Source organism: Malania oleifera, chromosome 6 (assembly GCF_029873635.1).
Source record: "Malania oleifera isolate guangnan ecotype guangnan chromosome 6, ASM2987363v1, whole genome shotgun sequence".
NCBI lineage: Eukaryota > Viridiplantae > Streptophyta > Magnoliopsida > Santalales > Ximeniaceae > Malania > Malania oleifera.
Window position 1 is genome coordinate 94,028 of NC_080422.1, and position 231,876 is coordinate 325,903.

General features: G+C 36.8%; 2 protein-coding genes and 2 non-coding genes across 16 annotated transcripts; 1 reads left to right on the forward strand and 3 right to left on the reverse strand.

Annotated features, from left to right (window-relative positions):
• Nucleotides 1-4,334: 4,334 nt before the first annotated feature.
• On the reverse strand, nt 4,335-150,904 carry LOC131158794 (uncharacterized). 5 transcript variants are annotated; one of them, XM_058113660.1, is made up of 27 exons: nt 150,639-150,904; nt 150,302-150,391; nt 149,996-150,171; nt 149,257-149,518; nt 149,060-149,127; nt 148,869-148,938; nt 148,317-148,682; nt 141,607-141,686; nt 141,426-141,477; nt 141,129-141,282; nt 140,915-141,002; nt 109,633-109,735; nt 109,470-109,560; nt 87,213-87,310; nt 54,807-54,989; nt 48,792-49,043; nt 42,022-42,117; nt 41,823-41,917; nt 41,668-41,731; nt 41,502-41,577; nt 41,306-41,373; nt 32,044-32,310; nt 31,863-31,936; nt 14,606-14,712; nt 6,389-6,507; nt 5,205-5,282; nt 4,335-4,872 (listed from the first exon to the last, which is right to left on the reverse strand). In XM_058113660.1, the coding sequence occupies exons 1-27, from the start codon at nt 150,807-150,809 to the stop codon at nt 4,681-4,683; spliced, it is 3,540 nt and encodes a 1,179-aa protein (XP_057969643.1). In that variant the 5' UTR covers nt 150,810-150,904; the 3' UTR covers nt 4,335-4,680. The 5 variants fall into 5 exon arrangements, 4 of the variants coding, with proteins under 4 accessions (XP_057969643.1, XP_057969644.1, XP_057969645.1 ...); XM_058113661.1 differs by lacking the exon at nt 42,022-42,117 and having other exon boundaries at nt 150,639-150,878; XR_009137509.1 differs by lacking the exons at nt 4,335-4,872; nt 5,205-5,282 and adding an exon at nt 10,051-10,130 and having other exon boundaries at nt 6,385-6,507; nt 150,639-150,878.
• On the reverse strand, nt 58,812-58,884 carry TRNAE-CUC (transfer RNA glutamic acid (anticodon CUC)). The gene has a single exon. It is a non-coding gene; the product is annotated as a tRNA-Glu (tRNA).
• A 29,200-nt stretch (nt 150,905-180,104) lies between the features above and the next one.
• Nucleotides 180,105-180,211, forward strand: LOC131159047 (small nucleolar RNA R71). Its single transcript, XR_009137662.1, has one exon. It is a non-coding gene; the product is annotated as a small nucleolar RNA R71 (small nucleolar RNA).
• Nucleotides 180,212-200,113: 19,902 nt separating this feature from the next.
• LOC131158795 (uncharacterized) lies at nt 200,114-222,899 on the reverse strand. Of its 9 annotated transcripts, none has more exons than XR_009137510.1 (4): nt 221,823-222,899; nt 221,177-221,728; nt 220,747-221,065; nt 200,114-200,659 (listed from the first exon to the last, which is right to left on the reverse strand). XR_009137510.1 is itself a non-coding variant. In XM_058113665.1 (3 exons), the coding sequence occupies exons 1-3, from the start codon at nt 222,783-222,785 to the stop codon at nt 220,955-220,957; spliced, it is 1,626 nt and encodes a 541-aa protein (XP_057969648.1). In that variant the 5' UTR covers nt 222,786-222,899; the 3' UTR covers nt 220,638-220,954. The 9 variants fall into 9 exon arrangements, 2 of the variants coding, with proteins under 2 accessions (XP_057969648.1, XP_057969649.1); XR_009137511.1 differs by having other exon boundaries at nt 200,114-200,669; XR_009137512.1 differs by having other exon boundaries at nt 200,114-200,677.
• Nucleotides 222,900-231,876: the final 8,977 nt, after the last annotated feature.

A 231,876-nucleotide genomic window follows, 5' to 3' on the forward strand; every position in this document is an offset into this window, starting at 1 on the left:
GAATATTATTAAGATGATGCTTATTGAAAGAAGGAATCTTTTAAGACTCACTCCAATTTTTTGCTTCTTATTTGTCATCATCGAAAAGTGAGAGATTGTTGGCCTTACAAGACCTAACATCTTGTTTTGATCCTAACAAACAAGTAGATCTTAACATGCTTTGTTTAGTGATGTATTTTCAGGACTCAATGATGAATGCAAGGTCAAAGAATTCATGAAAGTTTATACTTCAAATAAGGATGATTATATCAAGCTTAAGGCGTGGATTAGAACTTGAAGATCATGAGAGCATTGATATTAAACAAAAAGCTTCAAGAATAAAAGTTCAAGTGATCAACATGGAAAGCTCAAAGATCAAAGAAGCTCAAAGTCTGAATTAGTGATGAAAGATCAAGAGAGATAAAGAATTGAAAGCTCACATCAAATTCAGGATCATTGAAAATCAGCAATAAAGTGAACTCAATGCAAAGAGGAGTCACCTCAGCTCTTAGGACAAATCATTGTAAGTACTTCAAGTTGATTCAAGTATGAATTTTCATTTTGAAGCTCATTAGGCAAAGAGACTTAGAGACCTTAATCTATGTCTTGGAACATACTTTTTCAAAGTTAAACAAGTTAATATTCCAAGATAAATTAAACAATGAAGAAAGAAATTAAAAATGTCTTAAAATGAGAAATGACTGATTAACAGACCACTGTCTATCAATGGACAGTCATCTGGCATATTATAGGACTTTAACTAAGTAGAAAGAAGCAGGACAAACGACTGTCAAGTACTTGACAGACGACTGCTAGTGACAACTAAGATGACTGAGTGTGTTTTGTCAGATGACTACACCCCTTATGGTTATTTTTAAAAAACTTGGTTGTTTAGTGACAGACAACTGTCATCCAAATAACAGGCGACTGCCACCTTACTGTTTGTGAAATATATACTTGAAATGCATGGACAGACGACTGTTAGAGACCACACAGTCGTCTGACTCGCGGCAGATTTTAAAATACTCAACGGATATATTTTTGAAATTTCAAATATTTGAGGCTCAAATTAATATAAAACTTGGACCCTACTCCGAGTAAACTTGGGGAACAAGCTAGATACCTTCCTACATCTATAAATAACCTCAAGTTACATTGGTTTGTACATCAAGAAATCAATTCAGCAACCAAACTCTCTCTCAAGCATTCTGAAATTGTAAAAGCTCTCTATTGCCCACATCTTGCACAAAATATACTAAAGTCTTACTGATTTTCTCACTGATATTGTACTTCAACTTTAAATTCTTTCATCCATAGAAAGAATCATACGGTGAAAAATTTCTAGAGTTTCAATCTAAATTTCGTATTGTGAATTTTATTGAAGTATATAGTTTTTGAACTGTACTAATCAACTCTTTGAGAAGCAAATTTTTTGTACATCTACTTGACTTGTATTTTGTAGATTAACGATTCCAATGATTGTTTGGATCGTTGACTAAGTAAGGAAATATTGCTTAGAGAGGCGGGTTCTAGCCTAATTGAAAGGGTGACCGAACGAGGAAACATCGTTTGAAAAGGCAAGTTCTAGCTTATTGAAAGAGTGTAAAGGTTTGTTCCGCCTGATAAAGGAACAGGTTTAGTGAATCCTTTGATAGTTTGTCAAAGCCGAGGACATAGGCTGAGTATAAGCCAAACCTCGTAAAAATCCCAGTCTCACTATCTCTTCCCTACTCTTTATTTTCAGCAAAGTTTATAAATTGTGTGGATGCTTTATAAAACTTTGAATTCTAAGTGTTTGGTTGTCAAATAGATCAAAAGATAATTTGTTTTGGTTTGATCAACGTTGATTAGGGAAACCAAAAGGAACTACATTGGTTGATCATCCTTAACTTATTAGACTGACAGTTTATTTAAAAGCTCAACATTGGGAAGAAGGTTGTTTGTGGAATTTAACAACAGAGCGTATACATATTCAGCAAGTTTTACATATTGATACAGGAATATTGTTACAAGAATGAAGTAATTGGTTATTTAGTTTTGGTTGTGGTTGATTAGTTTGGCTGATTGATTACTTGGATGATTAAATGATTGTGTGGTTGCAAATTGAATTAAGAAATAAGCTTTTGCTGAAAGTTTGAAGAATCAAAAACAAGTTAAGAATCCCTAAAAAGATTATTTTTAAACCCAATTCACCCCCCTCTTAGGACTACACCTTACTTTTCACATTCTTTTGTAAAAGACAATAAAATTGTTACTTTTGTACCGTTGGCTCCACGATAAGTGTATGAAGATCAAATGAAATTGAAAAGAGAGAATGAATTTAAAAAATATTGTGAGACTGAGAGCTCTAAAAAAGATTATGTAATAAAAATCACGAAAATGTGAGGTTTTGTTTCTTCTTTTCGGTGTTTCAGAGAACTTGTGAAGTTATCAAGGATTCTTCCTTGTGACGTTCAAATATTATACCTTCGGTTCGTAATTTAATTATAATCATTGGGTCAAAATTTGTTACTTTATACCTTCGATTGGTGAATTAATTATAATCACTAGGTCAATGTTTTTTACTTTATACATTCGGTTCGCATTTCATTTATAAACGTTGTGTCAGGATTTTCTATCCAAAAATCTGAATTTTAGCTTTATTGGGCAAATATTCAAATATTGATTGTTGGGTTTTAACGTGTATCGATTGAGGTTCGTATCATTTGGTGAAACCCAACAATCAATATTGGAATGTTCGCCCAAGAAAGCTAAAATTCATATTTTTGGATAGAAAACATCGACCCAACATTTATAAATGAAACACGAACCGAAGGTATAAAATAACAAACATCGACCCAATGTTTATAATTAAATCACGAAACGAAGGTATAAAATAATAAACTTTGACCCAATGATTATAATTAAATTACAAACCAAAAGTATAAAATTTGAACGCCTTAAGGAAGAATCCTTGATAAGTTCACAAGTTCTCTGAAAACCAACAAAATTTCACATTTTCTTGATTTCTACAATTTTACAAAATAAAATTAATAATCTCAATAAAATAGACTTTATAGACCTACCAAATAAATAAATAAATAAATTTATTGAAGGCTCTAATAAAGGCTTTGGATCATTAGAACTTAAATGAGCTAATTTGGAGATTAAAACAAGTTCCAAAATTATACAATGGTGGAAAAAAGAAATTTGGATAAAACCTTAGCCATAAACTATAAGAAAAACGAGACTACCAAGACTTTTGGAGGAATAGGCATGAAGATCATACTCATAAAAGAGATGAGCATCAAAATATGTTGCAAACCCTATCAAGAAAATATTTTTTTTAACAATAAAATTAAGCCCTAAGCATAAACACTATTTGCACAAGAAACATGATGATGTCTTAAAATAAGAGAAAAAAAATAATCAAAATTTTTAAACTTGAACATAAGAATTATTAAAATATTCGAAGAAAAAAAAAAAGACAAATTTTAGAAAAGGCTAAAATACATAATCCCCAATACTAAAGGCAACTACCAAATAACCACCTTCATGTATTCAGGGGTGTTACACCGTTAATAGTAGTCACAAAAAGACTATTATAATACCTAAAGTAAAACTAATCAAAATAACAATAATTAAATGAATTTTAAAAAATATTTTGCAAATTGCATTAAAACCCTAGTTGCTACTAGAAAAAAACAAGGTCAGGCTGATGAGAATATGAACCAAACTTGAACGGCGCAGAGACTCCTCCACAGGATTAAAGTATGTGATATCATCTCTCTGGAGTGATTCCCCTATTAGTAATGGTTGAATTATATAGTCCCACCATTTCGATATCCTGTTACCATGTGAAATACTGTCCCTGAAGGGTCATAATATCATGGGCATACGAAAAAATTCATTGAATACTGCTAACACAAATAGTTATTCTCGTACAGGACATACATTGAATCTCATTCAAATATTTTGAAGAATACACTAATTTTGATTTTGATTTTTGCACATTTTAATATTTTAGATTTAACGAACCTCAACATAAAAGGCCCATCATCCTCTTCTACTTACCATATGTTCTCCCCCTTCACCTGTCTATAACATATGGTACAGATTTATGTGAATCTCAGCCTACTCATTGAACCAAACCACTCTGCTGAGTGTTGGTGATATAGTTGTAGTGTGGTCATTGACTAATCCACCCTGTGGAATGCTGGTGGTATAGTTGTAGTGTGGTACTTGAGACTCTGCCCCTATCTCTGCTGAAGGAAGGTATTCGTGCCCCTCTGATATAAAATCCACCAATTTCTAATGATTTCCATGGACAAGCTGTAAAATGTACAAAGAAGAGAATACAACAACAAAACCAAGCCTTACTCTCACTAAGTGGGATCGATTATATGAATCCTTTTCTGCCAATTTATGCGATCATGGACCATAGATTCAAGGATATTAAATCCTTACTCACTATCTCCTCTCATGTTATTTTAGGTCTACCCCTACCCCTTCTACTGTCCCTCACAGTAATTAAGTCACTCTTCCTTACAGGTGCACTATTTGGCTTACGTTGTAAGTGTTCATACCATCTGAGTCGTCCCTCCCTTATCTTATCTTCTATAGGAGCTACACCTAACTTATCACGAATATGTTCATTCCTTAATTTACAAGAAGAGAATACAGAAGAACAAATACATCAAGTATGAAGTATGACCAAGTGATTTATTGCATGCTGTTGACCAGGCTCTTAAATCTCTCTGCATTTGCTTTATTATTTCTTCCTTCATATACTTCAATTAGTGATTGTATTGCCCGGGTTATCATTTCTTTCTTCTGATTCTCAAGGTCAGCCTCGGACACAGTACCCAATGATGAGCACAGGACTTTAAACCACTCCTCGAAGAATGAAGCTTTCTGCATTAAAAAAAAAAAAAATGCAATCATACAGAATAAGAAAAGCCATGAAACTTGAGAGGAACTCTGTTAATCCACAAAAAGATGCCGAACATACATCAACAACCATAAAATAGCATGTGAAAGAGGCATATCCTTCCAAATGCCCACATAAATATGGCAAGATGTACAACAAAACTGAACCACAGCACTGGATAGTTAAATTTAACAGAGGAAACATGTTTTCTAGGTCAGAAAATGCAACCATTAATCATGAATACATAATATACTAAGATTATTATAACTGAAATTTAGGGCAGTTATAGTCGTATGAGCAATTATGAAGATCTTACTTTCACAAGAAAATCTTTTGGAGGTTCATGCTCAGTGCCTGAAGCAAGGCTAAGCACATGCAACATCGTTGATGTCAGCTGTAGAAAGAAAATCAAACAAATAATAGAGTGAACAAAAAAATAAGTAAATAACACAAGAAATTTTTTGAAAAAGATAAATACAAAAAAGTAACAGTTCCCCATAATACGAGCTTTGATTATGCATTCTTTCTTTAGGAAGTCGACATTTTTCACTCATTAGGGAATTAAACAAACTCACTTGGCCATCTGTTTTTTATTTATTTTTTATTTTGTTGCTTTTGTCCTCTTTGGTTATTATATGAATCATTAAGGTAATGAAAACCAACAAACCGATATAATGCTACAAGTGGTTCATTTCTAGCTACGTACAACAATTAATTTATTACAGTGACTCTTCGCCGGCTGAATTTGAAGTTTTGTTCTGGCAAAAAAAGAAGCTTTTGATCATCATGCCATTTGAGTCCACAAAAATGGAATTTGAATTCTTGGCAGCAAAATAATATAAGGGACTAATTATAAGTAACTACATCAGAATAAAAATTTAATAGAACAAGGTTTAGCTTGCTACAGTTAGATATTTGGCTGCTGCTGAAAAAAGTACATGGGTGAACAAGTCATTCCATTGAATTAGGAGTAGGATTGCTCTCACTAAAAATGGTTCTATTTTTCTCTTTGTTATTGTTAATTTCTCATTTATAGAAATAAATTTATATATTTTCATTCAGAAAGCATATACAAAAGAGATCAACATAAATTATGTGTGAAGATACTAATATTTAAATAAATGAACAGTAAATTAAGGCATGATATTGCTATGACAAATAAAAAATGCAAACTTTAAAATTTTTTTTTATGAGCATAACCACAGATAATCCTTTTGGGATTCTGCACTTGGCAGAACAAGCAATTGGCCTTTAAAAACAATGAGCGCTTCCATTTACAGTTTGAACCTTGCAATAGATGCACTTAATTCAAATTAACAAAGCCTCTATCAGAGCTAAACTACACCAATTGTTTCACACCTGACAGCTCCACTCTATGACATTGGATGCCACTGTATTTATTTTATTATTTGATTTACATGGGACGATTATGACTGAAGCAAACACAGTAGGTGGTTCACCCATGACACCACTCAATGCAAATGATTTGAGGGCATTAACCTGCTTTTTTAGCATAACCATATACTTGAAACTTGATGGGGTTGGAATTTGGTCTGAATCCATATTCTCAAGTATACGCTGCAGACCTTGGACAATATCTGAATATGATCTCCCATACTCTGCATGAATTGAAGAAGAATAAGAGAGAGCAACTCTAGAATCATATTCTACATTAAACGAAATCAAGTGAAACCTCCTTTTTATCACTAGGTGTATAGAACATCTACAAATGAAAAAAAGAAAAAACAAAAAACAAAAAAGAGAGAGAGAGAGAGAGAGAGAGAGAGAAGAAAAGAAAAGAAGGCAATCACTAATGCACTGGACTGAATAGTGATATATGGCAGTTTCCACTTTACACCTAACATAGGCTTATTCTCGTGCACAATAACATTGCTCAACATAATTCGGAACAACAAACAAAATAGACTTTGGTAAAACATAGAGCATATGATCATTCTATGCTAACTTGATATGAAATAAAGGAAAAGAGACATTTAAACTTGCTAGAACTTGAGAAAGAAAGTGTAGACTTAGTTGATATAAAAATGTTTTAGTTCAAAAAGGATATAAAAGAAAGACATTGAACTTATTTTAATAAGCTATTTAATGAAAAACAAGTAGAGAACTTAAATTCAGGATTGACAAGCGAGCATAAGGCAAAAAAAAAATTGAGATTTATACTAGAGCCATTGAAGTAAAGTTTGCATTAAAGAAGATGAAAAATGGAAACATTATAGCACCGGATATAGCATTCAATTGAAGTTTGGAAAAGCTGAAAATAGAATTGTGGCTAACTAATTTATTTAACACAATCATAAGAACTAAGAAGATACCATATGAATGGAGGAAAGCACACATTACTGGTTGAGCATTTAGTGTTACTTATGTGTTACTATGGAGTGTCAGTAAGTGTAAGGGTATAATGGTCACTGTAATGTTCATGATACAGATCATAAATAGGTAGGACCTAAAAGTTTGAAAAAGGTTTCCAATTTATCATTCTCAACATGTTATCAGAGCTTGATCTTGAGACCTAAATCCTAAGTGTTGCAGCTGCCACCAATGCAAGCCCTAAATGACATAACCCTATGCTTGTCTGCCACTGTAGGAGGATTGTCCACATCACTATAGCCGAAAGCAACTCAAGAGTTTCTGAAAAACAAAAGCATTGCCGAAGAGAAGTATCATGTGCCAGCCGAAGGTTGACAACTCTTATTTCACACACCAGTGTGTGATGCTTTGTTAAGCCTTGTTTTTTATTCAATTTGATTCCACACGTCTTGAATCCTTTTATAAGCTACAATATCAAGTTGTAAGTCATGTGTTTTGTTCAAATATTGAACATTTTTTCTCTGCTGATCACTCGTGACTCTTCGTTGACGAGATTGTTACAATGAGAGTCTATATAAGACAGGTAGCTGAGCTCCTTGAGGCCGTGGCAGTGTTATGTTCAATTGTTTGTCACTTTTTCTCGTTGTTCATCTTGTTCTTGATTGTTCCAGTTGTTTACCATATTCGTTGTTGGTCTGGTTTTAGGCGTTTGGATGGGTTCCAAAACCTCAAAAGTATGTTTCCCTCCTTAAATCATTTGTTCAACCATTGGTGAACATAGTACTATATTTGTCCTAGAGGAGCATTCAAGGTTCTTGCAGTATTCGGCATCCTAGCAAGCATCTCTTCACATTGCATCTCTTGCTCAAAATGGTAATCCTACAGTCTGAATGTTATCTAGTATCTCTATCACTAGTCCATGGATCAATGATTCTGCAACCTTTCACCATATTACATGTATAACAAACCTTTTTTCTGCCCTTTAGAATTTTGAAAAGCAACATCAAGTTATCTTTGCTCATGGGCAATTAATCCTACTTTCTTAATCTCTCTTTCTCCTGTTCTGTATAGTCCCAAATTCCCCTTTACTCGTGTCCCTTAATAAGATTACGAAGTCACTGGACTGGTATCCTTTCTTTTCAAATTCAGTTGTTATTTGAGATTTTAAAATGAGGAAGACAATTGGCATTAGGACATGAGGCTGGCGGACTTTACTACTTTGAGTTGCTTCCTCTTTTGTTGCTTTCACTCCCTCCTTCTGTTGCTTGCACTACTGCTGCCACACCACTTCATATCCACTGTCGTCGTCGTCATCCTTTGTCAGACAAGTTAAAACATCTATGATTTGTTTGGCACGTAAGAATTGAATGAAAATGAATGAAATTGATCTTTCTAATTTTACATATTTGAAATATAAATTTTCATTCTATTCTACTATCAATAATCCATCTAGCTGACCAAACATCAGGCTAGTTCCTACTGTGAGTTCAGTGTCTAATCTTGAGTGCGATTCTTTTTGAAAAGCACCATCATCTTCTGTTTGCTTATTGAGTCAATAAACGGAGGGTCAACCCTTTCATCTTAGTTCATTCCAATATTTGGGGTCCTAGTTGTGCCACGTCAAATCAGGGGTTCAGATATTTTGTTACCTTTTATTTCATAAAAGATCAAGTAGTTTAAGACGTTTTGTGCTTTTCATTTTGAAATAAAGACTCAGTTTGATGTACTAGTCAATATAGTTCCTAGTGATGATGTTAAGGAATACTTCAGTAACCAATTCGCTACCAATATGACTAATTATGATACGATTAAGGAATACTTTAGTAACCAATTCGCTACCTATATGACTAACTATGATATTATTCATGAGTCATTGTGCACACATTCCCACAACAAATGGAGTTGCAAAAAGGAAAAACAAACAAATCCTTGAAGTTACTCGTACCCTATAGGTACGGGTTTCTCGAAGTGTCTGTACCTCGGGACAGGTATGGGTTTCCCTCTTCAAGTTATGGTAACTCTGTTTCAGCACTTACTGTTGCATTGTCCAATTTAGACATTTCCACTTCCTACTCACACTGCCAAACATGATTGTTGGCTACAAGCTATGCAGGAAGAAATTGCCACTCTAGAGACCAATCACACCTGAGACATTAAGCCTTGTCCTCCCACCATTATTCCTCTGGGTTGTAAATGGGTTTACTTAGTCAAGGTCCGATCTGATGGAAATCTGGATCGTTACAAAGCTCACCTTATTGCACTTGGGAATAATCAGGAATATGGTGTCAATTATGAAGAGACCTTTGCTCCTGTGGCTAAGATGACTACTGTTCATACGATTCTGGCTATTGCTGCTTCCAGTGAGTGGCCGCTACATTAGATGGTTGTCAAGTATGCTTTTCTTCACGGGGATCTTAAAGAGTATTTATATGAAGCCACCCCTGGGCTTGTTTCCCTCTTCAACTTCACATGTGCGTAAGCTTCATCGTTCTCTTTATGGTCTAAAACAAGCTTCGAGGGTCAGGTTTGATAAATTCCGCACCACTTTATTACAATTTTCATTCAAACAGAGCAAGTATGACACTACATTGTTTCTTTAGAAATCATGTGACGCCCCGAACAAGCCAAGTGGGGCTCGGATGCCACGTGTTCCAATTACCAATATCTGATACCATAATTAACATGCACGTAGCGGAATATAAATAAATAACCTCAAATAAATACTAGATTTCTATATAACAACCCAAAAACGAACACTACAATATCCAGATATCCGTATCCACAACCAACATTTAAAACATAACCTTGTACAAATATATTTGTATATATACCAGTATCTCACAATACCCCAAAAAGAAACCACCAAAAAACAATCCCAGCCTCGGTCTTCAAACCCAATCTCCAAAAAAACCTGAAAAGTTGTTGATCCACTAGGGTGAGACACTTCTCAGTATGGGTGGAATAAATTATAATAGTGTGTGACATATGAGTTTTAATATTTATATATCAAAATAAACTACTTCTCTTATAATATCAATAACAACTGAGAAAATGTATCATTAATAACATCACTGACATCTGATATCATACACACATCCAATATACACAAGTACATAATTTTTATGTAGGCGAAAGTCCCCGAGGATAGGGAAGATTACCCACACATACAAGTAGCTTCCCTCTGCTCTGGTACTAAAAACTACTTACCAGAGCACTCGCCTTATTCAGTAAGCCCTCAGGTGAAAAATTACTTCGCCGCCAGTGTACACATCTTTATTATTTTAAAGGCAAAGGTTTCTGGGAATCGGGATGTCTACTCGCCAATACAAGTAGCATCACTTTGCACTGATATCAAGAAACTACCTAGCAGAGCACTCGCCTTTCTCAGCAAGCCCCCAGCGGTATGTTTACCTCGCCGCATGCACACACATGCATTCACAATATGATATACCATTATTATTATGTTTTAATTAAATTTACATGCACAACACATCTACGTAGGAATCATGCAACTTATACTTCATCTTCTAATGTCCTCAGTATGTGGCCCACACAGAACAACTGCATACATATCAGTACATGGCCCAAACAGGTAGCTACGCACTTCTTATCTACACATGGCCCACACAGACAGTACTACCCACACAGGGTACATAACATGGCCCATACAGGCGCCACCATCCACACATGATACATAACATGGCCCACACAGACGTCATTATCCACACAGGATATAACGTGGCCTACACAGGCACCACTCCAGCTTCCGCGACACGTGGCCCACACAGGTACCACTATTCACCAGTATCCAATCCCCATGACCTACTCGTAGTACATCAGTAGAACAAACTCCTCGACCTGACAATGTCCTATCCCATATAAATGATAATATGACGAGCTCATCGACCTACCAACGTCATATCATGATTTATATCTAAGCAATATAACAACCTCTTCATGTCAACATTATATTAAGATGCATACGAATAACCACATCAGTTAGTTCACACAGACGCATCAATGCATTACCACATAGGTATCCAATAGATCAATACATTCTCACACAGTAATCCAACAGATCAATACATTTCCACACATGAGTCAAACATAACAATTCATTCATCATCCCATAATCATTCCAAACATCCCCACATGCAAACCCAAATACTACAGTAATTCATATTCAATTTATTAGGAAAAATTATTCCCATGTCACATGACTTTAATATCATATGCAATTATCTCAAATATAAACCTTAAATAAAATCATCATTTTCTAGTACTCAAGTTGCTCTAAAAAAAATCATATAGATAAATAATAAATTCCATATGCTTGTAAATAACCAATTCACCTTAATAAAATACTGATATAATTTTATTCCTTCTAATCTGATTTCCTGAACCACGCCTGCAGGGTTCCCAAAATTATACCCGCGGCGCTCACTCGAACCCTGATTCAATCAAATCAACCCCAATAAAATATTATTTTAACCTTTCATAATTTACAATAATTAACTAACAATTAATTTCTAAATAACCCATTTATCTTAGTTTTGGGATTATGCCTACAACGATCCCACGAGAAATCCGCTCTACTAGACTTGTAGAGAATCATCCCTAGATTCTCGTGGTGGTGTCCGATCGCCAATTTGGCTTAAAATTTAAGAAAAATTGAGGAAAGAATGAGAATTTGCCTTATCCTAGAAGATATGTCTACGTTGCTCCTACGACAAATCCACTTCGGTAGAAATGTCGGTAGCGGAGAATAGAGTCCAGTAGTATTTTCGGATTTTCAATTGGACGAGAATCTGTCGCGAAACCGCAGAGAGAGGAGTGGAAAGCGTGAGTCTCAGAGAGTTTTTTTTTTTCCCTTCTTCTTTCTTTCTATTCTGTTGCGTGAGAAATTTTGTTCTTTTCCTCTCTCTGTTTGCGCCAGGAAGCTTAGACACTAAGTTTTCTTTTTTTCTTTTTTTTTTCTTTCCTTTACTTTATACTTTATTATATACTTATATATATATATAATTTATCCTTATATGTATTTAAGCATATATGTACGCATAACCATCAGATTTCTTAGTTTAATTAATTTCCTTAATAATGTTTAATTAATTAATTAATAATTAATATTTATTTATTTATTTTATTATTATTTTTCCTGGATTACTACAAATCAGGCATGGGTATTGTTGTTCTTTTGGTTTATGTTGATGATATTGTGATTACTGGTTCTGATTCTGCTTTACTTGCTGAGCTCAAGACTCATCTCTCAGTCTTTTCATATGAAAGATCATGGGTCTCTCACATATTTTCTTGGTCTTGAGGTGAATCGCAGTCCCTCAGGTATTTCACTCGATGAACATAAGTATGCTAGTTACTGGGTGGCCACAAGGGTACTTCTGTTGATACTCCCATGGAATTAAATGTCAAGCTTCGCAAAGAGGAGGGTGACTTTCTTGCTGATCCCTGTTTATATCGGAGGTTGGTTGGTAGTCTTGTCTATCTCACCATTACTACATCAGACATTTCTTTTGTTGTACAGCAAGTTAGCTAGTTTCTTGAAACTTCTCGTCATCTTCAATTGGCTATTGTCCGTAGGATCATACGCTATGTTCAGGGCACTTCTGCCCGTGGTTTATTATTCCCTACAGGTAATTCTACTCGCCTTGCTGCTTATAGCGATGCTGATTGGGGTGGTTGTGAGGATACACTTTGCTCCATCACTGGTTGGTGTGTGTTCTTAGGTTATACATTGATCTCTTGGAAGAGTAAGAAGCAAGACAGAGTTTCTAAGTCATCGACGGAACCTGAATACCGGGCAATGTCTTGTGCTTGCTTTGAAATTATTTGGCTTCGAGGCTTGCTTGCTGAGCTAGATTTTTATGAGACCAATCCTACACCTCTACATGCCGATAATACAAGTGCTATCTAGATCATGGCCAATCCTATCTATCATGAACGCACGGAGCATATTGAAGTCGATTGTCACTCTATATGTGAAGCATTTGAAGCTCGTGTTATCACTCTTCCACACATTTCCACTAAATTACAAATGGCGGATATCTTCACCAAGGCTCTCACTCATCATTGACGTCGCTTCCTAAGTAGCAAATTGATGCTTGTTGATCAACCTTGCATCAATTTGAGGGGGGCTGTCAACAGAACAGCAAAGCAAAAGATTTCTTTCCTTACTTCAGCCCACATATATTTCCTTATATTTCAATTCATTATTTTGTACAGTTAGCATATATTTAGTTTACATATATAGGGCTTGACAGATTATAGTTTACTTGTATAGGGCTAGAATTATGCTAGACCTTATTTACTTTCCATGTATAGCATTCTTGCAAAATCTATATATAATATATAGAACTCAAGGCCAATTGATTCGGCCATTCACAAAATATTTGACACCATAGACTTTCAAAAGAACATATTGAACCCAAATTAGTATCCCACCAATTCTCATAAAGTCCAAACTTACAAAACTTGTTCTACCTTACTTGCATGTAAATATGTAACTTTAAGCAGTCACTGTTTTTCTATTCAGATGGAGACTCTTGCAGTGAGGGAAACAAAGAAAATACAAAGAAAGCAATCATGGTTTTAAATAACGGTCGTGACTGTTATGTAACCCCATTACGTAACGGTTTTTTGGGTTCCCGATAATCACGGTCGTAGGGCCCATTATAGACCGTGACCGTTACGTAACTGCTATAGGACTGTTATGCAAAAAATATATATATATATATATATATATATTTTCTTTTTTACTTTTTCTTTTCATGTTTGTTTTCATAAATTATTCTCAATATACTATGTGGCGAGAGAGGGAAGATTATAATGAGGATGTTAATGATACAAAATTTACTATTTTTATTAACAATTTGAAAATATTAAGTTGTTAGGAAAATATTTTATTTTGATAAAATTAGCATTTTGATTTTTACGTTCTTTATTTTTCAACTTCAACCTTCTTTTCTTTTCTAGTCATTGTCTATTTGTATTATTCGTATAATTGTATGTCTTATGTATCTAGTAGATTAATGGAGTGTATAATGTATTTCATTTATCATGCATTAGAATAATGATAAAGTATAAAACATACACACGTAATTTTTCAAAATACACTAAAAGTCTTTATATGAAGGGTTAAAAGCTTAAAACATGCAAATACACTAATATGCACAAGGTTGTGCTTGCTTGAAAAAAATTCACAACTGTTACACCCACTTCCCGCTATGTAACACCCGCTTACTGTTACGCCTGTTACCATTAGATTACGCTATCCGTTACCTCGATTTAAAACCATGAGAGCAATAGAAACCATAATCATACTTTTAACCTTTTAACCATAATAGTAGTGACAAGTAGAAATCAACAACTCACCATGTACTGAAAATGGCACAGCCAACGCAACAGCAGCTTGTATCCTGATCTTAAAATTAGAAGAGTCACGAAGCAGCAGTAGCAGAATATTAAATACAGATGGAGCCCTGAAAAAAAATGAGAATAAACATTTATTTACACAATAAGAAAGTGCGTATTGATTTGGGAAAGCATCAGATATGCGCCATGCATAGTTTATCTGCTGCACAAGAGAAAGTAATTGCATAACCATAGAGAACAATTAAATGCGAGAGAATAAATATACAACTTTATGGAGCACCTAGAAACAAATTGCTACAGGATGCCAGAAAGAAGAGAAGGGAGGTGGAGTGGGGGCAATAGAACCCAATTCAACTGTGACAGCTTTATAGAGGCTCAAAAGAGAAGAAAAGAAAAACGAGAAATGAAACATGAACCAGGAAATCACATTATATAGGAAGAAGCAGCAGGAGAGGGGTAATTAAGATAACTTCTCATGTCATAAATAACATCACATAGATCTAGATAAAGAGGGAACAAGAGTTTGATAGCCCATTTGTTACGGTTGAGAAAATTCAAAAAAATTTACCAGACTTGTAAACTATGCAAATATTTGTGACATGAAAATCATGACAAGCATCCTCCCTCACCACAATGAAACATCTTTAACATTTTGTAATAAACAAGGAATTTAATAAGTGGCTCTTCATAAGATTTAATTTCCTTTTGCCCCTTAATAATTGGTTTCTTAATATTGAACCAATCCAATCAGCCAGAGATGCTCTCTTGCCCCTCTTAATATTCTTAATGCCTATAAATTGTAAGACATTAGTCATCACTTATGCTAATTATTCAGAACCCAGTTCAAAAATTCAAAACTTGATTAGATAGGTTACACGTGGTTTGCAGAATGGATTTTTTTTTTTTTTTTTTGGTGGAGAGGGGAAGGGGTTATTGCTGTGTTATTGCTTTGTTAGTATTTTTTAGTAAGTTAGTATAGGTAGAAAGTCATTGTAGTGTACAAGGGATACATTATAAATAGAGGGGGAGACCTATTCGCTGTTTTAGGTTTTCCCATTTACTAAGCATTCTCAGCAGGTTATCGAAGCAAGTTCTTGAGACCTAAACCGTCAAATCCTATGTATGTCTGAAACTAGAAGGGTCGTTTACACCACTGGAGGTCTGAAAGACTGAAACAGCTCCAGCAGTCGCTCGAAAAAGCAATAGCTGCCAATAATTTTCTGGACATTGCCAGTTTTAGAAACATAATAATTGAGTTTTGAAAAATCAGCATTATAGTTGCCTAAAAAAAAAATGCCAATCTGTAGCCTCCTGAAATCCCATCGCTGGAAGGCCAGCCAAGTGCCCTTATGAGCCCACTGAAGGATAACAGCCCGATTGTCCAGGCCAGCCTGTGAGGCTTTGTTAAGCCTTATTTTTTATCCAATTTATTTCCCCATGTCTTGAATCCTCTGTAAACCATGATATCAAGTCATGGGTCATGGATTTTGCCCCAAAGATCCAAACCTTTCAATTCCTCACTTGCAGCACTTCATTAATGCCATTAGAGGCTTAGAGGCTGGTAATTGGGCTGTGGCAGTGCCGTATCTATGCATTTGTGATGTGTTTGGGGCTGTATCAGTGGTGTACCACAGCTGTATCAGTGTGTTTGTGATTGTTCATTGTTTGTGGGTATTGGGATGGAGTCCATGAACCTTAGAAACATGTTTCCCTCATTAGCCATTGGCAAACAACATAGTACATCTGTCTCAGAGGACTATTTGAGGATCCTGCACTATCGGGAATCCCAACCAAGGTCTTAAATTTCTGCAAAATTATCAAAATTTCCGCAAAATTTTCAAAATTTCCATTGAAATTTCTGGTTTCTGTCACCCTCGAAATCGAAATGACAGTTGATTTCCATCTTGCATATTTTCCATCGAAATCTCAACGAATCATCCGAAATTTATCGAAATCTCAAAATTTTAAAGAAACTTTTCGAAATTTTAACTACACAATGAAATTTCCTTGGAATCCAAATGAGAGAGATTTAGGAGTGAAGCGAAATTTATCTCTTAATTTATTTTATTTATTTTATTTGGAAACAAAAGATTATTACAAGTACTTTTGAAATTGTATGAAAAAATAACTTAAATCAACATTTTATTTAACCATTCATGTCTAAATTATCATTCTTTGTATAATAAATAATATTTAAATAATTTATAAATTTCATTTGTATTAACTAAATATGTTTAATGCATATTATCTTACAAATACGTTTGAGACACATACTACATTACAACTTTTCCACCTCATACAAACATAGATGTATTTAAACTTACATTATTATGTTTGTTAACCATTTCTAAGGTTTCACTAAGAATTCCATTCTTTACTACTGATTTCCATTATTTTTTTAAAATCAAAATCGGTATTGACATCGAAATCGAAATTTCCATACTTTTGGAGCTTCGAAATTTGAATTGAAATCAAAATTTAAGGCCTTCATCCCAACAAGAATCTCTTCATAGGGCATCTCTTGTTCAGAAAGGGAGTCCTACATCTTGTCTGTCATTGAGCAGCACTATCTCTCCCACTAGCACATGGGTCATAGATTCTGCTGCCACTGACTATTTGACATGTATAATCAACCATTTTTCTACCTCAAGTATTCTAAGCAAACTACCTTGAATTACTCTCATGGATTTATTACTACAGATAAGGGAATAAATGATTAGAAGAAAACTTAGTCTAATCTGCCTAAAAGAAACTAAGTGAGTGTGAGAGAAAGCTAGAGAAATTGAAAAATCAGGATTCAAACTTTGGTACACTTGAAAAGAAAAACATGAGAATGGGGTAGGAATTATAGTAGACAAAAATTTACAAGATAGCATTGTAGATGTCAAAAAAGTAGGGGATACAATTATAAAAATCAAGATGGTCTTAGACCAAGAGATAATAAATGTCATACGTGCTTATGCTCCTCAAGTAGGCTTAGTAGAAAACCTAAAGAGATAGTTTGGGAAGATATTGATAGAATTATAAAAAGAATATTAGGAACTAAGAAGATATTCATAAAAGCATATTTGAATGGAAACGTCGGAAGGGATAATAAAGGTTAGGACAGGATACATGGAAGATATGCATATGATGACAAAAAGGAGTTTGGGGAGACAATCTTAGGCTTTGCCATGTCATATGATTTTACTACAATGAACATTTGCTTCAAGAAGAGAGAACACTTAACAACCTTCAAGAGCGGACAAAATAAAAGTCAAATAGATTTTTTCTTAACTAGGAGGGTAGATCGTTTATTGTGTAATTATTGTAAAATTATCCTACGTGAAAGCTTAACCACACAATATAGAGGTTCAGTGTTACATATATGTATTAAAAAATGGAAGAGAAAGGATAAAAGAAATCAGTGCAAGAGAAATAGTTTGGTGGAACCTAAAGGGAGAAAATATAATAAAATTTAAAGATAAAATGATCAAAGATGATGATTGGACTGTAGAGAATGATTTACACACAAACACTTTTTGGAGAAGGATAACTAGATTTATTAAAAAAATAGCAAAAGAGATTTTAAGTGAATCAAGAGGAAGATTCTCGTATAGCAAAGAAAGTCTATGGTGGGATCAAGATGTCCAAAAAGTTGCAAAGACAAGGAATTTGGTATAAAACATGGGAAAAATGTAAACACATAGAAAACTTTGAAAAGTATAAAGAGGTGAGAAAAGATGCAAATAAGGCCATTAGTGAAGCTAAACACAGATCATTTAATAATTTGTATGCTAGATTAGATACAAAAAAAAAGAGAAAGAGACATTTACACTTGCTAGAGTTAGAGAAAGAAAGAGTTAAGGGCTTAGGTAATGAAAAATGTATAAAAAGTGCGGATGATATTGCCTTGGTCAAGGAAGAAGACACAAAAGAAAGATGGTGAACTGACTTTAGTAAGAAATTTAAAGAAAACCAAGAAAAAGGCTTAAGCTTAGAATTGATAAATGAAAAAAAAAAAAAAAGGTTAAAAATACGAGATTTATTGCCAAAATTTGAGTTAACGAAGTTAAGTTTCCACTTAAAAAGATGAAAAATGAAAAAACTATAGGATCGGATAACATCTCAATTGATGTTTGGAAACATCTAGGTGATAACGGAATTATATGGTTAACTAATTTCATTAACACAATTATAAAAATTAAGAAAATAACTTATGAATAGAGGAAAAACACTTTAATAACTATATACAAAATAAAGGAGATATTCAAAATTGTAATAATTATCGTGGAATTAAACTTAGGAGCCATACAATGAAATTGTGGGAAAGGGTAGCTGAACAAAGATTAAGGATAGAAACAAAGGTTTCAAAATTCAATTTGATATTATGCCTAGGAGGTCTACTATAGAAGCTATTTATCTTTAAAGAAAATTAATGGAAAAGTTTAGGGAAAAGAAGAGGGACTTGCATATGGTATTCATTGACTTAGAGAAAGCGTATGATAGAGTACCTAAAAAAGTTTTATGATGGGTTCTAGAAAAAAAAAAAGGGAGCATGTAGTAGGCATTCTAATGTCATTAAAGATATGTACGATGGAGTGATGACTAGTGTTAGGACTATAGGTGGAGAGATTAAGAATTTTCAATCACAATAAGTGTACATCAAAGATTTTATTTGAGCCCTCATTTTTTGCTTTAGTGAAAGATGAAATGACTAGGAGTATCCAAAATGAGGTTCCATGGTACATGTTGTTTGCACATAATATCGTCTTGATTGATGAAAGTACGTGTGTAGTAGAATCTAAGTGATAATAATGGAGAGAAGCTTTAAAATTTAAAGGCTTTAGGATAAGTAGAAATAAGATATAGTATATGAAATGTAATTTTAGTCATAGTCGGAGGAATATTGGAGACAAAGTTAAACTTGATAATAAAGAAACCAATAGCAGTAGTAGATTTCGATACCTTGGATCTATTCTGCAAGCTAAAGGAGAAATTGAAGAGGATGTAATGCATAGAGTTAAAGCAGATTGAGTAAAATGGAAAAGTACTTCAAGTGTGCTTTGTGATTGTAGAATCCCCTTAAAATTAAAAAGGAAATTTTATAGAATGGTTGTAAGACCAGCTATGCTACATGGATCAAAATGTTGGGCGACTAAATAACAACATAACCAAAAAGTAAAAGTTGTCGAGATGTGAATGCTTAGATGGGTGAGGGGTATAACGTTGAAAGAAAAATTAAGAAATGAACATATTTGCAATAAGTTAGGCACAACTCTTGTGGAAGATAAGGGAGGGGCAACTCAAATGTTTTGAGCACTTACAACGTAGGCCACATAGTGTGCTCATGAGGAAAAATGAGTTAGTTACTGTGAGGGTAGAAGAAGAGATAGGGGTAGACCTAAAATAAAACTTGGAATGAGAAAATAAGGATTTAATGGTCCTAAATTTGTCAAAAAAAATTGTCCATGATCACAATTGGCAGAAAAGGATTTATGAAGTCAACCCCACTTAGTGGGACTTAAGGCTTTGTTTGTTGTTGTTGGTATATGTTGTGCTCATAAACTACTCTCTCATCAATAAAATGTCATCCTCTATCCTTGGTAGTAAAATCCCAGATTTAGTTATCATCCCTAAGGCTCCTTTGTTCTCCCTTCCTCCTCATATATTCAGTTGTGTGTCCTTTGTCCATGAGTAACTTCAGAAAAGGATAACTTGGATCCTCGTGCTATCAAATGTAATTTTTTTGGGCTATTCCTATACTCAAAAAGGAATATTGATTTTATAGCCCTATTTCACATTGATTATTTGTCTTTACTAATGTCACCATTTTAAGTCTACACTATAGTACTTCGATTCATTGAATTTTGTTGACCTTGATGAGTCCCTTCCTCTACCTTTAGATCTCGATCTTTTATCTATGCCCACACCTCCCACATCTTCATCTAGTTTGAGTCCTTCTAGTCATTTGAATCATTCCAATTTGTAAGTATACATGCGGTGACTCATAGGAGGACAGCCTCCTCCCACTTCTACTACTGCGTCTCTGGTTCCCCCATTAGATGATCTTATTTCCCATGATGTTGATCCTCCTATAATTGTTCGGAAAGGTAAACGCACTTGTACCCAACATTCAATATCTAATTTTGTATGCTATGTTTCTTGTCACTATAACTGCTTCGTTAGTACTTTTGTCTTCTGTTGCTCTTCCAAAATCTATTTCTAATGCAATATCCTATTCCAAGTGGAGGAACGCAATGGTTGAAGAGTTGCATGCGTTAGATGATAATGTTACTTAAAATTTTGTACTTCTTCCTCCTGATGAGTCCATGATTAATTGTCGGTGGGTGTACAATGTGAAATTCAATCTTGATGGTTATGTGGCTCATTTGAAGGACCACCTTGTTGCTAAGCATATACTTAGTGTTGGAGATGTTTCAAATTCCAGCACTTTTTGGTTTTTTATTTTGTGGATTAATGGCAGCATTTTGTTTCTTGGTGTTAATTTTCAGCTATTTTTTTTGTCTAATGTCTTCCAATAGCTAGATATTAATGGTGGTATTTGAATGGTAAAATACCATTAATCTGCTGCAATGACCGGCTGGATGCTACTCCTCTATGCAGCCTATAAAAAGGGTATCTCCAGCCCTTTCCAAAACACAACCAAAGAATAGTATCTCTTTCCTTTCTTACATATTTTTTCTCTCCATCATCCAGTAGTAGTACCTAGTAAATATCTTGTTATTATTTTCTTTTCTATCATCTTATTGTTGTTTCTTTTCCATCCTCTACATTGGGTAACCGTATACTATAGCTCCTAAAGCTCTGGAGTTTATGAGTGCACACAAGCCCCAGCCTACCACACCTCAGTTTCTCTTTTTGTAATTGTCTCACTAATTTAATTAAGTTATTATTTTTATTTCATTTTAATTCTTACAATCTTAAAACTGAAATGCCCGCCTTTAATCCTACACTGAGAAACTACTAGCTGACCTCACCCTTGTGGAATCTTTTGATAGGACCAAATACAAGCGTTGGAAAGCAAAAATTTATTTTGCCCTGAAAACACTGTTAGGGGTCTATGTTCTAGAAATTCCCCGACCTTAGCCAGAAGGAAATAATAATCACATCAAATTAAAGTGGGAGGAAGATAACGAGAGGTGCAAGAACTAAATTCTCGATACTTTGGAAAACAAGTTTTATGATGTTTACTATAAGTATGACACTGCCAAGGAAATATGGGAAATCTTCAACAAGAATTACATCACAGAAGATGCTGGAACCAAGAAATTTGCTTGCAGCAAATTCCTACGCTACGAGATGACAGATAAAAAAAATAGTAGATCTCCAAATTCGAGAATTTTAAAAATTGTCGCATGTTATGTTGGCTGAGGGAGTAGAAGTAAATGATGTATTTCAGACAGCTTCTCTAATTGATAAGTTGCCACCATCTTGAAATGAGACTAAGGGAACTTTGATGCACAAGAAGAAGGATATGAACTTAGAACAACTTATCGTCTACCTGAGGATAGAAGAAGCTAATAGAAAAATGGCAGTTTATAATAATGAATTAATGGGAAAGGCAAACTTGGTGGAAGATGGTCAGGTGAGATCTAGGGGGAACTTCAGAACTGGGAAACAAGGTAGGGGGAACTACAACAATAGAAGGTTTAGCGCCAGAGAAAACAACAAAACCAACAATTGATTGCACAAACGAATCAACAACCGAGGAGATCGAAATGGCAAACATTTTGACAATTGATTTAGATACAACTCCTCCAACATAAAGAAGACACGAGGTAACTTTTATGTTTGCGGTAAACCTATACATCATGCACCTTAGTGTAGGTTTTTCCAAAGGGATGGTAATAATAGTAGTAGTAGTAATAATAATATTCATAATAATAATAAGCCCCAAGACAATATAGTAGAAGATGAGGTGATTGCTGCAGTGGTATCCAAGGTGACTTTAGTGGAAAATACAAAACCCACATGACTGGGTAGTAGATACCGATGCCACTAAACATATATGCAGTGATCGTAATCTTTTCAATAAATATGAAAAAGTTGATGGGGAATTAGTATTTATGGATAATGCCTAATCCTCACCTGTACCAGATACAAGGAGAAACTTGATTTCTGGATCCATCCTCAATAACCTTGGTACCAAACTGGTTTTTTCACTCACAAAAATTGATCTTGACTCATAATGATGTCTTCCTAGGTAAGGGTTATTGTAATAATGAACTGTTTGTGTTGACTGTTATTAATAGTATGAATTAAAATGTTTGTTTTTCTACTTATTTAGTAGATTTTTTAGATCTTTGGCATGATATATTAGGACATATAAACTTTGCTTCTGTTAAAAGAATGAGGAATCTAGGTCTAGTAGAAAGCTTAGCTAACTCTTAACAAAGAAAAATGTGGAATTGTGTAGAAGCAAAATTTACTAGAAACCTTTTAATCCATAGTGATTTAGGAGATTTTAAAAATCAGATGAGTAGAGGTGGTAAAAAATATTACATAACCTTTGTTGATGACTTCTCAAGATATACAATAGTTTATTTATTAAAATTAAAAGATGAAGCTAAAGATGCTCTTTTTAAAAAAAAAAAATTAAAACAGAAGTGGAAAATTAAAAAGATAGGAAAATTAAAAGATTAAGAACTGATTAAGGAGGAGAATACCAATGAAGATTTTTAACTGAATTTTTTGAACAAAATGGAATATTACATGAAGTAACAACTCCGTATACACCTGAACAGAATGGTATAGCTGAAAGGAAAAATAGAACATTGAAAGATATGACGAATGTAATGTTATTAAGTTCAGGTTTGCCTTCTAATATGTGGGGAGAAGATATTCTATCTGCTAATCATATACTCAATAGAATACGACCTAACAAAAGTTATAAAACACCTTATGAATTATGGAATGACTATAAGCCCAATCTAAAATATTGAAAGTGTGAGTGTTTAGCTTAAGTAGCAAGTAAAAAAAAGGAAAATTAATCCTAAAACTAGTAATAGTGTATTTGTAGGATATGCTCAAAATAGTGTTGCATATAGATTCTTAATTATTATATCTAATAATAATGTGTTACAACCAAATACAATAATAGAAGCACAAGATTCAAAATTTTTTGAAAACGTTTTTCCTTTAAAACATAAAGAAGAAATAATAGATAAAACATCTCGTGGAAAAGAAATTGTTGACGACAGTGTAAAAGATTTTGAACCTAGGAAAAGTAAAAGATCTAGAAAGGAAACAACTTTTGAATCAAACTTGGTAACAAATTTTCTAGTTGAAGAGGATCCACTTACATATCTACAAGCTTTAACTTCACTAGATGCTGTGTTTTGGAAAGAAGCAATTGAAGATGAATTAGAATCTTTAAAAATTTATAACACATGGGATTTTATAGATTTACCACCTGGACATAAAACAATAGGGTGTAAATGGGTATTTAAAAAGAAGTAAAGCTCAGGTGATAGTATTGATAAGTTTAAAGTTAGATTAGTAGCCGAAGTGTATAACCAAAAAGGAGATGTTTTTGATACTTATTCACTAGTTACAAAGGTCACAACCATTAGAGTTTTAATAGCCTTAGCTTCTATATAACCTATACATATACCAGATGGATGTAAAAACTGCATTCTTGAATGGTGATCTAGAAGAAGGGATTTATATGGAACAACCTAAAGGTTATAAAGTAGATAGTGCCAAGCATAAAGTTTATAAATTAAATTAGATCTTTGTATGGACTTAAACAAGCACCTTTACAATGACATGAAAAGTTCGATAACATTCTCATTAGCGATGGATATAAAATTAATGAATTAGATAAATGTTTGTACAGAAAATTTGATGGTAAAAGTGGTGTAATAATATATTTATATGTTGATGATATGTTAATATTTGTCACTAGTATAGAAATCGTCAACTCAACCAAATTGTTTTTTGCTTCAAAATTTGAAATGAAAGACTTGGGACAAGTAGACATAATTCTAGGTATAAGAGTTATACTTGAGCACAATGGTATTTGTTTATTCCAGTCACATTATGCGGAAAAAATTTTGAAAAAATTTGATCATATTGATTGCACACTTGTTAAAACTCCTTATGATGCTAGTTTCCAAGTAAAGAAAATAAAGGCAATCCTATTGCTATGCTCGAATAGTGGGTTCTTTAATGCATTTAATGAATTATACACGCTCAGATATTGCATTTGCAGTATGTAGACTTAGTAGATACAATCATAATGCTGAGCATGACCACTAGATAGCACTAAAAAGGGTGTTGAAACATCTTAAGGTTACTATAAATTATGGACTATTTTATTATGGATTTCCTATAGTTGTAGAAGCATTTTCTGATGCTAATTGGATATCGAACACAATTGATATCAAGTCTACGAGTGGCCATGTTTTTACTTTATCCAGTGTTGCTATTACTTGGAAATCCCAAAAACAAACATGCATAGGTAAGTCCATTATGGAGACAATGTTTGTAGCTCTAGAGAAAACAACTAATGAGGCTGATTGGTTAAGGAATATGTTGGCAAATATTCCTTTGTTGGTTAAACTAATACAACCATTGTCCATACGTTGTGATTCCCTAGTAGCAATAGCTTGAGCAAATAATAAGACCTATAATGGCACGAGTAGGCATATACGCCTAAGATATAAGATAGTAAGAGAATTAATCTCACTTAGAGTGATCACTTTGAGTTATGTAAGATCAAAGAAAAATTTAGCAGATCTTTTGACAAGGGACTAGCTATAAAGCTAATGGAAGAAACATTGAGGGGATGCGTCTTAAGCCCTTAAAATAAACTACTAATGACGGCAACCCAACCTATGTGATTGGAGATTTCATGAATTATGTTCAATGGGTAATAACACGTCATTGAGTAGTTTGCTGAGCACTATTTTTTTTTTTTTTTGTTTTGCTCATCCCTATGGTGTTGGAATAGTACAAGCATGGTTTTAAATAAAGGCCGCGACCGTTACGTAACGCCGTTACGTAACTGTTTTTTGGGTTACCGATACCGTTACACACCGTGAAATCGGTGGGAAAAAAAATCACAGTCGTAGCGGCCGTTACGGACCACGACCGTTATGTAAAGGCTGCTACGGCCATTACGTAACCGCTACAGGACACTTACACCAAAAAATTATTTCCTTTTTTACTTTTACTTCTCACTTTTTCCCTCTCTTTCATATATCATTCTCAATATACCAAGTGGCAAAAGGGGGAAAAGATTATAAAGAGGATGACAATGATACAAAATTTACTATTTCTTTAAATACTCACAATAGATGCATTAATTAACAATTTGAAAATACTAACTTGTTAGGAAAAATTTTATTTTGATAATATTAGTAATGTGATATTTACGTTTTATATTTTTCAACTTCAACCTTCTTTCTTTTCTAACTATTTTATATTTGTATTATTTGTATGTCTTATGTGTCTAATAGATTAATGGAGTGTATAATGTATTTTGTTATTTAATCAATTTAGCACTTATAAGAATTTATCACAAACAAGAATAATGAGAGTATAAATACGCGCACACAGGTAATTTTTCTATCAATGGTAGTTTAAACCAAATATAAACTTATTGCCCTTACTAAATAACTTAGTTGCTCGAACTAAACAATCCAAAATACACTAAAACTCTTTCTAAGAAGGGCTAAAAGCTTAAAACATGCAAGTACGCCAATATGCACAAGCTTGTGCATGCTTCAAAACAATTCACAACCGTTACACCCGCTTCCCGTTATGTAACATCCGCTACTCCCGCTTCCTGTTACACCCGTTACCATTACGTTATGCTATCCGCTACCGCGATTTAAAACCATGAGTACAAGTACAACGTTTGTGAGGATGAGTTTATAATGAATCCATAGCCTTTGTTTGGTGGTGTGTTTAGTTGTAGTTACACACTTGGTAGATTCACCTATATGAGTGTGGAAGTGGGGCCGGTCCCTATGAAAATTTAGCGGGCTAAAACTTTCTAGAGCATCCATGAAAATCCAGTTATAGTGCATAGCCTACTTATACCAACCCGCAAGAGCCTTGTATTTAGAAATGTCATGAGTTGTGTGTTTATAGAGTTGCACTAAAAGAGATTGGTTCAAGATTATAAAATTCACCAAGTTCTTGTAGCTCATAGCATACATTCTCTAATTGCAATTCAAACCGTAAGGTATTGCCACCCTTTGCATGACTTTTCATGGTTCCCAACCTTTGTTTTATTTTTGTTTTGTTTCATAATTTAAACATGTGGAGGATTGTTGGAGATGTTTTAAATTCTAGCAATTTTTGGTTCTTTATTTTTTAGATTAATGGCAGCAGTTTTATTTCTTGTGTTAATTTTCAGCTGCTTTTTTTTTTTTTTTCTAATGTCTTCCAATAGTTAGACAGGTATTCGTTCATCTCTTTAGCCACTACTTGTCATCGGCCTTTACATCAGTTAGATGTGAAGAATGCGTTCCTACATGATAATCTTTATAAGGAGGTCTATATGGAGCAACCACATGGGTTTGTTGCTCAGGGGAGTCAGGCTCAACGTGTTGGCTTAAGAAATGGTGTAGTACTTGAGTTTGGCCTCCAATGGTGTGCAATAGATCACTCTGTATTTTACCGTCATACTCCATCCGATAGGATTTTGCTTATGATGTATGTGGATGATACTGTCATCACTCGTGACAATGATGGAAGCATCTAGGACCAAAAGCTTCTCCAGTAGAGTAAGTTTTAAACCAAGGATTTGGGACCACTAAAGTATTTCTTGGTTATAAAAGTATTGAGATCTTGTACAAAAATAGTTTTGTCATAGAGGAAGTATGTTCTTGATCTTCAAGATGAGACTGGGTTGTGGGAATCCAAACCCATTGATAAACCCATGGATCCTAAAAGTAAGTTAGTGCCAAATATGGGTAATTTGTTGCCTAACCCAGGACGGTACCGGAGACTTGTTGGAAAGTTGAATTATCTTAGAGTACTCGACCAGATATTTCCTTCGTAACAAGTGTTATGAGTCAATTTCTCGACTCCCCGAGAACAAGTCGTTAGGATGCAGTAATTCGCCTCTTGAGATTTCTCAAAGGTGCTCCAAAGAAATATCTCTTATATCATAATCAGGATCACTCATTTTTAGGATATACAAATACAAATTGGGCTAGGTTGCCTTCAGACAGAAGATCCAAAACTGGGTACTGTATACATGGTGGTAATTTGGTGTCTTGAAAAAGTAAGAAACAATTTGTGGTGGCTAGGTCAAGTGCTAAGTCAAAGCATAGGACTATGGCGCACATTACATGTAAACTTTATTTGGTTGAAGAACATGCTCAAAGAACTAGGTTTTCCACAATTTCTCATCCAATGGAGTTGATGTGTGATAATTGAGTTGCTATTCATATTGCCTACAAGGTCTTAACTTTCAATTTTGACTCAAATTTTGAAGCTACAAAAATACGGAAATTTTGACAAAAAATTCGATTTCGATGTCTATTTGAAAAAATAACGTAAATCAATAGTAAAGCAAGGAACTCTTTTATGAAACCTTAGAAATGGTTAAAAGACATCAATGTAAGTTTTAGGACTAATATATTACAAATACATCTATTTTTGTATGAGGTGGAAAAGTTGTAATATAATATGTATATCAAACATATTTGTATGATAATGTGCATTGAACATATTCAATTAATACAAATGAAATTCATAAATCATTTAAATATTATTTGTTATGCAAATAATGATAATTTAGACATGAATGGTTAAATAAAATGTGGTTATAACTTGTAAGTGTATTTGGTCATATAATTTCAAAATCCCTTGTAATAATCTTTTGTTTAGATAAAAAAATAGAATAAATTAAGATAGAAATTTCACTTCACTCCTAAATCTCTCATTTGAATTTCAAGGACATTTCATTCTATGGTAAAAATTTTGATAAGTTTCGCTAAAATTTTGAGATTTCGATAAATTTCAGATGATTCATTGAGATTTCAATGAAATCATGTCAAACGGAAATCAATTGCCATTTCGATTTTTAAGGTGGTAGATATCAAAAATTTCAATAGAAATTTTGACAATTTCGTGGAAATTTATGACCATAATTGCCGTCAACCTGGTCTTCCATGAGTAGAAAATACATATTCAAGTTGATTGCCACCTTATTTGGAGACTTGTGCAGAAGCTCATTACAATCACTCATGTGAAGTTTTGAGTTTCATTTTGCTAATTTGTTCACTAAATCCTTGGGAGGTGCTTATGTGAAATTCATTTGTAACAAGCTAGACACATGTGATATATATGCTCCAACTTAGGGGGGAGTGTTAATGATTACTTAGTCATTTAGAGGGAGAAACCTATCATTAAAGTTAGGTCCTCCATTTTACCCAATTATTCAACAATTGGAAACTTATTGTTGTCCCAAGCTGGTTCAACGAACTTGGAGACAAATCTTGTCCTCCTTTTCATGTGTGCTCTGTTGAAAAAGAAACCTCTTAACCTGCCCATTTTCATGCTTCATCATATGTTGGCTTCCAAGGAAAGAAGCCTTGCTTCTCTAGACCATGAAAATCTTTGCCCTATGGCCATTACCTTTACAAAATATTTGACACTTTTTGTGTACCCTTTGGATATGTGCTTCCTGACAAGATCCAAACCAAACCCTTACAATGAACACACCCTCACTTCCATGAAAATTCAGCGGACTGAACAAGGCTGGTCTCATACTCCCATGCCTTCTAAATGCAGCTCTCACACCTTACCTTCCACCTCTGCCCCTATACCTGAAGACAACACATTGAAAACACTCTTTGATTGTGTGCAGTACCTAGAAGAGCTTGTTGTGAGTCTTGTGACCAATACTCGCATGACAACAAGCTGATTTAACAAAATGAATAGTTGTGAACTTAGTGCAACCTCACTCCTCTCGCCACTCTGAGATTTGGTCTTTCTTTGGCGTTTGCTTGGTCTATGATGATACATTATTTTAATATTGTTTCCTTTTTTTGAAACTTGCTTGCAGCCATTTCTTAACATCTGCAACCCCATTCCAGTGACTACTAGTGATGATGATATCATCAACATAAACTACTGAAGTACCACTCCTTTAGGTGGACAAAAACCAAATGAATAAAGTTGCACTGGATTAAGCCAATTCCAGAGACTACAACATTAAATTTGTCAAACAAGGCTCAAGGAGGCAGATTAAGACTGTAAATGGCCTTGTGAAAAATACATACTCTACCATCCTTTCCTTGAGTCAAGAGGTTGACCCATTAACACCTCTTTCTGCAAATCTTCGTACAATAAGGCATTCCTTACATCCAACTGGTATGAGGGCCAATCAATATTAACTGCCAATGAGATCAATACATGAACAGAATTTAGCCAAGCAACGAGAGAGAAGGTCTCCAAATAATTGGCACCATATGTTTGGGTGCACCCCTTGGCAACAAACCAAGCCTTATGCCATTCAATGGAGTGATTATGAAGGTATTTCATGGTGTAGACCCAACAACACAAGACAAACTACTCACTAGAAGAAAGATCCACCTAACCCCATGTCCCTCGAGTGGTCAAGGCATCCATTTTTACATCTATTGCATGCTTCCGCCCAGAGTTAGCAAGTGCTTCAACATGTGAGAAAGGGATAGAAATCGAGGAAATAAACAAGGAAAAATAATGCATAGGAGTAGGAGGGTGAAGAACCAAAACATAATAAGAAACAGAATAATCATCTAAGGACTATTGAGCACGTGTTCAAGTACTTTTTCTGTGAGGTATGGGAAAATCCAAGTCACATTGGAATGAATCTATAGAACTAGAATTTGAAACAATGATAGACAAAGGAGGTGCCTAGATGGTGATAGTGATATTTGTGCTTGCATCCTATTGCTCATAAACCCTCATGCTTCTCTAGATCAGTAATGGATGGTTTTGGAAGAAAAGCAGAATATTTCTCAAAAGGGATAAGGATTGGAATAGGAGGATCAACACAAGAGTGGGGAGTAGACTTGGCTAAACTGATCGGGTTGGATAATTTGTCGTGGATTACTAGATAAGGAAATTGCAATCCATATCCGACTCAATTAAATGGCAAATTTATGGCAGTTTTGATTGGATCATCCATGGGGGACGATGGCTAATCAGTAAATCCCATCCCAAGTATAATATTTTTACCACCTGTTGAACAATTTCTTTCGTAACATAATAACTGAAGTTATTTTTTAAATTATAATTTTGTAAATTGCTAAACATTTAATAACCAATCATAAAAATATGATATATATATATATATATATATATATATATATATATATATATATATATATATCTTTTAAGATCATAAATTTAAGGATTTTGTTTTGATCATGAGAATTGGGTATTTAGGCTTGAGTTTAACTGGGGATGTAGGACAGACCCAGAGGCACATGCAGTAGTGCTAGCACGAAGTTGGGTGTGTGGGGTTGGATCTTGACCAATTGGACTTATATAGACTAGGTTGGTGTCTAATAAGCATGGACATATGAAATTATTTATTGATTTAGGCATTAGTTATTAACAGATTGGTGGATATGTATCGGATAAAACTTGAAATCCGTCAACCAAATCATTTAACAGCGGGTAAGAAATTTAAAAACCATATTTGACTCATTTAATGTGCGTATTGGTTATGAGCTGGTTTAAGTAGGTTGGATTTGGTTTAGATGGATTTTTATCCGTTTTGCCCGATCTAGCAAGCACCACGGGGGGGGGGGGGGGAGAATAACATTAATGGGATCAAAATAGATTCATCCAAAGAGAACTTGGCACAAAAAAGAATAAGGTGTATCCCCAAAAATGGTGAAATCAACACTAACATATTTCCAAGAAGTGTGAGCAATCGAGGATCATACCATCTATATGCTTTATGAGTTTCGAGCACCCAATGAAGAAACAATTAACAGTATGAGGAGAGAACTTATCATAACTAGTATGTGGAACAAGAACAAAAAATGAGTGTCGACATGAGGGATAACGGCGAACATGGATGTTTATGGGTACAGGATGGAGAAGGGAATTTGTCCCCACAAAAAACAATTTTAAGATTAAGATAAAAATTTTCAAGAGCAGTCCAAATTTTGAAAACATTCCTCTTTCACCATCATGCCAAACCTCACAAATGTGAAACCATAAATGTACAAATGGAGCTAATGTCATTGTTTCAATAATGCAAGCATATGAAATTTGGTATTTTGTTATACTTTACCATTCCAAATCCTGCAGTCTTAACTTCTTATTCAAAAATAAGTTGCTCAATGCATGACAAACATTCCATTGGACCTGTTAAAAAAAATCTCAAAGTCAAGAGAGTGTATCATGGGATGAAAAATGAATCAAGAAAGAGAAATCATATCGAGTCTGATTAAAAGGAGTTATTGTAGGAATACCTTCACATTTCCAGTTGTAACACAAGAAAGAAATGCCTGCACCATTCTATCCAGCAAATCCGAATCTCCTCCACAAGCAGGATGGTGTGAACTTGATAAGAAATTATGAGTTACTTTCAGTTCACTGCTCAGTGGCAACATCTCAGAGCCATTGGGTTTTAGAGCCAAACTCATGCAGTTGTTTGGCCTCTCATAAGCACCTGATATACCCTGATATTGGACAAATCTAGAAAGATTGCCAAGAGCTCTCACGGCATTTGACTTGATCTAATTATAACAGCAAAAAAGAGATTCAAAAAAAAAAAAAAAGTCCTTGATAAGCTAAATATAAACAATGGCAAATACAACTATTAAATCACTTACGAGCTCCAAATGTTTGGAATTGTTATTAGCTTGAAGTTGTACTAACCAAAAGATTATTATGCTCAGAAGGCAGAGAATTGGAAAGAAAATAAAAGCAAAAAAACATAGTGCAGCATACAAGAGCAAGCTGCAAATCATAAAAGAGAGACAGAGAATCAAAAAATATTGAAGTCAGACAATTCAAGCTACCATTCAGACATATCATAGAACTTGCACAATAGAATGAAGGCACTATCAACAAACATTATTCTTGGGATGCCAAAACATTGCTGTTGGACAACCTAAACAAAAGATACATGAGAAAGGGAAAAGAACCATTAGTATTATGTTGTTACAGAAAATTGGGCATCAGCATTTGTAGATAGGGCTGCAAACGAGCTGAGCCGAGCTTTAACATGCTTAGGCTCGGCTTGATCTTGGCTCGATTTAATTTGAGCTCATCAAATTCTGCTCAAGCTTGGCTTGAATTGCAAGTTAACGGCTCGGGCTCGGCTCGAGCTCAGTTCTATTTGATGTTTAAAATTTTAACCTATTCCAAACCCATTCTATGGGCTTAAAAGAAAAGCCCACAAAACACTCTAAAAAGAGGCATAAAGTAGCAGGCACATAGAAGCAGGCACACAACCTGTGAGAATGAAGAAAATGTTGGGCTGGGCAAGGGTTTTATAAGCAGGCAAGGAGGGAATTTTTTGTTCTCTTTCCGATGTGGGACTGCTTCCCTTCCTCTCTCCCCTACTTCAACTCCTCTCTCCCCTGCCCCACTAAAGAACTAACTCCCAATTCCCTTTCTCTCTCCCCCACTTCCAATTCCTATTTCTAATCTATCCCACATCGGAAGATGAATCTTCCTAGTAGTCTCCCCTCTTCTATATAAGTCCCTTTCCCATACATTTTATTTATGTAATAGTAATGCTAATTATTTAGTTAATAGTTTAGCTGATTTGTGTGTGAAAAAATAGTTAATTTAACCAAAAAATAAATAGATAAAATATTTAAATACTAAATTTAAATAGAGCTCATTACCAAGCCCAATAGAGCTGCTCACAAGCTGAAACGAACCGAGCCCATTTGTGTTCGGGCTCGGCTTGCTTACTATACGAGCTAAGAAATTGGGCTTGGGAATCACTCATTTGAATAATAAACGAGCCTAAAAGAGCTCTTACCAAGCCAAGCTCCCAAACCGCTCATGAGTGGCTTGGTTTGTTTGCAACCCTATTTGTAGACATGAGTTTGCATGCAAGCTAACAATATGCTTCTAAGACATTCAATTCAAGCTCAATATTGTTTAAAACCAAAGCTAATTTTAAGTTCAAAGTACGAAAACACGATTAAATTGGAAAGCCAGTAGGGATATGCAAAATAAAAACAATAAGAATCTTCTAATAAATCCCTATCAAACATACCAAATAACCATGCCTATAGCTTAAAAAAAACCCACTTTCTTATGACTGAGGTTCATTCAAATATAAAATTTGTTACTAGTTAAAAGAATCATTGTTGTAAGTTGGTGAGTGTGAGTTCATAAGGGTACTGTTATTGGCCATTGGTTATTGAGTATTACTACCTACGTTGGTAACTAAGAGTTGAGTGAGGGTATCATGGTCATTGTGATGTCTTTCGCACATATTAAAATAGAGGGGGTGCCTGTGGCTGCAATTAGGTCTTCCAATTTACACAATACTGTTAACATGGTATCAGAGCATGATCGAGAGACCTAAAGCATAAAAACCCACAGCCAAAACAAGCCCTAAATCACTGATGCACCATCCATGGAGGAACAATACTGCTTTTAGATTAGAAGTCTAACACCTTAGGACCAGTTGAAGCAATACTTATAGCAAATAGAGATCCTCTCGAGTGGAAACACAGTAGTGGAGGCTATGGAAGGTGCCACTGGATGAATCCTCAAACCACACTTCCAGATCTCAGGAAATTCAGAATGGATCAGAATAGATAAGCAAATGGAAGGAAAAACTCTGTACAGTTTCTTCATTATCTGGATTAATATAAATATATGTACATGACAGCCTTGCACGATAAATCTGCATATAAAAATGACTATTGCTGCCTCGACTTCTCTAGGCTCAAAGACCTCATAAATAACTTTGGAAGTAGAGTCATAATGTGTCAACGGAACAGTTATTTCCTTATATTTCAATTCATTATTTTGTACAGTTAGCATATATTTACTTTACATGTATAGGGCATGACAGATTATAGTTTACTTGTATAGGGCTAGAATCATGCTAGACCTTATTTACTTTCCATGTATAGCATTCTTGTAAAGTCTATCTATAACATGCAGAACTCAAGGTCAATTCATTTGGCCATTCACAAAATATTTGACATGAAAACAGAACCAGCCGACTGCCAGGTTTTTTTTTCCCTTCGATTTTTTTGTCTTCTCGGTTTCATGGCTGTTGTGGCTTTTGTTTTCTCTTCTGGAATTTTTCTCTGTTCTTTCAGTAGTTCTGTGGCTGCGTGGCTGTCGGCACAGCAGGTTTCTGGGCTGCCATTTATTCCTCCAGTTTATGTCCTTGTGATTCTTGGCAAGCAGGCAACAGTTTTCTGTTGCTGTTTGTGACTTTCGGCAAGCAGGCAGAGCAGGTTTCTGGTTTGCCACTTATTTCTCCAGTTTCTGTTGCGGTTTGTGACTCTCGGCAAGCAGGCTTGTGACTTTTGGCAAGCAGGCACATCAGGTTTCTGGTTTGCCACTTATTTCTCCAGTTTCTGTTGCTGTTTGTGACTCTCGGCAAGCAGGCAACAGCTTTCTGTTGCTGTTTCTGGCACTTATCTTCTCATCACAGCAGGTTTTTGGTTCAAGATTTAATTTTTTAGTGCAGGGAGATTGTTAGTTTTTATTTGTATTTGGGTTGTTTATTTTGGGCTTCTAGATTTTCTGGTGGTCTGTTTCTTTCGGCAGAGTCAGTTTTTTTTTTTAGCTTCTCGATTTTCTCCATTATTTAGCATGGACCCCGCACCTGTGTGCGCCAAGTTTCAGGCAACAATTATTCTATGTGGGCTTTTCAGTTTGAACTTTTCCTGAAGGGAAAAGATCTTTGGGGTCATATTGATGGCATGGATTGTGCACCCAATCCTAATAAATCCAAAGAGTCCGCAGCTTGTCCTTCATGGGCTGTGCTTGATTCTCGGAGTATGTCTTGGCTTCTTGGCTTCGTTGAGCCACATATTGTCCCAAACTTGCGGCCATATTGAATCGCTCAATTCAGGTGGACTTATTTTAAAATAGTATATCATCAAGATAACGGTGCCCATAGGTTTCAGTTAGAGCATGTGATTGCCATGTTCCAACATGACAATCGTTCCATCCAAGACTATTATTCGGGGTTTCTGAGCCTTTGGAATGAATATTCTGATCTGGTTACTGCAGATGTTCCTATGGCTTCTCTTCCCATTTTTCAACGTCTTCACAAGATCAGTCTTCGTGATCAGTTTCTTATGAAACTCTGCCCCGAGTATGAATTTGTTCGCTTGTCTCTACTAAATTGCTCTCCTATTCCTTCTCTGGATGTTTGTTTTGGTGAGTTACTTCGTGAAAAACAACGACTTAGCACTCAAGTTACTCTGGCACAATCTCATGGTAGTTCCAGGTCTGTCCATGTGGCTTATGCTGCTCAATGACAAGGGCCGCATGCGCATTCTAGCACTTTGCAATGTTTTTTATGCAAAGAATTTGGCCACATCGCTGCTAATTGTTCCAATAAATTATGCTCATATTGCAAGAAGAAGTGTCACATTATCAAAGAATGTTGTATCCACCCACAGAATCGTCAGACATAGGCATTCCAAACTTTTGTTAGTGTACCCCCCCCCCCCCCACAGTGACTTTTGAGTCCCCTGGATCTTCTTCAGGTGACTTCTCTGTTCTTGCACCTCCTCCAGCAAATTACTGCAAACCAAAAATGGTGCAATAGACGCTAATTTTGGCATTATCAGCAATGGGGCTCCAAGGTAACAATTCTACTAATATCTGGTATGTGGACTCGGGTGCCTCTAATCACATGACGAATAATCTCACTACCTTGTGTCATGTTCAGCCCTACACTTGGCCAATCTGCTATTCAGACTGCCAATGGAAGTTCTTTGCCAAAAGCTGCTGTCGAAGATGCCTCTTCTAAGTTCACTAATGTGTTTCTTGCTCCTCAGCTTTCCACGAATCTTATTTTTGTTTGTCAATTAGTCGATAACAATTGTGCTGTTAATTTTTTCTGGTAATGGTTGTGTGGTGCAGGACCAGGTAACAGGGGAGCCGATTGCGAAGGGACCTAAAGTGGGGCGCTTGTTGTTACTACTTTTGCCTGTTCCAGCACGTTCTCCAATTTCTTCTATTAAGTCTTTTGCTTGTAATAATGTTTCAGATCTTAGTATGGTGTAGCATCGTCGTTTAGGCCATCCCAATACTTAGATCTTATCTCATGCATTGAACTCTGGTTTACTTGGTAATAAAGAATGTTCTTCTTTATCTCTTAAGTGTGCCTCTTGCAAACTTGGTAAAAGCAAAACTCTTCCCTTCCCTTTGCATGCTAGTAGAGCTTCTCAGTGTTTTGAGCTTATCCATAGTGATGTTTGGGGACCTTCCCCAGTTAGTTCACATGAAAATTTTAAATACTATGTGAAATTCATTAATGATCAAAGCTGATTTACTTGGTCTACTTTCTTCGCTCTAAATCTGAGATTTTTCGCACTTTCACTGGGTTTTTAGCGTACATTGACAATCAAATTTATGCTTCTATTAAGACATTACGCACAGATTTTGGTAGTGAATATGTGTCTACTGAGTTTTAGGCATTTTCGGCTTCTAAAGGCATTATCATCAACGTTCATGTCCTGCTACTCCCTAACAAAATGAAGTAGACGAACGGAAAAATCGCCATCTCCTAGATGTGGTCTGTACTCTCTTTTTGGAATCCTCCATTCCATCCTTGTTCTACATTGAGGCTTTGGAAATTTTTACCTACTTGATTAATCATTTACCTTCTCAAGTCCTACTCATGGAGTCTCCCTATTTCCGTTTATTTGCTAAGCAACCTAGTTACGATAACCTCCATACCTTTGGTTGTGTATGTTTTTTGTTCATTTACCTCCTCATGAGCGACATAAATTATCTGCTTAATCTGTTCGATGTGCATTCTTGGGATACAATGTGTGTCAAAAGGGATTTGTTTGCTATGATCCTACATTAGATCGTACACACATTTCTAGGAATGTTATTTTCTTTGAAAATCAACATTTCTTTCGTGTGTCCTCTATACCCTCCTCTCCTACTGTGATTCTCCCCTCCTTTGAGGAGCAGTTCTCGGATCCTGATCTAGATGGATCTCGTTTTAAACCAGGTATTTTGTAAATGCGGCGCCCCCGCCCACAATCTCTTCTGGTAGCTCATCCGATATCTGATCCTACCACGCTCCAAATTCGGTCAGTTGCAACACCTCTAGAGCTTTTGGTATGTCGCTCTTCTCGAGTGTCTACTCCTGGACAGGTATGGGTTTTCCTCTTCAAGTTTTGGTAACTCTATTTCACCTCTTATTGTTGCATTGTCCAATTTAGATATTCCCACTTCCTACTCGCAAACTGCCAAACATGATTGTTGGCAACAAGCTATGCAGGAAGAAATTGCCACTATCAAGACCAATCACACCTGGGACATTGAGCCTTGTCTTCCCACCATTGTTCCTCTGGGTAGTAAATGGGTTTACTCAATCAAGGTCCGATCTGATGGAAGTCTGGACCGTTACAAAGCTCGCCTTGTTGCACTTAGGAATAATCAGGAATATAGTGTCAATTATAGAGAGACCTTTGCCCCTGTGGCTAAGACGACTATTGTTCGTACGATTCTAGCTATTGCTGCTTCCAATGAATGGGCATTACATAAGATGGTTGTCAAGTATGCTTTTCTTCATAGGGATCTTAAAGAGTGTATTTATATGAACCCACCCCTGGGCTTGTTTCCCTCTTCGACTTCACATGTGTGTAAGCTTCATCGTTCTCTTTATGGTCTAAAACAAGGTTCGAGGGTCTGGTTTGATAAATTCCACACCACTTTATTACAATTTTCATTCAAACAGATCAAGTATGACACTTCATTGTTTCTTCAGAAATCAAGCATGGGTATTGTTGTTCTTTTGGTTTATGTTGATGATATTGTGATTATTGGTTCCGATTTAGCTTTACTTGCTCAGCTCAAGACTCATCTCTCAGAGTCTTTTCATATGAAAGATCTTGGGTCTCTCGCATATTTTCTTGGTCTTGAGGCGAATAGTAGTCCCTCAGGTACTTCACTCAATGAACATAAGTATGCTAGTGACTTGGTGACCATATCAGGCCTTCAGAAGGGTATTCTGTTGGTACTTCAGTGGAATTAAATGTCAAGCTTCGCAAAAAGGAGGGTGACTTACTTGCTAATCACTGTTTATACCGAAAGTTGGTGGGTAGTCTTGTCTATCTCACCATTACTAGACCAAACATTTCTTTTGTTGTATAGCAAGTCAACCAGTTTCTTCAAACTCCTCGTCTTCTTCATTTGGCTACTGTCCGTAGGATCATACGCTATGTTCAGGGCACTTCTGCCCTTGGTTTATTCTTCCCTGCAGGCAATTCTACTCGCCTTCTGCTCATAGCAATGCTAATTGGGCTGGTTTTGCGGATACACGTCGCTCCATCACTAGTTGGTGTGTGTTCTTAGGTGATGCATTGATCTCTTGGAAGAGTAAGAAGCAAGACAGAGTTTCTAAGTCATCAACAGCATCTAAATACCGAGCAATGTCTCTTGCTTGCTCTGAAATTATTTGGCTTCAAGGCTTGCTTGCTGAGCTAGATTTTTCTGAGATCGATCCTACACCTCTACATGCCGATAATATGAGTGCTATCCAAATCACGGCCAATCCTCTCTAGCGCACGAAGCATATGGAAGTTGATTGTCACTCTAACCATGAAGCATTTGAAGCTCGTGTTATCACTCTTGCACACATTTCCACTGAATTACAAATTGCGAATATCTTCACCACGGCTCTCACTCGTCATCGACATTGCTTCCTAAGTAGCAAATTGATGCTTGTTCGCAAACTGCATCAATTTGAGGCGGGCTGTCAACAGAACAGTTATTTCCTTATATTTCAATTCCTTATTTTGTTGTTAGCATATATTTAGTTTACATGTATAGGGCTTGAAAGATTATAATTTACTTGTATAGGGCTAGAATCATGACCCTATTTACTTTCCATGTATAGCATTCTTGTGAAGTCTATATATAATATACAGAACTCAAGGCCAATTCATACGGCCATTCACAAAATATTTGACATAATGAACTTTGTAATAATAAGCTTCGATTTAGGAAAGGACACACTTAATTACACCATAATAATGACACCTAGTAATCAGTAACTAATAAATGTTATACCAACTAACAAATTAACCCCCAAGTTAGAAGCAACTCACCAACGTGCAAGCTGCCATCTTTAATGGTTCACACATCTGGGCACCACTTCTTATAAGCTCCTGTTTACCTATTCAAGAGTTCAAACGGCTGTGCTTTCCTTTCCAAATTACTTGAAATATGAAGTGGCTATCCCTTTCTCCTTTAATTTCCTGCACCTTGATTGCCCCTTCCACCACATCTTCTTCTTTGTAGGTAATCATTTGCAAAATTTTCCTTATTCAGGATTCATCTTTATGACTGCAATTCATAGCCCAATTTTTCACCTGATACTCTTCAAAAGTTCCAATGGTGATCAGCAGATTCTCTTTGGCTCACATTTGCAGATTTCCCTTGAGCTCATTGAACATCCTATATAGCTCTAGCACTCTTGGCCTCCAAATTTTGGTTTTGTTGCTGTCTTGCTCTTGATTCAGCTTTGGTAACAGCAATTACTTCATTAGATTTCTTGTACCATATGCTGATTGTCAATAGCATCATACTTTAAGTTAGGTTTCTTCCATTTAATTCACCGACAAGCCATAGCAATCTCTAGAATGGTAGGAAAAAGTTAATTACATATTATTGCCTACATTTTTTTCAGAACATTTTTGTAAGTTTAGTCCTTGTTTAGACTGACATCTTGCCCTCCTCGTTCATTCACTTAATAGAATTGATGATGTAAAAAGAAAAAGATCTAAATTCACTCTGTACCACACGCCCAGACAGATTTAAACTCAAAACCGTAGAAAGCATACAACTGCAATAGCATAAGCTCAAAACCTCACTTCAACTAATGCAAACATTCATAAAAGACTGAAAAATGGCAATAGATGCATCATGCATGAGAAACAGAGAAAGAGATCAAAGCCTAACTCACTCAAAATAATGACATGCCAACCATGCATAAAAATTAACACGTAAGTACGAGGAGAATACATCAACTAGGTGTCAATCCCAACTATTTGGGTTTCCTTTTTCTCCATTCATTAGATTTAATACCATCCTTTTTGTTAAATAAAATTCTTCTCTTTAACTGCCACAGTTCATGTTCTTTTTTATTTCCTCAAGTCTAACAACACACCCTACCTTAATGAAATCACGATTTCTTATTGTTGCATTTCATTGTTGTTACTGCACATGCCCAAACCATCTCAAATGATTTGCTCCCATCTTAGCTTCACTTGTTGCTTTGCATTCTTCTCATTTCAATTCTGCTTTTTCTTCGAACATGCTTTTTTGTTATTTTCATTGCATTCTAACCCATATATGATATAGCATGGCGGGTCTCACTTCCATTCATAAAATTTTCCTCCAACTGAGCAGATATTCTTCAATCACATAATACTTTATTTTAGCCATCTGGCCCCCCAATCTATGTGCAACATCCTCATCAATTACCGTAAATGCAAAAAGACAAGGACGAAGCAAGAGGAAAATATAATTAGACAAGTATAGCGTTACCTTATCACCATCTTTAGTTAGACGCAAAGCGCACTCTGTCAATTGTACCACTAATTGAGAGCTTGAACCTGAGCATGCATACATAGATTGTCTTTTCTTGTTGTCTTTTTTTTTTGAAGGATGATGAATAAAAGCAAAAGCAATATAACTGGAAGTAAACAAATTCAATCAATCATTCTACAATCCTTATCCATACCTTCTAAATGTTCATCATTAATACGACTGAGAGAATCACATATATTTGCCAAAGCCCAAGAGGCTGCTGTTCGCACCTGAAATATTTACAAAAAAGGAAATAATTACATGCCTAATAATCAACTATGATATGTAAATATGAAAATAAATTACAAAACAAAGAATACCGAGACTAAAGGATCATGCGTGTTAAGTTCAGCAGCATGGCTAAATTTATGAAGGATCTCTGCACTATACGATTTGAAGTTCTTAGTAATATGTCAAAGCAACAATCTGAAAGTGACCATAAATTTATATCATTTCAACAAGGTGTAAGAATCACCTTTGAGAAATTTGCGGGAAGCATACAATGACACCAATGGCTCGACATGCAGCCGATCTTACCAAAGGAACTTCATCACTTACACCAGCATCAATCTGCATGATTTCAGCACATCTTGGGCATAAACCAATGACAAAAGATTATGTTCTATATAACATAACAAAGCAATTGCAGGCTGAAGCGTTACATAAAGACTTACCAATGAAGAAATAATGAAACCCTGTTTCTGCTTTGAGAGAGAGAAGAAAACACAGGAAGTCATACCCGCAAAACAAGTGACTGAAGCAGCTCTCACCTGTCTCATTTTTTAGGGGGTGGGTTGAGAGTGTTGGTGGGAAGCAATAAGTGCCACATGTAGGTAAGCAAAATAAGAAGAGAAAAAAAATCTTTTACATCTCCTAATATTGTTGTTTCATTGCCCAAAAACCAGTGATGAAAATGTTTTAGAGAGAATCTACACACATTAATTGTTGAAAAATTGCTGAATAATAGTTGAAGCTAATTTCATTGAGCATTTAGATGGTTAAAACAGCAGCATAAGTGATTGCATAATGAGCTTTGAGTGCTGAAGAAGGGAAGGGTTTAAGGAAGGATTTCCTTGACTGGTGTTTGTTACTTCTTTGTTTTGTTTCTATTTTCTGTTTGTTTTTCTCACTTTTTTTTTTTTTTTTTTTGCTACAAGTACCCCCTCTTCTCTTCCAGGTTTTCTATTTATTCTCTTTCTTAATACATATATATATTTTATTGATAAAAAAATAAAATTATTAGAAGAGAAGAATGTACAGGGAAAAAAAAGAGAGAGATAGAAGAACAGGAAAAGGAAAAATTAGGAAGAATAAAAAATCCTCCCTTTACATCAAAAGAAACTAGCAACAAAAGCTCAGAGTCTAAACCCAAAAACAAAACTCAATATAGTAGAGTCAACCAATCCTGCAGCAGGTATTCCAAAGAAGCATAACAAAAAAATCCATTTGTCAACAACGATGCAAGATAAACCATTCTACTCCAAAGCAAATTGTTAGCAAAAGTCACACCTTTGAATATCTAGCATTCCTCTCCAACCAACTCATCAAATAATAGCCATAACCATGCATCGCCATAAAACTTTCCTATCATTTCCTTTTACCAAAACCCCTAAACATGATGGTACAAAATGCCTTCAATTAGGAGGGACTAACCCAATTTTTACCAAATATGCCAAATAACCTATTCCAAGTAATCGACGTGAAAGGAAAATGAAGAAATAAATGTTCGCAAGTCTCTCCACTCTACAAGCAAAGGATACAAACGTCAGGTGATAGGGATTTATTAGGTCTTCCCTTCTAAAGCAAATCATTGGGGTTGATTGTTTCAAGTATCACAGTGCAAATAAAAGCTTTTATTTTTAAGGGAGCTTTAGTTTTACAAATCAATGGATACAAAGCAAACGTATTTGCAATTGAGTTACTAGTCAAGTAAGAGAAAAAAGATTCACAAGAGATTCTCCAAAAGGATCTAAGCTGCAAACCCTCTTATCACTCCCTCAATGAACATGAAAAGAATCAAGCAACCTAGTCAACAGAGACAACTCAATCTCTCTCTCATTAAGATTTCTCCCAAAATCGAATTTATAAGTATGTGTTTCCTGCAAAACGAGAAAAGCAAAAATAGCGGTATGATGAAGATTAGATAACCGAAAAAACTACGGAATGTAACAGACAAAGTCATCTCCCCATTCAATGGTCTTCCCAAAGACAAATTCGCTCCACATTATCCATTAAATACTGAACTTTAGAAATGAAATACCTATAAATCTTAGATACAGACTTCCAAGGACTCAAATAAGTAATGTTGAACTTTAGCATCCATCTGTTTTCTAGTATTCCAAATCTACTATGAATTACTTATGCCAAAGAGAATTAGGCTCTAAAGGAAAGCACCACAACTATGGTCTTTAATTACCATGAAATTGTCGAAATTTCCATCGTAATATTTGCTTTCATCCTAAAAACCAAGCCTAAAGTACCACTAGATCGGGTCGGCTACATGAATCATTTTCCGCCAATTTATGCAATCATGGACCATTTTTTTTACAAATTCAGGGCTATTAAATCTTGACTCACTATCTCATTCCAAGTAATTTTAGGCCTACCCCTACCCCTTCTACTGCCCCCACAGTAACTAGCTCGCTCTTCCTCATTGGTGCACTATGTGACCTATGGTGCAAATGCCCAAATCATTTGAGTTGTCCCACCCTTATCTTCTATAGGAGCTACACCTAACTTACTGCGAATATGTTTATTCCTTAATTTATCTTTCAATGTTATAACACTGATCCATCTAAGCATTCTCATCTCGACAACTATTACTTTTTGGATATTCTGTTTCTTTTTCGCCTAACATTCTGATCCATATAGCATAGCTGATCTTATAGTCGTCCTATAAAACTTCCTTTTTAATTTTAAGGGTATTCTATGATCACAAAGCACACTTGAAGCACTTCTCCATTTTACCCAACCTGCTTTAACTCTATGCATTACATCATCTTCAATTTCTCCCTCAGCTTGCATAACAGGTACAAGGTATTGAAATCTACAAATGCTATTTATTTCTTCATCAAGTTTAATTTTGTCTCCAATATTCCTCCTAGCATTACTGAAATTACATTTCATATATTCTATCATATTTCTACTTATACTTAAGCCTCTAGATTCCAAAGCTTATCTCCATAATTATAGCTTAGCCCCTACTTTGCCCCTAGTTTCATCAATCAATACAATATCATCTGCAAACAACATACACCATGAAACCTGAATTAAATAATATTCTGCTAATTTATGAATTTCATTTAATTTAATTGAATATGTTTCATATGATTAATGTATTAAATTTATTGAACCTTATACACCACATATATGTCATCAATGTATTTTATTTATTGTTCCTCTTGCGCAAAATGGTTTTCACTCTCTCTCACACTCTCTTTTGTATCTCCCTATGGCTTCGAGTGTAGCAGGTGATGTCAAAGTTCATGATTCAAATCAAAGGGAAGACCTTCAATTTGAGTTTTGAAAAGGGAAGAGATTCAATTTCTGTTCGTGCTCAAGAAAAATACCATTTGGAATAGATGAATGGTTTGCTAATGGTCTTCTATATTTTGTTCAATTGGTTAGGGATTCTTGAAAGGTTCAAATGGGGAATATGTTATTTTGGATGTCGATTAAGTGGACTAGGGTGGGGAAGTTTTTGGAGTAATGGGTCAGGTTGGAATGGAATGATAAGATGTTCTCCGTGTTAATCCTTGGTGGAGAAAAGGGGGTTGGTAAATACGACTTCACAAGCAAGTTTTCGAGCTAAAGAGTTTGAGTTTCAATTGTTAGGCGCAGGTGTGAATAGGCCTTCAGAACCCAGATTGTGGAGTCGAGCAGTGATGAAAGGGGAGGCAGGTGAAGGAGAAGGGTGTGAAAGCAAGTTTCAACAAGGAAAGCAGGGTGCTCTAATAGGATAGATGATATGTGAATTCAATGGGGGCTGAGCTCAAGTTGAAGATTGCACGAGAGCCAACGCTAGAATAAATCTGGCTAAAGGCGCATACTCATATTACTCAAGCAGTCGGACATGCTGATACTGCAATGGCAGCTACGGTTTTAATGATGGTGCAGTTCCAGTTGAGGCGGCTAGGGTTACAATAGGGGAAGAGGAAGATAAAAAATCTGCACTTAGCCGATTGGTTATTGTATTGGACCTGGGCAAGTTAATTGAAAAAGAAGGGGCCTAATTTCTATATAAAATGGGCTTATTAATTGAACAGGCCCACAATTTGCAAGGCCCTAGTTCGGATGGCCAGTCTACAGGAAAGGACAATTGGGCCATTGAAAAGGGCAGGCTCAAGATTTTCACAGCCCTACTTTGGATAGCCAGCCTAAGGGAAAGGAGTATTGGGTGAATAATAATGGGCAGGCCCAAGATGCCCAATTTTCAAGCCCCAATACGCAACTGGAGAATATAGGGAACAAGGATTGTCATCCACATCTAAACTAAGGCCAAAATATCTGTCCAGTTCCCAAAAATTCAAATGGAAAGACCATATCATTGAGAAATTATAGGAAACCGGCAGCTCGATTTTGGAAAACTTTAATGGCGACAATAACGAAATAACTGAAAGTGTCAAAGTGGTTGTAGATTCTGGTTTTGCAGAGGGGCAAGAGGATGCTGCAGCAAAGGTTTATAAGGTGATGGTGTCTTGGGTAGGTTATTTGATGCCTCAGAAAATAAGGCAAAGGGATCTAAGGATCTCAAGGATTATACTCATTAGAAGTTTGCGCAGATGGGTGCAGGAATGAAAATTTTGTCCAAAGATAGAGAAATCTCTCTGCTGAGGTTGTGCCAAAGATTTTAAAGAGGAGTTTAGAAGGATAGTTTGGTACCGTGGAAGACATAAATGCTAAAGAAAAGACAGAATTCTTGTGACGGGGTTAGCAAAGGAAAGAATATAATGATATGGGGGATTTATCAGATAATAAAAACGATGCTTTAAGTGATTTGATTGTGGCAGAGGTTTATTATTGGATGAAATTAGGGAACAATGTGGATTCATTTCTGATTCCAATGATGCTTTAGGGGATTTATCATATGTACATCCATCCCGTTTAGAAGGATTGGAAAGGGTCTCTATATTTGAAAATGATGATTTGGTCAATGACATGCAGCACAAGGGTGGTATTTTACCAACACCAGTGGAGGATATTTCAAGGAAGATTTAGAAGTTTACGATCTCATGGAAAAATAGAATTTAAATTTTTGTGATTCTGGAAAAAATGAAGTGTGTTTTGACAAGGGTAAAAATAGAGCTAAAAAGAGTCAAAGGGGGTTAGGTAACTTGAAATGTTCAGTGAATTATAAAGGAAAATGATTGAATAGGGGGTTCGTTGTTAATTATTATTTTTTATAGTTAATATTCTCTTCATTTCATTTTATTTTATTTTATTTTTATGGGCTGGACTTCTTGTCCTCTTTCGTTGTAATTACTCTTTATCTAATATACCTTCATTTATCATTAAAATATATATATATACATATAATATTTTATTTCTAAATCTTGCATTAATATGTTTGTTGATAATTTCAAAAGTTTCATAAAAGAATTTCATGCTTTACTAGTAATTCCCACCATTTTTTTAAAGTCAAAATTGAAATCTCCATAAAAAATTCCATGTCTTAGTAGCCTTGAAATTTTAGTGGAAAACAAAATTTAAGACCTTGCGAAGACCCATGCTTCCCTTCCTTTTAGGCCTATGCATAACCTCGGAACCTACAAGATGATTTATATTACCTTCTCCCCTACTCAACCATAAGGAATCCCTCATTAACTTCTCAACCCTAGGTGCCAATTTCACTTAATAGAAACGGATGGAAATAAAAAAGCACAGATAAGAGAAATACAACCCCCTAGAGTGAAAACCGCTCCTTTCCACCGTTCATTCTCCTAGCCACTCTAGAAAGAGTCAGCATTGAGATTACCACCTACGGAGATGACTAAGTAGTACTAGGCCAAGTCAAAATGGTACAACCAGCTAGCTGCTAGCCTAACAAATACTAAGACCCACCATTCCACTCTTAGAGAAATTAATTTTTAGCCTAGACATTTTCTTAAATACCTTTAAGATAGCAATAAATTAAGGCAGCAGCCCATGTTAAAGAAAGAAAATAATACCATCTGCCAACTGAAGATGCAAAATGATACAATCCTCATAATCTACCTCAGTTCCTTCCACTAACCCTCAATCTACACCCCTCTCAATGATCCTACTCAAAACAACAACCACAATAGTAAAAAGAAAAAGAGAAAGGGGATCTCCCCGTCTTAAAATCGACCCATGAAACCAAGACTTAGCCTCGCCATTTGCTAAGATCGAAAAAAAAAACAAAAAAACAAAAAGGCATCCTTTAATCCATTTCTCGACCATAAGACAAAGCCTTTTCTAGCCACAACATTATCCAAGAAACTCCAGCTCACACTATCATAAGCTTTCTCTTTCTTAAAATATTTCTTTAACATTAAAAAAAAAATTTATCAATTTAATGTAGAAAAAAGGAAAACAGAAGGAGAGAGATATGTTGAGAGACTCAAGGGAGGGATTATGGGGTTGGAGAAATTTTAATTTTAAAATAATAACAATAATAATAATAATAATGATAACCAGTGTACTCTTCCTCTATGTATGTTTGTGTGTGTGTATCAAAGAAGGCCCTATCATTGGAAATATCTATCCTTTGTTATAGAGCGGGACAGGTGTTTACATGTGCGCTTACATTGTTCTATTGCATGGATAATTTGGATAACTTGTTATGATTTCTTGATGAGAATTGGGTTAGTCCTTCATCCGTGGATGCCTTCCGCACTGCACATTTTAACAGTTTCGGGATCAGGGAAGACGGAAAAGCTTCATGGAAAAAATGCATGGTTTTTGCTACCATTTGGTGTATTTGGTTAGAAAGGGAAAGTAAAATATTAAGTAGCTACCTCTCATAACTTGGTCTGGAGCAAACTGCTTTTTCTTATGCCGCTACGGTGCTCTGCAAATTCGACTTGCAGCATAATTTGGATTGCCTTGCTTCATCAGAAATGCATTTTAGATATTTTTTCTTTCATCTCATTTGTTGCTTTCATTGTCTGGTTGGAGAATGCCCCACTCTCCATGCTCTATTTTTATTTTTATTTTTTCGTTTTCCTTTTATTGTGCTCCTTTCATTATCTCTTTCTATTAAAGTCCTTTGTTTATCTATACACAAACACACACACATGCATATAAACAATGAAATTTACAAATAGAATATTAGGGAGAAGAATGAAGAGTATAAGACATCATTCTAGCTAAAATGAACGAAAGAAACAAAAGAACAAAAAAACAAACAGCAAAATGACTCTGCAAAATCAAAATATTCTTCAAAAGAGCAAATAAATAATGGAAGATAAGTAAGATAACAGACCATAGCAGAATTATGTTGTAAAATCAAAGGGATATGCCTATCCATTGCTTCATGCCACTGTTCAATTCCTGGACAACACCCATTTGGTTTGTGTTCAGCATCTTTCACACACTCTACTCCATAAGATGGAGCAGATGAAATTTTCCTTGTCCTAATGCAATCAGAAGTAAATGGAGTCTCCAGCAATCTATCATCTGAAATATCCTCAGTTCCTTTAAACCCGGATATTGCCCGAAGACATTCATCCAAAACCTGAACAATAATTTGAGAAAAATAAGGAAAGCAATTATAAAAACCATATAAGAACTTCCCTAGGTACCCTATCATATGCTTTCTCTAGGTCAATAAAAAACATATGCAAGTCCCTCTTCTTTTTCCTAAACTTTTCCACTAAATTTCTTAAAAGATAAATAGCTTCTATTGTTGATTTTCCAAACATAAAACAAAATTGCTTTTCTAAAATCCTCGTTTCTAGTCTTATTTTATGTTCAATAACCCTTTCCCATAATTTCATCATATAACTCATAATCTTAATTCCACAACAGTTATTACAGTTCTGAATATCGCCTTTGTTTTTGTACAATGGTACTAACATACTTTTCCTTCATTCTTCTGGCATTTTCTTGGTTTTTATAATAGTGTTGAATAGATTAGTTAACCAAATACTTCCTTTATCCCCTAAACATTTCCAAACATCAATAGATATTTTATTTGGTCCTATAAATTTCCCACTTTTCATTTTTTTAATGCCATCTTAACTTTATGGATTCTAATTTTGCGAATAAATCTCCTATTTTTAGTCTTCTCCTCGTTTGTCACCTCCAAGTACAATATTTCATTTTGGTTTTCATTAAACAGCTTACCAAAATATCTTCCCACCTCTCTTTTATGTTTTCTTCTCTAATTAAGACATTATCATTCTTGCCCTTTACGCATTTTACATCACCTAAATCTTTGCATTTTCTTTCTCTAGCTTTAATAAGTTTATAAATGTCTTTTTTCTCCTTCTTTTGTATCTAGTCTAGTATAAGAAGTATCATAAGCTCTACGTTTAGTTACACTAATAGTCTTTTTTAACATTTTTTTCTCGCCTCTTAATATTTTTCAAGAATTTTTTATATTTCTACAATTTTCCCACATTTTATACCAGTTTGTTTTTGTCCTAACAGCTTTTTGGACTTCTTAATCCCACCACCAACTTTCTTTACAACCCATGTATCTTCTTTTGGACTCACCTAAAAGGCTAAAACCTCTTTTGCTATCCTTACGAGTTACAATAGAATTAGTCATTTTATTCCAAACAATATTTGCATCCACCTCACCCCCTACTATTCAATCACACTCTTTGGTAATTTTACATTTAAATTTTACTATATTATCTCCCTTCAAACTGCACCATCTAGTTCTCTTGTGTTGATTTATGCTATTCTTTCTCTTCTAATTTTTAATATGTATATCTAATACTAGGACTCTATATTGTGTAGCCAAACTTTTACCTGAGACAACCTTACAATCATTACAAGCAAGGTCTTAAATTTCGATTTCAACGCAAATTTCGAAGCTCCAAATGTGCGGAAATTTCGATTTCGATTTCGATTTCGATTAGAAAAAATAACGGAAACTAGTAGTAAAGCATGGAATTCTTTGTGAAACTTTAGAAATGGTTAACAAACATAAAAATATAAGTTTTAAGACTAATATATTACAAATTAAATACATCTATGTTTTGTATGAGGTGAAAAAGTTGTAAAATAATATGTTTATCAAACATGTTTGTAAGATAATGTACATTAAACATATTCAGTTAATGCAAATGAAATTCATAAATCATTTAAATATTATTTATTATACAAATATTGATAATTTAGACATGAATGGTTAAATAAAATATTACTATAAGTTTATTTTTTCATATAATTTCAAAAGCACTTGTGATAACCTTATGTTTCAATAAAATAAATTAAAAGAGAAATTTCACTTCACTCTCAAGGTTTCGATAAATTTCGACAAATTTCGCTAAAATTTCAAGGTTTCGATAAATTTTGGATGATTCGTTAAGATTTTGACGGAAATTATGCAAGACGGAAATCAACTGCCATTTTGATTTCAAAGGTGACGGAAATCGGAAATTTCGACAGTTTCGTGGAAATTTAAGACCATGCTTACAAGTAAACAATCCTCTTTCTTAGTTAAGAAGAAATCTATTTGCCTTTTATTATATCCACTCTTGAAAGTTATTAAGTATTCTTCTCTTTTTATAAAGCAAGTATTCAATATAACCAAATCGAAGGAAATGGCAAAATCTAAGATTGTATTACCGGCATCATTTTTATCTCCATATCCATGGCCTCCATGTATCTTTAGAGAGCCTATTTTATCCATTCTAATGTATCCATTCAAATCAACTCCTATGAATGTCAGACGCGGGAATCCCTAGTAAAATACTATCAATATCTTCCCAAAAATGGTCTTTTAATAATTTTTGCTTAGCCTATTTAGGGAGCATATACACTAATGGCGTTCACTATTTCCAACCCTAAAGCTATCCTAATTTTAATGATCTTATCCCCTATTCTTTTAACATCTACTAAATTATCTTTTAGGTTTTTGTCTATAATAATTCTCACACCGTTTTTATGTTTCTCTTTACTAGTGCACCAAAGTTTAAATCCTGATTTTTCAATTTTTCTACCTTTCTCTCCTACTCATATCGTCTCTTGAAGGCAGATTAAGTTAATTTTCCTTCTAAACATTATCTCCACTATTTCCATACTTTTTTCTTGTAAGAGTCCTTATATTCCTAATTGCTAATCTAATCTTAGCATCTTATGCTAACTTATTAGCCCTCTACCTTCTATACTGACTCAGTCTATTATGTTGACCTAGGTGAATTTGGCAAGAATTCATGATAATAAGATTTGACAATTTTTTATGCTCGCTATAGTTAACATAATCCTGCTCCTTTATCCGGGCTTGGGGCCAACACTGTGCACAAAGATAATTTGTGTTACACAGGTGAAGTACATGTTTGAGCTTTTTTTTTTTTCACAAACTTGTTTCACATAGACAATTTTCTAACTCACACCCTGCAACTGAGAGAAACCACACAAACAATAATGCATTTAAAAAATATAAAACATACAATTTTGGGTGTGAATCCAAGCTAAACTAAAAAAAAACATGCATTAGTACCTTTTGAAAATTTTTGTATAGTCCAAGATTTGCAGATGGAAAACATAAAAACACAAAAAAGCACATATTAAGCTTACCAATCATAAACACAAAACCTCCATTACTAACGACCTATTGGAAAAATCATGATAATCGTAATAAGAAAAGAAATAACAGAAGAGGAGAAAATCTCACCAGTGGTTGAAATTAAAAGGTAATGACAACCAACTGAAAATACTATAGTAAGTACCCTTCGGTGCCGGAAATTAGATGTTGCTAGTGAAAATCAATCAAAAAACATTGAAACAACAAGGGATTGCAAAAAATCTTCAATCGAAATTCAAGATACAAATTCAAAACTAGCAATGGAGTTGAGTACATGCCCCTCCCACATAACCTTGATCAAAGTTGGATATTCTTTTTTGACACAATCTTGAGCTAAAATGTGCAAACTTGCATATTTAAGTTGAAATTCCATTGACTTAATCCTTTGGGAAAACTCTAAATTCGGTGTTTCTATTGAAGCAAAAATACATAAGTGCAAAAAAAAAAAAATTTGAATATTTGATTTCTTCACTTCCCAAGAAAATAAAATTCAAGAAGTGGGAGCGTGTATATAACTCAAGATTTCATATTAGACAAGTCGGATGACAAAAAAAGAAGAAAAGAGAGATGCTCCGCAAGACGGCAAAAAAAGTTGTAAAAGAAACCACCTTGAGGAATACTAGAATGATAAAGAGAGAGGGAGAACGGAGGGTGGCGGGTGGGGTCCAAGATGTCAAATTTATTTGCTACTATGGCGAGCGACGACCGAACGCAAACAAAAACGCACACAAGAACGTTGATGAAACATCAAAGGAAATCAAGAAACTGGAAATGCTTCTTAAAATTTTGCATTGGCAGAAGCTGCAACACTTGAGGATGCATTCTTTGAAAAAAAGTCACATTCCCTTCAAGAAATTTAAAATTTCCCTTTTTGAAAATCTTCTATGATCCAATGTAGGATAGCGACAAATATAAACAGATAATGAATTGAGGGAGAGACAAGGAGAAAAGAAGAGAAGAAGGAAGAAGGAACAAGAAGAGGATGAAGAGGCAAGAAGACCAATTGTGCCCAAATGGTCCACAATAGCACTAGATGCAAAAGGCTGAGTTTGGAGTCGTTGAACCATGCAAAAAAGACTAAAAATCCTCTTGGGAAACAATGGATGATGTACTCATTTCCCCAATAGTCTAGCTAGGTGTATTTGAAGCGTCCGTACTATAGTTGCATTTCACAAGAGACTAATTGGCCCAAGATGGTGTCCCCTAGGAGATCCCAACAGCAATAAATGGCATGATTTTCCCTACCACAATGTGTTGAAATGCAAGAATTGCCACTTCAAACTCGTTGTCGCCTAACACAACCACAGCAACAACCACAATCTAAACCTCGTCCTCATCCTCCATAATTTTCCCTACTACAGTTAAGAGGTACTATCCATGGCACACTTCTGGTGGGAAGGAGCTTGAGTAATCAGGCAGCACACACTAACATGAACAGAACTTTCAAGACTTCATAATAATAATAATAATAATAATAATAATGATATATAACACTTCAGACTCCAAAATCAGAAAATCCAGAACTTCAATAGGCAGCTATGACTACAGAACTGAGCTTACAATATCCTACGAGCAATTACTTAACCACCAAGAACAGGGCAGGCCACAGCAAAGTACTGCGGGCATTTAATAAACAATCTGGCAGCAGCTCCAGGCATAACGGCTGGCAGCAATTGCAAATATATGCAGAGAAGAACAGGAAATAAATATTTGAACACCAATTGAAACCAACCAACAATTGCGACAAGACTGTAAGCAATGAATCACGAATACACATCGTCAAAACAGCATCATCAGCAACCACAAACAGAGTGAAAAGGAACAGCAGCAGCATACAAGAAACAGAGTATAACTGAGTTCACATCATCAAATCACCATGAAAACACACAGCTTCCTGCCAAGGATGCTGCACAACCTAACCTTTAGGAGGGTGCCCTTAAATGACACTCAAACCAACCAGAAAATCAGATTTGAGGACTGACTATGGGAGGATAAGGAAAAAAAAATGAAAATCAGAGTATCAAAACCAATTCAGATATATCCGAATATACCAAAAAGTTTGTTCCAAATCCTCAAGCGAAGTCCCAATGCAAAAGATGGAATGCTGTATCCGAATTCCTATAACAGAGAACGCAAACATCAAGAGAGAGAACCTTCACAGGTCTCCTAATCTGTAGCAAGTTATAGGTATTAATTTTGTTAAGCATAACCAACCAAGTAAAAGTGTTGATTTTTGGGGGGAACTTTAACCTTCCAAATACTAGGATAGAGAGGAAAAGAAGAGTTGCAGTAAGCCATGAATTCCAAGGATGCAAGTAAACACCCCCAACTGATCCAAAGGTGAAGAACGAACAGCCCTACCCAAAGATCGGTTGCAGTTATTCAATAAGGACAATAAATAGTAATAGTTAGTATTAACAAAAAGCGACCATCTATCCCAACCAGTCCACAATGTCTTCCACATACATGTGGGGTCATATAATTAAGAAACCTGAAATGGCATTCATTTCACAAAAATTATGCAATTTTTCTTAAACTGTGATTGATGATCAACATGTAGTCAAAATACTGACACAAAAAAAAAAAAAAAAAAAGATTTCGTAATTATTCCCATAGACCACGACATCTCAATTCTCAGTCACAGTTGCACCATCTATGAAGATAAAGAGACTATGCTTTAAATCAAGGAAAACAAAAAACAGAAGTTAAGAAAGAAGGAAATAGCAGAAATAGTTTTACCTTAATAGCAGCTGTAATAACTTTTTCACCAATTGACCCAGTAGGATTTCCATCATGGCCCTTCCATGATCTTGTAGAAACTTCAAGGCTACCTAGCCTAAAAAAACCATAAACAACAGCAGAAACCTGTTCCCAGCAAGCAACCATTATGGACGGGTAACTGTGTGACACAACTCTAAGGGCCTGCGAACAGCATCAAAAAACTAGTGTCATTCTTGATAGACAGTATTAAATTATTAAAAAGCAGCACTGAAGTTATGAAATCTTCTTCAGATTTTTCTCTTAATTCTCACTATTAAGACGATAGTAATGAATTATTAAATTAGAATGTTGTCCATAAATTTTAATTGATGGGCTATGACAATGGTCTTAATTTTCCAAGAAGTTGTCAAAAGCTCCAAAAACGTTTCATTTCCCACCACCATCAAAATCAAAATGGTGTCAATTTCTGTCAAAATTTCCACAAATTACAAGAAATCTACAGAAAATATCAAAATTTCATCAAAATTTGTAGAAATTTTGTAACTGTGGAATACAATTTTCTTTTAAATTCAAATTAAAATTTCTCTCCTAATTTACCTTCAATTTTTACTAAAACAAAATATTACCATAAGAAGCAATAGCATGTAGACTTTTGAATTACATGAAAAATTAAACATAGATGTTAGTTACAACATTTTATAGACCGTTTACATCTAAATTTTCTGTAATGGTATAATAAACAATATATGCCTGATTTATGAATTCCATTTATACAACAACACAACAACAAAACCAAGCATTAGTCCCACTAAGTGGGGTCGGTTATATGAATCCTTTTCCGCCAATTTATGCGATCATGGACCATTTCTTTTGATAGATTCAAAGACATTAAATCCTTACTCACTATCTCCTCCCAAGTTATTTTAGGTCTACCCCTACCCCTTCTACTGCCCCCCACAGTAACTAAGTCACTCTTCCTCACAGGTGCACTATAAGGCCTACGTTACAAGTGTCCATACCATCTGAGTCGTCCTTCCCTTATCTTATCTTCTATAGGAGCTACACCAAACTTACCACGAATATGTTCATTCCTTAATTTATCTTTTAATGTTATACCACTCATCCATCTAAGCATCCTCATCTCGGCAACTTTTACTTTTTGGATATTATGTTTCTTCGTCGCCCAACATTCTGATCATATAGCATAGCTGGTCTTATAGCTGTCCTATAAAACTTCCCTTTCAATTTTAAGGGTATTCTACGATCACATAGAACACTTGAAGAACTTCCCCATTTTACCCAACCTGCTTTAACTCTATGCATTACATCATCTTCAATTTCTCCTTCAGCTTGCATAATAGATCCAAGGTATCGAAATCTACAAGTATTATTTATTTCTTCATCATCAAGTTTAACTTTGTCTCCAATATTCCTCCTATCATTACTAAATTACATTTCATATATTCTGTTTTATTTCTACTTATCTTAAAGCCTCTAGATTCCAAAGCTTCTCTCCATAATTCTAACTCAGCCTCTACTCCATCCCTAGTTTCGTCAATTAATACAATATCATCTGCAAACAACATACACCATGGAACCTCCTTTTGAATACTCTTAGTCAATTGGTCCATCACTAAAGCAAAAAGATAAGGACTCAAAGCAGATCCTTGATGTACACCTATGGTAATTGGAAATTCTCTAGTTTCTCCATCTATAGTCTTTACACTAGTCATTACTCCATCGTACATATCCTTAATGACATCGGTATACCTACAACATACACCCTTTTTTTCTAAAACCCACCATAAAACTTCCCTAGGTATCCTATCATATGCTTTCCCAAGGTCAATAAATATCATATGCAAGTCCCTCTTCTTTTCCCTAAACTTTTCCATTAATCTTCTTAAAAGATAAATAGCTTCTGTGGTAGATCTCCCAGGCATAAAACCAAATTGATTTTCTGAGATCTTCGTTTCTAACCTTAATCTTTGTTCAACTACTCTTTCCCATAGTTTCATCGTATGACTCATAAGTTTAATTCCACGATAGTTATTACAATTTTGAATATCTCCTTTATTTTTGTATATAGGTATTAAAGTGCTTTTCCTCCATTCATCTGGCATTTTCCTAGTTTTTACAAATGTATTAAATAAATTAGTTAACCATTAAATTCCGTTATCACCCAAGCATTTCCAAACTTCAATTGGGATGTTATCTGGTCCCATAGCTTTCCCATTTTTCATCTTTTTTAGTGCAAACTTAACTTCGTTAACTCTAATTTTTCGAATAAATCTTATATTTTTAGTCTTTTCCTCATTTGACAATTCTAAATTTAAGCCTTCTATTTGGTTTTCATTAAACAACTTACTAAAGTAACTTCGCCATCTTTCTTTAATATCTTCGTCCTTAACCAAGACAATATCATCCTCACTTTTTATACATTTTACATTTCCTAAGTTCTTGTTCTTCCTTTCTCTAACTTTAGCAAGTTTAAATATATCTCTTTCCCCTTCTTTTGTACCTAATCTATCATACAAACTATTAAATGATCTATATTTACCTTCACTAACGGCCCTTTTTGCATCTTTTCTTGCCTCCTTATATTTTTCAAAGTTATCGTTGTTTCTACATTTTTGCCACGTTTTATACCAAATTCTTTTTGTCTTTATGATTTTTTGTACATCATTATCCCACCACCAACTTTCTTTGCTATTTGAGAATCTTCCCCTTGATTCGCCTAAAATCTCTTTTGCTATCTTTTTAATAGAGTTAGCTAATCTATTCCAAAGAGTATTTGAATCTATCCCATCCTCTAAGGTCCAATCTCCATCTTTGATCATTTTATCCTTAAATTTTATTATATTTTCTCCTTTTAGGTTCCACCATCTAGTTCTCCTACACTGGTTTATTTTATCCTTTTTCTTCCATTTTTTAATGCATATATCTAACACTAAGACTCTATGTTGTGTGGTTGGACTTTCACCTGGAATAACTTTACAATCCTTGCATGATACACGATCTACCCTCCTAGTTAAAAAAAAAATCTATTTGACTTCTATTTTGTCCACTTTTAAAGGTTATTAAGTGTTCTTCTCTCTTCTTAAAGCAAGTATTTATTATACTAAAATCATAAGACATAGCAAAGTCTAAGATCATCTCCCCAGACTCATTTTTGTCTCCATATCCATATCCTCTATGTGTCCTTTCATAATTTTTATTATCTCTTTCAACGTGTCCATTCAGATCTCCTCCTATAAATATTTTCTCAGTCCCTGGTATGCCTTGTATAATACTATCCATATCTTCCCAAAATTGTCTCTTAAGATTTTCTGCTAAGCCAACTTGAGGAGCATAAGCACTAATGATATTTATTATCTCTTGTCCTAATATCATTTTTGATTTTTATAATTCTATCCCTTACTCTAATTACATCCACAACGCTATCTTTTAAGTTTTTGTCTATAATAATGCCTACTCCATTCTTATGTTTTTCTTTTCCAGTGTACCAAAGTTTAAAACCTGATTTGTTGATTTCTCTAGCTTTTTCCCCCACCCACTTAGTTTCTTGAAGGCAAATTATATTAATTCTTCTTCTAATCATTGTATCCACAATTTCCATGCTTTTACCCGTAAGTGTCCCTATATTCCAAGTTGCTAATCTAATCCTAATTTCCTGAACTAACGTCTTTACCTGCCCACGTCCAGAATGATGCAGGAACCCTCGCATATTTGACACCGTACCCGGGCGCCGACACGGCGCGTCGCTTCGGGGCGACGACCTAGCCCACCCTCGCCCACTTTTTGCTACACCCGGGTGGTTCAAGTGCAACGCGTCGCTCCTAGGGGACGCCCCAGCAAATATTCGGTAAGGATTCATATCATAGTGATCTGACAAATTTTACGCTGGCTATCAGCTACCTAACACAACCCTCCTCCTTAACCCGGGCTTGGGACCGGCTGTGGGTGAAAAAATTAGGACATTTAAGTGCATCACAGGCGGAGTTAAAAATATGGGTAAAATACTTCCGTTGCCGGGACTTGAACCCGGGTCTCTCGGGTGAGAGCCGAGTATCCTAACCACCTAGACTACAACGGATGTTATGAATTCCATTTATACGGACGGAATATGTTTAAGATGATTTTTATAGTACAATTATTGCACCTTGTAGAATTATTAAGCAAAATGGATGACCTAATCACAATGATATGTATCTTTCTCTATTTACAATATAGCAAAGTACATACCACCGACCAAAATACCCTTACTAACTCACACTTACTAATATAACACTAACAAATACAAAAATCTAATTCTCTCCTCTTGGCCCTCCTATCTCTGGCCCAAGTCCTCAAGAACGGCATCTCCTACCTCAAATCATCTCCTAGGCCTACTTCACATAGTAAAGCCGACTCAAACTCCATCGCAGTTGCACCTCCATCCTCATTCTTACTCTCACCTCAAGCCCTAGCCTCACCTAGCACCCAACCCTCTACAATTGTCATCCTCTATCGATAATAGATCTTTCTATTCTATACTCTATCCGAGAGTTATCAGTATTCATGAAATTTGTTCCTATCTAACGGAATGATATTGGATCAAATGACAAAGATATTGTTGAGAAAAAGATGGCTTTTCCCAGATGAAATGAAAATTGGATTAACGTAACAAAAAAAGATTTCCCATTCCTTAGCCGAAAAAGATGTGGCCATGAAAGGGGGATTAAGTGGAACAGAAAAAGCATATACATAAAAAATCATAATCAAAAGATAAGTATATAGAGCCAATTGCTAGGATTATTAACTAACACGTAATGAGTAAGTATTAAGAGAAGGTTTTGCCAAAAATGTGAGAAAACATCGGGAAAGTCACAAATAATTTTTTGGTTTCAACCTTGCGACATCGAAGGAATAGGAAAGAACCATATAGATCACTAGATTAGGAGGTTCATTAGTTCAACAACTAGTCCCCATGCTTTTTGAATGGATCTCTTAGTTGTTGAGAGGGTTGCCCAAAAGTGGTATATAAGGCCTACCAAGAAAAACTTACAAGTAAACCAGATATAGAGATGGCAACTAGGGTTGCTACTTCCATTATTATAAAAATTTAAGACAAAAAACCAAAAATCAATCGCAAAGGACATCACGGTAGTCGCAACTCCATCCCTAACCTACAATAAGGTTATGAAACTCATGAAACTTCTTTTCATGTAAGCCAGCGACTTTATGCTTCATATTCGCCAACCAAATGGGTCCTTCTGTTGGGGATGTGGCTCATATTCAGAACGAATCACATGTATCGGAGAAAGTTATGTGAAGCGAGGTACAATTGCATGAGAAGAGGTTCAGGTAGTACGCAAGAGGAGCTTTGCTCAGCACAAAACCATTGATGGTTTCCGTCAGCGCAGATTACAAAATTTGAACTCAGGGGCTTGTAGATTGAGCTTATTTGGAGGATTTTCCTCCGGGAGATAATTATAGATGTAGTTTAGGTTTACTAGAACTCTTTTATAGGCATTAGGTGGTTATATAAACATCATTATGTAACCTAGAATAGATTAAGTTTCAAGTAAGCTTCAAATATTGTAGCTTTGACACTAATCATAGTGAAACTGAGGTTGCTGCTCGCATGGACGTAGGCTATTGCCGAACCACGTAAATCTTGTACGTTCTAGTCGTGTTTTTGATTTTTCTTATTATTGTTTGATTGCTGCTTCTTGAGTATAGTTCATCATTGAGCGATTGCATTAGTGGTTGTTGATTGTTTCGTGTTTTATTGTGTTCTTCTGCTACGCGTGCTCAAGTAGAACGAACGTCAACAAGTGGTATCAGAGCTATTGTACCTACAATGGCTAGGGCCTCTTCGATTAAGTTTGATGTGAACAAGTTCGATGGAACTGGTAATTTCGGGCTTTGGCAACAAAGGGTGAAGGACTTGCTAGTGCAGCAAGGGATGGTGAAGGCGTTATACAGAAACAAGCCGGATGACATAAACGACGCAAGTTGGAAGGAGCTTGAAGCAAAGGCGCTTTCCATGATCAGGTTATGTCTAGCCGATGACGTGCTGTGTCACGTCATGGATGAGGACTCGCCGGCAGCGGTTTGGTTGAAACTAGAGCGCCAATACATGTCCAAGTCGATTTCAAACAAGTTGTATCTTAAGCAAAAGCTTTATTGGCTTATGATGGCGGAGGGTTCGGACTTCACTCAGCACATCAACACATTTAATCAAATTATTAGTAATCTGAGGCGAGTTGATGTGAAGTTCGAGGAGGACAAAGCTTTGTTTCTGCTGAATTCCCTACCTACGTTGCCTACATACGAGAATCTGGTTACGACGCTGACTTGAGGGAAAGAAACCTTGGAGTTGGAGGACATCACGAGTGCATTGTTGGGGTTCCATCAAAGGAAGAAGGCCAGCAATGAGGGTTCACATGGTGAAGGGCTCGTGGCGAAGGGTAATTAGGATCGTGGGAGAGACAAGTCCTAGAGTGAATCGAGTGGTAATAAAACTCAGTCCAGGAGGACAAAGGATGCTCGTTGTTTTAAGTGCAGAAAACTAGGGCACATAAAACCGGAATGTTCGGAGTGGGAGAAGGGAATGGCAAAAGCTCAAGGGGGTTCGTCAAAATTTATGAATGTAGTTGAAGATGGGGACTCAGGGAGCAGTAATTGTGAGATGTTTACTGTTTCATCAGGTTCAGAATGCCTCACAGATTCTTCAATCCTAGACTCGGGATGTTCTTTTCACATAACGTCCAACAAAGCCTGGTTCACCACTTACAGATTCGGGAGTCCTAGTTCCGTTTTGATGAGAAACGGTGCGGTTTGCAAAGTTGTCACAATGAGGGATATTGGGATCAAGATGTACGATGGTGCGGTAAGGACATTGTGTGGGGTAAGGCATCTACCCAATTTACGGAAGAACATGATATCATTAGGTGCCTTAGATTGTGACAGGTATAGTTACAAGTCCAAAGGCAGGACGATGATGGTGTGTGATGGCGTATTGGTGGTGTTGAAGGGACAGAGGATAGCAGAGAATCTCTATGCCCTGTAGGGTAACACAGTAGTAGGTGGAGCTACAACTGAGAGTTCTAAGTCAGGAAATACTATTTTGTGTAATGTAACCACATATAAAATGATGGGTATTCTTAACTACATTGGTGTTGATGTTTGCAGACCGGTGAGGGCAGCATCATGGATTGGACATGAGTATTTTGTGAGGTTATCACGAAAGGTGTGGGGGTATCTCATGCAGCACAAGTTGGAGTTGTTTGTCAGGTGTAACTTGTGGCTAAGGCGGAGTACCAGACCGGGAGAGAGTTCCTCAAGTTAGCTATTGTTGCTAAGTACGTTGGCATTCTTGGTTGCAAAGGACTTCTTGGTAAAGTCAACGAGTATGGCGTGTTTCTCGGTTAATCGATCGTCAAAGGTATCAGTAGATGGGAGAGTTGTAGGAGAGGCTGGGACTGGTTAGGCGGTAGACTTTGGAGGTCCAGCTATGCACGTTTCTAGTGAGGTGGGATCTAGGCTTAGTGTTATGTCCGGACAATGCACCTTTCTGGTATATGAGAAAGATAGGTTTAAGTTGGGTGATCTAATGGCAAACAGGGTGGCGATTGGTGGAGACATGGTTTTAGGTGTTAAAATCATGAGACAGCCTACTCAGGTAGATGAAGAGAAACGGATATCGGAAAGTTGTAGTAGCAGCAATAAGCATGTCATGCAAGTGGAGTTGGAGACTCAGTGCAGAAGTGCAGGGAGTTCTAACTCAGGAGACTTGCGGTATCACAGGATAAATTGGAGCAAAAAGGAGAATATGATGCTAGTGGAGTTTCAGACTCAAGGCAGAGATGACGTTAGTCATGATGCAGCGAGTTCAAGCTGGGGAGACCAGCAGGATCACAATGGGCTCAGAGGCACTATGAGGCCACCGCCCAGGTGTGATCTGATATCTTATGCAAATTATTACTACCAGGAAGGATCTTACTACCTTTTAGAAGACAATGCATGGCAAGGAGAAGGGTAGGTGGACAGGTGCCATGTTAGAGGAGATGGAGGCATTGTGTAAGAATCAAACGTGGGGGTTGGTGGTGCTCCCAAAGGTGGAGAGGGAGATAGGATGCAAGTGGGCAATAATTCTATTGTATTTTGTGAGTGACATGCCGATTGCTGAAAAAGGTTTTGATTGAGGTAAATCAGTCGAGGCCCCTGTTGAGAAAGAAAGTTGACATGAAGGTGTTGAGTGCTACCAAGAGTGTTCTTGGATTGGAGATTACCAAGGTCAAAGTTAAAGGGAGATTGGGATTATCTCAGGGTGATTTTGTAGCTGTGGGGAGATTGGTTTTATCTCAAGGCAGCTGTATGGACAAAACTATATGTAGATAGTGGTTATCTCAAGGTGGTTTTGGGGATCAGGTGTTGGAGAGGTTTAGCATGGTTAGTGTTAAACTTGTCACCGGTACACTGTTGGCGAATCTAAGCAAATAGTCTACTGCTCAGTAGTCGAAGACAAACGGTGATGTTCGAGTCATGTCAAAGGTTTCCTACGCTAGCATAGTTGGGTATATCGACGGGCAACAGAGGGTTCCATCTGTTGTGAGGTTCCCAAGTGGGGACTTCACAGGCGGCTTGGAAGATAGGAGGCTTGCAACAGGGTGCGTTGTGGGAAGGACTAATTGTTGGAAGTCCAGGGTACAATCTCAGGGTGCGTTGGTTACAACTGGATCGGAGTTCTTGGCAGAAGCTGAGGCTGCCAAGGTAACATTGTGGTTCAAAGAATCGTTCAAGGAGCTGGGTGTTCAGCTAGGTGAAGTTCCTGTTACCACGGTCATGTTCAAGCGTGACTTGGAATTGGTTTACGTCTCTAGGTGTTAGAGGAGAGGCGGGTCCCAATCTACAAGCCCGGGTGGAGCAACAGTTATGCTTTCATATTTCCAAGGTGGTGAATATTCGCCAAGGTGGAGATTGTTGGGGATGTGACTCAAATTCACAGCGAATCACATTTACCGGAGAATGCTCAGGAAGCAAGGGACAATTGCATGAGAAGATGTTTCAGGCAGTACGCAGGAGGACCTATGCTCAGCACAAAACCGTTGACGATTTTCGTCGACGCAGATTACGTCATTTGAATTCGGGGGTTTGTAGATTGGGCTTATCTGGGGGATTTTCCTCCAACGGATAACTATAGATGTAGTTTAGGTTTACGAAAATCCTTCTATAGGCATTAGATGGTTGTATAAACATCATTATGTAACCTAGAATAGATTAAGCTTCAAGTAAGCTTCAAAGATTAAAGCTTTGACATTGATTATAATGAAACCAAGGTTGGTGCTCTGTGGACCTAGGCTATTGCCGAACCACGTAAATCTTGTGCGTTCTAGTTTAGTTTTTATTCTTCTTATTATTGTTTGATTGCTTCTTGAGTATAGTTCATCATTGAGCGATAGCATTAGTAATTGTTGATTGTTTTTTGTTTGATTGTGTGCTTCCGTTGCGCGTGTTCAAGTTGAACAAACGTCAACACCTTCCCTACAATCCTGCATCGCCTTCTCATCCTAAATCATTTCCCCCTCCAGAGAAACCCTACTACTGAATCCAGGTTTCAACAAGCAAATAATCCATCCCTGTTGCCAATTGTGTACCTTTGCGACAAGCCGTCCTTGGCTTTTAGAATCACACACGAGTTGTACCCTATGTTTCTTGCAACTTCAATGTTTCTCATCTCAACAACTCTCACTTGAATGAGACTAATTCAAAATAGAGTTGACTGTTTCAACTCTCTTTTGTTTGTTTGGAATCACTTCTTTAGCATCAGAGATGATCCTATGACCCCACTACAGTTGTCTTTCATGCTAATCATCAGCAAGGCGTTGCAAGCCTCCTACTATATGGATCACTTTGGGAGGTCTCTCATACATCCTAGCTAGTGTTGGTTGGTTGTTATTATTTACTTATTTGTGTTGCTTTGGTTACTTGCTATTTGTTCGTGCTCTCTCACCTATTGGTACACATTATTCTGTTTGTTTAATCACACATGGGTATGGGAGGAGGGAAGGAGATAATTGAACATACTACTAGGAAGATTGAGAGAAAATTTTCAATGCTAACTACTTGGACAATTAAGCTTTCAGGTTGTCTAAATTTGCAAGGAGATTCTTCTCGTATATCTCACTGAAAAAGGAGTTCTTATGGATCTTGAGATCCGTGGGGGTGATTTGTTGGGGTCTATTAGGGGCATCAAATGGGCACGCGGGGATGCTTTTTTCTATAAAGAGAGAGGTAGGAATTGTATAGAACTAAGGGGTAATGAATGGGGTAGGTTTATCTGTAATCAGAAGGGGTCTTCTAGAGGTCAAAGGCAGCACTACGTCCCAAATGGGAATCAGAGTGAGTAAAAGACGGCACAAGTTTTAGAAGCCATGATGTCGTTGTCTATTGACTTTGAAGGATACTGCATTATGAGATGTGCAAATTGTGGCTCCACAAACATAGTTCAGTGGGAGCAGACCTTTCAAAGGCTCTTGGATAATTGATCATTTTCCGAAGTTGTCAAAGAGCACCCAATAAAGAGAAGGAGAATTAATAGGCAATTCGAGAGTAACTCCTTCCCTAACGATGGTAGTGGGGACAACAAACATGGGCATCTAAATAATGGACTGAGAAGGGATGTTAGCACATGGGTTAAAAGGGTAACCTGATGCACAAAGCTCCCGTGAATGCGGCATCCAGGGAAGGGGCGGACAACAATGGGTCTATAGTACGTAGTCTTACCTTGCATTTTTGCAAGAGGCTCTTTCTGAGACCATCCGGCTCTAGGAAAATGAGATTTAATGATGCGGGATCCTTTCTAGCAGTCAGATGAGTAAGCTTGGTGAATTGGAGTCGGGGGGGAAAGTCATAAGGGGAGGGCAGGCAAGGCTCTCAAGGAAATTGAACGGGGAGGTCTTAAAGAACACACTAGGAAGATTTGAAGCTAATGGAGGAGACTCAGAGGAATACACCACTCAATATTGATCCACAACTATCTTTCGATTTAGTAGGAGGGAAATCAAAAGGGGATTTGAATACTCTTGAGAGTAGGGGGGAAGAGAACATATCAAATATGGAAGATTATTTTAGTAGCTTTTGTGAATTTGAGAAGGAATTGTTCGCAGCTCAATTGAGAGTAGATTTAGCCATGTATTCAGAGGAAGGCTTGTCTCAACTTATAGAGGAAAGCTTCAAAGGAGAGGGGGTGGAAGCCTTAGGGCAGACGGACAAGCTTAGACAAATCACAGAGCTATGCTGGGAAAAGTGTATTCAATTGTTATCTGAAACTCCACAAGGGAGTACTAATGATATTAAGCACAATTTAAACAAAATGAAAGAATTGATAGATAAAGGGTCTTTGTCCCCTGTCCCAGAGCCAAACTCTAACATGGTGAACTTTGTCAACATTCCTTCCGCAAAAGAGGAGTAATTGATGAAGAGGCAGCTTTTTCCAAAAAACTTAATCAAGCAAGCACTAAGTTGCTTCTAGACAGCAACTATTAGGTTGCCAGGACAAATGCCAAAGGACTACATGAGAATACGGTTGTAAAAGAAAAACAATTCCATTTGTGGTTGTAAAATAAGTCTCGCAATTATGAAACTTGAATGGAAAAAAGAGAAAAGTGATAGTTTAGAAAAAGGTTTTCATTTTTTATTTTAGCTTTCCAACAAACTACAAAAAAATTAGCTAATTTTTCATTTTTTCAACATTTATATGAAATAAATGAACAACAAATAAAGAGTTCTAGAATTGCTTTCGAAAATAGTTTTATTTTTCATTTTTAATTTTTCAAAAAATTAGAAAATTTGTAAAACATTTTTTCATTATATTCTAGATTTCCAACTCTTACTTTGCGTATGGGAGCATGGATTTAGATCTTAGACTTTAATTTGTGTGGATGTATAGAATTTCTTCTAAATTTTGAGAAATCCAAATTCAAACCCCAAAATCCATGATTCCAAATATTACCTTACATAAAAATTTAGAAAATTGGAAACAAGTTGTCTTTTTTGTGATTATTTTAAAAACTAAAAATATGAAATAAAAAATTATTTTGCAAATCTAAACAAACTCTTTATTTTCTACGTTTTTAATAAGAATATTTAAAAATATTGAAAAATACCCTAAATATTTTATAATTCTTTGGAAAACAACTAATTGGAAAATGGAATTTGTTTTCCACAGCGAAACAGGACCTTAAGCTTCCTCAACCATCATTCCCAGATTTAAGGTTGCATTAAAATCTTTAATCCTCAATATCTATATCACTGGATTTCTACTTCTGACAAGAATGGGCCCCCAAAATAAAAGGCAAGATACTACGAAAGGTCAAGCAGAAAAATTCATAAGCTAAACCCAGCTCAAATTGTAGGAAAAAGTGGACCTGCAAAAACTACAGCACATGTCCAACAAATGAAACATTTCCGAAATATCTAAAAAAAATTAAACCAAAATAAAACATAATAAGTAACTTACATAATAAACTCAACTTAAACTAGCACTCAAGAATAATGTGACATGACTATAAGAGTTTGTGCCAATGCCCCGCTTCACATCTTAACCATGTATCAAAAACACTTTGGTAATTGAACCTTACTTTTCATCAGCCTTTAAAGAACAGATATCATCCCACACATTGAATGCATAATAAATCACCAAATTTCAATATTCAAATGCGCCTTTAAGCAATTCAAAAATCAAGTAGATGATACCAATAAACATATCAGATCATATCATTTTGCAAACAAAATTACATTCAGGGCAAAAGACACTCACCTCCCCTAAGATTTCAAAAATCCCAAGGACCTCCCCTGCGATTTGTCAAAACTGAACCTCCCTTGAGGTTTCAAAAATGTCATAGACCTCCCTTGAGGTTTGCCAAAAAAAACACAGACCTCCCCTGTAGAAACCCGAACCCGGAAAAATAAAAGAAATAAATAAGAAAAGAAGTAAGGAAATTTTTAAAAGGGCAAACAGCAGGATTTGTCGACGAACTCCCTATTTTCGTCGACGAAGTCCCTTCTGCAATTTGTCGACGAAGTTCAGGCATCGTAGACGAGGAAATGCCGAGAGAAATTTCAGGCTTCGCGTTCGTCGACAAACCCATTCTTTCGTCGACGAAAATCCTTCTGCAATTTGGCGACGAAGGCACCATTTCGTTAACAAAATTGGCCAAGTCAACAGCCTATAAATAGATATTTTAGTTGTTTAACGATTAAGAAACTTAATTTCTCTCTCTCTCTCTCTCTAAACCGGAGCCCCTCACTCTCTCTCTACGATTCTTCGTCATTCGTCGCTAGATTCAACGATCGGAAGTTACCACGAGGATCTAGGGGAAGTTCTCTACAAGTCTAGCGGATTAGATTTTTGAATGGGGTCTTTTCAAGCACCACTCCAAAACCAGGGTAAGTAGGTATTTTGGAATTTTATTGTTGATTTGGAGTATAGGGGGCCTAGGGAATGTTTAATAAAACTTATTATATGGGTTGGGATGATTAATTTAGGGAAAATGCATTTCAGGGTTTTGAGCTTTGAACATCGTAGGGCGTGGATTTGGGGTTCCAGAAGCCTTTCTAGTAAGCCAGGTATGGGGATTAAGTTAAGTCAGGAGTTTTATTAAAGTTGAAATAATTAAAATGCTATATATGTATATTTATGTTTTCAGTTGTTATTTCAAAAACTAACCGTTCAAAATGGATTTTTCAAACCTAGGATATATGATATGGTATTTTGAGTAAAAATGAACGGTGAAAAGTTTGATTTGACATTATAAATGGGATATACTGTATACTCGAATCGTGTGGCAGATGGACAATATTTCAGGGTTATTGTATAACCGAGTTTATAAAACTGTTTGTGAAATACTTGAAATGTTTGTGAAATACTGGAACTGTTTGTGAAAACACAAGGAATTTTACAAGACGTCCGCGAAGGCCGGGATTTGATATAGCGGCTATGGGCCGAGTTTTATATGATGGCCGCGAGGGCCGAGATGATGTTTAGCAGCTGTGAGCCGAGATGTATATGATGGCCGGGGGCCGCGTTTTATAATATGACAAAATTTTATACAGAATTAGATTGAAATACTATTTTATTACTTAAATTGTGTGATATGCTTTAGGAACCCTGAGGACCAGTTATCTTATGAGCACGGTACCGTTGCTAGAGATTCAGTATTTGGCCATGTGCGCCCACACTGTTCTAGATAAAAGAGTAAGGTAGTCTCAGCCGATTAGCCTCAGTAGAGGGGGTACCTTCCCTGGAAGCCCGGACTTTCAGGATGAAGTAGGGCAATCGAAATCCCGCAAGAAAGTTGCGGATGCCTGCGTAGTCAGAGTTAGATACAAACGTATGTTTTGACTTTGTCTGGGTTGATCACCCCAGGCTTAATCCAGCCTTCGGGCCACACAGCCCGTGTCATGGGAGAAGTAAATGGCGTTAGTCATAGGGAATGTCTTTTATGCATATCTGTAAATTTATGTAAATGATACCATTTATTTACTGAATTGTTTATATGGAAATGAGATGTATATTTTCAACTGTGGAAAGTGAGTAGAAAGTATAAATGTAATTTTCAGTTAAATGAAGAATGGATGTTTTTTGTAAACACCTAATGCATGCTGACCACACACTGATGTTAACTTAATCTGCCTTATTGAGAAGTATCTCACCCCAATATACAAATTATCTTTTCAAGACCATTTCGAGGTAGAGGTTAGCGAACTCCGGGGCGAATTGATAGTCAGTTAGATTTTTGTGAGTATCAGTAAGAACTCTACTATATTTAATTTCGGTTTGAAGCCCCTGAGTATGCAATATGGGTGTATGGACTGAATTAGTTTTAGTATTGTCCTATGGTTTGTATTATGAGCATTGGGAGACTCTGATGCATGTTAGTATCATAAAACTATGGTAATGGATTATGGAGATTATTTTATTTATTTTCACTGCAATGTTATAATGATTATGGTATCAGGTACACAGACGTCACTAAAGTAGCACCCCGAGCCCACGTGGCGGGCTAGGGTGTTATAGGTGGTATCAGAGCCTAGGTTTGCTAGGTTCTACAAACTTTGATAGTGAACGATTACCAGAGCATAGGTTGAGATAAATTAAGGATGGGAAGGGGTAAGTTTGGTTGGGTTTTAGTCTGAAAGCTTAAAGGCGGAGATTCGTTGACGATCTTCTGTGTCTTTCCTCGAATGACGATTTCAAGAAAACCATGGTAAATCCATCAATGGTTTCGTTTCTGGGTTGAGAGACTGGAGCTCGGAAATTTAGGTTGGGACGTTAGGGCGGTTGAGTACGTGCGAAGTGTCAGCATTATGATTAGGGACCGGGCCAGTACCTTGGCAGTTTTGTAGCAGAGTGTACAAATGATTCCTTTCCTTGCAAACTCATATGTTTTAATTATTAGTCATTCCATACGTGCATCAACCATGATAAATGTGGAATTTCTAAGTCGGTTTCTATACTATCTTCAGGATGGATCCCAGGGAAAAGGACATCATGGCTGGAGGGGATAATCATGTGGTTACCTCCAGTGAAGATGACATTGAGGCCTCGGCAGTGCTGTGCAGTATAGCACGGCAGGCTAGGAAGGAAACCCGGAGGGATTCCTGAGAGCAAAGTCAGCTAGCGGCTGATAAGGGCTACACATTCCAGCAGTTTACCCAAGCGAATCCGCCGGCGTTTTCAATAGGACCGAACTTGCTTGCAACTGAAGATTGGGTTCAGTATATAGAGGAGCTGTTAGGCGTGCTAAAGTGCACAGAGGAACAGAAGGTGAGGTTTGCCACCTTTAATTTAGGGGGGGAAGCAAAGAGATGGTGGAGGACAACCAAGCTAGTGGAGGAACACTGTCCAGGGTATACCTCTATTACTTGAAGCTGCTTCAGAGAGGTTTTCTTCAGAAGATACTTCCCTGTTGCCACCCGAGAGGCGAAGACAAAGGAGTTTCTGCATCTGACCTAGGGGCCCATGACTGTGAAGCATTATGCGGCCAGGTTTGTGGAGCTATCCCGTTTCGCTCCGCACATGGTCCCAAATGAGCCGAAGAAGGGTCGAATGTTTGGGAGAGATCGGAGGCAAGGAATACGCTCACAGGTAGTGGCGTTATTGATGCAGAATTTTACTGAACTGGTGGACAGGGTCATGGTAGTCGAAACCAGTATTCAGGAGGGGGAGAGAGCAGCAAACCAGCATAAGAGTCCCTTGCCCCAGGGTTTTGAGTCTAACACCAGCCAGAGTTCATGGAAGCGGCTTGGTAATTTTACAGGCCAGCGGCAAAAGATGGGATCTCGACCCCCTCAGGGGAATTCTCAGCAGTCTATCTGTCCTAGGTGTCATAAGAAGCATTGGCGCGAGTGTGGGGCTAGGTCGGCTGACTGTTACAGGTGTGGTGGGGCAGGACATCGGGACCATGCGATAATGAATTACGCACCCCCGCAGCATTAGTATGGAAGAGGTAACAAGGCACCCCAAGGTGGTCATCAAAGGGGCATCGCTCAAGCGCGGGTGTATTCTATGACTTTGGGTGACGCTGAGCACACAGAAGATGTAGTTATAGGCAAGGACTTAAATTTCGGTCGAAATGTCAAAATTTTGACCGAAATTTCGAATTTCGAGGGGTCCCGAAAGGAAATTGAGAGACATTCGATTTTGAAAAAATTCGATCTAAATTTCGAGCTTTCGAAAAATTTCAGCTGTTCTTCCGAAATATCATGGAAATCATGTGGAAAAAAAAAAAAAATTGGAGGGAGGAATTTCAGCACTATTCTGAGTATTCTTAGATTTTTTTTTGCCTTTTCCCACGTGATTGTGCACGTTGTGAAACCCGTGAGCTTATACAGTGAAAAAAAAAAATCTCGCAGAGATACTCTGCACTCTGTAGATCCATTATTCAACCAAATAATTCCACCGACCACTACACAAATTATTTGTATAAATTAACATGCATTCGGATACATACCTCAAGCTCAAACTCTCAAAGCCTTCTTCTTCTTCTTCCATCTTCAAACTTCAAAAAAAAAAACCCCAGATTCCAAATTTCTGCTGCCTCCTGCCTCCACCTTTGAAGTTCGAACTCTGAAAAGCCCTAGCCTTCGAATCCCCTCCTGCCAGCCCTTCGAGCCTCTGCCTCTAGCCTTCAGCTTCACCCTCCACCTCCATCGTTGTCGGCGTCACACACAGTCGCAACCAGCCGCAAGAACTCCAGCCTGCAATCCTCCTTTTTTCCGAGGCTCTCGCAGAGTTGCGAGCAAGAAACCGAGAGAAGAGAGACGAGAAATGAGGGACGAGAGTCTGGAGCCTCTGTCGCCCCTCCCTCGACAAGCAGCAGCAGCTCCACAAAATAAAAGGGCTGCCTAAAGGCTGGTTTATATTTTAAATAAGATGTCTTAACTCTTAAGTTTTTACATTTACTCAAAATCCCCCTTGCCCCCAATATATTTACAGCAATGCCCTCCTCTCCCATTTACTATTTACCCCTTAGTTAATGTTACTAACTTACTAGTTACTACTTACTACTTTACTAGTATGCTAAATAATAAGTTAGTATAAATGTATAATAAATAATTAGTTAATAACTAGTAAATTTAATAACTAAATAATATTAGAATAATTTACTATCAGCATGGGAACATGGATACCCGATGCCCAATGTCAAGAATGGATTTATTTGCAAATACTGCGGAATACAAATGAAAAGTGGTGGTGCAACAAGATTAAAAATGCACCTAGCAAATTACGACCCGCAGCATAATATAAAATTCTGCGACAAAGTACCTCGAGAAGTTAAGCAGGAAGTGAGAATTGTTTTAGAAAGAAAAACAACAGCTAAGGCCAAAAAAATAGAAAGAATGGATGAAATAGAAAATGAATTGCGTGGGAAGTTGATGCAATCTCAACAAATTGATGGAGTTGATGATGTTGACGATATTGCATACCCGCCTGACATTTCTTCCTATGAAAGGTCTGCATATCGTCAAGCATTATAAGCTTCAAAACAGACGGAATGGGAAAGAGACCAATCTTGTAGGTTTGCAGGTAGGCAACAAGGAGGCAGTTCAGGAGCTGGTAGTAGTGCAGGGCAACCTCAGATGAGGCGATCTCAAAGTGTGAAAGAGCCAGAAATAGAGCCATATATTTCAAAGCCTTCTCAACATTACAAGTCAGATGCAGCAAAACAAAGAAACTTGAAAAATTTATTCAAAGGAGGTAAAATAAAAGAAGAAATGAATAGGTTGATTTCGAAGTTTTTTATATATGATAATGTTCCACCTGAGAAGGCAAAATCACCTCATTTTAAAAACATGGTATGGGGTTGCCAATCAGCTGGAACGGGAGTCGATCCACCGACACCCTATGAAATCAGAACAAAATACCTTGATTTAGAGGTAAAAGAAATGGAAGACACCGTACAAGAAGTGAAGAAAAAGTGGGCCACGTATAGCTGCACTGTAATGTGTGATGGATGGACAGGCCCTACAAAATTATCCATCATAAATTTCATGGTTTACTCGAAAGGAAGCACAATTTTTCTAAAGTCGGTAGATGCTTCTAACAAAATAAAAGACCATGAATACACATATTCCTTATTAAAACATGTTGTGCAAGAGGTAGGAAAGCAACATGTTGTCCAAGTGATGACCAATAATGGTAGTGCCTACAAGAAAGCGGGTCTAAAATTAATGAAAAAATTCAACTTGTATTGAACTCCTTGCGCCGCTCATTGTATTGATCTCATTTTTGAAGAGATCGGAAAAAGAGAGGCAATAAGCATAGTGATCTTGCAGGGGAGACAGATCACTAATTTTATACATAATCATGGATGGTTGCTTGCTAAAATAAGGGAGCACTGTCAAGGGGATATTGTGCGTCTAGGGGCCACACGATTTGCTACAAACTACATTGCACTTGATAGCCTACAAAAAAAAAAAGAGTAGGTTTAAAATCTCTATTCACATCTGATGAATGGGCTGAGCATGCTCTAAGTCGAACAAAAATGGGTAAAGAAATTGAAAGTACAGTTCTTAACCATCAATTTTGGGATAGAGTGGCAAAAGTTTGTAACATTTATGAACCTATATATCGAGTATTGCGTATAGTTGACAGTGAAGTGTGGCCAACATTAGGAGTTGTGTTTGAAGCAATAAGGGTGATGAAAGAGGCCATTGAAATAGGTGCAAGAAGTGCAAGATGGGTTCTCAAAGTCATCAATGACCGGTGGGAAAGAACCCTTGAACATCCTCTTCATGCAGTAGGTATAAAATATTTATAAATTTCAAGAAATTCATATATCAAAATACTTATTACATTTTTATATTTTACTTTATTTGATTGGCAGCTTGTTTCTTAAATCCAAAATGTCAATACAAAGAAGGTGTTGGGGAAGATCCTTATTTTCTTGATGCAGTTCACAAAGTTTTTAACACCCTTGAGCCACATTCCTTGGGCCTGGATCAAATTGGAAATGAGGTATATTTTTAAAATAAAATTTAAATAAAATAAGTCTTAATCCATGTTTAATTATTCAATAACAATATTTTTTTTTAGATTATTATATTTAGAGATGCTAAAAGAAGCTTTGGAGAAGCAGCTGCTAAAGCAGCTAGAGCAACCATGGCACCTGGTAAGTATTTTTATATAAATGTACAATACAAAGTTACAAACTTCAAGTACAATCTACTAAGTAGTAAATACTAACTTGTGTTCTTAAAACATCTTGCACAGCTGATTGGTGGATGATGTATGGATCAAGTGCTCCAATCCTAAGAAAGCTAGCATTGCGCATTTTGTCACAAACCGCATCTTCATCAGCTTGTGAACGAAATTGGAGCACATTTGCAGTCATTCACACAAAGCAAAGAAATAGACTAGCCTACAGTAGACTTCAATAGCTTGTTTTTTGTTATTACAACATGAAACTTCGAATAAGAGATATGAAGGCCGAAATGGACAAAGTGGCTGAACAAGATCCCCTGGACCTTCTTGACATATCAGTTGAATTGGGTGATGAGGATGAGTATCCACTTTTTCAATGGATTAGGCCATCCCATCTTGATGAACGAGACGGAAGTCCCCATCCACAAATGGCCAAGCATGCACAAGATGACTTTGGCATCGATGTTAATCAGGTAATGGTTGAAGAAGTAATATCTAGTAGTGATGATTCTCAAATGAATCTTGGATCTAGATATGGAACTTCATCCACTATGTCCTCTGGTGGTGATGATGATGATGACGACAATGATGCTGGTGGTGACGGATCTAACCCTGGTGGTAGCAGTGGGCAAGGTGGTGATGGTGGGGACTATGGAGGAAATGAAGGATGGCAAAATTATAGACCAAAAGTGGAATATACACGTCCTTCCCAACAAGAAGATGAGGGTCCACAAAGAGAAACACGTCCAGTTGATAGGCAGTACAGTCGTAGAAAAGGAAAAGGGAAGATGCATCAAATAGAAGAGGATACCTTTTCCCTTAGTATGGAATCTATGAGTATAGGAACAGAGCACGACTCTAATAGTTATGGTGGTTATGAATCTACACAGAACAGCTCCTCACAATCTACATATGGCCAACCGTTTTCACATGCAAATGAGCAGGCACAACAATGTGGAAATTGGCAACCACATGTCTATGGGTATCGACAAACAGGTCAAGAATATGGGTATGAGTATGACCAGTATGCAAATGCAAAACAATCCTATGGACATACACAACAAGTAGAACCTGCAAGAAGAAATCCTAGCACACGAAGATCTTCTGGCCGAGTAGAAACTGCCATGAACCAGATGACTACGGAGGAGTATGAACAACACATTTACACCTATACTCAATATTTTGGAAATTATATGACATGGAGTGATTATTGCAAACAATATATGATATCTTGAAATCCTAATGATAGGGATAGGAGAGATGACTTTGAGCCACCAAGAAAGTCCATGTGGTATTAGATCATTAAATGTATAATTTTTATTGAAAATGTAGTTGTTTAAATGATAATTTGTTGCCTTAAATCTTAAAGGAATAGCTTCAAAACTTTATAATCATTTGAATGTTCTTCAGTTCATAGTTTGTTTCACGATGTGCAGTTTAATATCCTACACACTAGAAACTTGTCATATATGCATTTTTTTAATGTATTTTGATACCATATTAAGCATAATCATCTATTCTAATATTTCCTAAAGTTTTATTGTAAATTTCCATCATTTACTATAAATTTCCGTAATTTCTTTAAATCGAAATCGAAATCGAAATTTCCGTAAATTGAGACCATCGAAATCGAAATTTAAGTCCTTGGTTACAGGTAACATTTATGTGCTTTCAAATAAAGTTGTTGTGCTTTTTGATTCAAGTGCGACCCACTCGTTTGTATCCCGAGGGTTTATTAAAGTGTGCGGAATAGAGACTCAGTCATTAAAGGTCGAGCTAGGTGTGGTCACGCCGACAGGGTCAATGTTTGTATGCAATAAGGTGATTAGAAACTATCCAGTGGAGAATCAGGGGAGGAGGCTGCCTGCTAGTCTAATCGTCTTTGATATGCATGGATTCGACATTATTTTGAGGATGGATTAGCTAGCATCCAGTTAGGCGAGTATAGACTATCATAGAAAGGAAGTAGTGTTTAGACCTTTAGGGGAGCAGGAATCTAATTTCGTCGGATTGTGTGTGCGCTCTGCACCACAGATTCTTTTAGCGATTCAGGCGAAGAAGTTGCTTTGAGATGGCTGCCAGGGGTATTTTGTATTTGTGAAAGAAGCACTGAAGGAGGAACTGAAGCTGGAGGATATCCCGGTGATAAGGGATTTCTCATATGTGTTTCCTGAGGACTTACTAGGATTGCTTTCGGATCGTGAAGTGGATTTCGCCATTGAGTTAACTCCAGGGACGGCGCCAATTTCCAACGCTCCATACTGAATGACTCCAGCTGAATTAAAGGAACTGAAGGAGTTGCTACAGGAACTTCTTGACAAGGGGTGCATCAGACCGAGCGTGTCACCCTGGGGAGTGCCGGTATTGTTCGTAAAGAAGAAGGATGGGTCAATAAGGATGTGCATCGACTACAGGGAGATTAATAAGGTGACAATGAAAAATAAGTATTTGATACCTCGTATTAACAACCTGTTTGACCAATTGAAGGGCACTCAGGTTTTCTCTAATATCGATCTGCGATCCGGGTATCATCAGTTGAAGGTGAAATCAGAGGACGTATTGAAGACAGCTTTCCGAACCCCGTATGGCCATTACAAATTTTGGGTTATGCCGTTCGGTTTGACGAATGCGCCTGCGGCATTCATGGATCTTATGAACAAGGTGTTCCACGAGCACTTAGATCAGTTCGTGGTAGTGTTCATTGATGACATTCTGGTTTATTCGAGGAGTCCAGCAGAGCATGAAACTCATTTGAGGTTGGTACTTCAGGTACTCAGAGAAAAGAGGTTATTTTCTAAATTTAAGAAATGCGAGTTTTGGCTGGAACAGGTTGCATTTCTAAGACATGTAGTGTCAACGGAAGAAATTTCAGTGGACCCGAGCAAAGTAAAGGCGGTAGTTGATTGGGCGAGACCAAAGAAAATGCATGAGATGAGAAGTTGCTTGGGTCTGGCAGGGTACTATCACCGGTTCGTCGAGGGTTTGCCCAGGTTGTCAAGTCCTTTGACACAGCTTACAAGAAAGAACAGTAGGTTCGACTAGACTAGTGAGTGCGAGCAGAGCTTCCAGGAATTGAAGCAGCAACTAGTCACAGCCCAGTATTGACCATTCTATCAGGGGATGGTGATTTTGTAATTTATAGTGACGCATCTCTAAAAGGATTTGGGTGTGTCTTGATGCAGTAGGGAAAGGTTATTGTGTATCCTTCTCGCCAACTCAAGGAGTACGAGAAAAACTACCCTACGCACAACTTGGAACAAGCAACAGTGGTGTTTGCACTAAAGATCTGGCGACACTACCTATACAATGAAAAGTGCGAGATCTTTACTAATCATAAGAGTCTCAAATACTTCTTCACCCCGTAGGAGTTGAATATGAGGCAACGCAGATGGCTTGAACTGATTAAGGACTACGACTATACCAATAGTTACAACCTAAGAAAAGCTAACGTGGTAGTCAATGCTTTGATCCGGAAGTCAGTAAGTGCATCAGTTTCAGTAGTTGGAGTTCAGCAAGAGATTGGGATGGACCTGGAAAGGTTGGGTGTGGAGTTAGTGGACGAAAATCACCAGGCATTCATTGCTAGCCTGGTGGTGCAACCGACTTTACAGGAAAGGATCAGAACAGCTCAGATGAAAGAGGCAAAGCTAGCAGAGATTGTGAATGGAATACATGATGGGTTGAATGCAGATTTCAATATCTCAGATGACGGGGTGTTGAGATTTCACACCAGGATATGCGTACCAAATGATGTTGACATTAAATGAACCATCCTGGAAAAGGCACGTGGTTCTCTATATACAATGCATCCAGGGAGTACAAAGATGTACAGGGATCTACGGGAATCTTTCTAGTGGTCTAATATGAAAAGAGAGATCGCCTTTTTTGTTACGCAGTGTCTAACGTGTCAACAGGTGAAGGCCGAATACCAGAGGCCAGCGGGACCGTTGCAACCACTTAATATTCCTAAGTGTAAGTGAGAGCATATCTCAATAGACTCTGTATGTGGGTTGCCTTCAGCTTTGCATGGGCAGAATGCTATCTGGGTTATTGTGGATCGGCTGACAAGAGTGCACATTTCGTCCCAATCAGAGTCAGTTACTCTATGGATAGGCTAGCAAAGCTTTATGTGTAGGAAATTGTACGACTTCATGGCGTCCCGATTTCCATTGTTTCAGATCGAGATCCACGTTCACTTCTCGGTTCTGGAAGAGTTTGCAAGATGCCTTGGGATCTCAACTCACCTTCGGTATCGCGTTTCACCCGCAGAAAGATGGGCAATCCGAGAGGACCATATAGATTCTGGAGGATATGTTGCGGACGTGCGTACTAGCTTTCGGTGGTGGTTGGATTAGATATCTGCCGTTAGTTGAGTTCGCATATAATAATAATTATCATACCAGTATCGAGATGGCACCATATGAGGCTTTGTATGGTCGCCGATGCTGATCTCCGTTGTATTGAGATGAGGAAGGTGAGCGGCAGATTTGGGGGCCATAATTAGTTTAGCAGACCTCTGCAAAGGTCGAGCTTATCAGGGACAAGATTAAAGCAGCACAGAGTCGACAGAAGAGTTATGCAGATACTTGCCGACAGGAGCTATAATTCGAGATCGGTGATATGCTATTCTTGAGAATTATTCGAATGAAAGGGGTGATGAGATTCGGGAAGAAAAGCAAGTTGAGCCCTCGGTACATTGGGCCATTTGAGATCCTAGAAAGGATTGGTCCAGTTGCCTATCGAGTAGCGTTACCCCCAACGTTATCTAGGGTTCATAATGTTCTCCATGTATCAGTGCTGAGGAAATACATATCAAATCCTTCGCATGCGATAAGTTATGAGTTTTTGGAGATCAGGGATGCTTTGGCATACAAGGAGGTACCAGTTCATATTTTGGATCAGAAAATACAGGAACTGCGTACCAAGGATATGCCGTTAGTGAAGGTGCTATGGCGTAATCATGCAGTTGAGGAGGCTTCTTAGGAGTTAGAGACAGAAATATGCTAGAAATACCCACAGCTTTTCAAAGAAGATCAGTGTTAGACAGACCAGTACGGTAGCACAGATAAGTGTTAGTTTTATTTGTAGGTCAGGTAAGGTAGGTGTGTTTAGTTTGTTAGTTGTTATGATTTCGTATTTGAATGGTCTCTGGGAGAGTTTTGTATAGTATTGTAATCTTCCGAGACATTACGTGTAACCACGGTATTCCTCCATCATAAGTGAGGGTATCTAATAAACTTGAGACGAGGCCGCTATATGGGTGGCTACCGACTCTTCGGTAGAGATGAATTGTGAGTTCAGGAGGTGAAACAGTAACAGTTAGCAAATTTCGAAGACGAAATTCTTATAACGGGGCGAGATTGTAGAAACCCGAACTCGAAAAAATAAAGGAAATAAATAAGTAAGGAAATTTTTAAAATGGCATCAGCAAGATTCATTGACGAACTCCCTGTTTTCGTTGGCGAAGTCCCTTCTGCAATTCGTAGACGAAGTTCGGGCATCGTCGACGAGGAAAATGCCGAGAGAAATTCAGGCTTCACGTTCGTCAACGAACCCATTCTTTCGTCGACGAACATCCTTCTGCAGTTCATCGACGAAGTTGGCTGAGTCAATGGCCTATAAATAGATATTTTAGTTGCTTAATGGTCAAGAAACCTAATTTCTCTCTCTCTCTCTCTCTCTCTCTCTCTCTAAACCGGCGCCCCCCACTCTCTCTCTACGATTCTTCGCCGTTTGTCACCAGATTCGACGATCGGAAGTTACCACAAGGATCTAGGGAAGATCTCTACAAGTCTAACGGATTAGATTTTTGAACAGGGTCTTTCCAGGCACCACTCCAAAACCAGGGTAAGTAGGTTTGGAATTTTATTGTTGATTTGGAGTATAAGGGGGCCTAGGGAATGTTTAATGATAAGTATCATGTGGGTTGGGATGATTAATTTAGGGAAAATGCATTTCAGGGTTTTGAGCTTTGAACGCCATAGGGCATGGATTTGGGTTTCCAGAAGGCTTTCCAGTAAGCCAGGTAAGGGGATTAAGTTAAGTCAAGAATTTTATTAAAGTTGAAATAATTGAAATGCTATATATGTATATTTATCTTTTCAGTTGTTATTTCAAAAACCAACCATTCAAAATGGATTTTTCAAACCTAAGATATATGATATGGTATTTTGAGTAAAAATGAATGGTGGAAAGTTTGGTTTGATGTTATAAATGGGATATATTGTATACTGGAATCGTGTGGCAGATGGATAATATTTTAGGGTTATTGTATAACCGAGTTTATGGAACTATTTGTGAAATACTGGAAATTTTGTAAAATACAAGAACTATTCGTGAAAACACAGGGAATTTTACATGACGGCCGCAAGAGCCGGGATTTGATATAGCGGCTATGAGTTGAGTTTTATATGACAGCCGCGAGGGCCGGGATTTGATATAGTGGCTGTGAATTGAGTTTTATATAACGGCCGCGAGGGCCGAGATTATGTTTTGTAGCTGTGAGCCGAGTGGTATATGATGGTCAGGGGCCGCGTTTTATAATATGACCGATTTTTATATGGAATGAGTTTGAAATACTATTTTATTACTTAAATTGCGTGATATGCTTTAGGAACCCTGAGGACCAGTTATGCTATGAGCACGGTACCATTGCTAGAGAATCAGTATTTGCCCATGTGCACCCACACTGTTCTAGATGAAAGTGTAGGGTGGTCTCAACCGATTAACCTCAGTAAAGGGCGTACCTTCCCTGGAAGCCCGGACTTTCAGGATGTGGTAGGGCAATCGGAATCCCACAAGCAAATTACGAATGCCTACGTAGTCGAAGTTAGATGCAGACGTATGTTTTGACTTTGTCTGAGTTGATCACCCCAGGCTTAGTCCAGCCTTCGGGCCGCACAACCCATGTCATGGGGGAAGTAAATGGCGTTAGTCATAGGGAATGTCTTTTATGCATATCTATAAATTTATGTAAATGATACCATTTATTTACTGAATTGTTTATACCATGGAAATGAGATGTATATTTTCAACTGTGGAAAGTGAGTACAAAGTATAAATGTTATTTTCAGTTAAATGAAGGATGGATGTTTTTTGTAAACACCTAATGCATGTTGACCACACACTGATGTTAACTTAATCTGCCTTATTGAGAAGTGTCTTATCCCAATATACAAATGATCTATTCAAGACCATTTCGAGGTCGAGGTTAGCGAACTCCAGGGTGAGTTGATAGCCAATTAGATTTTTGTGAGTGTCAGTAAGAACTCTACTATATTTAGGTTGGGTTTAAAGCCGCTGAGTATGTAATATGGGTGTATGGATTGAGTTAGTTTTAGTATTGCCCTATGGTTTGTATTATGAGCATTGGGAGACTCTGATGTATGTTAGTATCATAAAACTCTGGTAATGGATTATGGAGATTATTTTATTTATTTCCGCTGCAATGTAATAATGATTATGGTATCAGGTACACAAACGTCACTAAAGTAGCACCCCAGGCCCACATGGCGGGTCGGGGAGTTACATCCCCTCAAAAAATTTGTCTGTCTGCAAAATATAGGGGGAAGTTTGTGTCTTTTTGACAAACCTCAGGGGAGGTCCCTGGAATTTTTGAAACTTCAAAGAAGGTTATGGTCTTTTTGCTAAACCTCAAGGAAGGTTAGTGTCTTTTCCCCTTACATTTACTAGGTGAATAAGTTAATATAGGAGGGTGACAGCAAGGTCTTAAACTTTGATTTCAATTAAAATTTCAAGTCTATAAAACTATGGAAATTCGATGTCAATATCAAATTCAATTTTGATTTTTTAGAAAAAAATGATGAATATTAGTAGTAAAGCATGGAATTATTTTATAAAATTTTATAAATTGTTAATAAACATAATAATGCTTCAATGATATGCACACAGTGTATAAGGTGCAATAACATTATAAAACTTATACAGCTAATATAAATTGTTAAAGCTTGATATACATTGTTCATCCACCACCTAACTTCTTAGGCCTTTAGGTAAATTGGTTGCCTAACATAAATGAAATTCATAAATTAGTTAAATATTACGTAATGTACAAGATAATTTCGACATAAATCTTTAGTGATGAATTACTGTGGTGTTTTCTAGCAACAAAGAGCATTCAGCATGCTATAAATCCGTAGTCTGGTGCAGCCATACCAAAAATCTGCTTGCCAATGCCGCAATCACATAGACCTAAAATGGAGAAACTGGTACAGCATTTGCTGAATAGAGGGTTAGGGCACTAAAGTAAGAGTCCTTGTTCTGTTCTTGCCTTGCTCACGCCTAAGTGGATGAGCATGGAGCATGTGTATGGAAAAAAAAAATTACAGTAAATAATGCTTCCCAATTCCTTGTTTGCATGACATGCTCCATATTCTGGTGGTTTCCAAAGTATTCTCCAAGATGGACTCGAGAAGCAACTACAATCAACTTAGGCAGTCATGGTGACCAGAACATGGCATTCAAGAGACCAGATGGACACTGAGTGATTGGTGATGCCATTCGAATGCACCAAACACATTCATGAGGGTAATGACCAAGGTACTAAAACCTTTCTAGGGAACATTTCTTGTGGTTTATTTTGATGATATTTTTTTTAGTCAGACAAAAGAAGAGCATTTAGCTTATTTCTGTCAAGTCGTGGATGTTCTTCATTAAGAGGAACTCTTATGTGAATATGAATAAGTGCTCATTCTTGTGCAATGAGGTTATGTTCCTTGAATATAAATTTATTTTTTAGCAGATATATTAAAAGTAGACATTGAAAAAGTTTGAGCAATCAAAGGCTTGCCAGTACCAGTCCACTGGGGATGTCACAGTTTTCATGGATTGGCCACTTTTTATAAAAGGTTCATACAGAATTTTAGCTCCCTATTTCCACTCGCAGATTACCTGAATAAAAAATTTAAAAAATAATATTTTAAAAAAAAAAAAAAACTTGTGAATGTTCGAACTAGGGCACAAGGCCTTTGAGAAGATCAAACAATTGATGACGGGTATGTGTCATACACTTACAAGATTTTGAGAAGTTCTTCACCTCAATTCCTTCACCACAGTGTGGTGCATTGCTTTGGGAATTGGAGCTGTTCTGCCCAAGAGCGAATCCCATGGTAATACAGGAAGTTCGCAGTATAGTTAGATCACCAAGCATTGTGGTACTTGAAATCTTAGAAGAAATTCACTGCATATCATGCTAATTGGAGTGCCTATCTTGGTGTTTGTTTTCTCAATTAAATATAAGACGTGGTAGCAGATACGAAAGCATAAGCAGGAGATCCTTGCTATTGGTTGCGATAGAGGTACAGGAACTAGGTTCTGCAGAATTAAAAATCAGTAGGAAAATTAACCTATTTTTTAGCGGTATTACAGCTTAACTGCACGTATTAACAAGGCAAACAATGCTACCATACAAGCTGTGAGAACCATGTTTCTGCAACTGAAGAAAGTTGTACCCACTGATCGTGTAGCCGATTCTTCTCAAGAACCAATGGAGCTCCAAACTTCCTTACTTTATCCAATCTCAGATCAAAGGATTTCCCTTCAATCTAGACTGAACAAACCCCCAGCAGCAATAACTAACAGCACCATGATAACGAGAAAAAGCGAGATGAGAGAAGAAGAGATCTTCACCCTCACTTTTTCACCTCACTCTTACCCCCATCCAATCATACTTCTTGTCCTTGAAGATTAGATAACCACAAGCCCATCTTGTCCGTAACAAGTTGAGCATGAAGATCCTTCTCATTTATCTGCACCAAAGGAGAGACATGGGTGGGTAAAATACCATCCCTACTTTGATCATTCACTTGCAACCATCATCCTCAAAAATAAGACACCCTCTAGACCTTGAAGCAGAGCTGTCGGCACATGAGAAATATCACAAATTAAATTTTAACATTAATGCTAAAACTAACAGTAATATTTCCTTCTAAAATTTTATTGACCCACACATCAGACTTAATTCATGTATCATCAAGATAATTCCTCATTTCAAGACCTACCTGCAATGAGCCACCCAACAAGTATAAACTTTATAAGACTCTTCTTTCTAGCATCCAAAGACTTATCACCACCATTACTTCTAGGGGTGAGCAAAATTCGGTGAAAACCGAATTACCCAAATTAACCGATTCAATTCAGTTGGTTCAGTTCGGTTTTTATTTTAGGGAAAATTCAGTTTTCGGTTTTCGGTTCGGTTTGGGGTAATTTTAATTTCAGTTAACTGAATTAAACGAATTAAATAATAATTAATATATACAACTCTAACAAGGAGGGGATTTCATTAAGGTTCCTTCCGGGTTCCGTCTTCCAAGTTCCAACTCCACTCCAGTTTCCAACCTCCTTGAGCACCGCTGGACCTGGATCTGCCGATCTGGACCAGTCGCAGCTCACATGCAGCTCACCTTGCCGTGGCATCACCGTCCCCGTCACCTCCACTCTCCAACCTCCTCGAGCACTGCTGGACCTGGATCTGCCAATCCGGACCAGTCACAGCTCACACGCAGCTCACCTCATTGTTGCCTCGCCTAGCCCTCCTCATTGCCTCCACTCTCCAGCATCCTTGAGCGCCGCTGGACTTTGATCTGCTGATCTGGACCAGTCAAACCTCGCCCACGCTGCATCGCCTCACCCTCTCCGTGGCCTCGTCCTCCCCATCGAACCATTCCAATCTGATTCAGTTAAATTTGGTTAACAGAATTAACCAAAACTTCGGTTCAGTCAGGTAATGGTTGATTAGTAAGATTAATTCGGTCGGTACGGTTATTGAAAATTGTTAACCAAAAATATTTGGTTAATACGGTTAATTGACTGAATTGCCCAAACCGGCCGAATGCTCACCCCTAATTACTTTTCACAATATAACTCCCTGTTCTCTGCTCCGCATCATGCAGCTTCACTTAACAAACAAGACCAGTAGACAGTCATTGATCTTGTCAATCCACCTGCATTAGTGGCTTTGTTCCTTAAACATCACGCATGCACAACTCATCATTAAGATTCTGACCTTGTACTCGCTTGAATGTCCCACATCCACACACCACCACGAGATGATTTTTGTGCCCCTCCAAAGCATGATCGCTCCCTGTTCGAACTGTTGCTCAGAATTGTTAGCCCCAGCAGAAAATTAACTGTAACTGGAAGTTTTGGAAGGTGCTGACCCCCAAAAATTGCAGGGCTCTGACTCCACTTGAACCCCCAAATCATTTCGTAGAATTTGTTTTGGAAGAGAGCTGCCTGAAAATGTTCTGCTCATCCAAAGTTATGAAAAATGAGTATTTTTGTGATTATTGCGCTAATATCCTGCTGGCACAGAGAAAGAATCAGATGGTTGGAGTTGTTGAGGGGTGGCTAGGGTTTACAGGAAAAGTATCAGAGGGAGAAGATGGCTTTGCTGGTCTTCAGCTTGAAGCTGAGGTATTTTGGAGTGGACCAGGTAATTTTTTTCTTTTATATTCAATTTGGGCCAACAACATTTTGCAGTCTTTTTAATGTCCAGCACACAATGTTCACTCTCTGGTACAAGCAGTGGGCGTAACGCGGAACTATTTAAAGAAGGGGCAGTCATTAATGAGCATGCTCAAAAATTAGATATGGGAGAAGAGGGTAATCATGTTTTGTGCAGCAAACCTATTGGAAAGACATGATTATCCCTCTGCTCCCAGACCTAATTTTTGGGCATGCTCATTAATGACTCCCCCTTTAAATGGTTCAGCCCACCATATAACTGAGTGTAAACATTGTGTGCTGGACCTTAAAAAGACTGCCAAGTACCAGAATGTGAACATTGTGTCTGGACCTTAAAAAGACTGCCAAGAGGTTCTAATAGTTGGCCCAAATTGAAGATAAAAGGAAAAATACCTGGTCCATTCCATAATAGCTCAGCTTCAAGCTGAGGACCAGCCAAGCCATCCTCCCCCAATTATACGGCTCTTGAAACCTAGCCACCCCTCAACAACTCCAACCACCTGATTCTTTCCCTGTGCCAACAGCATATTATAAGCACAATAAACACAAAAATCCTCATTTTTCATAACTGTGGCTGAGCAGAACCTTTTACTACCTCATTCCAGCAAGATCTCTTCTTCTCATCTGAACAAACACCAAACGTCTGTGCCTGAAACCCCACCTTTCGTTGATTTCAATACCATCACAAAATCTCCATAGCAAACCATCCAACCCCCAGGTGCGAAGATGGAATGATCCTTTCCCCCCAAAACTCCAGAGTGTCCAAGAACTTACCGCTTGTAGTAGATGGAAGCACCACCCAAAACCAGAAATTTCCAAATCAATTGGGAAGAGGATTTTACTCCAACAAGAAAATAAAAGTTTCCACAACCAACCTTTTTTACTCTCAAATACAGGACTTGCCTCTGGTCTCGACTGTTTTGCAACGCATGTCCTCTGTCGCTATGTTCCGAAAACAATTTGTTAAGCAATTACTGAAAGATTTGAGAAAGAAATACACAAGATTGATATCCATAAGAGACAGAGAGATAAGACAGACAGACAGAGAGATTTCATTAGGGTCTGTGCTTTCAATAATGGATTGGAACTCAAAACAAACTCAGTTACATTAATCAGACAGAATTCATTTATAATGCATACGTTGCTTACACATGCATCAGTAACCAAACTGTCAACCATGATTACTAAAAATGAAACCCTTGTGCATCAAATATTTCTACTTTCTAGCATGAAGAAAACATTACCTGGAGAGCCTCAAAGCTTACTGTCAGGTTTGCAACACGTCCAGAATATTGGAATAATGTCAAAAGAACACCTGGCTTCCCTTGAGCCTCACCATGACCTGGACAAATGCATCAAATAAACTTGAATGACGTATTAAACTAAGCAAAGTTAAAAAACTGCAATTCATAAATAATTTCTATAAAATATTCTGAAACACACAATGTAATATCCAGCAAAGCACCAAGTCTCACTAACAAACAATAATATACACCATATATAAAAGTGCAATATGTTAAAGAGAATAAAATATTATGCTCTGCATAAATATTATTGACTTCTTCAAAATATCCATAATTACACATCCCTAACAAATAAGACTCATGAAAATCTATGCGTATGTTAGAGTTTGATATACATTGTTGGCCAACAACCTAATAGTTAAAGCTTTTGGGTCAAGTGATCTAACATTGTATCAGAGCTGGTTAGGAGATCCTAGGATCTAGTCCTGCTACTCACGTTTATTGTTGGTGTTTAAGTTACTTTATTCCCTGTAATGAGTGTTATTTCATGTTCATTTATCTCTCCACATGCTGCCAGCCTGCACGTGCAGAGTGTTAAAGCTCGATATACATTGTTGACCCACAACGTAAGAGCTTAAGCTTTTACGTAAAGTGGTATTCTAACATGGTATCAAAGCTGGTTACAAGGAAGTCCTGGGTTCTACTCTCATTGCCTGCGTTTATTGTGCAGTGTTTAAAAATTATTGTATCATTCCCTGTAATGGGTGTCATTTTATCACCTGTTACAGGAAGTCTATATAAAAAAGATACTCTTTTGATAAGAAAAAGGAGGTATATTGACAACAAACCCAGAAAGTACAATAAGGAGAGAAAAAGATGTCCTCCCAACAAGAAAGTGAAATACAGCCAAAAATAATTACATAAGCACCACCTCCCAATTCCTAAAAAGATCGGATAGAAGCAAAAATGTTAAGAACCCAAAAGAATGGAACCAAAGAGAGGCAAACCCATAACAAACCCGAGGAGGTGTTGCAATCATTGAAGGTTATCGCATTCTTTCGACACAAAATAATCAAAAAATACCAAAAGCCTACACTATGCCATGCCACTTGTCATAAGATTCAAAAAATAGCAAAGGCCTACACTATGCCATGGCACTTCTCCCTTCCTACTCTTTCTAAACCCCCATATCTCACAAGCAAAAAGTAATCCACAGTCCAAGGTCGCATCCACGCTTCATGAGAACTCTCCTGAGGTGGTCAGCAACACTGCAATTTAGGAAGAGGCGGTCACTTAGTTGGACTCTCAGCGCATCACACACATGTCAAGCTTGAGAATCATGAACGGCCTTCTGGTTTGCAGTAAATCATGTGCATTAATCCTGTTCAGAGTCACAGTCCAGAAAAAGACCTGAATCTTCAATGGAACTCTAGCCTTCCAAGTGATGTGGCTCCAACGAAAAAGGTGGGAGATTTGAGAATAGCAAAAAAAGATTTGATGGGAAAAAAGACATAGCAAATCGCCCAACCACTCTCTCTCATGTGCCCCCAAACAGAACAAAATGACGCAAGGCACTAAAAAGAGTGGTCAACTCAACAACCTTTCTTTGTTGAGATTCCTAAAAAAGTGGAAATCCCAAGGAAAGCCTCCATCAGAAGGGGAAAAAAGAAAGGTGTTAATGAGTGCATTATGTAGGGAAGAGAGTTTAAACCAGATTCCAACAATACCTCTCCCACCCAAGGATCCACCCAAAACCAAACCTTGTTGCCATTGCCCAAACTTAAACAGGTGAGCGGAAAGAAAACACCAGCAACGTGAGACACAAATTTCAAGGGCATGCAATACAAGGCCAATGCCGATAGAGCCCCTCTAACTAAAAAAGATATTTGTTGCTTATGGTGTGGCTCTTATACTTCGGGGGTTTATAAACAAAGGGAGAAAAACATATGAATGTGTTCTTGGTGCAGGGCAGCAGCAAAGACTTGTCGACAAGAACTTTGTACTCTTCGACGAAGAGATACCGAGAGCCAGAAAATCTCAGAGTTTAAAGACTCATCGACGAGTGGATAGACTAATCGACGAGTGGTCTTCTCTGTCTCGTCAATGAGTGCCCAGTTCTTGTTGACGAGTGCTTCTGGGTTGCGAAAATATTTGAATTTTGAATGTAAATGCTGTGACGGTTGGGGATTCAGAGGGAAACCTCCAAGGGCTTATAATATATGTTCTTCTGGGCATATTTTGACATGTAAAAGGGTAAGAGAAGAATAAGAGAAGGAGAGAAGATCATTGAGTGTGTATCTTTGATTTTCATATTGAAATCTCTTGGCGATCGATCCCGTGGATGTAAGCTTTGCCGAACCACGTAATCTCTGGTGCCGTTTCTCTTATCTTTACTTTCTTGATACTATTGTGGTTGTGGATATATTATGTTTATCACCATTTCAATTGTTGCAAGTGTTTGTTTGATTCTTTACAACACTATTGTTATTCCACTACGCATTGTTGGAAGAGGCCTTATTTTGACAACAATTGGTATCAGAGCGTGTTGTATGGCCTTTGCATTGAAGGATCTTCTGGTATAACAAGGTATGGTGAAAGGTTTATACAAAATTCAACCAGATAGCATGGATGTAGTGACTTGGAATGAACTGGGAGCAATCATTCTATTTTGTTTGGCTTGTGGCGTGTTGTATCATGTCATGGATGAGAATACTCTGGCATTAGTTTAACGAAAACGGGAATGCTGATATATGTCTAAGGGTTCGTCAAAATTTGCAAGTGTAGTGGAGGAAGATTCAGAATGTAGTGATAAAGATATGCTATGTGTTTCATCGGGTTCAAAGTGCCTCATGGGTGATTCTTGGATCTTAGATACCGGATACTTTTATCCTAGAAAATGGTTTCACGTTTACAGGTCAGTTTATACTGGTTGAATTTTGATGAAAAATGATATTTCATGCAAAATGTTTGTTATTAGAAATGTCAAAATCAAAATGTATAATGGTATTGTAAAAGCTATATGTGATGTAAAGCATGAATCGGGTCTAAGGAAGAATGTTATTTCATTGGGTATTTTAGACTATAATGGATATTGTTACAATTATGAAAGTGGAGAAATGAAAGTGTGTGAAAATGACTCGATAGTGATGAAATGAGGTAAAGTAGCGGGAAATATCTATGCAGTACAGGATGTTAAGGTTGTAGGTGCAGTTGTAGCCGTTGAATCTGAATCGTATATCTTGTGGCATATGCGGTTAAAGCATATGGATGACTACATGTTTTCAAATGTTTAGGAACCGATGATGATAGCATCAAGGGATAGACATATGTATTTCGTGAGTTTATCATGAAGGGTCTTGATGTACTTCATGCAATGGCTAAGGTGGAGAACCAGCTAGGGAGAGAGGTTCTCAAGTCAAACATTGGGGCTGAGTATGTTGGTTTTGTTCAAGAAGTTTTGTGAGCTGGGAAGTTTATATGCAGGGCTTGCAGGGTACTTCTTCGTGAAGTCAGTGAGTATGGCGCGTTTCTCATGTGATCAATCATCAAAGGTATCGCTGGATGGGAAAGTTGCAGGTGAATTGTGGGCAGGATTTGTGGTAGACTACTCGGTTGTGAGTGGATGTCCACTGGTGCACTATTCTAGTGATGGAGGATCCATCCTTGGTGTGATGTTCGCACAATACACTTTTCTGGGGTATAAGAAAGATGGGTGCAAGCTGGGTGATCCTATGGCCAACAAAGGGGTGATCGAGGACATGACTTTTGTTGATAAAGTCATGGGGGAGCGTACTCATGTGAAGGAAGAGAAACAAATGCCAGAAAACTGCGGCAACAGCAATTATGTTATTCAGGTGGAGTTAGGGACTCAAGGCAGAAATGCAGGGAGTTCTATCTCTGGTCAACAGTATCACGGTATGAAAAGGCATGTGATGCAGGTGGAGCAACAGACTCAGGGTAGAGAAGACATAGTTCATATTGTAGGGAGTTTTCAACTCGGGAGACCAGCAGGATCACGATGGGCTCATGTGTAATATCAAACCACTACTCAAGTGTGTCAGTTGGTGAGGCTTCCAATTTGGAAGAGGGTGATAGGATGCCATGGAGTAATGTATCTGTTGTGTGTGAATAACATATTATTGGTTGGAAAGGCTTTGACTGAGGCTAATCAGTTGAAAACTCTGTTGAAAGGTTTTGACATGAATGTGTTGGGCACGCCCAAGGTGAGTCTTGGTTTGCTGATTTGCATGGACAAAACTGCAGGGAGATTAGTGTTATCTCAGGATGGTTTTGTGGGCAAGGCTACGAGATTGGTGTTATCTCACGGTGGCTTTATGGATCGAACCGCAGGGAGACTTTGTTTGAAGTCTCAGAGGGGGTTCTGTGGAGAATCAATATGCAACGTCTACCACTCGGTACCCAAGGATGGGTTGTGATTTTTGGGATATGTCAAAGGTCACTCATGATTGTGCAATAGGGTGTTTCAGCAAGCAACAAAGTGAACTGTTAGTTGTTAGTTTCGTTGAAGACTATAGAGGGGGCATTTGTGATACAAGGCTTGCAGTAGTTTTTGTGTTTTCTGTTGTGGAAAGGTCTTGTTGGAAGCCTAGGATGATGTCTTCGGGTATTGAATCTACAACTGTATCGGGGTTGATGGTAAAACCTGAAACTGCCATCAGCAAGTTCAAACGGCGTTGCTCGGACTTGGTGTATGTCTCCACGTGCTAGAAGGGAGACGATCCCAACCGAGCGTTTCGAGTTCAAGGTGGAGCAGTCAGATATGTTTTTCGAGTTCTCCTAAGGGGCGTATAATCGCCAAGGTGGAGATTGTTGTTTATGATGTGGCTCTTATACTTCAAGGGTTTATAAACAAAGGGAGAAAAACATATGGATGTGTTCTCGATGCAGGGTAGCAGCAAAGACTTGTCGACGAGAACTTTGTACTCATTGACGAGGAGATACCGAGAGCCAAAAAATCTGAGAGTTTAAAGACTCATCGACGAGTGGTCTTCTCTGTCTCATCGACGAGTGCCCAGTTCTCGTCGACGAGTGATTCTAGGTTGCGAGAAAATATTTGAATTTTGAATGTAAACGTTGTGACGGTTGGGGATTCGGAGGGAAACCTCCAAGGGCTTGTTTTATATGTTCTTTTGACCATATTTTGACATGTATGAGAGTAAGAGAAGGGTGAGAGAAGGAGAGAAGATCATTGAGTGTGTATCTTTGATTTTCATAAGGAAATTTCTTGCTAATTGCTCCCATGGATGTAGGCTTTGCCAAACCACGTAATCCCTGGTGTCGTTGCTTTTATCTTTACTTTCTTTATACTGTTGTGGTTGTAGATATATTCTGTTTATCACCATTAAGATTGTTGCAAGTGCTTGTTTGATTCTTTACAACAATTTTTTTATTCCGTTGTGCATTGTTGGAAGAGGCCTTATTTTGACAACAATATTCAATTTAGAAAAAATATAATAAATTGAAAAAACAATTTCTATACATAGACACATGGCAAAAAAATTTATTTTGTGCATACATAGACATTAGAAAGATACATAAAGCATATTACACACACACTTAATCTGTTTTTTGTTTGTATTGATTTTGCTCATTACAATACTCACATAAAAAAAATTCATTTCTTTTTTTGTTTTGTCAAAATACAGGAGCAAACAGAACTGAACTATTGCCTTAACCAAATAAAAATTTCAGTATCATTCATAGATTAGGCACAACATTGCACACCCATACACCTTGGTCATGCAAAAATTATATGCAAAGGTATGTCAACAGTCAATTTTTTAAAATATTTATATTTATATTAAGATGAATTTGTTGGAGCTCGATTTACATTGTTGGCCAACAACTTAACAGCTTAAACTTTCAGGTAAAGTGATTGTCTAACATGATATCAAAGCTGGCTATCAGGAGATGCTGGGTTTTAGTCTTGTTGTCCACGTTTATTTTGTGGTGTTTAAAAAAATTTGGTATTCCCCATAATGGGTGTTATTCATTGGTCGTTTCTATCTCCACATGCTGTCAGGCTGAACATGTGGGAGAGTGTTGAAGCTTGATTTACATTATTGGTCCACAACCTAACAACTTAAACTTTTAGGTAAAGTGCTTGTCTAACAAAATTATTTTTTAGTAGTGTTTTTTCAAAGAAAATGAAACTTTATTAGAACAGCAAGATGGGAAATTGCAGAGAGGACTAGACAGAAAGAAGAAAATAATTGAAAGAAAAAAAAAACAATCAGCTCAATAATGCCACAGAATCACAATAAGAAACAGTTGTTAAAAAACCTTGCACCAAAACCCCAAAGGGAAGCCATACACCCAGCCTCTCCCAGAGTAAATCTAGATATGATCGCTCACAAGAAAAGATTTCAGCAATATGTTCCAATTGAAGTCTCCATAAAACAACAAAAAGAACACACCTCCACAACCTTGCAACATCCTTACCCTTCCCAAAACCAACAAAAGAATAACTAAAAGCTCCTTTACCAACCTCAAACACACTCAAAACTTCACCAAGAACTCAAAATAATCTTCTCCACAGAACACAAGAAAATGAGCAGTGCAGAAAAAAATGAAAAATGTTCTCCAAACAACTCCCACAAAAAAAAGCACACATCTGGACAAAAAGGCCTTAGAACACCTCCTACTCAGCAAAATTGTTGGTGATAACTATATTTAGGGCCACTAGCAAACAAATGTCTTGATCTTAAAGGGGCACAGATATCTCTCTCACCATGGTAACCTTTTCTTCATTGACCATGAAATTGTTCAACAGCCATGATGCAGACGAATCTCCAGGGATTAGTACAAATTGAAGTCGAGGGTAGGAGATTTTGTGGTTATGAATTTTGATTGAGAGGAACAAGAAAAGAAACCGATGGGTGAGGGCTACTAAGTCAGCAATACAATGGATTCTGCAGCGACTTTGGTTTGGTCTCAGTTCAGCATATTTGTCGAAAGAAAGAGATTTCGACAATTCAATCGTGTGGGGGCAATTAGGCTGACCTAGCTTGACAGATTTCTCGAGTTAGGAGTACAGTTATGTTCGATTTTTGCTCCCAAAGGGTGAAAGGAGGTAACTGGAGAAGCGTTGTGGAAAGTCTACAGGATTTGGTAGCAAGAATTGTGTTGATTGGTTCTAAACATGAGAGAGTTAATATAGAAGATGCAAAAAGGAAAAAGATTTTGTGGAGCGAGATCGTTAAGGGAAAATCTCCTTTGGAGTTGTCAACGCATGGATGGAGGTGCGCTAATTGCGGGAACAAAGAAGGCACCCATCCTGAAGGTAGCCCAACAGTGGCAGAATATGATCGACAACAAAAGATGATGACAGTGGTTTGGAGATATAAAGAACAAGGGTTTCCCACAAGCATGATAAACCAAGGAGGTGAAAATTTCGCCAAAGAGGTGGGCCTTCTAATCCTTGTACTGCAGATTTATTAGGTAAAGGATCTCATTAAGTTATTGGGCCCAAGAATGATGGCCTTCAGAGTAGTGGCTTTTTCAGTATAGGTAATGCTTCGTAGGCCTACTAGGAGAAGGCAGGACATGTTTTAAAGATCTGAATAGACTTGGCCCATCTAGTGAGTTATTGTGGCCTCTTTGTACAAAAGGGGCCCAAATAAATCAGACTGTGGGGATTAAAGAGGTAGTGTTCTCTTTTAACAAAACAAGCAGAGAGTCCCAGATACAACTTGTAGGAGACTGTCGTATAAATAAAGGGGTTTTCCCCTATGATAATATGCATGCTATGCAAGTGGACAAGCAAAGAAATTATGAATTTGCCACATCTTATTCAATTGTAGCTAGCCTTTTTCCAGAAATTTCTTGGCAAAATCAGAACGCTCAATTGTCAGGAGCAAGGGATAAACAAATTGTCAATAATTCTCATGAGCGCCGGAGATGCAATCGGATGGATGACAGAATGAGGAAAGCTTGAGCAATGGGTCGTGCCCAGAGGTGGAGGTATTTCGTGGGATAGAAAGGATGAAAAATAATGTACAAAGACAGTGGAAAAAGGTGTGTAAGTGCCAGATCAGCGTGAAAGGAATGGAAAGGTATGAAAAATTCCATAATAGTTGTAAGAAATCATGTTCGCAGGAAGGGAAACTAAAAATTGATGATGCTAAAAAGTTTTATGTTCAATAATCTCGGAATTTTTATGAGTCTGGCTTAGACAAAGGAGGTAATATTCTCAAAAGGGGAAAAAAAATTTGCGGGGTATATCTCGAAGGAAGATTGTGACTATGACAATGACTTTGCTTGTCATAGTCGTCTTTTGTTGGATTAGATTCTTGAAAATATGGATTATATTTCCAATTCTTCTGATGCCCTAGGGAATATTTCTTACATACCCCCTTCTCCGCTCGAAGATTTAGAGGTTGTTTCTATTTTTGGGGAGGGGGAGTTGGGTGTGGACTTGGCTGTGACTAATCATTGTTGGGATGGTTTATTACCTACTGAAGTGAAGCAAATTAGAATGGATGTTGGTGCTTAAAAAACTCTACATGATGTAGGATTGTAGCTGGCTGACCCAGGGGAAAAGAAGTTCAATTGGATGGTTCTAATAGAAAAATGTTTAGAAGGCAGCGAGAACTAACAAGATTAAAGAGTTCCATCAATTATGAAGGAAAGGGCTAAAAGAGGGATGTTTCAAATTAAGGTGTGGCAGTTATTTAATTTATTCATTTTTTCATTTCTTTTTAAATTTTTTTATTTTCTTAGTTTTAGTCTTTTGCTTCTTCCCACTTTAAGGATCTCGTCCTCTTCTAGGTTGTAATTCTCTCCTCTCTTCAATAAATTTCATTTTCTAAAAAAAAAAATCTTAAAGGGATAGTAGCCACCCATATGCACTGATGAAGAGGAGAAGACACATCAAACTTAACAAGGGGAGCAAAGAAAGATTTACAAGGCGAATCCCCCTAAGAAATCAAAACCCACTTCCTACCATCACTCCTACTAAAGATATGACAACACTACACAACAAACAAATAAGAAAGCTCCTCCAAATCCTTATCATCCAAATCCCATCTAAAATGAAAATCCCAAGAAAGAAAGTCGCCATTTGGAATTAGAGGAGGAAATCATATCATCATTAAAAGAAGAAAGACAAAGAGCAAAGGAACGAGAGAATGCAAAATCCCTCACCCCCAAAAACATCTTCCAAGAGAAAATATGATTACCTCTTCCTAGTTGGAAACTTTGAGAAAGTAATAACAAAAAGACAAACTTGTGAATTAGACCTTCTTGAAGAATGGCACTGTCATTATTATGGTTAACTCGAGTCCTTTCGCTAGCTTTGCTACTTGTGGTGTTATGAGTTAGTTCCATCACTTATTTAGTCATTCCTTTAGATGGACACCCTTGTGCTAATTCTTTTAGAAACATGGTCTTTTAAAGAGTGGTTAGGAGGTTGGATGAATGGAAAGGAGCTTATTTCGCTCTTGGGGACGACATTACTCTTATTCATGCTTGCAAGTCTTCTATCCCCACACACTAACTCACCCTTTTCTAAATTCTAATGATAATGGCTCGATGATTAGAGAAATTGATTAGCAATTTCTTGTGGTCAGCAGGAGGTGAGCGGGATAGAGATCATCCTGCATGTTGAGCAACTATAAATATGTCCAAAACTGTAGGAGGTTTTGTTTTAGTAATTTTGTGTCCAAAAATACTTCCTCAATTGGAAAGTAGAGCTTCCCCTTGGAACCTAGCTCTCTATGGCACAAGATAATCCACTAAATTTGGGCTCAATATTACCCACTCAATTCCTTGGAAATTTGTATAAGATTTACCACTCCTTTTATGCCTGGCGTCCAATATAGTGTTGGTAATGAGAAGAGAATTTGGGAGGCTCCTTTAGCCATCATTTATCCTCATCTCTTTCACACATCTTGTCTTTATAATACCATTATTTATGCGTTCTTCCTCTCACAAGAGATTGGATATTCTCGGAATTTTCATGTTTTGAGGAAACTTAATAAGAGAGAGACCAAAAGCATGCTCCTTTGATTAATGTGCTTTATTCCTTTTGGTTCAAGTTGGTGAGTTGCAAAAGAGTTTGGGATTTAGACTATTTGCAGAATTTTCTTGTAATTTTTTTCTTTTTCTCATTTGATTTACACTCCTAATGCCACACCTTTTGCTACTTTCTCAAATTTCGAAATCTATAGCTCCTAAATCTTCCTTATAAGATTCAATCATTTACGTGGACAGCAACTGGAAAAAGTTAATGCAAATAATTTGCATAAAAAATGAGACCTAACAATTATCTATTATTGCACGATATCTGTGTCCTTTGTTTGAATAATGGAGAGACTTCTTCGTGTGGAAAACAGTTACCAAGAACCTCATCTCTGCCACAAATGTAGACATAATATCTATGATCTAAATATTTTATGATTATGTGTTGGTTTGTGTGGACGACGCACATAGACATAATATAGGCTCTTTCTTAATATCTAGAATTTTTATGATTACCTGTTGTTTATGGTTCAAATATTCGACAATTATGAGTCAGTTCAAGTACAACATAGGAGTAGATATACAATAGGTTCTTTTTGATTATCTAGAGCATTATGATTAAAATATTTGACAACCGAGCGTTGGTCTAATTTCTCGGGATTAGATATTATGATTTATGTATACAAATCTAAATCAGCTCATGGGTCGTGTTTTGAGAGATCTCCCCCCTAATAATGCTAGCTTTACGTGGTAAATTGAAGGTGCTAAAGCGGTGGCAAGTAGGCTCTACAGATTCCTATTTTGCACGGAGTGGGAGGATGAGTTCCTTAATCTCTATCAATCTATTTTACCTAGGCCCACTTCAAACTACTTCCCAATCATGTTGGAATCGAGGAAGGCTTCTTGGGGTCATACTCCTTTCAAGTTTGAAAATGTGGTTGGATCATGATTCCTTCCAGCCCCTAATGAGGAATTCCTTGAACGAAAATGTGGAGACGGGTTGGAAAGGTTTAAGATTCATGAATAAAGAATCGAATAGAGAGATGTTCAGAGATTTAAGGTTTAGAAAGCCTAGCATTTTTGGTGAGTTGCCAGAGGTAGATGCCAAGGAAGAAGATAGTATTCTATCAAGGGGGAAAAGGGATGAAAGGAGTATCTTTGAAGAATGAATAGGAGGTGATTCTCAAAGAAATGAGAAGTTGGAGGCAAAAGATAAAGTTTAAATGGATCAAAATGGTGATTGTAATACTAGATTATTTTTATAGGAGAGATTATGAGAATTGAGGAAAATTTTGATTCGGGAGTTGGAAGAGGATAGAAGGTAAATTATCTCCAATTAGAATCAAATTGCTCCTAAAATCATTGGGTTTTATTCTAATTTGTATACTGAGGAGGATGACAAAATAGCAATGGTTGAAGCTTTAGATTGGGACCCTTTTTCTGGTGATATGAGGTAGCTTGGTAGGAAAGACCTTTTGAGGATGAGGAAGTGAGGATCACAGTTTTTGGGATGGAGAGGGATAAATCTTAGAAGCCTGATGAATTTAGTGTGGCTTTCTTCCAAAATTATTGGTAGTTGGTTAAGGCCAACCTGCTTAAGGTTAATGAATTTTATTGGAATTTTAAGCAAGAGTATCTATTCCCCTTTCATTATAGTAGTGCCAAAGAAGAATAAATCCATCAAGATGTCAGTCTCTAGACCTATTACCTTAGCATCTAGAGTTCATGAAATCATCACTAAAGTTTTAGCTAATAGGTTAAGTGAGGTGCTTGATAAGAGGGTTTGGTAAGAGATGGCAACATTGGATTAGAGGTTGTTTGCATAATATGAGCTACTTAACTTTAGTGAATGGTCTAAGGCTACAAGAGGGATAAGGGATGGTGACCCTCTTTCCCCACTTTTGGTGTTTTAGTGGCTGATATTTTGAGTAGGATGGTGGATATTGTTCTGGATAGAGTTTTCGCTAAAGGTTCAGAGATGGGGAGAGGGGCACAAGGTCTCACACTTTAGTTTGCTAATGATACTATCTTCACTTTAAAGGATCATAGACCCTCCTTTTTCAATAATTTGGGTCTCCTTCATGTTTTCAAGAAGGTTCATCAGCTTAAGTCTTAAGATTAATACGAGGAAGAGTAGTATTGCAGCTATCAATAGTTTGTCGAGAGTGTTAGGGAATTGTCTGCGGATGTGGGTTGTGGAGTTTTGAATTCGCTACTATCCTATCTAGGGGTTCCTTTAAGGAAGTAACCCTAGATCTATCAGCTTTCAAGATGTTGTGTGAAGAGGGTTTCTAAGAGACTGGATGGGTGGAAATGTACTCTTTTTTTTCAGAAGTAGAATTACGCTCATCCAAGCTCGTCTTTCTGTATCCCTCCATAATTTATCTCAATTTTTAAGACTCCGACAGGTTGCTAGTAAGGTAGAGAAGATAATAAGGGACTTCTAGTGGTTAGGATAGGGGTCATAGGGATCACTTGGTAAGTTGGGAAGTGGTGGTAGGTATAAACAAGAGGGTTGGTTGGGTATTGGAACTTGGTGCCTGAAAACACAGCTCTTCTGACTAAATGGCATTGCCAATTTCCACTAGAGATTTCTTCCATGTGGCATTTAGTTGTTAAATGTAAGTATGGATTAGACAAGAATGGGTGGGATACTAATTTAAAATTTAGATGTTCTTCAAAAAGCCCGTGGAAAGTTATCTCTCAGAGTTATCACCCCTTTATTCCATATATCAAACTCCTAGTGGGAAGAGGTAGTAATATCCGTTTTTGGAAAGATCCTTGGTTAGGGAATGTAGATTTATCCACCTCATTTCCACGCCTCTTTCGCTAGAAATGAGGGCAAGATGGTTCAATTTCTTCTTTTCTTGTTGGTCCAAGTGGTCCTTCGCCTTCTTGGGATTTCCAATTTCGTAGGTTGTTCGACGATAGGGAGAGGGTAGAGCTACTTTAGTTGCTAGTCCTGTTGAATAACTGTGATTTTTCTTTAGAGGAGGATAGTCGGTCTTGGTCTTCAAGTCTTTTGGGGGTTTATTCTTGCAAATCTTTTTGTCATTTTCTGACTAGGTCAAATTCATCTTTTTCTCTTTGAACATCCATTTGTAGGGCCAAAGTCCCAATTAAAATTAAGGTTTTTATCTGGTTGGCTGCACTTGATAGAATTAATACCAATAATCTGCTGCGAGTCAAGAGAACTTTGAAGGCTCTACCTCTAGATGTCTGTGTTCTTTGTTTTAACTGTTCAGAACCTGCATGCATTTGTTTATACATTATGATTATCATTGGAGCGTGTTGAATAAGCAATTTGGTATTTTAGGAGAATGTTGGGCGAGTTCAGAGGCAGTGGAGGACTTTTTGAAAGTTTCTTTTGTTGTCTTTGGCAGGAAAAAGGAAGAGGCGGTGCTCTGGAAATGTGCTTTCTTGGTATTTTTTTGGTGGTCGTCGAAGGAGTGTGGAAGAAGACACATTATTTGGCTTCTCTTTGGTATCTAGGGTAGGGGAATTTCAAGGCAATGAGCTTTTCTAATATCCAGCACCATTGGCGTTATATGTTGGATTGTTAGTTCATGTAAGTCTAAACAGGAAGATGGTTCGGGTATCTTCGAAATTTGGTGTCTAAACACACGGCTCTCTTGACCAAATGGCTTTGGCGGTTCCCTCAGGAGGATTCTTCTTCATAGCATAAAGTTACTAAAAGCAAGTTTGGACTTGACAGGAGTAGATAGGATACCAATTTGGGTTCTAGATGTTCTTTGGGAAGTCCATGGAAAACTATTTCTAAGATTTACATTGGGTAAGGGCATGGTTATTAAAATCACGAAACATATTGTAGAATCACATCATACGATTCTACGACCCAGATTCACCAAAATAATCCAAATCGCTACAAAAATCAGAATCAAGTAGAATTGTGATAGAATCATAAGAGAATCAGTAGAATCGTAGAATTGTACAGGCCCTACTTTGTTACCTGGACTGGGATTTTTTCTTCTTTTTTTTTTGGGCTTCAATAATATGGCTCAATACATGTTATAATTGGCCCAAGGGCCCCAAAAGGTTTATGTTTGGTCTAAAGTCTTCAAAAACTGGAGCAAAATAGCTACCAGCCTCCCATCGATGAACAGATTCAGCAGAATCTGCAACTGACTTCCCTGCAGTTCAACACCTCAGTCCTCTACTCCTCATTGAAGTTCAGCAACCCAGCACCAAAATTTGTCTCCAGTTCGACAGCTAGAGAGCCCTCAATCTGGTGACTGGTGATCGATCAGCAGCAGCCAGTTGTCTAGCTGTTTGATCAGCAGCTCTTTGGTGTTCAACAACCAGAGTTCTTGGGGTTCGACAAGAACACAGTCCTCAGTCCCCTTCCTTCTTCAGTGTTTAATAGGAACACCTTCATCCTCTTCAACGCAGTTCTTGTTTGACCAGCAGCAGCCATGAGAAGATCCAAACCAACAGGCCCAGCAGAGCTGCAGAAATATGCTTCAAAACATATCAGCTTCTTGAAAATACTCAACAGTAAACATTGTTCTTCTCCTTCTTCTCCTTTTTTTCTTGCTCTTCTTCTTTTTCTTCTTTTATAGTTTGAACTTTCTATTTTATTTTTAACTTCTTATACTTACTGAGCTACCAACCAAGTTTTTAGTCTAAATACTTGTCATAAAGTTCCACATATATAATTTTTTAATATTTATTTAACATTGAAACTACAATTTTACTATTCTCGATCCGATTCTGCGATTCTATCCTGCAGATCCCTCCAACTATCCCACTTAAAATACCTGGGTATGGGGTCTAATATTTGTTTTTGGAAAGACTTTTGGTTGGGTAATATTGTCTTGTCCACCTCTTTGCCTCTTTCCTTATTGATCTGGATGATTTCTTACCTTCTTGGAATTTTCATTTTAGGAGATCCTTGAATGATGGGGAAACAAACAAGTTATCTTTATTGTTGAGTATCCACGGAGTCTAATAGTCAATCTTGGTTGTTGGATCCCTAGGGGGTCTATTCTTGCAATTTTTTTGTGAATTCTTGGTTAGCACCGACTTTTTCTCTCCACTCCACAGAACTATTTGGAAGGCCAAAGACTGCCCTAAAATCAAAGCTTCTATTTGGTTGATGTGCTTAATAGAACAAATACTAATAACTTGCTGCAAAATAGGAGGCCTTTCAAGGCTCTCTCTCAAGATATATGCGTGCTTTATTTTCAACTGCTCAGAATCTGCTCCACATCTTTTCTTGCATTGTAATTTTGCATGGAAGGTTTTGGACAAGTTATTCAATTATTTTGGAGAAAGTTGGGTTTGTCCAAGGACAATGGAGGAGTTTTTGGCAATATCTTTTGTTCGGTTTGGTAGGAAGAAGGAAAAGCATTATAGATTAGTGCTTCATTTGCAGTATTTTGGGGTTCGTGGAAGGAACGGAACTCGCGTATATTTTTTGGAAAGAAATTAGCATTTTTGTAGGTGTGGGAGAAGAATCATTTTTTGGCTTCTCTTTGATGTGTGGGTAATGGTAATTTCAAGGGAATATGCTTTTTAGATATTCAGCGGGATTAGCATTCTCTATTGACTTCTTAGGCTGTGTTGATTTCCTTGAGTTGTTATTTACACCTTTGGGTTTTCTTGTTTTGTTTTATGTAAGGTTTCCCAAACTATGTTAAGGAGAAGTCTCTTCTCCTCATTGTACATTCTTACTTTATCTAATGCATTTATTTTGCTAATTTAAAATAAAATGAAATAAAGAGGACATTAAATAACCTGAGAATTTTCTGGGCAAGTGTCAAGCTGGTTTCTTAACACAAAAGGCACTTTCAAAGGAGGAAGGGATTTTTGTCAGGTTGTCTTCTTCTGATAAATATGGTAAAGTTTCTTTCACGTTTTTTTATAGGTTCAAAATACCTTCTTGATGAGCAAGCTTTGGTTATTGATGACCTCTTTGGGAACCCTTCATGTTGACTTTCTTCTTTTAACCCTTTTAATCTTCTTAACTCAGCGTCTGTTAATTTTTATGTTCATAGTGAGTTAACTGATTCTGGCAAAGGTATCCCACCAACACCAATGACTGATCTGATTAAAACAAATTACCTTTCTTGCCATAAAGATCTAGACTTTGTAAAGGGACTTTAACCCTAGACTTATTGGAAAGTGAGAGGGATAGTTGGGACCCACAAGACCATTTGGATAACTAGGGTGCTTCATAGTTGAACGTTTAGGCCAAGCTGTCAAGGTGGTTGCTTCCGTAGAACCTATGAAAAAGGATGGAGGAGAAAGAGTGGAAAAATAGTTGCAAAAATTGGCCTCTAATGTAAACTATAGAAGGGGGAAGGGTAGGAAGATTAGGACAATAAGGTGGTAGAATAAGGATTTTGAGCTGGAACGTTAGGTGTTCAACAAAACATTGGTAAGCATTGTTAGATTAAGGATATTATAGTGAAGCTTGTCCCAGACATTGTTATGATCCAAGAATAGAAATTGCAGATGGTGGATGGTTTTCTTTATAAGAGCATCTAGAATCTTAAATTCAGAGATTGTGTGTGGTTAGCTTCTACTAGTTCCTCTATGGTATTGTGAGTGTTTGGGAGGCCATAATTTCTAGTAAATTGGATGTTCTTGTTAAAGCTTGATATACATTGTTGGCCCACAACCTAACAACTCAAGGTTTTAGGTAAAGCGATTGTCTAACATGGTATCAGAGTTGGTTACCAAAAGGTCCTAGGTTCTAGTCTTGTTGCCCACGTTTATGTGTCGTGTTTAAAAAATTATTGTATTCCCTGTAATGAGGGTTATTTATTGTACTTAAATCTCTCTACGCGCTATCGGGCTGCATATGCGGGGAAGTGCTAAAACTTCATATACATTGTTAGCCCAAACCTAACAGCTTAAGCTTTAAGGTAAGGTGGTTGTCTAATAGTTCTCATTGGCATTTTTTTTTGCTTCCATTCACTAAGATGTCTTATGTAAGAGCCAATGGTGGTTTACCTCAATTTATGGTCCTAATGATTCTCAATTACTTTGGGCGATCAACAAGCTGCGGTTCATGGTTTATGTTCACCTCGTTGGTGTTTGGGGAGCGATTTAATGTGAGTAGTTAAAATTGGGAGGTCCCAAAACTACCACAAGAATGAGGAGCTTTGGTTTGTTTATTAGGGATTGTGATTTGAGGAGTATTTCTCTTGTGAATGCTCATTTTACTTGGTTCACTGATGGCATTAGATCTGCAGCTACTAGGATTGATAAGTTCATGTTTACACTGAATGGGAAGATGCTTTCCTACCCTTATACAAAAAGAACTTCCTAGAGTTGCTTCTGACCACTGTCCTTGATTTTGAGCCTAATCCTATTTAATGGGGCCCTACTCCGTTTAGATTTGAAAAATGTGGCTTTCTCATCTGGATTTTCAGAGTTTGATTAGGAGTTGGTGGGGGAGGGGGACTACACTGCTGATGGGTGGGTAGGTTTATGCTTTATGAGAAAAAAATTGAAAACATAGAATAGGAGACTTTCGGTGAAGTAAAATCAGAAGAAAAAAAAATGTTATTCTTGAGGAATTGGGGGGCGATTGATATACTAACTGAGGAGGGACCATTTTTGAGAATATTTCTAGAAGACATATCCAGTTTTCAAATGAATTTGAGCAAGGGAAGAGATGCGTTGGAGGCAGAAATCAAGGATGAATTGGGTCAAGAGCGAGGATTTTAATTCTACTCTCTCCCATAAGATGGCAAATGGTAAGAGAAAAAAGAATTTTATTAAAGAGCTTGGGGGCAATAGTGAAGTGGTTATTAGAGATCTAGACCATATAGTGGGTTTGATTACTGATTTTTATAGGAATCTTTTTTCAAAGGAGGATAAGGGGCGAGTTTTGGTAGAGGGACTAGATTGGTATCCTATATCAGCTGATAAAGCAACATGGCTAAAGAGACCCTTTGAGGAAGAGGAGATAAAGTGCTCGATTTTTGAGATGGATAAAGAAAAGGCCCGTGGACTGAATAGCATTACTATGGCTTTCTTTCAGGATGGTTGGGATATTTTGAAGGGAGACTTTCTCAAACTGTTTCTTGAATTCGTTAATAATGGAGAGGTAGGAAGGAGTATGAATTCTACTTTTTGGTGCCCAAAAAAGATTGTGCAGTTAAAGTCAAGGATTTTAGACCAATTAGCTTAGTCACAAGTATTTACAAGATTTTAACTAAGGTGTTCTCTAAAAGATTGGCTACAAGTCTAGAGGATATTGTATCTTTTAGCCAAAGTTATCATATGAGTGATAGACAAATCCTAGATGCTTCCTAGATAGCAAATGTGGTGGAAGAAGATGATGTTCGAAGGAATAGGAGAGTTATAGTGTTGAAATTAGATTTTGAGAAAGATTATGATAGGGTGAACAAGAGTTCCTTGGATAAGGTTATAGCCAGAAAAGGTTTCAGTCAAAGGCAGAGGAAATGGATAACGGGTGTTTATCTTCAATGTCTTCTCTATCATAGTAAATGGCAAGGTTAGGTCTTGGTTTCATGCATCCGAGAGTCTAAGACAAGGGGATCCTTTCTCACCTTTTCTCTTTACAATTGTGGTTGATGCATTAAATAGGATGACTGGGAGAGGAATTGATAGAGGGTTAGTGGCGGAGATCAGATCGGGGTATGAGGATTGTACATCTCCAGTTCACAAATGATAATATTCTCTTTCTCACACATCAAATGGATTGTCTTACAGGTGATTGAGAAAGCTTATGGGTTGAAGATTAACTAGTGGGTCCTGGCATGGATGTGGACCCTTTTGTTAGGCTTGCGAGTTGTGCTGTTTTGACTTGGTCGATTACTTATTTAGACGTTCCTTTAGGAGGCAACCCTAATGCTGACTCTTTTCTAGATCCTATTTTTGAGAGAGTGGCTAAGAGACTAGATGGGTGGAAAGGATCTTTCTTCACCTTAGGGGATCATATTACTCTTGTCCATGCATGTCTATCCTCCATTCCTTTGTATTATCTTTCCCCTTTTAGAATTCCTATGAGAGTGGAGCAGAGGCTTGAAAAATTAATGAGGAACTTCTTGTGGTCGAGTGAGGGAGAGAATAATAGAGATCACCTTGTAGATTGGGAGATCGTGTGCAGGTCTAACACGGAGGGAGGTTTGGGTCTGGGTAATATGGTGTCCACGAACATTTATTTGGCAGGCATGGGACTTTCCTTTAGAGACTAATTCTCTTTTAAATATTACTCATGTGAGTCCTTGGAAGTTCATGTCTTAGAGTTAAGATTATTTCATTCCAAAAGTCCAGCATATGGAGGGTAATAGGGAGCAAATTTGTTTTTCAATAGATCTTTGGGTTGCAGAGATGCCTTTGGCTATTGCTTTCCCTTATCTTTATCGAATCTCTATTCTTCATGATGCCCCTATTTCTGATTTTTTTTATTTTAAAAGCAGATATTCTCTCTTGGAATTTCCATTTTAGAAGAAATCTAAATGACAGAGAGATCAATGAGTTGGCTCTTTTAACCAATTTTCTTGATTCTTTTCATGCTTATTTGGGAAGTGATAAACAGGATTGGAGTTTAGATCCTTCTAGGAAATTCTCTAGTAAATCTTTTTTCTCTTACTTGACAAGTGACCCTAATGTGGATCCTTTTGGTTTTTTATTCTTTGATCTTGAGCTAAAGGTTCCTCAAAATAAAATCTTTTATTTGAAACTGTGGTTCTCGAAAGAATTAATACCAATGATTTGCTTCAGGAGAGAAGGCCTAATAAATCCCTGTCTTCTAATATTTTTGTCCTTTGTTTGAGGAGTGATGAGACTTGTTCATATCTGTTTCTTCATTGCCTTTTTTCTTGGGCTGCCTAGAAAAAACTTTTTGGTATTTTTGGTGAAGATTGGGTTTGTCCCTCCACCTTGAAGGCTTTTTACAATCACATTTTGGGGTTTTTGTAAAGGGAATGATAGGACAGCCGTGTCACGATGAACTATTATGGCTATTATTTTGGTGTATCTGATTGGAGAGGAACGCTAGATTTTTCAAAGGGGTAGCTAGCGGCTACTGCAAATAATTTGCTTTGGAGTAGAGTGGCATATCATGCATTGCTGTGGGTGTCGGCTAACAGATTTTTTCATCATGTTTCTTTGGAAGACCTGCAGCCAGACTGGTTGGCTCTGCTTCATTAATGGGTTTTCAATTTATGATGATTTTTTGTTGTAATTTACTGCCATTGATGCAAAGGGATGATTTTTGTTCTCCCTAATCTAATTTTAATTTTTTTTCCTTCTCTCTTTCCTTTTTCTGATGTACATTCTTCTCTCTTCTAATAAATTCTTTGTTTCTCAAAAAAAAAATAAAACAAACAAACAAACAAAACATTTGCCTCTTCAAAATCCACTAAAAAACAATCCCCTTCACTTCCCTCTGACAATCACCCTCCACCACCTAATTAGTTACTAAAATAGCATCCAAAATTGGTCTACCTCAGATCCTACACAAAAGCACCCTGAGTCTAACAGACACTGTCAAACTAACTCCAGCTCTAGCATTTAACCAATTCAGATGAAACCTTGCAACACAAAACTTAAGGAGAGTGGTAGCCATTAGGAAGTGGTTGGTTACAATTGCCTTCATTTGAGTTTGGAATTTGAACTTCATTAAATGAGAATTAAAGGGATATTAAACGAGGGTTAAAAAGGGATGGGCATCCTCTTAAAAGTAAAATAGAAGAAGAATCAGCTCTTGCAATTAAAGAAACCTGCTCAAGTCAAAACAGAAGAATTGAACCACAAGAACAAACTTAAACCACAACCAAAAACTGGAGTATAATTAAATCTCTCAAATATTTTAAAGGATGTTGCACAAGATCATCCAAAACTGCAAGAAAAAAAAAATGCGTACAGCCAAAAAAAACCAACTGGGACTTCAGGCTTTTCTGTCTTCGATAAGAATGAGAAGCAAATAGAGTAAACCAGAAAGCATACTGCTGAGACGTGAGGCAGGTGGAAGGCAAAGAAGAATACTCATTTTTTCAATTAGCAATGGTGGCAATGAACACTATACATTTTATATGGCGACAAGGAAAGCCTATCCTAATAAGAGGGGAGGGAAAAATACATTTCTTAAGAGGAGGCAAGGGAGCAACCCAGTGTACAAAGCTCCTGTGTATGCAGGGTCCGGGAAACATTTCTTTTGAGGGATTACTAAAAATTGAACACTAAGCAGGAAATCATGTCTATGGTTGGCAAGCTAGTCTGCAGTGGTATTCCCTTATATCTGGGCATGTTGGCTTTGGCACTCCCATTTCTGTTGGATGAGGCTTCTGCATTCCTCCCCAAGTTCACTGCTCTTATTGATTAAGAATTTTTTTTTAATTACATCAACAGCAGCCTGCAAGTCAAATTTTATACTTACCAAAAATGCCTCTAAGTTCAGGAATTATCACTGATCCCATTTGTATGAAGTCAATAAACAATTCATAGGATGGGGGAAAAGGCTCAATTGAATCACATAGTAAGATGGAAGTCTCAAAGAGCTCCATTACACAGTCACCATTAACTGACATAAAACCAAGATAAATAATTTCATCATCTAACAACTCCAATTTTATAAGTAAAGACTGTACTTTCAAGTAAAGGATACCAAGGGGGTGCCAACTGCCAACCCAAATATAAGAAAATGCAGATGGGTGATGTATGTCACATAACTCCCACTCTCCTAGATTACTAGTTGGGACTCCTAATCCTCTACAAGAGTGGAAAGGAGGAAATGCTTTTGGGTCACCCAAGCAACCTTGAACAACTACCAAAGTGATGTCCAAATATCCTAACCTCTACAGCAATGTAGCAGCAGGTGGTTAGTACTCTCCCCTGCCTCCTTGCACAGATAACGGCTATCATCCCAATCCATCCCTCATCATCCCCATTGCAGATGGCCTCTCTAGCTTCGTAAGGAAAAATGTGCAACATTTTAGTGGCTTTAGAGTTTAAACCTCCACACAGCCTTTCTGGGGGAGACACTGCCAGTCCTCCGAAGAACTTCAAGCTTATTAGCCTTGCTTTTAATATAACATATAGAGACCAAAAAAAAATATCCATATACTATTACACTAATCTCGCATATGCAAAAAGAACACTAACAACCATACTGACACATGATTCAAACAAAAACTCTCCACTCCCTTCACCATTCACCCTCACTAGAATAAACAAATATAAATAAAGAATGTAAGAAAATAAAAGTAAATCTAAAGCTCCACTAACTAAACAAATCAAAAGCTATGATTAGTCATATAATAAAATACAGCTAACCTGTTGATATTTCTTTTAAAAGCATTGCTTTAACATGCAATGAAGAAGGTGATGTAGAAAAAGCTGCTGCCAAGCAACTAATAGCAAGAACCTGTCAAAAGACAAAATATTATGACACAAACATCATAAATATCTCCAAATATCATATTCAAACAAAACTAACCATCAGACCATTCTGATCACTTTTAAATGTGAACCCTTCTTCAATCCTCCCACAGAGAAATGTAATAACAGTTGGCAACAGCTCAACAGGCATTCTTGAATACCTGTACAATGATAATATTTTTTCTAAACTCACTCAAACCACAGAGACATATACATGCACGGAAAAAAAAAAAAAAAAGTACAAATGAAATGCATATATCATGAATAGATACAGATTGCCTAGTGAAAAAAATGTATAGCCACATATCCGTGATTTGGGGATTCTCGTACCCTAAGTAACAGCTAAGGGCTTGCCTTGTGTCAATGTCATTTCCTGTTTTATCTTCATATTCAAAATTTTGAAATTGTGACAGAAAACATGTTGGCCACACATTTCGATTTCAAAAAAAAAAGAAAAAGACAATTCTCCTTGTTCTAAAAACAAAATGACAGTGTGGAAGCGGTGTCTGCCATCAAGTCTTTTCTGTCTACAGTTGAGTCTCATAGTAAATCATCGCTCTCTCTTATTACTTCAAATATTAAAGGTGCAAGTACAGTCAAGAATTTCACTGGTCATCAATTTTCTCTTGAGAGAAAATTCATGCATTAAGCTCCAATCATAAACACCACAACACTGCAAAAATACCACATTTCCAATCTGCAATCCTCACCTTCCTTCGGCCAAACCCCTCAAAATAAATAGATAACAATTACTCCACCAGTGCCAAACATACCCAAGATTCTACCATAACACCAAATAAATTATTCCATATTCTCCAACCATAGTCACAGTCAAGGTCTTAAATTTCGATTTCGACTCAAATTTCGAAGCTCCAAAAGTACGGAAATTTCGACGGAAATTTCGATTTTGATGTCAATTTCGATTTCGATTTGAAAAAATAACGGAAACTAGTAGTAAAACATGGAATTCTTTGTGAAACTTTAGAAATGGGTAACAAATATAATAATATAAGTTTTAAAACTAATATATTACAAATTAAATACATCTATATTTTGTATAGGGTGGAAAAGTTTTAAAATAGTATTTGTATCAAACATGTTTGTAAGATAATGTACATTAAACAGATTCGGTTAATGCAAATGAAATTCATAATTCATTTAAATATTATTTATTATACAAATATTGATAATTTAGACATGAATGGTTAAATAAAAGATTACTATAAGTTTATTTTTTCATATAATTTCAAAAGCACTTGTGGTAACCTTTTGTTTCAATAAAATAAATTAAAAGAGAAATCTCACTTCACTCCTAAATCTCTCGTTTGAATTTCGACGAAATTTCATTGTGTAGTTAAAATTTCCAAAAATTTCGCTATAATTTCCAGGTTTCAATAAATTTCGGATGATTCGTTGGGATTTCGACAGAAATTATGTAAGACGGAAATCGACTGCCATTTTGATTTCGAGGGGGACGGAAATCGGAAATTTCGATGGAAATTTCGACAATTTTGTGGAAATATAAGACCATGGTCACAGTGTAAATATAGATGAGGTGCCGTTTAAGAATTCAAACAGCATGTAATGCAAACATCTGGAGAAAAAGGCCTAAAAAGGTCTCCTAATGTGCAACAAGTTATTAGTATTGATTTTATTAAACACAATCAGCCATATGAAAGCCAAAATTTTAGAGGGAGTTTTCCTTCCAAATAAATGAATATAGGGGCAAAAAAAAAGAATAGGAACAAGTCAAAAACTCAATAAAACGTTTACAAGAATACACCCTTGAATTATCCAAAACCCAAGACCATGTATCCCTAGCTGAAGAAAGGTGAAAGTTGTTTGATAACGACAAGAAGGGTGAAAGTTCCAACAATTCTCTATCATTAAAAGATCTTCTGAAATGAAAGTTCCAGGAAACCAGAGGGCTACCCAAGTCAACCACAAAGGAAAAAATCATACTATCTTGCCTTGAGCTCAAAAGAAAGAGATGGGGAAAAGATGTGGCTAAAACATGATTCCCTAACCACGGGTCTTTCCAAAATCAAATTCAAGAACCCAACCCCATCACAAATTTAATGTGAGGAGAAAATAAGGGATAAATTTGAGAAATAGAACTTCATCAGCTCTCTGATGAACATCGCAAACAAACATTAGCACCCCACCCATTCTCACCCACACCCGACCTGCCTCAAATCACATTATTCGAAAGAGCATGATCTTCTAGGTGAATTTACCAAAATCACTTAGCTAAAAGGGCAATGTTTTTAGACACCAAATTTCCAAGACCCAACCCTCCCTCCAATTTAGCCCTACAAACCTAATCCCACCTTACTAAATGATCTCTAAAAGCCCCATGTCTAAACCATACACCAAAGACTAGACTATATGTTTGAAGTCTCTACCTTAATGGACCTAGATTTTTTAGGCACAAGGATAATAAAAGTGGAATTAATGCTCTTGCTCAGCCTCCCGTCCCCACAACAATATGCAAAAATGTTAAGCAAGTCATCTTCAATAATATCCCAACAATCTTGAGAGAAAGCCAAATTAAACCACCCGGGCCCAAAACCTTATCCCTGTCAATCCCGAAAACTAAGCCCCACCCCAATAGGAATTATTCAAAAAGTCTATATAAATAAAGCATTAAATCTCTAGAAATAGGATTCCACTATAAGCCTGCAACCATCATTCTCCAAGTCACTTCTTCAAAATAGAGATTTTCAAAGAAATTAGAGATCTCGAAAACAATGCTATCGGGATATTTAATTATTGTCCTTCTCCCAACTTCTCCTAATCAAATTATCTCATTTTTCCTCCAGCGAGCCTATGCACAAAACCATTATTACAATCCCTTCTCTAACCCATTCGAATTTAGTTTTTTTGCCTCTTAACACATTCTTTAGAGATATCCTTCTAGCCTCCACACTCTCAAAGAGATTTCTCTCCTCTTTCTTTTTATCCAAAATATTCGAACTCACCTAGCATTCTAGATTTTCTAATTCTAACATCGCCAAACACCTCCTCATTCCAAGATTTCAGCTTCTCCTTAAGATGTTTCAAATTCCTCATAAAACTAAAATTATCCCATCCCCTCCCTACTTCCTCTCCACAAGAGCTTCTCACTAATGGCTTAAAAGAAGTATGAACCAACCACACATTCTCAAACCATAAAGGAGTGGGACTCAAAGATACTATTTGATTCTATCAGAATGGGAAAATGATTAGAAGTAGGTCTCAAAACAATGGTTTCAGATATATTAGAGAATCTGTCCTCCCAATCACTACAAAAGAAGAACCGACCCAATCTACTAGCTACTGCCCCAGCCCCCCACCCACCCAAAATTTAAAAAAAAAAAACACAAAAATTAGACCAAGTGTAGGTAGCATTGCTCGAAGGAAAATTTCTAAGGCCACACTCCTTAATCAATAAGTCAAAATGCGGCAAACTAGTAGTAACTCCTCCCCCCCCCCCCCCTCTTTTTTCTTCCTTCTCCTCCAAGGAACCTCCCTTTGGCTTGAAGTACTAGAAACATAAACAACTGAGTGGGAAGGGAGAGACTACAATTACTCGTTTTAAAGGAACAAAGATCCCCAAATAAGCATCTATCTTTTCAATCCCACCCAAGCCCAAAGAAAGAGCATTCAAATTATCAACAAGAGGAAATCAAGCTCAGGGTTGGATGAAAAAGAACCCCTTTCATTCAATGCAATCAAATGGTCTGAAAAGTGATTAACAAAATCTTTACCGTATGTGTACACTCAGGATCCTGATGTTGACATTTTAGCTCCATTTGATGTGAGGCATTACCTCTAAGTTCATTTTGTCCCAATCCATTCAAGTAGCTCTACAAGATTGAACTCATCTCCTAGCTAATCAACTAAATGTCGCTCTAATCAAATTTTGTTTCCTCGTCAAAATTAGTCTTCTTATTCTCCTTTGAAACTAATTTTCTAGGAGAAATTTGAAAGTTCAAATTATGATTGGGTTCCTGCAATTCAATTTGAGAGTTCCTAAAAGAGTGTGGGTCTTCCTCCCTACAATGAGAGCTACCAATAGTCTCTAAACAATTACCATTTAACCCGTCTTCCTTTTTGTTTGCTACATCCTTTTGCTTAGCATACCATCGAGACTGTGATTGCCTTTCTCTCCATCCTTAGGTCCGATAAACTTCATGTCATTAATTGAATCACACCTGCCAACAGCATTATGGGGAGAGGCCTTCATGTTCTTGACCCACTTTAATTTTGACTTATTAGGTCCATCTGATTTAGGCCTCTGAACATTAGGCCCACTCATTTCCATCCTTTTAAACATATTTTGATTTATAGATTTTGAAAAATAACTCATAACTATAATGCTCTTAATTAAAGGGACTAAAGTATGAATCCCTGTTGTTCCGGCCTTCAGCATTCCTTTCCTTGGTCTCCTTCTCTGAAGCAACCCTGACTATGTTGAAGAAAGAGGGAATTGTAAAAGGTCCACCTAGCTTTTTGTCTATGTCCCCTTCCATTCGCATGTTCCGCAACCAACAATCTAGACATCTTAGTCTTCTATGATTTAATTGTTGAAGAGGAGCAAGGCCGAAGCAAATAGCTTCTAGGGGAGACTGAGATGTCTAGATTGTTGGTCGCAGAACATGCGAATGGAAGGGGAAATGGACAAAAAGCTAGGTGGACCTTCGACAATTCCCTCTTTATTCAACATAGTCAGGGCTTTTGATTTAATTGTTGAAGAAAGAGGGAATTGTCAAAGGTCTACCTAGCTTTTTGTCTATGTCCCCTTCCATTCGCATGTTCCGCAACCAACAATCTAGACATCTTAGTCTCCCCGAGAAGCTATTTGCTTCAGCCTTGCTCCTCTTCAACATTTAAATCAAAGGTGCAAAACGGGATTTCCCACCCATACTCTTTTCCCTTTGTGGAGTTTTGACGTCCAACCCCCTACCTCCACTAATATCCTTCTTTAACAGGATAAAATTACCCCTCTTATTTGAAATAGGCCTAAAGTCGATTTCCCTTCCTTTCTCTAAGATGGAGTGAACTCCTCTACCCACCTCTACTCCTCCCAACCCTTTGCATAGCATCCCCAACTTTGTCACCCATATAAAGCCTTCTTTCTTCATAACAATAAAGAAAGTATGCCACCCAACATATACAACAATACGAAATGTCGAAGAGTTTATCTCAATCATGTTGAAAATCTTCTTTCAATTTTTACAAAGGAAAACTCTACCATCTCTAAACCACAATCCTTGAGCTTGAATGAAAAATACGAAAGAAAGAAGAAAAAGGGTTATAAAGTGAGGCAAGAAGGATACGAAAATTGCCAAAAGCAAGGCCTACGAGTTATTGCTCCTGTGCGATTTTGATAGCTAAGGAGAACTTTCCAAATGAAGATGTGAGTGTATACCGACATCACCCTACTGCGGTAAATTTCAAAAAAAAAAAGATATAAAACATCAACGCCACATGTCGCCACTGTTGGCTAACATGCGGCAGGTCTTTCCCCAACAAGGTCAACCTGAGTTGACCCTTTCATCGGGTTCAAACCGATTGAATTGGTCTGACCCATCCCAAACCGCCCAGTTCATTTCTTTAATTTTAAATTTAATTTTAAATTGATTTTAAAATTTTAAAAATTGGGGGAAATGGTTTTAAAAAATCAAAAAAAATAAAAAAAAATATTGAAAATAAATAAAAAATCAATAAAAAATATGAGTCATTTGACTCGGATAACAAAAAAAAAGGAAAATTAAATATACCAAAAATAAATAAAATAGAGAAAAAGTCATTAAAAATCCAAAGAATTACAGAAAAATGTTGAAAAATTTTGAAAAACCTGGAATGTTTTAAAACTCTTTTTGCTCAAATTTGAAGAATTTGTTTGATTATTATTTGTATATATCAATGTTTTAAAATGCATTCTTAAGGCGCGGCTTTTGGGCTAAAAACACCCTAAGGTGCAAGTGGAATGGCGAAAAGCCTGAAAGGCGTACGCCACAAAGGGGAACACTCGCCTTTTACGCCTGAAATTAGAAGGCGTAAGCATTTCGGGCTGCCTAATTTAAAACATACATAAAAAAAAAAGTACCCAAAACTCTAAATCTGAAGCCTAAAACCTCTTTCCTCCCTCTCTCAACAAAGATTCTTCTCTCTCGACAATTCCTCCAGTGACAATTCCTCTCTCGACGAAGCTTCTTCTCCTCTCACGACGATTCCTCCAGAGACAATTCCTCTCCCGACAAAGCTACTTCTCCCTCTCCAACAACTCGACGACTGCCTCCAACGATTCGTCCAAGCTTCTCGTCCATCTTCGACGACTCCACAATTGCTTCTGACGATTCCTCCAAGCTTCTCATCTGTGTCTAACGAGTTGAGGGTCCCTTCCAAGCTTTGATCTGCCTCCAACGACTCCTTCGAGCCTCTCCAAGCTTCTCGTCTCTGTTTGACAAGTCAAGGGTCCCTTCCAAGCTTTGATCTGCCTCCAACGACTCCTTCGAGCCTCTAGTCACTCTACAACAACCCCTACAACCTCTCTGCTTCAAGATTTCATCTTAATATGAGGTATTTCTTTCAGATTTCAATTTTCAGTTTTAAGTTCTTGCTGCAGCTGCTGATTGTTCCTGTTCAATAAAGATAACAAGTCTAAAGGTGATTCAAAGAGGCAAAAAAAGATTTTGTTTGGAAATACATAAAAGAAGTTGATGGAGATAAATATTTTAGATGCAAATTTTGTGATCAAACTTACAGCGGGACTGTTACAAGATTTAAACATCATTTAGTAGGTACAAGGAAGGGAATGAAATCTTGCCCAAAAGCTCCTCAAAACGTGAGAGATGAGTGCCATATTGCTCTTGAAAATTTCCAACAAGAGAAGGGTGAAAGAAATGAACGTCTTGAAGAGATTGGGATGGGTCCAGGAGGAGGCACTCCGAGTGCTATGTCTCCATTAGTTCGAGATATTAAGTAACAGAATAGTGGGACTAGCCTTAATCCTAGGGCTAGACGTCCAATGGATAAGTTTTCATTCTCACAAACCACACAATCCACTCTAAACTCAAAATGGAAGAAGGAAGAAAGAAACAAAGTGTGTAGAAAAGTTGGCCGTTGTGTGTTCATAAATGCTCTACCATTTAATTTGATGGATGGCGTATATTGGCGTGTTATGGTGGAAGTTATTGCAAATTATGGGCTAGGTTTCAAGCCTCCATCTATGCAAGAGATGAGGACATGGATCCTTAAAGATGAAGTGAAAGACATCAATGGCATGTTGAAAGACCACAAAAAAGCTTGTAAGGAATATGGATGTTCTATCATGGTTGATGGATGGATTGATGGTGTTCAAGGGTCTTGATTAATTTCCTTCTGAATAGTCATGCTAGTGCATGGTTTTTAAAATCCATTGATGCTTCTAATTCTATTAAAAATGGTGATTTGATATTTAAGTATATGGATGAGGTGGTTGAGGAAGTTGGTGAGGAGAATGTTGTGCAGGTGATAACTGATAATGCGAAGAACATGATAAATGGTGGAAAAAAGCTTATGGAAAAGAGGGAGAAGCTCTATTGGACTCCATGTGCTGCACATTGTTTGGATCTCATGTTGAAAGATATTGCCAAATTGAAGATCCATGCAAGCACAATCCTAACGGCTAAGCAAGTTGTGAAATTTATTTATAATCATTCCTACGTACTTGCAATGATGAGGAAGCATTTCACCAACAACAAAGAACTCATCCGCCTTGCAGTGACGCGCTTTGCTACTGCATTTTTGACACTTCAGAACATTTACAAACAAAAGCAAGGCCTTCAATCTATGTTCTCTTCGGAGATGTTCACTTCTACATATGCAAAAATGCATGAAGGTATAAGGACTCGCTCAATAGTTTTATTTGACCAACATTTTGGGCCTCACATGGCTTATGTTATCAAGAGTGTTGTACCTCTTGTGTGTGTTCTAACAGAAATTGATTCTAAGGAAAGACCAGGCATGGGGTTTCCCTATGGGATGATGGATTCAGCGAAGGAAAAAAATGCTGCAATTTGTTCTAGAAATGCCAAGAAGTATGTACCCATTTGGAGAAAAAAATAGATGATAGATGGACTCCACAACTTCATCACTCTTTACATGCTGCAGGATATTATTTAAATCCCCAATTGCATTGTAAGGAGAACTTCTCTGATTATGAGGAAGTGAAGAAAGGACTATTTGAATACATGGATAGAATGTTGAGATATAAGGAGAGGCTAGCTGTAGACATCCAATTGGATTTGTTTGAAAATACACGAGGGGACTTTGGGACTCGAGTGGCTATTAATTCCAGAATGTTGAGAAGCCCAGGCAAAAATAATATTTCAGTAAAAATTAGTTAATTAGTAGCACTCTATCTTTGCTTTTCTTACAACCTGGAACTTAAACATGTTGTTTTCTTTTGTAGCTGATTGGTGGAAGCGTTTTGGGACAAAACCCCTAGAATTGACGAAGTTTGCTATTCGTGCTCTTATCCTGACATGTAGTGCAAGTGGATGTGTGAGGAATTGGAGCACATTGAGCAGGTTCTTAGTTCTTACAAATACCATGTTATTATCGTTTCACTCAAATATGAAAATATCTTCTAATATCTAAAAAGTTTCATGGCTTAAACTCAATTGTAGATTCATATGAAAAAGAGGAATAGATTAGAGCACAAGAGATTGAATGCTCTAGTTGACGTGAAGTACGACACCAAACTGAGGGAGAGAGCTCTAAAAAGAAGACAAAACTATTATCCAATTTGGTGTCGGAAGTAGCTTCAAATGATGAATGGATCACAGAGAAGGAAGAACCCATCCTCCCAAAAGATACTTCTTGGTTTGATGATGAAAATTTCCTAGATGTTAATGCTATTAGAGCTTGGCCCGTGGTAGCTTTTGAAGGAGATGATGTTCAAGCAACACAAGCTTCTGGTAGCTCGAATTCTAATCTTCCTAGCAAAGGAAGATTAGTGATTATCGTGAGAACTTGAGTACATACATATCAAAATTCATTTTTGAATCTACTAATTTATAATTCTCCCTTTCTCCTAACTCCTAACCTATAGCTTTATTGAATATCTAGGCACTCAAGACAAAGCCAAGAGGCCAACATTGGTCACAATTGAGGAAGACAATGATATTGAAGTGGTAGATGAGGAATTTATAAGCGGAAGAACTCCTACTATAGATGATTTTGATGAAGATGACGACTTTGATGAAGATCTTGATAGTTCCCTCTGAACTTTGTTGATTTAGATTTAGATTCTCAAAAATTAGAATCTTGGATGATGAGACATTGTGATGCCTTAATTTGGTTTTTTCTCTTCTTTTTGTAAAGTTATGGCTTATTTTTAACATTCATTGTTTGAGTTTGTTAGCTAAAATTCGCCTATATGATACTGAAGAATTGTGTTTTTATTTTTTTCTCCATTATTCTAATTTTTTCCTCATTTTCATAATATATATAAATTTTTTTATTTATTAATTATTTTAAAAAATACAGTCCCAAAATGCTTACGCCTCACTTTATATTAGTTTGGAAGGGAGTCTATCTAATAAGATCTTCACCTTTGCAAGTTTTATTAGACATTCCTAAATCGTACCTTATTTCACATTTTCTTTTGAAGTTGTAATATTTATTTGTTCTCTAAGGAGTTAATTCAAGACCACTAAATTCAGTTTAGGGATAATTCATGGTTAATTAGGTACCATTTGTAGAATAGGTGTGTAAAGGGTGCCAATACCTTGCCCTTGCATAACTAATCCCCCGTTCCCAATTCTGGTAAATGCAGACCGAGACCACTGGTTCCTTGGCCTAAGATTAGTCTAGAAACCAATCAACAAGTAGTAATAAGGTGAAGTAACCGCACCTAGGAAAATAACAAGTTAGTGACGACTCCATCGAACCTTTATTACTATTACCCCTTGCCATTCCGGACATTTCTCCGCGGCATTGCAATAGCTTGACAACTCCGCTGAGGACTTAGAGAGCTGAGACATTAATTAATTATGAATAATCCCAAATATGAATTTAATGGTCCTTTTGATTGCTCCATGATATTTTACCTGTAAATATGAATAATTTTTCTATACTTGAGAATATTTTACCTGTGTATATAGCTCTTATATATATTTTGTGGATGAATGGATAAGTATGTACAGGGTGTGATGATGTGCTGGAATGAAGGGATATGCTTTTAAATTTATGTGAGCACACATACTTTAACGAGCCTTATACCCAAACTTTACCCTTTTTAGGAATAGATAGGGGTGTAGTACCGTTAGCTTCTATGAGACAAGGTCTTCGAGTCTTCGGGGGTGCACGAATCACTCCGCTCAGTTTGTATTTTGTCCAAGCCCACTGGGTAGGGGTGGGGGGCATTCTGAGAGCCTAATGTTGATAGGGAATAGAGTTTAAACCACATATATCTGAATCTAGTTTCCACCCTTAGGATGGAGCCTCAGACAAAACCTATAAGCAATAAATCCACCTGGGGTTAGGACAGGAGTTTCATCGTTCTTCACATGACTTAATCCATTCTTTTGTTGTATTTGTTTGAGCTCTTTTGTGTTGTTTCCCACATTCTGCATCATTTTAGGCATGCGCACTAGCCAAAATTTCAAATTAGCCCCAAATCACTTCAAGGACAGCTCAGTAGTGGTGTACAAGGAGCAAGAAACAAAAGTACAGTTGTATTTAGAAGACGATATCACGGTGATAGCTTGATCGAAGGAACTAATGTGATGCAGCCAGCTCGGGTCAGGGTTGACACTTGTTCAAACTATCTAAATTAGTTAAAGACAATCTAGGCAGGCTGGACAGCTGAAAGACAATTGAAATTCTCTTAGTTCTATGGCCACATTGTTATTGCATATAACAGTTAACCAAGAAGTGATGAGTGTTCTAATGAATTTTTGGAATCTTTCTTATAGTTGCTTCACTTTTTAGAGGATAGATATAGCTCCAACTGTTGAAGAATACACGCTGCATTTGATGAAGCTTCATACACCTTATAGGATGTACAAGCACAATCCTAAAGTATCATTTAGAAAAGAGATATGTAAGGTGGTAGGGATTAAAACTCAAAAAGTGGATTGGAATATTAAAAAATGTGACAAAAGGATCAGTTGGGAATGTCTGAAGACCCTAATAGAAGGAGAGGATAAAGAAGAAGTCCACATGGGTATTATGGCACTTGCTATCTATAGACTGGTTGTTTTTCCTAAGGAATTGAGGTATATTGACCCGAAAGTGATTTCTTTTGTGACCCAAGCTCAGGATGGGACTAACCCAATACCGGGTATTCTACCAGAAGCATTCCGATCTCTTAATTATTGTAGAATAAAATGGAAAGGTAGATTGAGATGTTGTGTTCCGCTGCTATATGTCTGGTTCCACTTATCGTGCAGAGAAGGTTACTTCTATCCCATGTTCTCTGGGCTCCGAATTCCTTTAACTGATTTTGAGGGGGCTAAATGGTAGGAGCAACCAAACAAGTTTGAAAGGATGAGGAACCGGATAACGAAGGGATTCATGTGGTAAACACCATGGATGGGATACGCTAATATGCTATACAGGTGTGGAGAATTTCCATGGGTCCCATTACTAGGTTCATGGGGAGGAATAGCCTATGCTCCCCATATGTTCAGAAGACAAGTAGGGTCCATTCAGTTCATACCAATGGTGCATGGTTTAGCAGATTCAAAATTTGCTTATGATCAGGAAGGGGCTCAGAAGCATATTCGGAAATTTGTGGCAGCCTAAAGAGTCATTTATTTGATAGATTTAGGCAGTTATATCACCAAGGTCTAGGGAAATTATAATAGTTGGTGTACTAACCGGGTTAATCCTCAGGTAGTAAGTTTCCAAATACCATGGACTCAGGTGATCCCTACTTTCATATAGGATCTTTAATTGTTGCTCAATCCCGAATGAAAGGAGAAGCTCAAGAAACAAATTTGTTATAGGAAAAGACAGTACTCCAGGAGAAACTTCATTTAGTCAAGGAAAGAACTATGGGAGTTGAACTAAATGCTCGGAAGATGAAGCAAAAGGAACATGGGATAATTCTTAGGTGCTAGCGGGACGTTAAACAAAAAAAGGACGTGCCTAAAAGTCGAAGAGTAAATGATGGTCTTAAGAAAAAAGGGAAAAGGCCTCCAAGCAAAAGCTGAGTTGAACAAAGAATTATTAAAAACCGCTAAATCCGTGAGCAAAGGAAAGCCCTAGATAATGCAAGAAATTGAAGTCTAGTTGCAAAGATGGGACAGTGAATATAAACAGTTAAAGGCCAAATATCAGGAGGTCGTGCCTTATGTACATAAGGCACGATATCGAGAGGCTGAATTTCGATCACTGGATCATCCGGAATTTGAGATGACTCATCTAGTACAGGGAGCAGCAAATAGGGCACAAGTTATGCCCGAAAAAATGAAGCAAGTTGAGCATGGGGTGCATCCTAAATAGTTCGATTCTAATACATAATGCACATCAAGAGCTACGTTGGTTTGGACATTTTCATTAGGGATATGTGTTCGTTGTAAAATTGGTTGAAAAAAAATTTTTTTTTTTTAAATGAAAAACAAAAAGGAAAAAAAAAAAGGAATAAATAGAAAGAATAAACTTTCTTTTTGAAATTGTCTTTGTATAATCTTTAGACCTGATTTTAAAAACTGGAGTGCTAGGGGCATTTTCTAAAAATTTTGGCAAAGTGGTTATATAGGTTGCATTGCATAAGCATTCATGCATAAGTACTGTCAGTAGGAGTTTGCTCACAATATACAATTGCTTGCAAAGAGTGAAAGTCACAATGACAGGAAAATCATTGAGGTAGCTTGGATGTTTTGGGATTCAACATTGAGTAAAACAGGTCAATATCCATACATCCTTATAACACCAAACGAAAGGTCAAAATCATGGGAGAGCATTTGGAAAACTGCATGTTAGGACTTAAGCAAAGCCATAAGGAGGTCAATCAGGATGTTCATGAGATTAAGGATCAAATGAATAAGTTGATGGAGATGCTTACAACCATGGTATTAAATAACGGCCGTTACGTAACGGAAAAACAGGTCTCCGATACCGTTTCAGGCCGTATTAGCGGCGAGCAAAAAATTCACATGGGTAACGGCCGTTACGGAAACATAACGTCCGTTACGCAGCTTCGAGCCTTCGAACCCTTACATCTGTCGTCCGCAAGCTGAGTTCAGTTCCCTTTTCACCTGAATCACTTTCGATTCTTAGTCTCCTTCATACGTACAGCTTCGATCTACTGATCTGAAGCTTCGAAATCCCTAAAACCCCCAAAATCTGCTTCGCATAGCTTCGTCTCCCTCAGTCCGTCATTCGTCTCCATCCTCCAAGAACCCAAAAATCAGCAAGCCTTCGATTCCTCCATTCGAAGCCTTCGATTCCTCCAAAATTTGGAGGCTTGCAGGTTGCAGCTGCAGCAGGCCAGCAGCTCTCTCGCAAACGCAGGCTCGCAGCTTCCGTGGGAGTGGGAGTCGGGAGTGCGTATTGGGTAAGTGGTAACTAGGTAGTGGGTGGTGACCAGTGGGTATGTAATATGTATGTTGTTTTATTATTTCAATTTATGCTTTATTGCTTAATAATTTATTCTATTTTATTATTTCAATTTATGCTTTATTACTTTATATAAATTGTAAATTTCAGTTTGTTTTAAATTTCAGTTTATATAATTAGTATATAAATTGTAAATTTCAGTTCATTTAATTAGTATATAAATTGTAAATTTCAATTTTAAATTTAGTTTGTTTTATAGTTTATATTAATTCATTGCCTTCCATAAATTGGAATGGTTTGTATTCTACTTAGGGTATAGGGGCATTAGTTCCCAAATCTAAGTAGTTCCTTCCAAGTTATTTTGTCTACTTCGGATGCTTGGGACAGTAGTTCCCAAATTTGAGTAATCACTTCCACGTTGTGTTGTCCACTTCGGAAGCACATGGCTTAGTTTCCAAATCCAAGTAGTAAATTTCAAATTTGAGATATTTTGGCTATCTTGGAGGCATGTGGCATTAATTCCCAAATCCGAATAGTCACTTCCAAGTTGTTTTGTCTATCTTGAGGGCATGTGGCATTAATTCCCAAATCTGAGTAGTCACTTCCAAGTTATTTTGACTATCTCAAAGGCATGCGGCATTAGTTCCCAAATATGAGTTGTCACTTCCCAGTTGTTTTTGCTATCTCGGAAGCTTGTAGCATTAGTTTCCAAATCCGAGTAGTCACGTCCAAATTGTTTTGGCTATCTCAAAGGCATGTGGCATTAGTTCCCAAATCTGAGTAGTCGCTTACAAGTTGTTTTGGCTATCTCGGAGGCACGTGGCACTAGTTCCCGAATCCGAGTAATCACTTCCAAGTTATTTTGGCTATCTCAGAGGCATGTGGCATCAGTTCCCAAATCTAAGCAATCATTTTCAAATTGTGATGCTTTATCTACCTTATTGGGGTATGTGGCATAGTTCCTAAACCCAGGGTAGTGATCACGTCATAAACTATGACATTTTACACCTTACTCTGTGAGCTTGTTGAATTTACCTAGATTCCATGCACCTTTGTAAATCCACATATTATCTTTTGTCAAGATTTCGCTATAAAACGTCCAGTCCAAAAAAACTTTATAGATTTGTTACTATAGGAGGCCAAAAGACAGGTCTTCTTGTCAAGTAGCAAATCTATAAAGAGGGGCAGTTCTAGACACCCCGTTTTGCCTAGGACTTATATAATATAATTGTGTAAATATCCATTAATACAATAAAATGAAAAAATATAGGGAAAAAAAAAAGGAAAATTTTGAATATATTAAAAATAAAAAATAAAAAAAATAGAAAAAAAATTGAATGAAGCAAAATTCGGTGGGCCAGCATCTTCATTTTTAAACCTACAAGCACAAAAGGAAGAAAGGTAATTAGACTTGTGGGAACTTGCAATTAGCATGCGAGTGAAATCAAGGTTTAATGTGAGTAAACTAAGCAATTCAACTAAAATTTGATCATTCAATTAAATTTTGATTAATCAAATCAAAATCGATTGAATTGATCCCCCAAGCCTATAAATAGTGAGCTTCAAAAGGGTAAGGGACAGACAGAGACAGAAGAGAGGTATCCCTCACTGAAAACTTTTGAGAGAGAATCTTAAGGAGTGACAGAAATTGATGAAGTGAAGAATAGGAGAAGAACAAAAGGTTTGAGTTGCAAAAGCCATAGAAGATTACCATAAAGGAATTCAAGAGGCTCGGGCAAAAGAAAGAGGAAATTGCGAATTGGAGATTTCATAAACAAACGTAGGTACTCGTTAATTTTGTGTTTAATTTTATTTCATTTTTTGGCGACGCTGAATTTTGATTTTATAATTAGAGTTTAAATTCAAACAGAACAAAAATCAATAATTTTCCCGGAATATATCAAACAAGATTTGGGTATTTGACCCGAATTTGGAATACCTAGACCCAAACACCCATATCCAATTACCCCAGATCCAAATACCCATATCTGATTACCCCAGATCCGACTCGGGGACCCAGGTCAAAGACAATGACCCAAATTCCTAGGTTGGATCCAAATTGAAGCCATGACCTAGGTCAACTTTGACCTGGGTCGATTGACCACCAAACTCTATTAGATTCTAAACCTTAACCCAAGTTCATCTGAACCTAAGACCCAAGGCCCCAAATCAGCAAAGCCCAAAGTCTCAGTTTGATCAAACCCGAAGCCCATAGCTCAAATGGGCCTCGCATAGCCTAACCAAACCAACACAGTTTTGAACCTAAACCCAACTAGCTTAAGCCCATGCAAACCCCAAGTCCATAGCCCAATTAAACATCCCAAAGCCCAATTGGGCCTAATCCAGTTAAACCCCAAAAACCAGATTGAGCCCAACACCCTAAGACCCAATTGGGCCTAACCCAATTGAACCCTTTCGGCTTATTGAGTTTGATACCCTAACTTAAACAAGAGCCTAACCAAACCCAACTTTGGTTAACTTGACCCTAGTTTAGACTAACTTTGGTTTCCCCTTGTTTGTTTCCCTAGAAAATGGAAGAAAATTAAAATAAAACGTGAAAGGAAAAGAGAAACTAAAAAAATAGAGTTCGGTTGCTACCTCTTGACGATCTGAATTCGTATCTACAACTCCTTTGCCTTCTTATGATCAAAGACCAGCAAGGAGGGAAAAAGTGAGAATGAGAAAAAGAGAAAAAGAAAACAAAAAAGAAAGAAGAAAGAGAGAGCGAGAGAGAGAGAGAGAGAGAGAGAGAGCAGCAGCAGCAGCAGAGAGAGGAGAGAGAGAGAGAGAGGGTGAGTAGCAGAGAACAAACTAAAAGAAAGAGAGAGGTCTATTTTAGAGAAAGAAAGAGAGCCGGCTCTAAGAGAGAGAGAGCAGTGGAGAGAGAAGAGAAAAATAGAGAGATGGATGTGCGAAAGAAAGAAAGAGAGAATGAACAGTGGAGAGAGAGGAGAGAAAGGGTTGTGCGATAAAAAGAAAGAGAAAGAGAACGTAAAGGAAGAGAGAAGAGGACAGAGGAGAGAGAGAGAGTTGGCATTGGAAAGAGAGAGAGAACTGTTCGGAAGAAAGAGAGAGAACACACACACACAGAGACAGAGAGAGAGAGAGTGAATGGACAAAGGAGAGAGGAGAGATTCAAGAATTTTTTATAATAAAAATATAAAAAAAAAAAAAAACGAGGAAATAATTAGTGGGACACGTTTCACCATACAGATGGTGACACATGGCATAACCATGATAACGAGTTTGGAGAGCAATCTGACGCAAACCTAGCCGTCCAATGTATGTTTTCTCTGGATGGTCAGATCGCTATCACGTCAACGATTCGTATCAAATGCCCGACGCTCATCATAGCTTGCCAAGTGGCAAGTGACATCAGCATGACATCACCCTAATGAAGCAAATTCAAATATATATATATATATATATATATATATAATTGCCACATGTCACCACCGTTGGCTAACATGCGACAGCTCTTTCCCCAACTAAGTCAATCCGGTTTGACCCAGGTCAACCTGAGTTGACCCATTGAACCAGTTAGATAACAAAAAAAAAATGGAAAATTAAAAATACCAAAAAAAATAAAATGGAGAAAAAGTCTTTAAAAAATCCCAGACAATTCTAGAAAAATGTTAGAAAATTTTTTAAAAATTTTTGAAAAACCTAGGAAAGTTTTAAAGACTTTTTTTGCTCAAATTTGACAAATTTGTTTGATTATTATCTGTATATATTCTTCTTCTTTTTTGTGCATCCCAATGATTAAATAAAGGGTAAAGATGTGTTTCAGACCTCACCTATATTAGTTTTGAAGGGAGTTTATCTAATAAGATCTCCTCCTTAGGTCTTATTGGACATTTCTAAATCACACCTTATTTCACATTTTCTTTTAAAGTTGTAATATTTATTTGCTTTTTAAGCAGTTAATCAAAGACCAATAAATTCAGTTTAGAGATAATTCATGGTTAATTAGGTATCATTTGTAGAACAAGTGTATAGGGGGTGCTAGTACTTTCCCCTCGTATAACTTAAATCCTGATCCCAACTCTAGTAAATGCAGACCGAGACTACTGGTTCCTTGGGTTAGGATTAGTCTAGAGACCAATCAACAAGTAATAATTAGGTGAACTAACCACACCTAACAAAACAATAAGTTAGTGACGACTCCATCGAACATTTATTATTGTTGCCCCTCGCCATTCTAGACTTTTCTCCGGGACGTTGCGACACTGATATTCAACTCGATTTGCGTTATGTGTTGGAGTTTTAGTTCGTGTTGGTTTTTCTCTCTCTTGTTTCTTCTTGTTTTTTAGTTTTTAGGTTGTTTCTTCATCTTTTGAATCTAGACAAACCACGTTAAGGAGATGTCTTATTCTCCTAGCTGTATATTCTTATTCTACAAATGGAATTCTTCTTTTACTATCAAGGGAAAAAAAAGTCCAGCTGTTATTCCATTTCATTATGATCACCTCAAGAATTTATTTTAACCGCCGCCTTTAGAAGGCTTGGATGGAATTAATATATTTGAAGATGATGTTCATAAAGAAGAACATAAGGTAAAGGATGGAATTCTGCCTTATCCCGTTCAAGAAATTTATGGGAAGGGCATTGAAACTCAAAGCTTGTTGGATGACATGGTTCTTATGTTGTCTAATCAAGTAGAAAATGTTAGGCTTGACACTGGCAAATCTAAGGTGTCAGATAGAATTAGCTAATTTGAAATGTTTGGTGAACTACGATGGGAAAGGATTCAAGAAGTGTTTCCTTGGCTGATTGTAGCAATTTCTATTTTTGTTTTGTTTTTTATTTTTATTTTATTTTATTTTATTCTACACTCTTTTTATTTTTTATTTTTTTTCTTTGGTTTTTTCCTTTCCTTTTTTAGGATTTAGCATCCTCACTATGATTGTACATTCTCTTTCCAAATATATATTCTTTCATTATCAAAAAAATATTGGAGTAAAAATTTAAATTGATGGTCAAGAAATTAATAGCACTGGTAGATTTCAATACCTTAATCAATTATCCAAGCTCAAGGAGAAACCGAAGATGTACTACATAGAGTTAAAGCCGGGAAAAATGGAAAAGTGCTTCAGGGGTGTTCTGTGGTCCTAGAATACCTTTAAAGTCAAAAACTAAATAAAATAAATAAATAATCTTTATTTAATGGCTATAAGATCAGCTATGCTATATGCTTCAAAATGTTACGCAACTGAGAAACAACTTATCCAAAAACAAAAAGTTTCCGAAATGAGAATGCAAAGGTGGATGAATTGTATATCATTAAAAGATAAATCAAGGAATGAAAATATTTGCAGTAAGTTAGGCATAGTATAATGGTCTTGGACTCACTCCAGTGAGGTATTATCTGCTTTGACCCACTGGCTTCACAAATTTGTCCAATAAAAGGCACCTCACATGGTGCCCAAACCATGCTTATAGCCCAAGATCTCCCTAATACACATCAAATGTGAAACTATGACGTGCACTCTCATTCGATCTCTAACACCCTTGTTAGAGTGGTTTACATCTCTATGTAGGATCCATTCACGTGGTAGCACCCTCAAGGTGGTTCTGAAACCAAATGTAATGGTCTTAGGCCCAACTCCAATGAGATATTGTCCCACTTTAGCCCACTGACCTCACAGATTTGTCATATAAAAGGCACCTCACATAGTTAGAGCCTAAACCATCCTCATAAGCCCAAGATATCCCTAGTACGCATCTAAGGTGGGGTCGTAACACATAGCATGCATTGAAGATAAGGAAAGGGCAGCTCAAATGGTTTGGGCACCAGCAACGTTGGCCATGTTGTGCACAACGAGGAGTGAGCTAGTTACAGTTAGTGACATTACAAGGGGTAGGGGTAGGCTCAAAATAACTTTGAATGAGATAATAAGGATCTAACAACCTTAAAATTGCCAATTTGGCCAACATTGTGTAAATTGGCAGAAAAGGAATCATGTAGCTAACCACACCTCGTCGGATTTAAGACTTGGTTTGTTGTTGTTGTTGCTGCTGTTGTTTAACTTTTTGACAATGAAAAATATTTTTGGTGAAAAGAAAAGGAAATTATAAATAATGGGAGGATAAGATGCCATTAAAAGAGAAAACCAACAAAAGACAAACAAAAAAGAAAAACTAACAAAATGCCAAAAAAGAAACATTTCCATAAAATCAATTAAACACTGCAAATTTGCTACTCAAACTGGCCTTTTTTCATCTCACTCTTACCATCATCTAATCGAACTTCTCATCCTCCAGGATCAAATAGCCACAAGCCCTTCTTGTCCACAGTTATTGAGCTTCTAAAAATCCTTCCCATTAATCTCCACAATAGGAGAGCCAGAGGCAGGCAAAAATATCATCCCTAATCTGATCACTCAGCTGCTGCTCTTTACCCATTCCATCATCCTCATAAGCATGAACACCCTCTAAACCCTAGCAAGAGTTGCCGGCACATTGGCAGCGTCACCCACTAAATCATAGGAGTGAAAAAATATAACCATATTTTTGACAAACATGATCCAATAGTAAACTGTCACCACAAGAAAATTATCAAATTCACTCCTATTATCAGACACATCACCCCATTCTTTTTTCCCCTTAAACTCCCTCACTGTCTGTCTTACCCAAGCTTACCTTCAGATCATTTGAAGTTCTCTAACACAAAAACTGCCAGCCTTTAAAAGAATAGCTCACCTGCACAATAGAGCTATTTCAATTGCCAACAAGAGAGTTCCTGATGTAGAACAGAAACAATAAAAGAATTTAGGGAGGGAAACAGAGAGTATAAGGGAAGAAGAAAAATGGGAGAAACCAATGTAAGACAGAACAGAAAATCAGAAACAGAACAGACAGACAAACAGAGGGGGCCAAGAAGAAGACGAAGAAAGGAGGAGGAGGAAGAAGAAGACGGAGAGGGCTGCACAGGAGAGAGAGAGAGAGATGGAAACAGCAAATCAGTTCTGAATTCAAATATGATGACTGCCCAATACAATACACAACGACAGTACGTATATACCACATTACAACCATGGTCTTAAATTTCCACAAAATTGTCAAAATTTCCATCGAAATTTCCGATTTCCGTCCCCCTCGAAATCAAAATGGCAGTCGATTTCCGTCTTACATAATTTCCGTCGAAATCTCAACAAATCATCCGAAATTTATCGAAACCTCGAAATTATAGCGAAATTTTTCGAAATTTTAACTACACAATGAAATTTCGTCGAAATTCAAACGAGAGATTTAAGAGTGAAGTGAAATTTCTCTTTTAATTTATTTTATTGAAACAAAAGGTTACCACAAGTGCTTTTGAAATTATATGAAAAAATAAACTTATAGTAATCTTTTATTTAACCATTCATGTCTAAATTATCAATATTTGTATAATAAATAATATTTAAATGAATTATGAATTTCATTTGCATTAACTGAATCTGTTTAATGTACATTATCTTACAAACATGTTTGATACAAATACTATTTTAAAACTTTTCCACCCTATACAAAATATAGATGTATTTAATTTGTAATATATTAGTCTTAAAACTTATATTATTATATTTGTTAACCATTTCTAAAGTTTCACAAAGAATTCCATGTTTTACTACTAGTTTCCGTTATTTTTTCAAATCGAAATCGAAATTGACATCAAAATCGAAATTTCCGTCGAAATTTCCGTACATTTGGAACTTCGAAATTTGAGTCGAAATCGAAATTTAAGACCTTGATTACATCTAAAAAAATCACTTGAAATAACCCCGAAGTACTTAAAATACTCAAAATAATCTTAAATTACTCCTAAAATAACCAGATTTTTTTTTCTAAACTAAAATAAAAATCATATTTCCAAAAACTACAGCAACAATATAAGCATCTAAGTTCTGCATTGGTGGTACTCCATCTGCTCCTCGTTTCAAACCCTGCAAGCATCGCATCCTTATGAGTATAAAGAGTAAACCAAGGTAGGCATCAACCTTATCACATTCCTTCCCACCAACCAGAGACTTACCTCCACCATTATTTCCCACATCAGCAATCTCTGTCCTCTGCTCCATATCCAGATTTGATAGCTTAAAATCTCCCACACACAACTGTTCGCCAAGATTCTGACTTTCCTCATCCTTGCATATATTCACACGGACACAAGCCAGCAAAGAATGACTTCTGGACACCTCAGCACGAACACTTCTCTTTCCCAACCCACTTCAACTGCCTGAAGTAGCAAATATAATTAAACAATTACCTGTCGCAGAAAAAACAATCAAAACTCATCCTCCACCTGCACAGCATCCCTATTGGCAAAACATGAAGCTCCCACCCACTTCAACTGCCTGAAGTAGCAAATAAAATTAAAAAATAACCCGTTGCAGATAAAACAATCAAAACTCAATCTCTCCACCTGCACAGCATCCCTATTGGCAAAACATGAAGCTCCCTCTGCTTCCAGTCCTCAAGCACTTGTGCACTAAAACTTCCCCTCAGTTTGGTCAAATGGGCCACCCCACAACTCGTGCCCAAATATGAAGTGTGTCAGGCCTCAGAAAAGATATATTAAGCATTTCCCCATTAAAATTTGGGCCTCCATTATTTACATTGATCACAGTCCTGTTCTTTGAAAATTGATGTTGGGCCATACTAGCACCAAAAAAACTTTTGCTTTGAGCCTGTTCATTTAAAAAGTTGTGTTGTCCTATCTAGGAAATTAAGCCCACATTCCCCTCAGTACCCAAGAACAGCCCCATCATCAATTAAAACCCTAGCCACCTCCAGAACAGGTACTGTCACAGCCTTACTCCATGAACAAGCTTTTCACTGTGTAACCCTAAACCATCAACTCCATTACCAAGGGAAATCGCCACAACAACCGATTGAAACCTTACACAAAACCTGTCTAGCAAATTCTTTTGAGCCCACCTGGTAGAAACACAAAAAAGAAACCGCTTCCAATTCCAGCCCAATCCTAATTCCAAAAACATCCCCCATTTTGTAGATATAATTGTCATCAAGTAGATCACCAGCTTCCAAAAACCAATGAAAATCCATCAGAGAATCACTTCACTGCTACAGAAGAAATCCTTGCCCAATGATTACAAACTGGATTGTGCTCAAGGAAGAAAATAAAATCCACTTCCATCACTTTCTCCAGTCCCAGATTGAAGGATTTTCTTTCGATCTGAACTCATCTTCCAAGATCTCCTCCTGTTATGGCACTCAACAGCCATGGGAGTGATATTTATTGACAAAGTTAGCTAGGAGAGTGGACAGGAGAGGAAGAGAAGTTTCACGAGCCATAATTAGCTTCCTAAAGCATTATATATCATTTATATAAGTTCACATGCCTAAAATGTCGAGATTAATTTTTCCAACCTTGAGGTCAGAAGACTTTGTTATCAGAGATCAAAAGACTCCGTCGCATTTGATTTGGGAGAAAGCTTCATTTTTGGCTGCATTTTGGGCTCATTCTTTTGGGGTTTTTAAGGGTATTTCGCTGTCCAATATCCAGAGGGATTGGAAGGCAGCATTGATGTAAATACATTGTTTCTTTTCCCCTTTTGCTATTGCTGTGAAGGAGAATAGCTTGTCCTGTTTCTCCTGTAATTTTTTTCTTATTCGGCATTAACGAAGTGTTTTTTATCTATAAATATTTTATATATATATATATATATATATATATTCCAAACTTGAATTTAACTCTTAAAAAGCAGCAAACCAAGTAAATTTGCATAGTTACAAACACAAACCCTTTTGCCATTAAAAAAAAACAAAAAGAAAAAAAACATATCTATAATACCGATAAAAAAAGACAATCACAAAACGCATGTTTTCAAATTCAGGGGTCTTACTCTTCCACAAGCACCAAATGTTGCATCCCAAATTCTCAAAAACCTCAAATGATGCATACCAGAGATCAAGTTTATATATACCAGCTGTGAACAATGTTCCCACTGTATCCAACTCTCCTGAATGACCATTTGCTCTGTCACGGATTCCTTTTGAATTCTCCTCCACCCAGAGATCTGCAAACCAATAATCCAACAAAACCAAAAGCCCATCAAAACCTTAAGCCTGCTGCATGGACTTACCATGTGACAGACAGCCAACAGCAATACTGAAGGTCAGAACAACCACCATTGATGGCTTCTGCAACAACCAAGACCCAACTTCTCCTCCCATCCCACTTCTTCCCTGCCTCAATCTCAATTTCACCCAAAAAAATCCAAATCCCATCCTTTGATTCCTCTGCTCTCCAAAAGCCACCCCATTTCAGTCCTCAAAAAATCAAAAACCCAATAATTTGCTTCCAAGTTCATTGATGCCTCCAAAGAAGACAAACCCATTTTAGGAAACTGAATTCCGAAAATCATACTGCCTCCAATCCCGAAAGGGCCTGAAATTTTCTATAAACACTGCTCAGAGGAGACGAACTAACACTGAGATTTATGAGTGCTGGTGCTGGACTTGCAGGCGCGTTTGGGATTGGAAGAGCCCTCTTATCTGAACCCACTGGGGAGATTGGCAGCGTTTCGCACTTATTTGAAAGCCTGTGGACATTGTTGCATTTGCAGTGGCTTTGACACCATCAGTTAATATAAAGTATGGCCTATTCATAGTAAATATATAAAATATATATGGTAAATATATGAATTCAAATCAAAGCTTTAAGAATTAGAGCATTTTCCTATAAAAAAAAAATAGAGAAGTTGGGCATTTTCTTCATCCCAGATCTTTTTTTCTTTTTCTGATGTGATTTCAGTTTTAAAACCAAAAAGGGAGGAAAGTAAAAACAAAAAAGCAATCTACAATCCTTATGGCAATGTGCATTTGACTTGCCTATAGCTGCAGCATATCTACCATCAGATTCTCATGGGAGTTTAAAATTTAAATTTTAAATTTAAATTTGTGTGAAATTAGATAAGATGCAATATAAAATCCACGCTCTCAAACACAATCTTACATGTTGCCTACTTTCAGGGTAAAGGTCTCACTTTTCAATACGAAAAAATAAAATCTTTACTTGGTACATAATAAATAGGACTCTTTAATTTTTAAAAATAATATTTTTATTAAAAGTCCGTCAAAGCACATTGTTTAAAAATATTATTTTTTCATAAAAATTTTATCAGTAAAATAATTTGTTTATGTAGATGATAAAACAAAAACTTTACTTGGTATAAAGGACTCAATTTTTTTAAAATAGTATTCTATTAAAATAAACTATTAAAAAGCATTGCTTGAAAATATTATTTCTAATAAAAATTTTATCATTAAAATGATTCATTTATGTCAATTACAAAATTTAACAAGTTATCTAGCAATGAGAAATTTTGCCATAGAATAATTTTGTAAGAACATTAATAACAATAATAGTAATAATAATAGCAACAACGATTAATCATATTATTATTATTACAATTTATAATTTATATTATGAGAAATGCACTCAAGAAAAAAAATACCCTTCTTACTGTACATACTCAATTTTTATGAAAGATATACATACCCTTTTTCATTAAAGCCTATACCAATGTTATGTATAGAAGTACGAATAATATAAATTATTTTATGAACAAAAATAATCTTTACTTTTAAAACTAAGACAAAACATTCTTTAAAACAATTAAAATTTTATTTTGTAAACATTTATTTTAAATAAATTAAGTTTGAATCTTAAAAAGAAATAGAAAATTATATTTAAAACAAAAGTAATATCTGTAAAAGTATAAATGTGTAAATCATTTTATGGAAAAAAATATCTTCATCTTTTAAAAGTAAGATTAAGTATTCTCTAAAGAAATTAAAATTATATTTTGTAAAAAAGCTTTTTAAACAAGTAAAGGTTTGAATCTTAGAAAAAATAAAAATAAAAATAAAAAAGAAATTTTGTTCTATTAAAAAACAACAATCTATATGTACATATGTACTATATCTATAGATGTATGAATAGGGTAAACCATTTTGTGATAAAATTTTCCTTATCTTTTGAACATAAGACCAATTATTCTTTTAAAAAAATAAATTTCTATAAAAGACCAAAACATTATAAAAGAAGTAAATTTGTATACATATACAGATGTACGAATAAGGTGTATCATTTGTTGACGAAAAAATATCACTTTTTTTTAATATAAGACTAAATATTTATAAAAGAAGTAAATTTCTATACTACATATACAGGTATAATTAGCATAAATCTTACTGTGGACAAAATATATATATATATATATATATATATATTTTAAACGTAACAGGAAACATAGCTAAAACAAGTAAATTCCTGTACTATACATAGATATATAATTAGTACAAATTATTTTTTGGATAGGAATAACCTTTTCTCTTAAAATTAGGATTAAACATTCGTAAAAGAAAATAAACTCAACCAATAATAGATAAAATTACATTTACAATGTCTAGGAGTTGATATTAAAGCCTGAAAGAAAAAGCTGCAATTTAGTTTTTAAAAAAAATAAAACTATAATAGATTAAATCATTTTGTGGCAAAAAATATAATTACATATTTAGAAGTAAGACAAAACATTCCTTCAAAAAAATAAATTCACCAAAAAGTAGGTAAAACTACATATCATTAAAAAAAAATACTATGTTTGTTGAAAGAGAGAAATTAGTATATATCATATATAAAAGTACAAATCCTGGAAATCATTGTATAGATAAAAATATTATTCTTTTAAAAGTCATAAAAATCATTTCTTTAAAAAAAAACATTGTAATATTACATTTAGAAATTTTATTTTGAGTATGATAAGAGTTCAGCCTAAGAAAATTCATTTGATTAAAATTTTACATTAAGAAACATAATTATATTATAAATGAGTAATAAAATCTAGATCCCAAAATGAAACAGATAAATTCCTTACATATCTTCTAAAATTATTTGAAGTATCTAAAATTCTATAACTTATGAAAGTTAAATTTTAGAAATAAAATTATTGACATAAAATGAAAAAGAAAGAAAAAATTTAATGTATTTATTAAATATTTTATCTATAATGTCATACTAATATTAAATTTTAATATTTCACTATATTTTAATTAGGGCATTCATGCCATATTAATCCTATAGTTTCAAGATTTTTTGTATATAACTACATGGTGTCAATAATAGTATCTCATGAATATGTTTGCATTCTATAGTTTACACAAAATATTATTTTCTTTATAAATAACTTAGTATATTCATATTTTAATGTCTGTAAACTGAATTATGATAATATTTTTATTAATTCGTTTTTAAAATAATTATAAACTATATTAAAAATTATAAATATATTTTACACCATATTATTCATGTGCAATCATGTGCAAATTCTAAATAATGTATAATTAGCATAAACCTTATTGTGGACAAAATATCCTTATCTTTTAAAGGTAACACAAAACATACCTAAAACAAGTAAATTTCTATACTATATATAGAAGTATGATTAGTATAATTTATTCTTTGGACAAGAATAACCTTTTCTTTTAAAATTAAGATTAAGCATTCGTAAAAGAAAATAAACTCAACCAATAATAGATAAAATTACAGTTAAAATGTCCACGAGTTAATGTTTGGGCCTAAAAGAAAAAATTGCACTTTAGTTTTAAAAAAATAAAACTATAATAGAGTATATCATTTTGTAGCAAAAATATCATTCTATATTTCAGATGTAAGACAAAACATTCTTCAAAGAAATTAAAATCATCAAAATTAGGTAAAACTAAATGTACAACAACAACAGCAACAACAAGAAGCCTTAATTCCTACTAGGTGGGGTCGGCTACATAAATCCTTTTCCGCCAATTCACCCGATCAAGAGCATTTTCCTCTATTAGATTAAGGGTTGTTAAATCTTTCCTCACTACCTCATTCCAAGTTCTTTTAGCCCTATCCCTACCCCTTTTCATGCCAGAAATAATAACTAACTCACTCCTCCTCACACGTGCTCTACTAGGCCTACGTTTCAAATGCACAAACCATCTAAGTCGCCCCTCCCTTATCTTGTTTTGAACCGGTGTTATGCCTGAATCGTTACGTATATGCTCATTTCTTACTTTATCTTTTAATGTTAAACCACTCACCCACCTTGATATTTGCATCTCAGCAACTTTTATTTTTTGTACATGCTTCTTAATTGCCCAACATTCTGAACTATAAAGCATAGTTGGCTTTATAATCGTCTTATAAAACTTTACTTTTAATTTTAAGGATATTCTACGATCACACAACACACCTGACGCACTCCTCCATTTTACCCATGCACTCATCCATTTTACCCAATCTATTTTAATTTTATGTAGTACATCTTCTTCGATTCCCCCTTCAACCTGCATAATAGATCTAAGATATCTATATCTATCAGTGCTATTAATCTCTTGATTATCAAGTTTAATCTTCTCTTTATGCGACTCCTTACATTACTGAAATTACACTTACATATATTTTGTCTTATTCCTACTTATCCTAAACCCTTTAGACTCTAATGTGGCTCTCCAAAGTTTCAACTCAGATTCCACTCTGCTCCTACTATCATCAACTAACACAATATCATCTGCAAACAACATACACCAAGGGATCTCATTTCGGATATTCCTAGTTAGTTTATCAATTACTAAAGTAAAAAGATAAGGACTCAAAGTAGAGCCTTGATGTACACGTATTGTGATTGGAAAGTCTCTATATTCTCCTCCTACAGCCCTAATGCTAGTCACTACTCTATCATACATATTCTCAATAACCTTTGTATATTTACTGCAAACTCCCTTTTTTTCTAAGACCCACCAAAGAACTTCCCAAAGTACTCTATCATAAGCTTTCTCTTGGTCAATAAAAACCACATGCAAGTCCTTCTTCTTTTTCCTAAATTTTTCCATTGAACTTCTTAAAAGATAAATAGCTTATGTTGTTGATCTCCCAATCCCAGGCATAAAACCAAACTGATTTTCTAAAATCTTTGTTTCTAAACTTATTCTATGTTCAATTACCCTTTCTCATAATTTCATCGTATGACTCATAATCTTAATTCCATGATAGTTGTTACAATTTTGAACATCACCTTTGTTTTTTTACAAAGGTACTAACATACTTTTCCTCCATTCTTCTAGCATTTCCTTGAATTTTATAATAGTGTTTAGTTAACCAAATAATTCCTTTATCCCCTAAACATTTCCAAACTTCAATTGGTATTTTATTCAGTCTCATAAATTTCTCACTTTTCATTTTTTTTAATCATAGGTAAAATCATATGATTAAGAAAAATGCTATGTTTGTTAAAAGAGAGAAATAAGTATGTATCATATATAAAGGTACGAATGGTTAAAATCATTGTGTACATAGAAATATTATTATCTTTTAAAATTCACACAATTTATTTCTTTAAAAAAAAAAATAGTAAACTCACTAAAAACACATTTACAAATTTTATTTCAAATATGATAAGATGTTCTCCATGTTTATTCCTGGTGGAGCAAAAGGGATTGGTTGGTGCAACTTCGCGAAAAAGTTCCGCAAACTAGCGAAAGAGTTTGGGTTTCAATTGCGAGGCGCAGGTGTGGATAGCCCTTCAGTGCCTAGATCATGGAGTCAAGTGGTGTTGAAAGGGAAGGCTGGTGAAAGAGAAGGCTGTGAAAGCAAGTTCTGATAAGGAAAGCAGGGTGCTGCGAATGGGATAGATGTGCATTTGATGTGGGGCTAAGTCAGATCAAAGATTGCATGGGAGCTGATGCTAGAAGAGTTTCAGTCAAAGACGCATGTTCGTATTGCTTGGGCAGTGGGAGTGCTGATACTGCAATGGAGGCTAGGGTTATGGATGAAGGTGCAGCTCCAGTTAAGGTGGCTAGGGTTACGGTAGGGGAGGAGGATAAAAAATCTCGCGCTGGGCTAATTGGTTATTGTAGTGGACCTGGGCAAGTTAATGGAAAAAGGAGGAGCCTCATTTTTATATAAAATGGGATTATTTATCAATCAGGCCCATAGTTTTCTGCTCCCTATTTCAGATGGCCAGTCTAAGGGAAAGGATGATTGGGCCAATCATAATGGGCAGGCCCAAGATGCCCAATACTCAAGCCCCAATATATAGGTGGAGAATATAGGGAAGACAGATTGTCACCCATCATCTGTAAACAAAGGCCAAAATCTCTCTTCAGTTCCCCAAAATTCATGTGGAACAGATCATATCGTGGAGCAATTATAGGAAACCGGCAGCTTGATTTTAGAAATTTCTTCAGGACAAAAAGAAAACAAAAAAGAGTGATAAAATAGTTGAAGATTCTGGTTTTGCTGAGGGACAAGAGGATGCAGCAGCAAAGGTTTACAAATGCAATGGTGTTTTCGGTAGGATATCTGATGCCTCAGGCCTTAAGGCAAATGAATTTAAGAGTCCCAAGGTTTATAATTGTTGGAAGAAAAAATTGTCCAAAGAAAAGAAAAAGAACTCTGGTGAGGTTGTGAGAAAGATTTTAAAGAGGAATTTAGAATGATAGCTAGTTATTGTGGAATACATAAATGCCAAGAAAAAGACAGGCAATTCTTGTAATGGAGTAGGCAAAGGAAAGGAGGTAATGAAATGGGGGGACTTATCAGATAATGATTGTGCTGGGGTTTACTGTTGGATGAAATTAGGGAACAATATAAATATGCTTCTAATTTCAGTGATGTTTTAGGGGACTTTTCATATGTACTTCCAGCCCCTTTGGAAGAATTGGGATCTCTATATTTGAAAATGACTATTAAATTAATGCGCTGCAGCACAAGGATGGTATTTTACCAACACAACTAAAGGTGATTTCAAGGAAGGATTTAGAAGTTTAAGGTCTCATCAATAAACTGGATTAAAAGTTTTGCGATCCTAGGGGAAATGAAGTGTGTTTTGATGGGTGTAAAAACAGAGCTAAAAAAGCTCAAAGAGAGTTTGCTAACTTGGAAGTGTTCGGTGAATTATGAAGGAAAAGGATTGAACAGGGGGTCTCTTGTTTAATTGTCAATTTTTTTATTTTTTATTTTTTATTTTTCATTTTATTTCATTTTATTTTATCTCTATGGGGCGGACTTCTTGTTCTCTTCCATTGCAACTTCTCTTTCTCTATCTAATATTCTCTATCTAATATACCTTCTTTTATTATCAATATATATATATATATATATATCCCAAAATGAAACAGATAAATTCCTTGATGGCTTCTAAAATCATTTTGAAGTATCTAAAATAGTATAACTTCTAAAAGCTAAATTTTAGAAATAAAATTATACATTTAGAGGTGAAAAAGAATGAAAAAATTTTATGTATTTGTTAAATATTATGTCTATAATGTCATATTAATATTAAATTTTAATATTTCACCTAATTTTAATTAGGGCATCCTTGCCATATCATACCCTCTATTTTCAAGATTTTTTGTATATATCTACATTGTGTCAATAATAGTATCTTGTGTATATGCTTGCATTCTATAATTTAGACAAAATATGATTTTTCATAAATAACTTTGAATATTCATAATTTAATATTTGTGAACTGAATTATGATAATATTTTTATTAATTGTTTTTAAAATATATACAAACTTTATTAAAAATTATAAAAATATTTACACCGCATAACTCATATGCAATCATGTGCATCGCAAGTGACATATTTACTAGTGACCATAAATGTAGATTGGAATCAAAATGATTAAAAATTGACAAGGATAACATGTATATGATAGGAATCACTAGAAAACAGTCTGTATATACACTTTATGAGGAGTATAAAATATAATAATAAGAACTACAGAGAGGAGAAAATTTCGTACGGTGTGGATTTTATGAGAAGTGTGAGAATTTTGAACAAGGATGCAAGCAATCCACAATGTGTTTCACACTTGATTAAGTACAGAACACCTATACCACAAAAAACCAAAAGATCAATTATCCTCAATCTTAACAATAAAAAGTAAATGGGAAACAACTAAAACCAGAACAGTGTGCGCCAAATTATGTGCACTACATGCAGTGCCTTTCAAGAACCTGTATGAAGTTGCATCAGTATCTGACCAAGGGCATTAGAAAGTGCTGTAAAAGCTCCACATTTTGTGGACTCTTTATACTCCGCTACACACAGAAAAACAGATGAAGGCCCATCCAACATGGAAACAAGAGTTGATGCTGACGCAGTGCGTGCCTAGGAACCACAAGTATCTGTAAGTTCAGAATAATACTTGAATGCAATCATAGTAAAGTCACAAGGAGCCTTGTAACAGCTCCATCAAAAGAGCAAAATGAATTGAATTATTATTTGTCAACTACAATTAGCAGAGCAAATACCTTTAAAAATGGATCAAACAGTAAGCATGTCATTAGAGTGGCTTCATACTTCCTGTAAAGAATCAAGTAACATTGAAAATGCATAGAAGAATGAGCAAAAAAATGGAAATAAAAGAAGGAAAAGCAGGAGTATCAATTCAAAATTAACTCGGTAAAAAAAGAGGGAACCAGAATGTTTCACCTTGGCTGTAATACATCACTGGTAGGCAAAAGCATAGTCCATTGAGCAGAAAATGACTTGGGATCAGCTTGACAAAGATCCTTCCCATCAAATCCAACACACAAATTGTGGCAACATTAAATTTTTCTCATTAATAACCCTCAAAATTAGTTTTCTCCATAAATCATGAAAAAAATCTATAAAAAAATTTTTAGGATCTATCGGAATTTAGTTAGATGTTCCACACACAACTGAAAGAACCAAAAGAAACCAACACATACAAATTCCTGCATGGATTAAATCATGCGATACATGCAACTCAAGATTTCAAATGGTCAATATTATATTAAGATAGAAAATAGGCTAGAACACAGCTAACCATGCGATGTAATTTTTATAATTAAAAATTTTAGAAGATCTTTTGTTTGTATTAAAAAAATAAAAGAAATATAATAAGATAGAAGAAAAAGAAATTTGATCGTTTAACATATTGTAATATTTTGTTGCGGAAAGAACTTGATACTCTCTTCTTGGCGCTCCTATCCCTGGCCCTCGAGTCCACACGTATGGCGTCTCCTTCCTCGATTCATCTCCTAGCCCCCTTTTCCACAATAAAGTCTACTCTTCTCCATCGTAGTCGTACCCCCATTCTCACCGTTACCCTTGCCTTGAGTTCAACCCTCACGCAACACCCATACGGCTTTCCTCCTCTTTCCCTAAGAGAAGCTCAAAATCTAAAATCAATGCAGAGGATATCGCAGTGGTCGTAACTCCATCCCCGACTCTTAGAAAGGTCATGAAACTCCTTAAACCTATATTCACATGTCAGTCACTGACTCAAAACTTTATCTTCGCTAACCAAAGTGGTCGTCCTCTATTCACTTGCATCACCCTCTTTTCCTGATTCCATTCCCCTTCTATTGATACCCAAATACAAATTCGAACCACAGTATCAACAAGCAACCGAATCTTTTTTTCATCTCTTCAATGACTCGCATCTCATTCCAGCAAGTCCTCCTTGGTTACTAGAATCGCACAAGAGCAATACCATAGCTTCTGTCCATTTGCGTATCCTTCTCATCTCACACCAAAGATTCCTTAGCTTCTTCCTTTTGCAGTCTTCAGTCAAACTCAAGGCTTGGGGATCAGAGATGGTTGATTTTTACTCTGTTAAAATTGATAGGAAGTGGTTCAGCTGATTCAGATACTCTTCGACATTTCAAATCACGGAATATGCTGGGTGGCATGCTTCTTATGTCATGTTGAAGAAAGAAGACTCTATTTGAGTGTCGAAGGTGATAGGAGTTCTCTGCAAAGGAATGGGAGGAGTAGAAGTGCGTATAGGAGTTCAATCCTTCTCAGAGAAAGGAAGGGCAATTAGTTTTTTAGGCCTCTTGCAAATGAGAGGGGTAACTCTATCCTGCTAAAGAAGGAGATTAGTGGAGGGAGGTGGTTGGATGTTAGAATTCCAGATGGGGAAAAGCATATGAGTTGTTTCTTGTAGCCTTGCTGGATTTGTCAAAGGTGAACAAGGCTGAAGCAGAAAGTTTCCAGAAGGGATTAAGATGTCTAGAGTGCGGGTCCTGGAACATACGAAGGAAAGGGATAATAGGAAGTTGGATGAACCCCCAGCAAGCCCCTCTTTCACAAACATTGTTAGGGCTGCTCCAGCAAAGAAGGAGACCAAGGAAGTAAATGCTTAAGTCTGGGACCACAGGATTTCAGCGGTGGTATCTCCTAATGCAGTCCCTTAAATTAAGAGCATCGCAGCTGTGGGGGATTATTCACAATCTATGAAACAGAATGGGATTAGAGGGCTGGTTATGAGTGGGCCTAATATTCAGAGGACCAAGTTAGATGGGCCTGATAAGTCAAAATTAATGATGGTAGAGAAAAATGAGGGCCTCTCCCATTAATGAGGTCAGCAGGTGTTCAACTGTCAACATGAAGCATATCAGACCTGCAGATTGAGAGAAATGCAAGCAAGGTCTCAAGAGGCTGGTTTGTAATGCCAGGCAGAAGTATGCAGCAAATAATAAGGAAGTGAGGTTAAATGGGACTTGCTCAGAGATTGTTGATACCCTCCATTATAGGGAGGAAAACCCACACTCTATTAGATACACTCTTACAGTATTGCAAGAACCAAATCATAATTTGAATCTTCAATCTTCTCAGGGAAAATCAGTTTCAAAGGAAAATCGGAAAACTAATTTTCTAGAGGAAACGGAATTTGACTCTACATTTGATGAGGACAATGATTTGAGCAGCATTTGCGAATCTGAGATGGAACTTTTAGTTGACCAGCTAAAAGCTGAGTTCGATCTTGCAGAGGAGAGCAATTTATTTCAACTATTTGAAGGAGAGTTTGGAAATGCTGAATTAAATGGATCAGGACAGAGATTAATGCAAGGATTTTTATTTGAACACATAAATATTTGTCTCACTCTGGAAGGCTGCATTTGATAAAGTCTATTTTTCTTAGCATTCAAGCCTATTGATGCTCTTCTCTTTTTCTTCCAAAGTTTATAATTTCTGAAATTGAGAGAAGACTTAAATCTTTATGTAAAGTAGTTTGGAGCAAGGTTTGTAAAACGGTAAGTGAGGGAAGTTTGGGCATCAAGCTCATTTCAGATTGGAATAAGATCACTGCAGTTAGACTAATCTGGAATATATGCTCTTTGAGGTGGTTTAATATTCATGAGTTTAAAGATAGAAGCTTACGAGCAATAAAACCTCCACCAAATTGGAGGAAGTTTTAGAGGCAAGAGAGGATGTTTATAAATGCATCAAGCACAGAATTGGGAATGGGAGAAGGTCCTATTTCATTTATGATAACCAGTATCCCCTCAGTCCATTTCTTAACAGATTTGGTACAGGTATATGTGCTGATTTTGGTCTTCATTTGAAAGCTAAGGTTTCAGAAGTTATTAAAGATCAAAACTGGAATTGACCAACGAGAAGGAATCCCAGAGTAGCTGGAATTATTGAGCAGACTTAAGGACTTCCTGACATTAATGTTGAAGATAGTGCTCAACAGACAGCAGCTTCCTTGGGGGTTTATTCTTTCTCCTCAGCTTGGAATCAAATCAGGGGTATCCTATCCTGAGGTTCCCTGGTGGTCTGCAGTTTAGTTTAAATCAAAAATTCAAAAGCATGGGTTCATTTGTTGATTAGCCATAAATATAAGACTTGCTACTTTGGATAGAGTTTTCTGGCATGGAAAAGCTACAAGAATTTCCCACTCTGCAATCATGGAGGTGGGTGTAAAGACCATCTATTTTTGAACGTTCGTTTTCAAGAGCAGTATATTCTGAGAGTTACTTTTATTTCTTTTTTGCTTCATTAAAATCTTCTCCAGCTATGAAGGGGAGTTGTAGTGGCTTACCAACTTGGGGAAAAGAAGGAATGCTGACAAAGCAAAACTAATTTAGGCTGCATTTGTTTATCATAAATGGAAAGCCAGAAAAAAATGCTTATTCAAGAATCAAATGGTTACGACAAAGGCTATTATTCGGAAATTGTGTTTTGAAGTTCAGGGAAGATGCTATGCAACTAGTATTGGTAATTAGTACAAGTTGTACTAGTTGTTAAGTTTGTTCCTGTGTTTTGCCATTTTGCTTTTCGGCTTGGCCCTTTGAACTTTTTGAATCCTCCTTCTAAGCTAATATATTATTATTGCATTCTTCCGGGAAAAAAAAAAAAACCTGTTGTTTTGCCTTCTTGCTCCTCTCTTTAATAAATTTCTTCTTTTATTAAAAAATAGTATAAAAATAAACCAATTAATGGAGAAATCCATTATAAGCTAGGAAGAAACACTTGTAGAAAATACTGCCCCAATGAGGAACAGTGATTAGGCATTAAGGTGAGGGGTAGACCTAGAATAAGTTGAACTGATGAGCAAGAAAGCATTTGACATTAGTCCACCTTTTAAAGGACATAGTTCTAAATCAAAAACTTTATATAGCCTACCACTAGTGGGACTTTAAGGCCTGGTTGCTGTAGTTTGTGGGGTGTGGTGGTTATTGTTGTATAACATTCTCCTAACCTTGATGAAATTTGAGTTTTGAATTGTCGGGCTATGGGAGAGTTTGTCAGATGGCTAATCAATAAAAAATTCTAGAAGAACTACAAGAAAACTTAGTGGAAACATCAAAGGAAATCTAGAATATCAAGAAAACGCCATTCATGACACACGTGTGTGTGTGTGTGTGTGTGTCTATACAGAGCATGGTTGTTAAAATCGCTATCCAAATTGTAGGATCGTAAGATCCTAAGATCATACATTATCAAAACAATCCTGATCCCACCTAGAACCGCAAATTGGAAGGACCGTAGTAGGATCAGGATCATGGTAGGATCGTAACATCCTGCATTCTTTCATATTTTCAAAACTTTGACTAAAATATTTATTATATAATATGGGCTCCTCTCCAGTATAACTTAACCATAAAATGGTCAACTTAGGAAGTGATTTGGTTTATTTTATATTGGTGAAAAAAACATTTATAACAAAAGAAGAAATTTTTTTCCATTGCTAAGAGGAAAATTTACAAAAAGGAGGCTTCTCCCATCAAAATTGTAGAATAATCCAGAAAAAATAAACTAATAAAACAAAAAACCGGAGAAAATAATATTCGGAGCCAAAGATTCCTCCATTCTCATTGAACCACCAAAAAACTAACTCCCTTAAAGCAACCGAACCCAACACACTACAAAGAGGCCAGGTAATGAACCTTCTCCCAGACCAGCTGCCAATTCAATTTTCTCCATGAAAAAATCCATGCATTGTGCTCCAACAAAAATCCCCACAACACTGTAAAAATACCACATTTCCATAGTGCAACCCTTTCCTTCCTTATACCAAAACCCTCAAAAGATATAGACAACAATTCTTCCATCAACGCTGGAAAGACCCAAGATTCTCCCATTAAGCCAAATAATTATTCCATATTCTCCAAGCATAGTCACAATGTAAAAATAGATGAGGTGCGGCTTCAAAATTCAAATAGCATTGCATGCAAACATCTGGAAATCAGGCCTTCAAAGATCTCTTGATCCACAACAAGTTATTAGTATTGATTTTATTAAGCACAATCAGCCTGAGCCATATGAAAGCCTAAATTTTTGGGGGAGCTTTTGCCTTCCAAATAAACAAATAAAGGGGAAAAAATAGAATAGTCAAAAACTCAAAAAAATATAATATATTTACAAGAATACACCCTCAAATGATCCAAAACCCAAGACCAAGTATCCCTAGTGGAAAAAATGTGGCAGTTGTTCAATAACGACAACAAGGATGAAAGTTTCAACACTTCTCTACAAGAGATCTTGTTAAATGAAAGTTCCACAAAACCAAAGGGCTACCTAAATCAACCACAAAGAAAGAAATCATAACAACTTGCCCTAAGCTAAAATGAAGATACGAGGAAAAGACATGGCTAGAATATCATTCCTCAACCACGGATCTTTCCAAAATCGAATTTGAGAACCCATCCCCACCATAAATCTAGTGTGTGGCGTAAACAACGGATAAATTTGAGAATATATCTCCATGGACTCTCCAATGAACATCTTTCAAACTAACATTGGTAACCCACCAATTCTCACCTAAACCCTACTTACTTCTAATCACACTATGCCAAAGGAAGTGATCTTCTAAGTACAAATGCCATAACCACTTAGCTAAAAGGGTGATGTTTTTAGACAACAAATTTCCAAGACGCAATCCTCCCTCCGATTTAAACCTACAAACCTCATCCCACCTTACTTAATGATCCCTAAAACCCCCGCGACTCCAAACCACGAGAAAACCCTCATGATTTTCTCAACCTTATTAGGAATTTCCACTAGAATCCTAAAATCAAACAAATAATATACCAAGATACTAGATAAGCAGACCTGGATAAGGGTGATTCTACGCTCTAAGGAAAAAAGAGCCCCCTTCCAGCCGTCAAGCCTCTTAGCCACTCTCTCCACTACCAAATTCCAAAATTCTGCACATCAAAGATTGCACCCCCCAAGGGAACCCTAAATAAGTCAGAGGCCACTCCAATCTACCACACCCTACAACAGAAGACCGTTCCCTAACTCAATCAATAGGCACATTAATTTTTGGTTCAAAATTTTACTTTTTAGTTCATTCGTGATTATTAAGTGGTGCAAACCTTAACAATAGTAATGATAATGATGGTGATGGTTTTAATGATGGCCTTGATTAAGTCATTGATTATAGTCTTAATGATACCAATGAGATAAATGGTGGCTTGGATGCTAACATTTAAGGTAGAAGCCAGTTTGTTAAGAATTTTTTTTAAAAATAAAAATGAATATTCAAGTTGTATGGCTTTTTGTTGACTAATTTCTATTAAAAATCAAGTTCTTACTGGTTGATTAAGTTGGGAATGCAACAATTTGAACAATTCTTCATTTCTTCTTTTTTGTTATCTAAGGGACCTACCATAGATACTTGTAATTTTGAGTTAGCCAATTTTGTAGGTTTATATAGAATTTTATGATTGAAAAAAAAAAACAAAAATGATACAAATGCATTTTTTATATTTATTTATGTGTTTTGTAGAATCTTAAGATCCTAGGTCCGATTCTAGGATCAAATCCTGCAAACCATCCTAACAATCCTACATAAGATCCCAATTTTAATAACCTTGACAAAGAGACAGCACAATGATGTGATCGCGTCACAATTTAACAAAACAATGACATTATGAACTTACCTGGATGCAATTAATGGCAGCTACTCTAGCCTTAGAGCTTTGAACACAATCAGTATCTTTTGCTGATGTATCACTGTCACTGTAATCCGAATCAGATGATGTAAAATCAACCAATGAAGATTCATGATCTGAAAACCCCTGAGATTGCCAAGCTTTCTGCCGATGTGAATTTGCACTATCCTTCTTACGTAAATGTGGAGGCCTATATGGACCACAATCAGTCATTCTTGATTCTTCCAAATTTAACTCAAGGGTCCTAGAACTAAGTTTCTTCTCATTATAACCAGCAAGTGGCCTGACAGGTTGGGGTCTATCTGGAAGACCATAAATTAAGAACATCCGCAATGCTGCTACAAAACCAGCCACCTACAAAAAAAATTATGAACCAGATCATAGAAGTGTAAGGTACAGCTCTATTAGCAATTGAAAGTGCTTTTTGTACTAGCAAAATACTTCAAACATCCAGATCAAAAGATGATCAACAACAACAAAAAGAAGAAATACACATCCGTGACTCAATCTTATGTCTCAAATGAGGATGGATTAACTTACATGGTCTGAAAGGGAATCCTTAGGATCTGCAAGGACCAAATGCAGACAATGCAGAAGAGATGCATAAAACCTGCAGAGGAAAAGTGCCTCAAATTTTTAAAGTGAGAAATTTTCATGGTTATGTCAAAATAAGGAATCAAAAGAGAAATAAAAATAAAAACACGGGGAAAAAGGATACTAATAGATGTTACCTGGACATTATGCTGTCTTCCACAAGCAGGCTTCTAGATGCCAATACATCCATGACTTTCCTAAGAACCTAAGTAATATCATGCAAGCCAAAATCATGTGTTTCAGGAGACATCATAAAACTAGAAAACAAGTACAACTTTCTGAAGAACTTAACACATGCCATGCAAAGCTAATTTCGTGAAACAACTACTTCTACCTCAACTGTTGATTGCCAAATCTTGAACGGTAAAGATGGCCCAACTCTTGATAATACTTCACCAATCATGGTAAAGGCAGTAGTTTGAATATCCCATAAACCACAGTATTGGGGTAAACCTTTCCCAGTTGTGGCAATACCACTTGAACAACATGAGAAAGACAATTCTGCATGAGATAATGCAACAATGCGGAGGAGAAATTTCATTAACAGTACGTGTTCGTGCAGCGAACACTTCTTGTGATATGCTCTCATAAGATATCTGGATTTTTAAAAATAAAAAATAAAAAGTCAGTTTCAGAATAGGATGAAATATTTACCGTGTTTGGCTGGGTATACGCACAAGTGTGCACATATGTATGTGCGTACACAAAAAATGAACATATGAGTTAGTATGCAGTAAATTAATAAGCAAGCAATCAAAAGTTAGTAAACAAAAAATACAAGCCTCAAGCCCGACTAAGTGGTGTCCACTGCATGAGCCCCCTTCTGCCATTTTACACTGTGTGAGCGTGATCTTTAGTAATTATTAAATTGAAAAAATATGTGTTCAACTTGTAACAGAAACAATCTGGGTATGGGACTATCAATAATGGTAATAATATACTCACTGCAAACCTCTATCATTATAACTAAGGTATGGTTCCAATGTTCCATCGGGCGCAACAAAGAAAGACACGATCATCACTGCATGTAAAAGCCAGCACAAATTTCACAAAAGCATGTTAAATGAACTAACCTTATAGTATCTAAACACTGCGTCAGAACTCCAATTCCAGCGGTATTCACTGGGGAAACTCTTTTTGTACCAGCTTCGTAGAGAAGAAAATCAACCATCTTTCCAAGAGAGTCGAGCATGAGATCCCAATAAGACGAATTAATTTCCAGGGAAACTCGTCGAGAAACTTCATGGATCTGCAAGAAATAAGAACATAATCAGATACAAGAACTTGAGCTTGCGCCTTCGAGAGATGCGCAGCTATAAACTCCTGAGAGCAAAAGCTTGCATTTCTTTTCTTTTTTTTCAGTAGAATGAGATGAGTACCAAGTAGCATGTGTTTATAATGGCATTGATCGAATCTTCGAATTCAGAAGTAGCAGCCAATTCCACCAGGAACATCACATCGGATGTGACCTGGAGCGACGATGTGAAATTGAGAACCACAGACAGAAAAATGCAGAACTGGAGTTGCAAGGAACGTAGGCATAAATTGTTTTAATGAAGAAAAATTGGAAGAAATTGAGAACCTAAGTTATGTGTGTGATATCTGAAATCGACTTCCCACTAGTTTTTGCATCCTCGTTTCAGCCCATTTTCAGGTTCAAACCAAATATTGCCCATATTGTCCAACTATTAGAAGTAGATAGCAGAGCTTACTGACCTCGTGGGGTGGGAGGTTGGGGGCAGCCGCTACCAAAGAGTGGGATTGGGTGAAGATGAGATGTTGAAGTAGCTTAGGGATGGAGACGCGAGGAGATGTTAGAGTTTCGTCTCTCAGGGTCAAAAAGGCCGTCCTCCATGCCTTCGCCGACGACGACGCTGCTTCCTCCATGCCGGCATGCGCAAATCAAAAGCCAAATGACTTGGGCTGAGCGCAAGCGTGTGAAAATGAAACAGAAACCCCGCCCTTTGCCTGAAAAGAAACACAGTTTTTTTCCTATTTTAATACTTTTTTAACATAAATTATTTAAAAATTGTACCAACTGAATTTTTTCCCCATATTATTCCGTCTCGCTGTGTATTCAACAAAAAACCCTACGATGATCCTGATATCAATATGTTTGATAAAAAAATAGGAATCTTTCTTAAGATTTTAAAACTCTAATTAACTTCCTTGAGGTTTAAAAAATGTGCTAAATATCCATGAGATTTATCAAAAATATACAATTTTTTCCTCAAAAGACTTATATTTTTATAAAATATAAAAAAAAAATTGTATCTTTTTTACAAACCTTAGAGTAGCTCATTGGAATTCTTGAAATCATGATCACTCTTAAGCAACTATATTATTATTATTATTATTATTATTATTATTATATGGATGCATTTAAGACCTTTTTGGGCATTTTGACTAACTAATTAATTTATCTAGATAATTGGTTTATCAATCTATTTATTTGTACTTAAATATCAAAGTATAATTTTAATTGGAAAAACAGTAACTAGTACTTTCAAGGAACAACTAAACAAGACTCATTTATTTTATTAACTAGCAATGTATGAAATTTTGTAGAAAATTGTTTTGTTTGTTGTCTCTCCCAATGGTCTTAAAATGTTTGAACCACCTCTTCATCATGGGGGTGTTTTAACTATTATAATTATTGATACAATATGACACTCTCATCATAATAATACATAATTATTAATTTATTTTATGATGCAATAATTTATCGAGTTTCGTGCAAGTTGATCACTCGCAATTAAGAGAAAAAAATTTTTGATAGGCTAATATGATATGTTTAGAGCACGAATTTTGGACCTTAGATTTGAATTTTGGTAACTTTGGACAATTTTTAATATAATTTTTTTACTACATGTTTTCTAAATCTAAAACAAATCTAAAACTATTGTCTCTCCAAACATGATGATAATAGTTCTTAGGAGGATCTAATTTTTCTCTTTTTGGGAGACATCTTATTGACCTTATAGGTTATTCCCGCTTTTGATAATGACAAATAATTTTTGTATTTTAAAGCTTTCAAGTTTGTGTGCAGGATCATACTAACTGGATCATATTGATGGCATGTGACGTCTTGAAGAGAAACGAAGACCCGGCATATTTATTCATTGTAATTTCTATTTGAGTCTGTAATTTTAATTAAGAAAATGTATGTAATAATCATTGCATATCATGCATATAGGATCTATAAGCTCAAAAATGACATTGACGGACCATAGGTTAATCAAATGACTTTAGGGTTGACTTCGGTCGATCGATGTAAGGTTTTTAAGCATATTTAAAAAGGCCTTAGAAAGACCCTAGGTCCCAGCACTTACACTTAAAAATGTCCTCATTATCACATATATTATCTGGGGAATCATATGCTTTGAAAATGAACTTAAATATGCAAAATCATATGACTTCGGACAACCGAACTCGAGTGTTCAAAACACCTTGGTCGACTGAACTATTGGAAAGTCAAAGGGTTGACTTGGTTTTGGGGGACCAAACAAAAAATGACCGCATCGTCTATGGACGACCGAACCTTGACTTTCACTTTTCCCACCAACTCGGGCGCCCGAACTCTTACGTTTCAAAAATACCCTCAGGAGACCGAATTGACAAGTTCGGGCTACCGAACTTAGGGACAAACGAGTGAATCACGGACCTTTTGGAAATGGCCTCAATTCAACAAACCAAATATACACTCAGGCACCCGAACTTCAAATTCGCCTTTTTCTTTTGTGTCTATTTGGGCACCCGAATCTTGTATCGGGCACCCGAAACTCTCAGGTTTAAATAATTTTAACTACGGTAATTTAGAGTTAAATGGGGTTAATTTTCTTAAACATAATTAAAACAAATTTAACAATACCCATTGAGTCCCCAACGGTCATAATTTTGCCTATGCCTATATACACAAGCTCATTTGCAAAATTAAGATATGATTAGTACCTAGTTTATCTTAAAAATCCTTTGAAATTTGAGTGCTCATATTTCATATACCAAGCCAATACACTCTTTCTTTGTGATTCCCTTGACAAACCTTGTTCCCAAAGAGTGTTAGGGTGTGATCTTGATTAGCTACTCTTACTCAAAACTCTCATTGAATATAGATTGATTGTTGATTTTATTGGAGAGTTTTAGTTAAGGTTTTTCCCCCGGTTTAACTAATATTTCTTTGTGTGGGAAAACCTTATAGCTAGTGGGTCTTTGCATCACCATTGCAAGACTCACTTGGCTTGTGTTTTTTATCGTGCAAATATATTTTTCACAAGCAAACTTTTCAAATATCTATTGAGCTATATTTTTTAGAAAATCATTTGTGAGATATTTTGAACGCTCTTGTTGCAAATCTTTGAAACTCTTGCTATAATTGATCAATATTGACACTTGGTTTTAAAGATAGATTAATTGCACACTCTTTGTGGTAATTGCATATTGACATGTGTTAGAGTGTAGTTGAACACATTGCACCGAGCTTAGAGTTCCTATCTTATTGATGTGCATTGATTATACTATGCATAGTGGTACATATCTGCTTGTGTAAAAAGCGTTTATTTGTACGAAAACTTTTATATTCGTTGTATTCTAGGCGTAGGCCTAAAGAGGGAGATTAGCCCTGTTGAATAGTCCCGGATTGCCTTAAACTTGGTTAGGAAAGTTAAGTGCACCATCCAAGTAAGGTATAGGTTGAGGTTAGCCCCACTAATTGACCTAGTTGTAAACGTGCCACTCCACCCGTGAAGTGAGCCATAGTGAAATCCTTATACTGGTGAGCCAAGGCGGGGACGTAGGCATAATTGGCTGAACCCCGATAACATATCGTGTGTCTATTTATATTTCCGCAATTTATATTTCCGCACGTGTATGTTATATTGTGAATGTTGCGCATGATTTAATTTTCGCACACTATATTTATCTACGCATATTAGAACTGCATAGATAGGCCCTAGGTTTGTGTAATACTGGTTGTTGGATTAGTTGAACCTAGGAGGAAATTTTTAAAATTCCAATTCACCCCCTCTTGGGAATACACCAAAACTAACAATTAGTATCAGAGCCTCATTGCACTAAGCTTAACAGCTTTTGTAAAAGATCGCAATGGCTGACATTGGTGTATCCCCATTCGGAGAGGGATAATCACTTTCTAGCCCTCCTTTGTTTTGTGTTGTTAATTACACCCATTGGAAAATAAGAATGAGCGTATTTATAAAATCTTTGGACTGGAGGGGGCTTGGCAGGTGATTGATAAAGGAATTTGCATGTTTGTAGTTAAAAATGATAATAATGTACTGCAGGCAAATTCATATGCCATGGAGGTTTTATATTGTGCTTTAGAATCTAACATTTTTCATGAGATTATAGCTTGCACGAGTGCAAAGGAAATCTGGGATGAACTCGAAAGAAAATATGAAAAATCTCGGGAGAATAAGACCACCACTCAGGAAGTGGTAATTGACACGGTAGTTGCACTAACAAGACAAGAGGTATATGATCCTATCTCAGCCTCTATAGATGATTCATTTGTTGAATTCTGTGATACATTTTATGTTGAATCATCTATTGAAAATAATGATAGTTCTGTTGTTAATGCATGTAATGATTCTTGTGAAGAATTTTGTGATATAACTTGTGATGAATCATCTGCTAAATCTTGAGATATACTGGCTGATTATAATGCATGCACTGATTCAGGTAACAATTCTTGTATTAAATTTTGTGATGATTTTTGTGCTGAATTGATTGATGAAAGCATGCCCCATATATAGAAAACTAGAAAAGGCTTTAGATAAACTATATAAGCTTCTAGGTAGGATATCTAAACATAAAATCTTACTAAGAAATGAAAATAAAAAGGTGGTAAAACAATTAAAAGAATTGAAAGTTTTTCATACCATCTTAGAGAAGAAAATCATGAAGAAAATATTGAAAATAATATGTCAGGAGGAAGAAATGGGAGATGATAAACCCTCGAGTCTTAAAAAGAAAAATCATTTGAAAAAGAGTTCAAAATCACTTAATATATCCCATACAAACTTTTATGCCTCATCGAGCAAACATAAGATTAGTAAGCATAGCCTTTCTCGAATATTCAAAACTTGCTTACAACATAAAAGAAAAGGGCGCAGCGAGTTTAATTGTTTAGCTGGAGGTGTTGGTGGCTTAGACAAATAAATGAAATTAATAATCAGAAAATCGAACTCCATAGGATCTAAGGAAGATCATATTCCAATAGAAATTATATAAATATTTTTATCTTCCCTTAGTTCCTAGGTTTAAGGGTAGTGATGACCAAAAGGCTAGGAAGTGGTCTTTGCTTAATATGTCAAATCTTGGTACATGCATTCACTATATAATATTGTTTTACTAAGAACCTTTAGAGAATCACGTCTATGTGGAAATACATGTAATATATCCAATCTAAACTTAATGCATATATATCATAATGATCGGTGAAAATGTGAAAACATTGGCAGTTTGTTAAAATGAAATCCACTTCCCAATGGACAAGGCAATTAGGCCTAGTATATAATTTTGATTGCTTAACTCACACGCAAATATGAAAATTTTTAGTTAAGCACACATCGTCCATTGCACAAGTTTGTGGTTTAGGGAATCCATCTCACACTATACATCACCTAAACCCATCCTTGAAGTCTTTAGCCTTGAACAAGTAGCAGTCATCACTCTAAGTGTAAGCACTAATTATTATAAATTCCTAATCTGGTAAGTGCTTATTAAAAGTCATCCTCCTTATAATCAAAATTAAAATCATCTACTAAGGAATTGCTTCCTTTGAGTTCAAAATAAAAATCCTTTATTTTTGGTTCACCATCTCCTCCATAGGAAATCTTTACCAACCACGACCACATTCGGTAAAGTTTTTATCCTATTCCATGGTTCGTATCCTTACTCAAAATAGTGATCATACTTAAAAATACTTTCCAATCACCAAAGAGTTACAGTCAAAATTCATATACTCCTTAGTACTCTTTGCCAAAATAGTTAGGACAATGTCTTTAGACTTCTTATCCTGGAAAATGTCCTGCCTATCCTAAATACTCTTCTATACCCATTATTGATTTAATTTTCAAAAAGTATTTACTCAAACTCCTTTCACAAGCTCTCAAAATTTAAGTCAAAACCTTTAGAGCTTCATCTTCATGAATTAAGTTAAATGGCTAACATGATTGGTTTAGGTTTCAACATATATGAAAATGCAAGTTTCAAGTAACCTATGCACAATTCTTAAAGTTTAATGTCATTTGAACTTGTGCCTCTCACATTTTGAAGATCATAAGAAAAGAGGCAGTTATAGGCTTTATTCATTGAAGGAATATTGATAGTGACTTTCTGGTCCTTTAAAGCCTATGTATCTAAAACCAAGTTTTAATCATTAAGAATCTTAAATCACTTGGCTGAAGATTTTGAAAAATAAGAAAAGGCATCAAATGAGTCGAGTGCATAATTGAGGGGGAGCATTTATCTCTCATATCTATACATATTAAAATGCTCTCATATTCTTATATCATTTATGTCTTTATGCCTTAATGAATAGCCGCACTGTACTGAACTCAAATCTATCCTCTACTCTCTACTATTTACATTCTTTAATGGATAGATTATATTTTATGAATTGTTGATGACTATTGGATTGCATGCTTGTATTGAAAGCCTCCTACATGGTGGATGCAGTGATGTGTATTGCATGCTGGTAGTGGATATAGGTTATCGTGTGCTTTGAACTAAACTATAAATTGCTTATTTAAACCTATTAGGTACAAGTTTTATGGGAAAATGTCCGATTTACAGACTACATGCTGCCGAAATTTCGACAGAATTTTTCCCAAAGTAAAACCTTGTACAAAGATGATTGTGATAAAATAAACGTTAAAATCTTTTTGAAAGAATGAGTGAAAACTTGATGAAAATTGAATTTCATCCTCACATAATCATCAGGTATTTAAGGAGCGTGGCTCCATCCCTAGAGAAAGAGTATAAAGAACTCATATGCATCATGCTTTGATTTTTGAATATTAAGGCTCTTCTAAGAACCCTGAACATCATATCCCGGTTTTAAAGTTCTATGTTTTGATATGGATTGTTCTCGGTTACGTGCTTTATTTCATGCCTTAATGAATATTTTCGGATGCATATGTAATCTATAGGGACGTTTATACTCGTCGAATGGTAAAATGAATAAATCTTAATCCAATATATTCGTTTTAAAAGACTTTAAAAAAAATGATTGCTTATACTTATTGGCACCCTTAGTGAAATTAATCTTTATTAAGTCTAAGGAGTTTATTGCATATAAGTTATAACTCAAATTGATAGGGGGAGCATCTTAAATTAAAATACTCATCTTATTATGCTCTCAAATACTTTTAGCTTAGATTTGCTATTGAATCAAGTGTGGCATGTGTTTGAATGAAATGCTTTATTGAAAATTTTAAGCTGAAATATGTTAATTTGCCACAGTAATTTATATTTGCCATATGAACATGCATGTGAGCGTTAAATTTTTTTTGAATCATTATGGTTGTGGTTTTCTGGTTATATTTTGGTATGTGCTTCATTGACAAACCAGAAAATTTGTGCTTGCTTGTTTTAAATTAAAATTTCTTTTTCAACAAGCACCCCCAATACCATTTTGCAAATGTTATAAGGGGGATATATATTACTATTGTATACATATATATCTTTATGTTGTATAACTAGCTCAGCAACTTCACATAAAAATGCATGCAAACTAGTTAGGTTGTGTTTGTGCTCAAAACAACTATTTGCTATCATATGTCATGTGTTTTAAACTCAAATCTTTCACGAATCTTATGATATGTTTCAATTGCCATGATTTGTGCATATTTATGGTTTAATTTAGTTTTCATGTCATTTAAATCTTTAAATGACCAGTTATATAGTTTGTGTGCTTAATTGCTAAACCTATTAATGCTTTATACTTTATGAATTTGTCTGTGTTATGAAATGCATAACTATCATATCTCTTGCATGATTGATAGTTATATTTATGTTTTGAGAATACTGAACTGTTTGAGTAAGTAGTTGTAGACAACTTGGAAAATATATTACTCAATTAGGTCACCTATATGCAAAGATTTTTGGGAAAACGCTCTATTTTCAAATGGCCTGCTTCCGAATTTTCTTAAAATTTTCCCAAACCATATCTTGTATATGAATGATAATTACCTTTTATTTGCCTATATACTTAAATGTCTTATCTAGGCCTTTTTTGTTGTTACCAAAAGGGGGAGAAGTAGGCAGGTATTTGTAATCATAAAAAAGGGATAGGTTATTGACCTTATAGGTATTCCCGATTTTGATAATGACAAATACTCATTGTATTTGATGGCTTTCAGGTTTGTGTACAGGATCATACTAACTAGATCATATTGATGGCATACGGCGTCTTGAAGAGAAACGAAGACCCAGCATATTTATTCATTGTATTTTCTATTTGGGTTTGTAATTTTAATTAAGAAAATGTCTTTAATAATCACTGCATATCATGCATGTAGGATCTATAAGCTCAAAAACGGCGTTGACGGACCATAGGTTAATCAAATGACTTTAGGGTTGACTTCGGTCGACCGACGTAAGGTTTTTAGGCGTACTTAAAAAGGCCTTAGAAAGACCCTAGGTCCCAACACTTGCACTTAGGAATGTCCCCATTATCACATATATTATCCGGGGAATCTTATGTTTTGAAAATGAACTTAAATATGCAAAATCATATGACTTCGGGCGACCGAACTACCGAACTATTAGAAAGTCAAAGGGTTGACCTAGTTTCGGGCGACCAAACAAAAAATGACCGCATCGTCTAGGGGCGACCGAACCCTGACTTTCGCTTTTCCCACCAACTCAGGCGCCCGAACTCTTACATTTCAAAAATACCCTCAGGAGATCGAATTGACAAGTTTGGGCTACCGAACTTAGGGACAAGCGAGTGAATCACAGACCTTTTAGAAATGGCCTCAATTCAACAGACCGAACATACACTCGGGCACCCGAACTTCAAATTTGCCTTTTTCTATTGTGTCTATTCGGACGCCTGAATCTCGGATCGGGCACCCGAAACTCTCGGGTTTAAAAAATTTTAACTGCGGTAATTTGGAGTTAAATGGGGTTAATTTTCTTAAACATAATTAAAAAAAATTTAATAATACCCATTGAGTCCCCAACGGTCATAATTTTGCCTATGCCTATATATACAAGCTCATTTGCAAAATTAAGATATGATTAGCACCTAAATTATCTTAAAAATCCTCTAAAAATTTGAGTGCTCATATTTCATATACCAAACCAAATACACTATTTCTTTGTGATTCCCTTGACAAACCTTGTTTCCAAAGAGTGTTGGGGTGTGATCTTGATTAGCTACTCTTGTTCAAAACTCTCATTGAATATAGATTGATTGTTGATTTTATTGGAGAGTTTTAGCTAAGGTTTTTCCCCCCGGTTTAACTAATAATCTTTGTGTGGGAAAACCTTGTAGCTAGTGGGTCTTTGCATCACCATTGCAAGACTCACTTGGCTTATGTTTTGATTGTGCAAATATATTTTTCACAAGCAAACTTTTCAAATGTCTATTAAGCTATATTTTTAAGAAAATCATTTGTGAGATATTTTGAACACTCTTGTCGTAAATCTTTGAAACTCTTGCTATGATTGATCAATATTGACACTTGGTTTTAAAGATAGATTAATCATACACTCTTTGTGGTAATTGCATATTGACATGTGTTAGAGTGTAGTTGAACACATTGCACCGAACTTATAGTTCCTATCTTGTTGATGTGCATTGATTATACTATGCATAGTGGTACATATCTCCTTGTGTAAGAAGCATTTATTAGTACGAAAATTTTTATATTCGTTGTATTCCAGGTGTGCGCCTAAAAAGGGAGACTAACCCTGTTGATTAGTCCAAAATTGGCGTAGACCCGGTTAGGAAAGTTAGGTGTACGATCCTGGTAAGGTATAGGTTGAGGTCAGCCTCGCTAATTGACCTGGTTGTAAATGGTGCCGCTTCACCCATTAAGTGTGTCATAGTGGAATCCTTGTGCTAGTGAGCCAAGGCAGGGACGTAGAGACAGTTGGCCGAACTTCGATAACATATCATGTGTCTGTTTATATTTATACAATTTATATTTCCACACGTGTATGTTATATTGTGAATGTTGCGCATGATTTAATTTTCGGACGCTATATTTATCTGCGCATATTGGAACTGCATAGACAGACTCTAGGTTTGTGTAATATTAGTATTTTGATTAGTTGAACCTAGGAGGAAATTTTTAAAATTCCAATTCACCCCCCTCTTGGGAATACACCGAAGCTAACACATTTTGATGTTGAAATCGAATCATTGTATTTAATTGTTGCTGTATACGCTAATTAATTGAGAGTTTAAAAACAATGTAAGTTATTCCCAATTTAGATGTAAGTATTTATAAGGGTGTGAGAAATAACCTTGGTTAGAGTTTTTAATTTGGAGAGCAAACAAATTATCTAATTTGGTGGTCTTAATATAATTGAAGGACTATTCTACCTTGAATAGATACCATATACTCAAAAGGCAAGTAAACATTTTTTGATTAGACAAATAAAATACTCTTTCTTTCATGTCATATTTTTTTTTAAATGATAAAAAAATTGTATCAAACTTATTGGCTTAAGCTCATTATAATTTTATGGAACTGATGTGCTACTTTTAGTGTCAGACTCTAATATTTTAGTCATAGTTATTTTTGTCACTACTATTTAACTATTAATGACAATTTTTTGGAAATATCACTAATAGTCAGTCGAGATGATTTTTAATTTATAGTGTTATTTTTTTCTCGATCTAAAAATTGTTTCTACTAAGAATTAGTGACGATTGGTGAATATTAGTGATGATGTTGGTTAGCCATTAATAGTCAAGTTTTTTTTAACATCTTAAGTGTCAAGCGAGATTTGTCATTGATATAAGTTATTTTCGACTATAATTTTCAAATTGAACATGGAAATGAGCCTCCTAGGCTTCTTTGACCTCTTTAGCTTTTCTTCTTTATTCCTCTAAAATGTGAGTAAGTCAACATGCATGCCTTAACTTCAATGATCTCATTTCATTTTCCCTTTGGGTTATGAGGAGAGGGTTAGTTTTATTGTACCTCTTTTGGCCATCTTTATTAAGCTTTTGATCTTAGTTGGCCCTTTAGATTATAACTTTGTTACCTAAAGTTTTATATGATGAGCTATAGTGGAGACGGTGCCAGCATTGATGAGCTGTAGAGACGGTCCCAGTACTATTGAGTTGTAGAGTGCCAGCATTGTTGAGTTGTAGTGTCGGTATTAGCCATTTCCACCAACCCTAGCTCACCTTCATTGAATCTCATTACCACCTACCATTTCTATCCATTCCATTCATGGCTATAAATGGATATGTGTGTGCGTGTGAAAAGTGAGTGTAACTTAGTCGACGAAGGTGAGAGAGTGAGAGGTGCAAGAGAGAGAAATAAAGTTGAGTAGAGTGGAGTGCACTTGTCTCTTCCCCCTCCTTATATTTTCTCTCAATTTTTAGTAAAGATTGGTGTGCTCTATGGACGTAGGTCAGTTTAGACCGAACCACGTTAAATCTTGGTGTTCGTTTTTTGCTTGTTTATTTTATTTATGGTGTGATTGTTGCTCCTCGATCCCCAACAATTGGTATCAGAGCCAGAACATAGCAAAATCACCATCACCCATAAATTCAAGTAGCTCAAAACTTGATTTTGAGCATACCAGGGTGTTCCTCACGATGAGATGAAGCCAATGGTGCAAACTGGAGCTCGAATGGAGGCTCTATGTGTCCACACATGCCCACACGCACTTCCAACAGTTCGTTTTCATCACCACGCATCCTCACGTGCCTCCCAGTCGCCAGCACGTGACCTCATGTGCTCAACAGTCCATGACGCATGTACCACACGCATCCGCGTCAGGTTGAAAACGAGTTGACATCAGCGTTAAGCCTCTTATGCGTCAACGCTAGTCCACGTCACTCGCCACGATAGTCATCCCAGCCAGCTGCCACGCCAGCTACTACATCATCAATTGGGACCCACTCTAGCATGTCGGCAACCACGTTAGCAAATGGCATTAGAAACGGTAACGACATATTTTTTAAAAAGGGGATATTCCCTTAACTTTAACGAGGGGTTCACCTTTTGACCAAAAATTTTGACCAGGTTTTATGGAGCCATTTTAGGTCCCTTTTTTGAACGAGTCAAACCATCGCCAAAGTTTTCAACCATTTTAGATCCAACCGTGCTATCCATTTGAGCTGATTCCATCTCTAGATAAGAGAATCCGAATGTCAAACTAAAAGATCTCAAAGATTAAGATGTTTGACGACACCAATTTTAGTTTCTGTAAGATGCAAATTGAGGATTACTTGTTTGGTAAGGAGTTGCACTTACGACTAAAGGGAAATCTAGAATTCATGAATGAGGACGAGTGGGAGTTGCTTGACCGGAAGGCTCTCGGAGCTGTCAGAATGACGCTGGCAAAGTCTGTTACCTTCAATATCAAACACATGACAACCACCAAATCACTTATGGATGTGCTTTCCAACGTATACGAGTAGCCATTAGTCGCCAATAAGGTACACTTAATGAAAAAGTTCTTCACCGTGCATATTGCCTGCTAGTAAAAGTTTTAGTAAACATTTGAATAATTTCAACAAGCTTTCAAATCAAGTCGCCTTAGTTGAAATCACGTTTGAAAGTGAAATTCATGTCTTTCTGATTCTTAGATAGTTGCCTAAGAGTTGGAAAGGTATCATTATTGTGATCAGTAGCTCTGTAGGAAAATCAAAGCAAATGTCACTTCAGAAAAAGGTGATATGTTGATATACTCTTTGGAGAGCAAGAAGGAGTCTTAGGCCTTAGACTCTACAGCCTCATTTCACGTCACTTGCAGTTGAGATTGTTCAAAGGAGTATACACTAGGTGACTATGGTAAGGTATACCTTAGCAATGATCAACCTTACGACATAGTCGGAGAAGGAATTGTAAAGATCAAGATGTACAGGTCTATATGGAAGCTGAAGGATGTCAAATATATTCTAGATCTGAAAAAGAATTTGATTTCAATTAGACAACTGGCAGATGAGGAATACACCACAACATTCATTATCGATGAATGGATGATATCAAAGGGTGCACTGATGATTGCACAGGGTAAGAAAAGTGGAACACTTTATGTGACCTCTAATGTCTGCATGTCAATTTCGGTAGCTACAAAAAATGACGATAGCAACATTTGGCACCAATGACCCGGTCACAAGAGAAAAAAGGGACTTAGGATGATGCACTCAAAGGGAAAATTGAGTGATCTATGGTCAGTAGAGATTGACATGTGCTAGGATTGCATACTCGAAAAAAGAAAGAGTGTTAGTTTCCAAACATACACCCATACCTTGAGAGACTTGAACTAGTCCATTCAGACGTATGGGGACCGATGACCGTCTCATCCACAGGTGGAAGGAATTACTTCGTGACATTTATCGATGATCATTCTCGAAAGTTATGAGTTTACTTTCTAAAATATAAATTAGATGTTTTTTATGCTTTAAAGATATGGAAAGCCATGGTTAAAAATGAAACTAGTTTAAAAATCAAGAAGCTGAAAATCGACAACGGTGATGAGTATAAAGACACCAGATTCAAGAAATTCTACTATGAGCATGGTATCAAGATGAAAGAACTGTGCTAGGTACGCCCCGGCATGACGGCGTAGCCAAGCTGATGAACCGATCATTGACCAAAAGAGACAGAAACATGTGTATGCAGTTGGGCCTACCAAAGAAGTTATGGGAAGAGGCAGTCAACATAGCAACATACTTGATCAATAGGAGTCCGTCAGTACCATTGGACCACAGATTGTCAGAAGAAGTATGGAGCGGAAAAGATGTGAGACTTTCACATTTGAAAGTTTTTTGTTGTGTTGCATATGTGCATATTAGTGATCATGTTAGAAACAACCTTGATCCAAAGTCCTGAAACCCTAGTAGAGAGAGCAAAGGAGAAGGGAATTTTCTAAAAAAAATGAACTAGGATCTATTTATAGGTATCCTGTACCCGCAGAAAATTGTCAACGGTTTTCCTGCATTTGACAAAATCGTCAACGGTTTGGTTCTTAAAATGTCCGCTGAAGAGAAAACAGTTGACGATTTTTCTGAGAGATCCTCAAACCGTCGACACTTTGGTGCTGAACCAAACCGTTTTTTTTCCTTTCTTTTATTTATTTCCCCTTTATTTTATCCATTTTTATTTTATTTTTTGGGTTTGAATTATTACATTCTTCCCCCCTTACAAAATTTCGTCCTTGAAATTCTTTAATCCATCATTTTTCAAAACTTAAAAGCTAACCGACCACATTAATACAATTCAATTTTTCTAACATATGAACCATCTACTCACTTAAAATCAAACAAGACTATCACTAATGCAAACGTAAACATATTACATGCACCTCTAGCATTGTCCCCCTCTGTCGGGGTAAGCATATAGACACACGCCAGGCCACGGCCGCCTCCGCTAGATACCAGGTTGTTCCTCTTATTCTGATTAGGAGCGGGTTGTTCCTCTTATTCTGGTCATATCTGCCACACCTATAGCACATGGTATTCCCACCTTGGCATTCCCCCCAATGCCTCCAATTACATCCTGCGCAAAGGGGGCGGGATGAATTCTCGCAGTAGTCTCGATCAACCCTATTTGACCTCTGACCCCCAGTATCTCGATCTCCCTTCCATGAATCCTATTGGACATCAGTATGTGAGCTAGAAGGTATAGATCTCTTCTTCTGATTCGCTTCTGCCTCACTCTCCTGTATGCTAGCCACAACTGCCACGACCCTGTCCACCAGCTCAGAAAAACTCTGAGTCAATGGTAGGCTCGCCAAGGCTTGGGTCCTTAATTACCAATAGTAATATTTATAAACCTAACTATCCTAAGTTTAGTAGAAAGTGGGTAAGTCGGGTATCGATCCACAGGGACTTGAAGCGTAGCTAGTAAACCACTTCCAAGTTAGTTTATTATAACCTTGTTATGAAAAAGAAGTAAAAGGTGATATTTTGCAAGGGTGGTTGTTTTTAACTACTAAAAGCGATTAAATAAAAGCGAGTAAATCTATACTACTCGAAAGCAGGTAAATTTATGAATTCCCTACTCCTACAAAGCAATACCATGATCCAAATTAGATGCTGGACGCCATGCCTCTATCTACATTTATCTAGACTTCCATTGAAGTAGTAACCCGAGCGGGCCAAAGCGGGAGAGGGGCAATCGAGGGTACAAGGTAGTAAGGGTGCACAAACCGACCGGAGCACAGTCGGGAACCAAAGTATACCCTGTCTCAACAATGAACGAACACCTCCGTGGTTTCATAGCCAACTATTTCCCTCTGAATGATACGCAAAAGTGCTTATCCTTATCTGCAATCCTTCATCAAACACACAACGAGTAAATGGAAAGCAGTAAACGAAAGCATGTAAATCAAAGCGAGAGTAAAAAGATCATCCTTTTATTATTTAGAACATCTATCACTAACGTCGGGAATTACAAACGGAGTGATCATGTAATACACACGGATAGCACATGAATGCTGCCGGTTGTCATAGGCCGATGAACACTTCACCAAAATAGAAATTGAAAACTATGCTACTCCTAATCTATCTTGGCTCTCAATGACATCTTAAGTTTGTCACTAACCTAAGAGACGCCAAAGAGGAACCAAGAACTCGTGTTCATAGCAATTATTTATAGGCTCTAGGGTTTACAAAGTTTGTTTTGCAATTTAGGAAGGTTTGCAGAAGATCTCGTGCGGCAGATCATCGTTGCCGACCAAGTCACTCCTTCTTCATTCTTGTGCGCGCCCTGGTCGAGACTCGCGGGATGTCAGGGATTCAAATCTCCAATGCCTTTGACTTCGTCGCCCCTCTGGGTTTTGATGATTGAGTCAATGGTCGAGACTTGAAGTATCTTGGTCTTTAGGAAATCTCAATATCTCAACATAGTCACCGCTAAAAGTCTCTAGGTTGAACACTTCTTCGAGACTCTCGTTACTTCTGAATTTCAGTTCTTGTCTTAGCATCACAACGTGGTCGCCCTAGTGGGTCACTTGGTCGAACCTTGCAGAAATTCGATCTCAGTCTGAACCTTGGAGTTGTTAGTGGAAGACTAAATCACCTTTGTGGTTTGTTGGTCGTGCCACATGGTCGAGCATCATATTCTTGTCCGTTTAGGCTTTGAAGCTTCTGGAGCTTGGCTAACCGTCTAAATTCGATCTTTGAGTCCTCCAAATTCTCCTTAACTTCTTATAATGCTTACATCCATGGTTTTAACCTGTTTTTCCTAGAAAGACAAACAAACTTGCATAGCTCTGAACAATGATAACTCTTGGTCAATATATAATAATGTTGACTTTTTGGTCCGATCCCTGTTTTGATTATGACAAACAACAGCATCTCACTTGTGTACTTAGTGAATATACATGTTTATAATTTTGGAAGCACAAGTGAAGGATGTAAAATAGAAGCCATAAATGCACTTCAAGCTTGCACCAATTGGCGTATTTTATGGGAATAGGGAGAGCAAGCTTGAAGACTTTATTTATTTTTAGTTTGTAATAATTAATTAGGTTTAATTGTACATGCATCTTATGATTTAATTTGAAGCTCATACTTAACCTTAGACTAGCCTTAGGCATTCTATATTTCATGAAAAATCAATTTACAAACGTGCAAAAAATATTTCAAGTGCAAAAAAAATTTTTGAAATGAAAAACTCCAAAGCAAGCTTTTCAAAGACCCCTTCATGTTTCTTCCGGCTCATTGATGAGCAATTTTATCAATCAATATATTATCATCTTAAAATATGTTCAAAATCAAAATTCTGGGATTTTCATTTAGATTTCTGTTGCCACCAAGAACATTCAATTTGAAGTTGTATAGAAAATGTTATGGTCAAAATACTGAAAGGTGTCCGTAGTAGAAAAATTTCATTCATGTTTCTTCCGTCTCATTGATGGGCATTTTTCTCAGTCTAAAACTTCTTATCCTAAAAAGATTTCAACATAAAAGTTGCGATATTTTCTCTTAGATTTCTTTTAATACCAAAAACGTTCAATTTGGAGTTGTATAGAAAAAGTTATAGGCAAAATACAGAAAGGTGTCTGTGCAGAAAGCTCCCCAACGACCGAAAAATGGCTAGTTTTCAAATTAAATCATATTTTAATACCTCGACGGCCATAAAACGGCTAGTTTTGGTTTTTGCCTATAAATACAAGCTAAAGACACTAGAAAAATTGAGGAGAAACATCTTGAGAGCATATCTTTCACTTTGAAAATTCTTCTTAGGAGAAAATTTTGTGGGTTATTGAAGGAAGCTTGGAGCATATATCCACTCATATATTTTTGCTTTAAAAGCTCCTTTTTTTAAGGTAATTTTATTTTAAAATGCTTGAGCATACATTATCTTTCATATATATATTGTGCTTCATAACCTTTTATTATTGTGTTTTTCAAAGATTAATTTCTCCTACACTCACTTCTTGAAAGTCTTTTTAAAGAGAAATGTTTTAGGGTTTTGTTTTAAAAGGCTTGAACATATATATTCAAATATATATATTGCTTAATAGCCTTTGTATGGTTTTCAAAGATAATATTTCTCCCATTTTCTTCTTTGTAAAAATTATTTTTGGGGAAATATTTTGTTTATCCAAGTAAGACTTGAGCATATATTTAAATCTCATATATATATATTTTGCTCTTAAGTCTTCTTACTTTTTAAGGTCAATCATTTATAAAGAAAACCCAAGTTCTCTTATTTTTATTTGAAAATATTTTCGGAGAAGAACTTCTTGGGTTATTCAAGAACTTTGAGCATATATTTAATTAATATATATTGGCTTGAAAAGGTTCTTGTGAAAAGTCTTGAGCATGTTTTTAATCATATACATATTTTCTCAGAAGACTTGTTGATTGTGTTTTTAAGGTCATTTTAAAAGAGAAAATCATTTTCCATACTCTCACGTTTTTATTTGAAAAATATTTTTGAAAGGAAAAACCATACTCTATTGAGTTTCATGTTTAAATTATATCAGAGTGCGTATAGTATTTCAATTTGTACACATCTGCTTTTTGAGAAGCATTTAGTTGTACGTAAATTTTATTATCTGTTGTATTCCAAATGTAGCCTGAAGAGGGAGACTCGCCCTATCAAGAGTCCCGGATAGACTTAGATCAAGTTAAGAAAGTCCCGGATTCGTTCAGACCTGGTTAGGAGAACTAAAAGCACCGTCTTGTAAGGTGTATTGGTTATGGCTCAACCCTGTAATTTGAGCTGGGGAGTGTCTGCCTCATAAGGACAGTGTAAGTGGCATCGCTCTGCCCGATTAAAGTAAGCACTTAGTAAATCCTTGGGTTGCTGGCTTAAGGCGGGGATGTAGGCTGGTTTGGCTGAACCTCGATAACAAATTTGATGTTTTTTCTCTTCCCTATACTCTTTACATTCCAGCACGGGCATGTTTATGTTTAAATTTATTGTGCATGGTTTAAATATTCGCATATTCTTAATACTAGTGAAATTGGTGAATGCTTAGAAAGACCCTAAGTTGTGTTATATTGATTATGTTTCGAAATCAGCCTAGGAAGAAATTTTTAAATACCCAATTCAGCCCCCCTTTTGGGGATACACCATTCCTATCAAATAAAATGAGGATAAGCATAGGTAAATGAGTGTAAGAACCCGAACCGTGGGATGTGGAATCGTATTGTAAAAGAGGGGTAAAATGGAAATTCTGCAGGCTTCGTCAACGAAGCCAGAGTTCGTCGACGAAGGTAGTAGGATTTTCGTTGACAAAATTCAGAGGTTCGTCGACGAAGGAAAGCCGAGAGGCAAAAAATGGGACATATCAGGCTTCGTCGACGAGGCCTCCAATTGCTCGACGAAATGCAAGATTTTTCGTTGATGAAGACACCTTTTCGTCGATGAAGCCCCTTGGGTCAAAGGCTTATAAAAGGGTTTTTGAGGTTGCTTCATTGCTAAGATATGACTTCTCTCTCTCTCTCTCTCTCTCTCTAGGATTTCGAAGTTCTCTCTCTCTCTCTCTCTCCTCGATTGCTTCGTCGTTTGTCACCGGATTCATAAATCCGAAGTTACTACGAGGATCAGTGGAGGTCTACGTTTCTAGAGGATCGGAATCTTGATTCGAGCGTTTTTGGGTTTCAGGCTAAAATCGAGGTAAGGCTCGGTTTTCATTTCTGATTCGGTATATGTATAGTAGTATGGATTGTAAGTATGTTAGGTATTGTGGTTTGTAGATTTCGGAGTCTCGGTTTGTATTTTTGAGGACCGTAGAGTTCGCAGTTGGAATTCGAGTTAAGGTAAAGGGATTCTGTTTATATTAGTCCATTTTCGAAATCAGGATCGGTAAGCCTGTAAGCTATGATCATATGTATGTTTTGACTACTTATTTGGGGAAATCTATCGAGTAAAAATGAGGGATTTTCGGGTTACAGTTTTTGGGAAAAATGGGGATTTTGGGTATCATCTCTACTTTGTTTGGAAAACAGCTTGTATCGTTTAAACTGTATTATTGAGGTGACTGAAATCCATATTTGCATAAACTATATACTTGAAATTGTAAATGATATGATTTGCCGTAACCCAAATAAGTGTGGTATGTATGGATGTATGTATTTGTTCTAGGTATTTGGGAAAACTGCAATGTGGCGGCTTATTACCGTACACTGAAATGTATAGGAACGTGAGTTCCAAAATGATTCTAGGTTTTTTGAAATTGGCTAGGGGCGGCTAATTACCGTACGCCGAAACAGCTAGGGGCGGCTAATTACCGTACGCTGCGTCATGTATCGGTTAACTACCGTGGGCGAGAGTGGCCGACTCTATATCTGGGGTGAGAAATATCACCAGTATGTTCCGGCTGGTCACCGGTGGTGTGACCTACACCGTATGTAGCAATGGATTTATAGTGGGCCTAGGTCGTTGCAGCGTAGTTTGCACGTGGCAATGTAATCGGGGTGAGACTAGGTGACCTTGTGTAGTTGTGTATGTAGCAATGGTTTCACTATTGGGCCTGAGTCGTAGATCTTCGTAGTTGCATGTGTTGGAACGTAACCGCTGTGAGACTAGGTGACCTTGTGTAGTTGCGTATGAGGCAATGGATTCACTATTGGGCCTCAGTCGTCGCAGCGTAGTTGCGTGCGTAGCAATGTAATCGCTGTGAGTCTGTGGTGACCTTGTGTAGTTGCGAACTAGTGTGATGACACTGACCATATGTATGTATGTATTTGGATATCGTATGAACTGGAATGGTTTTTGTGAAAATACTGGAACTGTATGAAACTGTATGGAAATGTTTGAAATTGTACGAATTGTTTCAAACTGTATCGTATGTATGGTGTTATGAAGTATGTAAAATGACACTGGTATGCCACACACAAATATAACCTGTTTTCTCCCTTATTGAGAGGTGTCTCACCCCGAATATATACAAATGTTTTTCAGGTCCTTCGAGTAGCCGTAACTAGCATCCTAGCATCCAGAAGCGAGGGGTGTTCTTTAGCTACTACTAGTGCCTGATAGGTACGAGTTTTTGTATCCGGGTTGTCATGATGGATTTTGTAGACGCCCGTAGTATGTATGGTATTCATTGGGATGTTTACCCTAGTATGTATAGACTCTGGTATGATACTTTTATGTATAAAAGACCGGATTTCGTTGCGTATTATGGATGAGTATGGATGGTTGTATGTATGTATGTGGGCATCCGTCACCCCACGGGGTCGGACCCTCTTTGTATGTTGTATCATGTATGTTTTAATTGATACAGAGACAAGTTAGGTTACTTAAATTCACCCCTGGGTCCCATTTTCGGGTTCGGGGCGTGACAATGAGGGTCTAAAATCATATATTTTAGGGACTCATCATAACCCCCAACTTACACTTTGTTAGTCCTCGAGCAAAGCAAAATCTAAGAAAACTATCAAATCCTGATTATATCCTCTTTCACTTGAAACACGATTGCATTTACCATATGCAATAAGACTTTAAACCCCTAGGTTGATCCTAATGGACGAGTTCTAGTCTCGTGAGAGTTTGCAGGGTGATTCCCACAAACACCAATATAGTGAATAAAAAAGTGGAAACACATGTAACATAATCACACCATTATATATACAGAAATATAACCTTATTACATACAAATGACTTCATACATGACTCCATTATACACACACTTCGTAGCATTTCAATCATGTAAAACTCGACACAACACAGTCATTTCAAGATATTACTCACAAAAAATTAACTCATAATAATAATAATTCAAAGTTAATATTAGCATGCAAATCCAAGTATGAATAGGCCACCTCACAGGGCATGTGTACAGTGTATGATTTGTCTTACTCAGAATGCGCGGAGACACCTACAGAACGGTCATCTTGACTCAGCCTCACTGGTTTAATCCCTCAAAATTCACTCAAGAACATGGGTTCACTCTCATATGTGAGGAAGAGTGTCATGATCAGACATCCCACATATTTGAAGAACTGGCGCTGGAAGTGTGGAGTGGCTAGTTTTATAAGAAAGGTATCCAGTCTTTATTGAGGTGTCAGGTCCTTCACCATAAAATCTTTTCACTTAATCGCCACATTCAATCAAGACCACCCTAGAGGAACACTTTCCCAGACTTGTGTGAATTCAACAAATGCGTTGGTTAGAAGATTCTTCATACGTGTAGACTTATAGTGTGTGTTTTTAGTTGGATCTTTTCATATTTTCTTAGAGCAAGTATATATTTTTGTTGTTTTTCTTTTTCTCTGCTCAGGTTTCTTTTTCTCTTGCATGGTCAACTGAAACAATTATCATGTTCCTATACTGTCTTCATGTTTTCCAATGGAAGTGTAGCTCATAATGAGTCTATGGAAAAAGTTAGTCTCTAGGGTTGGCTTAACCTTTCTGTCTTGAGTAAGTTACAAGACCAAATTTATATCTCCCCATTTGATGTCACCTCTAGGCTGGCAAATACAAGAACAAAGACTAGTTGGCAAAGGAAATACAGTAAAAGGAGGATAGTTGAGTTTTGTAAACTCAGAGTTTGACGTCTAAAACTCTAGGAAAGAACGGATGACTCAAATACCTCACAAGGTGTCATAGTCGCTATGGTTGTTCTCTCAATATTCTCTAAGAACCCTAAGTGTTACAAATCATGTGTGAGTGTATTCTTTGTCCCATGAAGTACTAGGTACGTACACGAGTTTATGTTGCAATATTAACCCAAACAAACCACTTAGTCAACTACCTAGAGTAATGTCAAGTTGTTGGTCGTATTATGCAAATTTTATATAACTATTTTTACTACATTGTTGATGAGTATAGTGAAATCATATAATAAGGAAGTTTATGCATGTAACCTTAGGTTATATGGGTGTATGTATAAGGTGTAAAATATGTTAACATGGTTCCCTAGGAGTTGTGAGCAAAAAGTTTAAAAGAATGTGTCATTTCATTTTTGTGCATGAAATAATGTCATGCAATGTACTATCCCCTACCCCCAATTTAGAACTTCAGTGTCCTTACTGAAGTGTAAAAAGAAAATAGAACCCGGGCAAGGGATAGGATCGAGCATGGTGCCAGAAAGAACAAACAGTGCCCTGCAAAATATAGTAACCAAAACAACATGCAAGCAAGAAGACACTGTAGCACAAAAGACATTTGCCTTCTAGCTTCACCATGTACAATTCAAGTAAAAAGTGCAAAAGATTAGATAAAGAGGTTGTGACTACAACTTCGACAAAAGCATGGTGTGGGCACAAACAAAAATCGGTTGTGATAGGGGAGGATCATTCTTCTCTAGATGCTAAATTTGAATTTGAAATGAGGAACGAATTGTCACCGGAATTGCCAGGGGTAGTATGGCTGGCTATGGCTCGAACCACCTTCCTGAGCGCCTCAACCAAGGCATCCCAAATCATGAGGCCCTGAGTGGTGGGTGGTACAGAAGCAAGCACAAGAGGGACTGTGTGAGGTACCCGTGGAGTTTGCCTTGAATGCGCAATTCATCTGGTAGAGGAGGCACTCTGCTGTTGCGGCTGAGTTTGGCGAGTTCGAGATGGAGTGGTGGAGGGTTGGCCATGCTCTGCCTTAATTTTAGTTCCCGAGCATAGCTCCATTGATGTTGGGTGTGTGGCTTAGGAAAGGAACAAAATGAGGAGGAAGGAAGGGCTAAGCCATGAAGCAGTGATGCGAGCCCAAGGTGCTTGCCAGAGCTTGATGCAACAATCAAGCAGGTAGTAGGGAAGCAGAAGTGGAGGTTCGACACGGGCGACTAGGGTTCTAAAGTGAGCGATGAGGATCGACTAGGAGGTAACAATGGTGAGAGTGGAAACGTAGGGAATGAAATAGGATTTTAAAAGAAGGCGATTTTGCCGACTAGGTCGCACACAACTCAATGCTAGTCGTGGACTTGGTCAACCCTCTCAGTATTCTTCACACGCAGAATGACTCAAAGGCTAGACTAGGTTGCCCTTAACTTCTGATGGTCGCATACTTGGTCATGGCCCTTATTTATCCTAAAACCTATTCGGAAGACTCGAACTCTTAGCTAGTATATTCTAACTACCTAAAGGACTTTAAAAAGAAAATAAAAGAAAATTGTCGGGTTGCCTCCCAGAAGTGCTAAGTTTACCGTCTTCAGCCAGACACTTTGAAGCTCATTTAGAACTCATCTTGGTTCCCAGCTAACCTTGGTTTCTCTCATCTCTTCCTCATACCCGAGATTGCATACCCCCAGCTTAGTTTCAGATTTGGGGTCCCAATCAAGTTTTAGCGTAGATTGCTCAATAAAATCCTCAAATTTAGCATTGGTAGGGTTGTCAAGCTGCAATGTAATTTGTTAAGGGTATTTTCATAGCATTGAAGGAGTTACTTCCCTAAAAATTTTGTCAATTACATCTTCATCCACAGCTTGGACGACGTTCAGAAGGTGTTGGGAAGCATTAAATATGTTTAGACTATGTTTCTTATGGCCCCATGGGATGTCCATAATCCCCGTCCTACATTGAATGCAAGCGTTAGTCGTGGCTAGGAATGGTCGTTCCAAAAGGACAAGGATTGGGTTGGTGGAGATTTCCATATCCAAAATGATAAAGTCAACGGGGTAATGGAAATCTCCCACCTTGACTACCACATCTTCTACCACACCCTGGGGTTGCTTAAGAGATCGATCAGCAAGGCATATTGAAACCGAGGTGGGTTGCAGTACTCCTGGGTTGAGTTTTTGATAGGCCAAGTGTAACGACCTGCTCCTTTTTCACATATTTTTTTTTCATATAAATAAATTATCATCACATCATACATTCCAACTCAGCAGGTCACAATCCACCCGAGCCCGTGGGCACCAGGGATATAACAAAACATACAGCAGAAGCCTACGCAGCAGAAAGTATAAAATCATATACATCTCATCATAATGTGCATAACACATACTAGAGTCACTACAATTACTATCTCACAGTATATACATCTCAAAAATGAAATCTAGGGACAATCCCCACAAAACCTAACTGTCCCTACCAAAAACTTACTCTTCCAAAGAGGGCAACAACTGATCTAGATCAGCGGGGCTTTTCCCGCTTTCTTATTAGGGGCTCCTGAAAAATGTATAAGATTTAGGGGTGAGACACCTCTCAATAAGGGAAATAAACTAATACCAGTGTATGGCAACATGAGTATTCTGTGTTCTACATATACCATACATAACATATTCAATACTGTTTATCAAATCTGGGAAAACATATGCATATCAAAACATGGCAGAACATACTGGATTTTCATAAACATTTCTCATCTTATATCATAATAATAATAACATAAAAACAATCCTGGTAGGTTAGCTGGCCGTTGTCATGTATTACCCCCACATGACTGGGTTCGAAGGCGGGACCTGACAATGGTTGGCCAACCACTGCCAAGTCAAACAGTAGTCTGTAGGTCCGATGGGTCTACCCAGATTGGTCCGTACACCAGGGGCGATAACAGCACACTTCTTGAAAATAATCACATCGACCATCTAATCTCACACTACTCCGTACAGTGGCGTTAACACAGATATCATGATCACGAGGACCATGGACACATAGCAACGGTACCGTGCAAGTGCTAGCCTAGACCAAGCCAACCAGGTTCTGATATCATATACATATACCAAAACCGTGATACATAAATATCTTATATCATTTATTTTCACATCAATCATATCATTTCACATATATACGTGTATCATAAAAATCATCGGCCCGTACGCCGGTATTACACATTTTAACATAGCACGACCCGTACGCCGGCAAATCAGATAGCACAGCCCGTACGCTGGCAAATCAGATAGCACAGCCCGTACGCTGGCAAATCACATAGCACAGCCCGTACGCTGGCAAATCACATACCACGGCCCGTATGCCGGCAAATCTCATCCACATAGCATGGCCCATACGCCGGCAAATCACATATACATATAAAAATATCTTGGCCCGTACGCTGGTTTTCCATCATAGAAATCCATATCGTCCCCATTCCAAAAAAAAACAGTATTTCACAATATTTTTATACTCAAGCCACACTAAACAAATTTTCTACGTATTCAACATATCATCATTTAAACTGTATTTTCCAAATATAAATCATATATATAAATATATTTATTTTTCCTGAAACCAGATGCTATATATATATATATACATACATTTTCTCAAAACAAAACTAGCTTAGTTTATCCCCTTACCTGATTCCTGAAAAGCCCCTAAGAAAATCTTCCCTGTACCCACAAAGTTCTCAACTTAACACCCTGAAAATGAAAACTCGCAGAATTAAAGTTTAGTATTTTCATACATATAACATTTTCTATAACTACCACTAAGTCAAATTCGACTTAAAAAGTCTTACCTCAACTTAGGGATGATTCCCAATGTTCCCAATCAACACCTTGGAACTGAAAATTTTTAGTATTAAAGTTCAGTATTTTTACGCGTATATCACTTTCTTCAACTGGCAAAAATCCAAATATTGAATATAAAGCCTTACCTTGGATTTGGGATGAAATCCAACTTCGTTTCCCTAACGATCCACTCCGGCAGACTTGTAGAGAACTTCGCCAGGAGCGTCGTGGTGGCTTCGGTTTGTCGATCCGGCATAAAACTAGCCCGGAATCGAAGAGAGAGAGAGTCGTAGGAGAAAGAGAGAGAAGAGAGAGAGAGAGCACTTCCAAAAAAATATCCAAGTAAGCTTCTTGAAGAAGCTTTCCACTTTCTATATATATATACCTTTAACCTTTATATTAAATACATATCATAATAACTTACTTATATATATACACACACACACACACACACACACACACATATATATATATATATATATACATGCTTTAATATTTATATATATATATATTTATTCCTTATCATACTATTCATTTTACTTGTTAATTTAATTAATTAATTTTATTTTATTATTTTATTATTATTATTTTTAAATTAAATTTTATTATTATTATTTTTTTTCCCGATTACTACACCAAGTATGGAAGAATGTTCACACTTGTTCCTAAATCTTGAAGGGCCCTATCGATGGTGTAATTACCAATTACACATGAGATAGTAGGTGAGCCTAAGTCTTTTAGTTTAGGAACAAGGTGCTTTAGTATTATGGAAGTCATATGCTTGACCTGCTTAACCAAACCATCCATGTGCACCCTTGATTCTATCTTATGCGTTAACAAGTCCTTTGGAACTTTATGAATGCAGGTGACTATTTCATGTCATGAAGGAGAGACTTATCCATTCATACTTGTTTAACCATGTTCGAGATGGACTTGGTGGAAGCCGCTTTCCTAAATATAGAGAGTGCGAGTGAGGTTGCTAGATGTGACATTGAGTAGCTAGGAAAAGCCCTATAGGGGGCAAAGTGAGGTGTGGTTCTTCTGGTGGTGGGTGTGAGACTTAACAATTTGTGTACCCGACTAGAGGAAAAGAGAGTGCATGAATTCGCATTGGGTACTTCCAGTTTTTCATCTTGGGTCTCCCCTATGCTCAGTTGCATCTCGCCTTATTTTGCTATCAGCTTGCTATTTTGAAATGTGGTTACCACCCGGGCCTGCTCATAGTATGATGAAGATCAAGAGTCCGGTTCACATTCTACCCCATACTGCTTTTTCGAATTTACTATGGGCTGACTTTGTAACTTACCCTCATCCTTATGACTTAAAGCAGCAGCTAGCTATCCCACGGCGATTTCAAGCTTTGCAATAGATTGGGAATGGGAGTGAAGGAGTTGCTAGTCCACTTGACGGTCAACTTCAATTCACTTAAAAGCTATCAACACCGTCTCTTAGAATGAATCATATTTAGGTGGAGGCAGATGCCGAATGGTTAAAGGTCTAGGGGCTGAGTCCGGATGGTTTTGGGAATTTTGATATGGGCGTGGAGGTACAACAATAGGGTTTTGTTAAGATCTTTAGCTTTGAAAACCCGGACCTTGCGGCCTCTAGGGGAGGTTAGGATGTTGTTTCCACACAGGATTGTAGGTATTCAAATAAGGGTCGTTAGATGGCTTATCGTACCAACTATGAGTGGCCTTCACTTCCTTCTACACAAGCTCAAGCTGGGAATATGCGTAAGGGCAATTGTAACATGTATGGGAAGGGTTGAAGAAGATTACACAAACCTCTGCACACGCTGTTGTCTGCAGTCCTAAGGACATAGATTGATCTAACTTTTTAGATATGACATGCAAGCTCGGGGCTAGGTATTGGCTAGTGGCCAACTCATGAACTCCTCTTGGTTTGGAATTTGATGGATCAGGGAGTCTATGAGTGGTAGCCATGTGCTGCCAAGAATTTTCCGCCTAATTTTCGAAGAGAATCCAAGCCTCATTCTCATGATTAGTGAGGAAAGTACCTCCACACGACGCATCAACCATAGACCTATCTCTCTCAGCCAATCCTTTCTAGAAAGTTTGGACTAATTGCCACATTGGGCCTCGTGATGTGTGTAGTGACCCAGAGAATTATGGTATTTAAATAATGGAGGAAGAAGGAAAAAGGAATTAAAGAAGTAATTAAATAGAGCCTCGTCGACAAACAAAGGGGATTCGTCGAGGAGAGCACATGAGGGGATCGTCGACGGGGACGTGTCTCGTTGACGATAAGATACCAAGAGGGTGTTTTAGCGATTCTAAATTTCTTCGACGAGGGGTAAGAGTTTGTCGACGAATTGCCTTCTTGACCTCGTCGACGAAGCGACGTGACTCGTCAACGAGGGCCAATGTATAAATAGCCTAAATCTCATTTTTGGGCTGAAAATTGACGCACAAACCCTCTTTCTCTCCTCCATTCATCCCTCCCTCGTCTTTAAGATCTTGAGCCGAATTCTCACTGGTTCGATGATCTGAAGCCACCACGACGCTCTTGGGAAAGTTCTCTACAAACCTACCGGAGTAGATCGTCGGTGGAGCTACTTTGGAATACATCCCTGATTTATGGTAAAACTTTTTATTCAAAATTTGGTCTTTCCATAGTTATGAGAAATGTTGTACACGAAGAAATACTGAAGTTTAGTTTTGATAGATGTTGATTTCAGGGTGTTGAACGGGGAACCCTGCGGGAGCAGAACGAGTATATTTTAGGGGGTTTCTTTTTAGAAATCAAGTAATGGAATAAGCTAAAGCATTCATTTTTCCATGAAAATAATTCTTAAATTATTAGTAGATTTATTTTCAGAAAGCATGTATTATATTTGAATATTATTGAGAAAATGCATATTTGGGAAATACTGTTGTTATACTGAAATGTATGTATTAATATGAAATGCTAGAAAATATGATTTCAGAATAGAATGTATGATTTTATTCAGCATTGTGTGGCATGAATATTATTTTACATGAATAGTATTATGTTAAGACAGTTTTACAAATAGGAATGTTTCAGTAATTTTCAGAGATTATGGAATAATGCAGTACATTACGATTTTATAATACATGATAAATAACATATTTATTCAGATCATTATGTATGAAATGTTTGGCGCAAGGTCTTGTATTATGTATGATTTTGGCGCAAGGCCGTATTTACGAATGATTTCGGCACAAGGCCGCAGATATGAAAGTATTCGGTGCAAGGCCGTATGAGTTTATGTGATTACAAAAAATGCTATCAATCTATTTACGTTAAACAATATATTATCATGTATTATATATTATAAGAACCCGGATGATAGTTCAGTTCAGTTCTAGGAGCACGGTACCGTAGCTATACAAATAAGATTATTATGTTTCAGACTTATACTAACTGCCCCTGCTGGTAGAGGGGATGAGAGATGGATAGTAGATATGACTTTCAGTGTAGAGTTGTAGAAGTCCACCTGGTAGTCCATATTAGGGTGGGGCGGGCCCATCGTACTTACAGACATTTTTTATTCGGCAGTGGTCGACCAGCCATTGTCGAGTCCCGCCTTTGGGCTGCACAACCCGTTATGGGGGATAATACATGACATCAGCTAGCTGTACATCCTGAGTAAATTTCAGTAATATTAGTTATATCAGACAACTCATGAACAGTATGAGTTATTAGAAATATGAAAGTATATTTTTATGCAGTTACGATATGATTAATGTTTTATAGTATGCAAAATGTATTGTATATCTATCATAGCATTAAATATTCATGTTGCCACATAGTTGTATTTAGTTTATTTTCCCTTACTGAGAGGTTTTTCACCTGAACTTAAATAATTTTCAGGAAACCCAGAAAGACCAGCGGATCGTGGCCACCATTGACTTAGTTTGGTGCTACCCAGCTAGGAGGGTACGTTTTGATCTAGGAATAGGAAATTTACATTTCGGGATCCTAGATATAATTTTTGTATTTTCGGAGATTGTATATAAACACAGTATTTTGGAATGTAATTGACCTTGGTATTATGTACTTTATGGTTTGGTGAATGTGATATATATTTACTGCTGCTTAGGTTTCCGGTGTGAATGTCAGACGTGTCTCCGTTACCCACAGGTACGGGTTGACTTTATTGAATATAGTTAATTATATGGTAAGTTAAGCAGGTCGTTTCAATGTGGGTATTTACGGAGTAGGTCCTTGAAGCGCTCCCAAGTCTTGAAAAAGAGTTCCCCGTCCATTTGTGAGAAACTTGTGATGGCTCTCCAAAACTGATTAGTCTTCCTGATTGAGAAGTACTTTTTAAGAAATTCACGTTGCATGGTGGCCCGGTTGGTCATCGAGTTCGGTTCTAGGGACGTCAGCCAATATTTGGCTTTATCCTTCAAAGAGAACGAGAAAAGCTTAAGACAGAGAGCAACATCACTAAAAATAAGGATGCGTATGGTGGAATAGATTTCCAAGAACTCATACAAATGCTGATGATGATTTTTAGTAGAATTCTAATGAAAATTGGGCAGCATCAAGATGATTGAAGTCTTAATCTCAAATTGGGCCTCCTAAACATCTGGGAACCGGATGCAGGATGATGATGTGTATGTATTAGGTACAAAGTAGTCCCTAAGAGGTCACAGGTGTTGCTCTCCCACCACAAGTAGGTGAGGAGCATGGGGTCCCCGAATTTGTTCAGTTGGAAATGGTTGTTTATCTTTGGCCATTGCTTTAAGTTCAAGTGACTCAGCTCTCTTAAGATTAGAGATAGGTTTCCTAAGGGACCTACGAGATTTTTCAATCTCAAGATCTATGGGAATTATAATGAACGCAGACCAAACTTGCACACTTTTAAGCACAAAGATTCAAACTCCATAAACATAATATAAAAGAGAATAAAAATTACATAAGAAAGTGAAACAAAAGGGGAGCAAATCAAAAGAACAAGGCTGTAATACTCTGAGATGGAAGTTGGCTTATAACCGTAGCCAAGTCACCGGCAACGGCGCCAAAATTTGGTAGGCTCGCCAAGGCTTGGGTTGTTAACTACCAAAAGTAATATTTATAAACCTAACTATCCCAAGTTCAATAGAAAGTGGGTAAGTCGGGTATCGATCCACGAGGACTTGAAGCGTAGTTAGTAAACCACTTCCAAGTTAGTTTATTATGGCCTTGTTATGAAAAAGAAGTAAAGGTGATATTTTGCAATGGTGGTTGTTTCTAACTACTGAAAAGGGAGCAAATCTATACTACTGGAAAGCAAGTAAATTTATGAGTTACCCTACTCCCACAAAGCAATAATGTGGTTCAAATAATACGTTGGATGCCACGCCTCCATCTACGTTCATGCAGACTTCCATAAAAGTACTAACCTAAGCAGGCCAAAGTTGGAGATGGGCAATCGAGGGCACAAGGTAGCAAGGGTGCACCAACCGTCTGGAGCACGGCCGAGAAGCGGAGTATACCCTGTCTCAACGATGAAAGAACACTTCTGCGATTCAGTAGCTGGCTATTTCCCTTTGACTGATACGTAGAGGTGCTTATCCTTATCAACAATCTTTCATCAAACACACAACGGGTAAATGGAAAGCAGTCAACGAAAGCATGTAAATGAAAGCAAAAGTAAAAATATTGTCCCTTTATTATTCACAATGCCTATCACTAACGTCGGGAGTTACAAACAGAGTGATAGTGTAATACCCATAGATAGCACACGAATGCCGCCGGTTATTGCAGGCCGACGAACACTTTATGCACACACCGAAACAAGAATTGAAAACTTTGCTACTCCTAATCTATCTTGGCTCTCAATGACATCTTAAGTTTGTCACTAACCTAAGAGAGGCCAAAGAGGAACCTAGAGTTTGTTTTCGTAGATATTTTAATAGGCTCTAGGGTTTACAATGTTTGTTTTGCAATTTAGGAAGGTTTACAGAAGATCTTGCGTGGTAGATCGTCGTTTTCGACCAAGTCGCTCCTTCGTCATTCTTGTGCGCGCCCTGGTCGAGACTCGCGGGAATTCAGGGATTCAAATCTCTAATGCCTTCAACTTCGTCACGCCTCAGGGTCTTGATGGTCGAGTTAATGGTCAAGACTTGTAGTATCTCGGTCTTTAGGAAATCTCAGTATCTTGTCATAGTCGCCCCCTGAAGGTCTCTTGGTCGAACACTTCGTCAAGACTCTCAGTACTTTTAAATTTCAGTTTTTGTCTCAGCATCTCGACATGGTCACTCGAGTGGGTCACTTGGTCAAGCACTTGGTCGAACCTTGCAGCAATTCGATCTCAGTCTGAACCTTGGAGTTCACAATAGAAGACTAAGTCGCCCTTGTGGTTTGCTGGTCGCGGCACATGGTCGAGCATCATCTTCTTGTCCATTTAGGCTTTGAAGCTTCTGGAGATTGGCTAACCGTCTGAATTTGAGCTTCGAGTCCTCCAAATTCAGCTTGGCTTTTTGTAATGCTTAACTCCATGGTTTTAACCTATTTTTCCAAGAAAGACAAACAAACCTTGCATAACTCTGAACAATAATAACTCTGGGTCAATATATAATAAAATGAGGATAAGCATAGGTAAATGAGGGTCATAAATCATATATTTTAGGGACTCATCAGTCAACAATGCGACCACCTGAGCGCGAACCCCTTACCTCAGTTCTCTTTCAAACATCCGGTCTTTTAGCGGCCCGTCTGGGACCATGTGTGGAGCGAAACGAGACCACTCCACAAACTTGTCCGCATGGACCCCTGGGTCAAATGCAGGAACTCCTATGCTTTAGCTGCCCAGGTGTCTACGGGGAAATACCAGTCAAAGAACACCTCCCTAAAGCGACTCTAGATGATGACCGCAGGTCTTAGTCACTGCTCGTTTACTAGCTTCACCGCCCTCCACGACTAGGGATAGAAAATGTAACGCCCCGAACCCTTAAACCCGAGTCTGGCGCGTTATACCTGATAATCCATAAATCAATAACATACGCAGCGGAAAACATAATCATAATCTCCATAAAACATATTACCAGAGTTTACTAATTCTAACTATAATCTATAATAAATCATCCATCACCTGCATTTCCTTAATTACATATATCTCCAAAACATTTCAGTATGTTCTCAAACATTCTTTACTCAACAACCTTAAAACATACGGATATAAAATATAAATATTTACATTCCCCAAAATTTACATAGAAATATATCATTTTATTTTTCTATTTCCCAATAGTGCTATAAAAACCTCGAGCTTTCAAAGCTCGATCTCGAGGAAATCCTGAAAAAGATAAATTCATATTCGGGTGAGACACATCTCAGTAAGGGAAGAAACAATATATTAAAACAATGTGTAGCCAACATGAGTTTATAATCATCATAATGTAACGACCCCGACCCGCCACGTGGGCCCGGAGTGCTACTTTAGTGACGTCAGTGTATCTGATACCTTATTCATAAAATATAAAACACATATACGCAGCGAAAATAAAATATAAAATCCTCAAATTATATTACCAGAGTTCTAACTATCTTTATACACAAATATATCAATTTCAGCATAATTACATCCCACAAAACTAAACAAAAATAAAGTCTCTATCTACACACTACCTACATAAAATTTACATCACTAGCTCGGCTCCTCTAGCCTGCTAGACCCGATCTCTAGGATTCCCTGAAAAGACAGTTTGTAAAGTAGGGGTGAGGTACAGCTCAGTAAGCGAAAGACTAAGTTAATGTCAGTGTGTGGCCATCGTGCATTTATTGTACATAAAATAACCAGTTCACTAAACAGTTAAACACATTTATGAAAACATTGTTATTTCACACACACACACACAATTAGCCGAGGATAGGGAAGATTACCCGCCCATACAAGTAGCTTCTCTCTGCTCTAGTACCATTACTGCTACCAGGGCACTCACCTTTCTCAGTAAGCCATCGAAGTTAACTTATTAATTAACTATATTCACATATATTAACAGATATGCATATAAGACACTCCCTGTGACAAACACGCCATTTACATCCCCATGGCACTCGTCTTACTCAGCAAGCCCTCAGGCGAAAGGTACACCTTGCCCAATCATAACATGTTCTATGTACATATATACTTCTAATATCATAATATATCCTTATTTCTATCATTATTCAATCATACACATTTGTTCATATTCATGGCTTAACATTACATTGCATTTCACTTTAAGTGACTCTTTCCCATTTTACATTGTTCACATTTCACATTTCATTTCCATTTCATTCATTTCCCTTTTCATTTCATTTCATACCTAACATCTTTCAGCTATTTTACCCAGCATTTTTCAGCTGTCATGCATTTACCCAGCGACTTTCAGCTGTTACGCATTTACCCAACCACTTTCAGCTGTTACCCATTTGCCCAGCCACTTTCAGTTGTGACACATTTACCCAGCCACTTTAAGTTATGACACATTTACCCAATCACTTTTAGCTGTTATACATTTACCTAGCCACCTTCAACTGTGACACATTTACCCAGCCACTTTCAACTGTGACACATTTACCTAGCCACTTCCAGCTGTGACGCATTTACCCAGCCACTTTTAGCTGTTACACATTTACCCAGCCACTTTCAACTATTTTACCCAACATATTTCAGCTGTTTACATGGTTACATGAACACACACAAGCAACATAGTCCATGTCATGTTTTATCACAATGCAGTACTTAACCTGCATTTCATACATTTAACATATATTTCCACACAATATTCTATTTACTCATGCCACACAATTTAGCAATAAAATTCATACATTGCCTGTAAAATAAGTCAACCAACATTTAATGTTTATATACTAAAAATATCTTTTATTTCTTATATAAATATTCTGAAAATATTTTTCCACTTTCATCGGTTCATTTTCACATATACATATCTAATAAACAGCCCTAAACTCGAAAAAATATAATTTAACAATTGGCATTTTATCCATATTGAAACATATACACTTACATATAACACAATTTATTTTTCTATTAAATTCATTAAAATTCTGATTTAATATATATTTTTCCCCTTACCTGGTTCCTTGAACTACGCCAATAGGGACCCCGAAAAGATGCCCGTGGCGTTCACCCGGACCCTGAAATTAAATTCCTAATTCCAATAAATTATTCATAAATAAAATATTATTTAAATATTTCCTAAGACCATAATTTCTAAATAAACAATAATACTCTTAAATTTAGCCAAATTCTCAAATCTCACTCTCGCTTTGGAGTAGGGCAAAAAAAATCCCAATTGAAAAATTACCTATGTCAAAATGACGATGACTAGAACCACGTGGTGGTACCCAATCGTTGATTTAACCGTATATTTACAGCAAAATTTAAAAAATAGGGAAAAATTACCGTTCCCCAGAGCAGTGCCTAAGCAGTTCCCATAAAAAATTTGCTCCAGTAGAAATGTCGGCAGCGAAGCCAGGAATCCAACGGGACCTTCCGTTTTCCGATCTGCCGCAAACTCATCGAAAAATTTAGAGGAGAGAGAGAGGCGAAGACGGACACGCAGGAGGCAACTGCCTCTATAATTCTTCTTCTTCTTCTTCTTCTTCTTTCTTCATCTTCTTCTTTCTTCTTTACTTTCTTTAACTTTTACTTTATATATATATATGTAACTTATAATTGTTATATATATATATATATATATATTTATATATTATAATAACTTACCTATATACATATTCATATATATATATATGTACATATCTTATTTCAATTTTTTTTAAATCCAATGTAAAAATATTTAATTTAATAACTAATTATTTAATTATTTAATTTATCTTAATTTAATTTCTTTAATTATAATATTATGTTATTATTATTTATTATTATTTTTAATCATTTTAATTTTTCGGGCCTTTACAGAAAATGCTTAGAATTTCTTCATTTATCATAACTGAAATAAGTTTGAAACGAAAAACTACTATAGCATAAATGTTCTAATCTACGATTAGTTCATACCGTCTTACCACAAAACCATAACATCGACACGATAAACATACTCAACTTACCTAACGTTCCAACTTACATGCCCAAGTTCCAGTTTCTCAACTCAAAAACGAAACCATTAATGGATTTACCATAGTTTTCTAGAAATCGTTATTCCTAGAAAAACACAGAAGACCATCAAAGGATCTCCACCTCTATGTTTCCAGACAACTATTCCATATAACCAACCCATTCTTATCATTATCCTAACTCGAACCTATACTCTAGTATTAATCATCCTTAAAGTCTGCAGAACCATTAGGCTTGGATACCATCTGTAACGCCTCGAACCCGCTGTGTCGAGCCCAAAGTTTACGTGTTTCATTCACTTGTTTTCAATACCATAAACTACAATCACACATCGGAAATAAATAACAATCTCAATTTAAATACCAGAGTTTATCTATAAATCCCAAATAAAATAACAACATCCATTTGTTTATATTTCATCCCAGTATTTAAAACATAAACTATGCATAAACCGTTCTTATAGTCACCCCAAAATTTGCCAAAAATACTACCATGCCCGAAGCCCTAAGCTCGATCACCTGATGAACCTGAAAATTGCATTCAGCACAATGCAAGCAATTAGGGTTGTCAATGGCTAATCCTATATAAGTAGGAGTGTCAACTATATAAATGTGACATGTGAACGGCGAGCACAAGACACTAAAGGAAATTCATGTGCAGTGTTTCTACACATGTTATGAGTGTGTAATCTTTGTCTTTAAATAAGAACAAGCTGGGAAGGGTTGCTCCTATAAACATTTCTACCTTGTGTATGTCATTCTCTTGTTATACACTTGCAGGTCTTAACCCACTAGATCGTGTATACCATTGGCTTAACAAAGTGAGGCTTGGTGTCACCACAACATTAAGATTTGCTTTGAAGACTTAGACCTTGGTACAATTGGTATCATAGGCTAGTTCGATGATGGCAAACTCAAGTAGTAGGATTTTTTTTTATTACCAAAATCCCAATTTTATTAATAGCCCTCACTTATGGCGGAAAAATATCGTGGTTACAAGCAGGACACATGAGATTTACAAATAAACTATCAAAACCATCCCAGGCATCAAAACCAATACTAAAAAAAAATCAGTATCATTATCCAACTAAAACAATTTGAACATGCCTATATGTAATCAAAACCAAATAAACACAAACATAAACAAATTACCTGCAAAATGATGTCAATTACCCGCAAACATAAACCAGAGGAAAACCAAATGATGACATTTAAATACGAAGGCTTGGAATATTCATCTTATCCATACGAATGAGACCTCTCATTTTACTCGGCATCACATCATCACATCCTCTACAAAATACCTCCTCGTGTTGCCTCCCTCGCCTTGATGAGCCAAGAAATCTGCCACCTAACTACCTTCACTAAATTGGTGCTTTATATAGAACTAAAGACCTTGTAACTCCTTCTCTAACAATTCCCAAAAATCTCATAAGTACCAAGAGGAACAAATTCCAGATGTGAGACATCCCACCCCCAATTTCGAGACGCTTTTAATGCAAATATTCGGATATCCCAACTCTTTACAGAGACGAACACTACTAGCAAGAGCCTGCAACTCCGCTCCATTGTTAGTACGTAGCTTAAATTTTTCAGAGAAAGCGGCCTTAATATTACCTGATGAGTCGCGGAAGATACCACCACCACCACCACAAGAACTCGGATTTCCTCTACAAGATCCATATATATTTAGCTTCAACAAACCTATTGGAGGCTTTTCCATGCTACTTTTCGAGGAGTTCTAAACTTCAGCATTTTTGTTTTCACCTAAAACTCTTCCAATAATCGATGATGCATTTCCATCGGCAGCACAATGCAAGCATTTATCCAAGGAATTGGTCGAACTACAACAACGACATGTTGGTTTCATGATTGCTACAGAAGGTAAGATATCATCATTTCTAAGAGACATAACTATCCTTACGGAAACGTGAATCACATACTTAGCTCGATTGATGGTGAAATCAAACCTATGAGGGGAGACAACTCCTCAAGTTCTAGTGGTCGAAAAGCCTCTTATAAGATTCAAGCCCCTATATTGAAATCTTTTGAAAGAAGTCATAGTACCAATTGATAATATCTTATGAGATATGTTATGTGATGCTCAAGGTTGCCTACTTCCCAAGGAATGAAAGGGTTTCTATAATGCCCATATATCTGTCGAGAGATGCTAAACTATTATGGCGTGCTCGAACAGAGGAAGATGCGGATGCAGGCAAACCTCAAATTGATACTTGGGTGACCCTAAAGAAGGAATTGAAAGTAACTTCTTTCTTCCAATAAGATTGATTCATGGTTTTAAAAACCATACTAGATCAGCAGATCTAACCCCATTGGACCAAAAGCAATCAACTCACCAATACGGATAAAGGACTTAAAGCAAATATGGAGTGAACTAGTATTAACCTAATCAGAGGGTTTGATCGAGTTGGATTTTAAAATGTGGTGCTTTGGGAGGTGCCTGGATAGACCCTACCTAAGACCTCATGCATGTTGGATAAAAGTTACCATAGAAGCCAAATTTGTTTTGTGTTTTAGGAACATATATGCATATATTTATATGTTCATCTACATATAAAATTATATGTAAAAAATATAGAATTTATAAAAATTTAAAATCTTTTGCCTCAAAGTCATTGTTTGAAGCTTGAAAATATTAATAAAAATAACACCAAATATAAAAAAATCTAAAATTTTCATACTTGGTCATGATAAATTTTTTTTTAAAAAAAAAACAACGTATATAATAAATCAGTTCAACAAAATTTTTAATTTTGCACATTATTAATATTTATTTTTAATTTTAAATAAATATTTATTTTTAATGTTGTCTAATATAAAAATAATAATTGAAAATAAATTTTCTACTTATTTCTATTTTATTTTTTTCTCCATAATAAAGCTCTTGATTCAAACAAAATGATGATAATTATTAATACTAGCATATATATATATATATATATATATATATATATATATATAATATTATTGGTTTTTTACCCGTTGGTTTGACTTGCCATTTGGACCAATTGAACTAACCCAATGACTTTATTAAGTCGATCATCGATCAAGATTTTAAAATTACGTTGCAAGGGTTAACTTCAAACAATTGAAGCATATTGAAAACGTAAGAGATTCTGTCAAGGGATTCAGTTCATTGATGTTGGATATCAAGAACATGTTTGTAGTGACCCGAATATTTGCTCTAATACCAACTGTAGTAACTTGAATTTTATATAGCAGAAGACCTCAAATATATTTTACTAGAGTACTAAATAACCTCATTATCACAATATCTCTAATATCAAATTTAACACAATCTTAGAAATTCTAAAATATACACAAATAACAAATTTAAATCTTTAATCCAAACTGCTCCTTCTAATTTAACCCACACTTCCACTACACTACTCTGATTTCAACTATGCCCTCAAGGTATCTGAAATGTAAGATAATAATGGGGTGAGACACCTCTCAGTAAGTAAGGACTAGATTATTATCAGTGTGTGACTAATAATGAGCTTTGGTGAAAAGTAATTTAATCATAATCACATAAATACCCAAATATATATAAAAGACTCCTTTTTGGCCGATGCATGTCATGTTTAATCCCCATGACCAGGTTGTGCGGTCTGAAAACTAGACTTAATTTGGTTGGCCGACCAATGCTAAATCAAAACATTATGTCTGTAAGTGCGATTTGCCTCACGTCCTGGTCCGGAACCAAGTGCGTACTTCCCTACTCAGGCCCAAATCTATTATCCACTGCTAACACTTTCACAACAGTGTAGCTGCACTAATACTCATCTGTAACTACAATACCGAGCATCCACCACATCTGACCCATCAGGGTTCTTAAAACATATAATTGCAATTTATGTAATAACACAGTATAATACTCTCATCATTTTCTTAACATATAATTTGAAATAAAATCTTATCATTATTCTCAATCAAACAAGTAATATATATAACACCGTAAAATTCATAATATAACATATAATAAATATAACTTCGCAAAAATCACCAAACTTGCTCATTTATGCAATAAAATTTAATAAACTCAGGCCACACAATTTATATAATAATTATAATTTCATAACTTGCTTGTGAAATTCTTATATATATATATATATATATATATATTTATATTCGGTAGGTTTAAATAAAAACGCAGGTATGATCAACTTCTCATATTTAAATTTAATCCCCAACCTATTTAAAAACTCAAATATGATCAAATCCTTACAGTTTAATTGAACTCAGACATGTATTTATATAAAACTAAATTTGTGTAATTTAATTTAACTCGGGTATATATTTGAATAAAATCAATATAATTAATTTAACAAACTTAATTTAAATAAGACATATAAATATAATTAAATTCCCGTAATCAATTTAAAACAGGCATATTTTTAAATAAATTGTAACATAATCAATCCCACTTACCTTGATCCTGGAGTAATACCTGTAACACGCAGAGGATGAAATTCCCGTTCCCCAAATTTTGTAGAGAGAGAGGAACAAAAGAATTGATGCTTGTACAAGGTTGGCGGGATTGTAATTTTCTCAGAAAGTTCTAGATGAACAGTGCTTCAAAACTTCCAAATTTTCTTAATTTCTGTGTGTAAATTGTTGAAATACTCTAGGTTGAAGCAATATGGCCAGAAATGGAAGTTAATTGCAGTTATTTTGATGGTTGAGGTTCGAATTTTGGATGATTATAACAGAGTTATGGATTAAGGACAGTAGAAATTTTGAGAGGAGAGATAGAGGAGAGAGATGGATGAAAGGGGAAGGTGAGATTGTAGAGAAGGTGGGGGGGTAATTAATTGTTTTCCTTTAGTATCAGGAAGTATCCTACCAAGAACATGAATCCATTGATCATATATTTTTTAGTTGCAATTTCTCCTCTCAGGTTTGGAACACTATTAGAAGTTGGCTGGGGCTCAACAGGGCTATGACAACTCTTAGAGCTGCAGTGAAATGGCTACGAAAGGAGGTCAGGGGCACTGGGATTCATTCGGTAGGCAAGAGAGTTGGCCTGGCCTCTACTGTTTATCTCATATGGAATGCCAGAAATAGGAAAATGTTTGAAGGAAAATCCATCTCCCCAAAGGAGCTGATTGTGACTATTCAGAAACATATATACACAGTGGTCTATAATAGATTTGGGCTTCACATAGATTGAGGAATTTAATCTCATTTTGGATCCTGTTGTATGAGTTTTGGATTGTTGTAATTGGCCAAAAGGCCCCTAGATTGCTCAGGTTCTCTTGTGCTCTTGAGTGTTGACTTACTGCTTGTAATTTTAATGGGGCTCATTTCCCCCCTATATCTGGGCATGCCCAGTGTTCCATGTAAATACTCATTTTGATCAATACATTTACCCTTCAATAAAAAAAAAAAGTATCTTGTTACTTGAATTAACATATATATATATTATATTATATTATATTATATTATATTATTTAATTAATAATAATTATTTAATTAATTACTTAATTATTTAATTATTATTATTTTTTTTTACACTTACTTGCATATTATTTTTAGATCATTACAATGTTAATGAAAGACAAGTTGTTCAACTTTCTTTTAGGTTTGCAACAATCATATGGAATTATGTAGATAAGCGGTTAAAGATACCCTTCCAGCCCGTTGCAGCAGCATGTCTTTGATTTCAGAATCAACGCTAAGACCAAGGATTCCGAGGAGAAAGACAAAAGAAAAGGAAAGGTCAAGGAAGAGAAAGGGAAGAACAAGGACAAACATGAAAAATCCAAGGGTATAGGCAGCAATCAGAATAAAGGGAATGATACTTCTCAAAATCTTCAAAAGTCTGGTTGTTTCATTTGTAATGGTTCTCACCGAGCTCCTGACTCCCCTAAGCAAGAGAAGTTGAATGCTTTGGTAGTCTTAGACTAAGATGGTGATTCAAATGAGGTTATGTCATTGAATGTCAACCCATTCCAATTGTTGAATGTTATGAGTGTTGGAAGTCCTTCTCTCAAAAAGGTTTAATGTATTTTCAAATAAAGATCAATGGCTTTGAAAATTGATGCTTAGGTAGACACAAAGGCAACGTACAAATTTATTGCAGATAAGGAAGTAACAAAGTTTGGCTTCGAACTCACTTATTGAATCAAGGCTATAAATTCTAATAATTATTTATGTCACTTTTGAATTTTTCCAAACAAGAATTTGCAGTAATTATACCTCAAATTTGGACTCTTTTCATTAGTACTTGTAGGGCACAATTCAATTAATGAAATCATACCTTTCGAACCCGTTAAATAAACCGAAGGTTCGTTTTATTAAAAAAATGTAAATCAAAATCAAATTTTTTAAAACGGCTAACCAAAGTTTAGTTAACAAGTTTTTAAATTAATATTCAATGGATAACTAAACCAAACCACACCGTTAAATGCAAATTAAAATTTTGAAGTCACTATAAATAACATTTTTTCTTTCATGATAATTAATATGTAAATTCAAAATTCATCAATAATATTTAAGCATTGATCTTAGTGCAACACAACTTTTTTTTAGTTTAAATTCTTTAAATATTATAAATGTTATATAAAATATGTATTTTTATATATGCTATAATGCATAATAAAATAATATATGATTGTTTTCTAATGCATTTATTAAATTACAAAATAATCACTAAGTTTTGTCAACACCCTAATTTTAACCAGACCACCTCAAGAAAACCCGGTGCATTAAAAATTGACTTGAATCACGATTGAATCCTGGTGTATTCCTGAGTCCCGGTGAATTTTAGTTGAACCTTGAAATCCTAACTAATTCCTGGCTAATTTTAAAGTCCCAAGAAATTTTGATTGAACCCCGGGGCATTTTAATCAAGTCCTAGTAAATTTTAATTCCGTTCCGACATTCTAATTGAATCCTGAAATTCTAACTAAATCCTAGTGAATTTTGAAGTCTCAGAGAATTTTAATTGAGTCCGGTGAGTCTCAATCGAACCTCGGCCTTTTAAAGGAATCCCGACAAGTTTTAATCGAGCCTCGGTACTTTGGTTGAGTCCTGTTAAATTTCAAGTGGCTCCCGATATTTTAATTACGCTGAGTCTGGGTCCTCCCAATTTTTGAGAATCAAATATTATTTAATTAAATTTCTCATTTTTGAAAAATGAATGGAGCTACAAAAAATAAAAGGGAAAAAGCATGGCACGTTGGGGAATGATGCTCTCCTAACAAACCACGCGCTGTAAAGAGGGAGAATATATTTCTGTTAGAATATTTTCTCCTTTCCGCGTGCCTTTGCGCACCATCATCCAGCTGCAGAGCCTATAAAGGCTATTCACTGCAGGCACAGCAGGCGGGGGAGAGGAAGTCTGATTTCATTTTTCACGCGAGGCCGAAATGGAAGTCTAATTTCTTTTTTTCTTTTCTCTAGCACTCCCTAGACTCCCAAAGCCATCCTTCCTGCAACTCTCCCTCATCTTTCTCTCTGCATTTCCCTTGCTCACACTCTCATCCTCCACCGTCTCTCATTCTCCTCTAGCCATAAATCCATCTCCGAACACCCCAACAACCTGTTCACTCACTGACGGTGCACCCTCGATTTCTCTCATTTATTTGTGTTCGTCGACAACTCCGGCGCTGTCTCACCCACGACACACGGTTGCAAACCACCATCGTCACTTCCGCCACCCTCACAGTGACCACCTGGGACCAGATCTCCGCCATCATCTCAGGCCTCTAACTAGACCTCCCAGCTCTCCTTCACCGGCTCTCAATCATCCACATTCCCTCGCATCCTCGCAATCCAATATACCAGCCTCCATTAACCAACTCCAGCAACCCGAACTCAGATCCATACCATGCCCCACGACGGCTGAACCATCTCCTATCACTCCGGTAGCCAATCTACAACTCCAGCCAATCCATTGCCATAGTCGCATCAGTTTCCAGGAAGAACCATCTCTGTCCATCGTCTCCCTCAACTTCACCAGCTATGTCATCAGCATATCCATCTCTCTCGGATCACTCCACAGCTCTCCTTCTCGTTTCCAGCACCCCAACCAGCACCACCACTGTTACTGCATCTCCACCAGCAAATCTCACCCTTTCTCTCACTTGCTTTTCCCCGAGCTCGTCCTCGCGGCCTTAACCTTCAATCTGCATCTCTTACAGTTCCATCACCGCTCTTGCTCTCTGCCTCATTTCTCTTTCTTTCTCTTGGCGAGACTGCGACCATTCGTGTGGTTACCAGTAGCCGTAAGTGATATCCCCATCTTTCTTCATAGCTTCATTCACGCACCAACACAGCCCCATCTCCACGGCCATCTCCAGATCCGGACCCCCCCTCTCTCTCTCTCTCTCTCTCTCACCTTTGCCCCGGCCACTCTTCTCTTCCCATATTCATTCCCACCTCACAGCTTCATTCCCATCCCACGACCTTATCGCTATCTTCACAGCGCCCCCCAAGCATCAAGAGGAGCCGTAAGTAACCTTCACAGCAGAACGCACGTATACAACCGCTGGAGACTCCCAAATCAATCCTGCCACCAACTCAACATCTCCGGCAAACCTCTATGCTCACGCAATCTTTGCTCACCCACACGCGGCTCACAGCCGCGAACCATCATCTCTCTGTTATTCCCGCTTCCTCTCAGGTTCCCAGGCTTCATATCTCAAATCTGTAATGGCGGACTAGTCGCCTCAGAGCAGAACTATGTTTCAGGTACTTCACCTTCATCCCTTTACTTGTCTCTCTCTCTCTCTCTCTTGCTGCCAGGGTCAGTCGAGGTGACTGAGAACCTGCGATCAGGTAAGAGGCTATTTAAGATTTATATCACTAGTGAAGATGAAAATGAAACAGGCTTTAAGAAGCCTTGATGTAGTTCCTCATGCCGAAGAGCACTTGCTGCAGAAGGCGCAATCCGGAGCACTTGTCTCTATCATTGGTTCGGTCATAATGGCAACACTGTTCTTGCATGAATTGGGGTATTATCTTACTACACAGACAGTTCACTAGAAATTCCTCTCACCATCTCCACTGTTCTCTCACACCTGAACTCTCTATATTCTCCCTGTCCATACCATCTCCCACACACCCTCTCTCTCTCTCTCTCTCTACAGTCCTCGTTCCCAGCCTCCAGATAAGTCTACTTTGTTTCTACTTCCGAGTTCGCCCTCAAGCGTCGCTCACTTGTCTCTGGTCTCATCTACCGCATCGTATCCGGCACTCTCCGACGTCTCCGTCACCGTTTTACCTTCGCTAACTCTCACAACCTCAACACGGACACGAAGGAAGTGATGGCCGGTGGGAAGAGCAGCAGAGTACGTGTAATTGTAGAAAAAATATCATGCTCGTCACCTCGCCATTCATAATATAAACAACATGCACGCTGTTCCAGGACAATTAAATCTAAACCAACATGTCTTGAACGTGCTTAAGAATTGCAATCATTTTAACCAACTGAAGCAGTTTCAAGCTTTCCTCAAGCTCTTGGCCATGGTCAAACGCAGTTCTTCGCCCTCAAGCTCGATCGCTACTGCACTGTCGCACTGGCATACCTGGAGTACGCCCGTTCCATATTCGATCATCCTATACACCGCCATGATCATAGCTTTTGCTTCTCAGTCCAATAATAGGTCGGCATTCATCTTGTATCGCGACATGGTTCGTCAAGGACACCCTTGTCCCAACCAATTTTTCTATCCATATGTCTCAAAATCGTGCCCCGAAATTTCAAAAACTCATGGCACTGAATCAGTGCATGCCCAGATTGTAAAATGGGGTTTCATTCGATACCCAGTTTTTCAAACTGCTCTTGTCGATTTCTACTCATGGTCTCGTTCTAATCTGGGAACTGTTTGATGGAATGTCTGATAGAAATGTGGTGTCTTGGACTGCTATGATCTCTGGATACTGCCCACATGGGGAGATGGGAAATGCTATACTATTGTTTGAGAAGATGCCCGAGAGAGATATCCCATCTTGGAATACTGTTTTTGCAGGGTGCGCTCAAAATGGTTTGTTCTCCAATGCAATTTTCCTTTTCAAAAGGATGTCGATTCTCTCAGATGGGGGACACCATCTGCTCTCTGCATTGCTCGCAGCCAGCTCCATGCTAACGCCCTCTCACACACACTGATGCACGCTGCACACACATTAAAAGACACACCTACACACACCTCTAACACACACCTGCCCACACACTATTACACCTACCTACATATATACATGTACACACACCTCCACATGCATGCATACACACGCTTGCCACTCCTCACATACACACACATTCGTGCAAGCACTCATGTACCCTCACATGCATGCGCATGCACTCAATTTCTCACGTGCACATGCACGCATGCATTCATGTATGCCCACTTTCACGCATAAACATGCATGCAACATACACATTCACACACTTATGCACATGCATGCTATGTTCATTCATGGACTTGCACTTACACTGTCCATGCGCACGTATACACATGCATGCAGTTCCACATAGGTGCACCACACATGTTCCCGCGCATTTATGCGGGTGTTCACACATACGCACACATTCACATTCAAGCATATGCATGCATGTATTCAACCACACATTCACGTGGTCATGCACATACATGCGTGTCATTTCACACAAACACGTGTACGTAGGCATTCATGCACCGTACATCGTTCGTGCACTCTAACCCACACTTGAACACTACACAAACCACACGTAAGACAACGCGTGTTGACTCATTGGTCTCGACCAAGACCTTAAATTGGTTCTCCCTCAAATCGGCCAACGTTAGACCGATTCTCCACTCCTGAGACCAGTTCACCTTGGTTTTCTCTCTTTTGCTTGTATACTATTATTATATCCAGAAAATTCACAAAAATAAAAAATTCACAAAAGTCTCAAAAATATTTTCACACTCTAATTTCCATTGATTTTATTTGTGTTATTTTGAAGTTCGGGAAAAATCACAAAAATATTTCTTAGGCACAGAAAATCATTTTCATCCCGAACAAACTCTGAAAATCTCCCAGAATAGTATTTTCCTACTTAGAAAAATCTACAGATTACAAAATTCCCGGGAGTGTATTTTGTATCCTATTTTTTATTTTCCTTCCCGCTGATTGCAACCAAGGGCACAGAATTTTCGAAGTATTGGATTGACCCCGATTTTAAGGGAATACCTATATAGTATTTTCATTCTTTTGATTTTTGAAAGAAAGTAATTTCAATAGGCTTATTAGATTTATTTTAGAGATAATTTTTTATTAATTTGGTACCTTTCTTAAGAACGGGCGCGTAGGGGCTACTAATACCTTCCTCTCGCGTAACCGTACTCCCGAGCCCGACTCTGGTGACGCAGGCCGATTCTACCGTTAACGGAGTAGCAATCAAGTGTTCTAACCGCACTTTAAAAGGTTAGTGGCGACTCCATCACACATTGTTTTTCCACGAAAATCACATTTTCAAAATTACACATCCATCTTTCCCTGTTCGCAGCCATAACCCATTTTCGCCAGAGAGAGCAATTCTCTCTGGGCTGAGTATGGGACGTCGCGACAAGTTTTATTATATTTACAAAATTGACCCCACATATAAACAGTATTAGTGGTCAAAAGCTATCTTAGATTGCTTCTCAAAATTCAATTAAATAGTTCTCAAAAAATGATTCTCACAAAACACTTATTGTAATAAGTGGTTGAATATTTGAAAGAGGTTGACCTTCTTACTTCTCTCATGTTACAATCATCTTTGTTGTAATGCAAGTCAAACATCACCCTTTTGTAAAAGTTTTTATATTAAGTGACAAGTGTTATAAGTACTTTTTTAAGTGTTCGTAAACGAGAGCTTAATCTACTTTAAAAAGATAACAATATTTTGTTTTCACAAAATGATCCACACAATTTTCATTTATATATATAAATGCTTAATCTTTTTTCTAAAAGATTAGGATATATGTGGTATAAAAATTAACTTTTAAAGAAATTTTATTTTATTTTCTAAAGATAAAAATATTTTTGCCCACAAAATGATTTACTAATCATATATATATAATATATCAGTTTGATTAATTATTTTATTAAATGAATCAACCGAAATAAAATAAAAAATGGTTAATCGGTATTTGATTCAGTTTTGCATTTTGATTCAATTTTTTTATTTTTCTTGTCCAACCCTAATTTTGAGTGCTAGCCCTAGCAATGTAAATTCGAGTTAGTGGATATCTCACCCCCAATTTGTCCCTATAAGAGTGAATTTGGTAGTTCTGAGATGAATTCGCAATAATAATTGGGATGAATTTTGTAACCCAATGCAAATAGCATTTTCATTCAATTACACATCTTCTAAATGTATTACTTTTATTCTATTTTATATTATTCTCTTAGAATGGTTTTGCTATCTATAATTCTACATTAAAAATGAGATAAGTTATTTTATTATCATAATATAAATACATGAATTTGTCAAAATTTTCTATGTTTTTGTTTAATAATTGACAACCCAAATTTCAATCCCTGGCAGAGAGATGAATCTCCTAATGAGATGACAATGAAGATACAAATAATGTCCTAAGGCAATAGGTGGAACAAGGTGAATTCAAAATGATTCGGAATCTATCCCTTTTACTTCAAATCCGCTCCATTTACATCCCTAACTAGCCTGTCCCCAGGATTTCTAAAGAAAGGCAAAGCAAATATGCCTTGACAACTAGAATCCCAAGAGCAGAAGCAAGCTTGTTTTAGTTCCAACTCAAAGAAAAAAAATAGACCCTATGTCTCTAGCTATTTGAAGGGGAAGAGTTGGCAAAGAACCGGAGCGATTGCTCATGGAGATGGAAGAGAGAAGTGCGGGTTACCAGTCCAAAAGTAGGAAAGGGGAGGGATGAAGCCAAGACTGCTATAGCATATCAAAGATGATAAGATTGAGGAACACTTATTGAGGTCAATTTCTTCCGCAAAATCAAGCCACTAATTGTAAGATGTTATATTAATACTTCTACCACTGAGATACCATTTGGTGTGAATCCAATTATGTAAATCTCCTATATTTCAATAGATCCAAACATTAATATAATGTCTTGTGACTAATCGATACCAAATTTTATACAAAAGAACCATTCCTTTAAAGTACTTTCCAAGGAGAGTAGATAAACAAGATGCATATGCATTGGATTTTTGCAAGATTGAAATTCACTAGGTGTTGGGGTTTGTCCCACATCGGTTGTGAAAGGAGCTTAGTGATCAATTATTAAGTGTGAGGGAAAGCTTCACCCCATGAGCTAACTTTTGAGGTTGAGAAGACCCAAGACCACCCAACACTGGTATCAAAGCCCATGGTTTCTTCCTGGAATGCTGGGCATATGGTGCTGCCAATTTGGTAAGCCCAATTCGTGTGGACTTTGGAGCCGATCTCAATTCATGAGGAGTTTGTAGTCCGATGTGTGAGGGGGAGAATGTTGGGATTTGTCCCGCATCGGTTGTGGAAGGGGCTTGGTGGTTAATTATTAAATGTGAGGGAAAGTCTCACCCATGAGCTAACTTTTGGGGTTGAAAAGACCTAAGACCACCCAACACTCAGCCCAAGGACCTCACTTTACTCATCACCTCCAATTCTTATGTGGAGGAATCAACCCTCAGGTATTTCTTTTGATTTTATTTACTTGCTCAACAGCTCTTAAGAGATGCCTTAGGTTCCGCAAATAACTACTTAATTATCTTAACAAACACTAATGCAAATTATTTGCCAATAACAATATGAAGAGGAAAGCACAAGCATGGTTGAGTGGAAAACGAATTATATCAAAGTCAAAATCACCATAAGAAAAATGGAGGGAAAAGAAAGGGATTTAAGACTGTTTGGTAGAAGGGAAGAAAAGGAAGGGGAAAGGGTAAGAGAAAGGAATAACAGGACTTTCCTCTTGAGAAAAAATTCCCAATAAATGTTTTCTAAGCACGAATTATATTAAGAAAGAAAAAATATGCAAATAGAATACCTTGCCGTCCTCCACTAAAATGGAGAAATAATAATAATATAATTGCAAAAAAAATGTAAAAAAAAAAAAAGAAGAAGCAGAAAAGCCAAAACAAACCAGTGGGGAACATATCTCCATTTCCGTTTGTGGGTCAGTTATAGAATCATCTTAAAAAGACCATTTGCAGAACTCACTAAAATTGCGCTCTCAATATGTCACCACCAAAAGAAAAACTAGTGTGAAAACTAGTGGTTGTGAGTCAGTTACAGAATCATCTTTAAAAAACTAGTGGGAAAACTACTAAACTAGTTGTCTCCACAAATCAGTCAGAAGTATGTATTATACAGTCATACCCAAGTTGCCCGAATTAATATTATACCAAGTTGCATCTTGAAGTACTCTTTTTTGGGTGGGAGAAAAGAAGAGAAGAAAAGAGAATGTGTAATCACACAAACTTGCCTAAAAAGTGATCACACACAAATCTCCAAGGCAAGGGAATCAAAGCCAACTAAAATCAACAAACTAGAAACCTCTAAGAATAAGGTGCCACAGAAGTTCCAAAATCCATCGAGGTATTTTTACACCTACCAATGCCACAGCTTGGTCCCTTTGCAGATCTCGCCCCCTTCAAATAGAATTGCAAAATAATGCATCTGCTAGCATCCATCTTTACGGAACCATCCACTCACAGACCAGCAAACAATTTGGCGCCTCCTAAAGCATACTAAAAATCTAATCAGAAAAACCTGGTGTAAATTGCAAATGACGAGCAAATAAAAAATCAAAATTAGCTAACACAAGCAGCATTAGAGTTCCTAAATTGTTAGCAATTCAAGTTATAAACTGCCATTGTATTATTGAAAAGCAATAAGTAAATCTCCCACCTACGCACCACCCCGCGCCCCATGGGGATATTAAGAGTTATAATTAATGGTAAAAAAAAAATTATAAAATATATTAATAAATTGAGAACAGACCAAATCTTCAGGTACTTGCAAATTGGGGCTGAGGAACCTGACATGTGAGTCAAGGTATAAAACTTCAGGACTCAAATAAAACATAGAATTAGAGGTCTCAGATGCAAATATCAACTTTGGATTTTCATTCTTTGGCCACTAACACAAGACTAAAAAGATACAGAGAAACATCCACAGGGCATTTACCAAAATAGAAAATGCCGAAATACATTGATCCTACCAAGGACACTACTTAGGATGGGGGACAAACATTATCCCCGTAAGCTTGCACAGTAGCAACAATAGTTACCCTTTCCACTACCTCTACCCTGACCTGTTCCCTGAAAGGCCTCAAGCCTTATGTTAAAATTGCCAAGAACCAAAAAACAAGAAAAACAAAAACAAAACAAAAAATGGAAAACAAGAAATAGAAGAATTTAAGGGCCTTAAAATAAGGATTAAAACAGATTAAATGATATATAAGATCACTAAAATTAGGAAAGAAATGTCAAAGAGAATTAAGACGACAAAACAGAAGTATGACATTTCTAAAAAGAAAGTGGTTCTGCATTGCCATGTCAGCAAAAACCTTTAATAGATAAACACAAGGATAGGACAGCTTTATTAAAAATTAAAAAGAAAAAGAAAAAAAAAAACACAGAGAAAGGAGTGAAAATCAACTGAAATTAGGGAAATGCTTCTGTTGTGGGTCCTCAAACATTAGAAGAGTCATGCCTAGTGGAGGTGCTGGAAGAATGAATTGTGGCTTAATCATTCCATTGCTTTGAATATTGCCTGGATTTTTGAAATTAAGGGAGGAGTAGAATCTAAGTTAGAATTATAGAGAGAAGCTTTAGAATTTAGAGGTTTTAGGATAAAAAGAAATAAGACAGAATAGATAAAATATAATTTCAGACATAGTAGGGGAAAGACTAGAGAAAAGGTTAAATTTGATGGTTAGGAAATTAATAACACTGGTAGATTTTGATACCTTAGATCTATTATGCTAGCTAAAAAAGAAATTGGATAAGATGCAATGCATAGATTTAAAGAAGGTTGGGTAAAATGGAGAATTTCTTTGAGCATGCTATGTGATCGGAAACCTTAAAACTAATAGGGAAGTTCTAAGAAATGGTTTTAAAACCAACTAAGAAACAATATCTCCAAACAGTAAAAGTTGTCAAGATAAGAACACCAAGGTGGATGAGTAGTATAACATTAAAAGATAAATTAAGGAATAAACATATTCACGATAAGTTAGGTGTATCTCCTACAGAAGATAAGATAAGGGAGGAATGAGTCAAATGGTTTTAGCATCTGCAACATAGGCAAATAGTGTGCCAGTAAGTCGTGAGAAGAAGTAAGCTAGTCACTGTGTGGGGTAGTAGTAGGGATAGAAGTAGACCTAAAATAACTTAAAATGAGATAGTGAGTCAGAATTTAATAGTCTTACATTTTTTGGAAGAAATTGCCCATGATCATCTAAATTTGACGAAAAACGATTCATGTAACCAACCCCACCTAGTGGGACTTAAGGCTTAGTCATTTGTTGTCATTATTGTTGTTGTTGTCTTACATTGCTAAGGTTCAATTAATAATAATATCAAATTTAACAAATGAGATTCAATTATCGAAAATTTTAAAGAAACTTAGGCAAAGAGTGAAGTACAAGCTGATAAGGAGGAGATTACAATACCGATTCTTGAATCAATCCAATAAGGGATTTCACCATTCTTTTAAATTTTACAAAAAAATTAATAAGTACAGACAAAGTGAATCATGTTTCAATTATATTGACTTTTTGAGTCTGATCCCTATTTTGATAATGACAAAACACAAGTATCTCATGTGTGTGCCTAGTACTTGAACAGGTTTACATTTTAGCACACACATAAGGGAAAGGAAAAATGGAAGCCACCTGGCGTACTCCATGAAGAATTAGAAGAGCAAAGGAATGAAGACATAATTTATTTTGTAATGCATTTAGATTTTATCTGTAATAATGCATGACTTGCATGATATGATGCTAAGCTCAAACGGACCGTAGACTAACCTTAGGGAAACAAAATTTTTCATGGAAAACCTTTTCATAAAATATAAAAATCTTACAAAGGTTTTAAAAATGATTTTTAAGTCACAGAGAGGGCTAAAACTCAATTTTTCATAGTGCCCAGTTGACCGTCCATTAACAACACACATAGCCCCAATAGACCGGCCATAACACTTGGCCAGAATTTCAATTCTGTGAAAGCCCAGCCGACCGGCCCTTGCATGTTCTGTAAGCCCCAGTCAACTAACCCTAACTTTAGACCAGAAATCAAAATATACGAAGCCCCAGTCGACCGACCCTTTAATGTTTTACAAGCCCCAGTCAACTGGCTCATTCATTTGGCCTGTAGTGAGTAACCCCAGCCAATTGGCCACCCAATGAACCGAAAATGCCCAGTTGACCGGCCTTCAAGCCCGATCGACTGGAACATCAGGGCGGCAGACTGATTCTCGATGTTTTGGAAAATCGCCTGAGGCCAGCCGACCGGCGCTTTTCTTAGTCGACCGGACCCCTCAGAGTTTTTGAAATAGCCTAAGGCTAGTTGATCAGCACTTTCCCTAGTCGATCGGACCTCTCGGGTTGGGCAATTTTTCAGGGCTAAACGGTCATTAATTTTTTATTAAACAAATTTAATAATGCCCAACATGTCCCTAACGGTCATATTTTTGAGAGAGTCTATAATTACCCCTCTCATAACTCATTTCAAAATGACTGATTATCTTGCAAATCCTCTCAAATATTTTTATGCTTTATTTTACTCTCTCTCATTCTATTGAAAAATCTTTTTGAAAGAGAGCTTTGATCTTCATTCACTTCCATTCATTTGCAAATTTATTGCACTTGAGGGTTGTTGAAAGGAGCATTTATTTGGGGCATTTATTTCTTCATCCCAAGCATTTACTCTCATTTAATCTTTCATTTTGCAAATCATTTTTAGAGAGTAAAGCTAGTGTTTCTCCACATATTTTTATTAATAAATATCTTTGGAGAAACTTTACTTAGCTTGAGAATCTTTGAGCATCTTCATTGCAAGATACATAAGCTCTTACAGTCTTCATCGCAAAAATCTTTTTGAGCAAAAACCCTAACTTCCTTTGAACAAATTTTTTAACATCATTTTTGGAAGAAATCACTTAGGGGTTTTAAGGATATTTGAAAGCATATATTTCTTATTTCATATTTAAATCAAAGATCATTTAGCTTTATCTTCTCTCATATATTTCAAATATCTATTTTTGAGAGAGAAATCCCACATACTCTACTGAGCTTGAAATCATATCATATACGAGTGCATTGATCTTCATATTGTACATCTTTACTTATTTAAGAAGCACTTACTTGTACGAAATTTTTTATATTTGTGAACCGGTTTGGCTCCGCCTGGTTAAGTGAGCTAGAGAGACTCCGCCCTGTAGGGAGAACCGGTTTGGCTCCACCCGGTAAGTGAGCTAGGAGGGCTCCAACCTGTAAGGAGAACCGGTTTGGCTCCGCGCGTTAAGTGAGCTAGGGAGACTCCACCCTATAAGGAGAAACGGTTTAGCTTCGCTTGGTAAGTGAGCTAAGGAGACTCCGTCCTGTAAGGAGTATTGTAAATGGCGTCGCTCCACCTAGTTAAGTGAGCAAAGTAGTGGAATCCTGAAGTGGGCTAGCTTGAGGCGGGAACGTATGCAGGATTGGCCCAACCTCAATAAAAATATCGTGTCTACATTTCTCTTCCCTATACTCTTTACTTTCCAGCACTTGTACATTTATAATTAAATTTATTGTGATTGCTATGAATGATTTAAATACTTGCAAACCTGAATATCTATGAGACTAGAGATTGCTTAGCAAGACCCTAGGTTGCGATATACTGATTGTGATTCTAAAAATAGGACATACCTGACCTAAGAAGTTTTAAATACTCAATTCACCCCCCCCCCCCCCCGCCACCCTCCTCTCTTGAGATTACACCTTAACTGTCAAATTCTCATCACAAAGTTTGAGCATAGAGAATCCTATTTTATGGTAATAGTAATGGTGAATTCTTGTGGATTTTACATCAAACCACTTTGCTCTAGTCTTGCCTGGGTGGGAAAGGTATTTTTCCATAGGAATGTTAATCCAAGAGTCGAAGGGGATTCCTCATGCATGAAGCTGCTATAAAATAAAAAAGGTACTATTTTGTGCCTTGAATGCTATAGGTTGCACAGTGGTATCAGTTCATCTGTAATCCCAGAGGGGGCAGTTGCAGTGATAATTATTAAACATGATAATTGAAAAATAGTAAAAGTATTTTGTAATTGGATTTATAATTGTTGTTTTAATTTATGCATATTTTTCTTTTAATTATATTTAAATTCATATGATTATTTAATTTTGATTTTAATTTACAAGCATCTAAAATGAATAATTTAATCCAAAAAAAGACTATTTTTGGATATTAAATTTTTTGGCAACAAGTTGTCAAAACAACTGAAAAACATAAAATCTAGTTTTTAGATTTTTGGCAAACAACAGAAAACTGGCAATAGAAACATAAAACTGACAACACAAACAAGTGCATTTTTATAATTTGTTTCTTTACTATGAAGAAATAGAAACAGAAAACAGAAAACAACAATGATGCCAAATAGACCCTAAATTAGACCCATTAAAAAATCACAAAAAGATTTCACGAATAAAACCCCGAAGGATCCAGAGACCACTATCCCCTATCCTCCTCTAAATAAAAACGACAAGTTATTCAACAAGACTAGCAAAGAGGACAACTCTACCATGTCCCTATCATTTGACGATCTATGGAAGTAGAAATCCCAATAAGGCAAAGGACCATCCTGCTCTAAGCTTAGGCAAAAGAGTCGTGGAAAAGAGATGGACAAAAATACATTCCCCAACCAAGGAATGGATCTTTCCAAAAACGGATATTACTACCTCTTTCTACCAGAAACTTAATACGAGGAATGAAGAGGGGATAACTCTGAGACATAGCTTTCCACAGACTCTCCGAAGGACATCCAAATCTTAAATTAGTATCCCACCAACATAGGAATTTTCCAATGGAAACTGCCAAAGCCATTTAGCCAAAGGAGTTGTGTTTTTAGACACCATATTTCCAAAACCCAAACCACCCTCCTGTTTAGACCTACCCACCGCTCCCTAACTTACCAAATGATCCCTAATACCCCCTACCCCCGATCACAAGAAATCCCTTATTATCTTCTCATTTTATTAGCAACCCCCGCCGGGAATCTTGAAAATCAAAAGAAAATATAAAGGGATACTAGAAAGACGAGTATGGATAAGAGTAATTCTACCACCAAGAAAAAAAGAGTGTCTTTCCAACCATCCAACCTCTTAGAAACCCTTTCCACAATAGGATCCCAAAAACTAGCAGATCTAGGGTTAACCCACCAAGGAACCCGAAAATAGGACAGCAGCCAATCCAAAACACTACACTCCACCGCCACAGATAGCTCCCTAACACTCTCAATAGACATATTGATAGCTCTTTCCGATATTAATCCTAAGCCCAAAAACCTTCTCAAAAATGTGAAGGAGACTCAAAATATTCTTAAGGGAAGGTTTATGGTCCTCTAGAAAAAAGATAGTATCATCACCAAGCTAAAGGTGCGAAACCTTGACCCCCTCTCTCCCTACTTCCAAGCCTTTCACTAAACCTCTATCCACTACCCTATCCACCATCATACTCAAAGAACAAGCTGCTGAAACAAACAAAAACGGGGAAAGAGGGTCACCTTGCTTGATCCCTCTCGTAGCCTTAAACCAAGATTTAGACTCACCTTTTACTAAGACTGAGTAGCTCACATTATGCAAACAGCCTCTAATCCAACGCCGCCATCTCTCGCCAAACCCCTTCCTCAAAAAAATCTTATCCAGGAACTTCCAATTTAATCTATCATAAGCTTTCTCAAAATCCAACTTCAAGATGATAGCAGACCTATGGTTGAAAGACTAAGGTGGAACCCTTCTTTCTGAATATCCTTCACAACCTCATTAGCAACCAAAATGGCATCCACAATTTGCCTACCCCCCACAAATGCACTTTAAGCCTTTGAAATAGTCCAATCAAGCACCATACTCAACCTTTTAGCTAACACTTTAGTGATGATTTTATAAACACTAAAAACTAAGCTAATAGGTATAAAGTCCGAAATCTTAATAGATTTATACTTCTTCGGCACTAGAGTTATGGAATGGTATTGATACTCTTGCTTAAAATCCCACTCCCGTAAAATTCATTAAAGAACTTAAGCAAATCATCCTTAACCACCTTCCAACAATCTTGGAAGAAGGCCATATTAAAACAATCAGGTCCTAGAGCTTTATGCCTCTCGATCCCAAAAACCGTGGCCCTCACTTCCTTCCTCAAAAGGTCTTCCCAACTAAACCACCTCCTCACTAGATAAAGTGTCCCACTCTAATCCTTCCATCATAGGTTTGCTATCGTCCTCCTCAAAATATAAATTAGAATAAAACTCATTGATTTCAGCAGCATTTGACTCTAATCGGATATAATGACCCCCCCCCCCCCACCCAAAAAAAATCTATTTCCAACTCCCTGATCAAATTCTTCCTCAGTTTCCCTATAGCTATCCTATGAAAAAATCTAGAATTAAAATCACCATCTTAGATCCATTTAAACTTCATCTTATGCCTCCAACTTCTCATTTCCTTGATAATCACCTCTTCCACTTCATTCTTCAAAGATACTCTTCTCATCTCTTCCTCCCAATAGAATATTATCTTCTTCCTTCCTATCTAACTCAACCAACTCCCTTAAAATACTGGCCTTTCTAAAACCTTGTCCCCAAACACCTCCCAAATCCATTCTTTCAAATTCTCTTTTAACCTTTTTAGTTTTTTCATGAATCTAAAGCCTTCCCAACCCCTCTCCACATCCTTAATCCAAGAATTCCTATAAGGGCAAAAAGGAATTGTGATCCAACCACATATTTTCAAACCTAAAAGGAGCAAGTCCCCAGTCAACCTTCCTCGATTCCAACAAGATGGGAAAGTCGTCAAAAGTGGGCCTAGGTAAAATAGATTAAGAGAGATTAAGGAACTTGTCCTCCCACTCTGCACAAAAAAGGAATCTAACAAGCCTACTTGTCACTGCTCTAGCACCACCCACCGACCATATAGAATTAGCATTATAAAGAGGAAGTTCTCTCAACCACTCCCTTAAATAAAGGAGTCAAAACTCGGCATAGTAGCAATAACTCTATCACCTCCCTTTTTCTTTTAGGGAAAACTCACCACATTAAAATCACCTTCCACAATACAATTATAAGCACAAAAGCCACACATAACCAAGCTCATCCCAAAAAGAGCTCCTAAGGATTGATCTAGAAGGACTATACACCGATGAAACCCACCAAATGACCCTGGCCTCTCACATTTAGTAAAACGAAAAAAAAAAAAAAAAAAAGGGAAAAAACCTACTAGACTATCCAATTTAACAATAGAGAATCCCACATCACCACCTACTAACCCTCGAGAAGGTACGAAGGCCCAGTCCTTCCCAAATCCCTCTAACAACCCCCTCATCAAAATTCTCAAGTTTGGTCTCAGGGGAGTATCTAAGAAGGACCTCTTCCATTAATCCCCTCTTTCTAAAATCTCCTAGCCCTCTAACATTTCAGTTGACAATTTTCATAATTTCACTCATTTTCCTCCCTTCCCAACACCCTTCCCTCCCCCATAGTTAATGGAAGAAACCAGATTATTAAGTTCTTTCTGCACCTTCTTTTTTTTCTGCTCATAAGTTATAAGACTCACTAGCAATTTCACCTCGACCCTTACTGGACTAACAAAATTCCAAACCCAGGTCCTCAAGGAGTTTATTTGGATTTGGAATGTCTCTATCACTACTCCCCAGGCCAATACCAAAAGCACTACCCCAGAAGAACCCTCCATGTGGCATAAAGTGTCAAAAGAAGATGAAGACAGGATCAGATTTTAGGAAACCTTCTTCTGAATCTAACTCCTTAGAAAAAGTGAATGAAGATGGCAACTGGCGTGAATAAGAGAAAGGACTCCTGCTTCATAAAACAACTTTTGTATATAAATTTGGAAAATTTAAAAACAAGGTGCCATTTTTGTAGTTTTTTCAAAAATTAGAAAATAAAATAAAACTATTTTCATGCGAAATAATGCCAAAACTGTTTATTGTTGTTCATTTATGTATACAAGTGTTATAAAAATGACAAAACTAGCTTTTATAATTTTTTGAAAAACTAAAATGGAAAATGAACAATATTCTCCAAAAATAAAGGGCCCTAAGAAACTGTCCGAAATTTTTGTAAAAGAGAACACATACATCTGAAGAGACAGACTTCAAAGGTCTCCTAATTTGCAGCAAGTTATTAGTGCTAATTTTATTGAGCACAACCAACCAAGTGAAAGCCTTAATTTTTTAGGGAGCCTTAATCTTCTAGATGAAATGATAGAGTGGGAAAGAAAAAATGAAGTGACTCGAGAATTCAAAAAAAAATATATATATATTCAAGAAAACACTCCCAATTGATCCAAAGACCCTGACCAAGCATCCCTCCCCAAAGAAAGATTACTCCAACTCAATAAAGATAACAAAGAAGACAGCTTCACCAATCTCCCTATTAGTAAGAGGCCTCCTAAAATGGAGATTCCAAGAAATCAATGGGCTACTCAACCCCCCAACAAAAAAATGAAATGGCTCTATTTTTCTTAGAACTCTGTCAAGATAGACAAGGGAATGAAGTGGATAAGGATACATTCCCCAACCAAGGGTCTTCCTGAAATGGTTTTGAGAGCCACTCCCTGTCTTAAGTTTAGGGATGAAAGAAGGATAAATATGAGAATGGACCTCCACAAACCCCTGAAATAACATCTTAAATTAACATTGCTATCCTGCCTGTTTCTCATCCAACCACAACTTGCTTCTTATTACACTATGCCAAAGGGACGATTCTTCTAAGGGGAAGCGCCATACTCATTTAGAAAAAAAAATATATATATATATATATATATTTTTAAAAATCATCTTTTTAGACACCAACTTCCATAGACCCAACCCTCCCTCCCTTTTTGATGTACAAACCTCACCCCACCTAGCTCAGTGGTCCCTATGATCCCCCCCACTAGACCACACGAAGTCCCTCATAATTCTCTTATACTTGCTTGCAATCCCCATCCGGAATCCTAAAATTAGCCATAAAATATAGTCGAGTGCTAGAAAGACAAGCCTTAATAAGAGTTATTTTACCCCCTAAAGAGAAAAGAGTCCCCTTCAAGTCATCTATCCTCCTCATCACCCTTTCCACTACTAGATTCTGAAAATTCGCTGCTCTAGGATTACCCCCTAAAGGAATCCCTAAGTCATGAGCCAATCCAGGATGCCACACACCACTTTAGGAAATATAAAATGTATAAAAATTGAAGATGATATTGTCTTGGTTAAGGACGAAGACATAAACGATAGATGGCGAAGTTACTTTAGTAAGTTGTTTAATGAAAACCAAATAAAAGGCTTAAACTTAGAATTGACAAATGAGGAAAAGACTAAAAACATGAGATTTATTCGCAAAATTAGAGTTAACAAAGTTAAGTTCGCCCTAAAAAAGATGAAAAATAAAAAAGTTATAGGACCGGATAACATCCCAAATCCCAATTGAAGTTTGGAAATGCTTAGGTGATAACAAGAATTATATGGTTAACTAATTTATTTAACACAATTATAAAAACTAAGAAAATGTCATATGAATGGAGGAAAAGCACTTTAATACCTATATACAAAAATAAAGGAGAGATTCAAAATTGTAATAATTATCATGGAATTAAACTTATGAGTTATACGATGAAACTGTGGGAAAGGGTAGTTAAACAAAGATTAATACTAGAAATGAAGGTCTCAAAAAATCAATTTGGTATTATACTTGGGAGATCTACCACAGAAGCTATATATCTTTTAAGAATATTAATGGAAAAGTTTAGGGAAAAGAAGAAGGACTTCCATATGGTATTTATTGACTTGGAGAAAGCATATGATAGGGTAACTAGGGAAGTTCTATGGTGGGTTTTAGAAAAAAAATAAAAAAAAAGTTATATGTAGTAGGTATACTAATGTCATTAAGGATACGTACGATGGAGTAATGACTAGTGTAAGGACTATGGAGAAACTAGAGAATTTCTAATCACTGTAGGTGTGCATCAAGGATTTGCTTTGAGCCCTAATCTTTTTGCTTTAGTGATGGACCAACTGACTAAGAGTATTCAAAATGAGGTTTCATGGTATATGTTGTTTGTAGATGATATTATATTGATTGATGAAACTAGGGGCAGAGTAGAAGCTAAGTTAGAATTATGGAGAGAAGCTTTGGGATCTAGAGGCTTTAGGATAAGTAGAAATAAAACAGAATATGGAAATGTAATTTCAGTAATGATAGGAGGAATATTGGAGACAAAGTTAAACTTGACGATGAAGAAATAAATAGAACTTGTAGATTTCGATATCTTGGATCTATTATGCAAGCTGAAGGAGAAATTGAAGATGATGCAATGCACAAAATTAAAGCAGGTTGGGTAAAATGGAGAAGTGTTTCAAGTGTGCTTTGTGATCGTAGAATACCTTTAAAATTAAAAGGAAAGTTTTATAGAACACCTATAAGACTAGCTATGCTATATGGATTAAAATATTGGGCGACGAAGAAACAGAATATCCAAAAAATAAAAATTGTTGAGATGAGAATGCTTAGATGGATGAGTGCTAGTGTGGTATAACATTGAAAAATAAATTAAGAAATGAACATGTTCGCGGTAAGTTAAGCGTAGCTCCTACAGAAGATAAGATAAGGGAGGGGCGATTCAGATGGTTTGAGCACTTGCAACCTATGCCACATAGTGAGCCAGTGAGGAAGAGTGAGTTAGTTACTGTAAAGGACAGTAAAAGGGGTAGGGGTAGACGTAAAATAACTTGGAATGAGATAGTAAGGATTTAATAGCCCTGAATTTGTCAAAATAAATTATCAATGATCGCATAAATAGATGGAAAATGATTCATAACCCCACCTAGTGGGACTTAAGGCTTAGTTTTGTTGATATTGTTGTTCTTGTTATATCTTCAAAATTCACTTCACAATAACATTCTTATTGTACATGACAATTGAAAAATTGTAAAGGCATTTTGAAATTGGTTTTTAGTGTTTTTTAAATTTTTTTTCTAAATTTATGTATATTTTTATTTTAATTATATTTAAATTCATATGATGATTTTATTTTCTAAAAGTGCACACAAAATAAGTGATTTGTTCTAAAAAACTATTCCTCAATATTAAATTTTCTAATAACAAGTTACCAAAACAACTGAAAACCATAAAATCTATTTTCCATTTTTTTTCGCAAACAACTAAAAACCAACAACATAAACAAAAAACTAGCAACATAAACAGACGCGTTTTTATAATATTTTTTTTCACCATGCAAACCGGAATCATAAAACAAAAAATAGCAACGATAACAAACAAATCTTAAATAAAATTAAGGTTAGAAACGAGAGTCTTAGAAAATCAATGTTGTTTTATGCCGCAAAGATCTACTTCAAAAGCTATATATCTTTTAAAGATTAACTGAAAAGCTTAGGGAAAAAAAGGACTTGCATATGGTTTTTATTAACTTAGAGAAAGCGTATGATATGATACCTTAGTAAATTCTATTGTGGGTTTTAGAAAAAGGGATTATATAGCAGGTATGTTGATGTCATTAAGGATACGTACGAAGTAATGACTAGCGTTAGGACTATAGGTGAGAGGCTAGGGAATTTCCAATCACAATAGGTGTATATCAAGGATCTGCATTGAGGCGTTATCCAAAATGAGGTTCCATGGCCTATGTTATTTGTAGATGATATTGTCTTGTTTGATGAAACTAGGGGTGGAGTTGAATATAAGTTATAATTATGAAGAGAAATTTTAGAATCTAAAGATTTTAGGATAAGTAGAAATAAGACATAATATATGAAATATAAGTTTATAGATAATAGGAACAGCATTGGAGAAAAGGTCAAATTTGTTGGTCAAGAAATCAATAAAACTAGTAGATTTCAATACCTTAGATATATTATGCAAGCAAAAGGAAAAATTAAAAAAGACATAATGAATAGAGTCAAAGCAAATAGAGTAAAAATGGAAAGTGCTTCCAGCATGCTAAGTGATCATAGAATATCCTTAAAATTAAACTGGAAGTTTCATAGTACGGTTGTAAGACCAGCTATGCTATATGGATTAGAACAATGTTTTAAAAGCCTTAATCGAGGCTCGCCTCAAGGCAAGGCATGCCTAAAACGCCTCGCAGCTCAATCTAAAATACTAAATCCAAGAAAAGCTAATACATTATACACTTAGGCTTATTCATTTGTACAAAAGGCACGCCTTTTGCACCTTTTTACTTGAGGCTTACGCATTTTGGGTGTGTGATTTTCAAGTAAGATTTGGCTAGAAAATATTAACTCCATGTTTATATAAAAGGAATGTCATAACATGAGTTGATTTTTAAAACTCTTGAACCTCAACCTTTCCAAAACAATTGAGTTGTATCTTAAATCTTGAAAAATATTTTGAACTTTGTAATGCTATAGCTATCTCTTGTAATGATTTACATAATGAATTTAAGTTAGCTGTTTTTTTGAATGGCCAAGAAGCAGTTGGCAAACTTTTTTTTTACATTATATTTGTGATTTTCTTAATTCTTTTCTTTATTTTTAATATGAGTTGAAAAACTTGAACCTCAACCTTTCCAAAACAATTGAATTGTATCTTAGATCTTGAAAAATAATTTGAATTTTGTAATGTTATAGCTATCTCTTGTCATGATTTCCGTAATGAATTTAAGTTAGCAATTTTTTTGAAAGGCCAACAGGTAGTTTACAAATTATATTTGATTTTTTTTTACAATAAATTTGTGATTTTCTTAATTCTTTCTTTATTTTTAAAATATGTAATTTATTTACATATTTTTAATCTAAAAATAAACTCTCAGAATGCTTACGCACCCCTTAAGGCTTACGCCTAGCCTCTTAAGGGTAGGAACACCTCGCCTTACGCCTTTGCCTTTTTAAAACATTGGATTAGAATGTTGGGCAACTAAGAAACAACATATTCAAAAAGTAAAAGTTATTGAGATGCAAATGTTAAGGTGGATAAGTGGTATAACATTAAAAGCAAAATTAAGATACCAACATATTTGCAATAAGTTAGGCATAACTCCTATAGAATAAGGGAGGGGTGGCTCAAATGGTTTGAGCACCTGCAACGCACGCCAAATACTGCGCCAGTAGAGAGGAGTGAGCTAGTTACTATGAGGGAAGTAGAAGAGATAGAAGTAGACCTTAAGTAACTTGGAATGAGATAGTGAGTAAGGATTAAATAGCCCTGAATTTGTGGGAAGAAATTGTCCATGATCGTGTAAATTGGCGAAAAAGGATTCATATAACCGACCCCACCTAGTAAGATTTAAAGTTTGATTTGTTGTTTGTTTGTTTGTTTGACACTGGCAATTACCGTGGCATGGTGTCACAGTCCGACTTTTTCACACCGTTGTGAAGGGCCGTGCGGCGCTAGCTAAAGCACTCTAGCTTAACTAGCCAGCCTATCGTTTACCAACATTCATCCACGAAGCACTTTCATTAACATTCAATCAGATAGCAGCGGAAATAATAATCAATTCATGAAAGTCGTGGCAACCAAGCAGTAAATATTGAAGCAAACGTAATTCATTAACAAATCCTCCGTTGACATGTTGTACTTAGCGAGGGAGGCAAGTAGGCTAAGCACGTTGACAATTGCTAGCGAGTTTTACAATGATTGATGAACACTCACCCTCCCCTAAAGAGCTTTCTGGGCTATTCTCACTCTGGCACTAGGAAACATCAAAGTGACCGAGGAGTCATACTGCCTTATTTGGCTTACAATGAAGTAAATACTGGAAAATAACCCTACACTAGTATTTACATGATGGAAACCCATCCCAAGCACACGAGATAAGCGGTCATAGGCAAGCATAATGCCCTGAACAAGATTAACCCGTGACATTCTCCCCCACTTATGCGGTCGACGTCCTCGTAAACTTTTGGTGATAGGTACACTTCAACTTTGTCCACGAATGGCTTCAAATCTTCCGCAGAAATCCAGCTGATTTCTTTATCATCAAGGCACTTCCACTTCACTAGGAACTTCTGCCGCTTCTTCCTTGAGGATAGGAACTTTCTGTCTGCAAGGATCTCTTCAACATCATGTCTGTCAGGTTGCACTGTCTTCAACTCTGCGCTGTTTGACTGACTTCTGCTCAGGTCGTTGGTGTTGGCGTTGAATGGCTTAAGGCAATTGACATGAAATTGCGGTCTTCTCTCCTGATCTGCCCACTTCTTCATTTGCTTAAAAGCTTTCTCCAGATAGGCTTGGGCAAACTCTGCATTCAGTCTCCATTCTCTGGTGAAGATGCACACCTTGGAACTCTTTCGTCTGTACGGCTCGCCCACTGTGTGAGGTAACAGCGGCAGCTGGCCTGTAACAAGCTCAATAGGGCTCCTGTTGGTAGTTGAGCGCCTTTGGGCGTTGCCACAGAATGGAGCCACATCAAGTAGTTGCACGCCATTCTTCTGGTTGTCGTTGACACAATGGCACAAGTACTCATCTAGCAACTCTCTAAATCTCTTCATCTGTTCGTCTGTCTGTCGATGATAATTCGAAGAGATGTCAAGGTGTGACCTGAATATCCTGAAAAACTCTGTTAAGAAGTTGTCAGTGAACATTAAATCTTGGTCACAAATAATAACTTGGGGAAAACCCTAATGTTTCACAACAGTCACAAGGAACAATTGTGCCGTCTCCTCTGTCGAACAGTACTTTGGTCCAGCCATGAAAGTACCATACTTCTTCCGCTCCCCCTTGTCTTGTTGGCAAATGAGACAAGTTTTGGTATAATCAACCACATCATCCCGCGTGTGCGGCCAATAATACCTTCCCAGTAGTCCTGTCATTGGAGTCATTCTCCGCGAATACCCCTTAACGAACTTCCTGCAAAGTTTAGTAAGGCCAAGAAAGGAACGCAACTCTTTCACTGTCGTGGGGATCTTCCGTTCTTGAATCATCCTTACCTTCTCCATACCCCTCCGGATACGACCTTGTTCAACGACTTGACCAAGGAATTTGTTGCTCCGCCGAGCAAAAGAGAAATTCTCCTTCTTCAAATCCAGACTGTTTCCCTTCAGCCTATCGAACACCTTCCGTAGATGCTCTTCATGTTTCCTCTGAAACGACACCGATACTCCCAACGGTGTTTTGGAAGGGCGAACACATCCCGCTTCCACTTCATCAAGTTGCTTCCCCAACTCTACTATCTCTCGAGGCGCAATCCGACATGGCCCTTTAGCAGGTGGTGTCACTCCTGATAACAACTCGATCTCTTGCTCCACAGTCCGTCGTGAAGGCAAATTTTGAGGCAGCTTATCCAGCAACACCTCCTTATACTCATCCAACACCGCTTGGATGGTCGTAGGCTCCAGCACTTAGCCTACTTCTTTGTCTACCACCACCGTAGCTAGACGTGTCTGCTCACCCTTACCCAATCCTTCATTGAGTTGTATGGCTGAAAGGGACTTCCCTTCGTCTCCTTTCATTGCAACGACTTGCACCATGCACGAGTGATCTCCCATCAGACACAGGGAACCAGCCGAAGGCATCAGCACTGCCCTCGTCCCCATTAGGAACTCCATTCCTAGAACGACTGGATAGTCATCCAATGGCACCGCAGTGAAATTCGCATGACCTTCCCACCGTCCAAAGTTTATAGCCACTTGCTTGGCTACTCCCAGAGTAGGCTGGGCTACAGAGTTAACTGCTTTCACGCGTCCTGTATCCTTCTCTAAGGATAAGTTGAGTCTTCCTGCTTCCAACTGCGAAACAAAATTATGAGTAGCTCCCGTATCCACCATAGCGCGAGTACTCTTCCCATTTATCCTCAAGTCCACAAACATTAACCCTTTTGCTCGTGTAACTTTCGGTGTTTTTGCCTGCTTTTCCAATGCGTTCACTAACCGCACTGAACCCACCCTCGGGGCATCATCCTCTTCCCCATCGTCTTCCACTGCCTGTTCTACAATGGAAGCCTGTAAGGCATTAAGTGATGCTTTGTGAGGGCACTCAAAAACTCTATGAGGACCTCGACACAAGAAACACTCAATTTTACTCTTCCCCTTTCCAATGGGTGTGTTGAACCCTTGAGACGACGAAACTTCCTGTGAGGTTGATGATTTAGAGTCGGCTCCCCCACTCTTGGGTTTGCCATTCTTGAAAGACTTTCCACTGTTTCCCTCTCCGCCAAACCGTTTGGACGAAGCGGTCTCATCACCAACGTAGTCTGTCAAGCATTCTGCAGCTGCTTGTGCAGTCGACAAGTCTTGAACCCTTTGCCTATGAAGTTCAGTTCTTGCCCACGGTTTCATCCCCTCAAGAAAATAGAACAACTTGTCCTTCTCCGACATATCCCGAATATCCAACATTAAAGCAGAAAATTGTTTCACATATTCACTGATTGACCCCGTATGCTTGAGATCTCTCAGTTTTCTTCTTGCATTATACTCAACGTTCTCAGGAAAGAATTGGGTCTTGAGCTCTCTCCTCAAGTCTGCCCAACTATCAATTACACAGTTTCCATTTTCAATTTCTCTGTACTTGGTACGCCACCACAATTTGGCATCACCAACCAAGTACATGGTCACAGTATCCACCTTTGCCTGTTCTGAGGCCATCCTCACAACGCGAAAGTACTGCTCCACATCAAACAAGAAGTTCTCTAACTCCTTGGCATCTCGGGCACCCCCATACGTCCTGGGTTCTGGCACCTTGGTTTTGCTAACTCCCGGAGTGTTGGAGTTCCCCATAGCAAGAACCATCACATTTACCTTTGCATCCAGATCTGCCATTCGGGCTTGCAAAGTTTCCACAGTGTGGCGAAAGTCCTCTGACATGTCGCCTATCAAACCTGCTTGATGTTTTTGTGATCCCATCACTTCATCAACAAGTTCTCTCATCTGGGCCACCTCCGCGGCCAAAGTGTTGGTTGTTTCCTCAACCTGTGCTTCCAGCACGCTGATCCTCTCAGCATTGTTTGGTGCCATGGTCACTTACCAAAGCTTTCCAAACCCAACAACGAAGGCAATCGAATTCACGTAGCAACTCAACCTTGGGCTCTCACCAAGTGTCACCGACTTGGGCTCTGATACCAAATGTCACGGTCCGACTTTTTCACACCGTTGTGAAGGGCCGTGCGGCGCTAGCTAAAGCACTCTAGCTTAACTAGCCAGCCTATCGTTTACCAACATTCATCCACGAAGCACTTTCATTAACATTCAATCAGATAGCAGCGGAAATAATAATCAATTCATGAAAGTCGTGGCAACCAAGCAGTAAATATTGAAGCAAACGTAATTCATTAACAAATCCTCCGTTGACATATTGTACGTAGCGAGGGAGGCAAGTAGGCTAAGCACGTTGACAATTGCTAGTGAGTTTTACAATGATTGATGAACACTCACCCTCCCCTAAAGAGCTTTCTGGGCTATTCTCACTCTGGCACTAGGAAACATCAAAGTGACCGAGGAGTCATACTGCCTTATTTGGCTTACAATGAAGTAAATACTGGAAAATAACCCTACACTAGTATTTACATGATGGAAACCCATCCCAAGCACACGAGATAAGCGGTCATAGGCAAGCATAATGCCCTGAACAAGCTTAGCCCGTGACACATGGCAATGTCCATTCATGTTCTTGTAGCAAGAATATTTCTAAGAGCCTTTTTATTTTTTCCAATTCTTTTATGTGAAGTTATTTTGGGATGGTTGAGATTCAATCAATTTTTACAGTTAGGATCAACTTTTTTATTAGACTTTTATGCTATATAAAGTACTATAATTGATTTAATCACCTTTGTTAAATAAATTCCAAAGAGATAAATTCTCTTTTTTCCTGGATTTAGACTCCAGACTGAATGATTGATTTCCATCTATTACTCTCTTTTTTTCATTATCTTCATTTTAAACCATAATTCTAGTTATACTTTCCCTAAATCACTTCATGCAATCATCTTCCCTACATTATTATATGTCTTCCACTTCTTCACATGATCCTATTTCATCCCTTACAAGCCATGTGGCACTTGAGCTCCCAAAGATTACCCAATCTTCCCCTCCATCCTCTCTACTTCTCTCCCATCACTTGGTAGGCAACACAACCTCTTGAGCTCAATTAAAATACAGTACTCATTATGACTATTGATGATCTTTATTTTAAAAAATGCAACACCAGCATTTTTGAGTACTCTAACATTTGGAACTAAATGTAAAAGCTGTGGCATGCTGCAACAACGTGCAAATTTATAGTATATCATAAGCAACAAAGTTTCAAAAACAACCCATGGAACAATCAGCAAAATGATCAGTTAAATAAATATGAAATCATAAATCTGCTGTATAGAATCACTCAATCATTTAAATTCCTGCCCTTGTTTCTAAATTTTAAGAAATACACACTTGAGTGTTTTTGTTGTGTTGTGTCCTATTCATGCTTCATAATTTTGTTATTACGCTGAAAGAATATATATTTAAGATGAGAAATCTTCTAGATAATTCAGAAGGAAAAATATATAAAAATAAATTTTTATTTTTTTTTTAAAAAAAAAGATAGAATCAACTACCATTAATAAAAGTGAGGCTAACAAAGCCAACCAATCACAATAGTTGACATAGCCAAAACACCTATAGAAAGCCCTTATTCAAGAGAAGAAAACAATCCTATCTGAATCAAACAATGGATTAAAAGAAATGCAATCTCAAAAACTTTGGCCATTTCTCTCCACCACTAAATCTTGCACTCCTTTGGCTTCCAAAGCCACCAAATCAATCAATAAAAAAACCTTGAAAGAATTACCACACACCAACAGCTGTGAAAGAAGGCTAAATTAAACCATTCAATCCAGGGGCTTTCTCCCTATCCATGTTGAACACTAGCCTCTTAACCTCCTCCTCTAAAGGCCTCTCCAACCAAACCGACTTATTACAAAATATGGAAGATGAATCCAACCCCTCAATCATAGGATGACAAATGTTTTGCTCTAAATTTCTAAAGAATCCAATTATATCCTCTACAATACCATCCAGATTCATGACGACAACAATGCCATCAGATTCCAATACATTGATACAATGAGGAAGAGTCCATTCGCAATACCAAGTAAATGAAGGTAATGCTTTGTTGAGTCCTTTGTAATAAGAAGAACCTTTTTCCTAATTCAAATTATCCATTTTCCTATATTCTTCTCTTTTTTACGCATTATGTTGTTCCCATAAAAACAAAAGCGCTTTTCTTTGATGAAATGTAAATGCACATATCACATTCCTAACCCACTTTATATTTCTTTGAAGAACATTTCTGTCGTATTTTGTCATTACCAAAATATATCATTTCAAATGATTAACTTCCCCCATTGATGATTGCATGTTATTTGAAACATCAGAAAAAATTCCTGACACAAACAGCTATTTCGGCTACTAAAAGTCTAAACTGTTCTCCATTACTTTAAAATTGAGCCACAGACAGAAAAGTAGCAGATAAGAAAATAAATTTTGGGTTGTCACTTGAACAGAATTTCAAAATAAGCAAATCAGCAACACCTAATTTATTATAAAACAGCAGTATGACTACTACCTTTTCACATTCATTAACAATTTTAAAATGTCAAGTTAAAGTTTTGTGATTATATACCTTTTGAACAGAAAGTAATGCAAAGAATATAACCCCTAAGCTCTTGCTCATCTTTGACTCAACTGTGTAAAGTGAGACCCTTGCATATCCACAATATGTAAGAAAGAGTTGTCAAAATGCAGATCATCATTTGAGAGTTGACAGAGGCCCATCTTTTAGACTGAGCTTCGCATTCAGAAGGAAGGGCAAGTCACCATAAGTTAACATTTCACAGAGAATCAGCAACAGAACTGAAAACCTCCTTCTCACACTGTCCAACTGTTAATCTGAGGAGTTCATTGAGGGTACCATTAAGCTTGCAGCATAACCTTCGTGGCACCTAGTCAAAATATTTTTTTCCTAAAAGTTTAAACAGGAGAATTACAGACACACAGTGAAAGTAAATATAAAATCATATATAAAAGAGGGAAATTTTGAGCAAGAAACAAACCAAATGCCAGTTCTTGCTTAATGGGTGCCCAAGCACAAGAATATTTTCCACATGGTGCAACGGCGGCGAATGAGGAAAGCAGAAGACTTTCCTCTTCAAATCATCTTTTCCTCTTGCCCGTCCATATGAACCCAATGTATTGTTCCCCTCTCTTCCCATATTGTTCAAGAAAAAGAGGATTGGTTTTTTACAAACAGATCTGTAAGGATCCCTGGTGTCTAAATCAAATTCATTTCTGTGATTAATTCTGTTCCAAGCAGAGTAGGTCTGTTCTGAGCGTTCCAGCTCACGAGGGAGCACAATGTTAGGGAAAACTTGAACAACATAACCAAGTGAAACTGAAAAGGTTAAACGCCGGGCATGATCATAACAAATGGATCGCTGCAAAATGCTCCTGGAGTCAACTCTCATGGCTCTCGAAAATAGTTTCAAACTCTCCAGAGAGCTCAATCCAGGATAGAAGGGATCAACAGCTTCAACATGGTGAATTGAAACAAATGGTGCGATTGGGTGAGAAGATAACAGACCGTGTGCGTTCCCCCTAATATCCCACTGCCAAAATGAAATCAAAGACAAAGTCCCCAGCTTCAAAGTAATTATTTTTTGCGATACCAATGTAAACTATGGAAGTAAAACAAAAATATACCTGGTGAAAGCCATGTTCTCTGGTTAAAGGAATGCCAAGTTCCATGATACAAGCATGGAGTCGATCATCGCTTCCATACAATTTCGGATACCGCTCAAGACAATCGTCTTGAATCTTCGACAAGGCCTTGGCTAAGGAATTGCTTATAGCGATTCCCCCACCGCCGAAGGCCATAGAGTGACTAAAGTATGTATTAGCAGAATGACTCTCGGATGGGCCACCGATGTAAACCATCTCGGACGGATCGTACTTACTGAGAACAGCAACAAGATTATCCGCATTAAAAAGGGTGTCGTCATCGCCCAGGACGAACCAGCGGACATCAGGTAATCCCAGGCGGAAACACTCGGTGATAATGCGGGAGATGCGTAGACCAGAGGGGTGACCGGTGGGATTTGTGTAACGGAAGCGGGAGATGTCCTCAGAGACCATGATGGGCGGCAACGTATCGTCCCCGTCCTCGCGAGCCACTTGCTCTTCTAACCAGACGTGACCGCGCATGATGTCCGGACGCCACCACAGCCTTACGAACTCCTTCCGCCGTTTCCAAAACTGCGAGGATCCAGCTATGCCGAAAACGATGTGCTTCAATGACAACTCCTCCTCCAATTGCGTGCCGTCACCACCACCACCGGCCCCACTTCGATTATTGTAGTGAGACTGAGAGGCAGAAGAATCGGATCGGGTAAGATGATCAGAGTGGAGGCTTCTCCAGGGAAAGGATTGGGGGCTGCCTTCCCAATCCTTTAAACGGTGCCAACAACGGGTGGTGGTGCCAGAGAATACAAGTGAAAGCCAAGCGGCGGTGGAGAAGAGGAGCGCCACTACCGCAACCAATGCACTGCCCGTGCCGCTCTGATGCCAACGACGGCTTCGGCCTCGAACAACCGGAGACCGGCCCACATTTTTCTCTTGGTCATGGTAGGGTGTCGCCCTCATTGACGTTACCTTGGTGGCCTTCATCGCTGCCAACGTTCATTTCCCCCACTCGCCACCTGCGGACTAGGGGTGGCAAAACGGGCCGGTCACCAACGGGCCGGATCATAAACAGGCCGGTCATAAACGGGTCGATGGAACACACATGCCAACCCTAACATGTCAATTTAACAAACGGGCGGATCACCCATTTAAAAAATATTATTTATTTATTTTAAATTTTTTAAAAAAATTCATATAAAAGGACATTTTTTTTTTTAAATAATGTATTATATTTATTAATACTAAATAAAAACAACATAAAATGTAAAAAATAATATATCTCTTTAATCAATTATAAAAAAATATATATAATCAAAAAAAAACACACAGCTATAAAAATATTAAATATGCATAATACATGCATAAAATATTTACATATAAATCTAAATTTAAATGAGTCCCAAAATATTTACATAGCTAAATGTAAAATATTTAATAAGTTCATTCATCATTCATATTTTTTTAATTCATACATTATGCATAACACATGAATCAAATATTTAAATCCCACAAACAAAACATAATTTTAAAAAATATAACAGTTAAATATTTATAAACAAAAGTCAATTTGAATAAGTTCCATAAAAATCCACAAGATTACAATTTTCAAGTAAACTTAAAGTCTAATTTTGATTTGGGTTGTGGAAACCGAAAGAGAGTATGTTGGTTAATCATATCTTGAGAAAATCATACGAGAGTACGTACGTTACTTGGTTAACATTCCAAAGATAAATTAACTAAGAGTTTATTTGAAATCTAAATTTTGGGAAGAACGTGGATATTGTGTTGATTGAAAAAGCTAATTTATTATCAAAGGGATTTGATAGATTTGGTGCAACCTTAAGAGGGGGGGTGAATTGGGTATTTAAAGTTTATCGCCTAAGTTAACTGGTTTTGTCAACAGTACAATCCAACTTAGGGTTAATCTATACAATCAACAAATAAACATACACGTGCAATAAAGGTAAAGTGCGGAAATGTAAAGAACATGCACGATATGTTTTCGGGGCTCGGCTAACTGTGCGTACGTCCCCGCCTTGGCCACACCAACACAAGGATTACCACTATAATGCTTACTTAAACGGGTGGAGCAGCACCAAATATAACCAGGTCAATTCAACGGGTTGTCCTTAACCAACACGCCTTAATAGGATGGCGCACCTAACTTTCCTAGCCGGGTCTTAGCCAATCCGGGCTATTCCACAGGGCTAGTCTCCCTCTTCAAGCTCACGCATAGAATACAACCAATGTGTATAAAATGTATACACGAAAATTCGCTTCTAGACTAGCAGATGTGTGCACCAATACAACTTAGTCAATAATGCAAGCACGAATGATATGTAAATATGCTAAGTGCTTTAATGTGTGCTAAGCACTCAATTACGTATAGATTTCTAGTTCAGATCTAGAGTGTATATTCAAGCAATATTTTAAATGCACTATGTGAATAACACAAATCAGATCAAGGTTTCAAAAATATGCTAAGCAAGTTCAAACAAACAAACTCAATAATATATTCTAATATTCAAAGCACACTGGAGTTGTTTGAAGTACTAGATTTTTGAAAAAGATTCTTGCACACAAAATCTAGGTTTAGGTATCTTGCAACTACAATGCAAGAACCACAACCCTCAAAGTCTTTCCACCCTAGATTTATCAAATGAAATCGGTGAAAGAGCTTTAATGCTAAACACTCTCAGAAAATCAATCTAACAATAATATAAATGAGAGTTTTAGCTACTGAGATTAAGCACACTGGCCTTAGAAACTACTCATAATGCTTGGAGAAATCAAGAATGAAGAGTATATGAGTGTTTAGAAGAGTATTTGGCTAATATAGGGTTTTGAATGGTGAGAGAATTTTACCCTAATCAAGTTCGCTAATCCTTGCTAATTACAATAAATGAATGGGTATATATAGGCAAGGAGGAATTTTTGACCGTTGGGGACACACTGGGTATAATTAAATTTATTTAAAAGATCATTAAGAATATTAACTCATTTTACCCCTTTTAAAAATTCAATAAAAAATATTTTAAACCACGGTGTTCGGGTGCTTGGCTAGAGGTTCGGGTGTCCGAACAGACATAGTCAAAAATTCAACTTTGAGAGGTTCGGGTGCCTGAAGGGTGAGTCGGTCGGCTAGAACAAAGTCAATAGCATTTGTTCAATAATTCGGGTGCCAGGCTCATAGTTCGGTTAACCGAACTAGGTATTTTGGTCGCCTGATCCCTCTTTTGAACGTAATCGTTCGTTCGCCTAAGTAGCTGAAAAGTGCTCTGACATAGCTTCGGGTGCCCGGGGAAGATACGTTCAAAACAGGTTCAGGTGCCTGAAAACCAAGTCAACATGTTGACTTGTTCGGTCGCCTGAGCCACTTTATACGGCATAGGTTCGGTCACCCGAACCCTCTCAACTTTTCCATTAAGTTCATTTTAGCCTTAATTTGATTCCCCTGATTATGATAAGTGATGTAGGGGATTTGCGTTTTTAGTGTAGGTACCTAAGGTCCAACTATGGTCGTTTTGAGCATACCTACCTACCATGCATGATGCAAATTATTACAAGCCATACAAGTGCACAGTTCATAATAAATTACATCCCAAAATGAAGAAATAAACTAATGAATACAAAATACAACACATAGATCTTCATTCTTCGGTACGAACACTACACGCCATCATGATATGTCTTTTAGTCATAAAGCACGCACAAGATGAACCTACATGCAATTCTCAGTACAACCATTAGTACCAAGAGTATTTGTCATAATCAAAACTGGGTGACACCTATAAGGTCAACAATCTCCTACTTTTTGATGATGACAAATACTTTATGCAAAAGTGGGTTCAGTCAAGAAAGACTCTCCCTGACTTTATGCATAAAGATAATTAAAGTAATGGGTAATAAAAGATTAAACATAATTAAGCACATTCTTACCCCACTTTTGCCCCTTCTCCCCCTTTTGGCAACAACAAAAAGGGTTAAGTAATAAAATGTGAAGGCAAAGTATGTCATTTAGATACAGAAGATATATTGTGAAAAAAATTCAACAGCATGCCGTTTGAAAATAGATCATTCCCAATCATAACCCTGTACCTAAGTGACCTGTTTGGAGTTTCCATACACAATATATAACAGATTTCAATTAAGGAACCCAAATAGAGTGTACATAAAGGAAGTAGGAGTAGCATTTAGCAAACTTATAATCTTAATGTTCTATACTCCCCAAATGGATGATTATGCAAGGACGAAGATTAAATTTTCATTTGGCTTTCACTCATCATTTCAAGAATATTTCAATGTAAATTTAATCATAATCATCTTTTGTTTACCAAAACAAACATGGATTTCCACAAGCCATAGCATAATGAAAACATGTCGGCCTGATACCAAGTGTTACACTTACGTGGTAATGAGGCTACCAATTATTAACATACCCATTGATAAGAATGTTAATTTTTGTAAAGGCACGTTGTTTTGAAATGAGCATGATACCAAATAAAGATTTTGCCAAAACACGCACATTGATATCACCTAGTTAATGTATTTTCCAAAAGATATACAAATGAAGGCATAATACATTTTTATTTCTTAAGGCCTAATGATTTTAAAGTTGGGCGACTCCCCCTAAAAATATGCATCTTCTTTATGAATCAACTTGAGTAGAATTCAAAAATTATTTTAGAAATGCAACTCAAGTTCTAAGAAGTTTAGCATTTAGAAATGATATAAAGTTATGTGCAATGATTTTCAAAAATTTGGTAACATTTTGTCTAAAAATGTGATTAATCCATAAAAACCTGCCGAAATCAAAGCATTTTAAATATATACGCACAACCAGCTCCAATGAATTCAACAATTTAAAGCAAATAAGCCAAGCTTAAATATTTAAAATCTAAGATCAAATTTCATTGGCACACAAGATATTCAATCACTTCCACCTCTTTGCGCAAATGTCTACAGAAAATTCGGCAGCATGCCAACTATAAACAGGACATTTCCCAAAATTAGCTGCACAAAAATGATTCTCAAACAAGTAGTATCTCAAGACTTTTAAGGCATGCGAGAACCTAAATCTACCAGCAGGCAATTCTCATCAACTGCATCCGCCATGCAGGAGACATTCTACACTAATCATGCATTTCAATAGAATAGTCATCCAAAATACACATGCAAGTCAAAGTACTATCAGATATATAGTCATAAGCAAAGTGCAATCACCACATCATAGTATCTGTGTGCGTGTGTGGTGAGTGTGATCGTCAAGGATAAAGTTGTTTTAAATAAATTATAGACCAAATAAAAGTGTATCTAAGTAAACACACAAAAGTGGATCAAATAAAGAATTGGAGTATGACGAAATGGATCCTCACAAAGCACTACTAGGTCTCCCCATCGTCATGATCATCATCCTCCTCCTCACCACTCAACTCCATCTGGTCATCCTCTCCAATGTCCTCGTCATTCATCTCACTCAACTGCTCACCGAGGATATGGAAGTTAGCCCGCACCTCGGACTAGAACTCGGTGAACTCGCTGTAAAGGGAGTCAAGTCTAACCTGCAATGAAGATGCCTGCTTAGTTATGGAGAATCGGAACTCCTGAAACGAGGCAGAGAGATTGGTGATGGCTACCATGATCTCGGTGCTAGATGGTGCATGGGGCAGCTCCTGTGGGATCTCCTCAGCTCCCGGGCCTCTCTCATGCACAGTGGGCAACCACATGTTGCTAGTGAGCTCATATCCCATTAACTTTAGTGTGGTGGAGTTAAAGAAGTCAGAGTGCCTAACTTTCTTGATGGTGGTAAGTGGTGACCTATTAAGCCTTTTCCTAAAAAATATCCTAGACAAAATGCCACCATAGGGTAGAATGGTTCACTTTCCTACGGTCTTAACGAACATCCACCGTAGATCAGTATGGGGAGATCTAACTTCTTTCTGGTGAAGAGGCACCACATCACAAAACAATCCAAAGAGGATACATGGTCCCTCAATCCTGACTTGTGCAAGATGTTATGAGACATTAGGTGGTGTACCACCTTTGCCTCTAGGGTCAAGGATCTATTGCTGGGAGTATGGGTCAAATTAGCTACTGGATTCGTCATAACTAAATTTACGAAGGTACTTACCGTAAAGTCCTGCTCGCCTATCCAGGTGGAGGGAAGAATCAGGGCAGATGAAGTCGCCACACTGGATCTCAAATGTCTCTACCAGATAAGCATCGTCAAAATGGAGATCCGTCTCGAGTATTGAAACGCCCCGAACCCTTAAACCCGGGTCCAGTGTGTTATACCTGATCATATCCTCATAAATCATATTCCATAACATATGCAGCGGAAAGCATAATCATAATCTCCATATAACATCATACCAGAGTTTATTAATTCTAACTATAATCTATATTAAATCATTCATCGCCTGCATTTCCATAAATCTACATAACTCCCAAAATAATTCAGTAATTTCACAATCATTCCTTACTCAATAGTCTTAAAACATAAAGACATAAAACATAAATTTTGTACATCTCAAAATTAACATAGAAATATACCCTTTACTTTTTATATTCCCCAATAATGCTATAAAAACCTCGAGCTCTCAAAACTCGATCTCGAGGAAATCCTGAAAAAAAATACATTCATATTCGGGTGAGACACAACACAGTAAGGGAAGAAACCATATATTAAAACAATATGTGGCCAACATGAGTTTATATATAACATAATATTTAATATTTGAAAATCCTTAACATAATTTTCGAAATCATTCCCTGATCCTAATCAAACACATGCAAATGTTTAACCCACGAGATTACCCGGGGATAGGGGTGATTACCCGCCCATACAAGTAGCACCCCTCTGCTCTGATATTTTTGACAACCCAAAGGTCGCAGGTAAAGCATACCAGGGCACTCACCTTACTCAGTGAGCCCTCAAGTGATAAATTAATCTTATACTCACACTGTTCAACAATAACATACCGGCGAAGGCCCTAAGGATAGGGAAATCTACCCGCCCATACAAGTAGGTTCCCTCTGCCCTAGTAGGTTATGCGGCTACTGCCACATCTGTAGCTACTAGTGCACTCGCCTTACTCAGCAAGCCCTCAAGCGAAAGGTACGCCTCGCCCAATCGTAACATGTTCTACGTACATACATACTTCTATTATCATAATACATCATTCTTTTCTGTCATTATACATTCATGCACATTCATTCTTGTTCATAACTTAACGTTGCATTTCGTTTCACTTTAAGTGACTCTTTTCCATTTACATCATTTACCTTTGTCATTTCATTTCATTGCCATTTCATCGTCATTTCATTGCATAACATTTCATTTCATTACTTCGTACTACAGCTGGTCTTTAGCCATCATCAGTTAGTCTACATAGAAATGTGCTAGATCTGCTAACACAGCTCCTTTTAGCTGTCATCAGTTAGTCTACACAGAAGTGTGCTAGATCTGCTAACTTGACTGTCTTTCAGCTGTCTTACATTTACATGGTTGCATTTAACATACACAAACAACATTGTCCATATCATATTTTATTTTCATTACTTTACTTACTTAGCCTGCATCTCATACATTTAACATATATTTGCACAGAATCTCATGCCACACAATTTAGCAATAAAATTCATACACTGCCTGTAAAATAAACCAACCAACATTTAATGTTTATATACTGAAAATACCTTTCATTTCTTACTTAATTATCCTGAAAATATTTCACACTTTCATTAGTTCATTTTCGCATATACATATCTAATAAACAGCCCTAAACTCAAAAAAAATATAATTTAAACAGTTGGCATTTTACCCATACTGAAACATATACACGTACATATAACACAATTTATTTTCATTAAATTCATAAAAATTCTGATTTAATATATATTTTTTCCCTTACCTGGTTTCTTGAACTATGCCTACAGGGAGTCTGAAAAATACCTGCGGCGCTCACCCGGACCCTGAAATTAAATTCCTAGTTCCAATAAATTATTCCTGAATAAAATATTAATTTAATACTTCCTAGGGTCATAATTCCTAAATAAATAACAATATCCTTAAATTTAGTCAAATTCTCAAATCTCACTCTCGCTTTGGAATAGGGCCTAGAAAATCCCAATTGAAAAATTACCTACGTCAAAATGACGATGACGACGACTAGGACCCCGTGGTGGTGTCCGTTCCTCAATTTAACCACATATTAACGGCGAAATTGAGAAAATAGAAAAAAATTACCTTTCCCCATGAGCAGTGCCTAAGCCGTTCCCATGAAAATTCTACTCCAGTAGAAATGTCTGCAGTGGAACCAGGATTCTAACTGCACATTCCGTTTCCCGATTCGTCACAAACTCACCAAGAAATTGAGAGAAGAAGCGAGACGGAGACGGAGGTGGCTGTGGCTCGCTAAAGATTTGCAGAGGGGGGGGGGCGTGTTGATCTTTCTTCTTCTTCTTTCTTCTTTTATCTTCTGTCAGTTACTTTATATATATATATATATATATATATATATATATATATTATATTAACTTACTATATACTTATATATGTATATTTCTCTTATTTCAATAAGTTTTTTTTTTAAATTCAATGTAAAAATATTTAATTTAATAACTAATTATTTAATTATTTAATTCATCTTAATTTAATTTAATTTCTTTAATTTTAAATTTTTGTTTCTTTTCCCACACCATTCCTTTTATTTATTTATCTGTTATTTTATTTATATATTTTTTTTCTAAATTAATTTAATCCTTTTAAATTTTTGGGTCTTTACAAGTACTCTAGAGTAGTAACCCTGGTCATCTTGTGCAAGATTGGTATAGAATAGCCGAATAAGTAATAGGAACATCCCTTTGGGTTGGAAGGGGATGAATTAATACCACCCTTGATACCGAAACCCACAACGACACGTCTCTGTTCCCTAGCCATGAAAATCTCTCAAGGAAAGTTAGGTTGAAATATGAGAAAAACTGAGGAAGCTCTTAAGGTTATAGGAAGAAATGAACTTATTTTCGCAAAAAACCATATATATCAGCGCGGTTCGGGCGCTTGAGCATAAGTTCGGTCGCCCAAACAGCTTTAAATACGAGCACCCACTGAGTCTTTTCGGTAGCCCGAACACAGGTTCAGTCGGCTAAATTTTAGGCGTCATTTTGTATTATCGAGGGTCGGCCACTTGAATTGAAATTAAACTATTTGAATCGGTCGCCCGAAAACCTAGTTTGGTTACTCGAAGATAAGTTCGGTGACCCAAGACCATTTCAGCAGCCCGAGATGGTTTGAGCATGAAAGTTTAGCCACCCGAAGTGTGGTCAACAGCCTGGTTAGACTTCAAGTTTGGTCGAGCGAAGTGCAGATGCACTGTTTGGTTCGGTCGCCCGAGCTTTGTCAACTTGTTTTGTTTTGACCAGTTTTCAATGCTAGAGTCCCTATGGTTTATCTATAAGACTTAGTGCATTGATAGGGCTTCAAGATGAGTTCAAGATTGTCAGTCATTTCCTAAAGAAACACTGACTTGTGCAATGGACAAAGTATGCTTAACTTTAGATATTCATGATTAAGATTGAGTTAGGCAATTTGAAATTTAAATACAAGGCAGACAAGCCATGTCCATTTGGAAGTGGATATACTAAGATTTTACATTTTTAGCCCCAAGCCACTTCCTAACCCCTTGGATAATACTACCCCCTATAGCTAATCCTAACTTCGAAGGAAGAAATGTGTGATCATGTAATTCATGTTTGAACAAATTCTTCCTTAAATTTCAAGGGGTTTTCTTTCTTAACAACCCATATCATTTTTCTTCCTTTTATTTTCGATAGGTTAGGAGTTGGTGATTCGTTAATTTTCCATACTCATTTGGGTTTCACACCTTTTCTTTTAAATGGGCATTCAAATTTCATGTGCCCCTCTTTTTACATAAGATGCATGTGGTGTGAATGTATGGACTAGAGGAGGTACTAGCATAATGTTTCGATTCCTTTACAAAGTACCCTATGTATAGGTTATTTCTTTTCTTATTTTCAATCCCATTATAACCTATACCTTCTTTGTCTAAGGTCA

Excerpts from the sequence above, each read along its gene's own strand:
- LOC131158794 (XM_058113660.1), bottom strand. The coding sequence starts at position 150,809 with ATGGAGGAAGCAGCGTCGTCGTCGGCGAAGGCATGGAGGACGGCCTTT. Across the intron at positions 41,918-42,021 it reads GTTTCATTATTTCTTCATTG|ATTGATGCTGGTGTAAGTGA; the intron begins GTAAGTCTTTAT and ends GAAATCATGCAG. Across the intron at positions 4,873-5,204 it reads CAAAAGATTTTCTTGTGAAA|AAAGCTTCATTCTTCGAGGA; the intron begins GTAAGATCTTCA and ends TTTTTAATGCAG.
- LOC131158795 (XM_058113665.1), bottom strand. The coding sequence starts at position 222,785 with ATGAAGGCCACCAAGGTAACGTCAATGAGGGCGACACCCTACCATGAC. Across the intron at positions 221,729-221,822 it reads GAGAACATGGCTTTCACCAG|TGGGATATTAGGGGGAACGC; the intron begins GTATATTTTTGT and ends TCATTTTGGCAG. Across the intron at positions 221,066-221,176 it reads TAAGCAAGAACTGGCATTTG|GTGCCACGAAGGTTATGCTG; the intron begins GTTTGTTTCTTG and ends TATTTTGACTAG.